At 42.0% G+C, this 288,358-nt stretch overlaps 1 protein-coding gene and 1 long non-coding RNA gene across 2 annotated transcripts; one reads left to right on the forward strand and one right to left on the reverse strand.

Annotated features, from left to right (window-relative positions):
• Positions 1 to 44,765: 44,765 nt before the first annotated feature.
• On the reverse strand, positions 44,766 to 47,189 carry LOC101907265 (uncharacterized). Its single transcript, XR_001500521.3, has 2 exons — positions 47,076 to 47,189; positions 44,766 to 44,960 (listed from the first exon to the last, which is right to left on the reverse strand). It is a non-coding gene; the product is annotated as an uncharacterized lncRNA (long non-coding RNA).
• Positions 47,190 to 65,829: 18,640 nt separating this feature from the next.
• Positions 65,830 to 191,653, forward strand: PARM1 (prostate androgen-regulated mucin-like protein 1). The gene is made up of 4 exons (NM_001075771.2): positions 65,830 to 66,139; positions 146,301 to 146,996; positions 174,603 to 174,681; positions 191,388 to 191,653. The coding sequence occupies exons 1-4, from the start codon at positions 66,097 to 66,099 to the stop codon at positions 191,470 to 191,472; spliced, it is 903 nt and encodes a 300-aa protein (NP_001069239.1). The 5' UTR covers positions 65,830 to 66,096; the 3' UTR covers positions 191,473 to 191,653.
• Positions 191,654 to 288,358: the final 96,705 nt, after the last annotated feature.

A 288,358-nucleotide genomic window follows, 5' to 3' on the forward strand; every position in this document is an offset into this window, starting at 1 on the left:
ATATCATGAACTCAAAAATTGCAAAATTCAGACTTTAATTGAAGAAAGTAGGGAAAACCACTAGACCATTCAAGTTTGACCTAAATCAAATCCCTTATGATTACACAGTGGAAGTGACAAATAGATACAAGGGATTATATCTGATAGACAGAGTGTCTGAAGAACTATGGACAGAGGTTTATGACATTGTACAGAAGGAAGTGATCAAGATCATCCCCAAGAAAAACAAATGCAAAAAGGCAAAATGGTTGTCTGAGGAGGCATTACAATAGCTGAGAAAAGACGAGAAACTAAAGGCAAAGGAGAAAAGGGAAGATATACCCATCTGGATCCAGAGCTCCAAAGAATAGCAAGCAGAGATAAGAAAGCCTTCCTCAGTGATCTTCCCTGGTGGCTTAGAGGTTAAAGCATCTGCCTGCAATGCGGGAGACCCGGGTTTGATCCCTGGGTTGGGAAGATCTCCTGGAGAAGGAAATGGCAACCCACTCCAATACTCTTGCCTGGAGAATCCCACGGACGGAGGAGCCTGGTGGGCTACAGTCCATGGGGTCACAAAGAGTTGGACACGACTGAGCGACTTCACTTTCCTCAGTGATCAATGCAAAGAAATAGAGGAAAACAATAGAATGGGAAAGACTAGAGAGCTCTTCAGGAAAATTAGAGATACCAAGGTAACACTTCATGCAAAGATGGGCTCAATAAAGGACAGAAACGATATGGACCTAACAGAAGCAGAAGATATTAAGAAAAGGTGACAAGAATACACAAAAGAACTATGCAAAAAAGATTTTCATGAGCCAGATAACTATGATGGTATGATCACTCACCTAGAGCCAGACATCCTGCAGTCCAGAGTCAAATGGACCTTAGGAAGCATCACTACAAACAAAGCTAGTGGAGGTGATGGAATTCCAACTGAGGTATTTCAAGTCCTAAAAGATGATGCTATTAAAGTGCTGTACTCAATATGCCAGCAAATTTGGAAAACTCAGCAGTGGCCATGGGACTGGAAAAGGCCAGTTTTCATTCCAATCCCAAAGAAAGGCAATGACAAAGAGTGTTCAAACTACCGCACAATTGTATTCATCTCGCATGCTAGCAAAGTAATGCTCAAAATTCTACAAGCTAGGTTTCAATAGTACATGAACTGAGAACTTCCAGATGTTCAAGTTGGATTTAGAAAAGGCAGAGGAATCATATATCAAATTGCCAATATCTTTTGGATCATCGAAAAAGCAAGAGAGTTCCAGGAAAACATCTACTTCTGCTTTATTGACTAGGCCAATTGTCAGCTTTGACTGTGTGGATCACAACAAACTGTAGAAAATTCCTCAAGACATGGAAATATCAGACCACCTTCCCTGCCTCTTGAGAAATCTGTATGCAGGTCAAGAAGCAACAGTTAGAACCAGACATGGAAAAATGGACTGATTCAAAATTGGGAAAGGAGTATGTCGAGGCTGTATATTGTCACCTGCTTATTTCACTTATATGCAGAGTACATCATGCAAAATGCTGGGCTGGATGAAGCATAAGCTAGAATCAAGATTGCGGAGAGAAATATCAATAACCTCAGATATGCAGAAGACACCACCCTTATGGCATAAGTGAAGAGGAACTGAAGAGCTTTTTGGTGAAAGTGAAAGAGGAGAGTAGAAAATCTGGCTTAAAACTCAACATTCAAAAAACTAAGATCATGGAATGTGGTCCCATCACTCATAGCAAATAGATGGGGAAACAAAGGAAACAGTGTCAGGCTTTATTTTCCTGGACTCCAAAATCACTGCAGATGGTGACTGCAGCCAGGAAATTAAAAGACCCTCACTCCTTGGAAGAAAAACTATGACCAACCTAGACAGCATATGAAAAAGCAAAAATACTACTTTGCCCACAAGGTCCATCTAGTCAAAGCTATGGTTTTTCCAGTAGTCATGTATGGATGTGAGAGTTGGACTATAAAGAAAGCCAAGCACCAAAGAATTGATGCTTTTGAACTGCAGTGTTGGAGAAGACTCTTGAGAGTCCCTTGGACTGCAAGGAGATCCAACCAGTCCATCCTAAAGGAAATCAGTCTTGAATATTCATTGGAAGGATTGATGCTGAAGCTGAAGCTACAATACTTTGGCCAATACTAATGCTAAGAGCTGACTCATTGGAAAAGACCCTGATGCTGGGAAAGATTGAAGGCAGGAAGAGGAGACGACAGAGGATGAGATGGTTGGATGGCATCACCAACTCGATGGACATAACTTTGATCAAGCTCCAGGAATTGGTGATGGATAGGGAAACCTGGCATGCAACAGTCCATGGGGTCTCAGCGAGTCAGACATGACTAAGCAACTGAACTGAACTGACTGATTCTCCATATATATAATTATATATGTATATTCTCCATATTTATAATTATGTGCATATATTCTCCATATATGTAATTATACACACACACAGATTGGTCACCAATATTTAACTTGGCAGTCAGAATTGAAGATGGAAGTAAGGTTTTGAGGAGTAAGAACAAGCTGGAATCTACAGGCACAATTTTGCTGGACAGACTGAAACTCTTTACCTCTGACATTTGTGCAAGGGCGTCCTGTAGAATTCAGAGCCCTGTGTCCCACATTTAAGCTCATACACATATATGTGCTTATGTACCTAGCTCAAAAGTCTAAAGAGCCATTGGCAGATATGGGGAATGGGGGAGCAGTTAGAGGCCCAGGCACTGTCCCTACCAAGGATGGACATCCTCAGATCAGCAACACCCAGCACCTTGTATGAGCTGCAAAAATGCCAGACTTTCTTCTTCCTTCCATACCTCACACAGCGTTTCTCCTGGGGCCGCCCTCAGCAACAGCATGAAGAAAAGCAGATTGTGGGAAATGCAATTCAGCCTAGTCAAGTCGACAGGTTAGAAAGTCACCAAAGTTCTTTAATTTAGATTGTTTTTAAAAAATATTTTGCCGGGGGGAGGGGAGAGAGGGATGGTTAAGTTACTTAATTAAAGATTATTTTTTTATTTTTAGAAGAAATAAATCTAAATCAGTAAACTATGTCACATGAACAAGAAATGAGTCATTCTTTGCTTCCTGATATAATAAGCTAGTTTATATACAGCACTGTCCAGGTTTAAGGTGTTCAACCTAATGATTTGACATCAACTCATCATGAAGTGATTACCTCAAGTTCAGTGAATATCCACAATTTCATAGAGATGCAACATAAAGGAAATTTTTTTTTCCTTGTGGTGAGAACTCAGGATTTACACTCTTCACAGCTTCCATATACAGCATATAGCTGTGTTAATCATGTCATACATATCATGTTGTACATGGCATACCTAGTAGTTATTTATACTGTAACTGGAAGTCTATACCTTTTGACTACAGTTTAAGGCTGTCATGATATTGGTAACATTCAAGGCAATGATTTAGGTAAATAGGCAAAAAAAAAAAAAAACAGCAATGATATGAAGGCTGGATATTTGAAAACCTCTGAAGGATCAGCTAACGGGTTGACACACCCTTTATAACTGTCCACATCTTGCGTACTCAGAGGTGGGGTTCTGTGATCTTCCACCGATGCAGAATTTCTAAAGTTTCATGTCTGATATGTCTTTTACCTTTTTCACCACCAAGACTTTTATCTCCAGTAAACTGCTCATCACAGTTTTACATGATTCCTTTCCCACTAATTCTGCCTTTTTAAGTCATGAACTGCCTGAAATAAATGAAAAGATCCTATATCCAAAACAAAGAGACCCTATGTCTCTACCAACTGTTTTTTTAAATAAAAAATCAGCCTTTTGTAGAACTTAAAATAATGACACTTCTGTAAAGCCTCCCTACGTTCTGCCCTTGATAGTACGTGTTGCTGTCACTGTTGTTTTTGTGCAGCCCAAGTAAGTCTGAAGACTGACTCAAGGTGGGGCAGTAAGAAATACAAGCCTAATGATGAGAGGTAATTGCATCCTCAGTGGTCATAAGTATCTGATACATTTGTATAGCACTGACATATTGGTATAAAGAACTTTGAAAATCAGAGTTTCCAAGCCATGGGTCAACAGTGTTGGCCTTTAACCAAAGTTGTAAATGTTGATCTAATCCTTTACATTTACTCCAGTCCATTCTATGGCCAATAGCCAATGAAATCAGGCTCCAGGTCCTTCATTTACATATCATTAACCTTGTAACAGAAGCTTCCCCAGTGGCTCAACCATAAAGAATCCACCTGCAATGCAGATGTCATAGGAGACACAGGTTTGATCCCTGGGTCAGGAAGATCCCCTGGAGGAGGGCATGGCAACCCACTCCAGTATTCTTGCCTGGAGAATACCTATGGATGGAGGAGACTGGTAGGCTACAGTCCATAGGGTTGCTAAGAGTTGGACACAACTGAAGTGATTTAGCACACAAGCATGCAACCAACCTCTTGACAGGCAGCAAAGTGCTAAGCACTTATATACACTATTTAACTTTACCTCACACCAACCAGTGAGGTACTGATAGTTATTATCTCTGTTCCACTAACGAAGAGAGGGCTTGAATAACTTGCCAAAGACCTGTCTGATTCCCAAGCACAAATATAACTACATCCTATAGCATCCAATCCTCATCTAGCTCCATTCATGATCACAACCTAGGACCTTCTTTGACCCAATAATAACAGCCCATATTTACAAAGCACTGACCTGTAACAGACGTGCATCTAAATGATTTAGGACATTATAATCATTTAATCTTTGCAGTCATCACATGAGATATAGACTAGCAGCATTATATGCAGCTATACCATGAGATATAGATTTAACAGCATTATATACAAAAAGAGACTGAAACCAAATGAAGTTCCTTTAGTGAGAAAAAAGAGAAAGGATTCGAGCCCTGTTCTGTGACAAGAAGGAAGAATTCAGATTCTGAGGTTGGTTCAAATTCCAATACTGCCACCTTCTACCTCTTGAGTTCAAGGTAAAATAAGACTCCAAGCCCACCCACTTACCCACTGAGCTTCAAGAGGCTTTATTTCTTTAAACATTTACTTATTTATTTTGTTGTGCCGGGCCTTGATTGTGGTAACACTGGATCTTTGTTGGGGCTTGTGGGCTCTCTAGTTACAGCGAGCAGGCTTAGATGCCCTGCATCGTGTGGGATATTATTTCTTGATCAGAGATAAAAACCCACCCCCTGCATTGCAAATCAGATGTTAACCACTGGACTGCCAAGGAAGTCCCAAGCTGCATTATTCCTTGCTCTCATTACATTGAATTACCTCACACTTTTGGTTTTCTCTAATTTGGTGGTCTGCTCTCGCCTTTGTTCTTATCAAATTTTCTTGGTTTTTCTTATTTGACCCATTACACACTCTAAGAACTTTGACTGGCAGCCAGTCTCCAGCTTTAAAGACATTCCTGATAACTATGGACAATATACTCCACTTTAGAACCCAAGGACCCCAAGCCTGGATCTGGTCCCTGCAGCTTCATAAGGGGGTTTACGACATAGGCCAGGGCAAACTTCTCTCTCTAACTCTTCTCCAAGCACCCTCATGCTGCCCCCTAGGATCCCAGGACCCCACTGGGAAACGTCCCCAAGGCCAAATCCCTCTTATCAGAACTTACAAGTCAATTTTCTCTGACTCTTACTACAAATAGATTCGTCCTGGTGTGTAGAGTCATGCTGTCTGAAAAGTTAAAGCTAGCCAAAATACAAATCTGGGTTGCTGAATTTCCAGGAGTTAAAGGACTAAAGTTAGAACCAAACATGGAACAATAGACTGATTCAAAATTGGGAAAGGAGTATGTCAAGGCTGTATATTGTCACCCTGCTTATTTAACTTATATGCAGAGTACATCATGTGAAATTCTAGGCTGGATGAAGCACAAGCTGGAATCAAGATTGCAGGGAAAAATATCAATAACTTCAGAAATGCAGATGACACCACCCTTATGGCAGAAAGTGAAGAGGAACTAAAGAGCTTCTTGATGAAAGTGGAAGAAGAGAGTGAAAAAGCTGACTTAAAACTCAACATTCAGAAAACTAAGATCATGGCATTTGGTCCCATTACTTCATGGCAAATAGATGGGAAAAGAATGGAAATAGCAACAGACTTTATTTTCCTGGACTCCAAAATCACTGCAGATGGTGACTGCAGCCAAGACCCTTGATCCTTGAAAGAAAAGCTATGACCAACCTAAACAGCATATGAAAAAGCAGAGACATTACTTTGCTAACAAAGGTCTTTATAGTCAAAGCTATAGATTTTCCAGTAGTCGTGTATGGATGTGAGAGCTGGACTATAAAGAAAGCTAAGCACCAAAGAATTGATGCCTTTGAACTGTGGTGTTGGAGAAGACTCTTGAGAGTCCCTTGGACTGCAAGGAGATCCAACCAGTCCATCCTAAAGGAAATCAGTCTTGAATATTCATTGGAAGGATTGATGCTGAAGCTGAAACTCCAATACTTTGGCCACCTGATGCAAAGAGCTGACATTAGAAAAGCCCCTGATGCTTGGAAAGAATGAAGGCAGGAGAAGGAAATGACAGAGGATGAGATGGTTGGATGGCATCACCGACTTAATGGATGTGAGTTTGAGCAAGCTCCGGGAGTTGGTGATGGACAGGGAAGCCTGGTGTGCTGCAGTCCACGGGATTGCAGAGTGGGACACGACTGAGTGACTGAACAGCAAAAGGGCAAAAGTAGTTTCTTAAATGTATTTAACTATAAGGCACTTTAAAACTTTTAATATATAAACACCCAAAGGAGTTTGTAAGACGTAATGTAAACTAAATTTTAAAAGATTGGCAAAAAGTGGTCAAAAGCTCTCATTATTTCCCTTGGGAAATGAGTAAAATTAGTTCATGTGCATTTCTTTACATTTTGTAACAGAACAAACTACACCACTGAAATATATATAATAAGTGGTAATGATTCTCTTAACAAAAAAAGACAGTATGTGAAGGTCGCTCAGTCATGTCTGACTCTTTGCGATTCCATAGACTATACAGTCCATGGAATTCTCCAGGCCAGAATACTGGAGTGAGTAGCCTTTCCCTTCTCCAGGTGATCTTCCCAACCCAGGGATCGAACCCTGGTCTCCCGAGTTGCAAGCAGATTTTTTACCAGCTGAGCCACAAGGGAAGCCCAATACATATAGTAAGTGGTATTGATTCTCTTAACAAAAAAACACAGTATATGTGAGGTTAAAATATCATGAACTTTACATTTTGTCATATTTCTAAGTGAAAATAGTATTTAGTGTCCGTTATTGCTTAATATTAGGTATGTTGTTGCCTTGTCAGAGTGTGTATCAGAGGTAGTCTTAAGTTTATTCCTTTACTTTGTTTCCATTATAAGATCCTATGAAAATCTTGTTTTGCATAGACATATGGTAGAAAAGATAAGAACATAAAACTGAGACTTTCTCAGTATTCAAGTGGGCTCACATTTGGCCATTGAAAAAGTCTATTTCATCTTAAAAAATATGCTTCTTGATTGTTAAGAATGAGGAGGCTATGATGGTTCACTTTCTTTGCAAGAGTTGATTTGTTTATTTAAATCAGTTTGAATGCTCTTTATTTAAAGCTTCTCTCTTCCAGACACAGATATATAAGAATACATAAAAATTTTGTGTAGTATGAGTGTTTAACAAAAAGTAAACAAAATCATATCAAAAATGTGTTGCTGTGAGTTTACATATCAGACAACATAGAGAGTAAGCAGTACCTTGACAGCCTTATGGGTTACTCTGAAGATATTTGTAATAAGTCCTTAGTGTGTATCAGTGTGTAGACCAGCCTCTTGGGTTCCTACATGTGGCTTCTTAAGGACTTTTGACTCACTTTATTCTTAAGCAGATTATCTCAAAACATTAAGTGCAGCTGTGAAAAATGAATTTTATTTATCATCTCTTACATATATATTGCAAATACATTTTATGAAAAAAGCATTTCCAGAACCTCTGCCCCCATACACACACACAATAGAGTAATTCATAACAACTCAAAGAGTGCTAAAATTCTACTTCTGGCACAGTGCCTTGACCTGAATGCCTGATAGATTTCTTAGCCAGAATACCAACAACCAAAGCAGATGATGGACCACTCACCCAGCTTTTTGTGTTAATTCAACCAAAACAGTTTCCTTGCTTGGGGCTTGTCTATCATGATTCATCAGTTAGTGAAAGGGACGGATTCTGAAGTTGAGTCAGAGAGTCCAGAGCTCAAAGCCCTGCCGCCTTTCACAAAGTGTGTTCCCGCTTTGCTCCTGACCATGTGTAGACTGTGCACAGGAAATAACATCCTTGAACATTTTTAGTAAACAATTTGAGTACTTACTACATACCACAGTCTATTCTTGGCAATAAAGTTACAGCTGAGAAAGAGACAGACCACATCTCTTAGGGAGCTTACAACCTAGTGAAGAGAAGATAGATGACTCAGTTCAGTTCAGTTCAGTCGCTCAGTCGTGTCCGACTCTTTGCGACCCCATGATCGCAGCACGCCAGGCCTCCCTGTCCCTCACCAACTCCCAGAGTTCACTCAGACTCACGTCCATCAAGTCAGTGATGCCATCCAGCCATCTCATCCTCTGTCGTCCCCTTCTCCTCCTGCCCCCAATCCCTCCCAGCCTTAGACTCTTTTCCAATGAGTCAACTCTTCGCATGAGATGACTAGCAAGGAAATAAATAAAATATAAAAAGATAATTTCTCCCTGCATCATACAGCAAATTTCCACTGCTCTGTGATAACCTAGAGGGGCGGGATGGGCGGGGGAGTTGGGAAGGAGGTTCAAGAAGCAGGGGACATACATATATACCTACGGCTGATTCATGCTGATGTATGGCAGAAACCAACAACATTGTAAAGCAATTATCCTTTATTTTTTTAATTTTTATTTATTTATAAAAAATTATTTATAAATATTTATTTATTTATAAAAATTAATTTTTATTTATTTATAATTTTTTTAAGATGTACTATGAGGATGATAAAACTAGTTATGGACTAGAGCTGTGCTATCAGATATAGTAATCACATGTGGTTATTCAAATTGAAATGGGTTAAAATGAAATAAAACAAAAAATTCTATTTCTTGATCACAGCAACCACATTTCAAGTCCTCCAAAGTCATATGAAGTTAGTGGCTACCATACTGAACAGCTCAGATATAGAATTCCAACATCATCACAGAAAGCTCTATTTAAAAGCATTGTGAACTAGAGTGATAAGGAGGAGTTGGAGCAAGGGAGCTCTTTAGATGCCATGGTTATTGTTCAGTCACTCAGTTGTGTCCGACTCTTTGTGACCCCATGAACTGCAGCACACCAGGCTCCCCTGTCCCTCACAACCATCAGTTGGAGCTTGCTCAAAATCATGTCCATTGAGTCGGTGATGCCATCCAACCATCTCATCCTCTGTCATCCCCTTCTCCCCCTACCTTCAATCTTTCCCAGCATCAGGGTCTTTTCCAAGGAGTCAGTTCTTTGCATCAGGTGGCCAAAGTATTGGAGCTTCAGCATCAGTCCTTCCAATGAATATTCAGGATTGATTTCCTCTAGGATTGACTGGTTGGATCTTCTTGCAGTCCAAGGGACTCTCAAGAGTCTTTTCCAACACCACAGTTTGAAAGCATCAATTCTTCAGTGCTTAGCCTTCTTTGTGGTTCCAACTCTCACATCTATACATAACTACTGAATGCCGTAAGTATATATAAATGACCTTGAGATGAGAAAAACAAATTGTAGCAGGGACTCCATAAATTAGAACTAATCTGTTGCTGTTGTTCAGTCACTCAGTCATGTCTGACTCTTTGCGACCCCATGGGCCGCAGCAACCCAGGCTTCTCTGTCCTTCACTGTCTCTTGAAGTCTGCTCAAACTCATGTCCATTGAGTCAATGGTGCCATCCAACCATATTACCATATTTCATTGATTTGTATCTATTTATTCCTCAACTTATAAAGTCTAGGAATCAATTTATTCAAATGTATTTTGGGGACTTCCCTGGGGGTCCAGTGGTTGGGAATTTGCTTGCCAAAGCAAGGGACAGGGGTTCAATCCCTGCTCCAGGAAGATTCCACATCCCGAGGGCAGCTGAGCCAGGCACACCACAGCAACTGAAGCCTGTGCGCCTTACAGCCTGTGCTCTGCAACAAGAGAAGCCATCACATTTGAGAAGCCTGTGCAGCACAACTAGGAAGTAGCCCCCATGCCTGGCAATGAGGGAAAGCCTATGTGCAACAACAAAGACCCAGGGCAGCCAAATAAATAAATAAAAATTTAAAAATTGTAAGAATAAATGTAGTTTTCTCTTTACTTCTAAATCATGGACTTGTAATAACCTGAAATTCTAAGTTAACTGTTCAGGCTCAGCACACTGAAGTAAAGGATCAATTTTTTTTCTTTTCTGCATAGCTTTCTTGATCAAAAAGAGAAAGTAGTCAAGTGCTTTAAGCAGAAAGAATAATGGGGACAGTTTCTTAAAGGTTAAAATTTTATTTGAAGTTAGAATACATGACACTTTAGAAAGGTCTAACTTTGAAAAGTGAATTCTCTGTCCTTGGTTTTCTGTAATCTAACACTAAATACTCCATCCACCACATCTTAAAGATCTTTAGAGCAATAGAACATGACCTTGTTTTATATACAAAAGGCTATGTATAAAGTTAATTATTTGTGCATTGAATCCTATCTCCTAGTGAATGTTGTTTTGAGAATGTTTTACTGAGATTAAAATAGCGCAAATACATAAATACAGCCAATGAGTATTTGTTATATTCCATCCTAAAAGTAACCAACAGGAGAGGAAGAAAGCTCTCCTTAATTAATTAATTAAAAAATTAATATTCACTTAACTTTCATCAGCTGTGCACTTTCATATGTAAAGTCAGGTAAGGTAATAGATGAATAAGTCAATTTGTCTTTGCACATGTGTTTAAGAAGCACACACAGGTTAATATATGCCAGTTATATTTTATTTCTGTTTCTTTGAAAATGACTAAGTAGCAACATTGGTTATGCCTCAGCGAGGAATTTAGCAGAATTAATGCAGTAAAAGGGCTTCCCTGATGGCTCAGATGGTAAAGTGTCTGCTTTGCAATGTGGGAAACCCAGGTTTGATCCTGGGTCAGGAAGATCCCGTGGAGAAGGAAATGGCAACCCAGTCCGGTACTCTTGCTTGTAAATTCCCATAGACAGCAGAGACGGGTAGGTCACAGTCCATGGGATCACAAAGAGTCAGACATGGCTGAGCAACTGCACATGGTCACATGGTCAATGCAGTAAAAGATACATGTGTGTGTTAATCGTTCAGTCGTGTCAACTCTTTGCCACCCCATGAACTGTAGCCTGCAGGCTCCTCTGTCCATGGAATTCTCCAGGCAAGAACACTGGAGTGGATAACCATTTCCTTCTCTAGGGGATCTTCCTGACCCAGGGATTGAACCTGGGTCCCTCACATTGCAGGAAGATTCTTTACCATTTGAGCTACCACGGAAGCCCAAAAGATCCATAAGGGAATATATTTCCAACTAGAATTAGAGGATTAGTTGAATTCTTGTTTGTCAATCTAACAGCCATGGTGTTAATATTTGTATTAGTGAAAATCATAAACAACTCCTGTAACAGCCATCAAAGTTTTGTTGATCAAATGGTTAAATGAAAAAAAAAGGTTAGCTGTCTCTTTAGAACTGAAAAGTGTTGATTGAGCCAGCAGGAGCTCTGGAAATGATTTTCCTCCTCTTGAAACTACCACCTGGTGCCCTTAGAGTAGACAAAAGTGGCATGTTAGCCATGTATTTGGAAATTGTGTCCAAATTTATAAAGAAAACAACTATGATATGTAAAGCCTTCCCAGGTGGCACAGTGGTAAAGAATCCACCTGCCAATGCAAAAGACACAGGAGATACGGGTTCTATTCATGGGTTCAGAAGATCCAGCTGGAGGAGGAAATGGCAACCCACTTCAGTAGTCTTGCCTGGAGAATCCCATTGACAGAGGAGCCTGGAAGGCTACAGTTCATAGGGCCGCATAGAGTCAGATAGGACTGAAGCAATTTAGCGTGCATGCACACATGAGATCGCTTTAACCTTCTCTTCCTGGGAAAATCACCCAGTGAAACAAGCAAAGCAGTCTATTTATACCTGTTTGGTGTTAAAGAAAAATCTCAAAACTATGTCTTTAAAAATGCTTTAACAAATGGACTGTGTCCAATTATAAAATAGAGCCCTGATTGTGGCACATACTTCACAGTGGTTTAAATTGCATCTTCTTCCACAGCCCCACTACCAACTCTTAGAAGCAAAATATAAGCCTTAGAACAAATTAATGAGTCTTTATGGTCGTGCAAGAAATAACTTGCTTTTTGTCTCAGCCACAAGACCCATTAGCAGACTTAGAGTGGCAGCCACATGCTCAAGCTTCCTGATTATTACTGATCCTGAGAACAGTGAAGCAATTGTTCATGACCTTTTGCACCGATATTCTATAGGAATGTGTTTACTGAACAAAGTTTCAGAAGAGATATCTTAAAGGACTTGTTACTTTGAAAAAAGTCGAATACGCTACTATACATATACCCATATTTGCATATTTATGATGTTGGGATTTTTTTTTTGCCTTCTACTTCCAAAAATATTAACATATTCAAGTCTTTGAAAGGAAGAAATATACAGAAAACCAAAAGCAGGATCATGGAGCTTTACTTGTTATTTTAATTGGTTTTGCTCACTTTGTAATGCATCATAAACATTTTCCCATGTCATTAGATGTTCCTCTAAAGTATGAGCACACCATGTAATGGAACACTCTAATTTTAACAATCCTTATTTTTGAACATTTGGGTTGGTTCCAAATTTGCTATTATAAATTACACTTTGACTTTGGGGAACATGCTTATACATAAATCTGTCTGCATGCCTTTCTTTGAGATATATTTTTTAAAGTGGTGGTCAAAATACTTTAAGTCTTTTTAAAGAGTTTGATAAGTGTGGTCAAATTCAGACAGTCCCTCTGATTTATGTACAAGAGAAAATGAAAATAAATAATCCTGTGGAGTATTTCCTGGCAAGAGCAGACCACAAAATGGCCATGTCTTTGCTTGGACAGAATTCTTCACTGCAAGTGTGATTGGCTGATCCTTCACGACCACCAGATGTCAGTCTAAAACAGGGCAAGCTGAACCTAGACTGACTGGGGAAAGGGGAATCCACTCTTGGCCTGAAGTACTCGACTGCCTTGCTAGGGAGACTGGGCTTTGTCAAACAAAGAAGCAAAAACAATGAACATCATCCATTAGATCAAGCAAAAAGACCCTGAAAGACCAGATATCTTTCAATGGAATTCAGGTTTAGAGGCTCTTATCTGGCTTGTTTAGTAGTTCCCTAAAACTCTTCACACACTCGTCTCAAGCTGAATCTTTTCAGTATTAGTTTAGTATCAGGTGGCTCAGTGGCAAAGAATCAGCCTGCCCATGCAGGAGACACAGGAGACGTGGGTTCGATCCCTTGGTTGGGAAGATCCTCTGGAGGAGGAAATGGCAGCCTACTCCAGTATTCTTGGCTGGGAAATCCCAGGGACAGAGGAGCCTGGCAGCTGGCAGTTCACGGGGTCACAAAGGAGTGGGGCACAACTCGGTAACTAAATAACAGCAGCATAGTTTAGTGTTAGTCTCAATATTAGTTTGGTATTAGTTTCCTTGGAAGCTGTCAAACATTTCATGTCAACCCATCAACTTGTTCACTAGTTCTCAATAGGACATGTCTCCTGGGGTAAAATGAAATGCTTTAATGAGGTGTTTTTGAGTTTTTCTGTTTCGTCGCTAAACAGGGAGTGTCATCAAGCAAGGTAGAGTGGCCACTATGAGATGCCCCTCCACGTGGACTCTGGACATCCATTTCAATGGATGCTTCCTTTCCCTGTCTCTGAGAAAAGGATGCACCACACAGTAATGCATTAGCTGTTTCCAAAGATATGGGAAAGCTATTCTCAAGATGCTTGGTTAGTGCAGAAAGCTGTGCTGCAGCCAACACACTGATGCCACCACCATCACCAACCAAACGCAATGGGAAGTTCTAGTGGCTGGGTGAGTGCAGCTGAGCAAAAGGTACATTAAAAAAGCAAAAACACAAGGGAGCCTCAGAGTGTGCTCACACTATAATAACGAACCAAGGGGCTTTGTGGTGGCTCAGTGGTGAAGAATCCACCTGCTAATGCAGGAGACACCGGTACGGTTTGATCCATGGTCTGGGAGGATCCCACATACCATGGGGCAACTAAGCCCATCAACTTCTGAGCCTGTGCTCTAAAGCTTACTGAGCTCATGTGCTGCAGCTACTGAAGCCCGTGCGCTAGAGCCTATGCTCACAACAAAAGAAGCCACCGCAACACACAGCTCCTGCACTGCAACTAGAGAACAGCCCTGCTCACCGCAACTGGAGAAAAGTTTGCACAGCAGTGAGACCCAGCATAGCCAAAAATATATAAACATTTTTTAAAAATATACAGAGGCTTTACTCTAAATTATGTGAAAAAAATTAAAAGGATTTATTATCAATATGGTGCTTTAATCATAAAATCATTAAAAATATGCACAAAGAATAGTTGGCCCACTATTTGAAAATAAGAATGCTAATATCTGTTGAATAACAAACACTTCATAGAAGCAAAAGTGGTATTAAAAAAAAAAGCAGGGATAAAGGAAAGGTTCTGAATCTATATTCAAATAAGTAAATTGTACAAAACGAGCTGTGTATTAAGCCTGAGTATTTTAGATGACAATCGGGTAGTGCAACCCACAGGAAAAAAATAAATGCACGATCTCTTAGCCTACATTCATAGAGATGCAGTGGCTGTGTTGTTAAAGAAAATGTCTGCCTCACTAACCAGAATACACATGGAGTGTTTGCTCAGATCAGAGGGGAGATAACAAACCAGATTCCATCTTCAGGGGAGAGATCACAGTCAGAGTCTCAAACCCATGTCCTTTCAACGAAGAATGAAAGTTTCCTTGAAGAGAAGTCCGAGGTGACAATGTGACAGCTCTTTTCAAATAGTGAATGACTGTCAAAAAAAAGACAATGGAATTTAGCTCATCCTCTCAAGTTCACAGAACTAGAATCGATGTGTGGAAGTCACAGGGAGATTGATTTGGAGACAAAACCAGGGCTCACAGCTCTGTATTCTATGTACTCGTACGGATGTTGATTGAGAGGACGAGGTGGGGGCCACAGTCTCACTCAATTCACTCTTATCTTCACACAAAGATGCCAGCCCCGCCCCCACCATATGAACATCTGAGAAGGGACTTCCTGATAACAGTGCCTTGGGTGGGTACCTCCAGCCACTGTACTCTCCCCAGCTTCATTGCTTCTAGCCTGGACTATAGCAACAGCATCCTGTCTGTGATGGGGATACAATGTGTCCATAAATTCTTCACATTTCTTCCTTCAAAAAATGGAACCCAGTTCTACTGCCTTCCAATGTAGACTGGACTCAGTGACAGTCTCATTTCTGTCGAATAGAAAACAGTGGACGCGAGTGTGTGACCAGGTCATTAAGTCATCCTTATGACTTATGAGTCTTCTTGAAAATGGATCCTCCAGCCCCAGTAAAGTTTTCAGGACAGAGATCCTCAGCCTTTTTGGCACCAGGGACCAGTTTCGTGGAAGACAATTTTTCCATGGACTGGGGTTGGGGGGTGGTTTCAGGATTGTGTATTTTGTTGTTGCTGTTCAGTCACCAAGTCATGTCTGACTCTTTGAGACCCCATGGACTGCAGCGCTCCAGGCCTCTCTGTCCCTTTCTATGTGTACTTTATTTCTATTATTGTGCTTTTTTATTTCTATTATTACTCCATAAGTTCCACCTCAGAGCATTAGGTATTAGACCCCGGGGTAGGGCACCTCTTTTAGCTGACTGTGGCCCCAGTCAACATTTGACTGCAACCTCATGAGTGACTCTGAATTAGACCCATTTGACTAAGCAGCTCAGGAATTTCTGCCCCACAAAAACTATGAGATAAGAAATGTTTACCACTTTAAGTTACTAAGTTTGGGCGGCAATTGGCTATAAAGCAAAAATGACTAATACATGGTCTATCTCCCTCGCACATCTCAAATTTACCCTTTTTTTTCTAGGTCAAACCACAATCTCCACCAAGACAGCAGTAAGCCCAGCCCCGAGCTGGTCTCCTCATATATTTACCCACCTCTATCCAATCCATTAATGCCTAAATGATCATTTTAAGGCATAAAGCCAGTCAAACTAGTTCCCTGTTGACTCTGAGAGTGGCTCTCCATTCCTTGTAACATACGGTTCAAAGTGCAGAACAAGGGCCCGTATGACCTGACTCTTACCTTCTTCTCCAGCTTCCTCAGCTCTCACTCTCCAAGCACATGTGATGCCAGGTGTGTCCTACTTCCTTGCTATATTAGCTTACTGGGGCTGCTATAACAAAGTACCACAGATAGGATGATTCAAATAACAGAACTTAGAGTTGTGGAGGCTAGAACCACAGATAGGATGATTCAAATAACAGAACTTACAGTTGTGGAGGCCATAACCACAGATAAGATGATTCAAATAACAGAACTTAGAGTTGTGGAGGCTAGAACCACAGATAGGATGATTCAAATAACAGAACTTAGAGTTGTGGAGGCTAGAAGTCCAAGACCAAGGCATCGGCAAGGTTGGCTTGTCCTGAGGCCTCTCTCCTTGGCTGACAGACAGCCATCTCCTCTCTGTGTGCTCACACAGCGTTCTCTGTGCAGCCATGTCACCGGTGTTTCTGTTTGTCCCAATTTTATCCTCTTATAAAGACTCCAGGGACTAGATTAGGACTCACTCTAAGGGTCTCACTTTAACTCAGTCCCTCTAAATGCCTTACCTCCAAATATAGTCACATTCTGAGGCACTGGACGTTGCGGCTTCAACATATGGATTTAGGGGGAACACAGTTGAACTCATAACAATGACTTTTGCTCTGTCTCCTCTGTTGGAAATGGTTTTGTATTAGGGGGGGGAGTTTGAATCTGGATAAAGAGCACACATTGAAAGCAGGGGATGAGTGGAGGCAAATCAGAAGAGGAGAAAACACAGACAGAAGGAGAAATGGAGATAAGCAGGCTTCAGGTAGATACTGCCTACCTCACTAATTTGCTAAAAAGAATTTATTCAAGCATGGATAGTTTCTACTGTCAATTACAGAAAAGGGTTTGAAGAAATCATATCACAATCTCATGGGCAAATGAAATCATAGAACAGAAAACATACAGGGAGCATAAAACATGCAAGGAAGCAACTTCTTCTACCAGAAGGGGATTACAGCACAGGGGTCAGACAGAATGTTAGGCCATTAGCCTGAGAAATGAAACACAAAATACCAAATGAAATATATAAATACATATGTTCATGGTCAGTGTCAAAGTCAAACTGGCTTTGATGAAGTACATCTGCAGAAATGAGTTAAGAAGACAGAAAGGAGAATTCTGCACACTTCCAAAGAGAAAATCAAAATGTAAGTGGATATTAACTATTAATACATAGGCAGACAAATAAATGTAATTTCATGTTTCAGGGATATTTCTCACCTCTTTGAATCAATTGATATTCTGGAAAGAAAACTAATTCAAATATGCCTCCCTGCTCAGGCATAAACAAAAACAAGTTCTTATATTTATTAAACTTGAATTACAAACACTACTCAACCAATGAAAATAAATGCATGCCATTATTCTCACTAGTAGCAAATGCCTATTTCTGTCCAAAAGTTACTCTTCGGTGCTCTTATTTTCATAAACGTTTGCTAGTATCTAAGCATTGATCACAACAATTATACTACCTGATGTTAGAATAAATCTTAATAGCCTACAAGATGCTCTCACATACATTTTACCTGTAAAAGCTCAAAATAAGTGGGAAAAACTCTGCAGTTTATATGTACAGATTAGCACAAGATAAGGGCTCACAAATATAAAACTGAGGGTCAGAGGAACTTCCCTGGTGGTCCAGTGGTTAAGACTCTGCACTGCTAATACAGGAGGTCTGGGTTCAATACCCAGTTGGGAAATGAAGACCCAGCACACTGTGTTATTCACTTTGCTGTACACCTGAAACTAATACAGCACTGAAATTCAACTATCCTCCAATAAAATTTTTTAGATAATGAAATCTTATTTTAAAAATGGAACAAAAAACTGGGAGTCAGAAAATTTAAATAACTTGCCTAAAGTCACACAGATGATAATTAGTGTAGTCAATACATGAGTCTCAGGCTTTAAATTTTAAACTCGTTGTGGTTTTCTACTCCACTAAACAGTTGTTCATTCATACATTCCTACAACTGCATGCAGGCTTCATAGGTGCTGTGGACACACGGATGCACAAGGGTCAATCCCTGCCCTCAATTTCATTAGCATCTAGAAGGGAAAGGAAGATATGTAATAAGAAAGTGTAACCAAGTGTCAAGAAGTTTTGACATAAAGGACACAGAGGGACCACCAAAGACAGTAGGCATTTCTCCCTGAAGAACCTGAAGAATTGTGAAAGGGTGAGGAAGGTTTTCATAAAAAGAAAGAGCTTCACATAAATAGATAATCATCAAATGATTACATGGGTTATTTCTGGCCAAGGGGCTATATTACCAAAGGTATACATGTGTGAAACAGATTGAATATTCTTTTACTGAAGACTGTAAATAATTGGAAACACCTGGAGCATAGAGGCTGTATATTGTCACCCTGCTTATTTAACTTACATGCAGAGTACATCATGAGAAACGCTGGGCTTGAAGAAGCACAAGCTGGAGTCAAGATTGCCGGGAGAAATATTGATAACCTCAGATATGCAGATGACACCACCCTTATGGCAGAAAGTGAAGAAGAATTAAAGAGCCTCTTCATAAAAGTGAAAGAGGAGAGTGAAAAAGTTGGCTTAAAGCTCAACATTCAGAAAATTAAGATCATGGCATCCGGTCCCCCCACTTCATGGGAAATAGATGGGGAAACAGTGGAAACAGTGGCTGACTTTATTTTGGGGGCCCCAAAATCACTGCAGACGGTGATTGCAGCCATGAAATTAAAAGACACTTACTCCTTGGAAGCAAAGTTATGACCAACCTAGACAGAATATTAAAATGCAGAGACATTACTTTGCCAACAAAGATCCGTCTAGTCAAGGCTATGGTTTTTCCAGTAGTCATGTATGGATGTGAGAGTTGGACTATAAAGAAAGCTGAGAGCTGAAGAATTGATGCTTTTTGCACTGTGGTGTTGGAGAAGACTCTTGAGAGTCCCTTGGACTGCAAGGAGATCCAACCAGTCCATCCTAAAGGAGATCAGTCCTGGGTGCCCTTTGGAAGGACTGACATTGAAGCTGAAACTCCAATACTTTGGCCACCTGTTGCAAAGAGATGACTCATTTGAACAGACCCTGATGCTGGGAAAGACTGAGGGCAGGAGGAGAAGGGGATGACAGAGGATGAGACAGTTGGATGGCATCACCAACTCAATGGACATGAGTTTGGGTAGGCTCCAGGAGTTGGTGATGGACAGGGAGGCCTGGCATGCTGCGGCTTGTGGGGTCACAAAGAGTAGGACACGACTGAGTGACTGAACTGAACTGAACTGAACTGAGAGCATAGAGTATGCAGAGATGGGCGGGACAGCAAGAGGTATGACCTAAGAAGCAGCCTAGGACTTGACTATGTAGAGCCTTCACAGCAAAGCAAAAATTGCAGACTGTGTCCTGTTGATAGGCATTATTCCAAGCATCAGCGTAGTTTGAATTGATAGGTACTATAACAGTTGGTAGGCTTCCCAGTTAGAGCTAGTGGTAAAGAACTGCCTGCCAGTGTAGCAGACATAAGAGATACAGGTTCAATCCCTGGGTTGGAAAGGTCCTCTGGAGGAAGGTATGGCAACCCACTCCAGTATTCTTGCCTATAGAATCCCATGGATAGAGGAGCCTGGTGGCCTATAGTCCATAGGGTTGCCAGAGTCGGCCATGACTGAAGTGACTTAGCATGCGTGTAAAAGCGGTCACCGGGCTGCGAGACAGGAGGAAAGTACATTGAATGAGTGAAGTCGCTCAGTCGTGTCCGACTCTTTTCGACCCCATGGACTGTAGGAGCCTACCAGGCTCCTCCATCCATGGGATTTTCCAAGCAAGAGTACTGCAGTGGGTTGCCATTTCCTTCTCCAGAGGATCTTCCCGACCCAGGGATTGAACCCAGGTCTTCCACATTATAGGCAAACACTTTACCGTCTGAGCCACCAGGGAAGTCCAGGAGGAAAGTACATTAGTTAGGCCTATTTCTCTAGAGGAGGCAAAAGATAATGACCTGAACAGTGGATAAAAGGAAGGAAATTCAGGTATAGGAACTCCTTAAAATGTGGCAATCCTTCACTGGTGAGAAGAAAAAGAATAGAAGCTAGAATGACACAGGACCAATTTTCATCAAGGTAGAAAGAAAAGTAAGGAGGAAAAGCAGGTGATAAATTTAATTTTGAACATGCTAATATTTAACATGTCTGTGACATGCTATAATAGTAATCAACTTCCAGTAGGTGGTTTGACATAAAATCCAGAACTTAAAGGAGGGATGGGTAGAGATTTGAGTCATTTTGAAAATGTGGGAGCAGACAAGACTGCTCAGAGAGGCACTGTGGACCAGTGGTACTGTTTACCATAGCCAAGACATGGAAGTAACTTAATATACACTGAAGACGAATGGATAAAGCAGATGAGATACTTATATACAATGGATTATTACTCAGTCATATAAAAGGATGAAACAGTGCCATTTGCAGCGACATGGATGGACCTGAAGATTATCATACTAAGTGAAGAAAGTCAGACAGAGAAAGACAAATATATTATATGACTTATATGGGGACTCTAAAAGAAATGACACAATGAACTTATTTACAAAAGAGAAACAGCCTCACAGACTTAGAGAATGAACTTATGGATACCACGGGGAAAAAGAGGGGATGGAGGAATAGATTGAGAGTTTGGGATTGACAGGTACACACTGCTATACTTAGATAGACAACAAGGACCTACTGTAAAAATAAATAAATAAATTTCAATGAGGTCAAAGAGAGAGTGTGTATTTGGAGGTTAGAGTAAAAATGGACTTTAGAATTCCAGAAGTGGAACTGCTGCTGCTGCTGCTGCTAAGTCGCTTCAGTCGTGTTCGACTCTGTGAGACTCCATAGATGGCAGCCCACCAGGCTTCCCCGTCCCTGGGATTCTCCAGGCAAGAACACTGGAGTGGGTTGCCATTTCCTTCTCCAATGCATGAAAGTGAAAAGTGAAAAGTGAAAGTGAAGTCGCTCAGTCATGTCCAACTCCTAGCGACTCCATGGACTGCAGCCTCTCAGGCCCCTCTGTCCATGGGATTTTCCAGGCAAGAGTACTGGAGTGGGGTGCCATTGCCTTCTCTGAGAAGTGGAACAGTTGTATGAAATAAGATCATAAGTGTGCCCATGGATATATTGATAGATTTATCAATATAGATGATGATAGATTTATTAGTCTAGATGGTAATTATTCAAGGTAAGTATACCAGGGAACTGTGAAGCCAGGTTGGTTGGTTATTAATGACGCCAGGGATGCTGAAGTCATTCATTATGTGACTTGAAGAGATAACATAGAAAGACAGAGACCATGAAGAAAAACCAAGAGTTAAGCAGACTTGAATGAAACCAAGGAAAGTGATAAAATCTGATGATAGGAAGGTCAAGAGGGGAAGAAGATTTTGCTGGGAGGATGAAAATTAATGGTTTAGAGTTATGATAACTGGTAGAATTCCAGCATCATCTTCAGACTCCACTGCCACTGAAATATGTGAAATAGTATTCATCCAGCACAGGAAAGCTACAAATGAAACATGAGATTGAACTTGGATGATACATACACCTTAAAATGTTATCACCTGAATTACTCAAATAATTACTGCCAAATAAAATATAAGAGCTTAAACTATCTGAGTAAGCGAGTTTCAGACTTGGAAGTGGTTTTTATAGGTGTTTAGTTCAATCTCATAACAGTGTAAGGGTTCTCATCCTCACCTCAAGTTGGAGGTGTATCCCTGGCCTCACAGTCGGCCTTGAGCATGTGCCTGATGGTAAAGAATCCACCTGTGATGCAGGAGACCTGGGTTCGATCCCAAGGTTGGCAAGATCCCCTGGAGGAGGGCATGGAAATCCACTCCAATATTCTTGCCTGGAGAATTCCCATGGACAGAGGAGCCTGGCAGGCTACAGTCCTTGGGGTCGAAAAGAGTCGGACACGACTGAGCGACTAAGCACAAAGCGCAGGTGCCTGAATGTGAGAGAATAGAGAGAAAGAATATTTGGTGACACATTGTTCTAAATATGTTGATTCAGGAGATTATTTTTAAATACAACCAATTTAAACTCTTTTTCTCCTTTAGATTCCAGAACAAAGGGGCTTTTTCCCAAAGAAAGAGCACTTGTAACTATAAATATACACTGACAAATTGCATCCTGAAAGCCTCAGAAAATAGGTTAGAACATCAGAGCACTAGCATCCCACAGTTTGCAAAAGATGCTAATAAATATGTTTAAAAGTGAAAGCGTTAGTCAGTGGCTTCTGACTCTTTGCGACCCCACGGACTGTAGGCCCCCAGGCTCCTCTGTGCATGGAATTCTCCAGGCAAGAATACTGGAGTGGGTCGCCATTTCTCTCTCCAGAGGATCTTCCTGACCCAGGGATCAAACCCAGGTCTCCTGAATTGCAGGTGGATTTTTTACCATCTGAGTCGCCAGCGAAGCCCAATATGCTAAATATGTTTACTACATAGTTACATAGATATGTTTAATACATGTCACTTCATTCTAAATTTTTGAAATACTAAAGTTACACCTCCAAAGTGAGGTGAAATTCCTTGATGTGCTTCTTCCCTGACCTTTCAGAAATTTACCAGACCCAGAGCTGTGAAGGGAATAATGTTCTCTTAGCATGAGAGAAAGCTATTGACTTATAACTAAATCAGTCTGAGTAAAGTACATTACTATCTTTTCTCCACTTTCCCTCTTCTATTGAAAACAAAGGGGGAAAAAAGGCAAAACGATCTGAAAAGTGCTTACTGCTGGGAGGAGAGGCCTCTCTAGATTTAGCAATTTGTCAGGCTGACATTTACCGCCTGATAAATATCAGCTCGGGAAACTTTGTAGAGAGCTAGACTGTGAGACAGACCTCTCTGGCTATTAGTTGGAGAGCTCATAAACACAGGTATGCGTTTGGATTGGATTTGCGAAGAATGAAGAATAAGTACTGATTAAGCGCATGCAAATTATATGATGGAGAAGCATAGCATACCTGAGGCTGTAAATATCTCAATTTTTAATAAGTGAGAAATGCTCACTGTAAAGGATACCCAGAAATAACTAAGTTTAGAAGCCCCCCTGACTCCCCTTGAAGTACAGAAAGTTAAGGTGAGAAGGCAAACAGCTCTGTTCATAGACAGGAATTAGTCGCTACAAAAAATACATTTTATATAGTCTGGAGTCAAAAAATTAAATTATTCCTAGAGGAATAATTAAAAAAACATTAGGAAAACCTAATAATTTTAAAATTAATTAAATTTTAATTAATTAATTAATTTTAATAATTATTAAAACCTAATAATTAAGAAAAATTAGGAAAACCTGTGTTTCTTAAATGAAATGAAGCTCCTAAGATATTGATACAAGACTATACATCTTTCTTTCCTTTTCCATACTTCCACTTGGCTTAACAGCCCCAATTTTCATTGCAAATAGAAATACTTGATGGTACTCAGTTCAGTTCAGTCACTCAGTCGTGTCCAACTCTTTGTGATCCCATGAATTGCAGCATGCCAGGCCTGCCTGTCCATCACCAACTCCTGGAGTTTACTCAAACTCATGTCCATTGAGTCGGTAATGCCATCCAGCCATCTCATCCTCTGTCGTCCCCTTCTCCTCCTGCCCCCAATCCCTCCCAGCATCAGGGTCTTTTCCAATGAGTCAACTCTTTCAACTTAATTCTTAGGGCTCACAAGTTAGGCTCTTTGGGTTCATTTCTTTTCAATTCAAAGGGAGGGTTTACTCCCTCCCTTACTCCCAGTTTCATCTGGAGTTAGGGAAATTGATGGAGCATCTATCTACCCTTCACTAGTTGGTGGGTTGATGAGGTGCACTGAGTCTGCGAACTTACCTCTTTTCTATTAAACAGGCACAAAAAATAACACTGATTCTGACACTTGTTAAAATGTCAAGGAAGATTTAATTCAAGACTGTTGAAGTAGAGGTTTGCAAAAGAAAAAGAGAAAGAGGAGTGTACTGCAAATGCAGCCAAGACAAGTGGAGATTTATAGTCAAGGAGCAGATTGAGGGGGGTCAGTGATGGAAAACTACTCAGAGAAGATATCAAGGGGAGGCAAATGCTTCTTAAACTGACCTAATAAGAGTCTTGCTAAGGATGGGCCAAGGATTTACCCATAAAAGTGCAGGATGAGGAACTTGATCAGATGTCATAGGTGGGAGATGATTTAGTAGAACTCTTTGCTAAGACTGGGTTGGGCAGGTACAGGACAGGATCAAGATTGAGGCCAACTTGAAAAGTGGAGAGGGGTTCAGGATGGGGAACACAAGTACATTCATGGCGGATTCAAGTCATGTAAGGCAAAACCAATACAATATTGTAAAGTAAAATTAATTAATTAATTAATTGAAAAAAAAATAGAGTACCAGTCAAACATGTGATCCTTCAAAAAAAAAAAAAAAAAACAGAAAAGCGGGCTCAAAGAAGCCAGAGTAATGTTTGGGTCATGGAGGGAGTCTTTGTAGTCCTTGTCAAAGTCCAAGGAAGCCCAGATCACGCTAGTTCTGGACCTCCATCCCTGTCCTCTTAGCATTTGCTATGGAGGCCCTCATTCTCTGTCCACTTATCCATTATCTTTCTAATTTCACTGCTAATGTCTTTCCTGATCAGCGGCTCTGCACCTTCTTAGTGGCTCAGGGACTCCACTCGGCATTCCCACATCATATTACAGTGTCCAAGAAGAGCCCTGTGCGAATGCCTTCAGTATCCTCCACCCAGACATCTGACATAGTCATTGTTATTCTAACATGTGAGTGTTCAGAAGCTAATCAAGACTAGCATTCTCTTTGGCTATTTTTTGAAAGTCGGAGCTGTCCCCTTTATTCAGAAAAACCCCATAATTCACCAAGGGTTTCTGCTCACAGGGACTAATAATGAAGGAAATAACCATTCCGAATCTGCCAACCTTTAAGTTCAGATCTGGAGAGAACCATGGAGAAAGCCCATATGAACATGAAAATGAGCAAACAAAAAAAAGGAGGAAGACAGAGCAAATATTTTCTTCGCTTATGCAATTTTTCCCAACTGGCTATATTGCCATCTAGGACTGGCAGACATTCCACATATATAGGATTCTGAATTCAATTCTGTGGACGTAGGTATGAGGTATATAATGTTACTCGCAGTTTTCTGAACATATCATCTTTTCCATGTAATTTCAGTATATCACCACCTGCTAAGGACAGGCAGAAACCTGAAGTGGAAAGAGTACTTGTCAAGATGTCAGGAGGTCTGGAATAGTCTTCATTTTGTCACTAACAAACTAGATGATCTCAGCCAATTGCTTTTCCTCTCTCAACCTTGGCTGCTACATATGCCAAATGAGATCTGAATATGTAAACTTCTGTTTTTTGTTATGATACTTGAAGGCTGCTTTACTGGAAGCTGGGCATCCCAGCTTGAGGCCAAAGAATGTGTGGACATGTCTGGGCATGTTTAGCAGACTTCTGTAGACACCAGCTTGCTAGCCATTGCAGGAGGACTCAGATCCGACTTCGAGAACTCATCCCTACAGAAGAAAATGCCAGTCTCCAGGAGCCTGACAGGAAACAAAGCTTTAATTGGCAGAAAACTGGTTATTTTCAATGTGTAGCCGTGTTTATTATTATTTGTCTCCTAGCTTCATGTCTAAATTCAGTGGAAAGTAAAGTAAAAAGTGAAAGAATTACTCACTCAGTCATGTCTGACCCTTTGTGATCCCATGGACTGTAGCCCTCCAGGGTCCTCTGTCCATGGGATTCTCCAGGCAAGAATACTGAAGTGGGTTGCCATTTCCTTCTCCAGGGGATCTTCCAGACCCAGGGATCGAACATGGGTCTCCTGCATAGCAGGCTGATACTTTACCATCTGAGCCACCAGGGAAGCCCAAGCGGAGAGCTAAATAATAATAAACTGATAAAAACTGAAAGACTGGGTTCACTAAAAAAACTCTTAAAGTATGGCGTTGAGACACAGTGTTTTGTGACCCTTCTAACAAACTGTCACAAAGGAAATGGGCATTTCTTCACCTGATCAAAGCCAAGGTAGAATTCTGGCACCTAGAAGCCTCCAGTGATGTTGCATTGTTGAGACCCAGCTGCAAACAGAGAGGCTGGGATGACCACCGGGCAATGGTAGAACCTCCCAGCATTACCCAGAACTTGGCAGTTCCTGGCATGAATAGCAAGTGGTTCATAATTGTTATGAGTTATCTCCAAGGATTTCCATTAACTTCTGAAAGACTTGGACAAAAGCTGGGGGACCTGAGTGAGCACAAATATAACACACAAATACTGCTTTTGATATACTGTGTGGCTGTTGTTCAGTTCCCCAGTCGTGTCCAACTTTTCGAGACCCTAAGGACTACAGCACGGCAGGCCTCCCTATCCCTCACCATCTCCCAGAATTTGCCCAAGTTCATGTCCATTGATGGGCTTCCCCAATAGCTTAGTTGGTAAAGAATCCACCTGCAATGCAGGAGACCCTGATTGGATTCCTGGGTTGGGAAGATCCGCTGGAGAAGGGATAGGCTACCCACTTAGGTACTCTTGGGCTTCCCTCGTGGCTCAACTGGTAAAGAATCTGCCTGCAATGTGGAAGACCTGGTTCGATCTCTCAGTTGGGAAGATCCTCTAGAGAAGGGAAAGGCTACCCATCCCAGTATTCTGGCCTGGTGAATTCCATGGACTGTATAGTCCATGGGATGGCAAAGAGTTGGACATGACTGAGCGACTTTCAGTTTCAAGTCCATTAATAGACTATACAACACACATTTGCCCTTCTTCAAGTAACAGAAGCACGGCGGCGGCTGTGACAGGCGCACTAAGCGCGGCCGAAAGGAGCTACCCCACGCCCGAGGTCAGAGGCAGAAGCCAGGAGGACCCCATGCCCGAAGGCCGGCGGCCAAGAGGAGTTACCCCACGTCCGAGGTCAGGGGCAGTGGCCTAGAGTGCCAGGCTGCGATGGCTCAGAAACGGCTGAGAACAGCTACAGAAGTCCGAGGTCAGCTGGGAGGAGCTACCCCACACCGGAGGAGCAGTGGCTGCACGGGCGCAGGAGGGCCTAGAGGAGCTATCCCACATTGAAGGTCAGGAAGGGCAGCGGTGAGGAGATACCCCTCATCCAAGGTAAGGAGCAGCAGCTGTGCTTTGCCAGAGCAGCCGTGACGAGATACCCCATGCCCAAGGTAAGAGAAACCCAAGTAAGATGGTGTTGCATATTGGGTGTTGCAAGAGGGCATCAGAGGGCAAACACACTGAAACCATACTCACAGAAAACTAGTCAATCTAATCACACTATGACCACAGCCTTGTCTAACTCAATGAAACTAAGCCATGCCCGTGGGGCAACCCAAGACGGGCGGGTCATGGTGGAGAGGTCTGACAGAATGTGGTCCACTGGAGAAGGGAATGGCAAACCACTTCAGTATTCTTGCCTTGAGAACCCCATGAAGAGCGCTGCTGCTAAGTCGCTTCAGTCGTGTCTGACTCGGTACGATCCCTTAGATGGCAGCCCACCAGGCTCCCCCGTCCCTGGGATTCTCCAGGCAAGAGTACTGGAGTGGGTTGCCATTTCCTTCTCCGTGAACAGTATGAAAGGGCAAAATGATAGGATACTGAAAGAGGAACTCCCCAGGTCAGTAGGTGCCCAATATGCTACTGGAGATCAGTGGAGAAATAACTCCAGAAAGAATGAAGGGATGGAGCCAAAGCAAAAACAATACCCAGCTGTGGATGTGACTGGGGATAGAAGCAAGGTCCGATGCTGTAAACAGCAAAACTGCATAGGAACCTGGAATGTCAGGTTCATGAATCAAGGCAAATTGGAAGTGATCAAACAAGAGATGGCAAGAGTGAATGTAGACATTCTAGAAATCAGCGAACTAAAATGGACTGGAATGGGTGAATTTAACTCAGATGACCATTATATCTACTACTGCAGGCAGGAATCCCTCAGAAGAAATGGAGTGGCCATCATGGTCAACAAAAGAGTCCAAAATGCAGTACTTGGATGCAATCTCAAAAACGACAGAATGATCTCTGTTCATTTCCAAGGCAAACCATTCAATATCACGGTAATCCAAGTCTAAACCCCAACCAGTAATGCTGAAGAAGCTGAATGGTTCTATGAAGACCTACAAGACCTTTTAGAACTAACACCCAAAAAAGATGTCCTTTTCATTACAGGGGACTGGAATGCAAAAGTAGGAAGTCAAGAAACACCTGGAGTAACAGGCAAATTTGGCCTTGGAATACGGAATGAAGCAGGGCAAAGGCTAACAGAGTTTTGCCAAGAAAATGCACTGCTCATAGCAAACACCGTCTTCCAACAACACAAGAGAAGACTCTACACATGGATATCACCAGATGGTCAACACTGAAATCAGGTTGACTATATTCTTTGCAGCCAAAGATGGAGAAGCTCTATACAGTCAGCAAAAACAAGACCAGGAGCTGACTATGGCTCAGATCATGAACTCCTTATTGCCAAATTCAGACTTAAATTGATCTAGGGAAAACCAGTAGACCATTCAGGTATGACCTAAATCAAATCCCTTATGATTATACAGTGGAAGTGAGAAATAGATTTAAGGGCCTAGATCTGATAGATAGAGTGCCAGATGAACTATGGAACGAGCTTCGTGACATTGTACAGGAGACGGGGATCAAGACCATCCCCATGGAAAAGAAATGCAAAAAAGCAAAATGGCTGTCAGGGGAGGCCTTACAAATAGCTGTGAAAAGAAAAGAAGCAAAAAGCAAAGGAGAAAAGGAAAGATATAAGCATCTGAATGCAGAGTTCCAAAGAATAGCAAGAAGAGATAAGAAAGCCTTCTTCAGTGATCAATGCAAAGAAATAGAGGAAAACAACAGAATGGGAAAACTAGAGATCTCTTCAAGAAAATTAGAGATACCAAGGGAACATTTCATGCAAAGATGGGCTCAATAAAGGACAAAAATGGTATGGACCTAACAGAAGCAGAAAATATTAAGAAGAGGTGGCAAGAATACACAGAAGAACTGTACAAAAATGATCTTCACGACCCAGATAATCACGATGCTGTGATCACTCACCTAGAGCCAGACATCCTGGAATGTGAAGTCAAGTGGGCCTTAGAAAGCATCACTATGAACAAAGCTAGTGGAGGTGATGGAATTCCAGTTGAGCTATTCCAAATCCTGGAAGATGATGCTGTGAAAGTGATGCACTCAATATGCCAGCAAATTTGGAAAACTCAGCAGTGGCCACAGGACTGGAAAAGGTCAGTTTTCATTCCAATTCCAAAGAAAGGCAATGCCAAAGAATGCTCAAACTACCGCACAATTGCACTCATCTCACATACTAATGAAGTAATGCTCAAAATTCTCCAAGCCAGGCTTCAGCAATACGTGAACTGTGAACTTCCTGATGTTCAAGCTGGTTTTAGAAAAGGCAGAGGAACCAGAGATCAAATTGCCAATATCCGCTGGATTATGGAAAAAGCAAGAGAGTTCCAGAAAAACATCTATTTCTGCCTTATTGACTATGCCAAAGCCTTTGACTGTGTGGATCACAAGAAACTGTGGAAAATTCTGAAAGAGATGGGAATACCAGACCACCTGACCTGCCTCTTGAGAAACCTATATGCAGGTCAAGAAGCAACAGTTAGAACTGGACATGGAACAACAGACTGGTTCCAAATAGGAAAAGGAGTATGTCAATGCTGTATATTGTCACCCTGCTTATTTAACTTATATGCAGAGTACATCATGAGAAACGCTGGGCTGGAAGAAACACAAGCTGGAATCAAGATTTCTGGGAGAAATATCAATAACCTCAGATATGCAGATGACACCACCCTTATGGCAGAAAGTGAAGAGGAACTAAAAAGCCTCTTGATGAAAGTGAAAGAGGAGAGTGAAAATGTTGGCTTAAAGCTCAACATTCAGAAAACGAAGATCATGGCATCTGGTCCCATCACTTCATGGGAAATAGATGGGGAAACAGTGGGAACAGTGTCAGACTTTATTTTGGGGGGCTCCAAAATCACTGCAGATGGTGATTGCAGCCATGAAATTAAAAGACGCTGACTCCTTGGAAGGAAAGTTATGACCAACCTAGATAGTATATTCAAAAGCATAGACATTACTTTGCCAACAAAGGTCCGTCTAGTCAAGGCTATGGTTTTTCCTGTGGTCATGTATGGATGTGAGAGTTGGACTGTGAAGAAGGCTGAGCGCCGAAGAATTGATGCTTTTGAAGTGTGGTGTTGGAGAAGACTCTTGAGAGTCCCTTGGACTGCAAGGAGATCCAACCAGTCCATTCTGAAGGAGATCAACCCTGGGATTTCTTTGGAGGGAATGATGCTGAAGCTGAAACTCCAGTACTTTGGCCACCTCATGCGAAGAGTTGATTCATTGGAAAAGACTCTGATGCTGGGAGGGATTGGGGGCAAGAGGAGAAGGGGATGACAGAGGATGAGATGGCTGGTTGGCATCACTGACTCGATGGACATGAGTCTGAGTGAACTCCGGGAGTTTGTGATGGACAGGGAGGCCTGGCGTGCTGCGATTCATGGGGTCGCAAAGAGTGGGACACGACTGAGCGACTGAACTGAACTGAACTGAACAAGTAACAGAACCCTAATTTTGGAACAGCAGGACTCTGTGTGGTTTCCTAGGCACAAAAGCCTTTCTATGTTCCCTATTTTTTGATTACTGAGTTCCAAAGGACAGGTTGGAATAGTTGCTAATTAAAGAATGGAGGGGCTATGGAGACAAGGGAGGAGCAGTCAAGAAACAATAGTTCGGATTTGGGGCAGGGCCCTGGCTACCCTCAATATATATAACAATATATATAACAATGATGTATATAACAATGCCTTTTAGCTGTTTTGAAACCCCCATCTAAAACCCCCATCAGGTGAAAGAAATTAATGGTAGCTGCCAAACTATCACTAGAACTCAAAAACTGGTAAGAACCAGAAGGTTGATGAGGCCTACTCCCACTTACCTCACCACCAACCAATCAGAAAAATGTCCACGAACTGAATGTCATGCCCTCCTTTTGGGACCCTATGATAAGTCTCCTCACTGCCCCCTGCAGGTTGAAACACACAGTTTTGAGGGCATTGACCCACTGTGGCCCCCTTTGTCTGTCAAAGCAATAAAGCTATTCTTTTCTACTTCACCCCAAACTCTATCTTCAAGAGTTAATTCAGGTCAGGGTAAAGAAGCCTGATTTAGTGTCTATTTTGCTTCAGGAAACCACCCTTATCTCATTCTTAGTTTTTGTAGTTTAAATGCAATTGACCTATTTCCCAGCTCCATGGGTGAGCATGAGCCACAGGAAAGGTTAATTGATATATTCCCTCTTTTTGGCCATTGTGATTGTATCATCGGCTGGCACACAACCAAAGTCAGGCCATGAAATGAAAGTTCAGGGCTTTTATGGAATTTTTGGAAAAGAAATATTTTTTCCACTGATACTGTACACAATAAGGAAAATGGATGTCTAGTACTGCTGAAGATTGACACATGGCTAAAGCTTACCTGAGAAAGAAACAAATACAGGAGGAAGTAGAGCCAAGTGTTATGAAAATCTACACAAAATTTTGGGATAAGGCAAAAAAATAAGGCAACACATCCTGTCAGAGATAAAGGCTTCCCAGGGATTAATTAAGGGAAATGAACTTGTTTGAGTCACTTTTCACTATTGATTAAAGATCCAGAGACGGTGAAATCCTACATTAACTGGTAAATATTTGTCTCATAGAGATGCAAATAATGTCTTTCCAGTGGAACACATCATCCTAAAGTTTACAGTCTGTTGCCCTTTTGGCTACTAACCCATTTATATCTCCATCTAGCAATCTTATGTTAGCATGCCTTTTTAAGCTGGAGAGCAAAGAGATCAAACCAGTCAGTCTTAAAAGAAATCGACCCTGAATACTCTTTGGAAGGACTGATGCTGAAGCTCCAATACTTTGGCCACCTGATGCAAACAGCTGACTCATTGGAAAAGACCCTGATGCTGGGAAAGACTGAAGGCAGAAGGAGAAGAGGGTGACAGAGGATTAGATGGTTGGATGGCATGCCTGATTCAATGGACATGAACTTGGGCAAACTCCAGGAGATGGTGAGGGGCAGGGAAACCTGGCATGATGCCGTCCATGGGGTCTCAAAGAGTCAGACACAACTTGGCAACAGACCAACAACAGCAACAACACAAATGCTTAATTTCTCTAATGTTTTTGGACCCATTTTATATCTTTGTTTCTTTTGTTAATAAATTCGATAAAATCTTTGGCATGGGTTAATTTTATATTTTCCAAAGAGTCGTAATTTTACTTTTTCAAAAATTGAAACTTAACACTAATGATGAAGAGGAAAAAAGGATACAGACAACAAGTCCTGACTACTTCAAACAGGACCTGGATCCTGCTACTCCTGTTTATGGACTGTACCATCCTTTGAGCTAATATATTGCATGATTTGGCAAGCCAGTGTGAGGTGGGTTTCTGTCTTTTGTATCCATAACAGTGGTGAAAAATAATGACAAGTGCTATAGCCAGGAAAATACAGCTTGATACCAGTTTGAATATGCAGTTTGATGAGACCTGGGAAATGAAGAATTACATGTTAAAATAGAACTGCTTAGTCTTAATTTCAGCCAAGGTCCCCAAAACTATGAATGCTATGTACCACAGCCACAGTGTAACATCTTTACAGCTTTAAAAAAAAAAAAAAAGGCTATTCTGAAAAACCATTCTTTGACCCTTAGCTGACCATTAGCTCTAATCTATAAAAAAGAGGTTTGAGGGACTTCCTGTTGGTCCAGTGGCTAAGATTCTATGCTCGCAACAGAGGGGGCCTGGGTTCGATCCCTGGTCATGAATCTAGATCCCACATGCTGCAACTGAGAATTCGAAGGTCCCAACTAAAGATCTTACATGCTGCAACAATGGAGAAACAGACATAGAGAACAGACCTATGGACATGGTGGGAGAAGAGGAGGGGGAAGGGGAGATGAATGGAGAGAGTAACATAGTAAAACAGATAGCCAATGGGAATTTGCTGTATGACTCAGGGAACTCAAACAGGGGCTCTGCGAAAGGCGGAAGGGTTGGATGGGGAGGGAGGCAGGAGGGAGGTCCAGTAGGGAAGGGACACGGGTGTACCCATGGCTGATTCTTGTTGATGTATGACAGAAGACCACAAAATTCCGTAAAGCAATTATCCTCCAATTTCAAATGTTTTTTTTAAAAAAATCCATAGGAAAATAAAAATGAATAATGGAAATTTTCTATTGATAAGGACCAATCAATAATTTCATTCAGAAGTTAAAACCTTTGAACAAATGACACAGAAAACCATCTAATACTCTAATCATCTAATAAACTATGAGAGGTAAAGAATATGAGATTTTACATTTCAAAAAATCTAAAAAACATTATAAGGACTTCCCTGGTGGTCCAATGGTTAAGAATCAACTTTGCAAGGTGAGACATGGGTTGGATCCCTGATGAATCCCACATACCACAGCAAAGATCCTTAGAGCCTCAGCTAAGAATTGACACAGACAAATAAATAAACAAATATTAAACAGAAAAAAAGAAGATTCTACATGCTGCAACTAAGACCCAGACAGCCAAATAAATAAACATTAAAAAAAAAATAAACTGTATGTTTAAAAAAGAAAAAAGAAGAGGACTGTCTGAAGGTCCAAGGTAACTTAAGGGGAAAGAATTTAGAAGGGTCCTACTGGCAATGGCACCCCACTCCAGTACTCTTACCTGGAAAATCCCATGGACAGAGGAGCCTGGTGGGCTGCAGTCCATGTGGTCACTAAGAGTCCGAAACGACTGAGCAACTTCACTTTCACTTTTCACTTTCATGCATTGGAGAAGGAAATGGCAACCCACTCCAGTGTGCTTGTCTGGAGAATCCCAGGGACAGGGGAGCCTGGTGAACTGCCGTCTATGGGATCGCAAAGAGTCGGACACAACTGAAGCAACTTAGCAGCAACTAAGTCTGTAGGGGTGAGGGAGGGAGTCATAGCAATCAGATGGAACAGTCACTTTCTCTTGTGCCCAACAGAGGTCAGGTGACAGATCTTAGTTAATGGAAATTCACAATTCTTCTCTCTCCTCGCTTGGTTTGGACCTATTCAGTCCTGAACTGAGATTGCATTTGGGGACAAAAGGGTGACAAAACATTCATGGACTTTGGTTTAAGATTCATTTAAATGGATGGGAAAGAGCTACCCTTAAAATCTTCAAAATGGGCTTGGATGAGCTGTATGGAAAATAAATTTGTTTTCTCAATCACACTCCATGAGTTCAGCTTGGCTAATGTAATCATTACATATCTATGAAATCTCTATATTGCCTTGATTATTAAATAAAGGTTTTCCCTGTCAGTTTAATGCCTCTGAAATCAGGATACACTTTGAAATTAATGTGTTGGAAGGCATCACTGACTCAATGAACATGCATTTGAACCAACTCCAGGAGATGGTGAAGGATGGGGAAGCCTGGCGTGCTGTAGTCCATGGGGTCCCAAAGATGGGGTCGCAAAGAGTCAGACATGACTGAATTACTGAACAACATTATGGAAACAGTGTAACCTTTTTTTTTCCTTTCTAAAAATATGTTATTTAGTTGATAGCGAGATTTAGACCTAAGATACATCTGGTAATAACCGAAAACAGTGCATTCCATTAGCACTCCATTCCCATCACCACATCAGAAGGTACAGAGACCATATTTTTATAATGAAATCTGGCAGCCTGCCAGCAGGGCCTTTTGACTCCTATTTGGGCGAAAACCACATTTCTAAAATCCCAAAACTGTGTTGCCAGGTACCCAATGATAGATGATGTGACAAACTTGTAACTGGCTAAACTGGCCAGCAGAAAAGGCTTTAGAGCCTGGCAGATTCACTAAATTCCACTGATGATTTTGGCAGCATCACTTTCAAGGAACCCAAATGTCAGTGCCAGCTCATATCTCCAGTCTCAGGGAACAGGACAGGACAGGAGAGCTGAGATTGCCTTCCAGCCAAAAATTGGAGGGTCTGTTAGAGATGGCCAGAAAACTACCTGAACAGAACAAAGTGGGTTTATTAGATGCAGAGGGCAACAAACCATTAAATTTTATTTACCTACTTAGACTCCTGAAGAAATGCAATATTCCAGGGAGGTAAACCGTGACAGCAGAGCACAAGCTATTTTGTACCTTTCTTTATACCCTGGGTCAATATCAGTAACCTCACATATGCAGATGACACCACCCTTATGGCAGAAAGTGAAGAGGAACTAAAAAGCTTCTTGATGAAAGTGAAAGACAAGAGTGAAAAAGTTGGCTTAAATCTCAACATTCAGAAAACTAAGATCATGGCATCTGGTCCCATCACTTCATGGGAAATAGATGGGGAAACAGTGGAAACAGTGTCAGACTTTATTTTGGGGGGCTCCAAAATCACTGTAGATGGTGATTGCAGCCATGAAATTACAAGATGCTTACTCCTTGGAAGGAAAGTTATGACCAACCTAGATAGCATATTCAAAAGCAGAGACATTACTTTGCCAACAAATGTCCGTCTAGTCAAGGCTATGGTTTTTCCTGTGGTCATGTATGGATGTGAGAGTTGGACTGTGAAGAAAGCTGAGTGCCAAAGAATTGATGCTTTTGAAGTGTGGTGTTGGAGAAGACTCTTGAGAGTCCCTTGGACTGCAAGGAGATCCAACCAGTCCATTCTAAAGGAGATCAGCCCTGGGTGTTCTTTGGAAGGAATGATGTTAAAGCTGAATCTCCAGTACTTTGGCTACCTCATGCAAAGAGTTGACTCATTGGAAAAGACTCTGATGCTGGGGGGAAGTGGGGGCAGGAGGAGAAGGGGACCACAGAGGATGAGATGGCCTGATGGCATCACCAACTCGATGGACATGAGTTTGAGTGAACTCCGGGAGTTGGTGATGGACAGGGAGGCCTGGCGTGCTGCAATTCATGGGGTCACAAAGAGTAGAACATGACTAAGCAACTGAACTGAACTGAACTGTGTCCACAGTGACTACGAGAAACTGGTGTTGTTTAGTCACTAAATCATGTCTGACTCTTTGAGACCCAAGCCCACAGACTGCAGCACTCTAGAGTTCCCTGTCTTTCACCATCTCCCAGAGTTTACTCAAAGTCATGTCCATTAAGTCGATGATGCCAACTAACCATCTCATCCTCTGTCGCCCCCTTCTCCCAACATTACGGTCTTTTCCAAAGAGTCAGCCCTTCACATCAGGTGGCCAAATATTGGAGCTTCAGCTTCAGCATCAGTCATTCCAATGAATATTCAGGGTTGATTTCCTTCAGGATTGACTGCTTTGATCTCCCTGTAATCCAAGGGACTCTCAAGAATCTTCTCCAGCCATATTTCAAAAGAATGAACCCTGGGCTGAACATGTGCAGTTAGTTCTCTGAAAACCAGGAGAAAGAGGCCAGTGGAGAAAGAGCTGAGAAGCTGGGATAAAGATGCTTCTAGTCAACAATCTCCAGAGAAGGCAATGGTACCCCACTCCAGTACTCTTGCTTGGAAAATCCCATGGGCAGAGGAGCCTGGTTGGCTGCAGTCCATGGGGTCTCGAAGAGTCGGACATGACTGAGCGACTTCACTTTCACTTTTCCCTTTCATGCATTGGAGAAGGAAATGGCAACCCACTCCAGTGTTCTTGCCTGGCAGAATCCCAGGGACGAGGGAGCCTGGTGGCCTGCCGTCTATGGGGTTGCACAGGGTCGGACACGACTGAAGTGACTTAGCAGCAGCAGCAGCAGTCAACAATCTCTGCCTCTTCCTACTCCACCTGTTGAAATGCACAAATGTTCTCACTCAGCTCCAGGGCCCACCTAGTGCTCTGACACTCTCCTAGTCAGAGAATGGCCATCAGGACGATCATGAAGACAGTCATGAACTGAAATAGGAAATGCAAGAAGAAAGAGCAGATGTGGAACAAGAGGAAGCGTTGTGTTGAAACTGAGGTTTGCTCTTCACACAGCTTTATGCTTAAGGTTCAGAGAAGAGGTTAGAGATAAGAAAGCTGATTAGTAACACTATCTGCATTAATATCATTGTGAAGCTACGAAACTAAATGAGATTGGTCTCAAAGAAGACTTTGTGGGACGCTTTGATTTAAGAGGTAAATGGCAAAGGATGAGTTAGAAAGAAAAGAAAGAGCAGCTAGAGAAACCAGTGGAGAAGACAGTTTGGAGAGAGAAAACCACATTGCAACTGTCCTTTGAGTGCATTTCCTGTCTTCTTAGGGACAAAGAAGATGAAATCAGGTCATGTGCTGAAACTGAGAGACAGGGTTGCTATGAACATCTGGGGTGGAAAAAGTTTTTAAAAAGGTAATATATGAATGAAAGAATTGCTGGACAGTGGGTAGGATGGAGCAGCAGTTATAGCAAGGTGCTCTTGTTGTTAAGTTACTAAGTTGTGTCTGACTGTTTGCGGCCCCATAGACTGTAGCCCACCAGGCTCCTCTGTCCATGGAATTCTCCAGGCTAGAATACTTGAGTGGGTTTCCATTTCCTTCTCCAGGGGATCTTCCTGACCCAGGGATCAAACCCACTTCTCCTGCGTTGCAGGCAGATGCTTTACCACTGAGCCACCTGGGAAGCCCACTGCTGCTGCTGCTGCTGCTAAGTCACTTCAGTCGTGTCCGACTCTGTGAGACCCCATAGACGGCAGCCCGCCAGGCTCCGCCATCCCTGGGATTCTCCTGGCAAGAACACTGGAGTGGGTTGCCATTTCCTTCTCCAATGCATGAAAGTGAAAGGTGAAAGTGAAGTCGCTCAGTCATGTCCGACTCTTTGCGACCCCATAGACTGCAGCCCACCAGGCTCCTCCATCCGTGGGATTTTCCAGGCAAGAGTACTGGAGTGGGGTGCCATCACCTTCTCTGGGGAAGCCCACTATAGGACATCAAATGAGAATGCTTCTTACTGATCCTCCTAAAGGTCACCAGGAAAATGTCTTTATCAAGCAAAGCTATGTTTATTAGATTTCAGTAAGAGAGGAAAGCACCTTGATAAAGTCTTAGTAGCATGTTGGAAGAGGGAAGTCAAGTCAGAGGAGTATAGGATTTAGAACTTGCCTGGAAGATTTTCAGGTAGGTCTTGGAAAGCAGGAAGCTGGTTGAGATTATGTGGAGTTATGACACCATAACTTTAGAATGACGTGCACGGGGAGACAAGGGTCTTGAAGGGAATCTTGGTGATCAACCTGTTGGTCTTATTTCTCAGGAGCAAATAGTTTCTGGAGCAAGAGACTAAGTTATTTTGTGCTTGTTCTCAGTATTATTTAACATAGGGACAGGAAAGTCTACCCAGATATTATTTAGCTCAGAGACAAGAAATTGTTTTGGTTTCAGCTCTCATTTCCTAATTTTCTCTGGAAATATCAAGAAGAGAACAGGAGTAAAAGTGAAGTATGGGATTATCCAGAGCTGAGAACTGACAAACTGTGTAAGATCCTAATGAGGGAGGTGATGTAGTCAAGCCTGTTAAAGAGAACATAGCTGAAATAATGAATCATGGGGGAAAATGTAGGTCAGAATAGGAAACGATCCAAAGACCAGTAAAAAGGAAGGAGCAGAGGTTGAAATAAATAGTGGACTCAGTGAGAGTGAAGATTTCAAAAAGGTTAAATAATAAGAGGGTGAATTGACAAAGAATACCAACATAATTTAAATAAGTGGGGTGAAAAAGTGATAGCATGCTGTTACGAATTACAAGTAATATGCTCCCCTACTTGTACTAGCATTTATACAGTAACCTGGAATAAATGGTTCTCTTGTCCTTTTCCCCGTTTTCTGACTGGTACATTCATTCTTACTTTCAATTCAGTTCAGTTCAGTTCAGTCACTCAGTCATGTCTGACTCTTTGCAACCTCTTGAACTGCAGCACACCAGGCCTCCCTGTCTATCATCAACTCCTGGAGTTCACCTAAACTCACGTCCATCAAGTCTGTGATGCCATCCAGCCATCTCATCCTCTGTCATCCCCTTCTCCTCCTTCCCCCAATCCCTCCCAGCATCAGAGTCTTTTCCAATGAGTCAGCTCTTCCCATGGGGTGGCCAAAGTACTACAGTTTCAGCTTCAACATCAGTCCTTCCAAAGAACACCCAGGGCTGATCTCCTTCAGAATGGACTGGTTGGATCTCCTTGTAGTCCAAGGGACTCTCAAGGGTCTTCTCCAACACCACAGGTCAAAAGCATCAATTCTTTGGCACTCAGCTTTCTTCACAGTCCAACTTTCACATCCATACATGACCACTGGAAAAACCATAGCCTTGACTAGATGGACTTTTGTTGGCAAAGTAATGTCTCTGCTTTTGAATATGCTATCTAGGTTGGTCATAACTTTCCTTCCAAGGAGTAAGCGTCTTTTAATTTCATGGCTGCAGTCACCATCTGTAGTGATTTTGGAGCCCCCCAAAATAAAGTCTGACACTGTTTCCACTGTTTCCCCATCTATTTGCCATGAAGTGATGGGACCAGATGCCATGATCTTAGTTTTCTGAATGTTGAGCTTTAAGCCAACTTTTTCACTCTCCACTTTCACTTTCATCAAGAGGCTTTTGAGTTCCTCTTCCCTTTCTGCCATAAGGGTGGTGTCATCTGCATATCTGAGGTTATTGATATTTCTCCCAGAAATCTTGATTCCAGCTTCTGCTTCTTCCAGTCCAGCGTTTCTCATGATGTACTCTGCATATAAGTTAAATAAGCAGGGTGACAATATACAGCCTTGACATACTCCTTTTCCTATTTGGAACCAGTCTGTTGTTCCATGTCCAGTTCTAACTGTTGCTTCTTGACCTGCATATAGGTTTCTCAAGAGGCAGGTCAGGTGGTCTGGTATTCCCATCTCTTTCAGAATTTTCCACAGTTTATTGTGATCCACACAGTCAAAGGCTTACTTTCAAAACCAGTTCAAATCTCTAGGAAGCTTCCCTGCCTTTCCCAAGCCCCTCCTCTGGACCATAATACCACATTCTGCCTCTATCTCCACGTTGATTCTGCTCACAGGATGTTTTTAAGCAAGATAAGGAAGGGAAAACTACATTGCTTTTGTGTTTTGGTTTTTTGTTATTTATTTTAATTAGAGGCCAATTATTTTACAATATTGTGGTGGTTTTTGCCATACATTGACATGAATAAGCCATGGGTGTACATGTGTTCCCCATCCTGACCCTCCCCCCCATCTCCCTCCACATCCCATCCCTCAGGGTCATCCCAGTGCACCAGCCCTGAGCACTCTATCTCGTGCATCAAACCTGGACTGGCATATGTGATCTATTTCACATATGATAATATACATGTTTCAATGCTATTCTCTCAAATCATCCTACCCTTGCCTTCTCCCACAGAGTCCCAAAGTCTGTTCTTTACATCTGTGACTCTTTTGCTATCTCGCATATTGGGTCATCATTACCATCTTTCTAAATTATGTTGCTTTTTAAAACCAAAACTGCCCATAGCCACTTGTGCCCCTAAGGGAGTGGCAGATTTTCTCTGTAGAGGGTCCTCTATTTAAGCAAAATAAGCTCACAATTCATTATGGCTGTGATCTCCAAAGTATGATTTGGAAGGATCCAATGAAACTAAGAAAGAATGAAACGGCTTTGCATTTTAAATGAGCAGAAATTTGAGGACATTGGAGGTAAACAAGAGGAAAATGTAAGGGGATTACAGAGAGAGCAAAGGAACAAGCTGCCTCCATAAATAGGGGATGGTGGAATGAAATTGTCCTATTCTCAGTAGCAAAGGACAGGGGAGCCTGGCATGCTGCAATCTCAGTTCAGTTCAGTTCAGTCACTCAGTCATGTACAACTCTTTGCAACCCCATGGACTGCAGCACACCAGGCTTCCCTGTCCATCATCAACTCCCAGAGCTTTTTCAAACTCATGTCCATCTAGTCAGTGACACCACCCAGCCGTCTCATCCTCTGTCATCCCCTTTTTCTCCTGCCTTCAATCTTTCCCTGCATCACGGTCTTTTCCAGTAAGGCAGTTCTTCTAATCAGGTGGCCAAAGTATTGGAGCTTCAGCTTCAGCATCAGTCCTTCCAATGAATGTTCAGGACTGATTTCCTTTAGGATGGACTGGTTGGATCTCCTTGCAGTCCAAGGGACTCTCAAGAGTCTTCTCCAACACTGCAGTTCGAAAGCATCAATTCTTTGGCACTCAGCTTTTTTGGGGGTCTAACTCTCACATCCAATACATGACTACCGGAAAAACCATAGCTTTGACTAGACAGACCTTTGTCGGCAAAATAATGTCTCTGCTTTTTAAGATACTGTCTAGGTTTGTTATGGCTTTTCTGCATGCTATAGTCTATGGGGTCGCAAAGAGTAAGATACGACTGAGTGACTGAACAACAACAGCAGCAATGAAGGTGTCCTAAGAGATTCTAAAAAGAGAGCAAGGTAATATTCACATTCAATTACTTACTATTTGGTCCTTAGTCACTACATCACTCCAAACCTTTAATTAAGTCTACTGCATGCAAGAATGCCTTGTTTTTCAGAAAATTAAGAAAAAAGTGCTGAACTCCATATCTGGAGTTCAGATACGAAGTAAAAATAGAATAGCTGTGGAAGAAAGGATACCAAAAAAATCAAATTATTGGAGTCATCAGAAAATTAGAGTGAGGTGAGCATGAGAATATAAGCCCATGGAATCTAAAACAACAACAACAAAACTTTACAAGGGTGATGGGCTTCCTCTGGGATGTTCAGTGAGTGTTTGAACATTTTTTCCTAAATATGCGAGGAAAGAGGATCCCAGTTGCCATCTGGGATACTTTCATGATTATATGTACATTCTACTTTTGACATAGAGTAACTGGTCAAGAAGTACTTGTTATATATACATCAGATCAGTTCAGTTGCTCAGTCGTGTCCATCTCTTTGCAACCCCATGAACTGCAGCACATCAGGCCTCCCTGTCCATCACCAATTCCCAGAGTTTACCAAACTCCTCTCCATTGAGTCGGTGATGCCATCTAATCATCTCATCCTCTGTCATCCCCTTCTCCTCCTGCCCTCAATCTTTCCCAATATCAGGGTCTTTTCCAACGAGTCAGCTCTTCGCATGAGGTGGCCAAAGTACTGGAGTTTCAGCTTCAACATCAGTCCTTCCAATGAACACCCAGGACTGATCTCCTTTAGGATGGACTGGTTGGATCTCCTTGCAGTCCAAGGGACTCTCAAGAGTCTTCTCCAACACCACAGTTCAAAAGCATCAATTCTTCAATACTCAGCTTTCCTTATAGTCCAACTCTCACATCCATACATGACCACTGGAAAAAACATAGCCTTGACTAGATGGACTTTTGTGGACAAAGTAGTGTCTCTGCTTTTTAATATGCTGTCTAGGTTGGTCATAACTTTCCTTCCAAGGAGTAAGCGTGTTTTAACTTCATGGCTGCAGTCACCATCTGCAGTGATTTTGAGCCCCCAAAAATAAAGTCTGACACTGTTTCCACTGTTTCCCCATCTATTTCCCATGAAGTGATGGGACCAGATGCCATGATCTTCATTTTCTGAATGTTTAGCTTTAAGCCAACTTTTTCACTCTCCACTTTCACTTTCATCAAGAGGCTTTTGAGTTCCTCTTCCCTTTCTGCCATAAGGGTGGTGTCATCTGCATATCTGAGGTTATTTATATTTCTCCCTGCAATCTTGATTATGGATGAAAATATAATATGTGGATGAAAAAACAACTCTATTTTATTAGGGCAAGAAGATCAGATCATTTCTTGTTGGTGTGAGAATACATCAAAAGGCAGGAGAACACATCTTAAATTACATGTTTAAAAACCGATAACAGGAAAGTGACTCATATATTTACATGTCATACACTACCCTTAAAAATAGGAATGATAAAGCTGGAGAATAACAAGCAGTTATTGAGAGAAGGTGAAACATAAGGAGAAATGAAATCCTTATGAAAGAATATAAGGATGAGCAAAAACTAACAGAAAGAAATAATAACCAGGTTGAGAGTCTTGGCCTTGACAGTACAGTGCGTTATGTATTTTCCTATCATCTCAGTAAGGCAGACAGCAGCAACAGTTTTACAACAACAGACCAGAGGTATACACACAAAACTGTGCTGGTCTAGAACATTCCACAATCAGTGACAGGGTCCAAGCCCAGTTTCCTACTCTGACACTGACTGTGGAAAACAAAAAACAAACCAAGAGTACAAAGGAAAGACCACTTTGAAAAATCAGAAGACCCTCCACCAACCTTCCTAGAACTGTAGAGCCTTGATGGTATTCCATTTCACTACCCATCTCACTGCAGAAAGACCCACACCTGGCACACATTTACTGTTGTTTTAACAGTTACTTTTTTGGAAAATTTCAGATAACACTGGAGGCATTCTAGGAAGTTAAGAATCACTATGTTAGAAGTAAATTGTGATTTAAAAATAATGTATAGAAGCTTAGAATTTCAGACACCTAAATCATTTTTTTCGTAACATTGTGATGGAGTCTAAAGCAATAAGCCTTGCTTCGAAGAAGTAGATTTACAGCCATATTTATATTATTAAAGCACTTTACAGGCTAAATCAGAAAAGTGAAGATTAAGGCAAGAGTTTTTCTTTCTTTCTTTATAGAATCAAGGCAAGGAGAGTAAATTCAAGATGATAGAAAGTATTGTGAATGGAGCAGAATTGAGGTGTGAGGATTACTTCAAGCCATCAAATGACTCCACATAAATACGTAACACTAGTGCAGGCTTTCTTTACATGGTAGAGAGAAACAGACTAGATTTACAAGCCAAAAGCTGTTGTCTTGTTGTATTGTTAGGAGTTGACCTAGCATACATAATATATAAAAATATAAAAGCCTGCCATACAGGCTAGTTTATGGAATAATATGGCCCTGAAATAATTATTAGACTCTTTAATGGGAAAGTACAAAATCTTTATTCTCCTCTCCTGGAAAAGTCCACAGCACTCTCATTTCTTATTTTTGAAAGAGGATTTCTAACACTTGACACCAGATGATTTTTGTCAAGTGCTTTTAGAATTTGGATAAGACTATTCTGAGTCACAAATCACTGAACATTTTTCTCCTTTCTTTTCTTGTTGTAAAAAATAAGGACTTCATTCAGCCCATCAAATCATTTTATAAAGCCAACCAAATCACTTATTTTCTTCCCCTTCATATTTCCCAGAAGATTTCTAGGCAATTTTTCAGAAACCTCTTTTCCTTCGTTTTAAGGAAAGAACCTTCCCTCACTATCCCCTCATGGTTACCTTTCCTGTTTGTGACTGACTGTAACGTTCCAGTCCTTAGGCCCATTGTTACAGAGATCCTGAAACAAAGCTGAGTCATTGGCCAGAAAGTGCAGAAATAAATGAAAACTGCTGAAATCAGGACAGACAAGGCTGTTTATTCACAGTGTATAATGGCAAGGAAGTCAGCCACTATCACTTTCAATTAGCACAAACTCAAAGATGGACAGTTGGACAGGGAAGTGAGAAAGCTTGATAGTGGAGGCTCCAGGTGGGGTGCAGTGGAAAGGAATCAGAGCTTCAAGTATGATCTTGTTGGAGATTGCTGGCATTGGGAAGCTGGAGAGGGGAAAACCAAAAGCAGAGTGTCACAAGAGGACAAGAAGCACAGTCCCAACCTCATGGAGCCCCATAGAGAATTTCAGCCATCATGTATTTCAGTCATCAAAGGATAATATTATAAAAGTCTTATCTGTATTTTTCACCACAGGGGAAAATCTATGGTTGTTGTCATTGCTCAGATTTTCCAGTGATAACAACAAATGTATGCCCACCATTAAAATAAAATAAAATCAAACAAAAGCAGGGTGTCAAATGTCATTGGTTTGGGGAGCATATTTGACTTTTTCTGGTTGGTCTTGAGGTAGAGGCAGAGGCAGAAAATACAGAAGTTGACAGCGATTGACCATGCCCTTCCCACTGTTGTACAGTTGCTGGAGAAGTTGTAGTTTGACTTTCTGCAATGGTTGCTGCAGAGATTCTACTGTCATATATGAATATGGTTTGGCCACTGTTGTATATGCAGTCTCTCTTCTCCCTTTTTGGAAAACATCTTGTGAAAGGGAAACCAATTTATGGAAGGTTAAAGATCCAACTTCCATTTCTCAGGAATTATTTAGTCACTTTCATAATTAACTGCATAGCAAGACTGTCTTAACCTTTTTATTATATAATCATGGTGATCGTATGATGAGAAAGTGGCTATTCAAGGCAGAAAGCAATTGACCAACTTAATGACCACCATGAGAGAAACAAGAAAAATTAATAGTTCCCATAAAATTCTTGAACCAAGAATTTCAGTGACTCGACCCAGGCCGAGAACAAATTTCATAAACTATGAGAACTGACCTTAGAGAAAAAAGTATCTTTTTCATTATGGTGATGTATAACCTGTTCACCCATGTTCTGTCACTGATACAAGTAGAGCAAGAATTAGCAATGGCAAAAAAAAAAACCCAACACCATGACCAGCCAACAAGAAATCAGAGCAATGTGACTGTGCACCACTATTCATGTGACTGTGTTGAGACTCATCTGTATTCCACCTAAAGCAGAGATGGTATCATTAATACCTCTGTCAAAGCTAGTGATAAGTTTCTAACAGTCTTTTCAATTTGTATGATTCCCACTGTTAGGAACACTGCTCTGATTGTTTGCATAAACAATGAGTCAGTAATTCCCTGAGGTAGAATACCTGAATAATCAAGGGTTGCATTGTTTTGGAGTTTGTGTCTGAATCAGAATTTTCAGCCTTGAGGATTTATAGAATTAGGGTCTCTATGTACAGACAAGTCTCAGAGTACTATAGTCTCAGAGTACTATTCCTAATGTTTATGAGGTTTTGGTCTGAGGCAAAAAGGACCAGGCATTCTGGATGCCAAGGAAGTGGTATCTGGTAGGGGCATATGGACAGCCAGGAAAAAAGTAGTTCATGGAAGAAGGTCAGAACCAAGACCTTACATTAGTCATGTCGATATCTGTAACCTGTTCACCTCATACAGGTAGCAAGTGTTTGGTCCACCACCCTTCATAGGTTGTCGTTCAGTCGCTAAGTCATGTCCAACTCTATGATTCCATGGACTGCAACACTCCAGGCTTTCCTGTCCTTCATTGTCTCCTGGAGTTTGCTCAAATTTATGTCCATTGAATTAGTGATGCCATTCATTATAGGTTATTGAGTTCAAATTTAGAATAACTTTGGTTATCATCAGTAGATTGTGACTTTGTTGTGTCCCTTTCTTCAAGAGAAAAAAAAAATCAATTACTACAGGCTGATTTGTTTAAGTTCATTTGTCCACCCTTTACTTCTGCTTCTTATGACAAGTTACCCCGTTAAGGGCTTCCCTGGTAGCTCAGAGGTTAAAGCATCTGCCTGCAATGCGGGAGACCTGGGTTCAATCCCTGGGTCAGGAAGATCCCCTGGAGAAGGAAATGGCAACCCACTCCAGTATTCTTGCCTGGAGAATCCCATGGATGGAGGAGTCTGGTGGGCTACAGTCCACGGGGTCACAAACAGAAGCTCAAAGAGAGCAGGATAGGATGAAAAGGAATGGCTGTTTTCTACCAAGGATGACAAGTGGACGCCAAGAACAAAATCTGAGTATTAAACTGTGAATAAATAGCTGAGGAATACAAAGAGTGCAAGCAAAGGATTCAAACCAGGTGCTGACTTACCATGTTGGCATGAATCTGACAGGCCATGAGCAATAAGCACAGGCCTCTATGGATACCACACCAAGCTGAAGGCTGGAGTCCACAGCCCTGAGCAGTGCATGATGTATCTTGGTGGGACCTCAAAGAAAACAGAAGTAAACAAAGACCACCCAAATAAGAACAATCATAGACTATTCAAATTTACTGTAGCAAGGGAGTCAACACCACCACTAGTGTTTGGGAGAGACTGAAAGATGCGCAAAGGAATACAAAACTTTTATGGGGGTGGGGGATTGGTGGCAGGAAGGGAGAGCTTCAGGTATGATATGCTTGGACGTTACTGGATGGGAAAACTGGAAAGAGGCTACCTAAAAGCAAGGCATCTAGTATGATTGATTTGGGGAGCTTGCTGGCTTTGGTTGGTCCTGAGTTGGAAACAAGGATAAAAATAGGGAAACTGGTAGTAATTGACTAAGTCTTGACCATTCTGGACTGATTGCTGCAGAGGCTGTGGGTCAGAGTTCTCTTGTCATATATGTTCTCACCATTGTTCATCTGGTCTCTTGGAGCCAAAGTATCTATTTTTCTTTCATTAAAAAATGTATCGTTATACAGTATCTTCATCTGTTCAGTCTGTTACAACAGCATGCCATAGACAGGGGGCTTATACACAGCAGGAATTTCTTTCTCAGAGTTCCAGAGGCTGGGAAGTTCAAATTAAAGCACCAGTAGACTTGGTATCTGGGTGTAGTTAGATTTAAATTAAAGAATATTTCTCAGTATAGTAAAACAGGGTTGACCCTGGTGGCTTCAAAGATCTCTTTTACCCCCATAGTTGGATGACATAGCTCACCTTCATGTGAAGTTTACTATGTGCCAGGTACAGTTCTAAGCATTTTATAAAGGAAATCTCTGTAATGTGATTCTATTAGTAATGCTTACTGAGGGTCTACTGTGTGCTGGATCCAGTTACAATTACTACCTGCTCAATCCTTAAAATAATCTGGTAGAGGGGCTCTATTACTCTTTAAAAGTAACAAGTAAGAGTCTGGAAAAATAAAAGGCAGCTTTAGGGCTTCCCTGGTGGTTCAGATGGTAAAGAATTCACCTACTGTGCAGGAGACTCAGGTGTGATCACTGGGTCAGGAAGATACCCTGGAGAAGGGAATGGCTACCCACTTTAGTATTCTTACCTGGAGAATTCCATGGACAGAGGAGCCTGACGGGCTACAGTCCATGGGGTCACAAAGAATCAGACATGACTGAGCGACTAATACTTAGGAAACAGTGCTGCTGAAGAAAAGAGTAGGGCTTAGGAACAGTCTGGCCTCTGTCACTTAGTTGATGTGTGACATTGGGGAAAGCCTTTTAACTTGTCTGAGCTTTAGTTTCTTCATCTCACAAAATGGAAATACTAAAACCAAGTAGGCTATTTTTCATCTGATATAAAATAATCACCTTGTTAGAAAGTAGAAGTTAGATCAACAAATCTCATCCAGTCGATGATCTTCAACCTATCCCTGACCAGGACTGGAGCAAAATGGTGCAGCCAAAACAATCTGCTTTGTCCAAGAAAACAAATTTACAGAACCTGGAACATAATAGGAATGTAATCACTAGTAGCAATTATAACCATTGCTTTTGTTATACACAATGGACCAGGGGAAATAAAAGAGACCTCTCTAGTGAGTAATTCTCTCTTGGACTGATAGGTATTCAGCTGGTTTCTCCTAATTAACTACACCTAATCCAGTCTGCAGATGGTGATTGCAGCCATGAAATTAAAAGACGCTTACTCCTTGGAAGGAAAGTTATGACCAAACTAGATAGCATATTGAAAAGAAGAGACATTACTTTGCCAACAAAGGTCCATCTAGTCAAGGCTATGGTTTTTCCAGTAGTCATGTATGGATGTGAGAGTTGGACTGTGAAGAAGGCTGAGCACCGAAGAATTGATGCTTTTGAAGTGTGGTGTTGGAGAAGACTCTTGAGAGTCCCTTGGACTGCAAGGAGATCCAACCAGTCCATTCTAAAGGAGATCAGTCCTGGGTGTTCTTTGGAAGGAATGATGCTAAAGCTGAAACTGCAGTACTTTGGCCACCTCATGCAAAGAGTTGACTCATTGGAAAAGACTCTAATGCTGGGAGGGATTGGGGGCAGGAGGAGAAGGGGACGACAGAGGATGAGATGGCTGGATGGCATCACCGACTAGATGGACATGAGTTTGAGTGAACTCCGGGAGTTGGTGATGGACAGGGAGGTCTGGCGTGCTGCAATTCATGGAGTCTCAAAGAGTCAGACATGACTGAGCAACTGAACTGAACTGAACTGAATCCAGTTCTAATGCGGAGAAGGCAATGGCACCCCACTCCAGTACTACTGCCTGGGAAATCCCATGGATGGAGGAGCCTGGTAGGCTGCAGTCCATGGGGTCGCTAAGAGTCGGACACAACTAAGCGACTTCACTTTCACTTTTCACTTTCATGCATTGGAGAAGGAACTGGCAACCCACTCCAGTATTCTTGCCTGGAGAATCCCAGGGACAGAGGAGCATTGTGGGCTGCCTTCTATGGGGTCGCACAGAATCGGACACAACTGACATGACTTAGCACCAGTAGCAGCAATCCAGTTCTAATGAAACTTTTCTCAACTCTTTTTTAAGAGAAGTATTACAGCTGCTTTGTGCTTTTACAGGCTGCAAAAGTATAGTCTGATTCAGCACAAAATTGTTTTGCTTTTCCTTGAGTTCCGTGTCTATATTATACATGAGGAACTCAATGGCCAGAAGAGAGTGGGGGAAGGGAGACCTCAAGGAGTATTTTTGATATGATAAGTATTTCAAAGTACCCAAGTATCCAAGGCTTCTAGATACCAGGTGACATAGGGGCTCCCGTGATTCATTGTTAACTGGTTTTCATTTTTCATGAGTCCTATAGATGTACAACACGGTGCACCCACGTTCAGTCTCTCAGTCATGTCCAACTTTTTGTGACCCCACGGACTTCAGCCCACCAGGCTCCCCTGTCCGTAGGATAGACAGGCAAGAATTTTCAGGCAAGAATACTGGAATGGGTTGCCATTTCCTACTCCTAGGGATCTTCCTGATGCAGGGATCCAACCCACGTCTCTTGGATCTCCTGCACTGGCAGGCAGATTCTTTACCACTGTGCCACCTGGGAAGTCCATCAGTCAATCAGTTCAGTCACTCAGTCATGTCCAACTCTTTGCGCTGCAAAGTTGGAGTTGTGCTCCAACTCCCCATGCACTGCAGCATGCCAGGCTTCCCTGTCCATCACCAACTCCCGGAGCATAGTCAAACTCATGTTCATCGAGTCAGTGATGCCATCCAACCATCTCATCCTTTGTCATTTCCCTTCTCCTCCTACCTTCAATCTTTCCCAGCATCAGGATCTTTTCCAATGAGTCACTTCTTTGCATCAGGTAACCAAAGTATTAGAGTTTCAGCTTCAGCATCAGTCCTTCCAGTGAATATTCAGGACTGATCTCCTTTAGGATTGACATGTGGGATCTCCTTGGAGAGCCTGTTCAGTTCAGTTCAGTTCAGTCACTCAGTCAAGTCTGACTCTTTGTGACCCCATGAATCACAGCACACCAGGCCTCCCTGTCCATCACCAACTCCCGGGGTCCACCCAAACCCATGTCCATTGAGTCAGTGATGCCATCCAACCATCTCATCCTCTGTCATCCCCTTCTCCTCCTGCCTTCAATCTTTCCCAGCATCGGGGTCTTTTCAAATGAGTCAGCTCTTCGCAACAGGTGGACAAAGTATTGGAGTTCAGCTTCAACATCAGTCCTTCCAGTGATTTTCCAGGACTTCCAGTCCTTCCAGGACTGATATCCTTTAGGATGGACTGGTTGGATCTCCTTGCAGTCCAAGGGACTCTCAAGAGTCTTCTCCAACACCACAGTTCAAAAGCATCAATTCTTTGGTGCTCAGCTTTCATTATAGTCCAACTCTCACATCCATACATGACCACCGGAAAAACCATAGCCTTGACTAGATGGACCTTTGTTGGCAAAGTAATGTCTCTGCTTTTTAATATGCTGTATAGGTTGGTCATGATCTCAGTTTTCTGAATGTTGAGCTTTAAGCCAACTTTTTCACTCTCCTCTTTCACTTTCATCAAGAGGCTCTATACCTCTTCTTCACTTTCTGCCATAAGGGTTGTGTCATCTGCATATCTGAGGTTATTGATATTTCTCCCAGCAATCTTGGTTCCAGCTTGTGCTTCCTCCAGCCCAGTGTTTCTCATGATGTACTCTGCATATAAGTTAAATAAGCAGGGTGACAATATACAGCCTTGATGTACTCCTTTTTCTATTTGGAACCAGTCTGTTGTTCCATGTCCAGTTCTAACTGTTGCTCCCTGACCTGCATACAGATTTCTCAAGAGGCAGGTCAGGTGATCTGGTATTCCCATCTCTTTCAGAACTGTCCACAGTTTATTGTGATCCACACAGTCAAAGGCTTTGCCATAGTCAATAAAGCAGAATTAGATGTTTTTCTGGAACTCTCTTGCTTTTTCCATGATCCAGCAGATGTTGGCAATTTGATCTCTGGCTCCTCTGCCTTTTCTAAAACCAGTTTGAACATCTGAAAGTTCACAGTTTACGTATCGCTGAAACCTGGCTTGGAGAATTTTGAGCATTACTTTACTAGCGTGTGAGATGAGTGCAATTGTGCGGTAGTTTGAGCATTCTTTGGCATTGCCTTTCTTTGGGACTGGAATGAAAACTGACCTTTTCCAGTCCTGTGGCCACTGCTGAGTTTTCCAAATTTGCTGGCATATTGAGTGCATCACTTTCACAGCATCATCTTTCCAGGATTTGAAATAGCTCAACTGGAATTCCATCACCTCCACTAGCTTTGTTCATAGTGATGCTTCCTAAGGCCCACTTGACTTCACATTCCAGGATGTCTGGCTCTAGGTGAGTGATCACACCATCGTGATTATCTGGGTTGTGAAGATCTTTTTTGTACAGTTCTGTGTATTCTTGCCACCTCTTCTTACAATATAGTAATCAAAAATATTCTTTGCCTATAGTAATTTTTACCCAAATAAATCTAAGAACTGTCTTTCAGAAGGGGAATGAAGAGAAGGGAAAGGAAACAGGGAAAAAGAATAGAGTGGGATCAACATGACCCTACTAGTTTTGGTTCTAATCAGAGGTGCATCTATGTGAAAAAATAATAGGACAAAATATTTAAACCAGAATCTGCCATAGAATCAGAGATGCATCATTGCCCATACCAGTCAAGGGCAGCTGCTGAAAGTCTGTTCATAATTAGCAGGCTTGTTCCTAGTCTGACACAACAACAGGACAGCTTGCAAAAGAAAGACAGAGCTAATCAGGTCATGCGAACTATCCTCATTAGCTTCACATTCCAGGTAGTGCTGAAACCAATGTTTGACTTGAAAGAACCATCATTTCAAACAACTCTGAAAATATTAGTACTTTAATTTGTTTGCCTACTAAAGAATGCCTGCATGCTCAGTTGCTGAGTCGTGTCTGACCCTTTGTGACCCCATGGACTGTAGCCTGCCAGGCTTCTCTGTCCATGGAATTTTCCAGGCAAGAATACTGGAGTGGCTAGCCATTTTCTACTCCAAGGGGTCTTCCCAACCCTAGGGATCAAACCTGAGTCTCCTGCAGCTCCTGCATTGCCAGGCAGAGTCTCTACCACTGAGCCACCTGGGAAGCCCCTCTACCAAAGAACAACATAAATAAAATGATATATTAGCCATCATCTTCTTTTGGTTACCAAATGTCCTTTGTTTTTATAAGTCAAGGGGATTTCACATATGATGTTGTCTTTGTTTTTTTCTTATTTCTTTAATTTTGTATCTGTATAAGATGATGGATGTTCACTGCACTTACAGTGATAATCATTTCATAATGTATGTAAATCAAATTATTAGCCTGTACACTTTAAACTTATATAGCACTATATGTCGATTATAGCTCAATAAAACTGGAAGGAAAAGAAAATAAAGCAAAACAAAATAAAGTCCCAGACTGGAAGGGGTACAGACACTCCTGGCCACATTCCATTCAAGAGGACTGATCATTTGCACCTCTGAAAGCCAATACCACACATGAAAAAGAGCTCAATTTTTTAGTGAGCAACCAATCCTTGGGTCAGGAAGATCCCCTGGAGGAGGAAATGACAACCCACTCCAGTGTTCTTGCCTGGAAAATTCCATGGACAGAGAAGCCTGGTGGACTACAGTCCGTGGCATCAAAAAGAGTCAGACACAACTGAGCATGTATGCACTCATTAATAACATATAAGCCACCACAAACATAATTAGCCAGTATGAATAATTCAAGCTAAAACAACCCTCCCTGCCAAAACCTAGAAGCCCAAATTCTTTGGTCTGAACTTCTCTAACTATACAACCTACTTCATTTCCAGTGTGAAATCATGGTTCTATTAAGACTTTCCTTATACTGATATTTTAAATTATTGAGTAAAGTCCACAAATTTCGCTTTAGTTTTGCAAAGCTATTGTAGCTTTATTGTGTGATTGTTGTAGCCTTAATATGTTGACATATAGTGGAAATGACTAGCATGTTTCAATGTTGCCTTCACTCTCTCTTCTAATGGTCAAGCTTGTGTGCTTGTGTCCAACTCTTTGCAACCCTGTGGACTGCAGCCTGCCTGGCTCCTCTGTCCATGAGATTCTCCAGGCAAGAATCCTGGAGTGGTCTACACTACACCTGTGTGTGTGTGTGTGTGTGTGTGTGTGTGTGTATGTAAAATTAGCATCAAGGAGAGGAAACAACGAAAGGATCTCTTTTTTCAGTGAACTCTTATCATATCTAAACATGAAAATTACTAGCTAATCACTTTGGATGTTTTATAAGCACAAAACATTAAAATATTAGCAAATACATGCCCAATGTCAAGTGGAATAAACAGAAAAAATATTGCAAGTTATATTCAAAACAAATTTATTGAGGATCATAGTTTTATTTGGATATCATATTGGAAAACAGATCCTTGTCAATAGAATCCTATTTTTACAGAATAATATTCCCGTGACATCCCATTGAGTTAAGAAGAGGGTGCAGTGCTCACCATCAAAAGCAGGTGATGCTGACTGTGTGATGGTCGCTACTATAGTGACTAATTCAGCTCTCCTGAGTAATCTATACGCTCTCATATTGCAATATAGAGGTAGTTGTTCATGTCACCCCTGTTGATCACACGGTGAATGCCTCACAGAGTAGGTTTATCAATGTTTTTCAACTAAAGGAAATTGGGTTGACCTTATCATTTGTGTGGTCTTATTTTCCTTCCAGACAAGTGATTTGTTACTAATGTAAGGATCAAGTAATATGAGAGTCAGTTTTAGTAGAGAAGTATACCGCTGTAAGTTTTCTAGCATGAGCTCTGTTTAGGATGGCAATAATATCAAAATTGGTTAAATAATGAGAGTAGGTTTACAACACTATTGACATTCCTGTGATTACCCAAAGGGTCTATTTTCATTGGCTTGAAAGGACTCAGAACCATCCAAATAATTTCTATCCCCAAACACTGTAGAGTCATCTTCATTAGTCTTCTTCTTTTTTTTTTTTTTTTCATTAGTCTTCTTAGTTTTAGTTTTTTCACTTCTCAGGCAGTAGCATCTGTTTTCCTGGGGGACTTCCTAAGCCAAGGGGTAGAATTTGACTCATTCACCTAAGGGTCTTGTATAGGGTCTTTAACAACTAAAAATGGTTAGAAATCATTCTTGTTGAACCTCCTGGGTGGAGGGTGCTGGCTAGAGAAACAGAGTTCTTTTGTCCCTGCTTCTTGAGGGGATCCTGATTCTGAAAGCCTGATGTTGAAATTTTCCTTTTATTTTGAACTACCTATAGCCTTCAAATAAACTCAGTTTTTTTGCCTAAATTATCTAGAATCAATTTCTGTAAATTGAAACCCAAGAACCTGGCAATACAAGGACTAAAATTTGTGATCAAATAGTCACCCCAAAACAAGATATTTCTAGGATTTGACTGGGTATCATTTTTACATCTTTAAGAGTTGAAGGGTTCTACCAAGTAGACACAGATGAAAGAAGGTCTGTCAAGTTCAAAGGATTTGTAACTATGTTAACAGCCAAAGAAATGCCAAATTCAGTCAAGCCACACAGATGGAAATGAAGATTTCCATAAGCAGGGTAGGGAAATGACTACATAGATTAGCAGACAAAACTCTTTACATTATGAAGTCCTTCCAATAATTGATATTGCAAACCAGATTCCAGTTATAACCTCTACTAATAATTTTGGCTGTTACTATATGTGAGAAAATATCCCTAAAGTGCCTTAGGATTTGGTAAATGTTTATGTAGTAGGTGGGCTTTCCTGGTGGCTCAGTTGGTAAAGAATCCACCTGCAATGCAGGAGACTTGGGTTCGATTCCTGAGTTGGGAAGATCCCCTCTAGAAGGGAATGGCTACCCACTCCAGTATTCTGGCCTGGAGAATTCCATGGATTATATAGTCCATGGGGTCTCAAAGAGTCAAACACGACTGAGCAACTTTCACACAAACACACATTTATGTAGTAGGTAAACATAACCCTAGAAAGATTTAAAATTGAGTTTTAAATATTTCGGAGAATGATATATAAAACAAACCCATTATAATAATAATCGTGGCTTAGGAATCTCTACATATTTTGTATTTTGTGTACTACTACTGTTTCAGAGAATTTGGCCTATTAGTATAATTCATTTCATAATTCTATTTTAAAATACATCAATATGTAATTTAGACTGGTGGTTTTAAATAGAAAATATTTTAGTGTTTGTATTATCAGAATATTTAAAAGAACTTAAGAATCACTGGTATTTGCAAATTTAATTTATTAGATTTAAAAGAATGTTTAAGAACTCAGAGAGGTTTTGTTCATTAAGCCTGACAACAGAAACACCTAAAAGGAAAATAAAAATATCTCATTTATAATTGCAGTTTAAAATATATTAAGATGTTTAACTTGCTTTGTATAGAAGGCTATTACTCAAACTTTAAAAATAACATATAAAATTGACTTATTAATGATAGAATAAAACTTGTAAGCTGAGTACAAAAATTTCAGCATTTGTAACTTCAACAAATACAGTAGTATTTTCATACTCAAAACAACTCCCCCTAAATTACATTGACAGAATCCATAAGGATGGACGGTAAAGGGAGAGATATTAGGACGTTAGTTTCTAAGCCAATTGTGTTAACCATGTTAACAGTGTTACATACAGTGAAAATGTATTATTTACATCCTACGTAATACAAATGATTATTGGATCAAGTCTTCAAATTTCTCCTTGGCTTTCCAAATACATGATTTTTTCCTGTCATCATATAAAACACTTAGAGCTTATATTTATTCTCCTGAAACAACTGGTCTACGACTTTCTCAGGAATTGCCTATATGCACAAAGGCAGGAGAAATTATATTCAATTAAAGGGCAGAATGAAGAGAGTACCAAATTAGAAGTTGTTTGAACTAAGTTTAAGTTTCTCTCTGAACCCAATTTAACTACAGTTTGGGACATAGCACTTAACTTCTCAGTGCTATAGATTCCTCACCTGTGACATGCAGAGAGTAGACAGCATCTCCAAGGTTTTGCCCAATTCCACTATAACTATTAATTGCGTTAATCATATAAATCACTATCATAAATATTTTATCACTCAAGAAGAATTTAGACTAAAGATATGAAACATCATGCATTATGATTAATCTGTTAAAATTATTTTAGAAACATCATGACATAAAATGAATATATATCAAAGATTTTACTTATCTCCTTATTAAATGAGGAAACCAGTAAGGTGCTACAACTAATTCAAAGAATTTGAAATATCATACATTTAAAACAGATAAGAAACAACGAGATGAATTTATAAACAGACACAAAATTGGTAAAACTGGTCAATATCCACAAAGTGATAGTCAATTTCACACCACTGGACATAATTTGCATTTCTGTGAACTAAAATTTGTTTCTATTATTTGAGTTTGGTACGTATTTTTACAGTTCTACAAAGCTGCAAAATAGTCAAAATGAAAATGTACATTCTGGGGCACCTCCAACTAAAGTTTATTCAGTAATTCCTTTTATCCATTTCAAAATATTCCTCAGTTCAAGCATAAACAGAGCTGTTAAGACAACTTTGTGGAGGTAGAGATGGTAGAAGATAGAAGTAAGGGTTAGTTCTCTACATCTGTATTCATTCTCAGACAAGTGAAGTATGATTCTATACTCAAGTAGAAAAATGGACATGAGAAAGTTCTCAGGAACTTCCCTGGTGGTCCACTAGCTAAGACTCCACTCTCTCAATGCAGGGGGCCCAGCTTTGATCCCTGGTCAGGGAATTAAATCCCACATGCCACAACTAAGAGCTCACATGCCACAGGTAAAGATCCCTCATGCCTCAACAAAGATCAAATATCCCTCATGCCACAGCGAAAACCCAGAACAGTCAAATAAGTAAGTAATATTTATAAATAATAAAGGGCAAAAAGCGTTTCACTTAAGAACTCCCTTCAAGAAGGGTAAAAAGTATTTTGTTCAGTCTTGATTTGAATATGTATATTTTTCACATTTTAGGTAAATAAATGGCAAGTATGCATAAAACCTGTTTGCTGCATGGCAAAGGGGAGTGACTGTCTCCAGGAAATGCGATTATGTGATTACCTGAGTCACAAGCTGAGCTAACCACTTTTCTGTGGAAGACAATTTTTACTTGAAAGAACAATTGACAAATTATGGTTATTCAGACTTGGATATTTGCACTGCATTTTTTCCATGATGTTTGACTGTCACTTCAAGGAAAACTATAGTATTTGGTGCAAATGGTAAGATTCAAGCTTTCCAGTGAAAATTAGAATTCTGCCAAACTTGTGTCTTTCACCACTAATGACAGCTTCCCAATATTTAAAGACTTTTTTTGATGATGTAAGTGGAGATATTAACAAATACAATTTTTGATGTTGTATAAAGAAGTGTGTTAATCTGAAAGCGAAAGTGAAAGTTGCTCAGTCATGTCGGACTCTGCAATCCCATGGACTGTAGTCCATGGAATTCTCCAGGCCAGAATACTGGAGTGGGTAGCCTTTCCCTTCTCTAGGGGATCTTTCCAAACCAGGGATTGAACCCAGGTCTCCCACATTGCAAGTGGATTCTTTACCAGCTGAGCCACAAGGGAAGCCCAAGAATACTGGAGTGGGTATCTGCATAGTTCAATGAACTGATATTTTCTATATGAACAGTGCATAATATCACAAAATCACCCATGGGTAAAAGATACATTCAAAGTACAAGATAAACCAATGGATTTTAATGTAACAGAATATGAAAATTTTATTGAGATGCTTTCAGATTCCACCTTGCGCTAACTTCTGGGAAATTACTATTTATAGAGTTTGGGTGCAGTACAAAAGAATAAAACCATAATTTCTGAAAAGACCTTTAAACAGTTTTCAGAGTTCTTAATTTTAGGAGTGCAAAGGGATCCTGAGACCAAAATGTTTGATAAATGCTGCTCTGTGTACAAGTAGAATTTTAGGGACAAGCTATATTGTCAATAGAGAAGGCAATGGCACCCCACTCCAGTACTGAGTGATAAGGAATCACTAATATTACACTGACAATTGGGGAACTTCCACTGTGGTCCAGTGGCTAAGCCCCTATTCTCCCAATGCAAGAGACCCAGGTTTGATCCCTGGTCAAGAAACTATATCCCACATGCTGCAACTAAGAGCTTGAATGCTGCAACTAAAGATCCTGCATATTGCAACAAAGACCTGGCACAGCCAAATAATAAATAAATGAATATTTTAAAATACATGGACAATAGGGAAGATTTTACTATGAATATCCTTTTTTTATCATCATTCATACCAAACATAACAAGTATTATTATTAAGGCTCTGCCCTGACTAGGGTCTGTTCTAAATGTTTTTCGTGCATTCTTTAATAATATAAGGATTATAAGTCCTTACAATGATCCTTTTAAGTAAGGTGTCATTATTATCATCATGTTCACTTCATAGAAGGGAAAACTGAGATCTAGAGAGGGTAATGAGGGTTAGAGGTCATGCAATCAGCAAGTCTGAGGCTTCCAACTACTCCACTATCATTAAGAAAGTCCCACCAATATTGCTCTGCCCTTCTACAAAACATATGCATGAGGCAAGGCAAGAGACTGGGCCCAGTGTTCTACAAACACACTGCCCATTATGAAAGCTCCTGGAGGAACTAAAGAGCCTCTTGATGCGAATGTAAGAGGAGAGTGAAAAAGCTGGCTTGAGATTCAGCATTCAAAAAACTAAGACTATGGCATCTGGTCCCTCACTTCATGGCAAATAGGTGGGGAAAAAGTGGAAGCAGTGACAGATTTTATTTTCTTGGGCTCCAAAATCACTGCAGATGGTGACTACAGCCATGAAATTAAAAGATGTTTGCTCCTTGGAAGGAAAGCTATGAGAAAACTAGACAGCATATTAAAAAGCAGAGACATCACTTTGCCAACAAAGGTCTGCACAGTCAAAGCTATGGTTTTTTCAGTAGTCATGCACAGATGTGAGAATTGGACCATAAAGAAGGTTGAGAGCCAAAGAATTGATGCTTTCCAATTGTGGTGCTGGAGAAAACATTTGAGAGTCCCTCAGACTGCAAGAAGATCAAACCAGTCAATCCTAAAGGAAATCAACCCTGACTAGTGATTGTAAAGTCTGTTGCTGAAGCTGAAGCTCCAATATTTTGGCTAACTGATGCCAAAAGCTGACTCACTGGAAAAGAACTTGATGCTGGGAAAGATCAAAGGCCAAAGGAGAAGGGGTGGCAGAGGATGAGATGGCTAGACAGAGGCACCAACTCAGTAGACATGAATTTGAGCAAACTCTGAGAGATAGTGGAGGACAGAGGAACCTGGCATGCTGCAGTGATGAGGGTTGCAAAGTGTCAGACACGACTTAGCTACTAAAAACAGCAACAGCAACAACAACAACAGTCATGTTTGGTTATTTAATATTCAGCATATGCCTAGTCTGGGGACTTCCTTGGTGGTCCAGTGGTTAGGATTCCACACTCCCAATGCAGGGAGCCTAGGTTTGATCCCTGGTCAGGGAACTAGATCCCACATACCCCAACACTTTTCATGCCACAACTAAAAAAAAATATCCTGCATATAACAACTAAGATCCAGTGCAGCCAAATAAATAAATAAAATTAACAGTTTTAAAAGTTTATACAAAATGTGTCTAGTCTGAACTGAGATATTATAGAAGTATAGAATAAACATTATACTGAGAAGCTTTAGAATGAGAAAAAGAATATAAAATATCCTATTAATATTTTGCTTTCATTACATGTTGAATAATATTTTATTTGGATACATCAAGTTAAATAAAGAATAGCATTAAAATTAAGTTCATTTGCTTCTTTCTCCTTTTTCAAAATATGACTTCTAGAAATTTAAAAATTACATTTGTGATTTGTATTGGACAATGCAGTATAAACTCAGGTTTTAGACTTGTTTAAATAAGAGGTTTCATTGTGTGTATCACCTCCAAGAGGCCAGTTTCTTCCTTCCTGGGATATATTAAGGGTTTCTTCCTTAATTAAAATAAAAAATTAGTGACAAGTGGTTTGGTATCCTTAAAGAGCTCACACAGCTTCAAACAAGTTTATTTAAATCAGGGAAATAATCATGTTTCATCAAGCCCTTTTTCTGTTTTGTTCTGGTTTTGTTTTTTCATTTTTTAAATTTATTTTTTAATTGAAAGATAATTGCTTTACAGAATTTTGTTGGTTTCAGCCAAACATCAACATGAATCAGCCATAGGTATACATATGTCCCCTCCCCCTTGAACCTCCATCAGGCCCTTTTAAAACTGCCTTTGTTCAAACAAGTATTTTTTTTGGCAAAGTTCCAAGGTCTGTTTCCCATATTGCATCATTGCCTTTAATCTTTTTATCATTAATATTTTAAAAAGGAAATTGGAATTAAAAAGAGAGAAGCAAAGTTATGTAATGAAATACATAGCAGAACCCACAGAGGTATTTTTGCAATGCAACTTGGGAAGAGAAATGAAATCAAGACAAAAAAAGAAAAAAGAAAGTGAGTTGGCCAAAAGCTTTGTTCGGAAACATTACAGCCTATGTTGAAACCGAACGAGCTTTTTGGCCAATCCCAAATATCAGGGTCTTGAGGCTGCTGCATTCCTGCCTTTGGGAGAGAGGGGGTTGGAGGAGGAGCTGTCAGAGACCATTTAGAACTTCCTCCTGGAGCTCAGATGTAGCAGGAGTAGAATTGCCCAAGGCACAGTTCAAGTTTCATAACTGTGCATATGAAGAAATTGTCACAGCAGCATTAATATTTTCTCCCTGTACTTTAGATCCCAAAATGATTTTTAAACGGAACTCAATACTTTGGCCAACTGACAGTGAAGAACTGACTCATTGGAAAGGATCCTGAAAGACTGGGAAAGACTGAGAGCAAGAGAAGGGGGCGTCAAAGGATGAGATAGTTAGATAGCATCACTGACTCAATGGATATGAGTTTGAGCAAACTCCTGGAGATAGTGAAGGACAGGGAAGTCTGATATGCTGCAGTTCCTGGGGTCACAAAAAGTTGGATATGACTTAGCGACTAAACAACAACAAAGTTTCTTCTTTAATAATAACCTACATTATTGGTGCCTAGAACATCCCAAGCATTTCACATATGTAATCCATTTAATCTTCGCATTGTCAGAAAGAAACCAAGGCAACAGACGTACCAAGTAACGCCAGTTAATACATGGAATGGCAGGGATTAGAACTCAACCTTCAGGAATCACGGGCTAGACATCAGAATTCAGCCTCTAACTACCTCACCACCTCTCTCAACCGAGTTATTCTGTCTCTCCTTGGCCATGATGAATCAAGAGTCAAGAGCTGACACTTCCATATTACCTAATATGCATTATCTGACTTTATCTATAAATTATGATAAATTCAGGATGTTGAAGACTAAGTCAGCCAAGGGTGATTTTTTTTTTAATATCGAAAGTCTACAATCCTAGAAATGCATTTTAACAGTGATCAAAAAGGATGGAAGTCAGTCAGAAGCAGGCTTATCTTAGATTTTATCCCAGAGGAGCATTATGAAAGAACCAGGAAATCTATGAAGAAACTGGCTTTTGCTATAAGATGTGACTAAGAGGTTACATGCAAATTCCATCCTTGATCCCACTGTGAGGAGTGCAAGTCTCCCTGCTTTAATATCTTAGCATCTTTTGCTTTCCTTCAAACTTAAACTTTCGTAAAGTATATCTCAGTCTCTTTATTTGCAAAATCTGGATAACCTTACACAGTGTAAAGTTTAGACAGATTACTCAAAATGCTTGAAACAATTCCTAACATAACATAGAGGAGAGACTCAATAAATGTTAGTGGGTATTTATTATTTATAGTATTTCACATAATAAGGTGTTGCATATATTTTGAGTTCTTTTTTATTCAGTTCAATAAACAACAACTATAAAACAGTTCACTCATTTCTCCCATCCCCTTTCACTTTAACCTAACAAATTACCACATATATTTTGGGGATCATTCAGTGCTTGACTCCTCACTTCTAGAATATAAGCTTCCTGGTGGCAGGACCAGAGAAGGCAATGGCACCCCACTCCAGTACTCTTGCCTGGAAAATCCCATGGATGGAGGAGCCTGGTGGGCTACAGTCCATGGGGTAGCTAAGAGTCGGACACGACTGAGCAACTTCACTTTCACTTTTCACTTTCATGCATTGGAGAAGGAAATGGCAACCCACTCCAGTGATCTTGCCTTGAGAATCCCAGGGACAGGGGAGCCTGGTGGGCTGCCGTCTATGGGGTCACACAGAGTGGGACACGACTGAAGTGACTTAGCAGCAGACTTAGCAGCAGGTGGCAGGGACAGTTAACCACTGTGGCACACATCACAACCATGAAGAATGTGCTTCCTGGTGGTGAAGAATCACCTGCAATGCAGGAGATGCAGGAGATGTGGATTCAACTCCTGGAGAATAAAATGGAAACCCACTCCATTATTCTTGCCAGGAAAATTCCACAGACAGAGGAGCCTGGTGGGCTACAGTCCATGGGGTCACAAAGAGTCAGACATGACTGAGCTACTGAGCACACCATCAATAAAATATGAGCAGAACAATCACTTCCGGGTGGAAAACATAAATGCTGCACTCAGTTTTCCTCCTCAGTCTTCCTGAGTGTATAAGACAGGGAGTACAACACTGAATCCTGATGTAGAAGACATCTGCTCTGGGGAGTAGCTGGATCCACAGCCGATGATGATCAGAGAGAAGTAAACCTCTATTGTTTAAGCGTCTGAGCAATAAGCAATAAAGGGGTGGTTTATTACAGCAGCATAACCTACTTACATTGACTATTCCAACACATTTCATTCCCAAAACCTAGTATAAGGTCTACCACCTAGTAAATAATCAAATACATTTTTACTAAATTAATAAATCAAAAGCTTTAATGGTTGATAAAGACTCATTTTAGTTAAATTAATTTCAACTCTATTCTGTATACAATGAAAAGCTTTGGGAATTTTAACCAATTCACATGTGGGGATCATAATCTGCTGTTGCTAAGTGACTTCAGGCATGTCTGACTCTTTGCAGCCCTATGGACTGTAACCCACCAGGCTCCTCTGTTCATGGGATTCTCCAGCCAAGAATACTGGAGTGGATTGCCATGCTGGGTACCAAACCAGCATCTTAGATATCAAAGCCAGTCACACATGCTTTGCACTACTAAGGGTCTCCATTAAAGTTTTATTGAATTTCAATTGAATACTTTTTTTCTGTGAAGTGTTTTTGAAAAATATTTCTGTCACAGAGTCTCTTACTTAAATGACCCTATCTAAAGGCACCAGAGCCTTACAGAACGTGCTTGCAGAACTCTGTGTGTGGTCCCTGCCTCCCCACCAGTCACCACACAGATGCAGAAATTCTTAATAATCACATAGATTACACTAGAAACCAGAAGGACCTGAAGGTCAAAAACATTAAGACAACTTGTTTAATAAATTGAATTTGCAGTTTCTCTGGTCAGGGAGGAGGAAAGGGGGATGGACATTTGGTTACTTATTTTAGCAAGAATCAATACATTTACCAAGACAAAAGAAAAAACATGAGCTCAGTTTAATCTGATTGGGGAAGCATGGCAAGCTGTAATCGTGGTAACGGTAGGGTCAGGCAGAGGAACTGATGTCATCACAGAAAAAGTCATCAGATACAAGAGAAAGAGAAAACGAAACCTGAGGCTCTGTCTGGGAAATGAGAAAGAAGTCACAGAAAAAAAAGAAAAAAGTTGCCCTCCAGCACTACTCATGGTTCTGAGCAAATCAGTTCTTTAGAACACTCCTTAATTCCTGCAGCATGCCAGCTCTAGTGTCCAGGGGACCACGCTCAGTCACTTCGGTTGTTCCAACTCTTTGAGACTTCATGGACTCTAGCCCACCAGGCTCCTCTGTCCATGGGATTTTCCTGGCAAGAATACTGGAATGGGTAACCATGCCCTCCTCAGGGATCTTCCCAACCCAGGGATCAAACCTGTGTCTCCTGCATTGCAGGCAAATTCTTTACCACTGAGCCTTCCAAGAAGCCAGCCTAGGGGACCACCAGGCTCATAATAACATAGATATTGGGAGGTGATCTGGCATCCGGTCTGATAGAAATGTAGAAATAAGCAGGTCTAAGGTGGTGGGAGGATAAGTGAAAGGTCAGCGTTGACCTGGGTGAACACAACAGAAACTCTGGGCTTTGAAGAGAGAGTACAGGAATGACCTGGGGTCCCTAGGCAGGCATCTTATCTCTACCATTATCTAGTTGTATGAACACAAGCAAGTACTTAAACCTCTCAGCACTTTCATTTTCTCCCCTGAAAATGAAGATGTAACAGTGTCACCTGAAAGGATTGTTATGAAAACGTGATTTGGTTAATACCTGTACAGCACAGTTGTCCAACACACAGCATTTCTCAAGAAATGACAACCTTTGCTATTATGCCGTGGGACACAAACTCGTGACTTGTGGAATGCAGTCCTTACCAGTTCTGTGTCCCTGGGCACATTACTTACCTTCTCTGTGCCTTAGCTTTCTCATCTGTAAAATGGAGTAATAATTCTTGTGTCATAGGGCCGTTAGAGGGCATCATGATACACCTAGTAGGGTTCCTCGCTCATAGTTATCCCACGATCACTGACATTGCCTGACATTAGTACTATTTCTTCTGGTAACAGTAAGAAGCTGAATAGGATAGCAGACATTTTGGCTCAGGCACCAGGAAATGCAGTGGGGCTGAATGGGAATGAGGGTTTAAATGTACACACAGAATATTTGGGGAAATGAAAAAAAGAAAAAGGCTCTCATATTTGGAAAAAAGTGTATGTGCTTAGAACGGTGGGGTCTTGGCCCTTCGAGGTGACACCTAAGATGGCATACGATCACCAAGGTTGTAACTCATGTAAGAAACCTGAGATAAATTCCTGAGAACAGAGATCTGCTCTCACTTCTTTGCATTCCCTTAGTTCCCAGCACAGTGCTAACGGCCCCAAACATTTGCTGAACCGGGTCAGAACTCGGGTCTCGCGCCCTGACCGTCCAGCAGAGGCCGCCCTGGGCCGGGACTCTCGGGACTCGAGCGCCGGGAGAGGAAAGGCCAGGGGTGGCCTTGTCATCGCCGCGGGGCCCGGGTGGGAGGGGTTTGGCGGCGGCTGTCGCGGCGGCGGAGGCGGCCCCGGGCTCCGGCGGCTGGGATGGAGCAGAAGCGCGCCGGGCGCCGGAGGACGAGCAGCTGACGGAGCCGCGCGGCACTCGCCTCGCTTCCCCTGCCGTCGCCCGGGCCGCCCGGCTCCCGCCGCAGCCAGCGGGCCGAAGAGAAGCTGCCCGCGCTCGGGGGCGCTCGGTCAGTCCCGGCAAACTCTCCCGCCGTCCGCTCCGGGCTCGGCACCGAGTACCAAGGTACCATGGTCTGCAAGACCCTCTTCGCTCTCTGCATCTTCACGGCAGGTATTTTTGGGCTCTGTCCCTGGCGGAGGGGTCGGGCGCGGTATGGGACCCGAGGTCAGGGCTGGGTTGGGAGCTGAAGCCGGGGGATCGGGAAGTAAGTCGCCGCGCGCGGTTGGCAGGAGTGGTGCGAGCCTCTCGGGTTGCGCAAAGGTATGTGCGCACTTGGTTTTGGGGTGATGCGCGTATTTGGAGATTCTGTGCCGAGGCGGACCGAGGGGTTGACAGGGTTCTTCCCGCCGCAGCTCGCCCCCGCAGCAAACTCCGGGCTTTGTGAAACAGGTGGCTGCCCAACGCGTTTGAAGCCAGGCTTGACGACACTGGGGTTTCTCGGGTCTCTGAGCACACCATGCCAGAGTTGGGCATCAGACTTCCCGACGCGGTTCCACCCAGAGAGGGATGAGAAAGAGAAGCAGGCGGGGGATAGCATCTGGGAAAGCGTTAAGTCTTTTGGCTGTGCACCTGGCCGGGCTGGTTTGTGTTCCCCGAGTTTTGGTGGGCTCTGTCTCCGCGTCCTTTCCTATTTACGCTTGAGGCTGGTGCGGCACTGACAGCCCCGCTCCCACCCGGCTCGAGCTTCCGATCACCGCTGGGGAGTTACCACTTCTACCTTGTGGCCCCTAGGCTCCCCAGAATCCGTGCCCTCTGGCTGAAACTGTTAACTTGGCAAAAACTAGCATTCTCCTGGTTCCACCCGTGCCCCTCCGGCCGGGTCGGCTTCCCCACGCGCGTATTTCTCTGGACCACGGACGGCAGCGGCCTCTAAGCAGGGGACTGGGGAGAGAGGAGCCCGAGGATTGAGCTTGGCTTGGTGGGGAGATGCAGAAAGGCGCTTTGAGTCAGAGATTGGGGTACCCAGTTTTCCTAGAAAATGCAGGCCGACAAGGGACAGGCATAGGAGGAAAAAGCCGCCGAGTGCGCGGACGCCGGCGTGTTTAAAGATAAGAATGTCCCAAAGCCACGTCCATACATAAATCATTTGACTCATGCTTGTAGAACGTGTATATGTATTTTTCGTCCTGAATTGCTTGGGTTCCTGTAATCATGGACACAGGTCATCACAATCCCATTAAAAGAAACTAGGGATTTCCTGGCAGCTCAACAAAGGTTAATGCAGTTTGGAGGAAAAGTTTCCCAACTTGAAGCTAGAGAGAGTCTTCCTCTACTTGCCGAGCGCCTCAGAAAGCTGGTGTCTGCACGGTTCTGGTGTCTGCACGGTTCTGAGCGTCCGCAGCCTTGGCCAAGCTGGGAGCGCACGGATCCCTGCAAGCGTGACAGCCGAGGGTCCCGGCATTGCCAAGAAACGTTTATGAAATGACAGGGAAGGTGCCTTCCATTTTCCTCGCTAGAAATCTTTTCATGAGGCTAGGGGCTCAGAAAACTGTCAGTTAGCCAGTAGAGCTGGTAGGTAGATTTGTTGGCTAATTTTATGTAGTGGCTTGTCTTTTTAATTTCTTCCGGTTTTTTGTTTGTTTGTTTGTTTTTTAAACAACTCTAGCAGTTGGCAACGCTGGGATTAGGCAGTGTATTGTGGACACCACCCCCCACCACCCCCGCCCCGCCCCCCCGCCGTGGCCCCCGCGCAAGGAACTCACGATTTTGTCTCCCTCCTTGGCCAGTTTTAGAGTTTAGCTCTGCTGTTTTTTGCAGCTGAAATCTTGCCCTTGTTCCTGGACAGAGTGAGGAGGCTGGTAGCTCAGGGACTGACTGAGTAGCCTCATTCTCATCCTAAAGGACCTGTGTTGAGGTCAGCGTCCAGAAGATCACAGCCTCCGACTTCCAGGGCTCCCCTGACCCCCGGAGGACATAGTTATGTTTCTGAGTCCGTCTCCCAAACAGAGCCTGCGGAAGCTTCAGCCTTTCCTCTGAGTTTGTGCCTGGGAAGAAGTCTCTTTGGGAATCAGTGTGTTAGATCTACCTACAGTAAGTTATCAGGAAAATCATATCAAAAAATGTATAAATACCTTATGAGCTTCTCTACATCCCCAAGTAGGGTGCTTTCAGAAACTAAAATACAACTTTTCTAGAAAAAGTTGGTAAAGGAGAGAGGGACTAGGGTTCTTAAAATGAAAGTGGCATGCATGTTTCAGTGGATCATTCTGGCTCCCTTGGCAAATCTCTAGCTAGTTTCACCAGGCAGTTGCTTTTTCTTTTCTTTTGTTTCTTTTTTAATCCACCCAACTTTAGTGGCTTCAGGAAGTTTTCTGTAAAACTCTCAATGATACTTTCTTGAGTCAGGAATGGGGCGTAGCAGGGAACTTTGTTTTTTTTAGCTTAATAAATCTACTCATTATAAATACTTAGCATTTCTTCTAACCTATATAATGGACACTTGTAAATATCTGTGCATTGTCAACAATGCAGCAAAAGTAGACCTCTATACTTAGTTGTATTTTAAAAAGAAGGAAGAGAGAGAAATCTTGGGCTGTCTTCAGTTCTTCCAGAGCTGACTGTGGTAGAAAACTAGCTTGGCTATTTTACAAACCATTCCCAAACACCTCCAAGGCCAGTACTCTAGGCATACAGAAACACTACCTCTAAATTACAAGCCAGAACCTCTGAGGTTTGGCATCAGAACCAAGAGGGAAGGGAGAATGACGGGCCACAGGAAGTTTCCATCTTCATCCCTCTGTTTCCCCACTGGATTCAATTCTGTCATTCCCACCACCGTTGTTGCCACCCTCCAGTGCTCTATGGCACAATATGTTTAAAAATTCTCTCACTGAGACATCTGAGATTTACTGGAACTTTCCAAAGGCCTTTTCCAAACATTCAAGTAGTTCAAAGGAGAAACAAACATAGATAAGAAAGACACAAAAACCCTTGACTCCATGTTTTCTGATGTGGGTTCTGCCCTATATGCCCCTGATCTCCCCACCCCACCCCAGGGAGAATGCAGCATTCTGCCCCATTACCCAAGCTTGGTGATCAAGACCAGCAGGGCTAGATTCCAGTCTGCCACCCAGCTCGAGAGCCTATTTGTGTCTTGCGCCTGTAACATCATTCTTCAGGCGACTAACATCTCAAATGTCCTTCCTGGAAGACCCCACCCTCCACATTTATGGCTCTGTTCTCACTATAGATCCCAATATATGGAAGGGCCTTATCATAAGCATATTAAAGGAGTATCATAAATCTTACCATAAACGTGTTAAAAATAAACCCAAAAAATGCACACATGTTTAAGGCAACAGCACGGTTGCCTATGGTTGGTTGAGGGTGGAGGTGAAGGGTGGCATGCATCGCTTAGCCTGGTTACCTCCTATTCCCTTGAAGTCTGCGTCACAAAGGAACACATCCTTCACTGGGAAACCTACCTGAGAAGGTAGAAGTTTTCTATTACTATGGGATACATTTGTTGACACAGTATTGCAAAGTGGTGAGCACTCAAATTCTGCAGTTAGATTGCCTTGTACAAAGCAAAATTATTACCACTAAATTGTATAATCTAGGGACCTAATCTAACCATTCTTGACTTTTCTTATCTACAAAATTGAGGGACTAAAACCTCATTAGGTTGTTGAAAGTGGTAAATGACTGTTCATACCTATAATGCCTGGGACATAGTAAGCACTCAATAAGTATTAGCAGTTGTTATTGCTATTATTCTGATTCATAAAGGTGACTGTTCAGCACCAATTAGGTCATCCTCTCTGAAGTGTATGTGTTTCTGCTTGGCCTGTGTAAATTGAAGATCTCAACCAATATTCCAGCACAGTGCCAGCTGTTCTGGCAAATCCTCATGTGCAAATTAAGAAAAGATTCAGCTGAGCCTACTAAATGCCTAATTTGAAAAGGTTAATAATGTGCCAGCTCAAATTTAGCACAACAGTCCAAAAAACACTCAGTAACAAACACAAGTGTCACCGAAGACTTTATTTCTTCCACAGAGTCTTTTGCAAACTGATGTGTTTCAAGAGCCCAATTCGGCTAAACCTTAAGGTCAAATAAGGCTTCCCTGGTGGCTCAGTGGTAAAGAATTCACCTGCCAATGCAGGAGACATGGGTTTGATTCCTGAGCCTTAAACATCCCACATGTCACACCACGACTATTGAGTCTGTATTCTAAGAACCTGGGAACCGCTCTAAGGTCATGCACAACTACTGAAGCCCACACCATAGAGTCCATGCCACACAAGAGAAGCCACTACAATGAGAAGCTCCAGTGAGAATCACTACACTGCAATGAAGAGTGGACCCCGCTCACCGCACCTAGAGAAAAGCCTGTGCAACAACAAAGACTCAGCATAGCCAAAAATAAATCAATGAACAAAATTTTTTTTAAATGTTTAAAATTTTAAAAAAATCTTTAAAAAGATCCACAAATTTTGGATAATTGAGATCAAAAAACTTAGGAAAAGGTATTTTGTGGTGTATGAATGACCCAGCATGGCTCTCTCCAGAATCCAAAATCATCAGTAATGGCCAGATCTCTAATTTAACCTGATCATTTGGGCCTAATTTAGTGGTGCTTATGTTTTCATGCATTGGAGAAGGAAATGGCAACCCACTCCAGTGTTCTTGCCTGGAGAATCCCAGGGACGGGGGAGCTTGGTGGGCTGCCGTCTCTGGGGTCGCACAGAGTCAGACACGACTGAAGTGACTTAGCAGCAACAGCAGCAGCATGTTTTCATAAGAAAAATAGTGGCCAAATGTTTACATTGTTTGAGCAGATTTTCTTAAACAATAATTTTGCAGGGGGCAGAGGTAGGGGGTACAGCATTCACTGGAAACAATGAAGAGGGATGTTAAACATATTTTCAAAAGGGATTGGCTGTTTTTTAACACCCAAATGAAAGGAATCTTGCTATAGTATTTATAATAGCTTTCTCCCTTTTTGAAATATGTTACTGAAATTGTATATGTTAGTTTAGGAAACAAATAGAGTCATCCTTCAGTATCCACAGCCTGCCCTCACCATAAAAAATCCTCAGATGCTCAAGTTTCTTATATAAAATGTCATAGTATTTGCATATAATCTACATACATCCTTCTGTATACTTTAAATCATCTGTGGTGTTGGAGAAGACTCTTGAGAATCCCTTGGACTGTAAGGAGATCAAATCAGTCAATCCTAAATGAAATCAACCTGAATATTCATTGGAAAGACAAGCTGAAGCGCCAGTACTTTGGCCACCTGATGTGAAGAGCTGACTCATTGGAAAAGACCCTGATGCTGGGAAAGATTGAGGGCAGGAAGACAAGGGGTTGACAGAGGATGAGATGGTTGGATGGCATCATCGACTCAATGGACATGAGTTTGAGCAAACTCCGGGAGATGGTGAAGAACAGGGAAGTCTGGCATGCTGCAGTCCATGGAGTCACAAAAAGTCAGACACAACTTAGCAACTGAACAACAACAATAGCAAGGTTGTTTAAAATACCCAATGGAATGGAAATGCTATGTCAATTGTTTCAGACATGCAGCAAGTTCAAGTTTTGATTTTGGAACTTTCTGGAATTTTTTTCACAATATTTTCAGTCTGAGGTTAGTTGACTCCATAAATGCAGACCCCATGGATATGGAAATCTGACTGTATTTGCTTTGCTACCAAGATATTAAATAAAACAGTTGCCTAGAAAAAACTGATGCTTCATTTAGGATATAGCAGTAGTCATGAAAAGAGGTAGGCCATTGCTTTTTACTTGGAGTGTTAGTTGCTCAGTCGTGTCTGACTCTTTGAGACCCCATGAACTGTAGCCCACCAAGCTTCTCTGTCCATGGGATTCTCTCAGGCAGGAATATTGGAGTGGGTTGCCATTTCCTTTTCCAGGGGATCTTCCCAGCCCACGGATTGAACCTGGGTCTCCTGTATTGCAGGCAGATTCTTTACCATCTGAGCCACCAGGGAAGCTCTAACCTATTAACCACTTTTACTTGGAAATGCAAGGTTAATAGGTTATCATCCAGTTAATGTACAAGTAGGGTGAATCCCATAGACAGAGGAGCCTGACAGGCTACAGTGCTTAGGGTTGCACAGAGTCGGACATGACAGAAGGGACTTAGCACACACAAAGGGTTACTATAAAATAAGATTCATTTGTGTACGTAGTTCATGGCATTACACTTCGTAGTCGCAGCTTAAATTATTTCAGTGATGGGGATTGATGTGACATCAGATTTTCTGATGTGTGGATCTTTAAGTAGTCTTCATGATCTTTCACAGCAGCTTAGCTCATTTCTTTTACCTGTTCTAATATTGTTGAGACTTTTACCATTTATAAGGTAATAGAAACCATTAAAGCAAAATAAATGATTATATAATTGTTTCCATCTGTGTTTTTCATTGGTGCAAGATAGTATAATATTGATTGAAAATAAACTATTTTAATTTTCCTTGGGTAAGTATTGCCAGGTTTAGCATTGAAAAATACAGGTTGTCCAGTCCAATTTGAATTTAAGTAAATATGAATTCTGAGTCTATCCCGTTTAGTGCTTGGGACACACTTAAGCTAACTAATTCTTCCTTGTTTATCTTGAATTCCAATGTAATGAGGCACCCTGTATTTTGCCTAGCGGCGCTACCTTTGGCCTTCCATATGTGGTTCATCAGAGCAATGCGTTTAACATAGGATTGGCTTTATTTTGAACTGTGCCTCACCCAGCTTTAGCTGCCCTACACCATTTCATTCATTTGTCACAATCTGTTCATGGGAAGAAGACACCAAGATTTCAAAGCAGCTCTGTCTCTGGAAACCACTTACAAGGTTAGGATTCAGAAGGAGCTCTCCAATGGAATGTTTTGAATTGGATTGCATATCCACTCACTGTGCACTGTGGTGGGTTTCTGAACAAGTGGTGGGATTTCTTTAGCCTCCCTGAGGCTACATTACTTTACCCTCCTTGTGACCTTTCCTTCAACAACGGGAAAAAAAAGTATATTGTTTAAAATGGTAGCAGTGTTCTTGCATAGGAACTGGAACTAGTAGCTTTGCAGAATCCAGCTGGCAGCTGATTAAAAAAGAAAGTTATAGAACAGCTTTGGATTTCAAAGTTCTCTTCTGTGCCAGGATTTTAACACATCTCACAAATATTACATAAGATTTGCATAATTCCTACAGGAAAGGTCTATACGTATCACTTGAAAGCTGTGGCTCTATGAAGCCTAAAGCAGCACATTAGACAGAATTTCAAGGCAGATTGGGGAAAAAAAAATCCTTGAAGCAACTAGGCTGTGCCAGAAATTTGTACCTTTATACCTAAGGCCAAATATCTGAATAGGTGATTGTTAAGTGGAAAAAATTTGTGGAAAGTTACCAGGTGTGATATTTAGAAAATATGTCTATTCAATACAAAATAAGATGGATGATAGAATACAACTTTGATAATATCTTACACTTGCAGTCCAAATTCTGACACTTGATTTTCTTTTCTATCAAGGAGGAAATAAGGACAGAGATTTTAGGGCAGGTGTTGCACATAAAAAGAATTAAGAGAGAGGGGATTTTGTTTATTTGATTTTTCTTTTTTTTTTTTTTTTTTTGGTTATGGTTATAAACTTAAAGCTACCATTCAGGCTTCCTGCTGATTAGAACACATTAAAATATACATTACCTTTAAAATTAGGATATTCTTGCCAGGTTTGTGTCGTACAGAAGCATAATCTCATTACTGAGAGGGTTTATTCACCACTTTGGTATCCAGGATGAGTTGTTACTGGCACTGTCTGCCCCTTATAAAACCTTTTCATTTTCCATTGGAAAAGCTTTTGTGATCCTACAGATAGACAGCAGACAGATACCATTATACTGGCACTGAACAGTTATTTCACCATTAAACCCTCTATATTGCATGATTCTTGCTTTGTAATTTGGACTATAATTTGGAGTCTTTAGAAAGAACAATAAAAATTATTGTGAGGATGAAAAGATGCCCTCTTTATTCACCATGCAAAAAGCTGCATGTGTTCTGTTGTTTGTTGCTCAGTGGCTCAGTCATATCCGACTGTTTGCAACCCCATGGGCTGTGGCATGCCAGGCTTCCCTGTCCTTCACTATCTCCCTGAGTTTGCTCAAACTTCTGTCCACTGTGTCAGTGATACTATCAATCATCTCATCCTGCCCTCGATTTTTTAGGGAAATGTTTAAGATCCCAGTCATTCTCTTGAATTAAAGTAATGTGTCACATTAGGAGAGGACTCAGTCCATCTCGGAATTACAACATGAAGGTCTCTCGAAGTCCATCAGAAGGTGCTAAGGAATCTGGTGGTCTGAACACCTCTTTCTTGGTTTGGGAAAAGTAGGTTATTGGTGGATCACATACTGCTGGTCATGGAAATTCTCTCTTTTGTTGGATCAGCTGCATGAGAGGTAACATCAAGATGAATATGGCCATCACCCAACTGATGGGAACTCAACATGTTTTATCTTAAAAATTGCAGTGTTGTCAGAGATGGCAATCCAGAGGAGAAATCTCTAGAACTGAACTTCCTGAAGAACTGCTCAGACAGTTCTAAATAGGAGAAAGAATTACAAATTTTTGAGGATAAATAATCATTTAAATTTTGTTGTTGTTTAGACATTAAGTCATGTCTGACTCTTTTGTGAACCCATAAACTGTAGCCCACTGGGATCCTCTGTCCATGGGATTTCCCAGGCAAAAATATGGAATGGGTTACCATTTCCTTCTCCAGGGGATCTGCCCAACCCAGGGATCGTACCCACATCTCCTGCATTGGCAAATAGATTTTTTATCACTGAGCCACCAGGGAAGCAATATGGTTTATCTTTCAGGAGATGTAGGTGGGAAAGGAAGTGTGATACCAGATTATTGTATATGTGGAAAGTGGATAAGAAATGGACAGAGGGCAGGGGCCATGGCTGTTTCAGAATTTCTATGGCGAATACGTGGAAAAGCCTGGGGGTGGTCCGCTGCATGACATGGTGAGAATGTCAGATGGCTGAGAATGTCCGATGGCTGAGTGAGGCTGAGAAGTGAGCACTGAAATTATTGGGGCTACTAAAGTCCAAACCATCTCCTTGATGATGCTGCTGGGAATGGAAAATTAATCCAGTTTCACTTTTAGGCAAGGGGGATAAACAATTTTCCCTCAAAATTTATATGCATATCAAGTGTCTTTTAGTCCACCTTTCTAGTTTTGTGAAAGGTTGCAAATTGAGCCTTTCAGAGGAATCATTGTGATGGCCCTTAAATGCTCTGAGATTTCGAGAGAAATTCAGCTGCATGGTTTGGTTCCATGAAGGAGGACTGAGTGGAGCTGAGTGACTGGGGCCTGCCCACTTCCAGGCAGTCCTCCTGGACTGCATTTCCCAAAGAGTCCTATTTTGAGCAGATTTTTCTTTCAGTGCTTATATGAAAAGAAACACAGCCCTGGTATTTACCTGGTAAGGATAGGATTTGTGTTACTTCCTCTGAGAGGCAGCATGATATGGTGAAAGGGGCTTTGGAGGAAGACAGGCTGGTGGGATGCCAGCTCCAGGGTCTTGATTTCCTCCTGGTAGAGTCATGATAATATGTTTATTATCATAAACATTGAGTGCCATGTAGGTAAACATCCAGCGAAGGTTTATTAAACAGGTACACCAACAGATAGAAGATTTCTTTTATTTCATTTGTTTATCTGCCTCTCACTCCTAGAATGTAAGGTGCATGAGAATTTTAGCTGTTTTGTCTCTGCTGTCCTCCCAAGCTTGAAGAACAGAGCAAGACATGGAATGAGTACCTAGCAAATATTTGTTAAATTAATTTTTAATAGAGAACCTACACGTCTGTCTAAGGCTCTGGAGATAGGGCAATGAACAGAGTAGATGGAAGACTACCCTCAGAGAACTTACATTCTTTGAGGATGATGAATTTTGACTTGGTCAATAGTTGAGTGTCTCACAGTCATCTCAAATCCATCACGTCAAAATCTTGAAATCTAAATGTAGCCATAAGGGTTAATTTTGAATCCATACTGGATCTGGCTCTGTGACTTTAATTCTTACTTTGCCATTTTTGTTATTATAGGCATACATAATGGCCTGCCTCGGGAGTGCTACCCACCCGCCTCTGCTTGACCCTTGGGCTAGGGTGCCTTTGTTTAGCTCATAGGGAGGTAGCCTGATCCTGTCCACCTGTTAAGGGCTATAAGGAAGTGAAACTAACATATGCCCCTGCTGAGGCTTGTCATTCTAAAAGATATTTTCATGAATTAAATGGTCTTTTTACTTTGTTTCTTCGCCTCCCCTCATCTCTCATCCATAAAAGAACCTGGCATCCAGGCCCCAACAAGATGGTTACTTTGAGGCCCTGATCTGCCATCTTCTCCGTGAACCAGCTTTCCAAATAAAGTTGTCTTCCTTGCCTCAACACCTCATCTCAGATTTACTGGCCTATCCTGTGGTGAGCTGAGCAAGCTTGGACTCCGTTACATGAACTCTTGGACTTTTCTCCTTACACAGGCCCCAGTGGAGGCCTTCCTCACCTCAGTTAGTGGCAACCCCACCTTTTGAATTGCTCATGTTGAAAATCTTGAGTCATCTTTTTTTTTCTCCTTTTAAACTTTTTATTTTGTATTGGAGTATAGCCGATTAACAATGTTGTGATGGTTTCGGGTGAACAGCTAAGGGACTCAGCCATACATATACATATATCCATTCTCCCCCAAACTCCCCTCCCATCCAGGCTGCCACATAAAATTGAGCAGAGGTCCATGTCCTATATAGTAGGTCCTTGTTAATTATCCATTTTAAATCTGGCAATGTGTACATGTCCATCCCAAACGATCCCTTCCCCCATCCATCTCCCTCAGCAATCATAAGTTCATCTTCTAAGTCTGTGAGTTTCTTTCTATTTTGTAAGTAAGTTCATTTGTATCATTTCTTTTTAGATTCCACCTATAAGGGATGTCACAAGTATTTCTCCTTCTCTTTCTGACTTACTTCATTCAGTATGACAATCTCTATGTCCATCCCTGTTGCTGCAAATAGCATTATTTCATCATTTTTAATGGCTGAGTAATACTGCACTGTATATATGTACTACATCTTCTTATAATGAGTCATCTTTGAGGCTCTTTTTCTCTCAACACCCCTCATCCAATGCTTCAAGGGCTTCTGTTCGCCCTACATTTAATGTTCATACAGAAGTCACTCTTTCTGTCACCTTCGTTAGTGTCTGTGGTGTGATTCCCCCATACTCTTTCTCTCGGAATTCTGCAGGGGCCTCCTCTCAGGCCTTGCAACTTTAACCCTTTACCCCCTAAGGTCTGGTTTCTGCAGAGCAGCAGTCAATCCAGAGGAAATGTATCAAATGATACCACTGCTCTGTTCACAGCTCTGCCACAGCTTCCTGTTGCAACAGAGTGAAATTCCAGCCCACGTCCTTAGAGCTGCCATCCACATCTTCCTGAGTTGCTCCCTGTTCATCCTTGGACTCAGATTTCTGCCTCTCCTCTGGTCCCCTGGCACCAGTCACACTGGTTTCCTTATCACATACCATGGCTGGTTCCTGTCTCTGGAATATCCATGTGGATATTCTTCAGATATCCACATGGTTAATTTCTTTACCTCCCTAAAACCTTTGCTCAAATGTCACCTTCTCCATGAGATGTGACCTGTTCAACAATTTTTTAATTGGAGTATAAATGATTTACAATGTTGTGATACTTTATGCTGTACAATGAAATGAATCAGCTATATGTATACATATATTCCCTCCCTCTTGGACATCCCTCCATCCCAAACCCTCTAGGTCATCACAGAACAACGAGCTGAGTAGTCTGTTCCACCTGCCGACATCATATTCCCTATGCCTCTGCTTTTTCCTTAACGTCTCTCTCCTTTGATCTCTAGTCCCTTACCACCCTGGGATTTTTGTCTTTTACTGTGGTATCCCCAGTAGTATCCCCAGTGCTGTGGTATCCCCAGTGCTGTGTGGCACTAAGGAGATACTCAGAATATATTTGTAGAACTGAATGATTCAAATATATTTTTGAGGGCAGACAAAATGAAGACTTAAATTTTACCTTCTATCCCCTCAAAAGGAGACATGGGCAGACTGACTTACTATCAAGTGCTTGTGTCTATTGTTTCCAAATCGCTTAAAAAAAAATGAGTCAGTCTATTCATTTTCATTGAGGGTTAGAGAAGCTGAACTTGAAAATCAGCTTTTTTAAAGCTATGCATATACAAAACACTTTTTTTGTAAAGGCAAAACTTTTTTTTTTTTTTTGCCATGGATATCACTTGAAGATAGTTGAAACTTCTTAGTCTCTGGCCAATTAAGGAAATGTCACCTTTGAGCTAAGCTAGAGAAGATAAAGATACTTCCATTATTTGAACATCTTTGAAAATTTTCTGAATAGCTAAAAAGAGCCTGATGATGAAAGTGATTTGAGCCTAAGGGAAGCATGACTGGCAATTTCCCAGTGGTGTCCAAGAAACTTAAGTCAATTCAAATGTTGAATGCTGAAGGTGTAATTAGTCACAAATAAGCTGAAGTGTAACAGAATGGGAGTTTTCCTGGCCTTACCGACTGCATTCTCACTTCATCCGTGATTCTGAACTATGAATTGTGTTTGAAACATAAGCAATAGGTAGAAGTGATGTGAAATCCTGACTAAAATCAGACTGGTATTTCATGAGCACTTGTTCTTCACCCTGCAAGACTGACACCCCTTGACGTGGCTAGCGTCACCCAGGCTGACACGTCCCCCAGCTTCATCCACCGACAAAGACTCATAGTACTTTCTGGCTGAAATAAAAACATCTACTCATTTAGCAGCTGCCAAAAAGAGGATGATCTTGAAAAAGAACAAGATACGGATCTTGAAGCCTAAGGGATAATAGAAAAATTTAAGATTATATCCTGGATAACTAGTGGGATCTTGGTGTATAGCACAGGGAGCTCTGCTCAGTGTTCTGTCGTGACCTAGAGAGGTGAGATGGTGGGGGAAGGAGGTGAAAAGGAGGTCCAAGATGGAGGGGAGATATATATATTTAATATATACAGTTATATAATTAGTTATATAACTGATTCACTTCATTGTACAGCAGAAATTAACACAATGTTGTAAAACAACTATACTCCAATAAAAACAGTGGTTGGTTAGTCATTCAGTCGTGTCCGACTCTTGCAATGCCATGGACTGTAGCCTGCTGGGCTCCTCTGTCCATGGGATTCTCCAGGCAAGACTACTGGAGTGGGTTGACACTTCCTTCTCCAGGGGATCTTCCTGACCCAGGAATCGAACCCCAGGTCTCCTGCATTACAGGAGGATTCTTTAGTGACTGAGCTATGAGGGAAGCCCATACTGTGATAAAAAATAATATAAAATAAAAAACTTCAGGGTAAAATATAATAATAAGCATAAAAATATATGTTTTAAAAAAAAAGATTGTATCAAGTTGAAGGGTGCCTTATAAACAAACCAAAGAAGGGAAAAGGTGATCCTTTATATGAAAAACATGCTCCTTGCTTGTTCAGTGAGGTCTCTGGTCCATTCCTTAGGTGGGAAGATGCTCCACCATCTTGAGTGCAGCATGGACTGTGAACAGAGGAAGGACAAGGAGGGGAGCCCAGGCTTTGTGCTGCAGAACCCACTGGGTATTGTGTCTGGGGTTGTGGGTATGACCCAGGAGGACAGGGGACCATGATGCCCCACCTTTCCTCCATGGGAGGTACCATATTCCCTGACTGAAATAAAAAATAAGGCCTAAGTTTTCACTGGAAGGAAAAGGAACAGGCATATGACACCCAGAAATCTCAAAGCCAAAAGTGGCTGCTGAAACACTGAAAATTACTGCGTCACTGAGAATAGGGTTTCAGGTTGGAATATTATCAGAACGAAGGGAGATGTGGTTTTCGAGATTCAGGAATTTACAATCAAGTTTTTGTTTTAAAAAACACAATGTCAGTAAGTTACAGTTGTCTCTTGTTCTATAACAGTTTTTCAAAACTGCACTCAAGCACTAATTTGTTTTTTATTTTTTATTATGGAAACTGTAAACATACACGGAAATTGACAAGAATGTATTTAACCTCTGTCCAGACCTGATTCAGCCTTATTTGTTTGCTTTGGTTAAGAGCTGTAAAAAATATTAATAAATTTGGAGCAATGAAGATGTGTCACTATGAAGTATTAGTCAGATCACAATAAAGAATTCCATGTTTATTCAACTGGGCAATATTCAGCAATTGTTTAAAACAGTGAAGTGACTCATTTATGTCCTGACAGGTAGAAATGGTGACAATATATTGAATTACTATTAGCAACTTTATATTTTACAATATATTGAAAGAGTAGGCTAAGGAATAAAATGAATTTTGTGATAAAATATTTAAAATGTCATGTGTATGCCTGTGGAGGAAAGAGTTTAGAAGGATACAGTGGTTATTTCTGACAAATGAATTTTGAGTCAGTTGCACTTTTTATTTTTTATACACTCTTGTTTTGCCTGAAATTTATTTTAATGGGTTGTTTTGTCTTCACAATTTGAAAAGTAAAGATATTATCAATATTTTATTCTCTCCTTATCAGTATTTAATGTGACTATAATACCTACTAGATGGCTACTTCTATCCTCAAAATTTTGATTCAAATATCACTCCAATGGAGTCCTCAAAAATAACATCTTAGAAAAGCAATAACTTCAAAAAAGGTTTACAAGATATCACTGACTTAATGGGCAGGGGAGGTTCTGGGAAGGAATTGACTTAAAGTAATGGCTATATTTTCTAAAGCCAGAGTGCTGCATAAATCATTGATCAGGACAACCATCTTGGAAAGTATTTTAAAAGGCTCTGAGCTAACTGTTTATGTTTAAGGTACTTTCTTAGTTTTTAATATCTTCAGCATTGGTCACTTATGGAAGCAATTTTAAATTAAAACATCACTCTAAGTTTTTCTAAAATGAAATTTGTCAACTTTGATGTCAAATAAGAAAAAACAGCCCTCAGAAGAATATGTGATCTATTTTTCTTTTGGCAACATTAAACTTATTATATCATCTTTTCAATGAAATAATAAAATGTGGTTTAGGTAAATGCTGGGGGATCCATTATTAATACTCCATGGGGTTACCCCAGACCAACACAAGTGTTAGTTGGGAGAGGGGACTGGGAGGAGACTGGGCTTTGGTGTGATCTGGGCTAACCCCATGTGAATTCCCCCTCTTCCCAACAGGTCTAGATTTTTCACATGTTTAACTATGTTCATTTCATCAACAACTTCATCTAATCCTTTCAATCACCCCAAGAGACAGGAAGTCTGTTCTCATTTTGCAATTCAGTTTCCTGAGTCTTAGAAGTTGAGTAATGAGATGCAGATCCCTCAGTCTGTAAGTGACAGAATTAGACTTTGAACCCACCACTGCTGTCTTTTACCCTCCTTGGCCCCTCCTGCCTTGAACTTGATAAATCCTCTTGTGTAAATTTAGTCTCTAGCATCTCTCCCAACTCTGATCCTCTTCACCATCCCCACAGCAACAGCCTTGGCTGAAAATCTTATCATCTCACCCTAGACTATTACAATAACTCCTCAGTAATCACTGGTCACCCTTTCTCTTCTCACAATCTCTTGCCTCTCTTATGGAATTCTTTCAGCCCAGGCCCAACTGGCTATTCCCCTCTGAAAAAGGAGAAGCAGGCCCAGATATGCCTCACTCATCCAGGTGCCAGACTATCATTCCTACATCCCATTTCCAATACAAGGAACAAAGACTCCTGGAGAAATGGCTAATTCCAGGTCTGGGTTCAGTTCAGTCGCTCAGTCATGTCCGACTCTTTACAACACCATGGACTGCAGCACAGCAAGTTTCCCTGTCCATCACCAACTCCTGGAGCTTGCTCAAACTCATGTCCATCGAGTCAGTGATGCCATCCAACCATGTCATCCTATGTCATTTCCCTTCTCCTCCTGACTTCAATCTTTCCCAGCATCAGGGTCTTTTCTAATGAGTCAGTTCTCATCAGGTGGCCAAAGTATTAGAGTTTCAGCTTCAGCATCAGTCCTTCCAGTGAATATTCCGGATTGATTTCCTTTAGAATGGACTGGTTGGATCTCCTTGCAGTCCAAAGGACTCGCAAGAGTCTTCTCCAACACCACAGTTCAAAAGCATTAATTCTTTGGCACTCAGCTTTCTTTATGGTCCTATTCTCACATCCATACATGACTACTGGAAAAACCATAGCTTTGACTAGACAGATCTTGACTAGATAGGGGTTAGGAAATATATAAAATGAGCCTGGATGATCTTGTTATACCAGATAGCAAAGATGCTATCAAAGACTACCAGCCTCCTGTCAAAAGGACTCAAAACCACTTAATGAGGCTCTACTGGCCAGAGATAGAACAGTCTGAGCATCAGTAAGGATAATCGATTACCTTCTTTAAGCTTGTGAGTTCATTGTTGTTATGGTTTAGTTGCTAAATTGCGTCCAACTCTTTGTGATCCCATAGACTGTAGCCATCTGGGCTTCTCTGTTCATGGAATTCTTCAGGCAAGAATACTGGAGTGGGTTGCCATTTCCTTCTCCAGGGGATCTCGTGCATTAGCAGGCAGATTCTTTACCCACAAGAGAAGTTCTATGAGTTCATAATGGTACCTAAAACAAAACAATGACTGCAGAAGACTTCACTGGTCTCCACTGGAAGATGCTAATAAACAAACACATTGTTTTGAAAAATAATAGATTAAATAATTTTCTTGATTGATCACTCGGTCTTACTCATTTAAATTAGGTGTACACTGGGTGACCAAACATTAGATGATACAATAGCTGTCTTCTTACAAGTATTCCAGCTAATAACTTGAGACGGCATGATAGAAATAGAAGATCACCATATTGCCACACCCTAGTGTATAGATGAGAACAGAGCTTGAGTAAGTGCCCTGAGGAGAGCTACCCTGTGATAGTGGAATCTGGGCCACCACCCAGATAAGGAGTTGCACAGTTCAAGTCATTGTGAATGCACTGAACACCAAAAGGCCCCCGGGGAAGCACAGAAAGGAGAGGGGATCCAGTTAGCCTGCTTCATTTCATTACGTATCAGCACAGGAACTCTGGAAAGGAATTAGAACTGACTTCCAGGCAGGCTTGCTATCTTTGTGCAAGCACCCTGCACATCTTTATGAAGGAAATTTCATTCTGGCTGAGTGAATGCAGTGAAGTTTGTCTTTAAATAATCCACAAGGTAGAGGAATTTAAACAGAAGTGTGCTGTCCTGGATAGAAAGGAAAACCTTTTCCTGCCTCTCTGTTACCCTTCGGAGGTTGCTAGTTAAGTGAATGTCTGTCCCCAAACCTCATTCCCCCTCAGTTCAGTTCAGTTCAGATGCTCAGTCGTGTCTGACTCTGTGACCCAATGGACTGCAGCATGCCAGGCTTCCTTGTCCATCATCAACCCCCAGAGCTTACTCAAACTCATGTCCATTGAGTCGGTCATGGCATCCAACCATCTCATCCTCTGTTGTCCCTTCTCCTCCCATCTTCAATCTTTCCCAGCACAGGGTCTTTTCAAATGAGTCAGTTCTTCACATCAGGTGGCCAAAGTATTGGAGTTTCAGCTTCAGCATCAGTCCTTCCAATGAATATTCAGGACTGGTTTCCCTTAGGATGGACTGGTTGGATCTCCTTGCAGTCCAAGGGACTCTCAAGAGTCTTCTCCAACACCACAGTTCAAAAGCATCAATTCTTCAGTGCCCGGCTTTCTTTATGGTCCAACTCTCACATCCATACATGACTACTGGGAAAACTATAGCTTTGACTAGACAGACCTTAGTTAACAAAGTCTCTGCTTTTTACTTTGCTGTCGAGGTTGGTCATAGCTTTTCTTCCAAGGAGCAAGCGTATTTTAATTTCATGGCTGCAATCACCATCTGCAGTGATTTTGGAGCCCCAAAAAAATAAAGTCTGACACTGTTTCCCCATCTATTTGCCATGAAGTGATGGGACCAGATGCCATGATCTTAGTTTTCTGAATGTTGAGCTTTAAGCCAATATTTTCACTCCCCCCTTTCACTTTCAACAAGAGGCTCTTTAGTTCTTCTCCTCTTTCTGCCATAAGGGTGGTATCATCTGCATATCTGAGGTTATCAATCTTTCTCCCAGCAATCTTGATTCCAGCCTGTGCTTCATCCAGCCCAGGTGGCCCCATGTAGTGCCACCCAAGATGGATGGGTCATGGTGGGGAGGTCTGACAGAATGTGGTCCACTGGAGAAGGCAATGGCAAAGCACTTCAGTATTCTTGCCTTGAGAACCCCATGAACAGTATGAAAAGGCAAAAACATAGGACACTGAAAGAGGAACTTCCCAGGTCAGTAGATTCCCAATATGCTACTGGGAGTCAGTGGAGAAATAACTCCAGAAAGAATGAAGAGACAGAGCCAAAGCAAAAACAGCACCCAGCTGTGGATGTGACTGGTGATAGAAGCAAGATCCGATGCTGTAAAGAGCAATATTGCATAGGCACCTGGAATGTTAGCTCCATGAATCAAGGCATTGGAAGTGGTCAAACTGGAGATGGCAAGAGTGAATGTCAACATTTTAGGAATCAATGAACTAAAATGGACTGGAATGGGTGAATTTAATTCAGATGACCACTATATCTACTACTGTGGGCAAGAATCCCTTAGAAGAAATGGAGTAGCCATCATGGTCAACAGAAGAGTCTGAAATGCAGTACTTGGATGCAATCTCAAAAAGGACAGAATGATCTCTGTTCGTTTCCAAGGCAAACCATTCAATATCACGGTAATCCAAGTCCATGCCCCAACCAGTAACGCTGAAGAAGCTGAAGTTGAATGGTTCTATGAAGACCTACAAGACCTTTTAGAACTAACACCCAAAAAAGATGTCCTTTTCATTACAGGGGACTGGAATGCAAAAGTAGGAAGTCAAGAAACAGGCAAATGTGGCCTGGGAGTACAGAATGAAGCGGGGCAAAGGCTAATACAGTTTTGCCAAGAAAATGCACTGGTCATAACAAACACCCTCTTCCAACAACACAAGAGAAGTCTCTACACGTGGACATCACCAGATGTCCAACACCAAAATCAGATTGATTATATTCTTTGCAGCCAAAGATGGAGAAGCTCTATACAGTCAGCAAAAACAAGACAGGGAGCTGACTGTGGCTCAGATCATGAACTCCTTATTGCCAAATCCAGACTTAAGTTGAAGAAAGTAGGGAAAACCTGTAGACCATTCAGGCATGACCTAAATCAAATCCCTTATGATTATACATTGGAAGTGAGAAATAGATTTAATGGACTAGATCTGATAGACAGAGTGCCTGATGAACTATGGATGGAGGTTCGTGACATTGTACAAGAGACAGGTATCAAGATCATGCCCAAGAAAAAGAAATACCAAACAGCAAAATGGCTGAGGAGGCCTTACAAATAGCTGTGAAAAGAGGAGAAGTGAAAAGCAAAGGAGAAAAGGAAAGATACACCCATTTGAACGCAGAGTTCCAAAGAATAGCAAGGAGAGATAAGAAAGCCTTCCTCAGTGATCAGTGCAAAGAAACAGAGGAAAACAACAGAATGGGAAAGACTAGAGATCTTTTCAAGAAAATTGGAAATACCAAGGGAACAATTCATGCAAAGATGGGCACAATAAAGGACAGAAATGATATGGACCTAACAGAAGCAGAAGATATTAAAAAGAGGTGGCAAGAATACACAGAAGAACTGTACAAAAAAGATCTTCATGACCCAGATAACCACAGTGGTGTGATCACTCACCTAGAGCCAGACATCCTGGAATGTGAAGTCAAGTGGGCCTTAGAAAGCATCATTATGAACAAAGCTAGTGGAGGTGATGGAATTCCAGTTGAGCTATTCCAAATCCTGAAAGATGATGCTGTGAAAGTGCTGCACTCAATATGCCAGCAAATTTGGAAAACTCAGCAGTGACCACAGGACTGGAAAAGGTCAGTTTTCATTCCAATCCCAAAGAAAGGCAATGCCAAAGAATGTTCAAACCACCACACAGTTTCCCTCATCTCACATGCTAGCAAAGTAATGCTCAAAATTCTCCAAGTCAGGCTTCAGTAATACATGAACCATGAACTTCCAGATGTTCAAGCTGGTTTTAGAAAAGACAGAGGAACCAGAGACCAAATTGCCAACATCCACTGGATCATCAAAAAAGCAAGAGAGTTCCAGGAAAACATCTATTTCTGCTTTATTGACTATGGCAAAGCCTTTGACTGTGTGGATCAAAATAAACTGTGGAAAATTCTGAAAGAGATGGGAATACCAGACCACTTGACCTGACTCTTGAGAAATCTGTTTGCAGGTCAGGAAGCAACAGTTAGAACTGGACATGGAACAACAGACTGGTTCCAAATAGGAAAAGAGTACGTCAAGGCTGTATATTGTCATTCTCCCTAATCTACTGCAAATGCCTTGCTTCCTTGAACTTTGCCAGCTTACCACATGCACATGCATGCTTCGTCACTCAGTCACGTCCAACTGTTCGTGACCTCCTAGACTGTATTCCACCAGGCTCTTTTGTCCATGGAATTTTCCAGGCAGGAATACTGGAGTGGGTTGCCATTTCCTTTTCCAGGGGATCTTCCCAACCCAGGGATCAACCAGTGTCTCCTGCATTGGCAGGCAGATTCTTTTACCATTGAGCTACTTGGGAAGCCTGCCAGCCTACCACGCTTGGGACAAATATAGATTAGCTATTGTCTTAGGGTTGCCATAACAAATTACCGCAAACTTGAATGGCTTAAAACAACAGAAATTGCTTTTCTCACTGTTTTGGAAACTAGAAGTTTGCCATCAAGGTTTCAGCAGGTCATGCTTCCTTCAAGCCTCGAGAGGAGGATCCTTACTTGCTTTTGCCAGTTTCTTGTAACCCCTTGAAACAGCTTTCTGCCCATTTCAGGTTTTCATTGGCTTCTGAAAGTATTAACTCTGATCTGTGACCTTCTTCCCTCTAAGTGAATCTGGGTTCAGAGTCCCTTCTCTTAAAGACATTAGTCATCCAGTCTTGATCGGATTAGGGCCCACCCTAATTCAGTATGCCCCATCTTAACTCAATTACATCTGCCAAGGCCAGATTTCCAACTAACGTCACATTCATAGGTACTAGATAACCCCTAGTTAGGGATTCAACATATCTTTTTGCAGGGACACAATTTAATCCATTCCAACTAAAGTATTTTCACATCTAAGCCATGTTCATAAAAGACCCTCCTCCACTGATAAAAGAAGCAGCTAAAACTTTATCAATTATTAATACAAGTCTGATTTCCCCAACGGCTTAGCGGGTAGAGGAATCCACCTGCAATTCAGGAGACACAGGAGATACAGTTTCAATACCTGGGTCAGGAAGATCCCCTGGAGGAAGGCATGGCAACCCACTCCAGTATTCTTCTTGCGTGGAGAGTCCAAGGGATAGAGAAGCCTGGTGGGCTACAGTTCAAAGAGTTGCAAACAGTCGGACACAACTGAGCAACTAAGCACACACACTTTTATTCAAGATAGCAACTGCTATCACCTTGTATTTTTTAGTTAATTGTTTACCTACTTATTTATTTATTACCCTAGATGGTAGAAGGTAGGTTGAGACTGTTTGAATCAGCCATTTCTCAACCAGATTGCTCTGTGCATTTGAAGGGGGATATACTATGGGGACAGCCTCCCTCAGCCCTGACTACTAAAAATAACAGTAGTACCCCACAGGCAGTGTGACAAGCAGAATAAAAGAAAATATTTTTTTTTAATGAAGGGAAGAAAGGAAGGAGGGAGGAAATGCCTTCACAGATTTCTAAACTTACCAGGCTCGTTGAAAACCAAAGGTCTACTTTAATGAGATTTTTAACAAATCTCCTTACAGCCTACACAAAATGGGTTGTTCTTAGCAATCAGAGTTCTGCTTACTCAGAACTTACTCAGCCAGTCTGCTGGCTGTGAGAGGACACTAGACGCTTCAGGAACATTCTGATTTGGCTCATAGGGCATGTGTAATATTTGCTTCCCTTGTAGGGCAGGTGGTAAAGACTCTACCTGCCAATGCAGGAGATTCAAGGGACACAGACAGGTTCAATCCTTGTGTCAGGAAGATCCCCTGGGGAAGTAAATGGCAACCCACTTCAGTATTCTTGCCTGGGAAATCCCATGGATAGAGGAGTCTAGCAGGCTACAGTCCATGGTGTTGCAAAGAGTCAGACATGACTTAATGACTACACATGCATGCATGCCTGTGTACTATTTGAGAGGTATGCGGCAGATTTTAAGGGCACTGTTTCCCTTCTCTGCCATGTTTAATACGGTATTATTTGCAGGACTGTGACTGGGGTAGAGTCAGAAAGAGAAGAGAAAGAGCAAAAGGTTGGAGAAGATGAAAATAGATTCTGCTTTTTTGTGGTGAAGCTCACTACTCAGAGATATGACACCTTTCCTCTGTGCTGAGAGGGTAAGATCCACTCCCTAAAGATCCCCAAGAAAACTGAAGTGGGTAGCCATTCTCTTCTCCAGGGGATCTTCCCTAAGGAGGGATCGAATCCCGGTCACCATACTCCAGGCAGATTCCTTACAATCTGAGCCACCGGGGAAGCCCAATAAATGTCCAAGTTCTTCCAATTAATATCCCAGTTACTAATCAGAAGACATGGATGTACATAATTAGGGCTGTTGTGGTGGTGGTGGTTTAGTCACTAAGTTGTGTCTGACTCTTGAGACCCCATGAACTGTAGTCAGCCAGGCTCCTCTGTCCCTGTCCTCTGTCCCTAAAAAGGCTCTTTTCCTCAGTTCTAAGTAATGTAATTTTAGGGATTCCCCAGCCCCCAGGATCTAATGCCTGATCATCTGAGGTGGAGTTGATGGAATAATAACAGAAATAAAGTGCACAATAAATGTAATGCTCTTGAATCATCCCAAAACCAACACTCCCAACATGGTCCATGGAAAAAATGTCTTCCATAAAACCAGTCTTTGGTGCCAAAAAGGTTGGTGACCACTATATTTTTGGATGTGGGACATAGGAGGTCACTGGACTCTTTCATGGGAAATGTGGAAATGGTGACACTGTAGAACAGTGGATCTCTGTCTCTCAGCATGAAGAGTGTGTATGCGTCTGTGTATGTGTGTGTAATGTGTGTATATTTGTGGGTAGGATGTGTGTTTCCCTCCTTTCTTACCTGCTTCCTTCCTGTCTAAAATATTTAGAAGGATTTTAAAAAGAAGAGACCAAGTAGCATAGAAAGAATGTCTTTTTCAGGGAAAATTAATGCTCAGCGGGTTCATATTTTTTCTGTAGTATCTAAAATTCAACACTTTGTCTCCATAAAATAGCAAATTATCCTATACATTCAACAGCCACAGGCATGCCTGATGGCTCAGCAGTAAAGAATCTGCCTGTAATTCAAGAGACACGGGTTCAATTCCTGGATCAGGAAGATTCCTTGGAGAAGGAATGGCAACCCACTCCTGTATTCTTGCGGAAATTCCCATGAGCAGAGGAGCCTGGCCAACTATATAGTTCATGGGGTCACAAGAGTCAGATGCAACTTAGCAACTAAACAACCACCACCCCAACACCCTAATTATGTACATCCATGTCTTCTGATTAGTAACTAGGATATTAGTTGGTAGAACATGGACATTTATTGGGCTTCCCTGGTGGCATAGACTGTAAGGAATCTGCCTGGAATGTGGTGACCGGGGTTTGATCCCTTCATTGGGACGATCTCCTGGAGAAGAAAATGGCTACCCACTCCAGTATTCTTGCCTGGAGAATTCCATGGACATTTATTTGGTTCTGTGGCTGCCTATTCAATGTTTTTTTTAAATCATAGCTTTCCTTGTAAATCAAAGTGAAAATCCACATTGGGAACTTTTTCCTCTGGGAAAAAAACATATTACTTATAGGAGATTTAATTACTTAGATAGTTTTACTTATATAGGCAAGAGAAATAGTTTAAGAAAAGTAAGAGTCTACTGTTTAAAGCCTTTATTGATTTGGTTTATTCTTAAAGGGATAAAAAATAACTTTTTTAAGTTCTGACACTATAAACAGAGCTCCTTGATGAGAGCTGAGTTCATGCTGAGCTAAACAGTTACAAAGCAAAAGAACAGTCTCATTATATTTTTAAAATCCCAGGGAGAGCCATTGTTGTGCCAAAGCAGTGTGGTCAGACAGCCTGGGACCCAGTGTCAGTGCCCGAGAGACTAGGAGTAAAGAGTTTTACAAGTTTTGAATTTTTACTAAAACAATTCAGATTAAAGCAGTTAATCAGGAAATCTGAGGTTATATAAGGGGTGAGCCGGTCAACCAGCTCATATATCTGGTTTGGGGTGCATGTTTGGAGTGACCAAACTTTTCCATGGAAGATTGGACTTCAGGATAATTCTTCCAGAATGAAAGAAGTGACAAGAAACATGGAAGTTTGAAAAGTGATCCCCACTGTGCTGACATCTGAGAGCATCCTGGTCCCTCCAGAGACATCTGACTGAAAAAAGCAGATGAGCCAGCTGGGACTCAAACCCCGATAGGACTCAAACCTCGGGCCCTGATAGGAGAAGAAAGGAAAGTGGGTCATGTCTAATGAAGCAGCTTGCCTCCCTTAGCAAGTCAGGCTGGCTGATTTGGAGGCCACCAACAGCGGATAGGGAAGATCCCCTGGAGAAGGAAATGGCAACACACTACAGTATTCTTACCTGGAGAATCCATGGACAGAGGAGCCTGGCGGGCTACAGTCCGTAGGGTTTCAAAGAGTCATATTTGGCTGAAGCGACTTAGCATGCACACAAGCAACTGTATAGTAACTGGCCACCTCGAAACCTCCTCCCTGAAGGTGGCATGGCTGCTGCATGAGAATACATGACAGAAACCAGGAGGGGCTCTGGAATATATCTTCTGAAGTGCTAAGACTCAACATCCACCATAAATTCTTCTCGAATTAGTGGAAAGAGATCATTCACTGTGTAAGCAAGAACTACCCAGGAATACTACTCAGCCATAAAAAAGAACAAAATAATGCCATTTGAAGCCACATGGATGCAGCTAGAGATTATCATACTAAGTGAAACAAGTCAGAAAGACAAATACCATATGGCATCACCTATGTGTGTGTGTGTATGTGTGTGTGTGTGTGTGTGTGTGCGTGCATACATGTGTGTGCGTGCTCATTTATGTCCAACTCTGTGACCTCATGAACTTCAACCCACCAGGCTCCTCTGTCCATGGGATTTCCCAGGCAAGGATACTGGAGTGGGTTGCCATTTCCTCCTCCAGGGGATTTTCCCCACCCAGGGATCAAAGCCACATCTCCTGCATCTTCGTGCATTGGCAGGCAGATTCTTTACCACTGAGCCACCTGGGAAGCCCATGATATCACATATATGTGGAATCTAAAATATGACACAAGTGAATATATCTATGAAATGGAATTACCCACATAGAGAATAGACTGGTAGTTGCCAAGGGGGAGGGGTTGAGGGAGGGATGGAGTGGGAGGTTGGGGTTAGCAGATGTAAGCTTTTCTATATGGAATGGATAAGCCACAAGGTCCTACTATAGCACAGAGAACTATATTCAATACTCTATGATAAACCTTAATGAAAAAGAATATTTTTAAAATATAGTATATATATATGTATGTATATGTGTAATTGAATCACTTTTCTGTACAGCAGTAACTAACATTGTAAATCAACTATGCTTCAACTAAAAAAAAAAAAAAAAAAAGAACAAGAACTACCCAGGAAAACCCCAAAGCCTTCTGAGATGATGTATGAAGGGACAGAAATTCTAGGGAAAACACTCAGTTCTCTTGGACTTAGATGGAGCTGGGTTTCTAGGAAGGCACATAAAACTTGAATTAGAGACACAGGTTCTTTGGTATGTGCCAGTTGTACTTTGTCAAGTCTGCGCTAGCCAAAATGACATCATTTATCTTCTATAGAGCTGTGCCAAACCATACTGATCAAACTTTATTGACAGTAACAGCTTGGATATGGAAGGGCACCTATGTTCTCTGCTGAGCACTTACTGCCAGGTTTCTAACAACCCAAATTTGACCTTGTTTGACTCATAACGTCGAACAACAACAGAAAAACTATGTAGATATCACACAGCAAGCAATGTGTCAATCAGGACTTGCTGTAAATGCAACAGTTCTACCTGCCCATTTTCTTTTCATTTGTGACGCTGATAGCCTGGTCTAGCATCGTGTTCAGAAAACATAACCAATCTACTGCACCTGCAAAAGAACCATTTCTGCTGGCTGTGCGGAATAAAAAATAGGCACCAACTCCCCATCTGCAATGGGAATGTTGGTCTCATTACCCGGACTCCGAAATGTGCAGATTATATTGTTCACACGTTTTCTTGATTTTATTTTTATAAAAATGCACTTTTCTTAGCATCAAACCTCAGCAACACTTGATTTTTATTTTTGATGAGGAATCTGGCAGAACATAGGCAATTAGCTAGGAGCTGTGTCAATTTGGGAGATCTGATTAGCAGTTAGATCAAAATTCATCTCAGAATTTAGGTGTAAGTCCAAATGGATAAAATATCCTTCTGAAAGCATTAGCAGTTTGGCTTTCAATGGGACATTGGATTAATTCAATCTGTGCTTCCTTACTACACAACATCATTTCAAGGTATAAATTCAATTTATGATATGGAAAATGGATAAGATATGCATAAGCTGGCCTTGATTTAACGGGGATGACAAGTTAAATATTCTGGTAAATGAAACAGTCCAAATAACTGAGCTTTCTCTGTACCGTAATGTGGGTTGTTGATTTTTAAAATCAGGAAAAAAACAACATATTTTAAACCATGTCTAACATTTATGATAAGGCCACTGATAAGTTCCATGCTTCCATTTGTCACCTGTTAAATAAGAGGATTAAATGAGATGAGTTTTAGTATCTATTCTTTATGATCTAAAACAGATTTTAAACCTGAGATCTATCAAACTTAGATGATCCATAAATGAGCTCCAGGAAATTCACAAAACATCATAGCCAACACTGCATGGATGAACTTACATGCCTTTTTTTGTTGTTGGGAGACAATCCAGAAATTGTATCCCGTACTTGAACTCTGGCTCTCCAGTAGATTTAAGAGGGTCTAATACTCAGTCTGTGATTCAATTCACCCTTAAAGCTTTATTCTTTCTTTGACAATTCGTAAGGTTCCTAGGGGTGGTCTGGGGTTTAAGGGTATCCTTACATGACAGTTGGTAGCACTGGCTCGTGTTTATTTGGACTGTGACTTCCTCAGTACAGATTATTATTGCATGGATTCACCTCACCTTGGGTTACCCACAAAGGTGGAGACTGTCCTCTCAAATTAAGGCTAAAGATGTCAGGTGGGGAAAACAGTATGGCTTAGAGATGTGTCATTGAGATGGTCAGTGAGAGCCTGGGGAGTGAGCCTTGGGTGTTTTGACTTCCTAGGCTGGTGTTCTTTCCATTACAGTGCGTTATGTAGAATGTCATAAAAGCTACATTTTAACACATGCAGCTCAGTATTTCAGAAGCCATTTAGGTTACTTAAGGTTTCCAAACTCTAGCTGCCCACCTCTCCCTCAAAAACAGATCCAGAATGAATTAGACTAGTGGCTAATATGAATTTCATTCTAAAAATGGAAAATCCTGCCCTGAGCATACAGCTCTTTAGGCTCCTGCTCCTTAATTCTAATAAAAACATCCATCTTGTGGATTCCACAGAGCTTTCAGGTACAAAATGCTGCCCAGTCTTCACAAGCTCTTGGCATCAACCAGTACCCCCATTACATAGACGAGCAAAATCAAGACTCATAGAAGTGAGACAACATGTCCAAAGCCACGGAGAAAGGGGCAGAGCCAGAAAGCAGTGCTGATCTCAGATCTCCAACTCTGCACCTGTTCATGGCAGCACAGCTGTTTCTACAATATTCTCAGGGCATTGGATGTAAGTGATGGGTACACTGGCTGGGGCATATGTGGTCAGGTCAGACCATTTTCATAGACTTAGGCATTGGAGAAGCTGTCTGCAAAATAAATTCTATGGTAAAATAAGCAGTGTGTTCCCTGGAGTGTAGATTTGAAGAATTTTTCTAGAAAGTTCAGAATCTTTCTGCATACCAAGCAAAGGACAAATATATCTCTAACCAGCAAGAAAATAGCAAGACTAAACTCCTCCCCAGTTCTAAATGCAGCCAACACCTTTTTGCAAGAACTTTTTTTGTGGACTTACATTTTTTTTTCTAGAAGCAAACAGAGCCTACTTCAAAGCAGAAAGACTATGAGAGAGATTTAGGACAAGAAAGGCTATTATTTCTCCTTATGTGTTACTTAACTTTTTGCAAATTCAATAGGCATTGAAACCCAATAATTGTTCTATTATCTTCTGCCAATATTAAACCTTTTTCCTAAATAGTTATATGATGTTAAGTGGCTGGAAGAGGTATTTTTGTGATCAGGCTGTACTGAAGGCACATTATAATACACTGGAGAAATGCATGATTTATTTGTTTTGATTTTGACTTTTGAAAGATTTACATCTGGACATAGATATACAAAACAATAGTGTTTTGCCAGTGCAAAGGTAAGAACAGCTCAACTTCAACTAGTTTGATTCTGTCACTGCAGTGGTACATGAGCAACTCCAAAACGTTCTCATTACAGACATGCAAAGAACTTGGTTTGGGTCTTGTGATCCCGCTTTTGAACACCAGCCCTGCCGTTTTGGCGACAAGCCAAGAGGACGGGAAACTAACATGAAACCCAGTAAGATGCTTGCCACCATGTTTAGGCATGTTATACACATTTTCTTATCCAACTCTACAACAGCCCTAGGAAGGTTGGTTCTATTGGTTTCTACTTCTGAATGAGAAAACAGAGGCTTGAGGAGGTCCAATCATTCCTCCAGAGCCACAGAGATAATGGATTCCCAAATTTGAACCCAGATCTCTCAGCTATTAAACCCATATTCTTTCAGATTATTCAGCACTTCTTTCCTGGGCTTCCATGTTTCCAGCTGTAAAACATGATTACTAAACATATCTTTTAGGGCTTCCCTGGTGGCTCAGTTGGTAAAGAATCTGCAGGAGACCTGGGTTTGATCCCTGGATTGGGAAGATCTCCTGGGGAAGGAAACTGCAACCCACTCCAGTATTCTGGCCTGGAGAATTCCATGGACTATTCATGGGTTCACAAAGTCAGACACGACTGAGTGACTTTCACTTAACAAAACCTATCTTTTAGAATTGTCAACTTATAACATTAATTTACCCAGAACAATACAGATATACAGGAGGTCTTCAATAAATAATATTTCTCTTCCTACACTTTGTTCTGATAACAATTCTTAGTTTAGTAAATTAATTAGGGTTTTTTATTTCTTCTTTTTTTTTTAGATTTAGATTTTTTAACTTTAGATTTTGACCTAACTCAGGTCTTTTTAAAATATAGAAGCAAAAAGACGACTCTCAATAGAGGTGCCAGTATGATGTTAGAGGACAAGGAAGATAGGAGTAACTTTCTTCCATTTTCTGTCTGGTGTGAGTAGCTTCAGGGCAGGAAGTAGGGTGATGCTGTTCCGGTCCCAGGGAGAAGGTGTGGGGTGGCCAGGTGTCTTTTTAACTGTGCATCAAGACCCTGGTGCTGGGAAAGATTGAGGAGATGGGAGAAAGGGGATAACTGAGGACAAAATGGTTGGATGGCATCACCGACTCAATGGACATGAGTTTGAGAAATTCCAGGAGATAGAGAAGGACAGGGAAGCCTGGCGTGCTGTAGTCCATGGGAGTCAAAAAGAGTCGGACAAGACTTAGCAACTGAACAAGACCCTTGTGAATACTTCTAACTTCATTTTATAACGCTGCTGAAGTCCTGTTGCTTTGGGGAAGGGTTGAAACAAGACAACAGTCAAGCTGCGCCGTGTTGGCCTGCAGTATTTCTGAATGGCCTCTGTTGCCATAAGCAGGTTGCCCAGTGCACTGCCCAGGCCTGGTACATGGTAGAAAATGTGGACAAAATTTCACCAGAACTGGTGGGAAGTGTCAGTATTTCCTTGCTTGTCGGTGACAACCTTCTTACAGAGAGACTTGGGAAGAATTACTTGTCTGCAAGATGATTACGTATGTGTGCATATACGTATTTAACTTTGCTCCCTGGCTGAAGGGCCTGGAGCCCTCTGCATGCAGATAGGGAATGCACCTAAACCGCAAGTACCAGGGAAAGCGGAATGAATCAGGGTAAGCTGAAGCGGTGGAGAAAAGTAGTGATTCAGTCTTAGAGATTTTGACATTTTCATTTAGCAAGCATTGACTCAGCACCTTTTTTTAAACTGGAAGTACTGGGCACACACTTCATCTTGAATGCACTAACCGTCTGGTGGAAGACCAGACTTCCAAACAAATACTATAATACAGTGTGGTGGGTTCCATGTTTGCGGTATGAATGGACTGTAATGGAAACAAAGCAGACAGGGTAACTATTTCACCAGATAGAAAAGTAGCAATAATATCTAGATATTTTTAAAAGATAAATAGGAAATTTACAAACAAAAGAAAGGAGGAGATGGAGAGTATCCTAGACAAAGCATGTGCAAAGGCCCTGTATCCACAACAGGGGAGTTGTGAGGAATCTATGAGGCTTGGCCGTAAAACAAGAAGACCAGAGATCAAAATTGGGGCCAGGGTGAAACGTCAGGGGTCTGGATGACAACAGTCAAAAGACTCAAGGCCTAGGTCTGCCACTTCTCGGATGTGGCTCCGAACAATGCACATTGTCGCTCTGAATCTTGTTTTCCTCATTTATAAAATGAAGAAACTAACAGTACCTATCTCAGAGAGTTGTGGGGATGCAATAAAAATAGCCTAATTGCTACAATTCCAGCAGTAGTAGTGCTCAGTAAATGTCTACTCTTAGTAGCTGTAGCTGTCATAGCAATCATTAATTTTACAGTAAAATCAATAACTGAAAATGTGAATAGTATTCGTATTAGACTTTTCAAGTGTCTTTCATAAAGAGAGTTTTATTGGGCTGTCCAGTAAAACTCTCTGTGAAAATGGAAAAGTTCTCCTTCTGCACCAGCCAGTTCATTAGCCATTAGCTGCATCTGGCTCGTGAGCATTCGAATGTGACCCGTGTAGCTGAGAAACTGCACGTTTTGTTTGATTTTATTAACTTCAAATACTACTGTGTAAGACAGCGAAGGTGCAGAGTCATGAAATCATAGAATGTTTAATGTACAAGGAACTCTAGAGGTTGGTATAAACTTTCCTCATTCTCTCCCCGACCCCCACCACCACTGCCATTTTTCAAATATGGAAATGGAGGCTCGGAGAGGAAAACTGACTTTCCCAGGGTCACACAGCTATAACAGACTTAGCAATAGAACCCAGCAGGTCTTCTGGCCTCCTGGGCCAGGCTCTTACCATCCTGAAGTTTGGTCAGATTGTCCTCTCCACTTAAGAAAGTATAATATCTGTCGCCTAAGCTTCATGGTTTCTGGTGTCACCATCAGCCACCCCTCTTTTCCCCACCATGTATTTCTGCTCCTTTTTTCCTCATACACATGCTGTACCCATTCAGTTCAGTTCAGTCACTCAGTCATGTCCGACTCTTTGCAACCCCATGAATTGCAGCATTCCAGGCCTCCCTGTCCCTCACCAACTCCCGAAGTTCACTCAGACTCATGTCCATCATCCATCGAGTCGGTGATGCCACCCAGCCATTTCATCCTCTGTCGTCCCCTTCTCCTCCTGCCCCCAATCCCTCCCAGCATCAGAGTCTTTTCCAATGAGTCAACTCTTCGCATGAGGTGGCCAAAGTACTGGAGTTTCAGCTTTAGCATCATTCCTTCCAAAGAACACCCAGGGCTGATCTCCTTTAGAATGGACTGGTTGGATCTCCTTGCAGTCCAAGGGACTCTCAAGAGTCTTCTCCAACACCACAGTTAAAAAGCATCAATTCTTTGGCACTCAGCTTTCTTCACAGTCCAACTTTCACATCCATACATGACCACAGGAAAAACCATAGCCTTGACTAGATGGACCTTTGTAGGCAAAGTAATGTCTCTGCTTTTCAATATGCTATCTAGGTTGGTCATAACTTTTCCATAACTCACTGACAGATATCTTAGTCCCTGATTTTGACACATGCTAATGGGAAACACTATGTATTGGCAACAGCTCATTTAGAACAAAATGCCCAGACCACTGTTTTCATAACTAATACTTTTTTGTTGTAGTTATACTGGAGTATTTATTATTGATGTTGCTGTTGTTACTTTGCCTGGTGGTTAAAACAAAGTGTCAACAAAGACCTTCTTTTAGTTTTTACAAAATATGAGCCTAAATTCTTTATCCTTGGAACACTAAGGTGATTAAACAACTCACTTAGCAGGTCATTGGAGAGAGACGATCAGGTACAGACACAAGTCCTTGAAACAACCAGTGTAGTCATCCTTAAACTCAGAGGCAGATCTGCTCGGGGCCTCTTGTGGTACCTGGTCTACAAATATAGCTCTTTCTTTCCTCTGTGGACAGAAGCTTCAGCCCTTCTCTGCTGCAGACTCTGGTGAGGAGTGGCATGTGGTGTCCGGGAGCTGACCTGAAGGTTTGCAGCCTGGTTCTCTTCCTTCCTGAGCCTTGGGTGGGTCAAGGAGGGGCAGGGTGCATAGTTGAGGGAGGCATGGGCAGGTCAACTAGCACTGACTTATTCTTAGTTCTCACAGTGCTCTACTGTGAAGTGAAAGAGGTCCTTAACTCTTGCCCTCCTGAGCACTTGCCATCACGCCCTGCATGGAGAAGGGCATTCACAATCTTGAACTCAGTCTTCTCTTGGCCTTCAGGATTGCTGAACTCTGTGCATCTCTGTGCTCCAGACACACTATTGTCTGTGGTTCTAGAAGATTCCTTCAAGCTCCCCTTTCAACCTGAACTGTGATTTTCAATCAGCTTAGCTTATTCTTACTCACTCCTTGAAAGTGAAAATGTTAGTCGTTCAGTCGTGTCTGACTCTTTGTGACCCCATGGACCGTGGCCCACCAGGCTCCTCTGTCCTTGGAATTCTTCAGGCAAGAATACTAGCATGGGTTGCCATTCCCTTCTCCAGGGGGTCTTCCCGACCCAGGGATCGAACCTGGGTCTCCCACATCGCAGGCAGATTCTTTACCATCTGAGCCACTAGGATCTCCTGTAAAAGCTACATCTCGGATAAACATTCCCTGAACCTCCACCCTCAAAAAGCAAATTAGCACCCCCTACTCCCTGAAAATCTCTCTCACACACATACTCTCTCTCTCTCACTCTCACACACACACACTCCTTCTCACACTCTCTTTCTCACACACACACATACTCTTTCTCACACACACACACTCTCTCACACACACACTCTTTTTCTCTCACACACACTCTTTCTCACACACTCTCTCTCTCTCACACACACACATACTCTTTCTCACACACATACTCTCTCTGTCACACACTCTTTCTCACACCCACACCCACACCCACACACACACTCTCACACACACACACTCTCTCTCACACATACACACACACACTCTCTTTCTCTCACACACACTCTTGCTCACACACTCTCTCTCTCTCTCACACACACCCCCCTCTCTCTCTTCTCACACACACACACGCAAAGTAGATCTCATTGCATCTTTATTTGATGTTTTCTTTATGATTCTTGTCATCTTTTCATAGTTTGAAATGACACATCATTTCATGATTATTTGTTTAGTATCTATCTCCTCAGACTGTAGATTCTATGAGGGTAGGGATTGTTTCTGTTTTATTCTGAGGCTTTAGTCCAGTCCCAGACACTGTGTTGGAGCTTAGAAAATATCTATTGAATTAAAACATAAATTAAATAAAAGCAGCATACCAGTTAGCTACCAATTGGTTTAGCAACTAAAAACAAGGAATAATTTTTTGCTGAGTGAGTGAATGAATGAATGGCCTGTCCTACTGAGATTTCTATGTTAGCTTTTCCTTCAGTGGATGGTTTAGGGGTGGTATTGCCTGAAGACTAGTTGGGACACAGCTCAGAGTGACTGACAAACAACAAAAGCAAAGTAATGAATGAATTTGTGGTTGCCTGGTAAACGTGACTGTGAAAAAAAGCCATTATTTAGGAAAACTAAAGCTCCTACTCACTCATCCCACCCCCTCCCACCTCTACACTGCGCTGCCTGCACGCCCCTCTTCCCGAAACCAGGGCCAAGGCAAGTTGCTCAACTCTCCATTTCATCATGAATGAGTGGATATTGTGTGGAAGTCATTTCTTGTCCGACAGATTGTAGGTACAAAAAAACTTGTTTCACTTTCTTTTGTGGAAAAGAAGAACAGCTATTTGTGATTGAAAAATATTCTGTTTTATCTACTGTCTCCAGGTTCCTTCTGTGCAGATGGGTCTTCAGAAGGGCCTTTGCTGAACAAGATGATGGGTGTAAACATGTTTAGATGGGAGTTGACGAGGTCTGGGCTGTAGATGGGTTGGAGTTGGGGGATTCCAGGCAAGTAGAGGCCACATGGGTTGAACTTCCTGGGCAAAAAGGGGAAACACTGCTATTAGTGGTGATTTTCATTAACTTGTGCTCTGTTATATGCCATGTCACTTTCTTCTTACCGTCCTCTACCTTCCATCATGAAAAATCTTCAGCGAAATTCCTCACTGATGCCTTGGGTGGTAGGTTTCCCTTTGGATAGCTGTGGAATTCAAAGAGTCTTACTTAAAGGTTAACTAGCAAAAGCTGCCACAGTTGCAATACTCAGAACAATCACAGAAACATGATCATGTAATGAAAAGGACACTTCTGTGATATTCTTTCCAAAAACCCATAGCCCCTGTCTAATGAGAAAAACATCAGACCAACAGAATTGGGAGATAGTCTCCTGGATGTGCATGTGTGCTAAGTCCCTTCAGTCATGTCCAACTCTTTGCGACCCCATGGACTGCAGCCTGCCAGGCTCCTCTGTCCATAGGATTCTCCAGGCAAAAATACTGGAGTGGGTAGCCATGCCCTCCTATCAGAGAGCTTCCCAGCCCAGGGATTAAACCGACATCTCTTATGCCTCCTGTATTGGCAGGCAGGTTCTTTACCACTAGGGCCACCGGGAAGTCCCGTTCTCCTGGACACCTGACCAGTGTTCCTCAGGACTGTCAAGGTGATGAAAAAGGCAAGACTGAAAAACCATCCCAGACAAGACGAGACTAGAGAGACAGGAAAACTGAATGTAATGTGGTACCTGGAACAGAAAGAGGACATGAATGGAAAAAGGATGAAATCCAAATAAAGTCCAATTAATATTGGTTTTAATTAAAAGTTTAATAGTCATATATCAATGATAATTTCTTTGTTTTGACAAAAGTAGGATGTTAACAGTGACAAAATTGGATGAAGGGTAAGGGGCAGTTGTCTGCAACACTTCTGCAACTTTTCTGTAAATCTGAAATTCCTCCAGAACAAACAGTTTATTTAAAGGTAAAGCCTCATGACTAAAATAGTGACTGCTTTCTGTAAATCTAAAATTATTCCAAAATAAGCAGTTTATTTAAAGATAAAACCTCAAAACTAAAATAGTCAATGTTGGTTCTTTGTTAAACTAGTAGGGGAAGGAAGTAAATTACTAAAGTTTTTTGTTTTTTTTATTTTTATTTTTTTAAGTTTATTTAAACAAAGTAATCACGAAATGGAAAACTCCATGCTAAGCAGACAGTGACATTTGTTGTCACTGTCCCTGTTGCCAAAGGTCAAGGTTTTGGCCCCCTCATGCAGCACGGTCATCACTGCTAAAGGAAAAAAAAAATTATTCTGACACTTGTTGAAATAACGAGGAAGACTTTATTCAAGGCCATTGAAATAGGAGTCAAGACTATAGAAACAGGGGAGAGAGATGGGGCTTATCTCTGAATATAACAATTTCAAATGGGGATTTATAGCCAAGGAGCAGGGTGAGAGGGTCAATGGACGGAAAATCACTAAGAAGCGATATCAAGGAGAGGGGCCTTCTCACTAAACCAACTCGGCAGGAATCTTGCCGAAAGCAGGCCAAGTACACCAAAGGTGAGGGATGAGGAACTTGGTCAGATATCCAAGGTGATGAGAAATCAAGGGGGCAGGGGTAGTTCATCAAAATGACTTAGCAGGATTCTGGCTCAGACTAGGCTAGCTGTTGTTGTTCAGTCACCAAGTCATGTCCGACTCTGTGACTCCATGGACTGCTGCACGCCAGGCTCCTCTCCTCAACTACCTCCCAGAGTTTGCTCTGATTCATGTCCACTGAGTCAGTGGTGCTATCTAACCATCTCTTCCTCTGCTACCCACTTCTTCTTTTACCAGACTGGGCTAAGCAGGCCACAGACAGGATGAGGAAAGGCACAAAGGGGCCCCAAGATTGAGGTCAAGACAAGAAGAGGGTTCAGAGGAACCTGACTTAGGTTGAGAGGGGCTTTATCATCATCAGTCATGCCAGTACCATGTGATTCCCATTTGAGTGATGCTATGTTATGAGCGTTTACCCTGCTTGATTCCTATCCAGGTGATTTGGTTGTATCCACAGTCGCATCCATAGTCTTGGGGGGCTTCCCTGATAGCTCAGCTGGTAAAGAATCCACCTGCAATGTGGGAGACCTGGATTTGATCCCTGTGCTGGAAAGATCCCCTGGAGAAGGGAAAGGCTACCCACTCCAGTATTCCGGCCTGGAGAATTCCAGGGACTCTAAAGTCCATGGGGTCGCAAAGAGTCAGACACAACTGAGTGACTTTCACTTTCACTTTCTTTCATAGTCTTGGCAGAGTGCAGCCTGGGAGCAGATTCCACCTGTGATTTCACATTCAACATCTGGATCTTGGGCATTGGCTTTTTGGGGTTGATGTTATCTGAGCCAGTTTCCTCCCAAATTGATTGGGTTGTGGGTCTGGAGACAACAGGCTTTGAGAATTTGGCCTGTAATTTTACAGATGGTTTGGTACCTAGAATCCATTAGGCAGTCCTCTCCCAGAGCAGAAGTCATTGTTCCAGTCAAAAGATACTTATGCAGATGTAAGGACTTTACTTACAGAGCAAACACAAATCCCATCATCAGCTGGTTAAGGTCAAGGGCCAGGAGGGCTTTATTTCCCTCTGGGCTGGCCCAGCACATTCATTCACACTAACATCTCCAGGTCTGCAGGACTTTGCAAAAATTAATAAGCTCAGTCCCCATTTGCATTACTTTTGGTGTAAAATGTCATGGCTACTTGTCATTTGGGTAAGTTTTGGATCAGTGTGTTTCCATATAAAGCCAAGTAATGAAATGAGGACAGCCAGGCAATATCAAGCAGAACCAGTTTTTGGTTTTGGCCTGTATTCTGGCCTAAAATTATCTTCACAATAGCCCCATTTCTCCACCTGGCTTTGGCTGTGGGGCAGCTTAGAGCTCCATCTGCAGAGAGATAGACTGTGTCATGGGGAGAGCTTAGGGGAAGGGTTGATGGAGGTTGACATTGGCACATGGACTGAGCCGGTGAAAACTTAAGTTCAAAGTTGTTTTGTTTTGGTTTTTTTTTTTTTTTGGTTTCAGTTCCAAAAAAAAACTTCATAAGCTAACACATTCTGACTCTCCCAACTCTTAAATAAATTCTGAAAGGACATAAAAGAAGGTCATAAAATCCAAGAAAATCTATGTCTATCTGTAAGGTCCTCTTGTTCTGCTGTTACTGAAATTGTGTTTTTTCCCTTAGGGGATATTTTAATATATGGAGAAGGTGAAACAGTGGCTAGCATATTGGGCAAAATGTAACCATTATTAAGCAACACACTGACAAGCTGTCAGCTTTTACCCCAACATTGGTGGTTTTTTAAGTATCCCGCCAGTGAATAAAGCAGCAAACACAGGAGCCTTATGTCTTGGAAGAGGCAGGCAAAAAAATATAAACGTTTCATTATTTCTAAAGTCTTCACAGGGTTTTTTTCACCCTCCTTTCATTTTCCTTCTTGCAAAGTTCTTTAATTTTAATGCCATCTACTAGCCAGCTTTCAAAATAAAATTAATATATGTCTATGACTTCATTTCTTTTCAGCAGTTTATAATATTTAAAGACAAGCCAGTCATAATTTATTTATAAAATTTGATCCCATTTCTGTTTCTCTATTTTGTCTCCTAGAAAGCAGAGGAAAATAGCCCTAAATAGATCTGAAAAAAATTAGACATTGAACTTTACTTTCCCCCAAATACTACAAATAAAATTAGAGCATTTGTCTCAAGAAAAATTAAGGGAAAGAACATTGCATCATTTGGAAATCAGATTACTAAAATATCAGGTCTGGATAATTAAGTTTGTACAGGTCAGGAAATAAGAAAGTCGATTTATTCTGGTTTTATGCCTCATCTTCTGTGTGGGTACTGTTTTCTGTAATAAGACGTCTGTGCTTCCTGAATTCTATACCACCTCAACGTCAAATGAGTTTTGAACGTTTCACATGTCATACCCTGATTATTTGTCAGTGTACATGGAACAAGAAAAGGAGGGGAAAATAATACTGGCACTTAAATTAACTGAAACAAGATTTGATTGTGGAGCCAGCCTCCACCCCCTGCCATGGTCCCTCTGACTACAGAGAGAAAAGGCACTTTAGGATCAATTGTCTGTTATGTTTCCTTTTGCCAGTTTTCTTTCTTTTTTCTCTAGTGCAAAAGAAGGAACTTTTCCTTTTGATCATGTACTTCTGTCTCCTCAGTACTCAAAGGTAGCAAAGTACATGGTGTAATTTCATTGGGCAGAGTTAAACCTAGCTTGAGTTTGGGAAGGTGTCAAAATTGTATCCTAGAAATACAGGCAAATCTGTAGGGCTGTTGCTTTCCACCCCTACCGAGAGTCGTGGTGCTTTCCGATGTTTAAGAAAGGCTGTGAGGAACTGAGAACGTCTCCAACTGCACAATCAGTGTGTTGAGGCTTGACACTGTCGTTTCAGTGTTACCACCCCATCTCAGAGCATTTAACCCGAAACTGGGGATGAGCTTGAATGTTGGTAATATTCTAACGTCACTGCGTGATTTTAATGTACAGCTCAGGAGTGAAAGCCACACTTGTAAAGATATTTCTTTGTAAAGGGAAAGAAAGAGAGAACAAAAGGAAAAAAAAGTAAAGGAGGGAGGGAGGAAAGAAAGAAAGAAAAAATAAAAAGAAATGCTGTGTAAGCCAATTATAGACTAGGATGAGCTGGTTTGCAAAGCCGTTCATGTTCAAAAATAGAAATAACACTCTAGACAGAGACCCAGACTCAATTGCGTATAGACGTGCATTAAGCTGTGTTTTGACTGCAGGTCTCTCCTTGCGGGTGGCTGTTGTCAAGGTCAACACCGTATATGAACACAGGGCTTCTGACAAGGAAGAGGGTGGGGCAATGGGGGGCATCTGACGTCCTTCTGCCACTCCATCTCACTTGCAGCAGTGCCCAGAGAAGCCAAGCCCACGGACCCTGGTGGTCACGTTGGGGGTCCGGGGCACCTTCCCGGCTGTGTCAGGTCGCTTAAAGAGGGTATGCCAGCATTCAGGGGAAAGCACAAACCATAACTCTTGCTCAACATACAGACCAGCAGGGACCCCCGAGGCAGGGAGTACAGTCCAGCACAGAGAAGGCTGTATTATTCAGGATGCTGGATAATAGGCAGATAAAGCTGGATAAAGCAGACACCACATCTGCAGGCAGTGGCCAGTCCATCTTATCCAGCGCCAGCACCCGGGTCTTGCCTTCCAGACCCACACAGGGCTCTTCCAGAGCCAGACGAGGGTGAGAGGGCAGGCAGCCTCCCATGTCATCACAAGAGCTAAAGTGCCCATATTGGTGGTCAGAACAGCATCTCAAGGGCAGTGATACGTTCTCTCCAGCAACCTGTTTGAAGGCACAGCTCTGAAAGTGTTGCCTTTCTTCGCAAGGTCAGAGAAGGTAAAGACAATAAAGGCCAGAAGACCAGGCAGTAGAGTGATGGAACCGAATACCCACTGAGAAGGCCAGGCCTTTATTCCTCCCCTCGGCTCCATCTCTTCGGGCACTCCCCAATGCCTTGCCAACAGGCCGCCGGCAGCAAGAGTGGCCAGGGAGCCACGGATTTGGTTTCCCACTGTTTTTGAGATCACAGTGCACCTTAACCTCCTCATGAGATGATCTGTGGGCTGAGTTCCCAGGGCACCTTACAGGGGCCAACCAAGTGAGGCTGGATACACCAGCCGCTGGGCTAGGTTCACCTGTGACCCAGATGTTGGAACACTTCGAGTTAAAGGAAGCTTGTCCCCATGTGAGGAATTAGAGGCTCTGCCTCCCTAAGTTAAACTTCAAAGTGACAGTGTGAGAACGGGAAGTACACAGTGTCTGGGATTCCTGGAGCACCAGCCAGATGAGACATTCCAGATCTTTCTCTTCCAAGTCTAAGTTATGCCTCAATGCCAGCCTGGGCAGAAAAGGCACTGTAAGGAGTGCTGTCCTCTTGTATGGCCTTGTCCCTCTTCTCAAGTCTGAGGGGGCTGAGGGCCGCCTGGGGCTGAAGAGTTCCCATGTCAGTCCCTGGAGCTTGTAGTGACAAGCAGGCTAAGCTTTCACCATTTATTCATTGGCACAGGAGTTTTGGAGGAATCTTAGCATGCTAGCTTTGAGGTGGAGGAAAAGATCAGGCTCATGAAAAACAGAATTGTTCTCAGCCTTCTCCCATATTCCAGTATGACCTAATAAAACATCAAATCTAACTGCCAGAAGTAGCTCTTTAATCCCCAGGCCTGTGGATTACCTACTTGGTAGATTTTCCTGAGCACACTGTAAATCCAGAGGCAATGTCCTCCCCACTGGCAAACACTGACCCCAGTTACTGTCCACCTTTCTGCAAGTATTCAAGGAAGCAGTTCATTAATTTTGATATTATCATAAGTAAAACCTAGTCAAGAGACAAATCTTCTGCAGAGGAATTCAGTTTAGTTTTCCAGAGCCAGAGATCAATAGCTGGGAGCACGAGTCAAGGGGATCATCTTGAAGGGGTCCTGGGTCTAGTTGGAATCCTGCCTCTCTCCTTATTAGCTCAGTGATTTTGAATAAGTCACCTAGGCGCTCAGCTTTGGATTTTCTGTCCAATGGAGCTACAGAGTGTAGTGGAGGGGGGAAAATATCCCTAAGAACTGAGCTCTGAGCATTTGAGGGTAAGTGACTTGGTATGTCTCACCCATTCTAAGGCACCCACTTTTTTTCCTTTATGTTCACCACCTCTGAAACTTGGACGCATCTCACAATCAATGACTGAATTTTAATGGTGCATGAAATAACGGTTCATCTCAGAATTACTACCTTTGAGTTTGTGCTTCTGAGATGGGTTTGCTCATCTGAAAATGAAGCAGTTGGAGCTCTGAATGGTCCACTCTAGGGGGCCATTGGTGGGGTTAATGAGGACAGGACTTAACCTTTTCGTGACCTTATCCCACCTTTTCCCTGCCTGGTCTAGTTTATTCTCTCTTGGAGAAAGTTGTGAAGGTTCCTGAGATGTCCAAGAAGTAGGGACACATTCTTTCTGCAGCACCTATTAATGGGATGGGGCCAGTCCCCACCAGGGTCAGAGACTGGTCATGAGCATAAGAATTTGATGTCCAAAATGCTTCTTTATTCACATACAGCTCCTTGACGTGACTGGCAGTGGGGACATGGCTGGGACTGTGCACAGGTGAGCCAGGGCACTGATTACCTGTGTCTCCCTGGCTCTGAGCAGGACACAGGGTGGAAACCCTGAAGATCCTGAATCACACCGAAGGAGCTCCCTGAGCATCTTCAGAGATGGAGAGAGAAGGAGCTGGAGGCAGGACCACATGGCCCTAGAACCTCCCCATCATCTGTAAGACCTACCTCATTCCACCATTAGGATCCCTACTTTCCTGCCCTAGACATTGGATTTGTTTTGCTTCTTCTTTCACAGTATAAAAAAAAAAAAAAAAAATTACTTTTAAGGCCTATGACAGCACTTACCTTTCAACCACATTTGCTTACTTGATTTTGAAACCTCTCTGTTTCTTTCAGAATGCTCCAGTTAGTCAGTTTACTATCAAGTTGCATGTGTGTGTTTCATAACAAGATAACTTCAGAAAGAAGCACAAATCTAAGATAAAACCTTTCTGAAGTCTCTGCCTTTGTAAACATCCCTAGCTGAACTTGAATGTTCTCAACATGTTTTTAACGCAGTTTTCCAGTCAAATCACATGAGCTCTGATATTCTGCTGTAAATAGCTTCTCAATTCAAGAGCTCTATTTGGGCGACTTGTCTTTTACTTTCACAGCCTTGTGAAACCTCTTCTGGTAAATACACAAAGTAGTACTCCATAGTTTCTTATTCTGATTGGCAGAGACCCTAAGAAAACAATAGATTGGTCTGAGCCTATTAACAGCTGATTCTTTCTGGTCTCTGAATTTTATTTCCAGTGGGAAGTCCCTGATGATGTCATCGTGATGATGCCCCTTGTTTCCAGGCAGTGAGAAGAAATGAAAATGTACAATTTTGGTACAGGAGGGTTGAGGGCATCTGAAAACTGGTGTAACACTGAGGAGCAGGCATGAGCTTAGATTTCAAGCAGGTGGCAGTTGAAAACATTGGCTCTGTCCCTTGTCTAGCAGACCTTATTTTCTGTGACCTTTCTTTCTCTGAGCTTCATTCTCCTCACTTGTAAATGAGGAGACAGTAGTACCTCACAGTGTTATTCTGAAGATTAAACAAGCTAATATACGAATGTGCCTACTACAGTCCCCATCGAGCAGTGGTATTTGAACTTACCCCTTCCTCTCACTTCCCCATTGCTTTTAGAAGCCTTGTTTATGACTTTGTTGGTTTGAATTTTGATTTTATTTTTGTTTTTCAGTCAGCAGAGTGTAAAACCTGGGTGTTTTATGGCAGTTTTCATGGTACACATTGTATGCAATTGTATGCAATGTAAACTTGAGAGAGAAAAATGAGCAAAATCTGTGACTTAGACAAGGCTGGAAAAAATGTTATGTGGAAGAGAGTAACATTTTTTCCCAATAACTATGAACAGACTTTAAAGAGTCTAAAAGAATAAATGACTTCAGCATATAAAATACTTCTCGTGTGTGCATGCTCAGTTGCTTCAGTGGTATCCAACTCTTTGTGACCCCATGGACTGTAGTCCTCCAGGCTCCTCTGTCCATGGAATTCTCCAGGCAAGAATACTGGAGTGGGTTGCCATTTCCTTCCCCAGGGGAGCTTCTTGACCCAGGGATCGAACCTAGGTCTCCTGAATTGGCAGGTGGATTCGTTACCACTGAGCCGCCTGGGAAGTCCACAAAATACTTCTATTTCCTCCAAATATCTCCATATCTTGAAGACAACTATGGCATCTCCCAGGACTAAATCATCCTCCCAGGGTAGAGCTGGGGACATGGTCTCTTCCAGACCCCTGGAGAGTCAAGTCTCCTCAGCTGCATCGGAGTTCTGGAAGAGAGTGGAAGGTGAAAGCCAAATCCTGCCCTGAAGGTCTGGGTCACCTCAGATTCTTCACCCAGACCCTCTTTCACTGGCACAAGCCTCTAGCTGGCCATTAATTTAAATATACATTTTTCAGGGTCTTTCCTGGTCCAGTAGCTAGACTCTATGCTCCCAATGCAGGGGGAGCAGGTTCGATCCCTGGCCAGGGAACTAGATCCCACATGCCTTGACTAAAACCTAGGTTGCTGCACTGGGTTTTAGTCGAGGTGTGTGAGATATGCATTTTATATGTGCATTTTTTCAATGTAAAAAGCCTATACTGTCCATACGCTAAAGATTCTGGCTGTCTCTCCCTTCCCAACACAAGTTCCTAAGATGTTGACCAAGAGAACCCAGGCCGCCTCCCTCAGATTTCAGGACAGTGCGACCCCCAGCTATGTCCTGACCTTAAAAAGATACGCTGGGAGGTTGGCTGCTGAGAAGGGTTGAATCCTACCAAGAGGATTTGTTCAGATTTTTTAGACTTCCACATTTATTTAAGAGGAAGTTGTGGTTTTTTTAAAGTTCACTTGTCTGAATTTTCTAATTTTCTATAATACATATATATTGCAACCATAATAGGGAGTCTTCCCTGGTGGCTCAGATGGTAAAGCGTCTGCCTGCAATGTGGAGGACTGGGATTCGATCCCTGGGTTGGAAAGATCCCTCGGAGAAGGAAATGGCAACCTACTCCAGTATTCTTGCCTGGAAAATTCCATGGATGAAGGAGACTGGTGGGCTACACAGTCCATGGGGTCAAAACCATAATAATACAAAGTTCATTTTTTAAAAAAAGAAAACTATACCCAAGCCATTCTGGGAGAGTTCATTACATGGAGGTTAGTATCCAATTGGCTTGCCTCTCCTAACCAGATTAATCTGATTAAGACAATGGATGGAATCAAAGGTGACCTAATATCAGTATGTTACCAACTTCCCTGGTCCTTTTTTTCTTTTTTGCATTTTTGAATCTCACTTATTTTAGCAATGACAGTATTCTTACAAAAGGATAATTTTAATAAAGATCCTTTAATGAGCAGCTCTCACTTATACATATTTATGAATCATCTTTGGTGCTGTAAGAACCTATAGAAGGAATAACATCATACAGAGAAATGTAGTTACATTGAAGAATTTAAAAGATCACAGGAAAAGCATCTGGCTCCTGCTTTAACTTTTCCTGAGTTGACCGTAAATAAGCTGTCTGCAGTCGCTGCCCCTGAGACAGGGGACAATAGAACATAGTCACACGTGATGAGCTGGTTTCCAGAGGTGCTCTCTTCCAATCTAGATCTCCTCGTTCAAGGTCAGGACACATGGAGACGTGGAAGTCTTTCATTGGCCATGCTACCCTGCCAGAATATTTCCATTCCGCATTCTGGTTTATTAACAAAGAATGTGGAAGTGGTTGCAACCACAGTAGAGGAAGGTGAATGCAGAGACAAGCATTACTGTGTCCACTTACAATTTGAGGAAGTGACTCTCAAGGGCAGCACTGGACAATGCAGCCACCCTCCTGTCCATTCTACTGTGACAAGCAGACTGTGCCCGGCCCCGCCCCACTCTGAAGGCTGAGATGCCATCGCATATCCCTCAAGAGATAATTTGCACATTTCTCCTCCTCACCCCGGTCCCAGCCTTTAAATGTCACTGCAGTCTCTAAAAACTAATACAGGTAGATCATGGCATCCAACTTTTGAAAGATTTCAGCCTCTATTCAGTCAGCCAGTTCAGTCACTCAGTCATGTCCAACTCTTTGCGACCCCATGGACTGCAGCACGCCAGGCTTCCCTGTCTATCACCAACTCCCAGAGCTTACTCAAACTCATACCATCCAGTCAGCGCTGCCATCCAGCCATCTCATCCTCTGTCGTCCCCTTCTCCTTCCACCATCAATCTTTCCCAGCATCAGGGTCTTTTCCAATGAGTCAGCTCTTCTCATCAGGTGGCCAAAGTATTGGAGTTTCAGCTTCAGCATCAGTCCTTCCAATGAATATTCAGAACTGATTTCCTTTAGGACGGACTGGTTGGATCTCCTTGCAGTCCAAGGGACTCTCAAGAATCTTCTCCAACACCACAAAGCATCAATTTTCAGCGCTCAGCTTTCTTTATTGTCCAACTCTCACATTCATACATGACTACTGGAAAAACCATAATTTGACTAGACAGACCTTTGTTAGCAAAGTGATGTCTCTGCTTTTTAATATGCTGTCTAGTTGGTCAGAGTTCTTTCAAATAGCAAGCATCTTTTAATTTCGTGGCTGCAGTCACCATCTGCAGTGATTTTGGAGCCCCCCCCCCCACCAAAATAAAGTATCTCACTGTTTCCATTGTTTCCCCATCTATTTACCATGAAGTGATGGGACTGGATACCATATTATTTTTCTGAATGTTGAGTTTTAAGCCAACTTTTTCACTCTCCTCTTTTACTTTCATGAAGAGGCTCCTTAGTTCTTCTTTGCTGTCTGCTGTAAGGGTGGTGTCTCTTGATTCCAGCTTGTGCTTCATCCAGCCCGACATTTTGCATGATGTACTCTGCATATAAGTTAAATAAGCAGGCTGACAGTATTCAGCCTTGACGTGCTCCTTGCCTAATTTGGAACCAGTCTGATGTATAACTGTTTTAAAACACATCCTTAAGGGACTTCCCTGGTTAAGACTCAGGCTTCCAAAGCAGGGGGTGCAGATTCAATCCCTAGTTGGGGAATTAAGATCCCACATGCCATGCAGTGCAACCAAAAGAAAATAAATTAACTAAATAAATGAATATCCTTTACATTTTTTAAAAATAGCTTCTGCTGTTGTTGTTTAGTCGTTATGTCCAACTTTTTGCAACTCCATGGACTGTAGCCCACCAGGCTCCTCTGTCCATGGAATTTTTCAGGCAAGAAAACTGGAGTGGGTTGCCATTTTTCTTCTCCAGGGAAGCTTCCCAACTCAGGAATGGACCCGCATCTCTTGTGTCACCTGCATTGCAGGTGGATTCTTTATCACTAAGCCACCTGGGAAGCCTGATCTTTAGCCTAGCTTTAACATTAAATGAGCTCTAATTAGACATAGGGATCATTCCAACCCAGGGATCAAACCCAGGTCTCCCACATTGCAGGCGGAGTCTTTACCAGCTGAGCCACCAAGAAAGCCTAATTAGACATAACCAGACAATATAGTTAATGAGAGTTTGGGATTTCTCAGTCATGCTAGTTTGTGATTTTGGTTTTGTTTCTGGAAAGCAAAACAAAATAAAACAATACCATAGGACATAAAGCTCCAACCAGCAATGGTTTAGTGATCTCTATTTCCTCGATCCACTTTAGAAACTTTGAAACAGATGAAAGACAGAAGTGTGTCTGTGAATACAAGAGAAGGGATATCCCTTACTAGATTTGGACATTTCCCAGACATTTTAGAGGCATCAACATACCAGAGAAGCTTGTGAAAAACTGGTATTACATCACCTTTGACTCCACTCATTGTATTAATTAGGAGAAGCACGCAAATTGTAAGCAAGCAAGCACCTTCCAAAACCGCATCTACTTTGACCTCATTGACTACGCTAAAGCCTTTGACGTGTGGATCACAGCAAACTGTGACATATTCTTAAAGAGATGGGAATACCAGACCACCTTACCTGCCTCCTGAGAAACCGATATGTAGGACAAGAAGCAACAGTGAGAACCGGACACGGAACAACAGACTAGTTCAAAACTGAGAAAGGACTACGTCAAGGCTGTATATCGTCACCTTGCTTATTTAACTTATATGCAGAGGACATCAGGTGAAATGCCAGGCTGGATGAAGCACAAACTGGAATCAAGATCTCTGGGAGAAATATCAATAACCACAGGTATGCAGATGACACCACTGTAATGGCAGAAAGTGAAGAGCAACTAAGCCTCTTGATGAAGATGAAAGTGAAAAAGCTGGCTTAAAACTCAACATTCAAAAATCTAAGATCATGACATCCAGTGCCATCACTTCATGGAAAATAGATGGGGAAAATGTGGAAACAGTATCAGATTTCATTTTCTTGGGCTCTAAAATCAATGTAGACAGTGACTGCAGCCATGAAATTAAAAGACGCTTGCTCCATGGAAGAATAGCTATGTCAAACCTAGACAGTGTTTTTAAAAGCAGAGACATCACTTTGCTGACAAAGGTCCATATAGTCAAGGCTATGGTTTTTCCAGTAGTCATGTATGGATGTGAGAGTTGGACCATAAAGAAGGCTGAGCATTGAAGAATTGATGCTTTCAACCTGTGGTACTGGAGAAGACTCTTGACAGGCCCCTGGACATCATGGAGATCAAACCAGTCAATCCTAAAGGAAATCAACCCTGAATATTGTTTGGAAGATCTGAGGCTGAAGTTGAAGCTCCAATACTTTGGCCACCTGATGTGAAGAGCTGACTCATTGGGAAAGACCCTGATGCTGGGAAAAACTGAGGGCAAGAGGAGAAGTAGGCAACAGAGAATGAGATGGTTGGATGGCATCACTGACTGGATGGATGTGAGTTAAGCAAGCTCCAGGAGTTGATGATGAACAGAGAAGCCTGGCATGCTGCCGTCCATTGGGTTACAAACAGCTGGACACGACTTAGTGACTGAACAACAACAACAAGCAAATTGTACACCAACCTCTGTGTAATGAACTGTATCCCAATGGCTTGGATATAGTTCTTATTATAATGAGCTTTGCATTATTATGGTTTTGATATATATGTACTGTATAAAACTTGAAAATTCCAGAAGCAAACTTAAATATATAACAGCTTTCTTTTCTAACTGCCCAGAAATCACCACTGTTCAACCTTAGCACATGAGTGTATTTTTTCAAAGAAAGTTATTGATGCCTGGGAACAAGGCTTGAAGCACTGCCACCACTGGTAAACATGAACCTACTCCAGAGGCAATGGCCCTCCATTTCTGGGACAACTTTCAGACACACTTCCTTCAGGAACATTTCCTGAGAAGTGCAGTCAAGCTTTCAAAGAGAAAATTTGTGAAGCAAGTTCCCCAGAGATATGTCTGAATTAAATTGCCTTTATTCTAAGACACGTATAGTTTTTTCGTTCTAATTCTTTTATATGGGAAGTCATTATCACCCCTTGAGTCAATCAGCTCAGTATTTAGAGGATTCTGGTCTCTGACCTCATAAAACATGCTTGTTAGCCTCATGCATCTTTCCCTACTTTTCCATTAACACTTGAACAGACAAAAAAAAAAATCAGATTTTCACTGCCCTACCTCACCCTCCAACATCATAAAAATAATTGTTCCAGGGATCAGATACTGTCATGTATGTGCAAGGATAATTCAGAATCTTGTACTCAGTCAGAGGGAAATCTAGAGGAACCAATTACAGTTCAGGACTATGAAAAGGCTCAGTAAAAGCATTGACCTGCACTACCCCTTATACATCATGAGGTTCATAATAGAGTATGGCTTTCCTTACTGAATACAGTCTGGGAATGAGTGTTTTTTTATTTTGTTTTGTTTCAGAAAGCTAACATCTCTTTCCTTTCAGGAGGGAGTTTTTGAAATCTTACCTCATGACTCTTTTTTGAGACATATCTTCTTGAAATGTTATACTTTCCTGACTCAGAAAAGAAAGCAGGTTGTGCATGAGCTTTGCAGCTCTGGATGACTAGAGGTCATTGTTACGGAACCTCAGTGATGCACTGATGCCATGGGATGCTGGCGTGGTTCAGCCATTATTCACCCTTGCGTCCTGAAGCCTGGCTTTGCTGGGAGCCATGACTTGCCCTGACCTGTGCCACCCTGTCAGTGTCTCTACCCCGTGTGCAGCCTGTGGCCCCTTACCTTCAGCTTCCTGCCCTCCTCCCTTCCTGTTACTTCTCTCTTCCACTACTTTGCCTCTCTTCCTTTGTTTTAGGTTTGGCATCTGGAGAGTTTGGCTTTGTAATCAGAACCAGTGCCTGCAAGTTAGCTCAACTGTTGCTTTCCTTTGGCTATGGTTTCCCCTGGAGCCTTTACCTTCCAGTCCCACAAGCCTTCAAGACCTATCTTGTTACCTTTATTCTCGATGTTACTGATGTCTTCCTGGCTGTTTTTTGTTCATCTTTCTCCTAGGCGGCTCTCTGGACTAAGAGTTAGTCAGTTAGTGTGACTTATTTTTACCACTTGTCCAGTTGAAAGACTGTTCTGCAATCACCATGGATAAAGTAATCCATGAGCCCCTCCGAACGCCATGCCTCTCACACTCTGGTTGAAAGTACCGCTCAGGAAATGTGAAAGCTCCTGTTATACACTAAAGCTGTACTTTGTGAAACAGTAACTTAGTGACTAGTTCAGTTCAGTTCAGCTCAGTTGTGTCCAACTCTTTGCAACCCCATGAATTGCAGCACGCCAGGCCTCCCTATCCATCACCAACTCCCGGAGTTCACCAAAACTCATGTCCATCGAGTCGGTGATGCCATCCAGTCATCTCATCCTCTGTCGTCCCCTTCTCCTCCTGCCCCCAATCCCTCCCAGCATCAGAGTCTTTTCCAATGAGTCAACTCTTCGCATGAGGTGGCCAAAGTACTGGAGTTTCAGCTTTAGCATCAGTCCTTCCAAAGAACACCCAGGACTGATCTCCTTCAGAATGGACTGGTTGGACCTCCTTGCAGTCCAAGGGACTCTCAAGAATCTTCTCCAACACCACAGTTCAAAAGCATCAATTCTTTGGCTCTCAGCTTTCTTTACAGTCCAACTCTCACATCCATACCTGACCACTGGAAAAACCATAACCTTGACTAGACAAACCTTTGTTGGCAAAGTAATGTCTCTGCTTTTGAATATGCTGTCTAGGTTGGTCATAACTTTCCTTCCAAGGCGTAAGCGTCTTTTAATTTCATGGCTGCAGTCACCATCTGGAGTGATTTTGGAGCCCCTCAGAATAAAGTCTGTCACTGTTTCCACTGTTTCTCCATTTATTTCCCATGAAGTGATGGGACCAGATGCCATGATCTTCATTTTCTGAATGTTGAGCTTTAAGCCAACTTTTTCACTCTCCTCTTTCACTTTCATCAAGAGGCTTTTTAGTTCCTCTTCACTTTCTGCCATAAGGGTGGTGTCATCTGCATATCTGAGGTTATTGAGATTTCTCCCGGCAATCTTGATTCCAGCTTGTGACTAGTAGCAGGACTTAATACAACACATTAGGATAAACCAGAGGAGGAGTGGAGTGTCCAGGGCCAGTCGCCCTGCTGCCCTGAAGGTTGAGGGATTCCGTGTCTGCATAAACACCTGTAACCTACTCTTAGTACCCCTTTGGGAAGCCTGATATAAAGAGCCATCCTGTTACCAAATAAGCAGAACTCACTTGTAGGAATGGAGTAAAGTAGCAATTGTGCCTTATGTGTGTATGTATGTGCTTAGTCGTGTCTGACTCTTAGTGACTCCAGGGACTGTAGCCCCCAGGCTCCTCTGTCCTTGGCAGCTTTCAGGCAAGAATACTGGAGTGGGTTGCTGTTTCCTACTCCAGGAGATCTTCCCGACCTGGGATCGAAGCTTCATGCCCTGTGTCTCCTGCATTGGCAGGTGGATTCTTTACCACTGTGCCACCTGTAAAGCCCATAAAGTTGTTGTTTAGTGACTCAGACGTGTCCAACTCTTTTGCAACCCCATGGACTATAGCCCTCCAGGCTCCGCTGTCCCTGGGATTTCCCAGGCAAGACTCATGGAGTGAGTAGCCATTTCCTTCTCCAGGTTTAGAAATGAACAAACAGTAAGTATTAATTCAAAGATAGCCAACATTTATTGACTTTTCACTAGTCTAGAACATGCTGTTTTAAATGCTTTGTATGGCTATCAGGGAAGAAGCTAGGCTTCATGAGAGTGGGGTTATAACCTGTTCTCAGCCTATTTTTGTTCAACCTATGAATTACAATGGTTTTTAAAAGGTTATTAAAGAAGTACACAAAGAAAAATACACAATAGACATGACTGTAGCTCCAAAGCCTAAAAATTTTTTGTCTAGTCCCTATAGAAAGTTTACCAGCTTCTCTCAGAGAGGTTGGCAAAGGGTAACAAGCCTCCAAAAGAGATGCCAAGGACATAAGTGAGCAGAAAGACTGGCTCACCACTCCACAGTGGCTGAAAGTCAACAATGAGACTCAGCAGATAAGAACAAGACAGTTTTTATTTACAACTCAACAAACAGCAGGAATATCACATGGTGTGTTCCTCTGCCACTAAAGCCCACAGGACACGATGGGCCCAAATGGTGCCAGGGCAGGCAGTTATGCTGCAGCTGAGGAGTCCAGAGTCCATGGCTCACCTCTTATAGTGAGAGTGAACAAGCCAAGGAGCCAGTAGTTAGATGGTAGTTGTTGTTTAGTCACTAAGTCATGTCCGACCCTTTTGCAACTGAACTGTAGCCTGCCAGGCTCCTCTGTCCATGGAATTTCCCAGGCAAGAACACTGGAGTGGGTTACCATTTCCTTCCCCAGGAGATCTTCCTGACCCAGGGATAGAACCCACATCTCCTACACTGGTATGCATGCTAAGTCGCTCCAGTTGTGTCTGACTCTTGGCAACGCCATGGCCTGTAGCCTGCCAGACTCCTCTGTCAGTGGGATTTTCCAGGCAAGAATACAAGAGTGGGTTGCCATTTGCTTCTCCACTCCTACACTGGCAGGCAGATTCTTTACCACGGAGCCACCAGGGAAGCCCCACTCAGATGGTAGTCACCCTGTGTCACTTTGACTGACTTAATTGGCTACAAGAGTAGCTGCAGAAATGGCTCAGGGTCAAAGGGCCATGAGAGCTTGTAGTTTGGCACACACAGAAAAAAAGTATACAGGTGTCTACACCTTTGGCAAGCTGCTTTTCTGACAATGGACTGTCCCTTTCATCCTTACTGCAATCCTGTGAAGGAGACAGAACTCATCCCATTTTACAGATGAAGTAATTGAGGCTTGGAGAAAAGAAAGTAACAAATGAGCTTGCCCAAGGTCAAAAGTGACTTGTGCAAGGTTGCACAGCTCATAGGTGGTGAGAAGTGATTTAACACTGACTTAATTCTGATATTGGAGAAGGAAATGGCAACCCACTCCAGTGTTCTTGCCTGGAGAATCCCAGGGACGGGGGAGCCTCGTGGGCTGCCGTCTGTGGGGTCGCACAGAGTCGGACACGACTGATGCGACTTAGCAGCAGCAGCAGCAACTCTGATATGACTTAACTCTGATCTGTCCAGATGCAGAGCCCCAACAACATACAGCTGCCTCATTTCATTGGGCAGGAAGCCAAGAACCACAAGGCCTAGACTGAAATCACAGACCTGATAAAGTAATTCATTGTTTTGCCTTCTTCCTTTAATCCAATACTGCTGAAATTTGGCATTTTTACAGTGTGGGGGGCCAGCAATGTACAACCCATTTGAAGATTTACATATGTTTAGATGCCAGCAAAAGTTTGCCAGAAACTTGCCTGGTAAAAAATGGATTTGGCTAGGTTTTACCTTTCCCGGTTGTTTTGAAAGGTTTCCTTTGAGATGGGAAAGACAAACACAGATTTAATTACCCTTCTCTTGCTAATGTTCAAACTGCCTAATTAGACTAGAAGCATTAATTGTGAATATTACAAACAGCAGCTCACTATAAAATATTCCCTCATAATTTCTCGAGGCCCATCAATTAAACGAAGTCTCAGACATCTTCCTAATCCTTTGCATCATTCTCCCTGCAACTCCACAGGCAAATAATCATTTTACATAGAGCAGAGAAGCAGGTGCAAAGACGTGCTGCGTGTGCGCGCCTGTGTGTGGAAAAGGAACTCAAACAGCAGAGAAGGTTGCTGGAAAGGGGAATGTGAGCATATGCAGGTGAACTTCAGTGGCAGTGCTGGTCTCATGTGGGGCTAGTGTAAAGAACATGCCTGCCAAAGCAGAACACTTAAGAGACGTGGGTTCAATCCCTGGGTCAGGGAGATCCTCTGGAGGACAGCATGGCAACCCACTCCAGTATTCTTGCCTGGAGAATCCCATGGACAGAGGAGCCTGGTGGGCTACAGTCCACAGGGTCGCACGGAGTCGGACACAATGAAGTGACTTAGCATGGCACACAGTGTAAAGCAAGGGAGCGGGCTGTCGTAAGTGCCTTTGGGATTAGAGGTAACTGAAACCTCTCAAATTGTTCAAGCAAAGGGGGAGAGCTTAATGAAAGCAATTGGTCCTCCCAGTACCCAAAGGTAGGCAATTTAGACAAGTCTCAGGCAAGACCAGTAAATCTAGATAAGGAAGCCAGCTGGCCCTGCTCTCTGGAGTCCCGGGGTCCCTCGTCCTCTCTGGAGTCCCAGGGTCCCTCATCCTCTCTGGAGTCCCAGGGTCCCTCATTCTCTCAGCTGCTCCAGGAGAGGAGAATGTCATGCTCACCAGCTGGGCCTTGAAGTCAGATTCCTGGGTTCACCTCCCAGCTATGTCACTTCCTATTCTCTCTCTTTGCCTCAGTTTCCTTGACTGTAAATGCTTGAGTTTCGTTCAGTTCTGTGAGAAGTAGATAAGATAGTACCTTGTCATTGTTCAGTCCCTAGGTCATGTCCAACTCTCTGTGGCCCCGTGGGCTAAAGCACGCCAGGCTTCCCTGTCCTTCACTCGCTCCCAGAGTACCAGACACAGACTAAATGCTCAGTGTCATTTGTGTTTCTCTTTCATGTTTGCCTCATTACTTTTCATTTGCAAATTAGCTTCTCCTTCTTCTTCGTGCCCATGGGAAGATGCCCTCCCAATTTAAACAGTAATCCTGGCAGACTACCTGATGGCTCAGTCCCAAATATTGGGACTAAAAGTTGGCCTAAAAGTTCATTATGGAAAAACCCGAACTCTTTGGCCACCCCAGTACAATTTCTTGAAGGGTGGAATCTCATCGGTCTGGCTTGAGTCAAGTTTCTGCCCTCGGTCAGGTCAGCCGTGATTGGAGAATAGGACCATGGTGTTTGTGTATGACCACAAGGGCCATTCCTTTGGTTGTGGGGAGTGGAATTTGTTCTCAGAAGAAACATAGCATTTTCATAACATTTGCACATCCACTATAAATATGGATAGTTATCAGTGAGAGACAGTGAATGTTATACTTAGTCCCATCTAAAACCAGGAATTATAGTAAAGACAAGTATGTAAGTCAAACCTTATCTTAAATAGTATGAACAAAGTTCATGCACTAAAATTATTTGTAAAGACTTTCTAAAAATTTGAAATAATAACTACACTGAATATTCGTTTTGTATATTAAAAATTAAAATACTTGAGGTGTTATCTAACCAGGCTGTCAAGGTCAGGAGATGAAATGGTGAAGTTTTAAAGTTGCTACTCATTTAGCTTGATCACCTTTTGAAGAAACTGAACTTGACAGAATTTGTGTTGTTCGTGGTTTTCTCTTTAAGACTTGATCACTAAAGACAGACTGTTCTGTTTTGAAAGGAATTAAAGTCCAACACAAAGAAGCAAGTCAGCACCTACTTTCCCCCAGGAAATTAAATGATCTTTGTCCTCCTTTCAGTTGTTTGGGACATAAACAGATTGTCAGTATCCTGACCCTTGTTTGAGCTGTGTTTATTTTGTTAAGTCAGAAGATAATTTGTTTCTGTTCCATTAAGCATTTATTTTGTGTTATACGAGGTCCAGTGCTAGGGTCTATGTGTGAAGCTATGAGGACTAGGATGTGGTCTTCCCTTGGGGACCTCACTGTGGGAGAGGTGGCCACACATACAGTAGATACACTCATACCGCCTTGAGATGCCCGTGCTTACGGCTCACACTGCTGTGAGAGAGGCGAGCATTATACAGTGAGTTCTGTCGTGTGGAACCTTGCACACAGGGACACTCAGTCATTTCTTTTTGAATCAAAGAATTAGTCGGTGCATCAAGGCAGGGTGATGAAAGTGCTGCCAGGCAAGTATCAAATGTCATGGAAGTATAAAAGAGAAGGGCGGTTCACTCTTCAAATAAATACTTGTGTGCCTACTGTGCACCAGACACTGTTCTGAGCATCAACACATTGCTATTCCTTCTGGCTGGAAAACTTTGAGAAAATGACATGAAGGAGCTGGCATGTGTGCTGAACCTTGAAGTTTACATTCATGGATTTAAACAGGCATCAGTGGGCCTGAGAGGATTCAAGAGAAGTTACAAATCCAGTTGGACTGGAGTTGACAGCAGTGGGAAGGAGTACAATGGCCAAGCTTACAAAGGTAATATAAGCCAAAATCACGGAGGAAAGGGCCTTTAGTGTTGGAGGATTCATTTGGGCCTGGATTTGTAGACAGTGAAGAGCTATTGAAACTTGAAAGGGAAATTCATGTGATCACTGGTCAGTTCCTAGTGATCCCCACTTTCTGGCATAATCTCTCTTCCCTGTGTATGAGATGGACCTAGAGACTTGCTTCTAATGAATGCAATGCAACAAGAGTGCTGAGACACCACTTCCAAGGTACGGAATATAAAAGACCGTGATTCCCATCTTCCTCACACTCTTCCTCTATTTCTCCTGGCTCACCTGGATGATACAGTCTTATTATGGTGTGTGCTACACTATAGAGAAGCCCATGTGGTAAACAACTGAAGACAGCCTCTGGCCAACAGCCATGAAGAAATTGAGATCTTCAGTCCAAAAGTTCACCAGAATCATGCCAACCACCACATGCCTAAATGCAGGAGACCCTCCCCCATTGAGCCTTTTTTTGGCTGATGATCTGGACATCCTGCTTGTAGCTTTGTGAGATACCCCGGCCCAGAGCACCTAGCTAAGCTGAACCCTAATTTCTGACCCACAGAAACTGTAAAATAATGCACGTTGTTTTAAGCTGCTCAGTTTGGGAGTGGTTTGTTATGCAGTGATCTGTAGCTGATATATCAGGAGAGAGGAAATGGAATATATATGGGGATAAATATAAAGTACTTTTCCCCTTATTGTTTTTTACATATCTTTACAAGATAATTGAGTGTTTAAGGCAAGAATAGCAATAATGGAATGTGATTTTATTACAAAATTTTAAAAATTAAATGCATGGCTATTTTATATTTTTGGTGGACTGGGGTCAGGCCTGGGTATGGAGAAGGGTGTGTTTACAGGAGGGTATGAGGTAACTTTGTGAGGTGATGGGTGTGTTCCTTATCTTGATTTGTAGTGATGGTTTCATAGACATACATATGTCAGATCTCATCAGCTTTGTATACTCTAAATATAAGCTATTTATGGTACATTCATTATATATTATGTATATACTGAGAAATATATAAATAAAAGTATAAAAACAGACAATAGAAGCTTAGGGAAGAGAAACCTCAGTGAGAGTTGTCTTTATTACAAGAGACTTCACAGAGGACAGAGGACCTAGCAATAGAGTCGGGCTTTGGTAAAATGGTAAAACAAAGATAGGGAGGAGCTGAGGCAGAGGGTAGAGAACCAGCAGGGCCAGGAAGCAGCAATTGGCAACTTGTGTGGAGGGGGAGAAGTCAATGCCCAACATTAAGCACAGTATGCCTTTTGAGGAAAACAGTCTTCTTCTATCTTTCCAGGGTAATTTCTTCTGGAAAATCTCCATAAGGCAAATTCCTATAAAATCTAAAAAATAATTACTGCTAATTTCAAGAGCTGTTGATGCTTCCTGAGCCCTGACATGAAGCCACTTATATTAAAACAACACCAAATCCCCTTAAAATTAACATTCTCACTTCAGTAGATGACATTACTTGCCATGGCATGGCCTTCCAAGGCAAGTTCCCTTCATTAAGTCTGAATAAAGACTGAATGCCTTTATTCAGTTCATGTATGGCTATTCCATACCATACACTTAAACCTTTACTATCCTTTTTTGGCCCACAAAAGACAAAACACATCAGCAAAAGAATGCAAATGGTGTATAAGATTGTCACTACTATAGATTGCAAACCAAAAATACTGAGCATACTTCACCATTGTGAAGATGACTTCATAGGGTCTCTTGTTTCCTGGTGTTCAGCTACTTGGGCACACTATCCAAAGTAGTTCTCTTACATGTGAATAAATAAATCATCACAAGCCAAAGCAGGGTTTACATGAAATCTCTTGCAAATTCAGATCCCTGTAAACCAAAAGGGCACACACAGGAGTATCACTATAATGGGAAATAAGGTTAGAAAAGAATAAGTAAGATCAAGTTAGGAAACAGGTTTAATCATGAGATTAAGGATTTGGCAGTACTCTTGCCTGGAAAAATCCCATGGACGGAGGAGCCTGGTGGGCTGCAGTCCATGGGGTTGCTAAGAGTCAGGCACGACTGAGTGACTTCACTTTCACTTTTCACTTTCATGCATTGGAGAAGGAAATGGCAACCCACTCCAGTGTTCTTGCCTGGAGAATCTCAGGGACGGAGGAGCCTGGTGGGCTGCCGTCTGTGGGGTTGCACAGAGTCGGACACTACTGAAGCAACTTAGCAGCAGCAGCAGCAGCAGGGAAGCTATAAAATCTGGAAATGGGGAGTGACAGGGTGAAAAACGTCTTAAAGATTAACCTAAAAGTCATGTACAGAGTAGAATTAGGCAAAGGAAGAACAAGATGGGAAGGCTATTTTAGATGCCATTCTGCAGTAGACTTGGTAAAGTCTGATGACATTGCAAACAAAGGAAATGACAATATAGTACCAAACCCATTAACAATCATAATAATAATAATTAACATTTGTTGAGTGCTTCTTATGTTCCCAGCACCATTCTACATCCTTACGTGTATTAATGTGTATGCATTTAATGTCTATTTACTATGGAATATATATATGGAATATATACTATGGAATAATATTATCCCTATTTTACATTTCAGGCCCCAAGAGGTTAAATCACTTACCCATGGTCACGAAGCTAATGAGGAGCAGAGTTAGGGCCTGAACAGAGTGTCTCCAGATTTCTGTGTATGCTCTTGCTGTTTCTCAAGCACTGACTCTGCACAGGTCCCATGATGGTACTGAGAGTGACAGTCAAACCCAGTCCAGCACAGAACCAGAGTCCCTGCCTTCTCTCTATCTCCATGGCTACCGAGTCTGAGAAAGTGACTTCTCTTCTCCGAAACAGTTTCTGCTGCTTTCCCTGGCTCCACTCTTGCCAGCCTCCAGTCAATTCTCTACCTTCACCAGGGCCATCTACCAAAAGCCTAAAGTTGATTGTGTTACTCTTCTGTTCAGAATCATCGGGATGAAGTCTGGAACTATTATGTGTCTTATAAGGCCTGCAGGATTCGGCCCCAGGTCATTTTGCCTTCTGGGTTCCAGACATAAGATTGTGCTGTCTCATTCTGGGATATTGTGGGTGATGTTCTTCCCCTTTAAAATGTTCCCTATCCTTTCCACTTCCCTGTTCTTCATGTACTGATCCCTACTCACCCCTCACATCCAATCTGAGAGGTCACTTGCCCCAGAAGTGCTCCAACACCCTGACCCAAGTGTGCCTCTGACCCTCTCTAATGTGTTTGGCACAGTGCCCTGCACCATCACTCATTAGACAGCACTTTAATGTCATGCTTAGTTACTGGCTCACTCTATTCAATGTTAAGCTCTGTGAGGTCAGTGACCTGTTCATCCTTTTCTCCCCAACACTTAGCATGGTATCAAATACATGTGTGTTAGCCACTAGGTTGTGTTCGACTCTTTGCGACCCCACGAACTGTAGCCTGCCAGGCTTCTCTGCCCATGGAATTCTCCAGGCACAAACACTGGAGCCAGGCTTCTCTGTCCATGGCATTCTCCAGGCAAGAATACTGGAGTGGATTGCCATTCCCTTCTCCAGAGGATCTTCCCAACCAAGGGATTGAACCCTGGTCTCCTGCATCGCAGTCAAATTCTTTACCACTTGAGCTACAGGAAAGTCCTATCAAATACATAGCAGACTCTAGATAATTTTTTTTAAATAAAGGATAAATAAGGACTGAGTTTGATAGGATATAAAAAAATGAAAATGAGAAAGCAAACTTTTTTAAATTTATTTTTTGAGGGAACGTTGATTTATAGCATTACATAAGTTTCACGTGTACAACATCACACTTCTACTTCCATATACCCTACAACATGCTCACTGCCAGAAATTTAGTTTCCATCTCTCACTACACAGTTGATCCCTTTACCCATTTCATCCAGCCACCCATCCCCACTCCTTTACCTCTGGTAACCACTATTCTGTTCCCTGTACCTACTACATCAAACTGTCTTCTAAACCATCATACCTAACTGGCGCCATTGGCAGCATCAAGAAGCATTTAAGAGAATTATTTTGGAATTGCTCAGTTTAGATAGGGACTTGTTGAATCTGATGATAAGATGTTATCCAAAAAGAAACGACCTGTGTGCAGCTGGAATGATAGAATCAGGGCTCATCTGTGAGGCTGAAGATTCAGACTTGCTAATTCTACTCTTTTTTAAAGATAAGTTCATCAAAACTAATACAATTATGTAAAGTTTAAAAATAAAATAAAATTAAAAAAAAAATAAAGATAAGTTCACATTCCTTTCTTTGCTCAGTAGTATTTACCTAGACTGACTGTGGCTTTCTTACAGTGAAACATAAATCAAAATTAATATCTGGTATATTCCTGTTTAGGTTGTGTATACAATCGTCCATAGGAAGGAAAATTAAAATTCTCTATATGATTCAGAAAGCTTGCTTGTATCTTTTTTCTATTCTGCTGTTGTTTGCTTAGGTTGTGAATGAAAGGGAGGATTTCAGAGAAGAGAAGCCAAAGCTGAAATGCTCTGGATTCAATTACACAGCAAATGAAAATGCTATTCCTGAGCCTGTGAAGGATAATTTTGGCTTTTCAATATATTATTATTTGATAAGAACTTAGTAAAAAGTTGATTTTTTTCTGGATGAAGACTTGTGAATGCAATTATAGCCCCATAGCCTAACCAAGGAGAAGTGCTTGTGTTCCAGCCCTCAGAGATCTAACAGTTGATAAATGCTCTTAGGATGAGATGTGAATCTGTCTGCTAAAAGCAGCCTCTGAGATAGAGAGACAGTCCTCATAGTCTGGCTGGCAGATAGCCCCTGCCAAAGGACATGAAGACATCTGTCCTACAGACTAAAAAATGACCCACTCATTTTCTTCTGGCTAGAGACAGGAGGAATTTGTATGTTTGGCTAGGCAGAAAAAATTCTTCCTTTCCGATGGATCATTTAGAAGGGTGTGTGTGTGTCTCTCTCTATGTGTGTTATTGTGTGGCTTAATGTTTCACCACAATGCAAACAAAGTGCTTCCTTTAGTAGCCTCCATATCTACAGGAATAAGATCCTTCTTACAAAAAGACCCAAAGGATTGCTAGAAAGACATCTCTGTACCCAGACACTAGGTTTGCTTCATGTGAGCTGTGACTTTGGATGAATGGATTAAAAAGATGCCATTTGCCCCAAAGTGGATGAACCTCAAGGACATATGCTAAGTGAAATAAGCCAGACATAAAAAGAAAAAAAAAATGGCATAAGCTCAATTATATGTAGAATCTAAAAAAGTAATAGTAGAGAATAGAGTGGTGGTTACCAGAGGTGGGGAAGGAGGGGCAACGGAAAGACATTGATCAACAGGTACAAAGTTCTAGAGGATCCACTTCTATAGGATGAGTAAGTCTAAACAGCTCATGTACAGCATGACAAATACAGTTAATAATACTGTATTGAGTTCTGGAAATTTGCTAAGAGAGTAGACTTCAGGTGTTCTCATCACACACCACATATGGAAACTATGTGAGAAGATGATAAGTTAGTTTGCCTGACCATAGTAAGCATGTCATTGTGTATATGTCTATCTAATCATCATGTTGTATACCTTAAATATATGCAATTCTAATTTATTTTATTGGAATATAATTGCTTTACAATTTTGTGTTGATTTTTGCTGTACAACAATGTGAATCAGCTATATGTATACCTATATCCCTTCCCTCTTAGACCTCCCTCCCACCCCTCTAGGTCATCACAGAACATCGAGCTGAGCTCCCTGTGCTATACAGCAGCTTTCCACTAATTATCCGTTTTACACCCGCTAATGTATATCTGTCAGGGCTACTCTCTCATTTTGTCCCATCTCTCCTTACCCTCCTCAAAAGTCCGCTTGCCTGTTCTCTGTGTTTGTGTCTCTATTCCTGCCCTACAAATAGGTTCATCAGTACAACTTTACTAGATTCCATACATATGGTTAATATATGATATTTGTTTTCTCTTTCTGACTTACTTCACTCTGTATGACAGACTCTAGGTTCATTCACATCACTACAAATGACCCAGTTTCATTCCTTTTTTATGGCTGGGTAATAGTCCATTGTATATATGTACCACATCTTCTTTATCTATTCATCTGTTGAAGGATATTTAGGTTGTTTTCATGTCCTGGCTATTGTAAATAGTGTTGTAAAGAAATAAATAAAAATAACTTGGATAAGGGGAAAGTGAAACTGAAAGTCACTCAGTCGTGTCCGACTCTTTGCAAGCCCATGACTATACATTCCATGGAATTCTCCAGGCCAGAATACTGGAGTGGGAACCTTTCCCTTCTCCAGGGAATCTTCCCAACCCAGGGATCGAACCCAGGTCTCTCACATTGCAGACAGATTCTTACCAGCTGAGCCACAAGGGAAGGCCAGATAAAGGGAAGGATGATGACAAAAATAAACCCAGAGGAGCTGGTTGGATGGGGAAGGAAACACAGTTGATAGACTTACTGACTTTGAGGGCAAAACTCAAAAGGCTGGAATTAGAGGACTGGAACACAGGGAAGAACGCCAGGCTGGTTATTTATACCTGGGAATTACTGTTGAAATAAAGCCATGAAGTAGAACTGCCTCTGCCTCCAGTTCAGCCTGAGTGCATATAGAGGGACCCTTTCTAATCCCAGCATCGCCAGAGGGAACCCACGAATAGATGAAAGAAGTGGTTCATGAGGTACAGGATAGGCAGTGTTAGTTTTTGAATAATTCTTTTCTAAGCAGCAGCACTTATAAATGTATTCTAAATAAGTAAACCCAAAGCAAAATCATTCTTCATGTTGAGCTACCAGCAGAGCCAAGTTTTATCCATCTTGCTCAGTTCACCCAAGTTAGCTCATGTAGCCAGAGTCTGTCCTTCCAGACTGACATGTTTAATTGCATCTATCAGCAGTGGCTGTGGAGTAGCATTTTAATGGATCCCAGAGATTTTCATCAGAAGATGCTGTACTTCAGTAATGGTGCCAGAGGTGCCTCCCCAGTTGGCATTGCTGATGCTTTTCCTAGCAGAGGATGTGATCCTGCAGGCATTTAAGAGATACTGAGGGTAACAGCAATTGGACGTTGGTTAACAAATGAAACCAACTCTGAAAATGATGTTTATGTGGCTGTGTGTACTTGAGTAGTGATTTATGTTCTTTTCAGCCGAGGTATGAATTCTGTGAGTAAGGAGAGTAACCTGCTGCCTCTGGAGTCGTGAATATCTTAGGGAACAAGAGCATGAGAAGATCTGGATTTTTAGGCAAATTAAAGTCAGCATGCTTTACACAGGTGACAAATTAGGTGGTAATTAATTGCATTAAATAAGGATTCACCACGGAATTCCTTCAAACAGCCTGTTCCCCTCATTGCTTAATGTATTTGATTAAAATTCATTACCCACAACATCTCTTACATAAAGCATGGTTCCTCATATCAATTTCAGTGGATTTTGTTCATTAGGAGGCATATTTCTGCAGAGAAGATTCACCCCTGCAGAGTAAATACATTACCCTTGTCACACTTAACCAGAAACAAGGTTGTGTCCACCCTTAGCTTGTGCTTTTCATATCTTCGTGTGAGCTCTTAGCTTGCACATGTACCTGGAACTTCCTAATGACAGATGTCCTATTCTTCCGGCCCTTTCTCTTTATTTGGGAACAAAGGGGCACCCAGTTCCCAATCCCCGGAGATGGTCCATCCATCTTTGAGTGCATATCAGGGTTTGGGCCACACTCCAGGAGATAGTAAAACACCAGATCCTCTCCTGGAGCCTCTGGTGATGAGTAGGGTCTTGCTGCACATGGTTCCATCCACAGCTGTTATCTTCCATCCAGGCCTAGTTCTGGAAATGCGCTCTCTCAGCAGAGAGGCTAAGCACAGCATTGAGGGTCCCTTATGGGGAAATGGGTTAATAATCCCACAATAGGGAAAGTGGTTCTCAAAGAGAGCTGTGCATCCAAGGAATGGTGGCCTCAATGCCCATGAAATCAGGTAGACTTCAGGGCTGCAGATTCTACCTCTGCACGTCCAGCCTAGAACTTGACTTGAGTGAGGAGCAGCTTCATTCTCATTTCCATGTCTGTAGAGGACAGAGATCCTTCAGTTCAGTTCAGTTCAGTTGCTCAGTCGTGTCTGACTCTTTGTGACCCCATGAATTGCAGCACGCCAGGCCTCCCTGTCCATCACCAACTCCCGGAGTTCACTGAGACTCACGTCCATCGAGTCAGTGATGCCATCCAGCCATCTCATCCTCTGTCGTCCCCTTCTCCTCCTGCCCCCAATCCCTCCCAGCATCAGAGTCTTTTCCAATGAGTCAACTCTTCGCATGAGGTGGCCAAAGTACTGGAGTCTCAGCTTTAGCATCATTCCTTCCAAAGAAATCCCAGGGCTGATCTCCTTCAGAATGGACTGGTTGGATCTCCTTGCAGTCCAAGGGACTCTCAAGAGTCTTCTCCAACACCACAGGTCAAAAGCATCAATTCTTCGGCGCTCAGCCTTCTTCACAGTCCAACTCTCACATCCATACATGACCACTGGAAAAACCATAGCCTTGACTAGACGAACCTTTGTTGGCAAAGTAATGTCTCTGCTTTTGAATATGCTATCTAGGTTGGTCATACCTTTCCTTCCAAGGAGTAAGCGTCTTTTAATTTCATGGCTGCAGTCACCATCTGCAGTGATTTTGGATCCCCAAAAAATAAAGTCTGACACTGTTTCCACTGTTTCCCCATCTATTTCCCATGAAGTGATGGGACAAGATGCCATGATCTTCATTTTCTGAATGTTGAGCTTTAAGCCAACTTTTTCACTCTCCTCTTTCACTTTCATCAAGAGGCTTTTTAGTTCCTCTTCACTTTCTGCCATAAGGGTGGTGTCATCTGCATATCTGAGGTTATGGATATTTCTCCCAGCAATCTTGATTCCAGCTTGTGCTTCTTCCAGTCCAGCGTTTCTCATGATGTACTCTGCATATAAGTTAAATAAGCAGGGTGACAATATACAGCCTTGACCTACTCCTTTTCCTATTTGGAACCAGTCTGTTGTTCCATGTCCAGTTCTAACTGTTGCTTCCTGACCTGCATACAGGTTTCTCAAGAGGCAGATCAGGTGGTCTGGTATTCCCATGTCTTTCAGAATTTTCCACAGTTTATTGTGATCCACACAGTCAAAGGCTTTGGCATAGTCAATAAAGCAGAAATAGATGTTTTTCTGGAACTCTCTTGCTTTTTCTATGATCCAGCGGATGTTGGCAATTTGGTCTCTGGTTCCTCTGCCTTTTCTAAAACCACAGAGATCCTTAGACTCTAGGAAATCTGCTCTGATGCCATACGTTTTTAAGGTTGCAGTTTTAGTGTAGTTTTTGCTGTTTAGGAGATAGCTTGAAAGGCAGAAACAGGATTAAAGGGTAGAAATGATAATTAATGAATACGAGTGGCTCAGACAGCAAAGAATCTGCCTGCAATGCAGGAGACTGAAGTTTGATTCCTGGGTCAGGAAGATCTCTTGGAGAAGAAAATAGCAACCAACTCCAGTATTCTTGCCTGGAAAATCCCATGGACAGAAGAGGCTGGTGGGTACAGTCCATGGGGTTGCAAAGAGTCAGACAGGACTGAGCACACGCAAACACACCACACACACACACCACACACACACACACCACACACACACACACACACCACACTACACACACACACCACACACACACACACCACACACACACCACACACACACACACACACCACACACACACACACACACACCACACTACACACACACACCACACACACACACACCACACACACACACCACACACACACACACACACCACACACACACACACACACACATATACCACAAACACCACACACACACACCACACACACACAAACATAAAGGCCCACAAGCATTAACATGCATGAGGGGAAAATAGAGTCAAATTGCAGCTGTCAAAAGAAAGCCTATATAAAATACAAAACAAATTTCTCTCTCTTCATGTTTGCTTCATCCATATAGCCTAGATACCTGGGTGCCTTGGTCAGAGCACTCAATACTTATTTGTTGAATTGGACCTAGACAAACAAAAACTGAATTTTTAAAAAATAAATTGCTAAGTGATGCTGAAAATTTAAAATCAAGAGTAGGTTGCCATTCTACTGAGTGTGTCTAACTTACATCTCATGGCTCTGACCAAGGTGGGCCAGCTCGTGTAACAATAACAAGTCCGGGGTCCCTGATTGTTGTTGAGGGGTCTTTGTTCTACTTCCTCAGCCTGCTGCAGTCACCTAGTCACAAGTGTATTCTTATCAAGACTGTGTTCTTGCACTGTTGGTGGGAATGTAAATTGATACAGCCACTATGGAGAATAGTATGGAGATTCCTTAAGAAACTAGGAATAAAAGTAGCATATGATCCAGCAATCCCACTACTGGGCATATACTTGAGAAAACCATAGTTCAAAAAGACACATGTACCCAATGTTCACTGAGTCACTGTTTACAATAGCCAGGTCATGGAAGCAACCAAGATGTCCTTCAACCAATTAATGGATAAAGAAGTTGTGGTACATACATACCATGGAATATTACTCGGCCATAAAAAGGAATGAAATCGGGTCACCTGCAGTGAGGTGTATGAACCTAGAGTCGGTCATACAGAGTGAAGTAAGTCGGAAAAAGAAAAACAAAAATCATATGTTAACCATATATATGGAATCTAGAAAAATGTACTAATGAACCTATCTGCAGGGCAGGAACAGAGACCCAGACATAGAGAACAGATGTATGGACACAGCGGGGGAAGGAGAGGGTGGGACCATTTGAGAAAGTGACCATGTGTAAGACAGATAGCTAGTGGGAAGCTGCTATATAGCACAGGGAGCTCAGCCAGTGCTCTGTGATGACCTAGAGGGGAAGGATGAGGAGATTGGGAGGGAGGCTCAAGAATATAGCTGATACACGTTGTACAACAGAAACTAACACAACATTATAAACTAATTATCCTCCAATTTGAAAAAAATAGACATGCTGAAAATTGTCCCACAAACTTTCTGAACTGTATTTTTTAATAAGGTGGAAAAATACAAATCACATTTAGCTTTTTTTTTTTTTTTTTTCTGATACGTTCTGTGGGTTTTTGAGGCAGCTCAGCCTAGAGAATACATCCGGGAACGCTGACAGGTCCAGTTGCTCATTGCTCTGTTGAAGAATGTCAGGGGTGCTCCATTCCTAAGTCTCATAGCTGATGCCAGGAGGAGGAATAGTGTCTCTCTAAGGATGCTTATGGAAAATCATTAGCAGATTAAAGAAGGTGAAGGCATTGGGACCCAGGTTCCAATTAAACAGATCCACATAATAGCCTAGTATTTATTGAGCTCTTACTTCATGCCTGGCATTGTGATAAACATTTTACAGGGTCTGTCATCTACACTGCTAATAATGCAAAGTCTGAACAATACCTTAATCCCCAAAGGCATGTGTTGTTTATTTAATAGGAAGTCTGAAGTTTGACATTCTAGTCCTGTCATGGCAAGATCAATTGTATCATCAAGGAAAAAGGTTCTTTCTGTCTTTCACTTCCATCTTCCCCAGTGGGTTGACTTTCATCCTTGGCTTCACAGGATGGTTGCCACTGTGCCAGACATCACATCTACATTAAAGGGAAGAAGTGGGAGGGACACGTAGGCACCAAGAGAATTTCTCTTTCTTACATATTCTTTTTATGAGGATGTGAAATTTCTCCAGAAGCCCCTTAGCCTATATCTTATCAACCTCATTTTGTGGAACTGGGGCACACAGACATCTCTGGGTACAAAGGAGGCTAGGAAGGGAGCATTTTGCTTTTATAGTTTCAGTAAGGAGGCTAGCAGAAGGGGATTGGGAATGACTATTGGGTTAGTCAATCAACAGTGTCTGCCTTATATAGATTATTTATTTAACCCTCACAATAACTCTGTGAATGGAAGTACTGGTATTATCCCAAGTTGGCAAACAAGGTGATCCCCTTCTCCAGGGGATCTTCCCGACCCAGGGATTGAACCCTGGTCTCCTGCATTGCAGGCAATTTCTTTTCCTTCTGAGCCACCAGGGAAGCCCTTATATTACAATAGCTCTGTGAATGGAGGTACTGTTATTATCCCAAGTTGGCAAATGAGGAGATAGTAATTAACAGGCTTGCACAAGGTCATGCAGCAAATAAATGGTCTAGCTAATATTAGCTAGATGGTTAAGAAGACAGGTTATTGAGTTAGACTACCTTCTAGGGTTTGAATCCCAGTTCTACTTTCCAGTTCTATATACTGGGAAGTTATTTAACCTCCTTCTGCCTCAGTTTTCTCACTTGTGAAATGGGGGTAATAAAAATTATCCTAGGTTTATTGCAAGGATTAAGTTACTTAATACTTGAAGAGTATTATAGGTATTAAAAGTATTACAGTATTAATGCCTTTTAATAAGCATTGGAGAAATGTTAACTAAGAAGCTGTGAAGCAAGCATCTTCATGTATAATAACCCTAAACTGGAAACAGCCCACCTGTGCACCACAAGTAAAATGGATTAATAAATCGTGGTGCTGCTGTGCTCTGTTGGACTGTGCCGAGTCGCTCAGTCATGTCCAACTCTTTGTGACCCCATGGACTGTAGACTGCCAGGCTCCTCTGTCCATGGAATTTTCCAGGCAAGAATACTGGAGTGTATAGCCATTCCCTTCTCCAGGGGATCTTGCTGATCCAGGGATCAAACCTGAATCTCCTGCATTGGCAGGCAGGTTCATTACCACTGAGTCACCATAATTTGGTAATAAATTGTGGTATATTCATGCAATTGAGTGCTATCAGCAATGAGAAGTGATGAGTTGTTAAAACACAGCAACATAAGAGAGTCTCATGGTGAGTGAAAGAATCCAGACAGGGAAGAGGACACACCGCATGCCTCCATTGATGTGAAGTTCAAAAACAGGGAAAGCTAATCTCTAGTGATGAAAGTCAGAACAAGTTTTCTTCAGAAGATTGTGTCTGTGAGAAAGTATGAGGGAACTTTCCAGGGTGCTGGAAAGTTTCTGTATCTTGATCTTAGTGGTACTTATGCAGGTATATATATGTGTGTGTGTGTGTAAAAATTCACTGATTATGCACTTAAGATGTATGCATTTTATTATACATACGTTATATTTCTATTTAATATTTTAAGAGGACATGAAATTTTTTTTAAAGAAACTAGGAATCATAACCATTTGTGCTGACTGGCATCTTTGCTGAAAACCCTTAGAAGAAAAATGTTGGCAGGAGGAGAAAGGAGGCCCATCAATATCATGGGTCATTCGTCTTCTCTGAGAAAGCTCCCACCACCCCTCCCACAGCCCAGGAAACTTGCTCTGAGTCATATTCCCAGTCTGGGAGATGCGTCTGCCCTGGAGCCATCCCTGCCCTCTTGCCTGACTCCTAGGTGATCAGTGGTCAGCTTTGGTGGTGAGACAAATGGGAATGCATTTCATGGGTATTTCCCTGTGAGTAGTCAGGTTGCCTACAGATTCGCCAGTCAGAATGCCTGTATGGGTCAACTTGGAATCCCCCCACCAACCAGGACTGTCCTGTCAAGGGCAGATTTCCAAGAAGGCATGGATGGGGCACCCACTGAGCTGGAGACAAAGTGGTGGGGAGAAGTGGTCAAGGACATTTAGGCTGAGAAAGCACCAGGGTGGCCCCAGCCCTTTGAGTAATTCCTAGCCTCCCAAAGGTCCTCGGAAGGAAACGGTTCAGAATCAAAGCAGACCCATACTACAGACTTTCTTAAGTTCTGATACTTCCTAGTGGCTGCAGAGTATGAGAAATGACTTGATTATGATTTGGACCTAGAGGGCGGAGGTGGGTGGGGAAGGCAAAGGAAAGGGCGTGACCTTTGACCAGACAAGAGACCACTGCATTTTGTGACACCTGAACACAAAGACTTTTTTTTTTTCCCTTTTCAGTTTCACAGGAGAAATTTTTTTGGAAATTTCAGTAACCTACTTAGCAAACAGGAGAGTGATGGGGAGCTGGATTGGGCCCCTGGACCACAGGGTGTGGCTCGCAGTGGGCATGGGGAGGAGAGACTCACAGCCTCAGCTATGGGTCACCAGAGGGGCTGTCTTTGTTTAAAGCCAGTCACCATGGATCACTCAAGATGCTCCCTGCACACTCCATCCCTCCCCTCTGCCTTAGGAATGCCTGAAAAATCCCTTCAGAAAACTAAGGCCTGGAGGATCGAAACCTTCCCACCAAGGCTGCTGAGAAATGAGTCCGGGTCAGTCTTCATCCTCGGTTCAGTTGAGCCCAGGTCCAGCTTTGGTCGGTGCTGCCCCAGCACATCCTTGGTCCCCCTAGTGCCCGGTCACTAGAGGGATCCCCGCAGAAGGCTGCAGGGTCCGGGTGGAGCACAGGCTGGGCACAGACACAGCGTCCCAGTCTGTAACAGGGGCGCGTTCTCTGTGTGGGCCTCCGTGTGCACTCTTGCCCTGGGCTCCACACGTGTTGGGACTAGGCCCGCTGCAGAAGGCAACGCTGTTGTTCAGAAGATCCCCCTCGACCTGAAGGAGGCATCAAGTCATTTTCCTCTCCCATCCTGCTACCCACCCCGAACCCACCTTAACCACAAAGCAGCCGAAGAGAAGGCACTCACCCTCCCTACATCGTCTCTCTCTCTCTAGCTCGCCACCCTGAGACACCCCAATATGGCTCCTCCAGAATTTCGGGTGTCTCTTGGCATCTGTGCTCAGCACTGCCTCCTCCTGAGGCGGGCCACCACAGTCTACCCGCAACTTAAAAGTAATGACTTTGGGGGAGCATTTGACTGACAAAGACAGCTGCTGCTTCTGGTGAGAAGAAAAAATTTTTTAAATGATGTACTGTATTTTTTTCTTCCCCAGAAAGCACAACTTTCTTCCCAAATGTTATTCTGTCAATTAGCATGCACAGCCCCTACGGGGAGCTTGGTGATAACATGAGTCCAGATAGAGAAGCTGAGTCATACTCCATGTCTGCAGGTTCCGATTCAGTGGCTGGAAAACAGAAGGTCTCTTCCTCTTTTGGGACCAGAACAGGATCTCATTTCCACCAACGAAACTCTCAGGAGGATGTGGCTCTTCTCCTTCAAACAAGCATCTTCTTAAACACAGTTTGATGGCTTTGGGGCATATACATTTTGTCTAGACATATGAGAGCTCTCAGATACCATATGGTTGGACCAGACTGATTAGTAATGGTTTTGCAGATGTTAGATGAACCTTCTGGAGTGTTGGGTACCCTTAGCAGCCCAACCAAACACACCATGGGGAATTTTTGTCGCTGTGAGGAATCCAAACAATAGCTTTGCTCAACCTAAGCAACATTAGGGCCTAGCTTATATGTTAAAGTATACATATTGTTTTAAGATTCTTTTCCTCACTCTTCAGTTCAGTTCAGTCACTCAGTCGTGTCCGACTCTTTGCGATCCCATGAATCACAGCATGCCAGGCCTCCCTATCCATCACCAACTCCCGGAGTTCACTCAAACTTACGATCATCGAGTCGGTGATACCATCCAGCCATCTCATCCTCTGTCGTCCCCTTTTCCTCCTGCCCCTAGTCCCTCCTAGCACCAGAGTCTTTTCCAATGAGTCAACTCTTTGCATGAGGTGGCCAAAGTACTGGAGTTTCAGCTTTAGCATCATTCCTTCCACTCCAACACTTGCTAAAGTTTAGTCCATTCAGTGCCAGGATGGTGAGGCCCACCTGTGTTTGGGCCAGTTGATTGACAGGCCAGCATTTCAAAAGCTGGTAACTCTGGTCTATATCATGCACAAAAAGAAGACATCCCTGTTATTTCCAAAGTGAAAACAAGCAAGCAAAAAGTATGTTTAGAGAGCCATCCAAAATTTCCTCAGAGCTGGTAGTTTTTATGGAGCTTAAAGACAAATCGAAAGGAAGATGCATTTCTGCTATCAAGGCCCAACAGATAAGCCAGAGAACATTTTCATTTTTCAAAAGGTAGAAAATCCAGGGTTTTACTGAATATTTATAAAGCGCTTTCTCTGCCAGGAACATGAACAGCATGCTGTGGTCCCTATTATTAGGGTTCCCAGTCTGATGGGAGACAAGCATCAGGAGAAACGACTCAGTATAATGTGTGCTACAATTAGCCACACAGAGGAGAAGGGCTCATTCAGGTTGGGGAATCTTCATAGAGGAGGTAAAGCTCCAGAGTTCTCAGGACTGGGGTAGGGTGAGGGAAGCCAGGGTGGGAAGAAGTACAGACTCAAAGGCTGGGAGGAGGAAGACAGCCAGTGTTTCAGAAATGTACACTGATTCAGATTACTAGAATCACAAGGCTCACCAAGAGCGGGGTTGGGAGATCATCAGAGGTGTTATGTACTGTGTGCCAAGGACTTCACAGTTTATCCTGAGGCCATTAGAGAGCCTACAGCAGGATAAAAGGGGAAGAAAAAGGGTCACGTGGTCATGTAATTTTTTTAAAGCCCTCTCTAGTGACCCACCCTAGAGAATGTATTAGGGGAGATAAAGGAAAACTGGTGTTTGTTTGCCTTTACAAACAGGGGGCCCAGGCTTCAAAGACATCCTTGCATTTCCCAGTACAGTACAGTGAGATGGTTATAAGATCAGCCTGGAGCCAGACAGTTTCAGGTTCAAGCTCCAGCCGTGCATGTTCTAGCTGCATGACCTTAGGGCGGATACATAACTTTTCTGATCTTCTGTTTTGTCATCTGTGAAAAAAAGATAACAATGGATATTACGATTGAATGGGATGATGCATGTGAAATGGTCAGCACAGTACCCTTCTAGTGTCCTCAGCTCAGTCTAGCATTCATTTATATGTTTATAGTTGAACTCCTATTATGGATCAGATAATAAGGATATGTGAGGAGCAAATCCGCTACAGCCCCTGTTCCATGTGAATCTTAGATTCTAAGGGGGAGTCACGCATTAAACAAAGCTTCTTGTAAGCAAGTATGTAGTTACATGACAATTTCAGCGTTGTGACGTTAAAATACAAGATGCTCTGAGCACGTGAGGGCTTGAGGCTGGAGATGGGGGCATGGGGGTTGGATTTAGCAGGAGAATCAGCAAGGGCTCTTAAGCTAGCACTGGCAGGATGAACAGGAGATTCTCAGGCAGGCATGAGAGGGAGAGCTGTTTAGGCAGAAGGAATAGAGTACAGTGAAAAGTCTGATGTATTTTCGGGCCTGGTGGGGAGCAAGGCTGAAGAGGCAGACTGTGCTTGGATCCCAAAGAGCCTTCTAGATCTCAGTGGGGTCTTGGAGTTTTATCTTCTATGCAGGCTTCCTTTCCTCCCCTCAGCCCTGCAAGGGGAGTGATATGGTCCAGTTGGCCTTGACTGTTAGCAGTTCCTTAGCAAGCAGAACTTCAGCAGGGCTGGGACCTCTGCCAGGCAGGCCTGGCACAATCCCCCGAGACCGCGGGCAAAGGCACCCCTCAGGCTGACTTGGCAGCACAGGAGAGGGCTTGACTGTGTTTTGATCAAATTTCACCGAATTTGCCAAAGCTTTGTCACATGTTTTCTCAGGTACTTAACAAGCCAAGGGCAGGAGAGGACACGTTATGGGGGGTGGGGGGGTAGAGAACAGGTGAGCAGCACAGGCAATCAAGCCACCTGAGACTTTGGCACTGGCCCAGTTTGCTGCTCATAAGACCCAGGAAGAGGTGACAGTTCAGGGCACTCCTTGCCCACTGGCTGCCAATGTTGCCGCCCTATGTTCTTGACACCCAGGCGGACAGGAGGCAAGAACACATAAGCGGAATGCAGACTCTACCCTAGAGCATCTTGTAATTCCCTTCAGCACCGGGAGACTTGCCTACATCTCCCAGCCATCAGCTGCCAATCTCTCCTCCTAGCAACGCCGGAAATCCCAGCTCAAGTCAGACATGGTTTTTTTGTTTTCACACATTAAAGGACAATATACAATGGAAACATAATCTATCCAACAAGAGTCTGCTTTTCTTCTGAGCAACAATCTGCCAGCTAATCTTTTTTTTTTTTTTTTTGCTTTTTAAAATTTTAAAATTTATTTTTTTAATTGGAGTATAATTGCTTTACAATGTATTAGTTTCTGTTGTACAACAAACTGAATCAGCTATATGTATTCATAAATCCCCTGCTTTTGAGCCTCCCTCCCACCCCATCCCCTATCGCACCCCTCCAGGTCATTACAGAGCACCGAACGGAGCTCCCGGTGCTCTACAGTGGTCTGTCTTACAGACTGAAGTAAGTCAGAAAGAGAACAACAAATATCGTATATTAACACATATGTATGGAGTCTAGAAAAATGATATTGATGAACCTCTTTGCAGGACAAGAATAGAGACTCAGACACAGAGAACCGATCTGTGGACACAGAAGGGGAAGAAGAGAGTGGGACAAATTGAGAGAATAGCACTATTGGCTGTTCTTGCCACAAAAAACTTTCAACCCAACCAAACTTCAGGAAGGACTTCTGTTTGTACATTTACAAGGAAGAATTTCAGATTAAGTCATACTTGTAGCCATCGGACCCCTGGATCTCTCACTTGAGCCAAGTATAAGAGATTTCCTTCCTTGAGTCACTTCATTTCAGACACGTGAGCCTGTCCCTGCCTGGGCAGGGACATGGTGTGTGGCAAAGTCACCTCTAATTTAGAGAATAATAGAGCCAGTGTCTTCATTCTGTTTACTCTGCCATTTTCTCAAGAAAATATTGGAACTAATTCTTTTCTTCAGAGGAAAGTGGCGCTACTTTGGGTAGGAAAATTTATGGGGCACTGCATTATTTTGGGGGGATGTTTGTTTTTTTCTGGAGAAGGAAATGGCAACCCACTCCAGTACTCTTGCCTGGAGAATCCCATGGACGGAGGAACCTGGTAGGCTACAGTCCACGGGGTCGCAAAACAGTTGGACACGGCTGAGTGACTTCACTTTCTTTCCTTGTCTTTTTTTTTTTTTTTTTTTTGCCTTTTTTCCATTTTAATGACTTCTTCTGAAGTATGGCTGATTTATAACATCATAGTAGTTTCGAATACACAGTTAAGTGATTCAGTTATCCATGTATCTATTCTTTTTCAGATTCTTTTCTGATATAGATTTTACAAAATATGGGGTATAGATCCCTGTGCTAATACGCCCTTGTTGGCACATTATTTTAACTTCTTGGCTTATTTTAACATGGGCTCCTCCTTGCTTACTCTGTAATGATAGTTGCTAGAGTCTGTTCTACAGGCCTTTTTGAGGTCTTTCCTAGACTAGGCACAGAGTGGTGGTGGGGAATTCTAATTCTGAGCCTGTCTCTACATGATTTTCTTCAGGCAGCACTGCTCAACATCTCTTCTTAGATGGGTAAGGTCAATTACATCACTTCCTCTCCCCTGTCTGTTCCCTCATTTATCCAATGAGGGGTCATAATCATGTGTCACCTAGACCTTTTCTTCAGCACTAAAAATAGTTTTGAAATCCTGGGATACATCCTTGGCTGTCTGACTTAATCAATTTGATCTTCCTGTGAAAACAAAAGTCCTACATATGAGAAAGCAGAAATGTTGTTTTCTTAGACTGTCTCTGTGATTCTCAGTGTTGAAGCCAATGTGATAGCATTTGAAGATGGAGCTTTGGGGAAGTAATTAGGATTAGACGAAGATAGAGCTCTCATCATGGGATTAGTGTCCTTATAAGAAAAGACACCAGACAGCTTTCTCCACACCTCCCAGCAGATACTGAGGAAGGGCCATGTGAAGACACAGCTAGAAGGTTGCCGCTTACAAGCTCAGATGCAGCGCTCTTGCTAGAACCTGAACTGGTCTACAACCTAATCGGACTTCTCAGCCTCCCAACTGTGAGAAGTAAATTGCTATTGTTAAAGCCGCTTAGTCCATGATATTTTTGTTCTGGCAGCCTGAGCCAACTAGGACAGCAAGCATTCTCTAGGGTAGTCATGGCACCTGAGCTTTGGATATCTTCAACCTGAAAGAAGACCCAGCCTCATGTACTCAGAGTCATATGGAATGTACCATCAAATTAGGCAAATCAGAGGCTTTAATGCCTTGTTCACGTGAAGATGACCAGTGTTGGCCCGCAACTTCTACGCATTGTTGTTTGTTAGGGATAAGAATCATCTGAACTAGACCATAAAATACTTTAAGTGCTAAGTAGGTAGTCATGGGAAATTAACATCCACCACATTCCTCTTTGGAAGCAGGAAGGGCAGGAGTTATGAAAGTATATTAGTCAGGGTTAGACAAGAAAATGGGTGTCTCCAGCCACCACACTTATTCCTGGAACATGTCCTTTTCAGCACTATGATGATTGCCATAGTACAGCTCTTAGCTCCCCTGGAAATGACAATGCAGCTGTCAGCCTGAACATCATATACTTTACTGGCATCTTGTGTGTTCTCGTCCTTTCCAAACCAACTCAAAGGTCATCTCTTCTGTGACTTTTCTAAATGTCATTTGAAAATGACTTTGTACATTTTCGCATTCTACCGTCCCCATACCGTGGAATGGTATTCATCTTTCATCTATTCATCTTTCCTTTGGTCTCCCATTGCAACTTGCTTTTACTTCCATAATGTGCTGATCATATCATATTACACAGAGTTGGGTGTCCTTTCTGTCCTGCTAAATAGTGAATTCTCTGAGGACAAGGTCAGGGACTTAGAAACTACTCAATAAAAGCTTGAATGATTGAACGAAGTTGTGCTCCTTTGTATATAATAGATGACATTGCTCATTCATCGCAGATTTCTAAGACTGACTTAGCTGCCAGACAAAGTCTCTGTCTACCTCCATCTACATATCTATTATATGATACTAAATAGTAGTTAAATGTTGTCCATTTTTTTTGGCCTCAGAATCTTTAATGAGTCACCGGAGCTACGAGGATGCAGAGCCAGTAGGTTCTAAGGTCACATAGGAAGATTCAATGTTTTCATAATATTTGTTCCAAGTATTGTTTTGTCCCTGTTTCAAAGACCTCATGACCTGCATTCATCCTGAAATTGTTGAGACTTCACAGCTGCCAAAGTCCGCCACTGTAACGTGGACTAATTTGGGAGGTCTGTATACCTGTTTACTAAAAGAGTAACTCTCCTATAGTTTATGGTCTTCACCAACTCCTTTTAAATAAAATAAAACCAATTATTTTGACAACAATCAAAGTGTTCAATTCAACTTAAATATTGAGAAAACTGTGTTTTCGGGTTAGATTCTGCAGCACAACTTTCCATCAGCTACTGAGCCCATCACACAGCTGAATGCCTACATCCCTCTGCATCCCTCTTTTCTCCCTTCCTCTGTGCTAAAATCTAGCCCATGTTTTTTTCCTTATGCATCTTGATCATGTTTGGCTGTTACCTAATGCTACCCCCAAGGACGTCGCCTCAGAGTTTAGAGAATTAAATAATTGCAGACCTAACAAGACATTAGGCTTCCCAGGTGGTGTAGTGGTGAAGAACCCGCCTGCCAATGCAGGAGATGTAAGAGATGAGGGTTCAATCCCCGGGTGAGGAAGATCCCCTGAAGGGGTCATGGTAACCCACTCCAGTATTCTTGCCTGGAAGAGCCTGGCAGGCTATAGCCCATGGAGTCACGAAGGGTCAGACACAACTGAGTGACTGAGCATGCACGCACTAACAAGACACCAGGCATCCATGTATGCATGGCAGAGGACAGAGGCTGACATTTTCAGCAAGGTCCCTACCTTCAAATAACAGCAGGTAGGCAGCTAGACCCAGGCAGCCATGGTGGATGTGGCCACACCCAGTGATGCATAGAAAGGAGTACAGAAATGTTGGGTATTTTTTTAAATGAAGTTCTTAAGTTAGTTCATTTTTACACTCTCCTTCTTTACCTCCCTCCTTTTTTCCCTCCCTCCCTCCCTTATTTCTTTCCTTTCTCCTTCCCACAAGTACTTATTGAGCGGTTACAATGACCTAGGCACTCTTCTAGGCCTAGAGGAAACAACAGTGAGTAAGACCAGGTCCCCGCACCATCATGGAGCTTACCTTCTGGTGGAAGAGAGATATAATAGGCAGATAAATAATATGTAGTTTCAGGAAGAAACGATTTTATTTTATTAACTTTATGAAAAACAAAAAAGAGCAAAAGATGTGGTGGTTCCTCAAAACATTAAACATAGAATTACTATGTGTGGGGATTTAGCCACTAAGTCATGTCTAACTCTTGCAACCCCAAGGACTGTAACACACCAGACTCCTCTGTCCATAGGATTTGCCAGGCAAGAATATTGGAGTGAGTTGCCCTTTCCTTCTCCAGAGGATCTTCCCAACCCAGGGATCGAACCTGTGTCTCCTGCTTGACAGGTGAATTCTTTCAGATCAGATCAGATCAGTCGCTCAGTCGTGTCTGACTCTTTGCGACCCCATGAATTGCAGCACGCCAGGCCTCCCTGTCCATCACCAACTCCGGGAGTTCACTCAGACTCACGTCCATCAAGTCAGTGATGTCATCCAACCATCTCATCCTCTGTCATCCCCTTCTCCTCTTGCCCCCAATCCCTCCCAGCATCAGAGTCTTTTCCAATGAGTCAACTCTTCACATGAGGTGGCATAGACCCCAAACAATTGAAAGCATAGTCCCAAACAGATATTTGTACACCTATGAGTGTACACTACTCACAATAACCAAAAGGTGGAAGCAGCCCAAGTGGCCATTGCTGGATGAATGAATAAACAAAAGGTGGTGTCTGCAATGGGATATTATTTAGCCTTCAGAAGGAAGGAAATTCTGGCATGCACTATAACATGGATGAACTTTGATGATATTTTGCTAGTAAGTGAAATAAGCCAGAAACAAAAGGACAAGTATTGTATGATTCTATTTATATGAGGTTCCTAAAGCAGGCAAATTCAAGAGATATAAAGTAAAATAGTGGTTTCCAGGGACTGGGGAAAGGGGAAAATAGAGAGTTATTTTTTCATGGGTACAGTTTGGGAAGATGAAAAAGTTCTGGAGATGGATGATGGTGATTGTTGAACAATAATGAAAATGTACTTGGGGCCAATGAACTATACGCTTCAAAAATGGTTAAAACATTAAATGTATATTTTAACACTAAAAAATTTTTTTTAAACCTTGAAAAACATAAGCAAGGGGCTGAAATAGGAATGACTTTGGCTAGGACTGTCTGGGAAGATTCGTCTAAGGAGGAGGTTAACATTTGAATAGAGATTAACCAGAATGATGAGAACATGGAATGAAGAAAGGGAATAGTTTTGGATTTTCTTCTAAGCATAACCTTGGAAGGGTTTTGATCAGCTTAAATCAGTTTGATTTATCACTTTAAAATATTACACTGGCTGCTATGTGAAAAGTAGACTGAAAGGAGGAAATCTGGAAGCTAGCAGACCAATTAAGAGATGGTGGCAGTTATGTAGACAAGTGACTGGTGGCTCAGGTGATGTTGAGATGATAAGGGAGGTGGCAGGGAGTGACTGGATTCAGATCTATTTTCTAGGTACAGTCATCATGATTTGCTGGTGCTTGGATGGAGGAGGGGCAGTGAAGGAAAGAGAGGCATTAAGGATGATATTTGGATTTTTAACTGAGTAACTGATCGAAAGGCCTTGCCATCCACTGAGATGGAAATGACCAGGGGAAAAGCTTGTTGGGAAATGGTAAGGGGTGTGGAGGGGCAATTGAGAGATGTGCTACATAAAAAGTGAAATCATAAACTCAGTGTCTAGCATAGTACAAGTACATAGAAGCCATTTATTAAATACTTGAATAAATGAATGAAACTGAATGGGATAAATGGAGGTAGGGAAGACAGAAGAAAGGAAACTAATTCCAAAATTTTACAAAATATGAAAAAAAATGGCAAAACAACATGAAAATAAAGACCCCAGGCTCAAATTTGGGAGAACCAGGTCCTAGTCTCAGAAAATATTTCCAAACTTCAGATTCCTTCCTCTTCTCAGCTTTTAATCGGGGCCCTCCCCCTTTCCTCTTTCACAGGAAATGTGCTCACACCTTTATTCGCCTAAGAGGGCAAGCCCATAATCCTTGCATCCCTGTGCCAGGTTGCAGAGCTCAGAACCCTGAAGCAGGGAGCAACCAATCAGTGAGCACCCGTGGCAAGGAAGAGCCAATCAGTGAGCTCCACCAGCTTTGCCCTTCCCCAAACCCATCACATAGGCTGGGCATCCCTGCAGGCCTTGTGGAACAACCCCTTTAACAGTCCAGACAGATTCTCATAAAGTCACTTCGGCAGAGCGTCTCAGTATTTAAGGGCATGACTTCAAGCAAGCACAGACAAGGCTAGTTCAGGCCATGTATTGGCTGAACTTGTGCATACTGACCCACTAATTGCTCCTGCTGAGCTTTCAGGCTGGTTCCTACTGATAGTCACCAAGGGAGAAGAGAGCAATTAGTGGGATGAAAATATTTTTAAAGTCACCTTCACAATTACAGAGGCACAGTGTAAAATGAGAAAGATCTGTGAAAATACTGTAACACAGCCTTGCCGTGCACTTTTTCACACATTAACCACTTTTGTCCTGGCTCTTCTACAGGGCTGAGGCTACAGAGCGTGTCTGCATCCATCCCCTCTACTGATTCTCTTCTGGCAGAGACCACCACACCGACAGCCATCTGGACCAGCTCTCCGCAAAGTCCTCCTGCCTCCCCTACCAGTGGCCCATCCAACAGCTCAGTCCTCCTAGATCCAACACCTGTCCCGACATCTCTACCCACAAAGAACATCTCCACAGAGCCCAGAGAAGAGCAGTCCACCAGCCCTGCCTCCAACTGGGAGGGCACAGACCCTTCACCAACAAGTGGTGGGGTCCACTTAACACCCACGCCTGAGGAACACAGCTCAGACACTCCAGAGGCTGGCGTGCCCACTACAGGATCACAGCCCCCTGCTGAGTCTCCCACACTCACCTCCCCTCAAGGGCCAGCCTCATCGCCCTTACCCCCGTCAACCTCACCACCTGAGGTTCCATCTGCCTCCATCAGCACCAGCCACAGCTCTGCTGAGACCAGCACCGAGCCCACAGGAGCCCCAACCACACCGGAGTCCCACACGGAGGAGCACAGCTCTACTCTCACACCTACTTCACATGCCTCGTCTGAGTCAGTGCCCACAGAGGCCACGCCTCAAGCAACTGTGCCCCCCAAAGTGACCTGTATACTGATAGACATGGAGACCACCACCACCTCCCCTGGGGTGATCATGCAAGAAGTGGAGCATGCGCTAAGTTCAGGTGAGTCTCTGGCTAGAATACGTGTCTTTGACAACACTGAGATACTAAGAATGGTGTTCAGTTAACCAGACACAATGGATTGAATTTGAATTTTGGAGTGCAACACCTGAGCTGAAGTTTAATTTGCAAGAATTTCCACACGTGCAAACTTTACTCTCAGTCCCTTAATAATTTCCCCATGATAGTTCATTAACTCTGGCCAGTCTGTATGATTTGTCTTCACATATGTCACAGGGAATGTAAAGGAATGAGACTGGGTAAGCTAAGGGTTAACAGCTTACTGACTTTGGATGGAGTTTCCTAGGTTTCAATTCCAGCTCCTGACCTTGAGCAAGTCACTTCATCTCTTTGTGCCTTGTTTTTCCTCATCTGTAAAATTGGGATAAAGAAGACTCTATCATACATGGTTCTTATGGAGATTAAATGAAATGACATATGTAAGTGCTTAGAATAGTTCCTGGCAGGGAGAAAAGTACTCAGGAAATGTCAGTTGTTATTATGATTGTGCTCGATGTTTTAATGCCATATTTACCTCATGAAAACAGTCAAAGAAAGTAGAGCGGGGGTGGAGAGAATGCTTGTTATTTCAAGTCACTGATATATTTCATGAGAAAGACAGTAAATTCTATGAAACATCACATTTGTTTTTATTCTTCCAGCCACTCATAAAGTTGGTATTAGTTTTATCTTGATTTTGCAATCTTGGAAATTATGAGAGATTTAGGGTCTTTTCTGAGGTCACATGCATCTGACATTGAAGTGAAATCTGTACCCTTTGGGGTATTGGGCAGGAAAAGGCCTTAGTGGGAACACTTAGCTTCTTGATTAAGAAACAGTGACTTAAGAACAGCCAGAAGGTGAAAGAGAAAATGAAGCTTTAGCTCCTTGCCTTGGTCATCCTGCCAGGGACATAGACTCAGAGGGGAATATTTGTGATTGACTGAGCCAAACAGGACCAGCTAGGGTCAAAGAAACGGTTGTGACTGAGGAGAAATTAACATCTTCTAACAAACAATGAACAACCACTGTGAATGGAAATCTTGGTAAACAGTGAAGCTGGGGAGAAACAGAACTAAGATTGACAAGACATAACTTCTCATAGAAGAGCTCATAGTTTACTAAGGGAAAAAGTCCAGAAGACTTGCAAATTCTTATTTCAAAGGTCCAGCATATACCAGTGAGAGTCCCACCAAGAGTTATAGATATTAATATAATCAAACTGGGATAAAGGAATGAATTACAGAGTTACAGCTGGGGCATAAGAAAGGGGATCGTAATTGCAGAGCTGTCATAAGTCAGGCCTTGGAGGAGAGAAGGGTAAACCAGAACCCAGAAGGCGAATCCTGTAGAATAGACCACCTCAGGAGGGGCACTGACTCGGGCGAGGGACAAGGCTAACTCAAGGTCAACTTCTGGAAGTGAAGGGGATCAATGCTCTGCCCTCTCTCTCCCCTTGCCCTCTGATATACAGCCAGATGCCAAGGATGAGAAGCCTACTGTGGTCCATATAGTTCAGCCTCCTGGAGGGCAGGTCAGAGAGCAAAGTGGAGAAAGGTGGAGAGTGGATCTGGAAAGGCGAAAGGAGGAACTCACAGTTCAAAAATTGCTTCCTCTGTCCCCATTATCATCCTATTTGTACTGCAGCTAGCACTTGGCACATTGCATTTAGATGTGTCCTTTCAAGAATTCATCTGCCAATGCAGGAGACATAAGAGATGTGGGTTCAATCCCTGGGTCAGGAAGATCCCCTGGAGAAGGAAATGGCAACCACTCCAGTATTCTTGCCTGGAGAATCCCATGGACAGAGGAGGCTGGCAGGCTATAGTCCATGGGGTCTCCAAGAGCTGAACTGAAGTGACTTAGCATGCATGCACATTTCTGTCTTGCTCTCTGCCACATCCCCACTTTCTGTCTCATGCTTTCCATGCTCTTCACTGCCATGAACATTTCGAGCCTGGACTTGGTATCTGGATCAGAATGGGTGTTGACTCAGTCCCTAACAAAGGTGCCATCCAAGGACAGGCTTGCAACCTGTGGTCCTGTCTCTTCTCTTTCTTAATTCAGACCTCATCACCTCCAGCATGGCATTGCATCTTCAGTTTTCTAACTAGTCTCCCATTCTCCACTCTCCACTCTCTCCTGTTCTGCCCTCTTCAGGGTACCATGGATGTAACGGACCAATATTCTGAGCACCTACTCTGAGCCTGGCATGCAAGAATTTCCCTAATCTGACACAACCTACTACTTTATTCAAGTCCGTCTTTTTTATAGGGAAGATTATCTAAGACAGACCTGTTCTACTGTTCTGGCTTGTATTTTAGGTCATGTGTCTTGATTTCCTCAACTCACAGACAACAAGGCTCAGATCAGATCAGATCAGATCAGTCGCTCAGTCGTGTCCAAATCTTTGCGACCCCGTGAATCACAGCACGACAGACCTCCCTGTCCATCACCAACTCCCGGAGTTCACTCAGACTCATGTCCATCGAGTCAGTGATGCCATCCAGCCATCTCATCCTCTGTTGTCCCCTTCTCCTCTTGCCCCCAATCCCTCCCAGCATCAGAGTCTTTTCCAATGAGTCAACTCTTCGCATGAGGTGGCCAAAGTACTGGAGTCTCAGCTTTAGCATCATTCCTTCCAAAGAAATCCCAGGGCTGATCTCCTTCAGAATGGACTGGTTGGATCTCCTTGCAGTCCAAGGGACTCTCAAGAGTCTTCCCCAACACCACAGTTCAAAAGCATCAATTCTTCAGCACTCAGCCTTCTTCACAGTCCAACTCTCACATCCATACATGACCACAGGAAAAACCATAGCTTTGACTAGACAAACCTTTGTTGGCAAAGTAATGTCTCTGCTTTTGAATATGCTATCTAGGTTGGTCATAACTTTCCTTCCAAGGAGTAAGCATCTTTTAATTTCATGGCTGCAGTCACCATCTGCAGTGATTTTGGAGCCCCAAAAAATAAAGTCTGACACTGTTTCCACTGTTTCCCCATCTATTTCCCATGAAGTGATGGGACCAGATGCCATAATCTTCGTTTTCTGAATGTTGAGCTTTAAGCCAACTTTTTCACTCTCCTCTTTCACCTTCATCAAGAGGCTTTTTAGTTCCTCTTCACTTTCTGCCATAAGGGTGGTGTCATCTGCATATCTGAGGTTATTGATATTTCTCCCAGCAATCTTGATTCCAGCTTGTGTTTCTTCCAGCCCAGCGTTTCTCATGATGTACTCTGCATATAAGTTAAATAAGCAGGGTGACAATATACAGCCTTGATGTACTCCTTTTCCTATTTGGAACCAGTCTGTTGTTCCATGTCCAGTTCTAACTGTTGCTTCTTGACCTGCATACAGGTTTCTCAAGAGGCAGGTCACGTGGTCTGGTATTCCCATCTCTTGAAGAATTTTCCACAGTTTATTGTGATCCACACAGTCAAAGGCTTTGCCATAGTCAATAAAGCAGAAATAGATGTTTTTCTGGAACTCTCTTGCTTTTTCTATGATCCAGTGGATGTTGGCAATTTGATCTCTGGTTCCTCTGCCTTTTCTAAAACCAGCTTGAACAACAGGAAGTTCACGGTTCACATATTGTTGAAGCCTGGCTTGGAGAATTTTGAGCATTACTTTACTAGCGTGTGAGATGAGTGCAATTGTGCGGTAGTTTGACCATTCTTTGGCATTGCCTTTCTTTGGGATTGGAATGAAAACTGACCTTTTCCAGTCCTGTGGCCACTGCTGAGTTTTCCAAATTTGCTGGCATATTGTGCAGCACTTTCACAGCATCATCTTTCAGGATTTGGAATAGCTCAACTGGAATTCTATCACCTCCACTAGCTTTGTTCGTAGTGATGCTTTCCAAGGCCCACTTGACTACACATTCCAGGATGTCTGGCTCTAGGCCAGTGATCACACCATCGTGATTATCTGGGTCGTGAAGATCTTTTTTTACAGTTCTTCTGTGTATTCTTGCCATCTCTTCCTAATATCTTCTGCTTCTGTTAGGTCCATACCATTTCTGTCCTTTATCGAGCCCATCTTTGCATGAAATGTTCCTTTGGTATCTCTGATTTTCTTGAAGAGATCTCTAGTCTTTCCCATTCTGTTGTTTTCCTCTATTTCTTTGCATTGATCACTGAAGAAGGCTTTCTTATCTCTTCTTGCTCTTCTTTGGAACTCTGCATCCAGATGTTTATATCTTTCCTTTTCTCCTTTGCTTTTCACTTCTCTTCTTTTCACAGCTATTTGTAAAGCCTCCCCAGACAGCCATTTTGCATTCTTGCATTTCTTTTCCATGGGGATGGTCTTGATCCCCGTCTCCTGTACGATGTCATGAACCTCCGTCCATAGTTCATCAGGCACTCTATCTATCAGATCTAATCTCTTAAATCTATTTCTCACTTCCACTGTATAATCATAAGGGATTTGATTTAGATCATATCTGAATGGTCTAGTGGTTTTCCCTACTTTCTTCAATTTAAGTCTGAATTTGGCAATAAGGAGCTCATGGTCTGAGCCACAGTCAGCTCCTTGTCTTGTTTTTGCTGACTGTATAGAGCTTCTCCATCTTTGGCTGCAAAGAATATAATCAATCTGATTTCGGTGTTGACCATCTGGTGATGTCCATGTGTAGAGTCTTCTCTTGTGTTGTTGGAAGAGGGTGTTTGTTATGACCAGTGCATTTTCTTGGCAAAACTCTATTAGTCTTTGCCCTGCTTCATTCCGTATTCCAAGGCCAAATTTGCCTGTTACTCCAGGGGTTTCTTGACTTCCTACTTTTGCATTCCAGTCCCCTATAATGAAAAGGACATGTTTTTTGGGTGTTAGTTCTAAAAGGTCTTGTAGGTCTTCATAGAACCTTTCAACTTCAGCTTCTTCAGCGTTACTGGTTGGTGCATAGACTTGGATTACTGTGATATTGAATGGTTTGCCTTGGAAACGAACAGAGATCATTCTGTCGTTTTTGAGATTGCATCCAACAAGCCTAAGAGACAAAAAAATCAGTAACAGAGCTGGGTCATGCCCCAGAAAGTTATAGTTTTAGGGAATATGATCCCCAGTAGGAACTGCAGAGTGAATGAATGAAAGAATGACTGAATGACTGGAGGAGAGGTGTGGCAAGTGAGAGGAAAATCCCTGAGGACGGTGAGTATACATTTCCTAGACCCAAGGGGGTTTATCCCTTATGACCTATTAAATCAAAGAATATTTATCTTGCATCCACCAGGACCCTATGCTTGATGCAAAGAAGCACTAATAAGTAGAAGACCTGTCCTCTGAGATTTTATAGCTTTGTAGTTGTTCAGTCACCAAGTCGTGTCTGACTCTTTGTGACTCCATGGACTGCAGCACACCAGGCTTCCCTGTCTTCACTATTTCCCAGAGTTTGTTCAGACTCATGTCCACTGAGTCGATAATGCCATCCAACCATCTCATCTTCTGTTGCCCCCTTCTCTTCCTGCCCTCATTCTTTCCCAGCACCAGAGTCTTTTCCATTACATCAGCTCTTTGCATCAGGTGGCCAAAGTATTGGCGCTTCAGCTTCAGCATCAGTCCTTCCAATGAATATTCAAGGTTGATTTCCTTTAGGATTGACTGGTTTTATAGTTTAAGTTAAAAGAACGAGCACAAGTAACACTTAACACCACTCCTTTGTTTCTTTTTTTTTTTAATATAATGCCATTTATTTAGAGCACCTTTCATCTGAAGTGTGGTTAATTATCCTTATTTTATTTACTCCAGTGCAGGAAGCACAATGAGGCTAAGTGACTGCATTTCAGACTCGTTTGTTGACTATGAGGGCTACTCCATTTCTTCTAAGGGATCCTTGCCCACAGTAATAGATATAAATGGTCATCTGACTTAAATTCTCCCATCCCCATTCATTTTAGTTCACTGATTCCTAAAATGTCGATATTCACTCTTGCCGTCTCCTGTTTGACCACTTCCAGTTTACCTTGATTCATGGACCTAACATTCCAGGTTCCTATGCAATACTGTTCTTTTACAGCATCAGACTTTACTTTCACCACCAGACACATGCACAGCTGGGCATCATTTCCTCTTTGGTTTAGCCTCTTCTTTCCTTCTGGAGCTGTTTCTCCATTCTTCTCCTTATTGGACACCTACTGACCTGGGGTTCTCATCTTCCAGTGTCGTATCTTTTTGCTTTTTCATACTGTTGTATACTGTTCATGAGTTGTAGGAGAGGAAGGGAATTGGGACCCAAGGAGAAGACAGGGCAGGGTAGACTGAGGTGCACACACCTGGGTTCCGCAGCTGCAAGCACAGAACTTGCTCTTGTCGAGGTCTCCAGTCCCCTCCACATTGCCACCTCTGGGGGTTAATTCTCAGTCCTGGTATAACCCAGCCTAGCACCGGACATGGATGGCCACTGCCCTTTCTGAAGCACTGTTTCCACTTGCCCTCTGAGACGCCTCTCTCTTGGTTCATCACCTACCTGGCCGGCTGCTGCTTCCTGGTGCCTGTGGCCTTACTTCGCCCCCTCACCTTTCCACACTGGATCACCCCCAGGCCAACACTGCCTTCCTATCCCCCCCAGCCTCTCCACACTCCTTTTCTCCCCACACTCCCCACACTATGACCTCATCCTGCCTCCTGACTGAAATGCCATCCACATGCTGATAACCCAGAGATGTGAAATTCTATCCCTGTTTTCTTTCGATGAACTAAAGACATGTCAACACCCAGCTGTCGATGAACTCATAGTCTCCACTTGGGTGGCTCTTGGGTGGCTCAGATGTCATGTGGATCAGGTGAGCTGCTGATTTTCTCATCCCTCCGTGTGCTCCTGTCTCAGAAACCACGGACTAATCCTAGACTCTTTTCTCACAGACGCTGCATCCGGTCTTTCAGAATTTCCCCTCACACCGCTGTCCTTTCTCACAGGTGGACTTGAACACCCTGTAACTGATCTCTGCTCCCCACATCTTCACCAGAGAGATGCTTTTCAAGACCCAGGACAGATCCTGTCCTCCTTAGCTTTAACACTCTGTTTCCTTGTGCTTTACTTTCATCCTTTTACTTTTATATTGGAGTATGGTTGATTAACAGTGCTGTGGTCGATTCAGGTGCACAGCAGAGTGACTCAGCCACACATATACATGTATCCATTCTCCCCCAAACGCCCTCCCATCCAGGCTGTCACATGACATCAAGCAGAGTTCCCTGTGCTATACAATAGGTACTTACTGCTTATAGCAGCGTGTACATGCCCATCCCGAGCTCCCTAACTATCCCTTCCCCCTACCCTTCCCGGTTGGTAACCATAAATCCATTCTCTAAGTCTGTGAGTCTGTGTCTGTTTTGTAAATAAACTCATTTGTATCATATATTTTTAGATTCTGCATATAAGGGAAGTCATACAATATTTTTCCTCCTCTGACTTCACTCAGTGTGACAATGTCTAGGTCCGTCCATATTGATGCAAATGGCATTATTTCATTCTTTGGGCTTCCGTGGTGGCTTAGATGGTAAAGAACTACCTGGAGTGCAGGAGACCTGGGTTCGATCCTTGGGTCAGGAAGATCCCCTGGAGAAGGGAATGGCAACCCACTTCAGTATTCTTGCCTGAAGAATTCCGTGGACAGAGGAGCCTGGCAGGCTACAGTCTGTGGGGTCACAAAGAGTCGGACACAACTAACAAACACACATACAAAATTCCATAGTACAGATGTAACATATCTTCTTTATCCATTCCTCTGTCAATGGACATTTAGGTTGTTTCATGCCTTGGCTATCGTAAACAGTACTGCAATGAACATGGCGGTGCATGTATCCTTTCAGACCATGTTTTCCACAGATATATGATCAAGAGTGGGACTGCAGGGTCTTATGGTAGCACTATATTTAGCTTTCTAAGGAACCTTCATACTGTTCTCCATAGTGGCTGTGCCTACATTCCATTTTGCTGGGGATGCTTGCACTTTTAAATCAGAGTAAAACCCGAGGTCTGTATCACGTCTGCAGTGATCAAAACGCCCTGAACCTGCCCTGTCTCTCTGCCTTCACCTGCTTCCGCTTTCATCAGCAAGTACACCAGCAATCTTACCGCTTCTTGAACAAATTGCAGACACTATTGCCCCGGGGCCTTTGCACTTACATGTTCCCGTCAAGTCTTTAAAGGCTCCCTCCTTTTCATCAGGAAGGACTTTGTTTAGCTGTCCTCTGCTCAAGAGGCAGATACCTCTTGATACCTCATACCCTGTCTGGAATAGTCATCCCATCAACATGGATCCCTTTACCCTACTTGCCTTTTGATCACTTACCACTTTCTGACATTATCTCATTTATTTAGTGAGTAGGTGTCTGTTTTCTGCCACCAGACTATCAGCTTATGAAAACAAGGATGTTGTTCACAAAGAGGAACATCCCCAACCACTGTAAACGAGTCAATCAGCCAGTACCAGAGAAGCAATTTAATCTCTCTGAGCCTTGGTCTTCTCATCAATAAATGGAATAAACATAGTCTCCAAGTGATGAGGTTATTTAAAAGTTTAGTTGAGACAAGAAATATACAGCATAGTGGCTGTTGAGCCATGGCTCAGCTGATGCCTGTGCTTGTTATTTTACTATTATTTACCACTATCAACAGCATGATTATTGTTATTATTCTGCTGTTGTGATTACTATTATCATTGTTACTGTCTTCATCATAATGAAGGATGATATTATCTTCAACAAAGTCTTATTGAACTTTCACTGGGAATCAGGCCTCTGGCTAGGCAGTGGGAATTTGGTGGTGAATGAAACAGTCACCCACCTTGTGGAGTTTACAGTGTTGTATGTACATAGCATGGCAGGTAGCCTAAGTCTGGTTGATCCTAGGATGTGTGGAGGAAGACACTGCCGAAGAAGAGGAAAGAAGATTTTAGGACCACTGTAGCAGGATGAGACAACTGACTTTACTTGATGAGCCACTGATGGTCACCAAAGGCTTTGGATCAGGGGAAGAAACTGTTGAGCATTATACTTTAAGAGTCCTCTCCCACTATTGGTGGGAATGCAAACTAGTACAGCCACTATGGAGAACAGTGTGGAGATTCCTTAAAAAACTGGAAATAGAACTGCCATACAACCCAGCAATCCCACTGCTGGGCATACACACCAAGGAAACCAGAATCGAAACAGACACGTGTACCCCAATGTTCACTGAAGCACTGTTTATAATAGCCAGGACATGGAAGCAACCTAGATGTCCATCAGCAGACGAATGGATAAGAAAGCTGTGGTACATATACACAATGGAGTATTACTCAGCCATTAAAAAGAATACATTTGAATCAGTTCTAATGAGGTGGATGAAACTGGAGCCTATTATACAGAGTGAAGTAAGCCAGAAAGAAAAACACCAATACAGTATACTAACGCATATATATGGATTTTAGAAAGATGGTAATGATAACCCTGTATGCAAGACAGCAAAAGAGACACAGATGTATAGAACAGTCTTTTGGACTCTGTGGGAGAGGGCGAGGGTGAGATGATTTGGGAGAATGGCATTGAAACATGTATAGTATCATATGTGAAACGGATCACCAGTCCAGGTTCCTGCACCCATGATACAGGATGCTCGGGGCTGGTGCACTGGGATGACCCAGAGGGATGGTATGGGGAGGGAGGTGGGAGGAGGCTCCAGGATGGGGAACACGTGTGCACCCGTGGCGGATTCATGTCGATGTATGGCAAAACCAATACAATATTGTAAAGTAATTAGCCTCCAATTAAAATAAATAAATTAAAAAAAAAAAAGAGTATCCAACTGGTAGGAGTACATATATGTAAATTGCAGGGAGTTCAGGACTGGAAACTTGTAGACCAGTTTATACCTGGGTTCTGGTTTGCCATTGACACTGACATACTATATTAGTCACTACTCTGGCTTTAAGGGCTCTTCACTATAAAGTGAATACAAGAGAGACAGTCTTTCAGGGGTTGTGTATGTGTATGTGTGTGGGTTTTTTGGGTTTTTTTTTTGGCTTACCATACCATGAAAATTGTTTATTAGAATCATCCTAAGCAGAGGAAATGAGATTCACATTCATATGAAGTTTACTGAGAATTTGCATATTTCAAAAATGGGCTAGTGATTCACACAGGTTATCTTCAGAACATTCAGAATCTTCATCTTATCTTCAGAACATTCCAGTGAAGTGAGCTGGATGGTATCTGTTCCTTTTTTTTCAAGATTTATTTGTTTATGTATTGGCATGGTTGGTCTTTGTTGTTGCACACAGGCTTTTCTAGTGGCAGCAAGCGGGGCTACTCTCTGGTTGCCGTGCTAGGGCTTCTCACTGCAGTGGCTTCTCTTGTTGGGAAGCACGGGCTCTAAAGCACCGGTTCAGTAGCTGTGGCGCACAGGCCTTGTTGCTCCACCACATGTGGGATCTTCCCAGACCAGGAATCAAACCGGTGTCCCTTGCATTGCAAAGAGGATTCTTAACCACTAGACCACCAGGGAAGCCTGGTATCTGTTCTATACGTGATTAAATTGGCCAGAGAGGTTAAATGACTTAAGTTTTGACTTGAGTGACTTGGCCAGGATTCAAATTAATTCTTCTGAGGGACCCTAAGTCTTCCTTCCACCATACCCATCCTACTTGAATTCATAGAAATGAAAAGGTTGTAAGGATCCATGGCCTCCAGACCTGCTGTGAAAATGAGCCACATGAGATGTCAAATGCCCGGTGCCGCCAGCTGGGCCTGAGGGGCAGGGCTGCCAGATGGGAGGAGAAGCCCATGGCAGCTGCAGCCATCCCAAAGCAGCTGTGCAGACAGAACAAGTTTTCAGTTTTGTCTTTCAGTTTTTGTTTGGCTTTTGAAGGAAAAGAGAGATGTGGTGTGTTGTGTATGGGTCATCTTGTGTTACTAAATCAGAGTTCTTCAAGGGTGAAGACTGGGCCTGCGATGAGTTTGTGATGTCCTGAACTAGATTGAGTGGTGCCATGCAAAAGCTTGAGAGGCAAACTGATATCGCACACAAAATTATACTCAAATCAGCCCTAATTCCTGCAAATGCAAAATTTCAAATTATACTCACTGTGCTTGTTGCAGACTGGATGTTCTCTTTTGTCTGTAAAATCCAGGTGGCCACTGGTCTTAGTCCGTCCTACGCTTTCCATTACAAAGAGAAGGACTCCTAAATGTGAAACCTTTGAACTTTAAATTGCTAATCTGACTCTGTATCTATTAATTACAAACTGTGCTAATAAATACCCTGAAAGAAAGGGCACCAGGCAGGCACAGATATCTAATCCTCTCTGCATCTATACCTATGCAGGAGTTTCAGCTGTCAAAACACCTCCTTATTCCAGGCTAACTCTTAGGATGAAAACAGATTTGAAAAACGAATTAACTCCTAGAAAAGGGGGAAGAATCATTTTTAAAGTATACATAGAAAAATTCTAGGGATAAAAAAATATATCTTATAGTAAGTTAATGACCAGTATATTTAGATGATATATTCAAAATATATAAGGGAGGGATGATGATTTAACAAACAAACATAAAATAATGTTAAACATTTATTGATCAGATTCTTTCAGACTGCTCAGAATGCATCAGGGAACAATAATCCTAAAAAAGTATTGTATCTACCTTAGGCTCAGTTTTACAAATATTAAATCATGGTACGTGCCCAGGCCTGGTGAATGGCACCAACATATTTTACTTCAATCCTCCATCACCGAATCCTGTTGGTTAGAACTCTTAATAGGTCCCAAGTTCATCCACTTCTCTCACTCTCATTTCCATGTCAAAGCTCCTGTAATCCCCCTGTGATAGCCCCTGACTGGTCCATTCATGTCCTCTCCTGCACCAATCTACCATCTTGCTGGTTCTCCACATAGAAGCCAGAATGATAATTAAACACAAGTCTGATCAAAACATGTATAAACTCACTATTACCAACATCCCAGCCCCTCTGGGGCATCCACTGCTCTTAGGATGAAATCTACAAGCCCACAGAGCCCCAGCAGAGGTAGGGCTCTGCCCACGAAGCCTGCCTCATCTCAACGCCTACCCCTCCATCTCTCCATCTCCCATGCCACCTCTCTCCTGGTTCCATGTACCTGTGACTCTCCCTCTTGTCACAGGGCCTTTCTTAGCCTGGATGCTTCTACCTGGAACCTTCCCACAACATGTCATCATTTCACCCAGTGAATTCCAATTCACTCCTCAGGTCTAGGCTCAAACATCACCTGTTCAGGAAGTCTCTGCTGGGGCCCCCAGTCCAGCTCTGGACTATCACAAATTCAGTTGTTACAAACTCACAATTCAGTTCTTTGCAGTGTGCTTATACATTTATTTGTGTGGCTCTTTGTTCACAGCTTACACTGCTTTTTCAGGTACATGATGGGATGGGTGTTGTCTATTTGGGCTTACAAATATATCCCCAGCACCTAATAGTATCTGGCTCAGAGCAGATGCACAATAAATGTTTGATGAATGAGTAAATGAATGGCTTTTAATGACTAAATACCAAGCTTTAGACAATAAAGATGTATATTCACCTCACCTCATAAGTTCTAAACTTTGAATTGAAAATGAAGAGAAATTAAACATTTTTACGTTATCTTAATCTGTTTTGTCTACTACGACAAAAATATCATAAACTGGGTGATTTAACCACAAATATTTATTTCTCACAGTTCTAGAGGCTAGGAAGTTCAAGATCAAAGCACCAGCATTCCTAGTTCAGAGCTGGTGACTTACTGCTGTGTTATCCCACGGTAAAAGGGGTAAGGGCACTCTCTGAGGTCTGTTTCATAAGGACACTAATCCCTTTCATGAGGGTTCAACCCTCATGACATAAGAACCTCCCAAAGGCCTCGCCTCTTAATACCATCACATTGCAGGTTAGGACTGTAACATATAAATTTGGAGGGTACATATAAATTTTGGGATCCTGAAGACCTGAGCACACCCCTCTAATACACCATCATCATTGTTGTTCCATCACTAAGTCACGTTCGACTCTGGCCCCATGAACTGTACCCCACCAAGCTCCTCTGTCCTCCACTATATCCCAGAGTTTTCTCAGATTCATGTCCATTGAGTCAGTGATGGTATCTAACCATTTCATCTTATGCTGTCCCCTTCTCTTTTTTCCTTCAATCTTTCCCAGCATCAGGGTCTTTTCCAATGAGTTGGCTCTTCGCATCAGGTGGCCAAAGTATTGAAGCTTCAGCTTAACATCAGTCCTTCCAATGAATAGTCAGAGTCAATTTCCTTTAGGATTGACTGGTTTGATCTTCCTACAGTCCAAGGGACTCTCAAAAGTCTTCTCTACACACAATTCAAAAGCGTCAGTTCTTCAGTGCTCAGCCTTCTGTTTGCTCCAACTCTCACATCTGTACATAACTACTGGAAAAACCACAGCTTTGACTATATGGACCTTTGTTGGCAAAGTGATGTCTCTGCTTTTTAATACATTGTCTAGGTTTGTCATATATTTTCTTGGTCTCCAAAATCACTGTGGAAGGTGACTGCAGCCATGAAATTAAAAGACACTTGCTCCTTGGAAGGAAAGCTATGACCATCATTTTAGACGTCTGAAGGGCTGTCTACCACCATATGGGATTCTACCCACCCCATTCCTACCATGCTTCTCTTTTCCCATCATGCTGGCTCCTGTCTTTGGTCCCTGTGGACTGCAAGGCTAACAAGAGTATGAACTGGTATAAGCCCTCACTCACATTTTTTTCTTTTGTACCCAATTCTTTACACTTAAGCTAAACCCCTAAGCTTGCTAACACTCATACACTCCCATAAGGAGCTCTAACTGTCAGATAATATTTTAGATTTAAAAATATTCTGAACTCTACTACTTTTATTTCTCCTTTGGTTTACTTTTAATTTTTATTTTTTTAACCCCCAAAACATTTTGTATTGGGGTACAATCAATTAACAATGTGGGAGTTTTAGGTGAACAGCAAAGGGACTCAGTCATACGTATACATGTATCCATTCTCCTCCCAACCCCCCTCCCATCCAGGCTACCACATAACATTGAGCAGAGTTCCATGGTCTATACAATAGGTCTTTGTTGGTTATCCATTTTAAATATAGCACCGTGTACATGACCTTCCCAAAGTCCCTAACTATCCCTTCCCTTCCCCGCCCCCAGCATCCTTTGTTTACTTTTGCTACCTAAATCTTAATCTGGCTTTAAAATATTTACAAAACATCCTTTGAAAAATCTATGGCAAGATAATAAAATCAGCTAGTTACCACTGATGTTATCTAGTAGCAATGTAACCCCATCATATTATTTTAATTGTCTCAGTACCACCTTTCATTACATTTGGAAAGTTTGCTCCATGGAACACTTTCTTTCTTTCTGCTTCAAATATGTTCATCAGTCACATGTGACTAAATGACTAAGTGATTTTGGAAATGCTTCACTGAGGACATGGGATTTAGCTTATAAGCACAGCTGATATCATAAATGAATCTATGGCTTGTTGGCTCATTGGGAAAACTTGTTGGAATATACCTGATTCCACATCCAGACTGAACTCTTACTGTAATCTTCTGAATCAAAGGAGCATGTTTTTTGGTTACAGAATGCTAACAGGAACGTGAGACTAGATCAGCACTAATCCACTGTCTTCATCAGAAAATGTTCTACAACTCCCACCCTGGTGTGTTGAGTCAGGAATATTGCATTCGGAGAACACATGATGGATGCTAAGTTGACATTGTCCTCAGCATGCCTTGCTTCTCAGGTCCTCGGAAAGAAAAATACTGGCCAGCAAGAGACAGCATTTTATTCTACAGTATCTTGCTTTTGTCATCAGACCCACAGCCTTCAGGGATAGAATGCAAGCTCCAAACCCTAAGGTGAACTTAGGTTAAAGTCATAAATCTCAGTACGTCCATGGAAATGGGCCATCAGAAACGTTTTGCCATACTTTTGTTTGGTGAAATTATGAGGTCATTTCCTAGCCAAGCTCTAGAAGGGTAAAAATGTTACCCATAGTACAAACTTTGGCATCAGACTGCCTGGTTCAGCTCTCACCAATGCCATTGACTAAATGGAAGACCTGAAGTTTATTCATCACTGAGTATCACGTTTTCTCATCTATACAATGAAGGTATAATAGCGCTCACCTTATAGGATTCTTTTTAGGATTAAATGAGACAAGTATACGAAGAGTCTCGTACATAGTTAACACGAAATCAGTGTTAGCTATTATTATTATTACAGTTGGGGGTCTTATTCTCAGTGTGGATACCAAAAAGAGTTTGACTCTTCTAGACTTTGACTTTTTTTTAACTTGAAAAAATAAAATGTTTGTAAAAACACCTCGAGATTCCCCAAGAGGATTATTACTATAAATATTAGGTAGTCAAGATCCATTTAAGCACCTGTTTATAACACAGTTCAGAAAAGGATAATCCACAAAGTGTGAAAGAGAAAAGTAACGATGTTCACACTGGAAATTAGTAGTTCTTTCATGAAACTTGGGAAATCCAAAGTAAAGAGGTAAAGAGTACAAACAACTAGAGATTTCTAGCTGGGAGAAGATAAATCATGGAGAAGAAAGGACACAGAAGCTGAGCTTGAAGGATTTTTTCCCAGGCTCCACTTCCACCCGATGGTGGAGGATTAAGACCTAGAGCATGCCTTCTTTGCTTAACTGGCGTCAAAGTTTGCAAATTACTTTCTTGGCAGCCTGAATCTGGGAGAAATTAAAACTTGGTAAAATACAATCTCCAAAAGCAGGTTCCTACCTGGCTTTAGTGATTAATTACATGGAGGCAAAGCTAAATTAACTAATGGTTCCAGAGAGATCCTCAAGTTCTTGGGCTGCAGTAACTATACTGATGTCACTGCCCTTGGTCAAGGTGTTGAGACAGGTGACCTGAAACTGACTCTCTGCTTCCCAGCCAAGAGTCATTTTTCCATGACAGACTGGCATACTATTTGGCAAACAGGGTTAGAGCTCTGTCTTGGGCCCTGAGAAGCTCCTCCCTTCCTTCTTGATGCATCCTTGGAACCAAGAAAATGTCAGTGTGGAAAGTCTTATTTGCCAAGGCTAGGGAGTCTCAAAGGGATCTGAGCCTTCACCTGCAGACTAGATGAATCTCAAAAAGGGCATATACAAATTTCCTGGCTTATTTTTCTCTTCAGTATGGTTTTATCTGGAGAAGGAAATGGCAACCCACTCCAGTATTCTTGCGTGCAGAATCTCATGGACAGAGGAGCCGGGCAGGCTACCGTCCCTGGGTCGCAAGAGTCAGACACGACTGAGTGACTACACCACTACCACCATTGTTTCATCTGTGGTCATGTCTCATTTTCATCGCTGGAATGCTAAAGAGATAGAACAACCCAAACGTTTTTCAGTTTTCATGGAGATAAATGGCACCTGCATCACATGATTTGCCCCTCTACGTGGGGCATCTGTAAAAGGGTGACTTCAGAGAGGAGATCCTCAACTTGGCCCCTAAGTTGGAAGTCAGAGGCCACAGCTGACTTCTCAGCCTGCCTGCTGCCACGCAGCTAGTGGTCTCCAGGTGGAAAACTCCCAGGTTTTCAGGGCGCCCAGTATCTCTTTGATCCTCTCAAGGCTAATTGCATTAAAGATAGCAGATAGCAGAGAGATATCAGGATCTATTTACCTCTTTCTAACATGACCCCTCAGTAGAAATATCTTGGTCCTTCAGTCAAGAAACTTGATGACCCAACATGATACAGCTCACTTGCTCACACTACAGATCAGAATTTTCACAAGAGGAGAAGGAAACTTCTCCTCATCCACGACAAACAATAAAGGGGACTCTCTGATCTTTTTTTTTAAATGAATCTCTAGAAATCTCTCCCATCCCAGTCCCTCAAAGATGACTCAGAGCCGAGATCCCCATCATGTCAAGGTGTGGTCCTCTCAGCCCAGTAGAAGCTATAATTCAGCTCCAGCTGAATTATCTTTAGTAAATCAAGCTTGAGGCTGGTGCACTGGGACGACCCAGAGGGATGGTATGCGGAGGGAGGAGGGAGGAGGGTTCAGGATGGGGAACACATGTATACCTGTGGTGGATTCATTTCGATATTTGGCAAAACTAATACAATATTTTAAAGTTTAAAAATAAAATAAAATTTAAAAAAAATAAAAGAGTAATGATAGGCTTATAAAAGGCTTCCCATGTGGCCCTAGTGGTAAAGAATCTGCCCGCCAATGTAGGAGATGTAAGAGATTCGGGTTCAATCCCTGGCTCAGGAAGATCTCCTGGAGGAGGGCATGACAACCCACTCCAGTATTCTTGCCTGGAGAATCCCCATGAACAGAGGAGCCTGGCAGGCTACAATCTATAGCATTGCAGAGTCAGACATGACTGAGGAACTTAGGCAGGCTTATAAAACCAGGCACTGAGAATCTGTCCTGCAGGAGAGAACGAGAAGCAGAGACTGACATGTTTAGGGATAGACGTCAGGGCTTAGTTCCTGGCTTCAGGGTTGTTAATGGGTAAGACACGCCCAGAGACTGAGACCTTTGTACTGTACTTCATGATGGACAAAGCATTTTAAATACACTAATTTGTAAAAGTGCTCTGAGAGCAAAGCGAGTGATTCATCAAAGCTGGGCACACAGTAAACATCAGCTGTGTGAATGATTGAATGAATTGCCACTTTACAGGGAGAGACAGGGCCACAGACACAATATGGAGGCAGGGAGCCATGAAGCAACTTGCTCCTGACTCTTCAGCTAGCGTGTGTATAAAGCCAGTCTTCCAACCCAGGTCTTCTGGTCGCAGAAATAAGTTTGGGAAATCCAGCCTCAAGGGTAGAATTCCATTTCTGCACAGTAACCAGATGAATAGGTTTTTATTAACTGCTTTTGCTAAAATCCTAAGTGGAAATGCCCACACGGCTCTGTCCAGCTCGGTGCCCGGCACAGGGTAGCAGGGAAGGAACAGGTGCCTGCCATGACTTCTGTGACCATGGTTGTTTTTCTTAATGCTTTTATTTACTGCTTTTGGCATAATACTAGAGATGTCCCCTGAGAACTGTTGTTAAGTCAAGACTGAATTCAGCCTTTAAGACGAGACTGTTAATAACATTCAGATGGAGGGGTCACCCCTGTTTCGGGAAGAAGGCTCACTCCCTGTGGGCTTCTTTTGGTCTGGGGAGTGCCGAGTGAGAGGAATGCTCCCTGATGTAGTACTCATGGCAAGCTGCTGTGTGGTGATGAGCTTTCCCTGATGCTGTGGGGAAGGAGGAAGAGGACCACTGTTTGCTCTTCTTAGAAACCCAGCCTAGTTCACATGACAGGTGTCAAAGGCGAGCTGGGGTCAGGCGACCTAATCAGGTAGTTATAACAAAGAGGCTTCATTTGTGTTGGGAAAGATTGTAATTGCAAGTGAAATGAAGACACTTTAAAACTATGGTCACCAGGACCTGTGCCGACTTGTGTGCCCTGGCTGGCATTAATTACAAACCTGCACTCCCTGCATCCTTCAAGCACAGCTGACATGCCTGCAGGAGAGAGAAATGAAGGAAAGAGAAACGCGCACTTGCTCGGGCAAATGCAAATCTTTTATTATCTCAACAGAGAGTCATGTTTCTTGTATACATTTTTTTAACTATATTCTATCCAAGTGGGTAAGATACTTTTTATTTTTTTTCCAATTTAATTTTAATTTTATTTTATTTTTAAACTTTACAATATTGTATTAGTTTTGCCAAACATCGAAATGAATCTGCCACAGGTATACCTGTGTACTTTTTAAAATTGGAGTATAGTTGTTTTCCAACGTTGTGTTAGTTTCTGCTGTACAACTAAGTGAATCAGCCTTATGTATACATATACACCCTCCCTCTTGGGCCTCCCTCTCACCCCTGCATTCCACCCCTCTGGGTCATCACTCAGCACCAAGCTGAGCTCCCCGTGCTATATAGCAGTGTCCCACTAGCTCATTATTTTACACACGGTAGTGTATATTTTAGACAAAAATAAAGCCAGTCCCTAAACCAGGGCTTCTGATTACAGGAAGTAGAAAAATACAGGTATTAGGGATCCTGCCCCAAAGTTTGAATCCCAAGTCTGTCCACTGATCATTTCTGCAAACTAACTAGCTTTTAGGAGAAAGTATAAACATGAAGGCAATGGCACCCCACTCCAGTACTCTTTCCTGGAAAATCCTATGGACAGAGGAGCCTGGTGGGCTGCAGTCCGTGGGGTTGCTAAGAGTCGGACATGACTGAGCGACTTCACTTTCACTTTTCACTTTCATGCATTGAAGGAAATGGCAACCCACTCCAGTGTTCTTGCCTGGAGAATCCCAGGGATGGGGGAGCCTGGTGGGCTGCCGTCTATGGGGTCGCACAGAGTTGGCCACGACTGAAGTGACTTAGCACAGCATAAACATGAAGTAAATGATTCCAATTGGGCTCATATTTGACCAATTTTGATAAAGTTCACCTCTGTCACTCTGTGTGATGAATTGACTGAGTAGTAACTTAATGATTTAAAGCTACAAGAGGAAGGGTGCAGCGGAGAGGACTGAGACAAACTTAGATTGTGCTAATTAAAAGCAATTCTGTGGCATATTTGCATGCAAGCTCTATGCCTTATAAGGGAGTTTTAATTTGGTATCATAGCTACTTACAAAGTTCAGTTTAACAAATAACTACACTTTAGAAGAATCAGTTCTTTTATGAGTTACTTACTTTGGGTCTAGACAAAGAAGTACACTTGGTATCCTTAGCTTTTAACGGACTTTCAGTGCAGAGAGTTTGCAGAACATGTTCACAGAAAGCTATGAGTCTAACAGTGTATTTCACATGTCTTTATCTTAGATATATACGCATACCTACCCACAGCTATACCTGTCACCATTACAGACTAGAATAAGTTTGTGGACTTGTGCCGTACAAAGGGAAAGATCAAACATCTAGAAAAGGAGGGTTCAAGATGAGCAGACATCATTGGGAGTGATTTGCAAGACCACGTTGGACTTGAAAAGATTCTTGCGAATCCTGCCTCTGGCCAGAGTACTCCCATGGTTCCCACCCTCTCCACTGTCGAGTCCAAACAGCACATCTGGCTTTCAGAACTCTCCACAGTCTGGTCCTGAGTACCTAGCCACTTCATGGTCCCTTTTCATTTCCATCACACCCACTTATGCTGACGGCAGCCTTAGTTTTGTCACCTCTGTAAGTTGTGTGACCTTGGGTAAGATACCTCTCTCCTCCATTCCCTCAATATCTCAGTCTCCTAACCCATAATGTGAAGTGACCAGGCTCACAACAGTCCCCTTCATTCATGCCCCTGTGCAAAGCACATCCTCCCACGTGACCCTACCAACAGAGCCACAAAGTGGAAAGGACATGGATTATCCCAGTTTCAGGTGAGGACACCGGTTAAGGTGCTTCTATCTTCAAAATAAAAGTGTGGTCACTCAATTGTGTCTGACTCTTTGCGACCCCATGGGCTGTAGCCCACCACGTTCCTCTGTCCATGGAATTCTCTAGGCAAGAATCCTGGAGTGAGTTGCCATTCCCTTCTCCAGGGGATCTTCCCAACCCAGGGACTGAACCCAGCCCTCCCTCATTGCAGGCAGATTCTTTACCATCTGATCCACCAGGGAAGCCCTCTGTCTCCAAACTCAGTGCTAATCCTTCAGGCCTGAAATGTTAGGTGTCTGTCTCCATCTAGCTGGTTCTTGCCTCAAACCTTCAATATTGTCTGTCCCAGTCCTGCCCACCCTTTAGAGAACAGTTTCTCTCCCTCCTCTGCCCTATGCCTGCTGTTAGAGACACACATCCTCCCCCAAGTCAGAGGCAGAAATACAGAGTTTGCTGCCACCCACCTCCCACTTTAAGTACCCACCTGTTTGTCCATCCCATGCTACACTCCCCTGTGAGGTCCCCAGACTCTTGTCTCCACAACTGGGTGGTGAAACCTCAGATCCCTGCCTGTTATGTCTTTCTATTGGCACCGTCATAGCCCAAGAGAAGCCCGGGGAGCCCCATCAGGAGATTGGTTTGTAGCTTGTGGGACTGGTTTGAGGTCAGAGGGAGATAAGCTTCATTTCCTCTAGTATGGGATAGAGTAGGAAGAAACACAGGGGTAAAATTCTAGCAGAATTCAAGGCCAGAAGTCAAAGCGACCTTCAATAATGTAAAATTAGGATCTGCCTAGATTACAGTGTCCAAAAATGGAGATTTTTCCTTTTCACGTTTTCTCCCCCATATCACAACCTACACGCACACGCATGCGTGCACACACCCACAGGCACAGGACCAAAGCAGATCGCAGCCCCCGCCTACCCTGTGGTGGTGCCTATTCTGCAGTGTAAGCTTTAGGTGACACTCCCAGTAGAGTTCTGGACCACAGCACACACTAGAAACTGATGACCTAGCCCTTCTTGGGCTGCTGTTCTGACTGGTGTCTGCTCCTCACTGATCCTTCTCCCCATTAACCAGAATCATTGAGCTTCAGTTCATCTCCACCAGGACCCATATGAGGACCCAAACTCCCACATGGCCCAGAGTTGGGCCCTGATTCCTAGACAGCCAACAGAAGGCAGACAGAGAATGGGCCAGAGCAGCAGATTTTATTTGCAAGTGGACTCGGATCTAACATGCTTCTCCTGCAATGCAAGAGACTTGAGTTGGATCCCTGGGTTGGGAATATCCTCTGGACAAGGAAATGGCAATCCACTCCAGAATTCTTTCTTGGGAAATCTCATAGGCAGAGGAACCTAGTGGGCTACGGTCCATGGGGTCACAAAGAGTCAGACTTGACTGAGTAACTAACACTTTCTATTTCACGTTGGGATCTGATACTAGGGTCCAGATGGCAGGAGAACCCAGCAGGTAATAGTGTGGACTCGGGAGCCAGTCCCTGTATCCCAGTCCCTCTAATTACCAACCATGGGCTTTGGGCCCTTAACTTCTCTGTGCCTCAGTTTCCTCATCTGTAAAATGGAGATAACAAGAGGACCCACCACACATAGTTCTTGTGAGGATTGCTTGAATCGAAATATGTGACGTTTATAGAGCAATCCTGGCACAGAGTAAGTGTTGGTTGTCGTAATTTGTATTCTTGTTGTTTATTACTCTTACCCTTGTTGTTTGGAGGAAGGAGTTGTGACATGAGACTGTTACTGTAAAGTGGGGAGAGCCCTTCCCTAGTGCAATAAAGGGAGATTTGGGCACATCCAGAGGTCAGCCCTCCAGTTCCTTTCCTTACCAGCTGCCCACTTCTGTCCTCCAGCTCGTGGGCAGACACGTTCTTTTCAAGAAGAATTCATCTGAGACAGAATGTTCCTTTCCTCTTGGTGGCTTTAACTGAAGGAGTCACCACACACTCTGAAGTGGCCACCCGCTCCTCTTGTTCATTTCTTACCTATTCTCTAGACCAGGAAAAGGAAAGAAAAGATCAAGAACACTGAAAAACAGTCGAGAGATTTGTTAAAGACTTGTCAAAATAGATCAGACACACACACTCATACCCAAGATCCTGACCAAAGCACTTACACATGCATTCGAAACAAGCTAACTGATGAATTTCCAAGGAGAATGTAGTTCAGGAGTCATCCACAAATAGCAGAAGACACACCTTCTTTTGTCACACTAGAAACATCCCACTGTCATCTCCTTTGCCCCCTGGTGCTGTCAGAGCAATTGCAACTTTTTGGAGGAACCTAGGAAAACTCTTTCTTTCAGAGGTCATTTGAGTTCATGTCATCACATCCTAATATTCTCATTTCTGGATATGATTAGCAGGTATCCTGCCAAGAGGTCAGATGAACTGTTTCTTTCATGCTTAAAATAGGAGAAATAAAGGAACCCCCTAAATGAGAAGAGCCCCCTCGGATGAGGACATCTGAGGTTTGGGAATATTGCTAAGCCCGGGAAGACAGGAGAGCACCTTTAGGACAAGTGACAGGGAAGTAGGCTGGACAGAGCTCCTTCTGTGTGTGCAGGACTCCCTGTGTCTGCGAAGGACTAGATGGAATATAATAAAAAGAGGCAGGTGTTGGGAGAGAGAGCCCTTAAAATGATGCCATAGTTTATTCCAGGACTTCACAGGCACAGGACAGAGTCAAATAAGACAAGTGATGCCCTTCAGGAAAGCCTGTCTTTCGGTAGTCCGCTCAAAGTCTGACCAGGAGCATGGCTTTGTGGGATTTTGCTTTGGCTATTTCAAGGATATAATCGGATTCTATTCAGACAGATATTTCTAAAATAACTCCTCCTGCTCAGTCATCCCTGGGGACTCACAAGCACATGCTGTGGTGGTTGGACCACAGCTGTAGTCATGGGAGTAGCCTCTCAGGAGAGACCCAGAGCACAAGGTTCCAAGATGGATGGGTGGGGAGACTGCTGTTCAAGAACTTTCTCAGCACAGTGACTGGGCTCAAAAACTGCCAGTTATCTTTTTTCTTTGTCCATATTACGTTTAATTATTCAACATTTTAAAAAATTAATTAAACACCCACAGTGGGCTAGAAGCTGCCTGGTGCTGAGAATTCAGGGATGTGGCAGAAGAGACGCAGGATGTATGTGAGAGTCTGTCTGGGTAAAATCGCAAACACAACACAGAGTGTTTACGAGAAGCAGATACAAAGAACCGAGGACGTACAACAGCACTTCAACTTGCTCGGGGGTGTCAGGAAAGCTTCCCAGAAGGGCTGATGTGTAGTTGTCATGAGGAAAGCGTAGGAGTTGACCAAGCTGAAAAAAGGGTGGAGATGTAACCAGTATATTAATCATTAAACAGGCAAACCCCAGGAAATTGTCCTGGGTTCAAATGTTAGCTTAATGATTTGCCAGCTTGTAAAATCTGAATCAAGTTCTTAAATCTCTCTGAGCCTTGACTGCTCATCTATCAAATGGGACTCCTTCTCCTCACCTCATAAAGAGAATTAAATGAGACGTGAGCTGTAAGTTTCGCGGCCCAGCGCCAGACCTAAGTAACCACTGCAAGTATAGAATAGATTATTCTTTAGCCTGTTCTGGTTTTTTATCCTGTGTTGTTACAAAAGTGGGGGAAATACGAAACCCCTCTGAGAAGCCTCAGCCTTCACAGAGCTTCTTCTGCTCCATCACACCCTCCTCGTTTTTTTCTCCACCTGCCCCTCCACCTCAAAAGAAAAGTAGCAAGTGAAGGGAAAGTCCAGCTTACTTTAACCAGAACTCAGGGGGAAATGGCATTTGTTTTCGCAAGGAGGAAATCCAGCCTTTTCAGATACTATATACAGTTGGGCTCATTTTGGCTCAGCAACCCCATCAGATGCTCAGACTGCTACGTCCTGGGGTGTGGAACTTCCCAGGAGGGGCTTCTCAGCAGCTTCTGATGGCGGCAGCTGCCATGGAGGTGAGAGCAAGCTCAGGACATGAGACGTCCTAGGACCAGGGCCTGATGAAAGCCTTCCAGTTCCAGAAGACCCTTGCCCCCCCTAGGTGGCACCCTCTGAGACAAGCTGGGTGGCAGAATAGTTAATAAAGTGGCCCAAATATATAAGTGTAGTCCATTTTACCTCACATGTTTCGTTCTCCTTTTGGGCAGTAAGAACCCTCAGAAATGCCCTTTTGTTCAGCTGCCCTCAAGGGCTCATGAGGGGACATCACCTGCTGATTCCAGCTTTGGTTACGTGGGCTGTCCTTTATGACCAAGAAGGGTGGCCTTCAAGAGCCTTATTTGAAGACTTGTCTACACCAAGAGCCAGATAGCCACCAGTCAGAGAAGTGAGTCATTCTACCACTTGCTGTATTAAAAAAAAAAATAGCAACATGAGTTGGGGAACTGCTGGTTTTTTTTTAAGGTTTAGTATTTTATTTTAAATGACAAATTCAGTTTCAATTTCTATTATGACAAATACAATAAATATAATTCACATTAACCAAAGCTTTGTGGAATCTCCATTAAGTTTTTTTTTTTTTAATTAATTTTTATTGGACTGTGGTTGCTTTACAATGTAGAGAACAAATATACGGATGCCAAGGAAGAAAGGGGGGCGGGGGGGATGAATTGGGAGACTGGGACTGACGTCTATGCACTATTGATACTATGTATAAAATAGACAACTAATGAGAACACCCTGTACAGCACAGGGAGCTCTGCTTCGTGCACTGTGGTGACCGGAATGGGAAGGAAGTCCAAATGGGAGGGTATCTACATTTATGTATGGCTGGTCCATTTTGCGGTACAGTGGGAACTGCCTGTTTTATCTTCAATAAGAGGTGGTATACAAAAAAATCCAGTAAATCGCAAAGTTGGAGAAGATCCAACAGCCTAGAGTGAGGGAAGAAACTTTGGGAAAGGTCAAACCTATGGTCTCCTATATTAATCATATCCTGGGGCAAGAAAGAAGGGTCTGACAGAGAAATCAACTATATTCTTTCTCTTCTCCCATTTTTTGAAAGGAGGAGATTAAATTCAAAGATCAGTTTTCAAAACTGCTCCTAATTGCGATCAGTGTATCTTTTTAAATCCTGAAATACCCCCATTATTTTATTGTGCAGTAATAATCCTCATTTCTCAAGCTCTTAAAACAGCTGTTAAGAGGTTTCAGTGAACTTTGAATTGTTCTAATTTCAGCACAGTTTGAAGACCAGGAAACTAAGTGCCACCTTTCAAAGTAGGAGTAGAGGTGTTCCATAAAGGGATCTGATCTTGAATTTTCTCTGCTTGATCCAGTCTGCATATTTGAGTGTTTGGTGCCATAATCATATTTTGATAGTAGTAAATGGGGAGTGAGAAATATATTGATAATTATGCCAGTCTGGCTCTAAACGACTCTAGTAGCAAAGAGATGGATGTGTGAGTGTTCAGGGTGTGGGAGCTCTGAAATGGTGCACGATGTCAGTCTGTGTAGACAGTCAAGGTCTGGTCTTGATCTCGATGTTAGCAATTCCTCCTTGGCCTTTTAGAAATTATAACCAGTGGGGGCATGGATGTCCACTGCAGCCTTCTTTCACCCAAACCTTGGGGGAGTTACTAAAGAGTTCACGGGTAGACTGATTTGTGCTTCTTAGCTCTGCTCTAATTCCTTCGGTGGAATGACTAATGAGAAGCACAATACACAAAAGCCATTCATAAGAGAGAGGGAAAAATATAAGAAGTGGCAAAATAATCTACAAATAGTATATCTCCAAAAATGTGGGGCAGATCCGTCACCTTGATGGATCCATAAAAGATGGGCACTGGTCCAGGAAGTCATGTCTGGATAGGGCTTTAGCTTGGTACACGTGGGTACATGCAGTTGTGTCCAGCTCTTTGCGACCCTATGGACTGTAGCCCACCAGGCTTCTCTGTCCGTGGAATTCTCCAGGCAAGAATACTGGAGTGGGTTGCCATGCCCTCCTCCAGGGGATCTTCCTGACCCAGGGATCGAACCCACGTCTCTCACATCTCCTGCATTGGCAGGCGGGCTCTTTACCACTAGCACCAGCTTGGTGCATAGGGCATCTCATTTAATTTTCTTAAAATTATGCAGACAAGTAGAACAGCTCTTCTTTCTGTATATAAAGGTGTATATAGCAGGTGAGCAGTGTATGAGTCGACAGGGTTAATAGCCCACATTCAGACAGCTAATAATGACCGAACCACACTTGAATCTACATCTTCTAGATCTGAAGCTCCTCCCAGTATGTTTTAAGAGTCCCATTCATTTGTTCAAGTAGAAAATAATTTCTCAGTGGCCTGAAATAGTAAATGGGGCCCCTAATAACAATTTTAGTCACTTTTAACAAAAAGTCACTTTAACTAAGAGACAAGAGCCCAATTGATTCTTGCATTTCTGAGGTGAAATAAATCTGAAATATATACATTATTAGTCACCAGCTCACACAAAAAGCTGCTGTGCTCCAAAGTAGTCATCTGTGGAAGCAATGTGGTTATTCTCATAAGGTTACATGCTCAAAGGGTTTTGTTTTGCTTGGTTTTTTTAAGTTGCCCTAATAGTTGCCTTTGGAGCCAGATTCTAAACTACACAATAAAACATTCATGTTACTTTATAACTGTACCTGGTTATTTCTACAAACAAAAAATAGTGTTACCTAACAGACTTGACCTTATTTTATATATCAAACTTGACTTTATCCTCTATAAAATCAGATTTACCAAGAATGAAAGCTGTGGGGTTTTTTTTAATGCTTTGATTTGATGGCGTCATTAAAAGTAGCACATTTCCTACCAAGATGACCCTTTTGAACTGGACACTGAGATAGCTGTGTGGTTCTGGTTTATTAAAACATCAATTGCATCATCTTGTCATGATCTTTGATTAAGCATCCTAGCTCTTCCAATATCTTGTGAGTGCTAGAAAGACAAGCTAAAATGTACTAAAGAAGAAAATGGGACTTCAGGAGATTTTAAATCCACTTTGCCTGCAAACAGCAGCAGCAGTGGCAACAGATTGGTGGTATTCTTAAAAAGATAATCAAATATTACTGTGGCCTGTTTTCTGAACTCCAGGTCACCCAGAAGGTCTTAATAAATAGTGGCCATTTACTCAACTTAGCCTAACCTGAGAAGTGTTTTGATAACAGAATGCATCCCCTGGGGTTTGTTGCAGAACCATCTGAAATGAGCACCCTTCCTTCACCTTCTTGCTGTGCTTTGCTCTTTCCCAGGCAGCATCGCCGCCATCACGGTGACGGTCATTGCTGTGGTGTTACTGGTGTTTGGAGTTGCAGCGTATCTGAAGATCAGGTAAGACACACCTTCTTCTTCATAAAGAATGGAATTCCAATTTGTCAGGCTTCAGGCTGAGTGCTGTTTTGCTGAGTACTTGTTTCTTGATAAGTGTCTTAGCTCTCAGAAATCTTGGCAGGGAAGTGAAAATGGCCAGCGGCTTGCACCCTGGACAGGAATAGATGGGACGGTATCTGAAAGCTGGCAAAGCAGAAGAAATCAGCAAATATACAGCATGATGATGTAATGGAAGGAGAATGAACCCAGAGTCAGGAGACTGGGGTCTTGGTCCTCTGCCCTTAAATCACATCATCACCCTGAGAAAGTCACCTGCCTCCTAAACCCACCTTGTCTTACCTGTGAAATGGGAGAGAAGTAGGGTGGGGGGGCTTGATGGTTCCTAAAAATCGATGCTCTGAACACTGCTGTGGAGGTGTGTATCCAGCCTAGAAGGAGGTTCTCACTGCTTCTAAATCAAAATGTTGAAAATACAAGGATGGTATAGTGTTTCCTATAAAACTGGTTTTTTTTTTTTCCCCCCTGAGATTTTATTCTTATATTTTGGGTTTTAAAGTAGCCTGTCTCTTATGAAAAGAGTCACTCAGTGGTAAAGAATCTGCCTGCCAAAGCAGGAGACATGGCTTTGATCCCCAGTCCGAGAAGATCCCCTGGAGAAGGAAATGGAAACCCACTCCAGTATTCTTGCCTAGGAAATCCCATGGACTCTGAGGAGCCTGGTAGGCTACAGTCCATAGGGTCACAAAGAGTAGGACAGACATAGCAACTAAATAACAACAAAAACCAAGGAGAAAGTTGTAGTACTCTGTGAGTCTCCCACTTTTGTTGTCTGTAGGAGTGTTAAGTCATGTCCGACTCTTTGCGACCCCATGGACTGTAGCCTGCCAGGCTCCTCTGTCCATGGGACTCTCCAGGCAAGAATACTGGAGAGAATTGCATTTTCTCTTCGAGGGGATCTTCCCGATCCAGGGATCAAACCCACATCTCTTATGCCTCCTACATTGGCAGGCAGGTTCTTTACCACTAGCACCACCTAGGAAGCCCCTTTTGTTGTCTAGCACTCTGTAAAATTTCAAAGTCTCAAAGACCACATTCTTCACATTGAGTGTCCTGCCAGCTGTTAAATGCCGAAAGGCATGCAGCACTCTGCTTCACCGGTCTGTGCAGTGCCTATAACAGGAACAGGAGGACACGTGCCACTGCGATGAGCACAGCTGGTCCCTGACCCCCAGCACATTATCCTCCCAGCAGCCGGGGCCCGGTTAGAATCAGGTCAGAATCAGGTCAGAATCTCCTCTGACCTGTCATTCCCTCCCTCAGACGCCCCCAGTGGCCTCCCCCTCACCCCTAGAATTCAATTGACTCTTCAGCTTGTCCTGGGTTTCTTCATGGACCCACCCTGCCCATCCTTCTTGCTCATCACACATTTCTCTCCCTGCTAACCAGTGAGCTGCAGTCACTCTGGCTTTCTATCCAGGTTTTAGGACGCGCTAGGTTCCTTGTCTCTCCAGGTCCTTGGTTCTTGTGTATGTGTGTGTGTGTGTGAGAGAGAGAGAGAGAGAGACTGGCTGTTTTATTGGAGTATAATCGCTTTACAATTTTGTGTTACTTTTTTCTCTGAGGCAACATGAATTAGCTATTGTTCTTCAGTCTCTAAGTCATATCCAACTCTTTGCGACCCCATGGTCTGCAGCATGCCAGGCAGCCCTGCCCATCACCAGCTCCTGGAGCTTACTCAAACTCATGTCCATTGAGTCAGTGATGCCATCCAACCATCTCATCCTCTGTCATCCCCTTCTCCTCCAGCCTTCAGTCTTTCCCAGCATCAGGGTCTTTTCCGGTGAGTCAGCTCTTCGCATAAGGTGGCCAAAGTATTGGAGCTTAGGCTTCAGCATCAGTCCTTCCAGTGATATTCAGGGTTAACTTCCTTTAAGATTGACTGATTTGATCTCCTTTCAGTCCAAGGGACTCTCAAGAGTCTTCTCCAGCTCCAGTCCGAAAGTATCAATTCTTAGGTGTTCAGCCTGTGTATACATAGGCCTCCCTCTGGAGCCTCTCTCTCACCCCACTGCCATCCCACCCTTCTAGGTCATCACAGAGCACTGGGCTGAGCTCCTTGTGTTACATAGCAGCTTTCCAGCGGTTATCTCTTTTTACACACGACAGTGTATATATATGTCAGTGCTACTTTCTCAGTTCGTCCCATCCTCTCCTTCCCTGCCTGTGCCCGCGTGTCCATTCTTCTCATCTCCGTCTAGTCCTGCCCGGCAAATAGGTTCATCAGTAGCATTTGTCTGGTTGGACCCTCTCCCTGAAATGATTTTCTTCTAGTTCTTCCTCACACACGGCTTTCAAGTGGCATCGTCTAGGAGAAGTTCCTCCTCTTGGTTTGATGTCCTTGTTATTTCTTCTCCTAGTGTCTCAATTAATTTCATCCTGGCGATAATCACCATCTGTGATTTCATTTGTTTTTTTATATATTTATTCGTGGGTCTATTGTCAAAACTGTAAGCTGCGTGAGGATCCTGACTTCATCTGTGAGCATTTTGCTGGCACAAAGAAGATGCTTCATACACTGAGTAAATGAACAACCAAATGTAAGAATATGCAAGCACGCAGGCACGGTGGTGCACACAGGTGTGCTCCTGTTTTTTGTTTTTGTTTTTTCATCACTGCTGTGCTTCTTTCTCAAGGGGCACGTCTGGTTCCCCACACGGAGCTCATATGTTTAGTGTCTCATCTCTAACCACACCTCCCCTCTGCTGCCTCCCAGCTCTTCCAGTCACCCTAGCCCAGCGCCCACTGGGGAGCCCTCCCCTCCACTCCCCTTTTATCTCCCTCTATCTTTTGTTCTACACATGAACCAAATCAATCTAATGATGGTGTCAAGTATCAGAGTGCCTTGTAATATCACCTTATCTCAGGTACAATGAACAGGAAAGAAACATTTCAAAGAGAAACTGGAATTAAAGTGTCAGCATTATCTGTGTCTAAAGCCTTTATGAAAGGTTTCGGGGTCTTCAGAATTTTTTTAAAATTATCTTTCTGTTCATTAAGTCTATATTTCCTTGAGCATCAAACAGTTTTATGAATTATATCTTACTCAGTGTTACTCTTTTCCGTCTGGCTTAATTACTAGTTTATCACCGTAGAAACACTGCATTTTAATTACAAGTTATATTGGCTTTTATGAACCTTTCTGGGTACCTTATTCCCACTTTGTAACAGAGCTTCTCTTTGTGTTTGGGAGATTCAGGGTGGGATTCAAAAAAAGGAACTTACAGAGAAACTTTGGAGTCATTTTGGAATCACCAATGGTGAGTTGCAAAGGGCTCTGTCACCAAAAGAAACACCCACACAGACTGTGGTACGAAATAGAAACACTTCCCTCTCTCCACACAAAAATAATGTTGGAATAACCTCAGGGCTGTTGTTCTTGACCCCAGGCAAGAATTCAAGTTCACCACCTGAAGCGTCCCACTGACCACAGGCAGGCAGACTAAAACAGTGACTAAGAATTGAGATTCTACTGGGGATCAGGGGGATGTCAGTTTCTGTCCCAGCCCTCGAATTTTCTAGCAGGTTCTATTAATACCATCACTGTATCATGTAACAGAGATTCACTAACTGTGACGTCCCTCCTCTTTAAGATGATGTGGCGGTTTAGTCACTAAGTCGTATCTGACTCTTGGGACCCCATGGACTGTAGCCTGCCAGGCTCCTCTGTTCGTGGGATTCTCTAGGCAAGAATACTGGAGTGGGTAGCTGTTCCCTTCCCCAGGGGATCTTCCCAACCCAGGGATCAAACCTGGGTCTCCTGCATTGCAGGTGGATTCTTTACCAACTGAGCCACCAGGGAAGCCCCTTTAAGATGAGGACAGTAGCTTTAACTATTTGATAGCATCATTTGGAGGCAGATGGACGCTGCTTCCCAAGTACATAGTTCTGCCACCACCACCACCATCTCTGTCGTCATCATCAAAGTTACTGGAAGGAACCCCAGTAGGATGGTTGCTGCGTAGACAGTTACTGAGCGTTAGCCATGTGCCAGGCACTCTTTTAAACCCTGGGGTGTCATATCAGTGATAAGACACAGTTCTGCCATCTCAGAACTTAATGCGTTTGGAAAAGTTAGCAGGCCATTAAAATTGGTTCTAATGAGTGCTGATTAACATTGTATAACATTTTATTTTAAAAATTTAAGATATATTTTTTTCTCCACGCTTTCTCCACATAATAAATTCAGTGAATGACTGAAATGAGCTAGTCGTTGTTTCTCTTCCCCATAGTGTAGATCCTCCTCTTAATGTAGAAAGGCCCCCAGTGGTGTGAGTATAAGATTGCTCATTATTTTTGGCACTACAAACTTAAGGATGGATAAAGTGATCAGACCCCTGTTTGGAAACCCCCTAAGGAAAACCCCTTTCTGCTGCTATGTTAATTATTTTGGAAAATTGATAACATAAGGAAGTTAATAGCACTCATAAATCTTCAGGTTGTGCTAAAACCCCTTCAAGTGTCACTCTGCCAGATTCTTGGAAAGCCCCACTAATCATTACGAGGCTTCCCAGGTGGCATTAGTGGTAAAGAACCTGCCTGTCAATGCAGGAGACAGAGGGTCGATCACTGGGACAGGAAAACCCCTGGAGGAGGAAATGGCAACCCACTCCAGTATTCTTGTCTGGAGAATCCCACAGATAGAGGAGCCTGGTGGGCCACTGTCCATAGGGTCACAAAGGGTTGGACACAACTGAAGCAACTTAGCACACGCACTAATCATTCATCAAAAATACATTTGGCTCCGTTGTCAAATGTGCATACATGCATGTGTGTGTTTACGCGTACCTAAGATTAAGTTTGGCCTTGGCTGGAAGTTTCTTCCATTCCTATTGTCCCAGATTTCTGAGAACAGTAAGATGACAAGAAGTATGTTGTCTGTGGTTTTTCAGCTCACTTAGCCAGAGCAGCAGGTGACTGAAATCACAGCCCTTGGGGGAGCCATTAGCGTCTGGCCTGGGCTATAGCCTGGCCCAGCTAATTTCCGGGCCAATGCAGAAGAAGAGTCTATTTGAAAGGGCAGCCTCATCACCAGAAAAAGGGCCTCTTCCTCCTGGAGAGCTCTGCGAACCAGTGGCTTGAGAGTTTCACCTCTTAGCCAAATTCTAACTCCCTCTGAAGATGTTGAGAAAACTGATCAGCCATCCGTTTTCACACTCCGCTCTTTAGGGATCCATGACCCCTAGTTTTGTCTCATTATCTCCTGTCTGAAGGACCTCATCTCTCCGTAACCTAAGCCATGTTTAGATTCAGCTAATAAAAATGAACAGTCCAGAACCTTCCAACTCTCTTTACTACTATCCGCCCATGCATTGTAGCCGGCAGGAGTATGGAGTGGAAGGAGGAACATGGGCTTTGCAATCAGGTTCGATCCTGACCCTTCTACTTACTATTTAGGTGGCCTTGGGCAAATTATAATCTCCCTGATCCTTCATTTCTTCACCTGAAAACATAGAGCTGGTAACACCTATCTTTCAAGGTTGTCTTGTAGAGGAAATGGAGGAATGAATGTAGGCAACCTGGAAAGACTGTATTACATGGTGGTTAAGAACACGGACTCCAAGGCAAGTTTACTAATCACTCTGTGCTCAGTTTCTTCCCTTATGAAAGCGGACTAGAACACGAATACCTAACTCAGGCTTGTTATGAGGATTAAATTGTGATACAGACAAACATCCAGGTCCCAGGGTTGAAGTGAGGGCCATGGTAGGCTCAATACTGTCATCATTGTAATCGTCATCACGTGCTTCCTGCTTAGTCGCTAAGTAAAATGGTAGCCACCAACTGCCCCATTCTCTAGGCATCAGGGATCCAAAGGAGAGCAGAGAGGAGAGGAGGAGGAAGATGGCACAGCAGCTCAGTTTTCTAATCACATGTTGATGTGACGACTTTCATGTCCCATCCTGGCAATTTCAGTGGGGCTTTGTCTACATGCCTGTGGAGTGGCATCCTCGTGCTGCATTAATAGAAACTCTCCCTGCGAAGTCTTTATTTCAGGGCTTGTTTGCAACTTTAAAAGAAAGCAAAAGCCCTGCCTGCCTCTAGCAGAAGGGTGTCTTTAATTAATGATGATTGAAGAATGAGGTAAGTCGGTTTTGTTTTTGTTTAAATTGGCTTAAAACTGTTCAGCCACGGGATAATCTCCTGGGCAGGAGACCGTATCTGTCACAGTACTGCGGATGCTGCTGTAATTAGGTGTGCTGGTAACCCAGACAGACAACACGGGCTGTTCCCGTCACAAAAATAACTGTGATCTTGATTTGTAGACACAACAGGACCCTGGCTTCTAAGACATCTGGTTAGAAGTAACCTGTTTTACTTTAAGTCTTCTGGTGATGACATTTTCTACAAACTGGATTCCTCCTGGCTGTTATTAGGTTTAAAAAGCAGGCCCACAAGGAGCCAATCATGATGTCTAAGATCTTCTGGGGTTTGTTTGCTACACACTGGTCTTTTCAGACCAGCTTTTGGCATTCTGTAGGTCTAGTTGACTTGATTCTCTAACTCAGTGGTTCTCAAATTTCAACGTGCATGAGAGCCAATGGGCAAGCTTATTGAAAACACAGTTTCCTGGGTCTCAGCCCCTTAGGTTCCGCCTGTGTGTCAGGGTGGGGCCCGTACACTGGCAGCTCTCAACAGTTCACGGGTGATGCCAAAGCTGCTGGTCCAAGGACCAGACTTTAAGTAACCCTACTCTACTTTCACCTCCCGACACTCTGAAGACACTGGGCTCTAAAGTTTCCCAGGTATAATCTTCTATTGTTTCATGCCTCTGTTTTTATGAACATGCTGATCTCTGACTAGAGGTGTTTGGTTCACTTTTTTTTTTAATTCAAGCGTAATTGCTTTACAATGTTGTGTTAGTTTCTGCTGTACAACTATCAGCTATATGTATACATATATCCCCTCTCTCTTGGACACCCACCCCCACCTCTCTGGTCATCACAGAGCATGGAGCAGAGATCCCTGCACTTTAAAGCAGCTTCCCACCAGCTGTCTATTTGGCACATGGTAGTGTATATATGGTTGTCTGAGGAGGCCTTACAAATAGTTGTGAAAAGAAAAGAAGCGAAAGGCAAAGGAGAAAAGGAAAGATATACCCATTTGAATGCAGAGTTCCAAAGAATAGCAAGGAGAGATAAGAAAGCCTTCCTCAGTGATCAGTGCAAAGAAATAGAGGAAAACAATAGAATGGGGAAGACTAGAGATCTCTTCAAGAAAATTAGAGATATCAAGGGAACATTTCATGCAAAGATGGGCACAATAAAGGACAGAAATGGTATGGACTTAACAGAAGCAGAAGATATTCAGAAGACGTGGCAAGAATACACAGAAGAACTATACAAAAAAGATCTTCATGACCCAGATAATCACAATGGTGTGATCACTCACCTAGAGCCAGACATTCTGGAATGCAGAGTCAAGTGGGCCCTAGGAAACATCACTATGAACAAAGCTAGTGGACGTGATAGAATTCCAGTTGAGCTATTTCAAATGATGATGCTATGAAAGTGCTGCACTCAATATACCAGCAAATTTGGAAAACTCAGCAGTGGCCACAGGACTGGAAAAGGCCAGTTTTCATTTCAATCCCAAAGAAAGGCAATGCCAAAGAATGCTCAAACTATTGCATAATTGCACTCATCTCACACACTAGCAAAGTAATGCTCAAAATTCTCCAAGCTAGTCTTCAGCAGTATGTGAACCATGAACTTCCAGATGTTCAAGCTGGGTTAAGAAAAGGTAGAGGAACCAGAGATCAAATTGCCAACATCTATCGGATCATCAAAAAAGCAAGAGAGTTCCAGAAAAACATCTACTTTTGCTTTATTGACTATGCCAAAGTGTTTGACTGTGTGGATCACAATAAACTGTGGAAAATTCTAAAAGAGATGGGAATACCAGACCACCTGACCTGCCTCCTGAGAAATCTGTATGCAGGTCAGGAAGCAACAGTTAGAACTGGACATGGAACAACGGACTGGTTCCAAATTGGGAAAGGAGTATGTCAATGCTGTATATTGTCACCCTGCTTATTTAACTTATATGCAGAGTACATCATGAGAAAGGTTGGGCTGAATGAAGCACGAGCTGGAATCAGGATTGCCAGGAGAAATATCAATAACCTCAGATATGCAGATGACACCACCCTTATGGCAGAAAGTGAAGAGGAATTAAAAAGCCTCTTGATGAAAGTGAAAAAGGAGAGTGAAAAAGTTGGCTTGAAACTCAACATTCAGAAAACTAAGATCATGGCATCTGGTCCCATCACTTCATGGCAAATAGATGGGAAACAATGCAAACAGTGACAGACTATTTTCGGGGGGTAGGGGGCTCCAAAATCACTGCAGATGGTGGCTGCTGCCATGAAATTAGAAGGTGCTTGCCCCTTGGAAGGAAAGCTATGACCAACCTAGATAGCATATTAAAAAGCAGAGATGTTACTTTGCCAACAAAGGTCCATCTGATCAAGGCTATGGTCTTTCCAGTAGTCATGTATGGATGTGAGAGTTGGACTATAAAGAAAGCTGAGTGCCTAAGAATTGATGCTTTTGAACTGTGATGTTGGAGAAGACTCTTGAGAGTCCCTTGGACTGCAAGGAGATCCAACCAGTCCATCCTAAAAGAAATCAGTCCTGAATGTTCATTGGAAAGACTAATGTTGAAGCTGAAACTCCAATAATTTGGCCACCTAATGTGAAGAGCTGACTCATTTGAAAAGGCCCTGATTCTTGGAAATATTGAAAGCAGGAGGAGAAGGGGATGACAGAGGATGAGATGGCTGGATGGCATCACCGACTCAATGGACATGAGTTTGAGTAAACTCCGGGAGTTGATGGTGGACAGAGAGGCCTGGCATGCTGCAGTCCATGGGGTCACAATGAGTTGGACATGACTGAGTGGCTGAACTGAGTATTTGGACCTTTGTTGGCAAAGTAATGTCTCTGTGTTTTGAAATGCTGTCTAGGTTTGTCATAGCTTTCCTTCCAAGGAGCAAATATCATTTAATTTCATGCCTGCAGGCTCCACAGTGATTTTGGAGCCCAATAAAGTAAAATCTGCCACTGTTTCCACTTTTTCCCCATCTATTTGCCATGAAGTGATGGGACAGGATGCTATGATCTTAGTTTTTTTAATGTTGAGTTTCAAGCCAAGTTTTTTACTCTCCTCTTTCACTTTCATCAAGAGGCTGTTTAGTTCCTCTTCACTTTCTACCATTAGAGTGGTATCATCTGCTCATCTGAGGTTGTTGATATTTATCCCAGCAGTCTTTATTCCAACTTGTAAGTCATCCAGGCTGGCATTTTGCATTATGTACTCTGCATAGAAGTTAAATAAAAGGGGTGACAATCTACAGCCTTGTCGTACTCCTTCCTCAATTTTGAATCAGTCAGTTGTTCTATGTCCAGTTCTAACTGTTGCTTCTTGACCCACATACAGGTTTCCAGGAAACAGTAAAGTGGTCTGGTATTCCCATCTCTTTAAGAATTTTCTACAGTTTGCTGCAATCCACATAGTCAAAAGCTTTAGCATAGTCAATAAAGAAGTAGATGTTTTTCTGGAATTCCCTTACTTTCTCAATGACCCTGTGAATGTTGGCAATTTGATCTCTGGTTACTCTGCCTTTTCTAAATCCAGCTTGTATATCTGGAAGTTCTCAGTTCACATACTGCTGAAGCCTACCTAGAAGGATTTTAAGCAAAACCTTGCTAGCATGTGAAATGAGCACAATTGCACAGTAGTTTGAACATTCTTTGGCATTGCCCTTCTATGGGATTAGAATGAAAACTGACCTTTTCCAGTCCTGTGTCAACTACTGAGTTTTCCAAATTTGCTGACATATTGAGTGCAGCAGTTTAACTGCATCATCTTTAGGATTTTAAATAGCTCAGCTGAAGTTCCATCAACTCCACTAGCTTTGTTCCTAGTTATGCTTCCTAAGGCCCACTTCCTAAGGTCCAGAATGTCTGGCTTTAGGTGAATGATCACATTATCATGATTTTGCAGGTCATTAAGATCTTTTTTGTGCAGTTATTCTGTGTATACTTGCCACCTGTACTTAATTTCTTCTGCTTCTGTTAGGTCCATACTATTTCTATCCAATAAAGGATCTTTGCATGAAATGCTCCCTTGATCTCTCCAATTTTCTTGAAGAGATCTCTTTCCCATTCTGTTGTTTTCCTCTATTTCTTTGCATTGTTCATTTCAGAAGACTTTCTTGCCTCTCCTTGCTATATTCTGGAACTGAACTCTGCAATTCAGTTTTGTATATTTTTCCCTTTCTTCCTTGCTCTTTACTTCTCTTCTTTCCTCAGCTATTTGCAAGCCTCCTCAGACAACGACTTTGCTTTCTTGCATTTCTTTTTCTTTGGGATGGCTTTGGTGACTGCCTCCTGTACAATGTTATGACCATCTGTCCATGGTTCTTCAGGCACTCAGTGTATCAGATGTAATCCCTTAAATCTGTTCATCACCTCCATTGTATAATCATAAGGATTTGATTTAGGTCATACTTGAATGGCCTAGCGGTTTTTCCTCCTTTCTTCAATTTAAGTCTGAATTTTACAAGAAGGAGCTCATGGTCTGAGCCAGTTTTGTGTAGCAAAACAGTGTGGCAGTCAGCTCCCAGCCTTGTTTCTGCTGACTGTATAGAGCTTCTCTACCTTCAGCTACAAATATAATTAATCTGATTTCTGTATTGACCATTTGGTGATGTCTATGTGTAGAGCCTTAGCTTATGTTTTTGGAAGAGAGTGTTTTCTATGCCCAGCATGTTATCTTGATGAATCTCTGTTAGCCTTTGCCCTGCTTCATTTTGTACTATAAGGCCAAACTTTCCTGTTTCTCCAGGTATCTCTTGACTTCCCACTTTTGCATTCCAATCCCTTATGATGAAAAGGACTTCATTTTTGGTGTTAGTTCCAGAAGGTTTTGTAGGTCTTCATAGAACTGGTCAACTTCAGCTTCTTCAGCATCCGTGGTTGGGACAAAGACTTGGATTATTGTGATGTTGAATGGTTTGCCTTGGAAAGGAACCAAGATCATTCTATCATTTTTGAGATTGCACCCAAGTACTGCATTTTGGACTCTTTTGTTAACCATGAGAGTTACTTCATTTCTTCTAAGGGAGGCTCCCATTGGAATATAAGCTCCCTTAGGACAGGAATTTCTGTCTCTTAGTTCACTAGAATAGCCTGGAATAAGGCCCCAGAATAAGGCCTGATCAATGGTAACTTTTCAATGAATAAGTGAAAGAAGCCAGGCAGGGAAATGAGAATCGAAAGGAAAAAAAAAAAAAAAGCCACAGACATAAACAAAGGAGACAGTGACAGCTACACAAAACTGGCTTTGATAATGGATGATGTGAGTCTAAAGCTTAATGGCTAATGACTAATGAGCTGCAAGTTCAGTTATGTTTTCCCAGCACTAAGCCATATCTTATTCATATTTATAACTCTGCTTTTTCGCATGTAATAAGCCCCAATGATTGAATGGCAAGATACACTTAACTAGGGACAAGAGGACCTTAGGAGGAATAGTAATAAGCAAAGTTGTAGACTTTTTGGAGACCTGGAGCTGACCCTTATAAAGGAGAATGTGTTTTCTAAAATATGTTTGTCTCGACAAAGAATAAAGGTAAACACCTCATTCATTTTCAAAGACCATTGAGTTCCATTAAGTATTGATGCTATAGCTACCTTAAAATAGGTATGTTTTCACAGTTGTGGGAAAGGCTTCAAACCACAAACATCACCACTACATTTAGCAGCTATCACCAAGAAAGCATCACTGACCAATTGGGGCGAGGGGAGAAGGAGTGGGGACTGCTGCTTTGTTAGAGCAAAGCCACTTGAGAAGAAAGCAATGAGGCCAGAGCTTCACATAAATCGTATCCCATTTTGTCCCCTTGGGTTCTGTTTTTAGCTAACTAAACCATCTGATACAGTAGAACAACAGCGACAAGAAGCATAGTGTCATTGATTTACAGGGGCTGTGAGCTCATGCTGAATGCTTTTAAACCATGTCATTGCATAGGAGAAATTCTAATTTTCTTTCCTCTTCCAATCTTTAAGGGCAAAACTGTGGCTTTGGCCCTCTGTGTTCCTTTTTTTTTTTTTTGGAGTATAATTGCTTTACAATGTTGTATTGATTTCTGTTGCACAACAAAGTGAATCAGCTATATGTATACATACATCCCCTTCCTCTTGAGCCTCCCTCTCACCCCCCCCCCCATCCTATCCCTCTAAGTCATCACAGAGCACTGAGCTGAGCTCCCTATGCTATACAGCAGCTTCCCACTAACTTTCTGCTTTACACACGATAGTGTATATGTCAATTCTACTGTCTCAGTTTGATACCCCCTCTCCTCCCCACGCCCTCCCCCACCACAAGTCTCTATGTCTGCATCTGCTAAAGTCTCTATTCCTGCCCTGCTAAAATATGTTCATCAGTACCATTTTTCTAGATTCCATATATGTGGGAATTGCCACAGGCCATACTAATCCCAGTAGTAAACAATCCCCCTCAAGGCAGGAGACACAGGATATGTGGGTTCGATCTCTGGGTCAGGAAGATTCTCTGGAGGAGGAAATGGCAACCCACTCTAGTATTCTTGCCAGGAAAATTCCATGGACAGAAGAGCCTGGTAGGCTACAGTCCACGGGGTCGCAGAGTTGGATGCGACTAAGTGACTGGGCATATACTAATCCCTGCTGGTATTGACCAAGGAAACTGTGTGTTTTCTCTGTGTCCTGTTTATATGCTACACTGGATCTAAGCAGTGATCATTAAGTATTTATAAAAGTATCATTGTGTTAAGAGCAACAGATCAGACATTCAGAAAATTAGAAGCGAAGTAAGTCATAATCTGCCCCCCGGGGAGGTTTACCATCTAAGGGAGCCAATGCACAGCAAATGGAAACCTTAGCTGTGCTGGCTGCCTGCCGGTCTTTATGAAGCAATGGAGTAAACAAAACTGCCTTGACCTGACGATGATGTCATTCATACAGAGGGCTCTTCAGATTGAAATTAGATCAGCCGCCTTGCAGTACAGAGCCAACTGACCTTAATTTTAGTAGCAGCCCTCCCATGACATCATAGAAACAGCCTTTCAGATCCCTGGAGCTAAGCCCCATCTTCCTAATCTTGAGAGTGGCAGCTTTTTCACCACTTCAGACTCCACAAATGTTAATCTGGAAAAGTCCCCCATTTCCATCTAAAATATGTCATGATTTAAGACCTGGAGAGCTAGTTGAAAGTGATCATTAATGATTCTCTACTTATCTCACAGACATGTACACACACACAAACACACACACAAAACGATGTGTTTGTCTTCCTCTTTCTGCAGCATTACAGAATTTACCCAAACCTGGCTTGAATTCCAGCTCACCCAATTCTTCTTGTTTAGGCTCATAATAAAGCATGCCCTTTGGGTTCGGTGGGGCTTCTCTGGCGGCTCAGATGGTAAAGTGTCTGCAATGCAGGAGACCTGGGTTTGATCCATGGGTCAAGAAGATGCCCTAGAGAAGGGCATAGATACCCACTCCAGTATTCTTGCCTGGAGAGTCCTATGGACAGAGGAACCTGACAGGCTACAATCCATGGGGTCGCAAGAGTCAGACACGACTGAGCAACTACACTACTACAGGTTCAGTTCATTCCCAAGTCCATTTTATCTCTGTCTCTTACATTGCTTTCCTCATTTTTGTTCAACTCACAGTTCATTCAAATGAGAAGACAAAGAAAAATGAAAGCTCCATCTTTTTCCATTATTTTACTAGTGTATGTGTGTGTGTGTGTGTAGTAGTAGACATCTCTTACAACACAAGAGGTTCAAGTATAGCTCTGATCAATAGTCTTGCCTGCAATAACCACAAACAATAAGACCTGATGCCCAGAAGATTTTTTAATATTCTAACCCAACTCCAGTGTGGTAATAATTTTGTTTAATTATAGTATAAGGAGCTGGTTTTATAACCATGCCTGGGGCATAGTTTCAGGAGTTCCTGGTGAAAGTGAAGAAGGTTCAATTTTCACTCAGTAAACTTTTTTATTCTTTGCAGATCTACCATGAGTTCCTATATGTTTCATTATAATAAAAGTTGAAAAGCAATGTTGGCCAACATTTATTGTGCTTTTACTATGTGCCACGTCTTTTATATGCATTACCTCATTTAATCCACCCAAAAATTCTAATGCAATTGTTTTTTGGTTTCTCCATTTTATAGATGAAGAAATATGGGGTTAAAAATATAGTCTAGGATGTACATCTATAGGTCCAACTGATATTTTATGAGAATAAAATTATATGATAGATATAAAGATGCTGTGAGAAGTTAAATTACCATGCAAAGGTGAGGCAGGAGAATTCTATCAATAAGAGAATGTGTTTAAAGGGTACTTGTTGGCCAGGCTTGCCACAGTAAATCATGCTGAAATTTAGGCCCAGCGCCAATCTTATAAGGGCTTCCCCGGTGACTCAGTGATAAAGAATCCACCTGCCAATGTAGGAGATGCAGGCTGAATCCCAGGGTCAGGAAGATCCCCTGGAGGAGGAAATGGCAACCCACTCCAGTATTCTTGCCTGGGAAATCTCATTGACAGAGGAGTCAGGTGGGCAGGCTGCTGTCCTTGAAAGCACAACGAGTCAGGATGCACCAGTCTTGTAATCCCTATGTTTTTACTTATTCATTCCATAGCTTCCATTTCTCAACCATCCAGTTAAAGGCTCTGATTGGAATTGGTGGTGTTAAGTGTGGATGGAGTGTTCAACACTAACCTCCCCTATTCCTGCCAGGCAATAGGTTAGCGGTGTGTTATTTGTGACCTCTTTCCTTCTCACACCCCAGAGACGAGCGTGCACCTTTAGGGAAAACAAAGTACACTGAGGAAGTTTTCAGGTCTATAGACTGGGTCCACTGAGCCAGCCTTCAGGACAGGAACCAGAATCTTCAAAGCTAAGAGATGACGCCAACACATCGTCTGGTTCTTTTCAAGATCATCTCTTCTCAAATACCGACAGATATAAGTACGTTTAGAAGAGTGACAGCAATTATTTTAGCAACAGAGAGAAGTATAAAACAAGTGCTTTTTGTGCCTCTGGGGCTGTATTTTCATTTTGTTTAATTTTCATATTTAGGTGAGAAAGAAATTAGGGGGGTATGTTTGTACTATATATATAGCATTCCTGATTTCCAGCGGCAAGGTGTAAAAATTCACAAGCTAGCCTGAATCTCAGAGGCACCAGAGTCTCATTTTGTAATATTCTCTCAGTCCTGCCAGTAGTTTTAGTCTTAAAATGCCATAATCCTTTCCGGGAAGCTCCCATCTTTTGAACAGATTGAATTTTCAGGATTTTTTTTTTTTTCCAATCACTGTTTCTTCCATAAACATTTATGGAGAACTTACTATTTATTGAGGATTTACTCTTCTAGGTGCTGGAATTAGAGTTAAGAACAAATAAATCAGGCAAACAATCCATACATGAAGTCTAATTAGAAGAGAGAGGCAATAATAGTGTAAATAAGTAAATTATATGGTATGTTAGAAGGTGATGATACTATGAGTAAAATTAAGCAGGGAGTCCTGTGGGATGGGAGTTGCAAGTTTAAATAGATTTTCTAAGGAAGGCTGCCTTGAGAAGGTAACATTTGTGCAGACTTGAAGGAAATGAAAAGAACTGTGTGGAAATCTGGAGGAAAAATGTTCCAAGATGAGGGGACAGTAAGTGCAAAGGCCCTGAAGCAGCTGTGTCAGGCATGAGCAGAAAGAGCAAGAGGTGCTGGCATAACAGCTGATGTGCTTGGAGAGGTAATAACAGGAGCCAGACCCTGTAGGGCTTTGCAAACTATCGTGGTGACTTTCGCTTTTACTCTGTGTGGAATGAGGGGCTGCTCAATGGTTTTAAATGGAAGAATGATAACAATCTGATTTCAGTGTCTTTTAGAAACAATAATTGTGGAACAGGTTCCCGGAATGACCCACCAGACCCTGATAAGTGCATATTGCCATTGAACTCAGGTGCTAATCAAACTCTAAGAAACAGAGCTCAGAGCACTGGGTTCAGATCCCAGAGGTAGGCGCTCAACTCATGGGTGTGTCCGTTAACATCTCTGGGCCCTATTTTCCTCATTGAAGAAGTAAGGATAAGCAATACTGGACCATGGCTTTATTTTGAGGCTCACATGACCATGGAACATAGAAAAACTCTGTAGATGATGATAAAACATGATATGAAGTTCAGCGGGGTGGTGAGAGTATCAGTGGGTCTGGTTCTGTCATTATCATTTCAGGGAAAATGAAGTCCAGAACCTAAGCCAAAATGCCAGGAATGCAACCTTTGCTTTCCCCTTACTTCTTATTAAGTAGCCTTGGAAATGGAGCCTCTTCCTTCTCCAGCAGCAGAGGTCAATGAGAGAGAAAAGGGCCCAGCAGATCTCAATAGAAGGTGCCAGTAGGGCTCCCAGTGGACCAGTCATAACTTACAGGGAGTTTGCAGACTGAGGCCTCCCTGCTTGATGGATCTGCTGCCAAGAGTTTGTCCTGTGAAGAATCACATCTTCCCTTCCCCTTCAGGCCCCAGGGCACGGGGCTGTCCGCAACATGGGCAACTTCAAATAACCACAGCCTCTTCTCCTTCCCACCAGGCATTCCTCCTACGGAAGGCTCTTGGACGACCACGACTACGGGTCCTGGGGAAACTACAACAACCCTCTGTATGATGACTCCTAACAAAAGAATGTGGCCGGGATGAGGAATAACTGTCTTTATTTATCAGTGCTTATCCAGTAGAATTAATAACAAGTACCTGAGGCGCCTTGAGCGACAATCCTGTTTTGTTGGTTTGGTTGTTTTGTTTTCTTCCTCCCTCTCCTCTGGCTGCTACAACTTCTCCTTTCTGGTACCAAAAAAACAAAAAACAATTATTTAAAAGTGAGTGGAGTCTGATATGCAGCGGACATGGGCCAACCCCGAGCCATCCAGGCTGGACGCCACGGTGGTGACGTCTGTACCTAGCGGGGGTCCCACCAAGAGAAGAACCAGGAAGAGGGATGAATCAAGTGTGTCGTCAGGGGTTACTTTTAGGGGAACTTTCTGTGTGTGGTATTTCTTAAACTTTTCTTTATGAAATTACATTAAATCTTGATGAGGGGAAAGGCCATGAGTGCTGGGAGGAGTTCACCCTACAGGTAAGGAAGCAGGGGTTTCTCAGATTCCTTTTTAATCTTGGTTTATCTGGTTGTGTCTGATCGGATACCTGCTTGGCTCTGCAAGCTGGAGGCCAGCTTCTTAGCTGCCGAATTAGGGAGAGAGGAAACAAGAAAGGTGCCCTGGAGGGGACCAGCCAGCCGAGTACTACTACAGAGTAGCAAACTGCTGTCCTATCTCAGCGTGCCAGCGCCCCCGGCCACCCCTCCAGGCCATCTGTATCTGCTAAGGATGCCCGGTTATCTAGCCATCCGCAGCTGGGACCCCAGCCCACAAGCTTTCAGTGGAGTTGCGGTTCCACAGGAGAAGGCTGTGCAATGAGTTTAGTTGTAGGAGAGAAAGGGAGAGGCGTGTGGAGTGAGTGTAGAGTCGGGTGGGGTGAGGGGGGCATGGAGGAGGGTGGGAGGAAAGTTGGGGCAACATGCATTGAATACCTCATTAAGGAAGGTAGGATCAGCCCCCAGTGACCGTCAGAGGCATCCGCTGCATGGAGGAACCTGTAGAATCCTTGCTTTCTACCCACAAAGCAACTGGTTCACTGCCTTACTGTCTGTTGGATAATGGCTATGAACTTTTTTTTTTTAATTTTTTAAAGGCTCTAGTTTTTCTTCAATTAGTCAGTAAGCCTTTTCCATAGGAAATAGACACCGTGATTAATCCATTTATTTTTCCCAAATGCTTACCTTGCTAATTCTGCCATTTAATAAATGAACACCCCTGGGTATACAGTTTTAAAATCCTGTGTCACAAATTTTGAGAAAGAACTGATTGTCTTTGCGGTCATCCATTTCCAGCCGTATTCTCAACAGCAGGTAATTTCATCCCACTGCCCCACTGGGAACATTTGAAAATACCTGGTATAACTTCTGCGTGTCACCCCCTAAGGGGTGCTCCCAGTGGGTAGAGGCCATGGATGTGCTCACCATCCCACAATGTAGAAGATAGCCCACCCCAACTGAGAGTTATCCGGCCGCAAATGTCAATAGTGCCAAGTGTGAGAAACCCTAATTTATTGCAATGCCCATTGTGACAAAACAAGACATTCAGGTTAGTGATAGTTTTTACTTTTAACTAAATGAAATGATTCGTTAAATTTTTATCTGAAAAGTATTTAGTTTGTTGGCGTTGTATTTAAAGTATTTAGTTTGATGAGTTGTTTTTGCGCATGATTGCCTTTTTATTTCTCTGTGTTTTCTAGATAGCCTTATTTCACAGCTCTAACCCTGTCCTCCTGAAACACCCGGTAATAGCAACTGGCATCTTATGTCTGATTTCATGGAGTACAAAATACACATTTAAGTTCTATTTCAAAATGTGTTCTCTTGTCCGACGCTATCGTACAGAACATAAAACTGCATTTTTTATTTCTAAACTCGGACCTGCTGCCATGACTCTGTTTAGTTTCCAGAAACTTGACCTTGGACTCATCCTGTCACTTGCTGTGACCCAACGAAGTCCTGGCATGAAAACGGCCACTGCCGGGCAGTTCTAAACCTCTCTGGTATCAGAAACATTAGAGCTGTGCTACTTTCTGCAGCCTGCCAACCCCCGGCTCTGAAAGAAATCAATCCTAAACTCCTAGGTACCAAAGGAGAGTGAGCAACCCCCAGAAGTATTTTACAACAGGAGGAGGGAATGAGAAGTAGGCTTCCAGGAATTCTCATATCTCTGATTATGAAAATTTTTAAAAAGTGGACTTTCTCAGGAAGGTGGCCAGGAGTGACCAAGCATGCCCCCTTTTAGCAGTGCTTGGCCTGAATAACTGTCCCTCTTTCCTACCCACAGCCTTCCCCCCGTAGGCTTTTGGTTTGGCAAAGGACACTTCAACAAAAACAAAGGACATTCCATATATTTTCTTTTCACTCGGACACAGATACGTTGACAAAATGTCTATGAAGCCCCTTTGGAGAGGTGGTCTTCTGGATGTTGCTTGAGTCAAAAACACTGGGTGAGAGGGACCGGCCTCTTCCCAGGGAATCCTGACCAGTTACAAATCACTGGGTCGGCAAGCAGCTTTCCTCACCAAGGCTGCTGTTGTACAAGAGCCTTTGATACGTTGCTTGCTCTAATGAACTTCTGGATCTTTATGATAAAGAGAGGGCTCTGGGCCTGCAGCACATGCATTCGGCAAGGTGACAGCTTCCCCTAAACACTCGAGAACTCCTTGTTATGTTAGTAGAAAATACCTATGGCTTGAATATTTTGTCAAGTGCATTTTTCTGTTTTTAAGTTGGCCAACAATGTTAATAACTGCATTCAACACACACACACACAAAACATATGCCAATAAGCGACGTCCTTTATCTCAGGGAGCGAGTCTGTTCAAGGTCTACACAAGGGAATTGACTCCAATGGGTCTACAACAACCACACACCATCCAGGCACTGGACTAGTCAGAAAGTGTTAGAGAGAATGTCACTCACACTAGAAGCCCCTTCTAGAATGTAGGTTACAAACGCTGACAGAATGGGCTTCAACCTTGATTTCCTGGGGCCCCGATGAAGGCTCCGGCCCTCCCTGGACGTCTGTGTCTTCATTTCTTAGGCAGGCGTGATGTTGTCCTATGGACCTCACTCCATGCTACCTCACAAATCTGTTGTGAGGATTAATGAAGTTATGTCTACAGTGGTTTTAGTTTCTGGAGAAAAATATTTTATAGACATTTTAAGTATTATGTAGATGTATAAGTGATCTTGGTTTCTTGTTTGGTGTGTTGTTTTACTTAAATGTATTAAATGACACCTGTCTAGTAGCTACAGACAGACAGCTGTTAGAGCTCTGAGCTGTGCCCCAATGCCACTGCCTGACTGCCTGGGACCGCAAAGGGTGGTTTCCATCCCTGAATGAAAGGATGGCCCAGGACGCAGGTCTCACAGACTGTTGAGTTAGGGTAACACGTGTGGATGTCTGAGCGCTAACAGCCGTGGACCTGGCCTTTACCAGCGCAAAGTCTTCTGAGTTCTTTGTGGAGTTGATTTGGGTTTACCATCATCTGTTTGCCCTTTGTCTTGCTTGCAGGGGTGCATGGTTCAATCCTTCGCATCTGGGAAATGAATTTTGCAACTGGGCCAGATGCTAATTTGCACGTTGATTCACCTTCTTTGCCTTTTACCTCTTTTGGCAAATGAATGTACCATTTCAACTTTGATTTTAAAGTGCTAGTTGATATTGGTAATAGTGCTATCCAAGAGACCAATGCCAGATTGCTTTCTTGGGGTAAGCTCACATCGTTTAAAGATGGAAAGACGTGCAACTTCTTTGCTATTTGATGTCATTGTATCTACATTTGTTGTAAGACATATTGCATACTAATGATAATTATATCAATTAAAGTTCTTAAAAGCTTGCATCTGACAGTGGTGATTCACATTTTGATATGTTTTGTTATTCAAGCCATTTGGTTGCTGTGCTTGGTACTGCTCGCATTAAGCAGCCATGGCTCCTTCTTAGAGAAAATTTATCCCACATCAATAAATAATACTTTTTGCAGAGTGGGAAGTTCTCTCTGATCTTGAAACAGAATTGAAGGATATCATAAATGAAGAAACTTTCCAAGCAGTGATTTTACTCCTAACTATACACCATGCCTTATAAAATCATTGTAAAAAGAAACACTTTGATTTGACAAATAGTTATATATAATAAGTTATATTAAGGTGGTAGCAATACATTTGATACTTGCTTTGTTCTCCTTCAAAAACACTCAGCATACCCATCCTATCTGACAGTGAAATAGTAGGCAGTTTTAATCATCCAGAATATTATTTCCACCCCCAGACGCCAACCAAAGACTATTCTAATTCTGAAGAAAAACGGCAATAGCAAAGCCCAGGCATCTTACAACATAAGAAATAAAGGGATACTCTTGCAAACTAGAGCATGTTGATTTGATGATGGATTTAAACTTAAGGTCAGACTTAATATGTTTAGATACCTGCCTTCCAGTGCCACAACATGGAGGATTGATGGGGAGGAGTCAAGATGGACCAGGAGGACAAGACATGAAACAAGCCCTTCCCCACTGATCATTCAGAGGACCTGCCGTGGCCCTAAAAACAAGTAATAACTCCATTATTCCAAACTTGCCTGCACAGGTTTGGTCAGAAAGCACATTAAGTGTGTGCATAGAAAGGAAAAGCCTAATAATAATTTATAGTGTTCACATCTTTTGAATTACTGGGTCAGATCAATTTTTCCCCTGCAGCATAGCTTTTCCAAGTCAAGTCATAATCTGTTTCAATGGCTGAGTAACCTATCTCCAATCTTTTACTCTCCTAAAATTCAACAGTGTGCCCCAATAGCTAGTAGCTATATTTTGATTTTTGTCAGAAAGGATTGAGTCGTAAGTGACAATTAAAAACACTGATCAAGGAACTTCCCTGGTGGTCCAGTCGCTAGGACTCTGCACTCCCAAGACAGAAGGCCCAGGCTAAATCTCTGGTCGGGGAAGTAGACCTCATATGCTGCAACTAAACAGCCCACATGCCACAAGTAAGAGTGGACACAGCCAAATAAATAAATAATCAAAAAAGACAGCACTGATCAAACTGGGAAAAACACTTATAAGATCTCTTAAAGGATGTAGTCTCTGGTGTGTGTAGAATGTACTTTGTTTTCTGGACCAAAACAGTATTAATCAGTTCTAGTCAACAAATATATGGTGTTTCTATTTAAGCTAGACACTGAATATTTACTATTAAAAAAAAGAAGTAATGCATATTCATGAGGAACTTTAGGGGCCTGTGGACAACTGTTTAATGTATTCCTTGCATCACCTCTAGTGGTTTTCACATTCTCGTCATCTTACAGATGGGGAAGCTGAGGTTCCAGGATATCAAATTCATTCATGCATGGACTGAATCCTTCTGTCTGCTCCATAATGAAAAAGATGGCCTCTGCTCTCCATGTATTTACAGTTTAGTAAGTAGCAGAGGTGGGATTCAAACCAAGTCTATCTGTCACCAGACCTCTTTCCACCCAAGGGACTGGTATCTGATGTAAATATAATCCAGGTCTTAAGACTCTCACATCCCTTGCAAAGTCCCCCATCAGCTATTTCGGGCAATCTCAAGAGTGCCTGGCACGCAGCCCAGAGCAAGCCCAGTCAGCTCCCAAGCACATGTCCCCCTGCCAGGCGCTGTCAACTTTCTGCCGACTCCTGCTGCCCCGCCAGGCTATGTTCTCTGCCAAGGAGAAGATTGCCTCACCTCATCCCCGATCTGCCAGGGCACTGCCATTGCCCAAGGTTTTAGTGAAAACCTTGCTCTTATTGTCCACTTGCAGCCTCGTTGCTCTCCACGGGAGTCTAGCAGCCTGGGCTTGGGGGTGCTGCCCTCAGCATCACTGACTCCACTTGTCTGAAGCCTCCATCACCGCACTAACCTGTCCTTCCTCAGTGTCATGGTAACAATGCTTATTCTCACATAGCACTTAGTATGAGAAAGATACTGTTCTAAGCATTTTACATGGATTAATATCCCATGGGGTAGATACTGTTAATAGCCCCATTATACATATACTTATACTACAGACCTTAGTTTCTTCATCTATATAATGGGGCTATTAACAGTACTGCTATTAACAGATTTCCCTAGGTCGTGCAGTTGGTAAGTGGTGCAGCAGGATTCGACTATCGCCAGTGGACGTCCAGAGTCCATGCGCTTGGCCACCTCCACAGAACCCTGACTCGGTGCTAGAGATTCCTGCCCCAGATGCTGGGCCAGCCAACCCAGTGAACCCAATGGGACTACCTGAGGCCAAAGCTGGGCAAGAGTCCTACCTCTCAGAAGGTTTCTAGAATAGCCAGAGGGACCCACTCTTAGGGCATCCGGCCAACCAGATTCTGAGCTGCCTCTATGTAGATTCTGGCACTGTCAACCAAGGTCACCTACCAAAGCCACCCAACCATTGTAATCAACAACAAGGACTTCCCTGTCACCAGACCACACAGCCGCTACGGTGAGACAGTCCAGACCGCCATCTTGTTCTCCCACTGACCACATCTCCCTTGGCACTCAGACAGAAGTCGCTGCAACAAACACTGCTGGGCAGAGTGTTGAAAAGTTCCAGTCAGTCAGAGGCCAGGTGTTGCCAGGTGGTATGAGAGTCACATGACCACACTCAGCCCCTGTGCCAGGACATTCAGCATTGTCACGGGGGTTCATCAGGGGAAAAAAACAAAACAAAAACCAAAAGACACTTTTCCTTGAATTTCTGGGATGTTTATTAAAATCTTAATCTGAAGTTAAGGATTTCAGATAGAAATGGAGTCTTTTTAAAATTTTTATTGAAGTATAGTTGCTTTACAAAAACCCAAAACATAACTCTGGTATGACCCAGCAATCCCACTCCTGGGCATATAGCCAGAGAAAACCATAATTCAAAAAGATACACACACCCCAGAGTTCACTGCAGCATATTTACAATAGCCGGGACATAGAAGCAACCTAAATGTCCATCAACAGAGGAACAGATAAGGAAGATGTAGTATATATATACAATGAAATGTTAGCTACAAAAAGGAAAGAAATGAGAGTCTTACACAAGCGTTGCAAAAGCAGGAAGAAAAAAGGTTAAGCAAGCCGTGCCGGGTAACCGCTGACATTCTTGGGTCTCTGAGAGGCTGTGATGTCTCAGGCTGCGGCTGTGAGGCAGATGGTTCTTGGGAGCTCGTGGAGAAGCGAAGCTGCCTACACATCTTGACAGCAACAGCTTCTGGAGAATGGCTTTGCCTTGTCCGTATCGTACCTGAGAACTACTTGTGGACAAGCTCTAGCCAGAACCCCACAGGAAAGGAGATTGCAAGACACATGGTTCCTGCCTTCTCTGTATTTCAGAGGATAGCATGGTAACGATTCTGAGCTGAATATGGAGAGCAGAGCCCATCCCTTTACCCCAGGTTAGAACTTCCCCCAAAAGACATAACATCATGTTATTCCTAACGTGATGCAACTGTCCCTTACACAACTAAGGACACTCACTAGCCCCTGAAAAAGAAAGACACCACCTCCCATATGTCACTTAACCTCCCAAAATATTTCCTCCTAGTTCAGGTACAATGATTGCTCCTCTGTGAGTTAAATGCCAAATTACAGGGTTGACTGCTTTATATTAGATAGAGGGGGATGAGAAAGGAGAGAAAAGGGACTGATTAATATATATACCTATACACCTATCAAGTCTAGGAGGAGAATAGGCATAGTTATGAAACACTTCCGCTCCACATCTAGTCACGTGGCACATTGCTATCTGTAGCTTTCTTCTCCCACTTACCATCATAGGCTCTTTTTGTCCTCAATCAACACCTCCTCTGGTTGTGGTTCTTTCCATGGCAGGATGATGCAAATGTTCTGTCAAAACGTGAGTACAACTTGGGACTGGAAAAAATAAAGGAGCTCCTGGACTGGACACTGTTTTTATAATGCTACCACTTTGTCTTGCTCATAGTCATTAAATTTATATATATATATATATATATATATATACATATATATACACACACACACACACATATATATAACTGTTACTTCTATTTTCTTTATAAAGTTTTGATATTTGGCAAAACTAATACAATTATGTAAAGTTTAAAAATAAAATAAAATTAAAAAAAAGATTACAAGCATTGGAACAATAAAAAAAAAAGACAATAAATGAGGTTTTATGAAACCACAAAATACATATATTTTTAGTTTGACCTAATTTTTTGACCTGCATATTATGTGACATCTTAGTTCCCCAACTGGGGATCAAACCGACGCCTCCTGCTTTGGAAGAACTGGACCACCAGGGAAGTCCCAAATTTAATAAAATTCATTAACTTTTAAATGAATGGGGGGAGGGGAGACAGTTCACACTGGTATGGTTGGTTGGTTAGTTGGTAAGTCACTTCAGTCGTGTCTGACTCTGTGCGACACCATAGATGGCAGCCCACCAGGCTCCGCCATCCCTGGGATTCTCCAGGCAAGAACACTGGAGTGGGTTGCCATTTCCTTCTCCAGTGCATGAAAGTGAAAAGTGAAAGTGAAGTCACTCAGTCATGTCCGACCCTCAGCGACCCCATGGACATATAATGTGCCAAATACTCTCCTCTCCCTACTTTTATTGCCCTTCCCTCTCTCCTCTGCCCAGCCCTCCAACCCACCTCATCCATCCCAACAAATAGGAAAAAAACAAAAACAAAAAAAAAAGGTGGGGGGAGAAAATAGAGAAAGGGTTCAAAATGCCTTTCAGCACTTTGCCTGCTGCAGGCAGAGCCATGGTCATCCCTACCCCCATCCACCTACCCACCAGTGACTCCCAGCTCCCCACCTCTGTCTGGAGTCTTCTGAGGAGAAGGAGGAAGGCTTCAGAAAGCTGGAGCATGATACAAGACCTGCTGGGATGAGCAGGGGAGAGGAAAAGCAGGGTTTCCTTTCATTGATTCACTTTCAGCATGGATGTTCCAACAGCCATACCACCCTCCGTTTCCCACCAGTCGCCCTCCCTCTGGGGAAGAAACTCCAGGCTGTAGATGGGTTTGTGTGCTCAGTCACTTAATAATGTACAACTCTTTGATACCCCATGTACTGTAGCCCACCAGACTCCTGTCCATGGAATTCTCCAGCCAAGAATACTGGAGTGGGTTGCCATTTCCTTCTCCAGGGGATCTTCCAGACCCAGGGATTGAACCTGCATCTCCTGCATTGGCAGGCAAATTCTTTACCACTTTGTCACCTGGAAAGCCCAGTAGATGGGTTTCAGCTGGAAAGCCCAGTAGATGGGTTTCAGTTCAGTTCAATTCAGTTCAGTCACTCAGTTGTGTCCGACTCTTTGCAACCCCATGAACCACAGCACGCCAGGCCTCCCCGTCCATCACCAACTCCTGGAGTCTACCCAAACCCATGTCCATCAAGTCAGTGATCCCATCCAACCATCTCATCCTCTGTCGTCCCCTTCTCCTCCTGCCCTCAATCTTTACCAGCATCAGGGTTTTTTCAAATGAGTCATCTCTTCGCATCAGGTGGCCAAAGAATTGGGGTTTCAGCTTCAACATCAGTCCTTCCAATGAACACCCAGGACTGATCTCCTTTAGGATAGACTGGATGGATCTCCTTGCAGTCCAAGGGATACTCAAGAGTCTTCTCAACACCCCAGTTCAAAAGCATCAATTCTTCGGCGCTCAGCTTTCTTTATAGTCCAAGTTTGCTGAGCCACAAAAACAAGCTCTGGAGCGATATGCTATGGAATGAAATACAGGTTGAGTAGCCCCCAGCAGCAATTAGTCTCAGGTTCTGAGGCCCAGGGGCTGTTGGAATGATTGAGCTCTCTGCTCCTGACATCCACTTCAGGAAATCAGCCAAGCTCACCAAACAGCCTTCCTCATGGGCCACAGCCTTGAGACTTTTGTCACCTTCCAAGGGTTCTCAGCATCACCTGGCTATTGGCCCTCTTCTCCTCCAGAATGGAGAGGTTGGATTTTCTGTCCATCTCTCATAGGCCAGTTTCAATGTCCCCATCACAGTTCAGGTACATCCCTGAACTGGTGTCTCAGAGACTGGCCTTTTGAGTCATCACAGGGAGCTGACAGATGGATCTCCAGAAAGGCATCATCATTCTTTCTAAGTCTCTCTGAGCTTGGTAGCTGGCTCCCTGGAAAGTAACAGACTGTCAATCTAACCATAGTCAAAACCACAAGGAAAGGAAAACCAGTAGACTAGAGATTCTGCCCACTCACCATCCTTTCCCCATTGGTCCTTCTCCACACTTCAGACATTAGCTGTAAAAAGAAAGGCGCCTTGGGAATCCAGGGTGCTACCTGATGGAGGCATACGGGATTGGAGACCAACAGAGAGCCTCTTGTTTGCCTTGTTAAAGGCACCATGATTCCCCTAAGGATTAGACTGTGATGGAGTTGTAGCATTGGAAGCAAAAATTTCATTCATTCATTTACCATTCAACAGAATATTCGTTTATACATTCTAGATATAGAAACCAGTGAAATAAGGCATGATCCCTAGGATAGTATTCATCCCCAGAATGCTTTTAGTCTAATCAAAGAGTCAATCCTGTGATTCCGTTCAAAGCAGTGGGTACCTTGGTAGTATAATGTGCAGGGGACAGTGGGAGCACAGAAGAGGGTGAAGTGAGAGGACTGACAGCGTCCTGACAAGTTTATTTTCGTCTTCTTTATTCCCAAATATTTCCCTGTTCCCCATTCCCCTTTCCCTCCAGCCTCACTCCCACACCCATGTCTGCCTAACCAATTCCCAGAACCTGAGCTTGCCCCCGGGGGCTCTTTCTCTACAGATCCATTCTTTGCTGTCACTCCCAAATTTTATTTTGAAAATTACTTTGTCCTCTTACCTGACCCCTGCCTGACCCATTTGTACCAGAAGTCCTGGCCTCTCCCAATCCAGGTCACAGCCAGACAGGCCCTCTGTTCCAGGGTTTGTCACCTCCCAGCAATGCCCCAGCTGGAACCTGGCTAGAACTGTGTCTATAACTGTGGAAGAATGCAGGAGAGAGAAGAGAAATGAAAGATGAGACAAGTGGGTGGGGGGAAGGGGAAAAAATCCTCATTTCTTCATCTTGCCACAATTTTCTGATGATCGCCAAAGAACCAAACTGCTTCTCCTGACTACGTGCTCAGAAGGAAAGGACAGGAGAAGGGGAATGACAAGCGTCCAATACCTGTTATGTGCCTGCACCATGCTGCTGCTGCTGCTGCTAAGTCGATTCAGTCGTGTCCGACTCTGTTCGACCCCATAGACCGCAGCCCGCCAGGCTCAGCTATCCCTGGGATTCTCCAGGCAAGAACACCGGAGTGGGTTGCCATTTCCTTCTCAAATGCATGAAAATGAAAGGTGAAAGTGAAGTCGCTCAGTCGTGTCTGACTCTTATCAACCCCATGGATTGCAGCCTACCAGGCTCCTCCGTCCATGGGATTTTCCAAGCAAGAGTACTGGAGTGGGGTGCCATTGCCTGCACCATGAAGGAGGTATTAAGATCTGTTTAGAGACCAGGAAACTGGGGCTCAGAAAGATTAAGTGACCCTCCCATGGTAACAGAGCTAGTAAGAGACAGTCTTGATTTCCATCCGAAACTTCTTATTTCAAAGTCCATTGTCTCTTTGGTATGATAAGGCTTCTCACACTTTAATGTGCATCCAGATCACAGGGGATCTTGTTAAAATGCAGATTTGGAGTTTGGGGGCGGGGCCTAAATTCTGTATCTGAAATAAGCTCCCAGGCAGGGCTGATGCTAAGAGCTCCAGGCTGCCCCCTCGCTGTAAACAGCAAGGCCCTGGAAAATGAAGCCTTCTCATCATCCCTGGTAAACCCCTGGGCCTTACCAGAAGCAGTTCCCCACAGAGGTGATATACCACCTCTTGACCCCAGGGCAGCAATGTGTGGCAGCATAGGTTACTTGGATTTTTAGTCATTGCTATGACAATGGAATTACCAGCATTTCGTACCCAACAGTCAAGGATGTTATTAATACAAATCCGACCAGAGGTGAAACAATCCAGGCTGATTTTCTAAGGGCAGTCCCAGCCCGGCACAGAATCGTCCCGCCTGAAATTCTCATAGCTTCCTCACCAGAGAACTCCCAACAGCAGCGTTGGGTGGTGCACACTGTCAGGCACCATCTCCTTGCCTGTCTTATCTCCATTTACTAGTTCTCGGTCATTAGAAACATCAGCTGTGCCGTCCAGCTGTTCTGCTCAGAACTGTCATTAGTGACAGCTGCTCTCTGGGATATCAGGGCACACGGGTGAGTACATGAGTGTTGATGCCGCTTCTAGAACTCCAACACATCAGCAGGAAAGATGATCCAAGGTGGGCCTAATCAGAGAGAGGGATATGTTCACCTGCTTCTGGGCACCCTCGAAGAGCACAGGGATGTGGCTGTCACACAAAATTGGATATTTTAGGAAAGCAAGCAGGCCAGCTGATGAATTCACATCATTCTGCATTTCCCCAGAATTTCAGAAGATATTTTATTCAGAAGATGGTAAAGGAGCTGATATCTACTAAGCTGCTGCCACGTGTCAGAAACTGGACAGATGCTTTACAAATATTATTTCATTGCATCTGTAGCATGGAGTAGTCATTACAAACTCAAACTCTGAGCTGGAGTGTCTGGTTTTGAATCTCAGTTCAGCTAATTACCAGCTGTGTTACCCTGAAAAAAATTTACACTCTGAGTTCCTCAATTTCTTCATTCATAAAATGGGTAGCAGAAGGGTACCTGCCTCATTAGGCTGCTATGAAAGTAAAATCAAGTAATACATGCAGAACCCAGAAAAAGTCTCTGCTTGTTAAATAAAATAGCCATGCAAGATGAGTTATTTTTCCATATTTTAAAGATGAGAAAACTAAGGTTTACTCAAGTTCGGGCACCTACAATCTGGAAGAACCTATCTGATCAACCATAATGAAAACTAATATTCACTGAGAACTTACTATATACCAGACACTATTTTAAGTAATTTGGTGACATCAGCAGAATCCATCCTTACAATCACTCTAAAAGACGTATTATTAGCCCCATTTTGCCATACAAATAAACTGACTTACCCTTAGATACATATTTGGTTGGGCTTCCTTGGTGGCTCAGTGGTAAAGAACCCACCTGCCAATGAAGGAGATACAGGTTTGATCCCTGGGTTGAGAAGGTCCCCTGGAGTAGGAAATGGCAACCCACTCCAATATTCTTGCCTGGAAAATCCCATGGACAGAGGAGCCTGGTGGGCTACAGTCCATAGGATCAAAAAAGAGCTGGACACAACTTAGCGACTAAACAATAACAACAGATTATTGGTAAAAACCAGCACAAAAAATAAACCCACAGTTAGGTCTCAGTCCTGCCAATTACTAACTCTGATGACCTTGGACATACTACTTAATCTCCCTCAGCCTCAGATTCCTCACCTAAAAAATGTAGACGATAATACTTACTTGGCAAGGTGCTTATAAAGACTAAATGAGATCCTTTATCCATAGTCTGTCTGCATATAAAGCGCTGCTCTATGACTGTTAATCCACATCTCTTTTCCTTTCTCTGTGCCTCAGTAGGATGACAAATAGAGATGCAGATATTTTATAGGATTGAGTCCCTTTGGTCTTCACCTAAAGAACCCACGTGCAATGCAGGAGACTCTAAGTTTGATCCCTGGATTGAGAAGATCCCCTGGAGAAGGGAATGGTGAACCACTTCAGTATTCTTGGCTTGAGAATTTCATGGACAGAGCCTGGTGAGCTAAAGTGAAGTAAAAGTCGCTCAGTCATGTCCATCTCTTTGTGACTCCATGGACTGTAGCCTGCCAGGCTCCTCTGTCCATGGAATTCTCCAGGCCAGAATACTGGTGTGGATAGCGTTTCCTTCTCCAGGACATCTCTTCCTAACCCAGGGACTGAACCCCAGTCTTCCACATTGCAGATGGATTCTTTACCATCTGAGCCACCAGGGAAGCCTCAACTAAGCTATGGGTCACAATTACTGAGCCGGCGCACCTAGAGCCTGTGCTGTGAAATAAGAGAAGCCACCTTAATGAGAAGCCTATGCACAATGAAGACCCAGCCATAAATAAATAATAAAGTCTTTTTTAAAAGTGACAATCAATGCCTTACTGGTAAGCTAAGGATTTATAGCTTAATTCAGAGTGTGACTGCTCTTTAACCAATCATGAATTCATATAATCAAGTTTTTTTCACCTTTCAAATCAACACACCACATTGTCTTGTCACTAATTATTTGCATTGCCTTAAGTCTGTGAGAAAAGCACATCAGCTTCAGCTGTTAGAAATTCATAAATACAAAGTTTTTTCATTACAGTTAAACTGCTATTTCAGAGAAGGTGATGGCACCCCACTCCAGTACTCTTGCCTGGAAATCCCATGGACGGAGGGGCCTGGTGGGCTGCAGTCCATGGGGTCGCTAGGAGTCGGACACGACTGAGCAACTTCACTTTCACTTTTCACTTTCATGCATTGGAGAAGGAAATAGCAACCCACTCCAGTGATCTTGCCTGGAGAATCCCAGGGACGGGGGAGCCTGGTGGGCTGCCGTCTATGGGGTCGAACAGAGTCGGACATGACTGAAGTGACTTAGCAGCAGCAGCAGCAAAGTGCTATTTATGATAAGCCTATAAAGATTTGAACTTCTCAAGTTAAGCCATCCTAAGTCAGGTGGTGTCTGTTTCCAAATATTTCATTAATCACATGTGATGTCTTTGCTCAAAATGGGGATTCAGGTCTGCTAACTAATCATACTAGCAGGGCTTCTCTGGGAGCTAGGGAAAAGATCCCAGGTCTCAACTGAGTTATTTTTGGCAGTAGGTAATTCCACGTCCCAGAGACACAGTTCTTTGCATAATCAAGTTTTTAAAATGTCAGTAGCAGTTTTGAGAGTTATAAAAGTATTTCTGACTTTTGTAAAGGCTTCTAAATAGCCTAAGATTATTTAATCTTTCCTAATGAAGTTAGATAAAAGTTGAAGTTTTTATCCATCTGAAGGGGGTTCTAATACAGAGCCATGGCTGCTGAGTGATATGTCTGCACATTTAGTCCTAAAATATGTGGCCCTGCATCCAGAGAAAATAACCTGGCCTTGGAAAAGCTGAAGTCACAAGCTTGAAAAGCTTAAACAAACAAAGAGAAGCTCTGAGGTATGTTTACAATCCTCGAACAAAACTTGTATTTCTATGGAGCATATTCCCAACCCAATTTCGTGAATTGGCCCTTCTAGGAATTTGGGAAATTGGAGGACAGAGTAGTGTCTTATATGATGGTAAACAAGACCAGCATACCTCAAATCTTCTACTGTGGACTGTGTGAAGTATGGAAAATGACAAAGAAATAGCCATCAACCCGGATGATATATGAAGACCAGATCCAGCCACAGTCATGCCTACAGACATTCTATAAATGAACTTGTACAGTCTTTTCAACCTTGCTAGTAATTTTTAAAATTCCAAGTAAAATTAGTGCACCACTTTGCACCATATTTATATGATAGCAACAAGGGGGGAAAATCCCTAACTATAAAAAAGCAAGGTATTCAATGCCAGAAATTCTGTGATGAAACTATCATTTCAGGTATTTCTACTGGGATATAATTTGGCACAAACCTTCTGTCACAGGTCAGAAATCCAAGAATCATACTCCAACATAGAGATCGCAGGAGGTTTATTGGGGAATGATTTGGGAATGGGGAGAGGGTGAATTGGAAATGTAATGCCATCTCCACAAAGCTCTTAGTCAATCCCACAGGAAACTCTGGAGCTGAAGCCATTCTTCAAAGTTGCCTCAAATTGGGTATTAATTGCAGGCTCCTCTCTGGAAGGAAGCTCTCTCCATCCTCAAGAAAGTTCCAGAAAGGGAATTCAGTCGAGAGTTATCTGCCACCAACACTCTCCCCAGCTAGGGGAATGATGCAACAAGTTGGAGGGGGATCTGCCACGGTGTGGCACCCTCTTTTGGCAGCTCATCACTTCTTTGGGACCCACTTTCTTCATATAACTAATTTTGGGAGAAGCTCCTCCAGTATTCTGTTTGGTTACTTTTCCTGGAAGAATCTTACAAAAGGAAGGTTAGTGAGAAAAACTACCATCCCTGCCATTGAACAGACAGTAACAGACACTTATCCTGACTGACGACCACCATCTATTCTAGAGTCTCTTTGCCATCAATGAACACCTCTGCTGGTCTAGGTGGCTGGATTGTGGAGATGACCCAGACACTTATCTTTGAATAAGAGTGGCCATGGGTCTCTGGTCACCATGATGTTCACAGACTGTGTTTTTGGCTACATTTATTATCTACACTGGGATCACCTGAGTGTCAGATATATTCTTCCTGCTTATCATGTGTTAAGAGCTGCCCCTCTTCTGCCTGGTGGTTGGGTCAATTACTCCTGCCAGTATGGTGACTACTCGCTTTACCTGCTGGACTCTTGGGACAAGCTATTTGACATAATCAAGCATGAGCTTAATCCTACTAATAACCTAAATAGGATTTTGCTGTGTTCCTTGGCCCATTACCCCTTTAAAAACCAACACTGTGAAATGTTAGAATTCAAAGTTGCAGAGAAGGAAAACACAAACCCCCTAGAGGAGACACGAGGGCTGATGATAAGTGGGGTCACTATTACTTTCACCTTTTGCTTCCAGGATCCACGCCTTCCACATCTTGCAAACGCAGCACCATATAATATGTGATGATTTGAGGTGTCTGCTCCATCTTTGAGGATACAATTTCATCTGCACAGAGTGTTCTCTCCAAAAGGGCATGGCACCCATTTTCTGTCAATCCAGCAGCCTGTGGGGCTTGGGTATGTGACAGGACTATAGACTCCATGGTCACGAACACACTGCTCACCTCCTTTGTTGCGTGATGTAGGTCTCTTGATCCAATGTAACTTTATGTGGGATCCAATGTTTATGGATCAAGCACTGTCTAACCCCTAGATTAGCAATGCTGGCCGAGGCTATGCAAGCAGAAAAGGCAAACTCATACTTGAAATAGGTTCCAAACCCAGTGTGGAAGCATCCATCAGCTGGACCTACCACAGATCCCTTTTCTGCTCTGAGACCCACACAGAACTGGCGATCTTCCATGTTACCCTGTAAATGGGTTGATTTAATATTCCTAGGGTGCTGCACCCTGAAATCAGAGGCATATATCAGGCACTGTCTTCTTTTCTGGTGTTGGGAAGTTCAAGATGCAATCATCTGCCCACAACTGGAAAGAATATTCCAGAGTGCTCCAGAACATTAGACTAAAAATGTTACATTGGTGCTGTGGACCCCTGAATCTTGTTAGGGTTTATTACTTATCCTCTAGAACAAATTGTATTCATTTGCATTTGCTTTCCATTGTTGCAAAAAATCACCACAAACTTAACAGCTTAAAGCAACACTCAGTTCCAAAGGTCAGAAGACCAGGCAGATAGAACTCAATTCTCTGCTTGAGGTCTCACAAGGCCAAGGCATGGTGTCAGCTACACGGCACCCCACTTCACCACTGTTAACAAGTTGAATAGCTATACCGCTGCCACCACAGGCACAGGCTCTGTGTGTTCTGCATACTCTCAGCACGTTTTACTAGATACCCAATTTTTCTTGCATAAGTTGAATACATTTAACTTAATGCACTGCTGCTGCTGCTGCTGCTAAGTCACTTCAGTCATGTCCGACTGTTCGACCCCAGAGATGGCAGCCCACCAGGCTCCTCCGTCCCTGGGATTCTCCAGGCAAGAACACTGGAGTGGGTTGCCATTTCCTTCTCCAGTGTATGAAAGTAAAAAGTGAAAGTAAAGTCTCTCAGTCGTGTCCGACTCCTAGCGACCCCATGGACTGCAGCCTGCCAGGCCCCTCCGTCCATGGGATTTTCCAGGCAAGAGTACTGGAGTGGGGGGCCATTGCCTTCTCCAACTTAATGCACTAAGTAGCCACTATTTGTATTTATAAATTTCACTCTAAATGAAAACCTGTGGCCTCCTTCACGGCCACCTATTCCACGTGAATAAAACAGTAAGCAATTTCACGTTTCAACGAAATCTTTTTTACTCACTGTAAACATGGCTGGTCCTCCTTCAGCACTTATCTCAATGTATGTTTTCCTATCTACACCATGACTTACAAAGTTATTATTAACTAATTGAACCAAATCCTTCTACATCATGGGTTTTTAGGAATAAAAAGAACAAAAAATTGTCAAACAATTTTTCCTCACTTGTCCCTTAATATGACACTTATCAGGGGCTTTTTAAAACTCAGAAATCAGTGATTTTATAGAACTGCAATGCAAAATATTTACCATGATTATACACTTGTGATAGTAATTACCCCATTCACATTACATTTCACTGATACTGAGCAATACACAACAGAACCGTGTCATAAGGGAGTTTTACCAATAATCCTCAAACATGATATTTATTAACTTTGTGACTAGTTTTACAAATTCGTGTGATTTGTACAATAAATGCTCATTTTTGTCATGAGTAGTACTACTTTAAAGATTCTTCTTTCTTTTTGGTCTTTTCTTTGCCTTTAGCAACAAAATTTATTGGTATTCTACTAGAAAGCATCATTGTGGCTTATCCTTGGAAAATGCATCAGTTTGCTTTAGAAGTCATTTGTGGAAAAAAACTGCTATATTATGCCCATTCCCCCCTTCCTCCTTAGTATCAGAACCTTACATTTCAGATGGATGCTAAGTTGCTCAGATGGAGGAATATCTGACTACTTTCCTTACAGTTAGGATGGTCGTGTGACTAAGTTCCAGTCAATGAAATATAAATAGAGGTGTTTGTGTAGGACTTTGGGAAGTCTCCTCGAAAAGGAATGGATGTGCCTTTCTGTACTTCTTTTTACTGACTGGAGTAGGATTGTAATGTCTGGAGCTCCAGCAGCCATCTTTGACCGTGAGGTAACTCTAAGAACAGAAGCTAGGTATTAAGATGGTAGAATAAAGAGAAAAGAGCCTGAGGCTCTGATGACACCCTGTATTTACTCTATCAACCCTAGACTGCCTGCTCCCAGACTTCTTCTGGGAAAGAAGAGAAATTAATCTCTCTCCATTCAAGTCACTGTTACTTAGGGGTTAATTTCTTAAATGCAATTGAAATGATTCCTAGGGGATATATTGTTGTACTTGTTTTTAAAAGATGCAAAAGCTACTATGTCTTCATGCCTCTGTTTGATGTTTTTCAATGTATAATACACTAAATACTAGGGTAAACTAAGTTGTCAGTCCAGTAACACTCAAATTTCAGATAACTAGTGTTATGCTTTCTAACAATACCTTGCTCTGTGTGTGAAAAATCATCTTTTCCATGGATTTTCTTGACCTGGTTGATGAAAATTCACAGTGTATGTTCATTATATGCACATTCTCTATTAATAAGTCTGTTCATACATCCTGAGTTACAGCATAGATGTGACTATTGTCATCATTGTCGTTGTTCAGTTGCTAAGTCATGTCTGCCTTTGTGCAACCCCATGGACTGTAGCCTGCGAGGCTCCTTTGTCCATAGGATTTTCCAGGCAAGAATACTGGAGTGGGTAGCCATTCCCTCCTCCAGGATTGTTACCATTATACTTTGATAAATCCTCTTAAGCCTTTGAATAATTTGATAAAATCAAGATATCATGCAACAGCCAAAATCAAAAATAACAAACATGAACAAAAACACCAAATAAAATGCAATTGTAAAGAACAGTTGGGGGAAAACATTCCATTTGCCAAATTTTCTATGCCCAGTACATTATAATGGACTCCCATCCAGTTTGTTATTGTTTAGTCACCAAGTCATGTCTGACACCTTCTGTGACCCCATGGACTGTAGTCCACCAGACTCCTCTGTCCGTGGGATTTCCTAGGCAAGAATACTGGAGTGGGTTGCCAGGTCCTTCTCCAGGGGATTTCCCAACCCAAGGACCAGACATGTGTCTCCTGCTTGGCAGGCCGATTCTTTACAACTGAGCCACCTGGGCCCAGTTTAGGTGTGAGGTAGGTAGAGAGCTTATGAATGTTAGAGCAATGTTTAAAGAAAACAGTTGTAAACAGATACAAAAAGAAGGAATCTCTGTTCTAACCAAGGCTATGGCAGCTGAGACTACAGATCAGGCTTCTACAGCCCCCCAAGCCCTCCTCCTTTCAAACTTTCAAAAACAGCCTCATATCAAGCAGCTCTGTGAACCTTCCTCTCAAGTATTTGTGAGGAGCATCTGCTGGATTCATTTAGCTTATAACAAATGAATGCTATAATATGATACAGCCCCTCCTGGCTGTATCATGTTCTCTCTGTGGGTTTCTGTGCTTCCAGCCAAGAATATGAAAAGGTCTCATGCCTCTGCATCCCCGACCTGGGCAAAGAGAGAGGATTCTAAAGAACTCTTGCTTCTGTCATATATTTTTGGCCCTTATGAAGTCCAGGACAAAATCTGTCTGCAGGTGAAGTGATTGCAAACTTTTTGAAATTCACACACAAGCACAGTAATGAAGATGAATGAAATGTAAGCAGAGACAGCTGACTCACATGGCCTTCTGACACAACCAAGGCTTTCAGAATATTTTGGTTTGCTAGGAATATAACAGGATTTCTCTGAAGCCTGTAATTAATCTTACATTGCAAATATGTGAAATAGATGTGGACAAAATGTGTTTTCCTGAAAGTTGTCACACTTTCTGCGGACTTCTTAATAAACTGCTGGGATAGCCAAGGGTCTGGGGAGCCCATTCAGACCTCCCAGCCTTCTGAAGCAGGAATGTCACGGTGAGTGACTTGATAGCAGAAGCACCACAAAGCCCTGAAAATACTACTTTAGGGTAAAAGATTTATGAGAAGGATCTCTGACAGCCAGGGCATAGCACTCAAGCTAGTTCTAAAACTAGGATACCTTCTGAATTCATCAAGAAAACTGAAAATCACAGCAGCTTGTGTGCAGGTCCTTGGCAGCATGAGCATAGTAACTGAGCTGTAAATGACAGCTGCCTAGAAAGAACTGTACATTCAAAGGAAAAGAAAAAAATCCTACTGTGCTTTATATGGATTTATATCTCTGACCTCTGCTCTAATCGTAACTTCAAGAATGTCTACTATGAGCACTGAGACAAAAATGTCTCTGCCAAGTGTCATTTTATGACTGCCCCTGGGCTTGAGGAAGAAGGGTTACTGTTGGGGGCTTTGGTTATTCCATCCTGGGAAGTATAAGGTTAAGAGTCCCTCCATCCAGCCCCTTCCCAGTCATTCCCAGTTTGTAGGTGTAGGCCATTTTCTTGGGCATGCCCACCAGGGGAATCAAAGGCCACAAACAGAGCCACTGTGTCTGGCTACTCACAGGCAGTGTCCTGCACAACGACGAGGGTGTCGTTCCCAAGGTCGATCGCATCCCCTGGAGTTGTGCAAAGTGGTGGCTCTGGCCCCAAAGAACCTTCTGCCTTAAGATACCTTCCCTTTCAATATCCCCAATATCCACTTCCCACTACTCTAGAGTCTTTCCAAAATAGATGGAGAAACACTTTACAAAGCATAAAAAGCCATGCAAATCTAGGGGACGTAAGGGAGTCTGGTACTCTTTCTAGTAGGCTCATTACCTACAGAGACTAATATGTTACCTAGACAGACTAATACGTTACCTAGAGAGACTAATTTATTAATATATTAATCCATTTAAATAAGTTGATTAAGTATGTGAGGTACTTAAAAACACTTAGCAAACTTTGAGGAACTCTACATATGTAAGGTATTTGAATGATGATAGTGAGTACCTGGTAAAGAGGTATTTTAATAAACAGCAGTTCAAAAGAATATGACAAAAACAGGTAAGGATTAATGGGGGAAAGAGTTCTGATGAGTCACAAATGTCATCAAAGCCAGGGGAGTGACCAGAGATGGCAGAAGGTCACCGAGACCCCAGGTCAAGGGGATTAGGGGGCCCCAGAGAATAAACAGTGATGCTAAAAATAAACTTCATCCCTTAACTATTTACCTTTGCAGTCACAAATTCATTCTGTTTTGCTTGCTCTCTCTCCCCTAGTATATCCATTCTTGTCAGACTTTAATTTGTGAAAATAAGAACGAAACTTCTCAGTTCACTCAACCAGGGCTGTTAAAAGATTAATTAAATGTTCAGCTCTCCTTGAGTTTCCTCTGCTGGGAATAAACACTCTGCCTGCTTTCTGTAATGTGCTTCGTGCTTGGTGAAATCTTAGAGGGGTGACAACTGGTTTGCTGCTCCTGATCTCTGCCCTCTCCTCTTTAAGTACTGGCCGTGTTTTCCCACAGAGCACCTCTCTCCTAAAGCTATCTTATCATTTCTGCTCCCCCTCCACCCAAACACACTAGGTTTTAACTCCCCTGAGACAGCATCTTATTCATCTTTCCATTCTCCATGGCTTAACAAGGAGGATGATTAATGCTTTAAACTACATGGAACTCCCGAAGCAAGCAACCTCACAGGTGTGCTAGTAACCTCAAGTAAGGGAGGAAAATTACATTAAGAAAAATTTAAGGACCTAACCTTAAGCACTTAAGACCCTTAGCAATTATTTCTCCTCTGCAAATTGGAGATGGTATTTACTATTTTAGATTTTACATATAAGTGTTCTGAGCCCACTGGCAATATAAAAGAACAGGTTTGAAAGAGTCCAGGTTTATCATATTACAGTCCCAAGAGGCTCAGAGAAGAGATGGCAAGATAGACAATGAAACTTAAAATCTAGTAGGGAATTCTCTGGTGGTCCAGTGGTTTGGACTCCATGCTTTCACTGTAGGAGCCCTGGGTTCTATCCCTGGTCAGGGAACTAAGATTTCATAAGGCATGCATCAGGGCAAAAAAAAAAAAAAAAACTAGCAATGGAGATAAATAACAAGCAAATGAATAAACTATTCAGAACCTAGATATGTTCATTGCTAGTGTATGTTTGAAATCTAAACCCCAATTATACTCAATAAAAACTTCCCTTTCCCATTTGTAAGGAAGCTAACATAGGTTACATTAAAAATCCTTCTCCTATGTGATGTTGCATTTCAAGTGCAAAGTAGAGAGCCTGACCCAGTTAGAAAAATATTTTATGTAGCTCAATAAACTTACTGCTTAAGGAGCATTTTTAGCATTTACTGGAAAAAAAAATTTAAATCAAAGCCAAAAGTAGTTAGCTGTAAAATGAAAAAGATTGGTGTAGTGGTTTTTCCAGGTGAACATGGTAAAGCTGAAACTACATTTCCCAGAATTCTGGGTATTATACAGAGTTAGAGTTGGCATGAGAATTGAAATTTGCATGAGATTTGGAAGAGGGAAATGGAGCATCAGTCATTAGTTCTAAGGTCCCCAAGTTTAGATATGAGTGACAGACAGATGGAGGTGCCAGCGAGCTCCACGTAATCATCACTCTCTTCTTGTCAAAGTTAAGATCTTGTACATGACTGCTCACTCTACTGTTTAACAGAGATCCCAGGTGCCCCAGCAGACGTGTGGTTGTGGATCCAGACAGGCAAATATTTCCCCACATTCTTCCCATCAGCTCCCCTTTCAGTCTCACTTTGGCAGCTGGCTATGCCTGGCTTCCATATTGACTGGTTGATGTCTTCTGAGATCTTCCAACTCAGCCTTCATACCTGCACTTTCCCAGCCTCCTATAATTCTATAGGGTCCACCTCTTGTAATTATTCCTTATCCATAGCTCAGAAAGGTCAGCTTCCTGGCTGAACCCCGATGTTACAATTGGTTAGAAAAGATCGTTTCCAATTCCATTCACCTTTGTTGAGCATCTATCTGGACCAGCTGTCTTCACAAATATTAATCTCATTCCATTCTCACGACACCTACGTGAGAACTCTCTCTCACAGGTAGGAAAACAAAAGCTGAAAGGGGTTAACTGACTTGTCTAAGAGAACTCAGTTTGGAAGGAAAGAAGAGTGTAGCAAAGCAATTCTCCTTGACTGCCAGCCCCTGCCCACACATCTCACACACACACACAAACAACCAGCAAAGAAGATTCTACAGTTTCACGTTCTCAAGACCATTTGGAGAAAGAAATGAATGACATCATGGCTGAGGAAATTAAGGTAGGCTAATAATTAATGAGATGGGGACCAGGGCTAAGTTAGAGGGGGGTGGGGGGTGGAGAATTAAGCACGCTGGCAATACTCCAGTTCTCACAACCGCCCCCTGACCAAGGCATCACTACTGTTCTCCTTTTACAATCAGGAAACAAAGAAAATACAAAGCCTCAGAGCAACTCAGAAGCAAGGGGACAAGCAGAAGCAAGTCTTCAAATACTCTAGTTCTTCAATGGCATAATATTTAATCAGAATTCTGAAGAAGTCACATAACTTTCCCATACAAAATGAGAAAATGAGAGGAAAATGACAGGAGAGAAACACAAATGAATAAAAAAGAAAGAGAGAGGAGAGAAAAAGAAGAAAGAAAAGGAGAGAGATTAAAAAAAATAAGGGAGGGAGAGAGGAAGGAGGGGAGGGAAGAAAGAAAATGATAGAAGTAAATGGGAAGTAAGAAAGCATAATTGGGAGGGAAGGGGGAGAGGTTGGCAGATGACCCCATTCAGTCCAACCACCATTTCTTGGTCACCTGCTGTGGGTCTGAAACTGCAAAGACTCTGGGTATATGTATGAATAAGTCACCCCAGTAGCCATGTATGGATGTGAGAGTTGGACCATAAAGAAAGCTGAGTGCCAAAGAACTGATGCTTTTGAGCTGTGGTGTTGGAGAAGACTCTTGAGAGTCCCTTGGATTGCAAGGAGATCAAACCAGTCCATCCTAAAGGAAATCAACCCTGAATATTCATTGAAGGACTGATGCTGAAGCTGAAGCTCCAATACTTTGGCCACCTGATGCAAAAAACTGATTTATTAGAAAAGACTCTGATGCTGGATAAGACGGAAAGCAGAAGAAGGGGACAACAGAGGATGAGATTGTTGGATGGCATCACCGACTCAATGGACACGTTTGAGCAAATTCTAGGAGTTGGTGATGGACAGGGAAGCCTGGCAAGTTACAGTCCATGGAGCCACAAAGAGTTGGACACGACCAAGGAACTGGACTGAACTGAACTGCTCTGTGGAGCTTATATTCCAATAAGCAAACCAGATGTGAACCTGCAAATTTAAAAATTGCTACATTATCTGCAATTTATTTTAAATTGCTTATACTGTGTGGTATATAGATAGACATTTTAATTTATATCCTGGGAGTGGCTGGTTAATATTCAAACAACTCTAATCAGAAATACACACTTCAGGCATGGTACTTGAAAAACTCTAATCAAAATCCACCCTCCAGGGACAGTTATCATAAAGTAACAGTTACATTAATAGTTGATCAATAGCAGAAAATGTGTTACTTGGTATAATGGATATTGGAGATAATTTTTCTTTTGTCAAATAAAAGATTTTCCAATTTTAGGAAATGACTAAGAATGTTGTACAAACTCTACCACCATCACATTAAAAACTGTAGGAATCTAGCAAATCTAGTAGCCTTCTATCATTTGAAATGATGCCTTAGGCCTTGGTATCTCTTCTGGTTGCATGGTCTACCATTTAGGCAGTGTTTGATACTGATTCAAATTTAGCTGAATCCTGCTGCTAGAATATTTTCACATTTGCCTCAAATGAACTCTTTAATTAAGAGCTGGTCTGGGTGCATGAAAAGACAGAGTGCTAGGATTTCATTGAGCTTACCGAACAGGCTGTGTGATGAGTTTTGTGCCTTCCTGATGGTATTTGTTGTGCAGAAACCATTAGATTTGCCTTCAGTGTAATATCCCTGCTTTTTGTGAGTTCTGGAGAAGATATAATAATTATAAATGGCCAAATGAGCCTAGGTCGTTTTACAACAGTAATTAATTTCAAATGTTATAAATGCCCTAAGGGAGAAGTATGGGTAATACGGAAGTATATAATATCTATTCCTGATTTAATCTAATAAATCAGAATTAGGGGTTACATGGGAGGCGGGGGGAATTAATCAACTGTAGGTAAAAGGCCAAAAATCAAGGACGGATGGAATATTTAAGGCTGAAAGAAGGCCACCTGAGCTATGTCAAGAAGAGAGGACACTCGTTAAGACACGAAGGAGCCAAATTCCATGAGTCTTGTAGCTAAAGATTTAACTATCAATAGATGGAATTAAAAGAGGCAAATGATTGAAGGAATGAGTGAGTGAGTGAATGAGACTTTCCAAAGCAGAGATCAAAGAAAGAACGCTAGGTCCAAACACACAAATCTTTCCTGTTTGACAGAAATCAAAGACTAAGCCAAAAGGAAGTGCTACTTGAAGAAGCGTGATCTTAGGCAGTGTGGTCAGCCTTCAACTTTAGCAAGGAAGAGTAGCTATTCTGATCAAAGCTCTGCCCTAGTGTTACTCCAAAACCGGGTTTGCCTCTTGATGGATGTCAAGCCAATAGACAACGAAGCCAAAGATCAGAAGAAAGGATTTACTACTTGCAGCAAGTAAGACACCAGAGAGCTTTCCCAAAGTAGTGTTTCTCCAAACACTACTTGGGGAAGTTTAAGCTAAGGGAACATGCATATTGAGCAGAGGAGAATTCAGCACAGAATTGAGACAAAGGTTCACAGTGTCCAAACTTTAGTTGACTGAAGTCAGGAGGATCAACATCATTATCTCTTGAGGAAGAACTAGGACTCTGCTTTATCACTGCACTGCTGTTTGACTGCCTTTTTCTCTGTTCCTATACTCCTTTGTTCCCTGAGACCATTAATTACTGAGACCTGTTCGAGGACAGGCATTAGGATTAAAGACTTTGCTTAATTTCTGTTAGCTTTTTAGCAATATTTCCTTCTTTAAAATAGCAGTAGTATTGGATCGCAAAGTGGCTAGAGCATGGCAGAGACTGGTAAGTCCTTTTACTCCCAGCTACATTTGCATCTCCTTGCCATGTGATATCTAAGCAGTCTCTTTCTTCTGGTTGCAGTAGACTATTCCCTCTTACACACATAATAGTCAGTTTCCAATCCCTCAGGTTGAATGTCCCAATTCCTAGAAGGTGCTATCAGTCATTCCTTGATGTGCCAAATTCCCAGATATTTGAAAGATCAGGCTTAGATCCAAAATGGCCTAGGCCAAAACGACTTGTCTTGTGTCCAGAAAACCATGCCCAGTTCTCTTTTCCTGGGGACCTGCTAACCTATCTGTCTATACTAGGTGAGTTTTTCTGGCATTTTATCTTTGTTCTTGGACACCAAGTTTATCTTGTAGATACTGCTGTGCTGAAAGAGATCTCAGAGGTAGAGATTAGTGGGATTCTTTCTGGCACTGTGTTTGGCAGTGGTGTTTTTGTACCAGTGTCCAATTAGCCCACAACTCCACAGTGAACAGCAAACCTCATTCATTTGCATAATTATTTCCTTTGCTGTTTCCTTTATAAAAAATAATGAGCCATTATGCACATAATTAAACCACGCTTAACAAATGAGGGCCAGGCTGACAAGAATCACATGAGAAGGCCAAGAGAAATTAGCATCAAGGCCTGTATGCTAAGCATAAGGCCAATCTAATCTGCACTGTCTCCTGGGAGCAGAAGGACTCCTTGGGAGTCTCTGCTTTTGGATTTTCACTGAGGTCAAGCTTCTGAGAGAAAACATGATTTGATTTCATCCAGCCCTTCTCCTCTGCTTCTCTCCTTCTCCTCCTGTCTTTCTCAGTGAGAAGTATCTGGCTTGCTTGTTATTAGGGCCCTTTGCAACAAATCCTTTGATTCCTTTCCCCCTCTCCCTGAATGAGACATTTTCCCAATGAACCTTACTAAAAAACTAATAGAAATAAGTGAAGTTCTTTAATCCTAGAAGTCCAGTGATAAGCTTTATGGAGACCAATATCTCCTTCTTTAAAATAGCATTGGATCACAGAGTGGCTAGAGCAAGGCAGAGACTGGTGAGTCCCTTTCCTCACAGCTACATTCGGGTCTCCTTGCTATGTGACTTCTAAGCAGTTTCTTTCTTCTAGTTCCAGTGGATTGTTTCATCTTACGCTGATCCTAGTCAGTTTCCAATCCATTGGACTGAATGTCCCAATTAATAGCAGGCACTATCAGTCGTTCCTTGATATACCAGAATCCCAGATACTCGGAAGGTCATTGATGAGTGATGCAGTGAACATTCCAGGTCTCCCTGGTCTGGATTCTATTTTCCTTGGGGCTTCATTATTCACTGGATGGTCTGAGGAGCAGCAGCATCACATGGGAGCTTTTTACAAAGGCAAAATCTTAGGCTCCACTCAAGACCTTCTCCAGACCTACTAAAGCAGAACAGATATATTAAGAAGATCTCCAGGTCATTGTTTCCATATTAAAGACTGAGAAGCAATGATCTAGGGTAACCAGTGGGACTCATTCGGTTCAGTTTCTTCTAGGGTTTTGGACTACCTCGTATTCACTATGTTGGTAAAAGAGGAATTCCAGTCTTCAGGCTATGGGGATGGCTAACTCCCAACACAGGACAAATGAATCATAGCAGTTTGTTAATCACAGATACTCAGAGCTCAGATGGAGGGAGAACATCACATGCCTCACAGGCCACATGGGGACTATATTCAGTGACAGACTGAACAAAAGGGTACTGCTGGAATTAACCTTTGTAGTGTCCAGAGGGTGACACACCCTCCGTTTCCCATTGGAAGATTGGCTGGTTTGAATAACTGTGTGAGCTGGCCAGGAAATGCAGCCTGCTACTTGGGGATAAATGGGAACTGTAGTTGGTCCCGTAGCTAATAAGAAAGGTTACTTGGCTTAGGAAGCTTACCTGAGGAGTAGAGTGGGAGGGGAACTTGTTGTTAGGATATTCAAGGCGCCCTCTTTGCCTTCTTCATTTTACCAGATGTCAAAGCAGCACATATTTGGACCGTGATTTTGTACTGCATGGGGAAATCACCTTATAAAGTCACCGTGGACTCTTGAGAGTACCTTGGACTGCAAGGAGATCAAACCAGTCAATCCTAAAGGAAATCAATCCTGAATATTCATTAGAAGGACTAGTACTGAAACTGAAGCTCCAAAACTTTGGCCACCTGATGCAAAGAGCTGACTCATTAGAAAAGACCCTGATGCTGGGAAAGATTGAAGGCAGGAGGACAAGGGACAACAGAGGACAAGATGTTGGATGGCATAACTGATTCAATGGACATGAGTTTAAGCAAGCTCTGGGAGATGGTGAAGGACAGAAAAGACTGGCCTGCTGCAGTTCAAGGGGTTGCAAGAGTCAGACACGACTGAGTGACTGAACAACAAATCCCACCATATCAAACTGCTGCTGCTGCTACTGCTAAGTCGCTTCAGTTGTGTCTGACTCTGTGTGACCCCATAGACAGCAGCCCACCAGGCTCCCCCGTCCCTGGGATTCTCCGGGCAAGAACACTGGAGTTGGTTGCCATTTCCTTCTCCAACCATATCAAACTAGATGCATATAAATCACCAAGCATAGTGCCTGAACTATGGAAAATGCTCAATAAATAAATGCTATGCTATGCTATGCTAAGTCACTTCAGTCGTGTCTGACTCTGTGTGACCCCATAGACGGTAGCCTACCAGGCTCTCCCGTCATTCTCCAGGCAAGAACACTGGAGTGGGTTGCCATTTCCTTCTCCATGCATGAAAGTGAAAAGTGAAAGTGAAGTCGCCTAGTCGTGTCCAACTCTTAGCGACCCCATGGACTGCAGCCTACCAGGCCCCTCCGTCCATGGGATTTTCAGGCAAAAGTACTGGAGTGGGGTGCCATTGCCTTCTCCGCAATAAATATATATAGCTCCACATCTCCTCCCTCTTTTTAGTCTGAGCTGTATAATAACCATAGCCTATAATGATTCAGACTCTATGAACACAGCTTGAATACCTACCATATGCCAGGCACTATTAATTCCATTCACAAGCATGATCTAATATTCACCCCAACACTGTGAGTCAGTGTTCTAATCCTTGTATTATGGACCAGGAAAATGAAAGAGAACTTTACCCCGTCAAATGGATGATGTTTATTATATCTCTCATCACGGCATTTATCAATGCAATCTGTAATCTACTATAATCATACAATGAAAAATCTAGTAACATAATAGAACCTTCATAAATATACAGATGCCAGTCACAATTTGTGAGAAAACTGTAGCAGAAAAAAAATGAATTTACTTGGCTAACTCAGTGATATGAGCAGCAGGGAAGATGGGCAGGTAGAAAATGTTTGGGACTTGATTTGCTGGTCTGATGCAGATGAAGTGTGACAGTAACTAGAAGGTTACTTGAGAAACAGATAATTGAAAGAGACAGTCTTAGGAGTATCATAAGTCTCAGTTTTTCTAGGTTACTTAAGTTCTATCTGATTAATTTCAATCATCAGGAGCAGTGCATCTGGACTTTATCTTTTTAGTCCCCCAAAGAGATGCTCTCATTCATGGTTAGAGGTAGTATCACGTAGTGGTTAGGAGTGCAAACTCAGAATCAGACCTCCCAGGCTCAAATCTCAGCTCCTCTGCTTTCAGGCTGCAGGATCTGGCTTGGAACATAGATAATAACAGGCTTCTATTTATAGGGGTTTTGTGACGATGAAATGAGTTAACATACCTCAAGCACATAGAACAGTGTCTGTACCAGCCTCAAAGTGGAGGCTATTATGATTATGAATCAGTGCTCTGTCCTTGGCTCACATAGAGGATCAATAAAATAAGGGGTTGTATGAGACTTACTTAAATAAATGGAACAAAATAGACAGCCCAGGAACATACCTCAGTATACAGAAGAATTTAGTTTATGGTAAAGAAGATGATTTCAATCAGTAAAGAAAGATATTCAATAAATTGTGTTGAAAGAATTGGATAACTTGTCCTCCCAGGACCTTGCCCTCCATTTGTACTCCATCATATGCTGCTACATCACCACGTCCCATTCCCCCCAGCAAGGAAAACATTTATTCCTATATTCATTGAATAAGTCAGACTCTCAATCCAAGAAACTCATTTTAAAAGCTCATTACAGGTGCCCCTCCTGATACCAATTATGTAATCCATTAGGGTGCTGGCAGGATACAAATGGCACATTCAAACAGGATAATGAAGAACAGTTTAGATAAGACACTATTGACAATAGTGTGGTGGTAACCTACAAGAATGGTAAAGAACAACAGAGTTAGCAAGACAAGCTGAATATCAGACCTAGGTCTTCAGAAATGAAGCTGTTAACAAAATGCAGTGAGACCTGAGACCTACCACCTGATAGGACCTGTGGTCTGGGAAGGGGAACCCAGCCACTACCAACCTGAAGCCTGGCAGCGGGGGAAGATATGGAAAAAAAAAAACACTTTGCCTGTGTCTCCTCTGGCACTGTCTGTACTTCAGGAAGGAAAGGAGCCTGGTTGGTCCAGCTGATACGTGTCAACCTGCTAGCACACAAAGAAAAGTTGCTAAGAGAAGAATGAACCTTAGGAGTAAACAGAGAATAAGAGAATATTCCAGCATTTCCAGTAAGGAAGCAAATGTCTCCTTCCGCACAACTGGAGGGAAGAGCCATTTATTGTCTCCTTCGTTTGCTGAAGTTTCTTAATGATCAGAGAACATCAGCCTTGGATAAGGCTAAATCTTTGTCTTGTTATACTGATAGGAAGGGTCTCACTTATAATCAAAGTTTTGACAGTGCCAAAATTTAAAGAAGAAGGCCACATAACCTACATCTCATAAATTTGCTCATATTATTATTAATATTCAAGTTACCTTAGAATCTATAACCCCCATTCAGATAACTTCAATCTTTGGATTTTGACATACATAAATTATAACAAATTATCAGAAAGAGAAATTAAGAAAACAATTCCATTTACAGTTGCATCAAAAAGAATAAAATACTTAGCATTAAATTAACCAAAGAGGTGAAAGATCTGTACACTGAAAACTACAAGTCACTAATGAAAGAAATTGAAAAACACATAAATAAAGAAAGTCTGTGCTGATGGGTTGAAAGAACATATATTGTTAAAATGTCCATAGTACCCAAAGTAATCTACAGATTTAATACCCTCTCTATCAAAATTCCAATTGTCTTTTTCATAGAACTAGAACAAACAATCCTAAAATTAATATGGACCCACAAAAGACCCACAATAGCCAAAACAATCTTTCAAAAGAAGAACAAAGCTAGAGATATCACATTTCCTAATTTCAAAATATAACAAAATTATAGTAACTATTACAGTATGGTATTGGAATAAAACCAGACACATAGATCAGTGGAACAGAATAAAGAGCCCAGAAATAAACCCATGAATATATAGTCAATTAATTCATGACAAAGAATCCATTCTGTACAGTGAGAAAATGATAGTCTTTTCAATAAATGATATTGAAGAAACTAGATAGTCACACGAAAAGAATGAAACTGGATTACTATCTTACACCATACACAAAAAATCAACTCAAAATGGACTTAAATTTAAGATCCAAAAGCATAAAACTCCTGAAAGAAAACATAGGGGGTCAGCTCCTTGATATTGGTCTTTTCAATGTTTTTTTGGACACCAAAAAGCAAAAGCAAAAATAAATAAGAGGTACCACATCAAGCTAAAACATTTCTGCATAGGAAAAGAAAAAAAAAAAAACAAACAAAAAAAACGAATAAAAAGCAACCTATGGAATAGGAGAAAATATTGCAAATCATACATCTGATAAGTGGTTAAAATCCAAAATATATAAAGAATTCTTACAATTCAATAGAAAAACCAAAACAATCTGATTAAAAAATGGATAACAGCACTGAGTAGACACTTTTCCAAAGAAGACATACATGTACATGACAAGGGGCTCAGCATCAGTAATTATCAGAGAAATGTAAATAAAAACCACAATAAGTTATTACCTCACACTGTTAGAATGACTATCATCAAAATGACAGGAGATAACAAGTAGCAAGCACTTGCCAGCTCCCATGATAGCATGAGCCAATTCCTTAAAATAACTTTCTCTCTCTCTCTGTTTTCCTCTTCTCTCCCTCCTCTTCTCCCTCCCTCTCTCTCTCTCTCTCTCTCCCTCTCCATATATATGCTTCCATTGCCCACCTCACAGGGCACGCATCCAAGAATTCTCAAAAAGGGAAGAGAGAGGGTTGGAGAAAGGAGGGCTGGGAAAGAAGAGACAAGAGTGAAACCTCCCCTTCCCTCCCTTCCCCTCCGAAGAAAATTACCAGCCAGGGAAGTGAAAACATTGTATCTTTAAATCCAGTTCAGGATTGTATCCTAACTTGGAACTGAATATCTTAATTTCTGAATTGAAACAAATTGTGATTGTACAATTATGGTTTATTGTTGGTATGTAAAAGAAAACCAGGGCAGGGAAACACTTGCTCCAATGAATATATTTGAAACAGACAAAAAATACACTTTTTGAATATATCCCAAGAGCCCTGTTCTTCAAGGTACCAATTACACGAGTATTTCTTTCTGTGATTAAAACACAGCCAAAAGGGACTTCCCTGGTGGTCCAGTCATTACGAATCTGCTTTGCAATGCAGGGGACACAGGTTCCATCCTTGGTCAGGAAACTATTAATAAGATCCTCCCTGCTGCAGGAGCAGCCAAGCCCTCAAACTACAACTACTGAGCCCATGTGCTCTGGAGCCTGTGGGCCACAACAAAAAATTCTGAATGACACAATTAAGGCCTGATGCAGCCAAATAAATAAATATTTTTTTAAAAGAGCCAATATTCAATTTTAACCTCAATTTAATGAATATTTCCACATTTCTTATAAATCTAACTGCATATATTATTGGTTGCACTGCCTAAAAATGTCTTTTATATGAGAATTTACAGGATAAATTCTTTAAAGATTCCCCCTAAAAGTTAGATTTTTCAGTACACACAAAAAAATGTATATTTCAACTTATAATGAAAATTATACTACCTTTATCTCAACTGACGTGTATTACCAATGTACCATGTGCTAATGATAGCCAAGTGGATACTGCCTCTGGCCTCTAGAGTCACTGGCTGGTAGGAGAGACAATGACTGCATAAGTAAGTATGAAGTTAAAAGTTTTGCTAAGCATTATCAAGAAAAGTATTGTGTGAGACTACAACAGAGGGTGACAATTTAGATCAATAAATTTAGGAACTGTCCCTCTGAGGAAGTGACATTTAAGCTTAGCCCCAAGGAGTGGGAGTTAATTAGTTCTGCAGAGAACACGAGAAGTGCATCCTGGCAAAGAGCAGCACGTCCCTCACTGGAGGTAAGATGCCTTGGGTATATAGAAGAAAACGTAGCTGGAGTGTAAAGAGGAAAAGGGAGAGCTCTTGGTAAGGGATTCTGGGAATCAGTGAGATGATAAAGGGCTTTGGAGGGCACAGTAAGAATTTTTGATTCTATCATAAGTTCAGTGGGAAACCATGAAATGATTTGAAGAAGGAAGCAAATAGTTTGATTTATGTTTTTTAAATGCTCACTTTGGCTACAGTTTAAGGACTGGATCAAGGTGGACAAGAATGAAAGAGGGAAGAACTCCCCTTCCCCCATCAGATAGCTACTGAACTATTACAGTGGTCCAGGGAGATCATGGTGGCTGGTGGGCTAGGGAAGACTGGTGGATTTGACCTTGATTTTGCCAGGTCAAGTGATGGGTTGGATACGAAGAGTGGATGTGGGTGGGGTGGGAAATGTTGGAGATGACTCCCACTATATGAAGGTCTCCACGTTCCCTTCTTTGCCATCAGCCCTGAGCCAACTCTCAACCCGTTCCCCCACCAACCTACCATCCATTTAGCACTTGAGTTCAGCAAAGATGGCATGAGGCATAAGCACATCTATCCACCACTCTGGAGTTGAAACATCCACATGAAGGGAGTGAAAAACTAGAGAAAAACACAGACCATGGCACTAAAACCATCAATAAGGAACATAGCCATTTGACCTATGACTGATTTGCAAGTCATAGTCACAGGCCCTAATGACAGCCCTCATCAATGTATGGTCTTTCTGACAATTGCACTTACAGCAAGAATCTATCATCTGAATGTTAACATAATATCAAACTTTAAATAATATTTAAAATTTTAAGTGGTAATGATTCTAATTTATCACCCAAATCTGAAGTAATAATGAGAGCATTTGTCTTAGAAACACAGTGGTCTCTTGCTTTAACTATTTTTAAAGTTATGCCACTCATTTTATCACCACTGTCTGGTCCAAACTCAGATGATGCCCTGGTGCCAGAAATTGCACAGATGCATAAATCAGACAGAAAAGTACAACAGAATGTCTTGGTAATTGGCTCTGAAGCATGCCAGAGAAACCTGTATTATAGCTGGAATAAACTTTAAATTGCTGCTTTAAAAGAGAAAATAAGGGGAAGAATGACTCCTGAATTTCTGACATGAGCAACCAGGTAGATGGAGTTAGCATATATTAAGACATCACAGGCCCAAACAGGCAGATGAAAGAGGATGAGCAAGTTCCAAACATGTAGCATTTAAGATGCCTGTGAGGTGCCTGGGTGAGGTGATCAGTTTGGCAGTTGTATGTGGGGAACTGATGTTTAGAAGAAAGATCCAAGCTAGAAACAGAAAAAAAGGTTACATTGTTGGATCATAAATTATAGGCAAAACTTTGTTAGGAGATAAGATTTCTCAACAAAATAAGTGTAAAGTGAACTGAAAAGAAGGTACAGGACTGAAAGGGAGACAAACAGTAGAACCAGGACTGTAATGCCATGAAATCCAAGAAGAAAACAATTTGTTCCCTATTTACTTTTAAGAACTAGATCTGGTTCTCAGCAGTCAGAGCTCACTCACCCCACATTTGGCATACACTCAACCCCACATCTGGGTACAAATACACATCACTCATCCCACATCTGGGTACAAACACTTCTCTACTCTCTGCTCTCCTATAAATCTTCACATTTCACTAATTTTTCTTGCTCTTTCCCCCATTGGGTTCAAACTACACAAGTTATGTTGGGCATTTGCTCAAGAAAGCAGATAAGACACCAGGAGGTCTACCAGTTGGCCCAAGACAAAGCTCATTACTTCAAATCACTTCCATACACAGATTCTTAATTTTAACTTTGTAACTTCCTTAAGTGAGGAGTTGGTGCAAGAAAGAAACTAAAAGAGAGACGTTGGAAAGCAAAGATTAAAAGACAAAGAAAAAGAGAAAGAGAGAGAGAAAAACAGAGAAATACTTTAGAGAGATGTCTCTTCTACCAGAGAATCATCTTAAAAATCTTTAGCCATGCTTTCAAATCTTTCCTTGCTAAATGGCCATTTTGGAAAAGAATTATCTCAATTTGGCATATAGCCTAAGATACCAAATTATTTAGAAGGCTTCTACTTGCCTCAGGGAAATTCACAAAGAAAAGAGGAAAGTATAAGTTCAGGATTCCCTCTGATTTAAAAAGTGAACTGATCATTCAAATTATTTCCAAATGGGCCTTAAAATTGTTTTACAGACAAGCAAAATTACTGTGGCTTGAATGTTTGTGACACTCATTGTATTTAGTGTTTGGTGATAGGTTGTATTTTTTCTTTTTGATATCAAAGATAATATCTGTGTTTTGAAAAGTGAAAGTGTTAGTCACTCAGTCGTGTCCAACTCTGTGACCCCATCAATTGTGGTCCACCAGGCTCCTCTGTCCATGGGATTCCCCAGGCAAGAATACTGGAGTGGATTGCCATTTCCCCCTCCAGGAGATCTTCCCCACCCTGGATCAAACTTGAATCTACTGCATTGTAGGCAGATTCTTTACTGTCTGAGCTGCCAGAGAATTCAACTCCAGATTTTTGTTCTTAAGCACTTAATAACAGACTTTAGAATTGGATCTGTATGTGAGGCTAGCTCACATCTGAAACATCTACTTCTGCTTTATTGACTATACCAAAGCCTTTGACTGTGTGGATCACAACAAACTGTGGAAAATTCTTAAAGAGATGGGAATACCAGACCACCTGACCTGCCTCTTGAGAAATCTATATGCAGGTCAGGAAGCAACAGTTAGAACTGGACATGGCACAACAGATTGGTTCCAAATTCGGAAAGAAGTACATTAAGGTTGTATATAGTCACCCTGCTTGTTTAACATATGCAGAGTACATCATGCGAAATGCTGGGCTGGATGAAGCACAAGCTAGAATCAAGATTGCTCGGAGAAATATCAATAACCTCAGATATCCAGATGACACCACTCTTATGGCAGAAAGAGAAGAAGAACTGAAGAGCCTCTTGATGAAAGTCAAAGAGGAGTGTGAAAAAATTGGCTTAAAACTCAACATTCAGAAAACTAAGATCAAGGCATCTGGTCCTATCACTTCATGGCAAATAGATGGAGAAACAATAGAAACAGTGACAGACTTTATTCTGAGGGGCTCCAAAATCACTGCAGATGGTGACTGCAGCCATGAAATTAAAAGATACTTGCTACTTGGAAGAAAAGCTATGACCAACCTAGCCAGCATATTAAAAAGCAGAGACATTACTTTGCCAACAAAGGTCCGTCTAGTCAAAGCTATGATTTTTCCAGTGGTCATGTATGGATGTGAAAGTTGGACTGTGAAGAAAGCTGAGCACCAAAGAATTGATGCTTTTGAACTATGGTGTTGGAGAAGACTTTTGAGAGTCCCTTGGACTGCAAGGAGATCCAACAAGTCAATCCTAAAGGAAATCAGTCCTAAATATTCATTGGAAGGACTGTTACTGAGGCTGAAACTCCAATACTTTGGCCACCTGATGTGAATAACTGACTCATTGGAAAAGACTCTGATGCTGGGAAAGGTTGAAGGCAGGAGAAAAAGGGGATAACAGAGGATGAGATGGTTGGATGGCATCACTGACTCAATGGACATGAGTTTGAGTAAGCTCTGGGAGTTGTTAATGGACAAGGAAGCCTGGTGTGCTGCAGTCCATGGAGTCACAAAGAGTGGGGCATGAGAGACTGAACTGAACTGAACTGTGAGACTAGCTACTACAAATAACTAATTATATGACCTTGAGCTAGTTACCCAGCCTCTCTAAGCCTCAAGTCTGCATTTGTAAAATAAGTATGTACCTTCCAGAGCTGTTTTGAGGATTGGTGGTGGTGGTGGTGGTGGTGGTTTAGTTGCTATGTCATGCCTGACTCTTGCAACCCCATGGACTAAAGCCCACAGGGCTACTCTGTCCATGGGATTTTCCAGGCAAGAATACTGGAGTGTGTTGCCACTTCCTTCTCCAGGGGATCTTCCTGACCCAGGAATTGAACCTGGGTCTCCTGCATTGCAGGAGATTTTTTTACCAACTGAGCAACAAGAGAACAAGATAAAAGATAGGACACAGTTAGCTACTTAACTTAACGAGAGTTTCTAATCATTGAATTTTACTGTCTTCCTAGGAGACCCTCACAAAATCATCCAGAAGTTATACATTCCATAGACCTCACATTGAAGTGGGCAAGGAAGTAGGGCTTACATTATTGTCATTGCTGATATTGAATAGTGTTCTGATATTAATCATTGGAATACATATTGGAAAGATACTAATTATTCAAGAAAGTAAATCCTTCAGGTTTCCAGGTAGGAAGAGCATGAGCTGTTATATGATGTTGACAGTCATCTGAAGCCCAAAAGAGAATGTCCTCACCTACCCAGGTTAGGATCATTAGATATTACGTTCCTGGAGAACTATTCCACCTTCTCCTTTTTTCCTTGTTTTTTTTTTTTTTTTTTGTCAGTAACATATCTTTGAAAGCTGCTAGAGGCAGTCCTGAGCAGCATAAAAGAATAGATATGAGCATCATTACAAGAATCTGATGATAGCAGACATATGGCCATTATACACAAAATAGGAAAAAGAAGAAAAGATCATTTACTTTAAGTCCCAGAAGTTTTATAAACAAAATCTGAACATTTTATTATTTAGTTTTAAAGATGAGTAAACAAAAACTCAGAAAGATTAAGCAACCCCTCTGAGGCATTTAATGATAGACAATAGAGCTGAGATTTGTGTCCAAGTCTTTCCCATCTTGACATAAAAATATCCTCTGACTCTTCACCACCCTATATTCACTTCCCTATATACACACCCTTTGCATATAACTTCATACTTCCTCCCGTTATGAAGATAAAGTGTATCTTCTCACTCCTTCACTTTGAGTTTAGCCATATGATTTGTTGTTGTTGTTGCTCAGTCACTAAGTCATATCTGACTCTTTGCTACTCATAAACTGCAGCATGCCAGGCTCTCCTGTCCTTCACTATCTCCCAGAGTTTGCTCAGATTCATGCCCATTGACTTGGTGATGTTATCTAACTATCTCATCCTCTGCCACCCCTCCTCCTTTTGCCTTCAGTCCTTTCCCAGCATCAGAGTCTTTTCCAATGAGTTAACTCTCTGTGTCAGGTGGCCAAAGTATTGGAGCTTAAGCTTCAGTCCTTCCAATGAATATTCAGGGTTGATTTCCTTTAGGGTTGACTGGTTTGATCTCCTTGCAGTCCAAAGGCCATGTGACTTACTGTGGCCAATAGAATGAGGGGGAAGTAATTATGTACCTAAGTTCTCAGAGACCTTGAGCATTTTGTACTTGTGTTTTTGGAGCTCTGCCATCACCATGAAAAGTACATATCTAGATATTTCCCAAGGGGAGGAGAATCACATGCAGTAGAGCCACTCTAGCCAAATCTAACCCCCTGCCAAACCCAGAGCTAGTCTGTAGATATAAAAGCTATAATATTAAGTGGTTATCATTGCTGACCAGTTAGTTTTGGAGTAATATTAGTATTTGTTTTGCAGCAATGGCTGACAGATGCACATACTATCAACATCCTGAGCTTGACATTATTCATATCAATGTCATTATGAAGACTTCCTTCTGCAGTCATGAGGATGGTAACACAGAAGGCCAGCTGCAAACATCTTTGAGAAAGATATTAAAGATATTGCTAAGAAGTCAAAAAAGCTCATAGCGATATTTGATCTCTTGCATTTGAAGAGGAGAAAATCTATTTGAGATTTTTCCCAGCCTGAATTTTTGCCTACATTTCCCCAATTTCAATCTTAGCTTTTGGTTACCATCGCCTCCTTCATCATCATTTCCTAAGTCCAGTCAGCCCAGCCACAAATGCCTTTACTGAATGTTCTGTCTTTTATCTTCTCTCACTCTGAGCCACTTAAGACTTTCAGTTGCAATTCTCTAAAGCAGACTAGGTCTTCATTATTTATGGGAGCCTGTTATTTATGAAGCAGTCTCTTGAACATAGATGTCACCTCCAACGTATTAAATAATAATTTCGTGGCTTTCCATCAGTAACAATCTGAGGTAGATGCAAAGCTATTTATTCAAACTGAAGGCTCTGTCATTAATCAGTAAGTCCCCAAGTGACTGGCTCCTTCTATGTTCACTCTTCTCTATCATCCCTTATATAGCCTGTTTTTGTTTTAGTTTTTTTCAGTTTTTCAATAAAACTACAATGAAAAATTAGGATAATGATCTCTGGGGAGAATAAAAGCATTCGTGCTCCTCCTAAGAAAAGCTATCACAAGATGATATATAATAAGTCATCAGATGTATGACTCTTTATTTCTTAATTTAACTTGCTATGTAATGTGTCCACGTGTGTATGTAGATAAATGCATTCATTTGTTTTGCTACTCCTAATATATTGAAAGCTTCTTAAAGATAAGAACTGTGACTTCTCTTTCTCTGCAGCTCTAGTGCCCATCAGAGCCATGAGCATAATAGATGCTCCATAAACATTTGGTAAATGAATGAAAAAATCCTCATTCTGCATTGCTCAATCTTTCAACAGAAATAATTTTTTTCAGCTGTGCCTTCCAAGTAAAAGAAGCTGCAGAAGCACCCAGCATGGCAGGGAACTCATTGGACTACTTTGTTTGTTAAATATTTCACCTTCAGGGCACGATAGCAGTCTCAAAGGAAGGTGTTAACAGTTACTTTAAAATTTTTTTTTATTTTATTTTTAAACTTTACATAATTGTATTAGTTTTGCCAAATATCAAAATGAATCCATCACAGGTATACATGTGCTCCCCATCCTGAACCCTCCTCCCTCCTCCCTCCCCATACCATCCCTCTGGGTCGTCCCAGTGCACTAGCCCCAAACATCCAGTATCGTGCATTGAACCTGGACTGGCATCTCGTTTCATACATGATATTTTACATGTTTCAATGCCATTCTCCCAAATCTTCCCAGCCTCTCCCTCTCCCACAGAGTCCATAAGACTGTTCCATACATCAGCGTCACTTTTGCTGTCTCGTACACAGGGTTATTGTTAGCATCTTTCTAAATTCCATATATATGCGTTAGTATACTGTATTGGTGTTTTTCCTTCTGGCTTACTTCACTCTGTATAATAGGCTCCAGTTTCATCCACCTCATTAGAACTGATTCAAATGTATTCTTTCTAATGGCTGAGTAATACTCCATTGTGTATATGTACCACTGCTTTCTTATCCATTCATCTGCTGATGGACATCTAGGTTGCTTCCATGTCCTGGCTATTATAAACAGTGCTGCGATGAACATTGGGGTACACGTGTCTCTTTCCCTTCTGGTTTCCTCAGTGTGTATGCCCAGCAGTGGGATTGCTGGATCATAAGGCAGTTCTATTTCCAGTTTTTTAAGGAATCTCCACACTGTTCTCCATAGTGGCTGTACTAGTTTGCATTCCCACCAACAGTGTAAGAGGGTTCCCTTTCCTCCACACCCTCTCCAACATTTATTATTTGTAGACTTTTGGATCGCAGCCATTCTGACTGGTGTGAAATGGTACTTCATAGTGGTCTTGATTTGCATTTCTCTGATAATGAGTGATTATCCCTAAAGCAAAAGCAACAGAAAACTTCCCTCCCCATGTGCTCCTATTTCTTGCGAAATAAGCAGCTTTCCCATGATGCAGAAGCTCCTCCTTTTCCCATCTTTCCTTCTTTGCCCTACCCTTCACCCCTAATCACACACACAAAACATCAAGAGTTGTTTGGACGATATTTACACAACGTGACTTTCTCCCTCAGTTTGTTTCCTTGGGTAATCTTCAGAAAATGGATGAAGAACACAAAGGTAAGTCCTCTCTGGTTCACTCTTACCTACATCTGTGTTCCTGAGTCCATCTGAAGGGATGACTCACAATGTCCTTGGCTGGGATGGCTTCAGTTGTCTCCTGTTGTCTCTCTTTCAGGCTATCCTCACCCCATTCTATTTCTCAATTTATACCAGAGTGATCTTTCTAAAACACGCATACTCCCCTATTTGACAACCACAATAGCTTCCAATGCCAAGAGAAGTAGCTGTTAACTTTTTATGGAGGACTCTTCCTGTACCACTCAAACACCCATGTGCATAAATCCACTAAACTTCACATACAATCTTAGATGTTCTTGGATCCCAGGGTTAAGACGTCTTAAACCAAAGAGAAGTTTCTACTCCTACACCTAGCATCCAAGTTCCTCCACAATTTTCCCAAACTGTGTTTCTCAGGTATCTAATCTCCCCAAGTTCTCCTAATTCCAAATAGATTTGCCACCCAGAGTGCTTTTCCCATTTACTTTTCCACACCTGACAAAACCGAAGTCAGAAACTCTGGATTCTAATTAGCTAAAGGATTTATTAAGTCGCTTATAGTTTCTGAAGCTCAGTTTCCATATGTACAAATTGAGGGAGCTGGCTTAGATCAGTGTTTCCCAAAATATAAGTGAAAGTGAAAGTGAAGTCACTCAGCCATGTCCATGGACTTCGAGACCCCATGGACTGCAGTCTACCAGGCTCCTCCGTCCATGGGATTTTCCAGGCAAGAGTACTGGAGTGGGTGCCATCGCCTTCTCCGAAATATGATAAGTGAGACACTAATTTTAGATGGGATACAATCCATTAATGTTTATTTTAAGAATAGGTTAGATGGCATCACTGACTCAATGTATACGAGTTTGAGCAAACTCCAGGAGATAGTGAAGGACAGGGAAGCCTGATGTGCTGCAGTTCATGGGGTCACAAAGAGTTGGACACAACTTAATGAATGAACAACAATAAAGATACTGCAAAAACTAGCAAGCACATAGATGAACCTATTTGCAAGTTATGAACAGAGATGCAGATGTAGAGAACAGATGTGTGGATATGGTGGGGTTGAACTGGGAGACTGGGGTTGACATATATACAGTACCATGTGTAAAATAGATAGCGAGGGGGAACCTAATGTATAGGGAGATCAGTTTGGTGCTCTGTGATGACCTAGAAGAGTGGGATGGGGTGGTAATCAGAGGGAAGTCTAAGAAGGAGGGGATATATGTGTACATATAGCTGATTCACTTCACTGTACAGCCAAAACTAATACAACCATTGTAAAGCAACCATACCACAATAAAGAAAAAAATGGCAAGATTATATGCAATTCTGAAGCCTGAGGAGCACTGGACCACTGGATCCCCAAGCCTCCTCCCACGATACTTTCCTAGACTCCCTCTTCAAGGAGAACTTGGCTCCCTGAGCTGAACTTGTTACTCTATTCAAAACAATAAGGAAGGAGATCAAAGAGCTACCTCTTTATTCTCAAGAAGAAAAGGTGAATTAAAAAAAAATAGCTCTCCATTTTAAGGTGGAGACAACTAGAAAGAATTTGATATGAATTGCCCAAAGTCTACCAGTTGACTTACAGAACTCAGAGCTTGCTCGCTTGAGACTGCCATTGACAGTTTTGCTGGAGTCAACTGATGGCACAGCTATGGCTCAAAACATAAATGAGCATAAATTTTTTTCTTAATGACTAACACACACACATTCAAATCCAGATAGAAACTGCAGCTGCTCCCTCCAACTACTCTAAGTTTGATGAACAGATGGCAGGCTTCCTCTGGGAATGCAAAGATGTAGGGCTGTCTCATAGATAGAAATCACATAAAGTTAGAGCACCAGGAGGAGTGGGTGTTGTGACTACAAATACATTTAGAATTCCTGCAAAAATGGTCTGGGTCCTGTGGGCTGCACATCATTCATGGCTATCGTGGTCTTTTATTTAAAATATTGATGATTCAGAGGCCGTGTATCATTCAATCAGTAGATATAGATGATATAGATTTAGATATAAACATAGACATAGATATAGACATGGGCTTCCCAAGGTAGCTCAGTGGTAAAGAATCCACCTGCCAATGCAGGAGATGCAAGAGGAGCAGGTTCTATCCCTGAGTCAGAAAGAACCCCTGGAGAAGGAAATGGCACACCATTTCAGTATTCTTGCCTGAAAAAAAAATTTATATGGACAGAGAAGCCTGACAGGTTCCTGTCCATGGGGTCTCAAAGAATCTGGCACAACTGAGTGACTGAACACACACACACACAGATATAGATATTATTTTAATATGGGATGACTGTTGCAGTCAAAGAGATTAGAATTTCTAACAGATGAGCTTTTTCTCTGTAATTTACCACATGATATAACTTACATGTGGAATCTAAAATATGACACAAATGAACATATCCACAAAAAATAACAGATTTACAGATATAGAGAACATATTTGTAGTTGCCAAGGGAGTGGGGGGTAGAAAAGGGAGGATTGGGAGTTTAGGATTAGCAGATGCAAACCATTATATAGAAATAGATAAACAACACAGTCCTACTGCATAGCACAGAGAACTATATTCAACATCCTATGAGAAATCACAATGGAAAAGGATATGAGAAAGAATAGATATATATTATATATAATATATATTTTATATATTATATATATATATAACTGAGTCAGTTTGCTGTACAGTACAAATTAATACAACATTGTAAATCAACTATACTTCAATAAAATGTTCTCAAGAAAGAAAATATCCTGATTTCTCTTCAGATCAAATAAATTTTTTGCCTTTTCTCCATAATTTAAAAATAACCAACCTAACATCTCCACCTCATGTGAAGAGTTGACTCATTGGAAAAGACTCTGATGCTGGGAGGGATTGGGGGCAGGAGGAGAAGGGGACGACAGAGGATGAGATGGCTGGATGGCATCACTGACTCGATGGACATGAGTTTGGGTGAACTCTGGGAGTTGGTGATGGACAGGGAGGCCTGGCGTGCTGCAATTCATGGGGTAACAAACAGTTGGACATGACTGAGAGACTGAACTGAACTGAACTGAACATCTCCATCTTTACATAAAACAAAGTCTAGGAATTGGAGCTGTTTCCTTCCTTGAGATTTGTTTTGTTACATGTTGCTATTCCTTAATGTAAAATCAAACCTAAAAAGGAAAGAGGGAGTTGTTATTTAATGTGTATAGAGTTTTAGTTTCACAAGATGGAACATTTCTGAAGATCAGTTGCGCAACATGAATGAACTTAACACCACTGATCTGTACACTTAGAGACTGTCAAGATGGTTTAAAAAATCAAGCCCAAACTAGGAAGTGTTAGAAGTTAAATCTGAAGAGCCTCCAATAATCTCGGATTGAAATAAACCCAGAAAAAGCAAATAAGAAAAGGACACAAAGAAAGCATGTCACATACACTCAAAGATGTATCTAGCTAATACCCTTTGGAGATAAGCCCATTAAGAGGAATATAAGGCAATTCAGACTGAATGATAGAAATTTTCAGGAGAAACGAAGGGACCCTTTACAAGAGATATAAAAACATCACATGCCAACAAAGTGATTTATATGAGGGAATGGCACTGATAGTAAAATATGGACCAGATAATAGTGGGTTTAGTGGAGGGGTAATGACCCAAGTACACGTGAGACAATTTAACCACTGGTTAGACCATAGCATACAGACTCCCATCAGGAGCTCCCTTCTAGCCCTTTCTACCTCCTTCATCTTCAGTGCTTCATCATTTTAGTTCTTACTTCTCAGAAAAAAAAAAGGATCACCTTTTAAAATCATTTTATTTATTTATTTTTGGCTGTGCTGGGTCTTTGTTGCCGTGAGGGCTATTTTCTCTAGTTGTGGAGGTGGGGACTACTTTCTAGCTGCAGTGCGTGGGCTTCTCATTGCAGGGGGTCCTCTTGCTGTCCATCAGGGACCTAGGGCACACCAGCTTCAGTAGTTGCAGCACGTGGGCAAAGTAGTTGTGGCTCCCAGGCTCTAGAGCACAGGCTCAATAGTGTGGTGCACAGGCTTAGATGCTCCATGATATGTGGGATCTTCCAAGATCAGGGATCAAATCCATGTCCTATAAATGTTTAAAAACAAGCTCTTCGAAGAACAATGTGTATATACCTGACTACTTGTTGTAAAATTTAATGGTAGGATGAGTGGCATACTCATTATAAGTGATTCAGTTCAGTTTAGTTCAGTTCAGTCGCTCAGTAGTGTCCGACTCTGCGACCTATTGGACTGCAGCATGCCAGGCTTCCCTGTCCATCACCAACTCCTGGAGCTTGCTCAACTCATGTCCACTGAGTCAGTGATGCCATCCAACCATCTCATCCTCTGTCTTCCCCTTATCCTCCCACCCTCAATCTTTCCCAGCATCAGGGTCTTTTCTAGTGAGTCAGTTCTTTGAATCAGGTGGCCAAAGTATTGGAGTTTCAGCTTCAGCATCAGTCCTTCCAATGAATATTCAGGACAGATTTCCTTTAGGATTGACTGGTTGGATCTCCTTGCAGTCCAAGGGACTCTCAAGAGTCTTCTCCAACACCACAGTTCAAAAGCATCAATTCTTCTGCACTCAGCTTTCTTTATTGTCCAACTCTCACATCCATACATGATTATTGGAAAAACCAAAGCTTTGACTAGATGGACCTTTATTGGCAAAGTAATGTCTGTGCTTTTTAATATACTGCCTAGGTTGGTCATAACTTTTCTTCCAAGGAGTAAGCGTCTTTTGATTTCATGGCTGCAGTCACCATCTGCATTGATTTTGGAGCCCAAAAAAATAAAGTCTGACACTGTAGCCATTGTTTCCCCATCTATTTGCCATGAAGTGATAGGACCAGATGCCTTGATCTTAGTTTTCTGAATGTCGAGTTTTAAGCCAACTTTTTCACCCTCCTCTTTGACTTTCAACAAGAGGCTCTTTAGTTCTTCTTCACTTTCTGCCATAAGAGTGGTCTCATCTGCATATCTTAAGTTATTGATATTTCTGCCAGCAATCTTGATTCCAGCTTGGCTTCATCCAGTCCAGCATTTCTCACGATGTACTCTGCATATAAGTTAAATAAGGGTGACAGTGTACCTCCTTGATGTACTCCTTTCCCAATTTGGAATCAGGCTGTTGGTCCATGCCCAGTACTAACTGTTGCTTCTTGACCTGCATACAGATTTCTCAAGAGGAAGGTCAGGTGGTCTGGTATCCTCATCTCTCTCAGAATTTTCCACAGTTTATTGTGATCCACAGAGTCAAAGGTTTTGGCATAGTCAATAAAGCAGAAGTAGATGTTTTTCTGGCACTCTCTCGCTTTTTTGAAGGTCCAGTGGATGTTGGTAATTTGATCTCTGATTCCTCTACCTTTTCTAAAACCAGCTTGAACATCTGGAAGTTCACAGTTCACATATTATTAAAGCCTGGCTTGGAGAATTTAGCATTACTTTACTAGTGTGTGAGATGAGTGCAACTGTGTGGTAGTATGAGCATTCTTTGGCATTGCCTTTCTTTGGGACTGAAATGAAAACTGACCTTTTCCAGTCCTGTGGCCACTGTTGAGTTTTCCAAATTGGCTAGCATATTGAGTGTAGCACTTCCACAGCATAATCTTTCAGGATCTGAAATAGCTCAACTGGAATTCCATCACCTCCACTAGCTCTGTTCATAGTGATGCTTCCTAAGGCCCACTTGACTTCACATTTCAGGATGTCTGGCTCTAGGTGAGTGATCACACCATCATGATTATCTGGGTCATGAAGATCTTTTTTGTACAGTTCTTCTGTGTATTCTTGCCATCTCTTCTTAATATCTTCTGCTTCTGTTAGGTCCATACCATTTCTGTCCTTTATCAAGCCCATCTTTGCATGAAATGTTCCCTTGGTATCTCTAATTTTCTTGAAGATATCTCTAGTCTTTCCCATTCTAATTTTTTTTTTTTCTATTTCTTTGCATTGATCACTGAGTAAGGCTTTCTTATCTCTCCTTGCTATTCTTTGGAACTCTGCATTCAGATGGGTATATCTTTCCTTTTCTCCTTTGCCTTTCACTTCTCTTCTTTCACAGCTATTTGTAAGGCCTCCTCAGACAACCATTTGCCTTTTTGCATTTCTTTTTCTTGGGGATTATAAGTAATAAATAATAATAAAATTTATAAGCCCATATAGCTAATTGGTTCTTACTGAATGACTTTTTTAACATTTACTGAACACTTGTTATATAGATCTCCTATGATTGCAGTCAAGAAATAGTGTAGTTCCAACATGGATGGAACACAGCCCCAGTATTCTTGCCTGGGAAATCCCATGGACAGAGGAGCCTGGCTTACAGTCCATGGCGTCACAAAGAGTCAGACACAACTTAGTGACTAAACTGCCATCAACATGAATTTTGGTTGATAGTTAATAAGTAAGAAGAAAGTGAAACCATAAAAACTTATGTCAAACTTGAACTAATTCTTTTCTCCTTCATTAGCTAATTTTTGAATACTGGAAGAATGTTTCTTCCATTTCTTTTGTGCTATTTTACGATATAATGACTAGAGACACAGCACATTTTTAAGTTTAATCTCCATTATTAATGTCTTCTCCATTTACTTTCTGCAGTCTAGACAATAAAGAAAAGAAGGCAAGTTCTTGAGAGAAGAACCTCTTTTCTGTTTCTTTTTCACTGTAACATAACTAGATGAAGGGACAGTCTTTCAAACTTAAGTGAAAATGGATGTTCTTTCCAACTTAAGTGAAATAAATAAACAACATTAAGAACTCTTTCATCTAGCACAGAGCACTAGTTATTTGTAGCATTTATTGATTTTGCTGGTATTAATGACCATAACTGATTTCGAGTTACCACTGTGACATCACTGAGCCCAGAGTAAGGAAGAGATGAGTGGCAGCATACTATTATGTAGTATTTCCTCTATCAGTTCAGTTCAGTTCAGTCGCTCAGTTGTGTCCGACTCTTTGCGACCCCATGAATCGCAGCACGCCAGGCCTCCCTGTCCATCACCAACTCCTGGAGTTCACTCAGACTCACGTCCATCAAGTCGGTGATGCCATCCAGCCATCTCATCCTCTGTCGTCCCCTTCTCCTCCTGCCCCCAATCCCTCCCAGCATCAGAGTCTTTTCCAATGAGTCAACTCTTCACATGAGGTGGCCAAAGTATTGGAGTTTCAGCTTTAGCATCATAGAGTTACAATAAACATAATCTCGAGAACATGGATAATAGTAACATGTAGTAAAATACTTATGGAGTCAAGTTTTGAGTATTTACTACCTTTGTTTTATTTTTTAATGGCTCTTTTTTTTTTTTTTCAAATTATATTTGATTTGCAGTAACATGTTAGGTGTACGTGCTGTGGTGCTGGAGAAGACTCTTGAGAGTCCCTTGGACAGCAAAATCAAGCCAGTCAATCCTGAAGGATATCAACCCTGAATATTCACTGGAAAGACTGAGGCTGAAGCTAAAGCTCCAATACTTTGGTCACATGATGCAAAGAGCTGACTCATTGGAAAATATTGAAGGCAGAAGAAGAAGGGGGTGGCAGAGGCAGAGATGGTTAGATAGCATCCCAACTCAATGGACATGAATTTGAGCAAACTCTGGTAAAGAGTGAAGGACAGAGACTCTGAGATGGGGTCACAGAGTAGGACATGAATCAGCAACTGAACAACAAAAACCACCATCATGTTAGATGTACAGCACCCTTTCCCCTGCAGTAATCATGAGTTTGTTTTCTATGTCTGTGAGTCTCTTTTATTTTGCAACTAACTTTATTTGTACCTTTTTTTTTAATTCCAAATATAACAATATCATATACTTGTCTTTGTCAGACTTACTTCACTTAGTATGATAATCTCTAGATTCATCCATGTTGCTGCAAATGGCATTATTTCATTTTTTTATGGTTGAGTAACATTCCATCCATCCATATATATATATATATATTCCATCCATATATATATATATATTCCATGAACATACAATGTTATGTTCAAGTCTGTTGTACAACAAAGTGGATCAGCTGTGTGTATACATATATCCTCTCCCTCGAGCCTCCGTTCCACACTCCTCACCCATCCCACCCTGCTAGGTCATCACAGAACATCCCTGTGCTTCACAGCAGTTTCCCAGTAGCAATCTTACACAAGGTAAGGCTTTCCAGGTGGCGCAGTGGTTAAAGAATCTGCCTGCCAAGCAGGAAACGCAAGAGACATGGGCTCGATCTCTGGATCAGGAAGACCCCTGGAGGAGGAAATGGCAACCTACTTCAGTTTCTTGCCTGGGAAATCCCTTGGACAGAGGAGCCTGGTTTACAGTCCATGGAGTCTCAAAGAGTCAGACACAACTTAGCAACTAAACCAATGTATATATGTCAGTGCATGTTTTTAAAACTTAACATAAATTTAACACTTAACTGTAAGATTAAAGCTTTTCACTTTTAATAATGGCTGCATTTAATGACCAGCTCATAGAATTTCTGAAAATTTAAAAATTAGCCCTCACAAGCTAGTATGAGCTTTCTCCAACACACTGTCGGGTGCTGGTCTCTTAGCTGCTTTAGACTGAAATGTGAGAAATCCGATCAGTCTGCATCTGCCACGCCCCTCCCCAGGTTCCATATAGTTTTCCTTTGATCATGGTTTTCATCTTCATTGTTTTTGTTTTTGTTTCTGCCTCCATGAAACAACTATGATTCTAAAGGTAAATCATTGATTCTCTATTTCCACATCAATAACCTTCACTTTCATAGTGTGGGCTTTTTCTTTGAATTTACACCTTTTTTCCCATGAACCTGGGAAAATCTCTCATGTTTGAATCAGATTTCTGCAGTATAAATTCTGCTTTTCACTACCATTGTATCCTTCCTTTCTTTGTTAACTTCCAGGGTCCCATTATTATGCTTTTGGTTAGGCATTATGGAAACACTTTTATTTTTAAACCATTGTAGAGAAGAGACAAAAGTGGTCTACTGTCTCAAATTCCACAAATTACACTGTATATCTATATAGAGGGAAAAAATAGAAAGAAGCAGGACAAGAGAAAGGAGAAAAATTCAGTAAGTTCAATGTAATTTTCTTACATACGAAATGAATTACACAGTCATCATGAAGTAACTGTTACTATCTCTCACACTAGCCAATTTCCACATCTTTTTTCAATTTTCTAAAATTTGTCTCACCAACTCTAATGTTCAAGAAAACAGTAATGTTTAAATTTCATACTGATAAATACAAACTCTAACAAAATAATTTGACGAGGGCATTCATTTTTATTTTCTTTGAATGACAGGAAAATAACAATACAGGACTTTGTCACTTATGATAAAGAAAACAGACTAATCAAATTCAAGTAAAAGAGAACATTTCCTCTAGGTAATTAGTCAACTAACAAGCTTTTTTATAGTTTACTAATTCATAAATTCTGTGTCCTTATTAAACAGGGCAGAGAGCTTGCAGCACAGTACCTAAATTAGCATAGTATTTTTAGATTCAAGTGTTTTGCCTTTTACTATTTCTTAAAGTAAACTCTCTCTTAAAAAGAAGACGTGTATTTCTGATTTCACATTTTCCTTTTGTAAAAAGGAGTTTATATTGTTTTTCCATACATGCATTTTCTTCCTATCTTGATCTTTACCCTCCTTGTGATTTCTGATTTCTACTTCCTAGAGTCTGAGTCTTCTTGAATGATATTGAGAATCTCCAATTTTTTAAACACTTCTTCTGGTTCCTTACCCATAAATATCCTTACATATCCTTAGGTATATACTGTCTCCATTCTTTTGTTTTAATTTACTTATTTTTAATTAAAGGATAATTGCTTTATAATATTGTGTTGGTTTCTGTCATACATCAACATGAATCAGCCATAGGTATATGTATATCCCCTCCTTCTTGGACCTCCCATCTCCATTCTTGAAATTATATACCTTCTTTGAGAATTCAGGATATTTCCCTTCCCTCACCTTTCCATAGATTGTATATTGTGGTTTTTGTTTTTTCTCTTTCTGTAGTCATCATTCAGTGAGGAAAGAGTCCTCCATGTTTGCCAGAATACCTGTCTTCCTGAGTGCTGGTTTTTAGATCAACATGTGGAAAGCAACATGATAAGAAAATCCCTCTTTCTCATTTCTTGTGTTGCACAGGTCTTCCTCATATGCAGCTTTATTACACTGAATTAAAATGACCCTCTAATCCTATTGCTAGATTCTTTGATACTTCAAATTACTCGATTACATTGAAAATGACAATATCCAGGATATTAAACTTCTGGTCTCTCTGCCTAATTCCCTAATCTTATTCAAGGGGACCAAATCTCTCAAGACTCAATGCTCTCAGTCCCTTAATGCATCCTGCTTTGTTCTTTTCTAAAAGTTTTGGGTTCTGAATTAATCCAGAAGTGTGTTTTGGAAGGTATAATACATTGGCACTTTCATAAGTAAAATCCATGGAGCAGGGGAATAAATGGCTGCTTATCCTTTTGAACAAACTCAGAGATTTTGTCTGGAGACCAGATGGTATTAGTAGAGGGGTAAAACATCTCCCCTTCTTTCAGACAGATGAGATAATACTGTTTCATAAGATGAAGTGTGAAAAGGTCACCTGTGCTTTTTTGAATAGTTAGTTCCATTGATGTTTATTCATTCATTGATGTAGATATATTCAATCAAAGTTTAACTGGGCATGGTTTTTATATTATCACTAAAGTCTAGTCAATTAATATACAAGTCTAAAGTATATAGATGGATGCATCAATGGAAAGAAAGAAAAAAAAAGAAAAGAGGAAGGAAGAAAGACAGGTGTAAATTGAATATTCTCAGGGACAAGCCTTAACCAACAGGTACTGGAATCAAAGATTAAATGTCCCAGACTCCTATCTCTATGTGGGGCAGTTCTGAGATGTGCTATACGTGGCTCCCTAAAGGGTTCCCAGGAGGACTGAGACTTAGATGCCCACAGCTCATTAACATGCTTTTTATTGATTTTCCCTTACTTCCTCACATGTGCTTACTGCCTCTCAAATAAACTACTTGCACCAAGTCCTTATCTTAACGTTGCTTTTGGGCGAAATCAAGCCAAGATGCAGATGCTCTAAAAATAGTACATATTAATTTTCATCTTGGTGTGGAATAAGAATTTCAGTCTGAAATTTTAGCATAGAACAATAATCAGATATTATCAGTCTTTAGATAGCAAGCCATCACATACAATAAGCTCTCTTATTATTTTTAATTCCTATTCCTTACATCCCCTTCGTCCTTGGTTGGCCTCTGCTCTATGACCATGAGTTAATAAGAATCATTCAGCAGCCCATGACCTTCTCTGATACTTTCATTTCTCCTTCAGCTGGTCTACAGAAAGGCAGTTCTTCACAGGATGACTTTTGAGGTGACCAGTAGATGGAACAAGCCAATGGAAGACTCTCCTTTGGAGGTCTGGGCTGTTTAATTTTACTCTCTCCCTCCATATTAATATTGAGCCAATCCAATCCATTCATAAGGACTAAACAATGAACTACTGAGTTACTAGCAAATTTACCAGGTACTAACTCTAGTCCCAAAATCTCCATGAGGGTCTTTAGAAGAGTTATACATAAGTGACAAAAACCTTAGGTAAATTTACACACAGCTGAATGCTATGTACAGAGACAATGCAAGTCTTCCTGCTGATTTTCACATTTGAATATTTTTAGGGCAGCTCTAAAGTTTTTGCTTCTCAGCTGGTGCAGTTGGTAAAGAATCCGCCTGCCAATGCAGGAGATGCAGGAGTCGCATTTTCAAATCCTGGGTCAGGAAGCTCCCCTAGAGAAGGAAATGGCAACCAACTCTAGTATTCTTGCCTGGAAAATGCCATGGACAGAGGAGACTGGTGGGCTACAGTCCATGGGGTCTCAAAGAGTCAGACACGACTAAGTAGGCACACAAGGATGAAAGTTTCTATTTGTCTTGCTTTTCTGGTTCAGCCATATAGATTCCTTACTCTGCAAAGAGGAACAAGGCTACTGTTTAATTTTTTGTTTTAAGTTGGCAAGTATTATATTAGGAAAAGGTAAAGAAGTTGTGGAGCCTCCACACACATGTGGGGAAAGCTGCTTCCATCTGTCAACACTTCCCGGGGAGGCAAGGCTTGTTGTTGGCACTACTTGTTCTATAAAGAAGCAGATGGCCCATAAGAAGCTGTTTCCTCAGTTTCATTTGCTTGCAACAAAAGCACTAAAGCTCTGGCTTTGAAATGGGGCTCCCACGACTAAGTGATCTAGTCGATTCACCTCTGAGATTAAGGTTCAGGTGAGGGTCATCCCAAAGTCAAATAAACAATCCCCAGGACATCCACAAGGGGATTGGCTATGGGGGCAATTCAAACTCAGAGGGATGTTGCGCAATGCCAAAGAAAATTTTATTCAACTTTATCCTAAGCTTATAAGCTTCAGTGGACATGAGTGGGGGACTGTGGTCAGCTCCTTCTAGAGATTAATTGCGATGGGTCTCTTGGAGAGTGATAGGTGACCTGTACTGAAGTGAAATGGACCTCACCTTCCATAGCATCACCATCATCATGCTATGACCAAATGACCCAGGGACATTTTCTGGGCTGACTTGAATTTATTCCTTCTCCTTCCCCTCTAGGTTCACTGCCAAAGGATACAGTAGCCTAAGACCTAAGAGTTCCCTCTCACAGAGCCATAGACACAAGTATGTCTTAGCATTATTAAAACCATAGGGTTAAGAGTAATTGTGACTTCCCTGATGGCTCAGTGGTGGTTGAAAAAAAAAAAAAAAAAACACCTGCCAATGCAGGAGACACAGATTTGATCCCTGAGTTTGGAATATCCCCTGGAGAAGGAAATGGCAACCCATTCCAATATTCTTGCCTGGGAAATCCCAAGGACAGAGGACCCTGGAGGGCTACAGTCCCTGGGGTCACAAAAGAGTCAGACATGACTTAGCGACAGAAACAACAACAGCAACAAAAGTAACTGTCCCCTAGTCCTTCCTCAGATATGAGGCTGAGATAAGATATGGTAGGTATTCCATTTAAGGATCAGCAGGCTTGAAATCCAATACATATGTAACTAATACTGAGCATTCACCTGAGCCAGATACTGTTCTATGTGGTCTACATTCTATGGCATATTGGTTGATAAAGAGATGGATACCACAATCTACCCCAACTCCTTTACTCTCCTTACAGAGTGATATTGACACTCATCCTATCCAGTGTAAGATCTGTGACCTTTCCCACTGAACCAGAGTGGACCTTTATGGCTACTTCATTCAAAGGTATATGGAAGAAGTGACACCATGTGAGTTCTGAGGCTAGTTCATTGAGGGTGATACACCTCCCATGTATGTCTATTGGAACATATGCTCTTGGAACCCAGCCTCCATGCTGTAAGGGAGCCCAAGCCACATGGGGAGTCCAGATGGAAGTGTTCCAACCAACAGCCCTAGCTGAGGTCAGAGTGACTCCAGCCCTAGACACCATCTGATTGCAACTGCAAAACAGACCCTCAGCAGGAATGATGAAGCTGAACCCAATCAACTGCTAGAACCATGTGCAACGAAGTAAAACATTTGTTCTTGTTTTAACACAGTAAATCTGGAGTTACTATACAATAATAGATCAATGGAATATATTTATAAACTTATTTAATCTTTATAAAAATTCATGAATTGGGTATTATTATTTCTACTTTACAGATGTGGGAAAACTAGGGCATTGAATGGTTAGGTCATGTGCACGATGTAAATAGTAAAGCTTGGTTTCAAACCCAAAGAGTCTGCTTTATTACATTTTTTTAATATAATATATATTTTTTAATTTAATACATATTTTTTAATTTAAATACATATCAGTAAAGAAATCAGACAGTAATGATCCATGGTTTTCATTTTATGCAAAAATAGTAGGGGAAATACTTTATATTGAAATGTACTGCTTAAGGTTTGCTAGCTGTCTCTCACCACATGTAATATTAAGAAGGTGAATAAATAGGCACCATTGAATAATAATTATCAATGAACCTTATTTAATATTAAAAATGAGACTCAAATTTGACCATATTAATATGAAAACCATGATGATAAGTTTTATTTGCATCATTATCTGCCTTGGATTTGTTTAGTAAAAGCTGTAATTTTTTTCACTTATGTTTCAATTGCCACTATATTTTTCTTTTATTAACTTGTCAAAACTGAGATGAAATAGTAAGTGGTATCCGTATTTGTTTGATACTTCTCCCTCTCCCAGCTCTAAAATCCAAGAGGCAGATCTATCTTGCTGTGTCTGTGTGTCCAGTCTTCAGCACAGTTCTTGGCACATGAGCTGTGCTGTATTTAATTGTTCAGTCATTCACAATGCTTTGCGACCCCATAGACTGTAGCCCACCAGGCTGCTCTGTCCATGGGATTCTCCTGGCAAGAATACTGGAGTAGGTTGCCATGCCCTCCTCCGTGGGATCTTCCCAACCCAGGTCTCCCGCATTGCAGGTGGATTCTTTACCATCTGAGCCACCGGGGAAGCTCAAGAATACTGGAGTGGGTAGCCTATCTCTTCTCCAGGGGATCTTCCTGACCCAGGAATTGAACTGGGGTCTCCTGCATTGTAGGCAGATTCTTTACCAGCTGATCTACAGGGAAGCCCTCTTGGTACATAGTAGGCATTTAACAGGTATCTCTCAAGTAAACAATTAAGCAAGATGCAGATATGAAGACATTACATTTGCATTTTTTTTTCCAACTATAATGTTTATTTTTTTTAATTTAATTTTATTTTCAAACTCCACACAATTGTATTAGTTCTGCCAAACATCAAAATGAATTCATCACAGGTATACATGTGCTCCCCATCCTGAACCCTCCTCCCTCCTCCCTCCCCATACCATCCCTCTGGGTCATCCCAGTGCACTAGCCCCAAGCATCCAGTATCGTGCATTGAACCTGGACTGGCATCTCGTTTCATACATGATATTTTACATGTTTCAATGCTATTCTCCCAAATCTTCCCACCCTCTCCCTCTCCCATAGAGTCCATAAGACTGTTCCATACATCAGCGTCACTTTTGCTGTCTCGTACACAGGGTTATTGTTAGCATCTTTCTAAATTCCATATATATGCGTTAGTATACTGTATTGGTGTTTTTCCTTCTGGCTTACTTCACTCTGTATAATAGGCTCCAGTTTCATCCACCTCATTAGAATTGATTCAAATGTATTCTTTTTAATGGCTGAGTAATACTCCATTGTGTATATGTACCACTGCTTTCTTATCCATTCATCTGCTGATGGACATCTAGGTTGCTTCCATGTCCTGGCTATTATAAACAGTGCTGCGATGAACATTGGGGTACACGTGTCTCTTTCCCTTCTGGTTTCCTCAGTGTGTATGCCCAGCAGTGGGATTGCTGGATCATAAGGCAGTTCTATTTCCAGTTTTTTAAGGAATCTCCACACTGTTCTCCATAGTGGCTGTACTAGTTTGCATTCCCACCAACAGTGTAAGAGGGTTCCCTTTCCTCCACACCCTCTCCAACATTTATTATTTGTAGACTTTTGGATCGCAGCCATTCTGACTGGTGTGAAATGGTACCTCATAGTGGTTTTGATTTGCATTTCTCTGATAATGAGTGATGTTGAGCATCTTTTCATGTGTTTGTTAGCCATCTGTATGTCTTCTTTGGAGAAATGTCTATTTAGATCTTTGGCCCATTTTTTGATTGGGTCATTTATTTTTCTGGAGTTGAGCTGGAGGAGTTGCTTGTATATTTTTGAGATTAGTTGTTTGTCAGTTGCTTCATTTGCTATTATTTTCTCCCATTCTGAAGGCTGTCTTTTCACCTTGCTGATAGTTTCCTTTGATGTGCAGAAGCTTTTAAGGTTAATTAGGTCCCATTTGTTTATTTTATGCTCTTAATTTCTATACTGCTTCTTTCATGCCCCTTTTCCCTTTAAAAAGACACTGAGAGCAAGGAAAAGTGAAAAACCAGAAGAGGTGGGAGAGGGACTGGTTTTTCAAGTACATAGCATCTATCAATTCAAAATTCCTTTAGCCATAAGTTCCCATCCTACCTACTGGGCAAATACAAACCTCTTTGGGAAACTAACACCAATTCCTTTCTACATCTGAAATGCCAGGAGCTGGTGCTAAACACAGCCCCAAAGAAGCCATTCATTTCCCTCCATTCTCTTCTGCATCATCTCCATTACCCGGAGAATTTACCTACCCTCTCTGACCCTAGGAATCACCTCTGGAGAACACCAATTTCTCTAGGATGCTTTACAAAACCAACAAGCTTTGCCATTAAATCTGAAGCCTGGAGACAGGAACTGTGTAAACAGATAATAGTGCTTAGTCATGTCCGACTTTGCCATCCCATGGACTGTAACCCACGAGACTCCTCTGTCCATGGGATTTTTCAGACAAGAATGCTGGAGTGGGTTGCCATTTCCTACTTCAAGGAGTCTTCCTGACCCAGGGACTGAACTATACCTTCTGTGTCTCCTGCATTGCAGGAGGATTCTTTACCTGCTGAGCCATCAGGGAAGCCCCACTGTGTAAATAATCAGCAGCAATTCCACAGCAGTCAGCTAACAGACCCAGAAGTGGCCCACTTGGACTTGTGGGAGGTTGACAACAGAGTGATTTGAGCCAGATTTCCAGAGGGGACTTGAATGAACTCTTCATACTTAGCATTCAATGTGGAAAGTGCCAGGGAATTTGTAATAATGTCACATGAAACATCACACCCAGCTACCTCAACCAACAAGCAGCCCAGATGTTTTGATGACTTCTTAGGTTGTGACTTTGTACTCCAGGAAGACTGGCATTAACTTCAATGAGCACACCCTTCCGGGAGTGAGAGATCCTAGAGAGAGGAACAAGTTACATAAAAATCATGTCTAAGTGTTTACAAGTAAAATTCAAAGCCAGCCCACCCCGCAGAGACGGCCAGCTGAAATCAGAGCAAGTGCGGATACCAGCAACATGGCTTTCTGAAGCATGATAAATTGTTTCTGGCCTCAGAAATTACAGAGATGATTCTCCAAACTGTTCATTTTTTAATACCAGCCTGATTACCCCTTCAGCTTCACAACCGATTCCACAGCACTGGAAGGAAAATCTACCGGCATTAAAAAGACATTGAATTACTGAGTCTCAGACAGGCAACCTCAAATTAAAACTCTGATGTGAAAATAAAAGTCCAGATGAATCAGTATTTTCCTTCTAGTTCTTTCTAGTCCTTTCTAGTGCCTCAGTTCTATCCTGTTTGGCCATGGGAGTCTCTCATGCCCTACACATGGCCCTCTCCCATGCTCCCTCCACCCCACCCTTTTGCCCCAGTCTTTCTAGAGTTCACATCACATGCATACTTCACTTAACACTAAGAAAGATTTTCTTAAAAATTGTCTATCAAACTTTTAAAATTTATTTATTTTTAATTGGAGGATAACTGCTTTACAGTGTTGTTTTGGTTTCTGCCATACATCAATATGAATAATTCATAGGTGTCTATTAGATTTTTGTAAGCTGTATCTTAGCCCCCTGCCCCTTACTTGTTTTATGTTTCCAAAGTCTTTGTTTTTTTGTCCAATAGTCCTTCAAAATATTGTGTTCCCCCAACCCCATACCTTAATCCTAGTATTCTGTAAACCACTCTTTCTCCTCCATGACTATCTCTTTAAGCCACATACAGATGATTAGAACACATAAAAACTCTAAGGAGAGAAGGGTTGGTGTATGGCTTTGTGATTTTCCATCTCCCGACTGACAGTTCTGAAATTCTAGAAGTTTTTCTGACCACTGAGTATACCTCCAAACGTCCATGAGACAAATGCCATGCAGCTCACTGTGAGTTGAACTAAAATTTAATTCAAGAATTAAAACATGGGACTTACCTGGTGGTTCAGTGGTTGAGACTTTGCTTTCCAGCGCAGGGGGTATGTGGGTTTGATCCCGGGTTGAGGAGCTAAGATCCCATATGCCTTGTGGCCAAAAAATCAAAATACGAAAAGCCGAAGCGGTATTGTAACAGATTCATTAAAGACTTTAAAAATGGTCCACATCAAAACAATCTAAAGAGAAATAAAACACATTCTTCACCTATGAGCATCTTGCCTTTCTAATGAACCTATCTTTAGAGTTTAAGACAGGAGCCAAATCTCAAATTTCAGGTCATTAAAATGCACAGTGCATTAGAAAGTGGACAGGTGCTAAATCATGTCTTCTGGCCACACTCCACTTGCAGTAATGATGACTGGCACCCGAAAATCCCCTCTGTGACATGCGAATGAGATCTGCAATTGTTTTGCCCTGTTTAATAGCTAAGATGTTGTCCCCTGAGGACCCGTCTCACATGGACATGGTCTCTTCTCATCATACTTGTAGGAAGCGCTTTCTGAAGTTTGGAGGCCCTCCCCAAAGTCCTCCCCACAACTCACCACAAAACAAGGAAGCTGGGACACCACCAAAACATCCTTTGTACTAACTTATTGATCTCTGCTGTCTTCACAATTACTTTTCCTTAGTCTCTCCAAACACAAAAGGAAGATTATCAAAACTGAACTATTTCTGTAAAACGTGTTTCTTAACCTTCAAAGTGCAAATGGCTGAGATGTCCCAAGATTGGAAGAGAAATTTAGGAGAAAAAGCCTTGGTGTGGTGCATCCCTACTCCTCAGCAATAAAACAAAGTGATACACACAGCAGTTCAGATAAATACCCAGAGCATTATGCTGAGTGGAAAAGGTGAGTCTCAAAATGTTATATACCCTGTGGTTCCAACTATATAAAATTATTAAAATGACAGAATTACAGAAATGGAGAAGAATGGATGCCAACAGTTAGAGAGTGAGTTGGGAGAGAGGTGGAAAGAAAGTAGGTGTAGCTGTAAAATAGCAACATGGGGGATCCTTGTGGGGACAGAACAATTCTGTAGCTTGACTTCATCAAGGTCTACAGTTGTAGACAGTACTATTGTAGCACTGCTGCTGCTGCTGCTAAGTCACTTCAGTCGTGTCCGACTCTGTGCGACTTCATAGATGGCAGCCCACCAGGCTCCCCCGTCCCTGGGATTCTCCAGGCAAGAACACTGGAGTGGGTTGCCATTTCCTTCTCCAATGCATGGAAGTGAAAAGTGAAAGTGAAGTCGCTCAGTCGTGTCTGACTCTAGCGACCCCATGGACTGCAGCCAGGCTCCTGGGATTTTCCAGGCAAAAGTACTGGAGTGGGGTGCCATTGCCTTCTATCATGGTATTATTATTGTACTATTGTATCAATACTATAGCTTTGCAAGATGTTACCACTGCGGGGAACTGGGTGAAGGATATAAGGGATCGCTACTCGTTCTTACAACTGCATGCAAATATACAACAATATCAAAATAAAAGCTTAATTTAAGAGAGGGGAAAAAAGAAATCATTGGATTGAAACTGACAGAACCAGGCTCTAGCTCAAGGTTTGCCAATAGCAAGTACAAGCCAAGTCATCCAACCTCTTTCATTCTGTTTCACCATCTGTGAAATGGGGTTGGACAAGACCATCTCTGAGGTCCCTGTGATTTCAACTGCCAAGTGATTTCAGACTGGCTCCTGGTGTATAACAGCCTTGGAAACAGCAGGGGCCATCTGAAGAATCAGGCTACCATAGCAGAGTCAGGGGATTTACAAAAATAGTCTCTGTAAATACCATTTACAAAAAAAAAAAAAACCACAAACCTAGCATCTATTAAACATAACATGCTATGAGATGAACAGAGAAACAATTTGGAAGATGAAAAATTTAAAGGTAATAGTATCTCAGCATTAAAGTCATGATGGGTTAAAGAAATATTCTACAGGATAGTGTGATTTAACAGTATATCTTGTTAGCTATACATAAAGAAAGTGAGCCAGCATTTCTGCCATCTTGATATAGTACACCTACATCACCCCCTCATTTTCCGGCCTCTTTTCATTGTTAAACTATTCTTGTTCATAATGTTCTGCTTTCTGGGGAAACCACAACATACAAAACAGGAAGTTCTTTAATACAACTTACAGTTTTAGAAGGGGAAAAGCCCAAGCAACTGATTAAGAAATGAAAATTTTAGTAAAATTTATGTTTGCTTTTCATATCACCAAATAACCAGCCTGCTTTTAATCATCCAGTAAACTAAACTGAGTCGTTTATTTGGCATCAAACATATAATCAGTGTCAAAACATCAACAAGCCGGGTAATCTATTACATCAAATCAGCAGCCTTTATTCTTCCCTGAAAAAAAAAAAAAAAGATATCTTTGTCTATGTACATTTCTTCAAGGAGCAGAAAGTATTGTTAAAGAAAACCAGAAGGAAGAAACTAACAAAACAGTATGTAGTCACTAACATCTGTAGGTAAGATTTGAGAAGTCCGGGGAGTGTTCAGATTCATCAATTATCATGGAACTAGATTCCATGGTGTATTTTGATATTCAAATAACTCAAATATTCTATCATTACACCTCCTAAAACTATGTGCAATATAATTTATCCTCATTTGATGGCTGAGTAGCCATAATAAAATTTTGCACAATCTCTGATAAACATGACCTCATTTGCTACTGAACAATGCTGAGATGCAAATGGGCTTGACGAATTTGATGGAACCTATTTGAGCTTGTGAAAATAAAGGGCATCACTTTAAATTTTGAAACCACCCCCAACACTGCTGGCTTAATGATTCCCTTTCTCTCTTCAATACAAATTCTCAGGCAGAAAATGGCATCCTTGGATTTCAGCTACTGGCATTTTTCTTTTTTTTTTTTTTTAATTAATTTTATTTTATTTTTAAACTTTACATAATTATATTAGTTTTGCCAAATATCAAAATGAATCCGCCACAGGTATACATGTGTTCCCCATCCTGAACCCTCCTCCCTTCTCCCTCCCCATACCATCCCTCTGGGTCGTCCCAGTGCACCAGCCCCAAGCATCCAGTATCGTGCATCGAACCTGGACTGGCATCTCATTTCATACATGATATTTTACATGTTTCCATGCCATTCTCCCAAATCTTCCCACCCTCCCCCTCTCCCACAGAGTCCATAAGACTGTTCTATACATCAGTGTCTCTTTTGCTGTCTCGTACACAGGGTTATTGTTAGCATCTTTCTAAATTCCATATATATGCGTTAGTATACTGTATTGGTATTTTTCTTTCTGGCTTACTTCACTCTGTATAATAGGCTCCAGTTTCATCCACCTCATTAGAATTGATTCAAATGTATTCTTTCTAATGGCTGAGTAATACTCCATTGTGTATATGTACCACAGCTTTCTTATCTATTCATCTGCTGATGGACATCTAGGTTGCTTCCATGTCCTGGCTATTATAAACAGTGCTGCGATGAACATTGGGGTACACGTGTCTCTTTCCCTTCTGGTTTCCTCAGTGTGTATGCCCAGCAGTGGGACTGCTGGATCATAAGGCAGTTCTATTTCCGGTTTTTTAAGGAATCTCCACACTGTTCTCCATAGTGGCTGTACTAGTTTGCATTCCCACCAACAGTGTAAGAGGGTTCCCTTTTCTCCACACCCTCTCCAGCATTTATTGCTTGTAGACTTTTGGATCACAGCCATTCTGACTGGCGTGAAATGGTACCTCATAGTGGTTTTGATTTGCATTTCTCTGATAATGAGTGATGTTGAGCATCTTTTCATGTGTTTGTTAGCCATCTGTATGTCTTCTTTGGAGAAATGTCTATTTAGATCTTTGGCCCATTTTTTGATTGGGTCATTTATTTTTCTGGAGTTGAGCTGTAGGAGTTGCTTGTATATTTTTGAGATTAGTTGTTTGTCGGTTGCTTCATTTGCTATTATTTTCTCCCATTCTGAAGGCTGTCTTTTCACCTTGCTAATAGTTTCCTTTGTTGTGCAGAAGCTTTTAAGGTTAATTAGGTCCCATTTGTTTATTTTTGCTTTTATTTCCAATATTCTGGGAGGTGGGTCATAGAGGATCTTGCTGTGATGAATGTCAGAGAGTGTTTTGCCTATGTTCTCCTCTAGGAGTTTTATAGTTTCTGGTCTTACGTTGAGATCTTTAATCCATTTTGAGTTTATTTTTGTGTATGGTGTTAGAAAGTGTTCTAGTTTCATTCTTTTACAAGTGGTTGACCAGATTTCCCAGCACCACTTGTTAAAGAGATTGTCTTTAATCCATTGTATATTCTTGCCTCCTTTGTCAAAGATAAGGTGTCCATATGTGTGTGGATTTATCTCTGGGCTTTTTATTTTGTTCCATTGATCTATATTTCTGTCTTTGTGCCAGTACCATACTGTCTTGATAACTGTGGCTTTGTAGTAGAGCCTGAAGTCAGGCAGGTTGATTCCTCCAGTTCCATTCTTCTTTCTCAAGATCGCTTTGGCTATTCGAGGTTTTTTGTATTTCCATACAAATTGTGAAATTATTTGTTCTAGCTCTGTGAAGAATACTGTTGGTAGCTTGATAGGGATTGCATTGAATCTATAAATTGCTTTGGGTAGTATACTCATTTTCACTATATTGATTCTTCCAATCCATGAACATGGTATATTTCTCCATCTATTAGTGTCCTCTTTGATTTCTTTCACCAGTGTTTTATAGTTTTCTATATATAGGTCTTTAGTTTCTTTAGGTAGATATATTCCTAAGTATTTTATTCTTTCCGTTGCAATGGTGAATGGAATTGTTTCCTTAATTTCTCTTTCTGTTTTCTCATTATTAGTGTATAGGAATGCAAGGGATTTCTGTGTGTTGATTTTATATCCTGCAACTTTACTATAGTCATTGATTAGTTCTAGTAATTTTCTGGTGGAGTCTTTAGGGTTTTCTATGTAGAGGATCATGTCATCTGCAAATAGTGAGAGTTTTACTTCTTCTTTTCCAATTTGGATTCCTTTTATTTCTTTTTCTGCTCTGATTGCTGTGGCCAAAACTTCCAAAACTATGTTGAATAGTAATGGTGAAAGTGGGCACCCTTGTCTTGTTCCTGACTTTAGAGAAAATGCTTTCAATTTTTCACCATTGAGGATAATGTTTGCTGTGGGTTTGTCATATATAGCTTTTATTATGTTGAGGTATGTTCCTTCTATTCCTGCTTTCTGGAGAGTTTTTATCATAAATGGGTGTTGAATTTTGTCAAAGGCTTTCTCTGCATCTATTGAGATAATCATATGGTTTTTATTTTTCAATTTGTTAATGTGGTGTATTACATTGATTGATTTGCAGATATTGAAGAATCCTTGCATCCCTGGAATAAAGCCCACTTGGTCATGGTGTATGATCTTTTTAATGTGTTGTTGGATTCTGATTGCTAGAATTTTGTTTAGGATTTTTGCATCTATGTTCATCAGTGATATTGGCCTGTAGTTTTCTTTTTTTGTGGGATCTTTGTCAGGTTTTGGTATTAGGGTGATGGTGGCCTCATAGAATGAGTTTGGAAGTTTACCTTCCTCTGCAATTTTCTGGAAGAGTTTGAGCAGGATAGGTGTTAGCTCTTCTCTAAATTTTTGGTAGAATTCAGCTGTGAAGCCGTCTGGACATGGGCTTTTGTTTGCTGGAAGATTTTTGATTACAGTTTCAATTTCCGTGCTTGTGATGGGTCTGTTAAGGTTTTCTATTTCTTCCTGGTCCAGTTTTGGAAAGTTGTACTTTTCTAAGAATTTGTCCATTTCTTCCACGTTGTCCATTTTATTGGCATATAATTGTTGATAGTAGTCTCTTATGATCCTTTGTATTTCTGTGTTGTCTGTTGTGATCTCTCCATTTTCGTTTCTAATTTTATTGATTTGATTTTTCTCCCTTTGTTTCTTGATGAGTCTGGCTAATGGTTTGTCAATTTTATTTATCCTTTCAAAGAACCAGCTTTTGGCTTTGTTGATTTTTGCTATGGTTTCTTTTGTTTCTTTTGCATTTATTTCTGCTCTAATTTTTAAGATTTCTTTCCTTCTACTAACCCTGGGGTTCTTCATTTCTTCCTTTTCTAGTTGCTTTAGGTGTAGAGTTAGGTTATTTATTTGACTTTTTTCTTGTTTCTTGAGGTGTGCCTGTATTGCTATGAACTTTCCCCTTAGGACTGCTTTTACCGTGTCCCACAGGTTTTGGGTTGTTGTGTTTTCATTTTCATTCGTTTCTATGCAAATTTTGATTTCTTTTTTGATTTCTTCTGTGATTTGTTGGTTATTCAGCAGCGTGTTGTTCAGCCTCCATATGTTGGAATTTTTAATAGTTTTTCTCCTGTAATTGAGATCTAATCTTACTGCATTGTGGTCAGAAAAGATGCTTGGAATGATTTCTATTTTTTTGAATTTACCAAGGCTAGCTTTATGGCCCAGGATGTGATCTATCCTGGAGAAGGTTCCATGTGTGCTTGAGAAAAAGGTGAAATTCATTGTTTTGGGATGAAATGTCCTATAGATATCAATTAGGTCTAACTGGTCTATTGTATCATTTAAAGTTTGTGTTTCCTTGTTAATTTTCTGTTTAGTTGATCTATCCATAGGTGTGAGTGGGGTATTAAAGTCTCCCACTATTATTGTGTTATTGTTAATTTCTCCTTTCATACTTGTTAGCATTTGTCTTACATACTGCGGTGCTCCCGTGTTGGGTGCATATATATTTATAATTGTTATATCTTCTTCTTGGATTGATCCTTTGATCATTATGTAGTGACCTTCTTTGTCTCTTTTCACAGCCTTTGTTTTAAAGTCTATTTTATCTGATATGAGTATTGCTACTCCTGCTTTCTTTTGGTCCCTATTTGCATGGAAAATCTTTTTCCAGCCCTTCACTTTCAGTCTGTATGTGTCCCCTGTTTTGAGGTGGGTCTCCTGTAGACAACATATGTAGGGGTCTTGTTTTTGTATCCATTCAGCCAGTCTTTGTCTTTTGGTTGGGGCATTCAACCCATTTACGTTTAAGGTAATTACTGATAAGTATGATCCCAATGCCATTTACTTTATTGTTTTGGGTTCGAGTTTATACACCATTTTTGTGTTTCCTGTCTAGAGAATATCCTTTAATATTTGTTGGAGAGCTGGTTTGGTGGTGCAGAATTCTCTCAGCTTTTGCTTGTCTGAGAAGCTTTTGATTTCTCCTTCATACTTGAATGAAATCCTTGCTGGGTACAATAATCTGGGCTGTAGGTTATTTTCTTTCATCACTTTAAGTATGTCTTGCCATTCCCTCCTGGCTTGAAGAGTTTCTATTGAAAGATCAGCTGTTATCCTTATGGGAATTCCCTTGTGTGTTATTTGTTGTTTTTCCCTTGCTGCTTTTAATATTTGTTCTTTGTGTTTGATCTTTGTTAATTTGATTAATATGTGTCTTGGGGTGTTTCGCCTTGGGTTTATCCTGTTTGGGACTCTCTGGGTTTCTTGGACTTGGGTGATTATTTCCTTCCCCAGTTTAGGGAAGTTTTCAACTATTATCTCCTCAAGTATTTTCTCATGGTCTTTCTTTTTGTCTTCTTCTTCTGGAACCCCTATGATTCGAATGTTGTAGCATTTAATATTGTCCTGGAGGTCTCTGAGATTGTCCTCATTTCTTTTAATTCGTTTTTCTTTTATTCTCTCTGATTCATTTATTTCTACCATTCTATCTTCTAATTCACTAATCCTATCTTCTGCCTCTGTTATTCTACTATTTGTTGCCTCCAGAGTGTTTTTAATTTCATTTATTGCATTATTCATTATATATTGACTCTTTTTTATTTCTTCTAGGTCCTTGTTAAACCTTTCTTGCATCTTCTCAATCCTTGTCTCCAAGCTATTTATCTGTGATTCCATTTTAATTTCAAGATTTTGGATCAATTTCACTATCATTATTCGGAATTCTTTATCAGGTAGATTCCCTATCTCTTCCTCTTTTGTTTGGTTTGGTGGGCCTTTATCCTGTTCCTTTATCTGCTGGGTATTCCTCTGTCTCTTCATCTTGTTTAAATTGCTGAGTTTGGGGTGTCCTTTCTGTATTCTGGCAGTTTGTAGAGTTCTCTTTATTGTGGCTTTTCCTCGCTGTGTGTGGGTTTGTACAGGTGGCTTGTCAAGGTTTCCTGGTTAGGGAAGCTTGTGTCGGTGTTCTGATGGGTGGAGCTGTATTTCTTCTCTCTGAAGTGCAATGAAATGTCCAGTAATGAGTTATGAGATGTCTATGGTATTGGGGTGACTTTGGGCAGCTTGTATTTTGAAGCTCAGGGCTGTGTTCCTTTGTTGCTGGAGAATTTGCTTGGTATGTCTTGTCCTGGAACTCGTTGGCCCTTGTGTGGTGCTTGGTTTCAGTGTCGGTATGGAGGCGTTTGATGAGCTCCTGTCAATTAATGTTCCTTGGAGTCAGGAGTTCCCTGGAGTCAGGGTTTGGACTTAAGCCTCCTGCTTCCAGTTATTGGTCTTATTTTTACAGAAGTTTCAAAACTTCTCCTTCTATACAGCACCATTGATAAAACATCTACGTTAAAGATGAAACGTTTCTCTACTGTGAGGGTCACTCAGAGAGGTTCACAGCGTTACATGGAGAAGAGAAGTGGGAGGAGGGAGTTAGAGGTGACCCCAATGAGATAAGGTGGAATCAATAGTGGAGAGAGTGGGGTAGCAGTAGTCACTTCCTTATGTGCACTCCACAACTGGACCACTCAGAGATGTTCACAGAGTTATATATAGAAGAGAAGAAGGAGGAAGGAGACAGAGGTGGCCAGAAGGATAAAAGGGGGGAATGAAAAGGAGGGAGACAGATCCAGCTGCTACTGGCATTTTTCCATCGAAAGTTGAAGGGGTGTCTTCCCTAATGATTTTGTCTTCTACACTGAAATGACTTTATCTTCTACTTCTCTCCTCCTGGTTATTAATCTCTCAAGATTCAGAAGCCTCTGTATTCTTTAATATTCAGAAGCTTCAAACACTAGTTTTGTAATATCATTGCTATTTGCTGGCTCAACTTTTGCCACCTTTAATATTTCCTTCACTTTCTCTATATGAAAAAATTTGCCCACAAACATTAATACAGTTCCCATTACTTGTAAGGCATATTATTTTCATTGCATTTATTGTCTGGGTATGCAGGAATAGGCTTAAATATTTCAAGAATTGATGTTATCTGTTCCTATAAGACTTATTCCAAAAAGCATTCCAATGCTTTTTCATCATGAGAAATTTGCAAAAATAACGATAGGCCATGTTTTTTTTTTTTCCGAGGCTGGTACTGAAATGTCATACTTAACATAATTTCAAGCATAAACAATAATAATAGTATCATAAGCACAGCATTTTAATGACACACATTATTTTCCACCAGATATATCTAGCTTCCTGACATCATTTAAAGATAGGAAAGCCATTTTTCAAAAGAAAAAAAGCATATGACTCACTTAATTGTGTCTACTTGTGAAATTACAGGGACTCTGCAAAGTTCACTGGATCATAGAGGGGGGTCCTCTTTGCAGTGGTTCTGTCTGAAGCACTTAGAAAACTTTACCTGGTTATGGGGCTTTAAGGAGACGAGGATCACAAAGCTTTTTTTCTTTTTACCAACCAAAGCAAATACTTTTTATTAAAACTCTTTTTTAGCTGATTAAATCTCAAGATTATAAAGGACATTTTAAAAAAAAGAAAGAACTTTGACCCTTATCCAACGTTTGAAACACTCTCACATCCCACTACCAAATGGTCATTGGTCCTCCATTTAAACAGGAAAAAAATATAATTCAGCACTTCTCAAATCAGAATCATCTAACTTGCTTCTAATAATTCAGATTCTGACCAAGACAACTGTGGTTATGCACAATTTTCACAGGGTCTTTGGTAAACACCAACAGTTAGTTCTGGGTGAAAGTTATGGATTACTCCTGAAAGCGAGTCTCAAACTGAATCCTGGCACACACACAGCAGCGTCCCCAGCAAACAAGCAACCATCACACCACCAGTTTGGAAAAAGCCAATGGAGTTCCAGGTTTGAATTACTCTGAGAACTCAACAGAACTTTCTGTGGACAGTTCACTGGAGGCAAAGAAAGCAGGATTCAGCCAACTACCTAGTCAGACTCAGGAGACCAAGAAGTCTCCAAATTAGTTCTTGCAATAGGCTGAGAGATTGCCCTTCAGATCTCAATGTCTTTATCAGGACTTTGGTGCCTGGCTCAAACAGCGGCTTGTTTGACTCAGAGTCTAGGTCAGGAGTCACCTCCCAGAGTTTCCATAATGTCTGTTGAAAGGCTGAAGCTGACTCACATAGTAAATTCTAAGGCTTCGGGGTCTTAAACAATGTCTGTGCATAAGAAGGGTCTTCCATAGATGTATTCAAAGGGAGACTGTCCTTCCTTTTTCAGGCTTCCCTGGTGGCTCAGCTGGTAAAGAATCCACCTGCAATGTGGGATATCTGGCTTCAATCCCTGGGTTGGGAAGATCACTTGGAGAAGGGAAAGGCTACCCACTGCAGTATTCTGGCCTGTGAGAACCCCATGAACAGTATGAAAGGGCAAAATGATAGGATACTGAAAGAGGAACTCCTCAGGTCAGTAGGTGCCCAATATGCTACTGGAGATCACTGGAGAAATAACTCCAGGAAGAATGAAGGGATGGAGCCAAAGCAAAAACAATACCCAGTTGTGGATGTGACTGGTGATAGAAGCAAGGTCTGAAGCTGTAAAGAGCAATATTGCATAGGAACCTGGAATGTCAGGTCCATGAATCAAGGCAAATTGGAAGTGGTCAAACAAGAGATGGCAAGAGTGAATGTCGACATTCTAGGAATCAGCAAACTAAAATAGACTGGAATGGGTGAATTTAACTCAGATGACCATTATATCTACTACTGAAGGCAGGAATCCCTTAGAAGAAATGGAGTACCCATCATGGTCAACAAAAGAGTCTGAAATGCAGTACTTGGATGCAATCTCAAAAATGACACAATGATCTCTGTTCGTTTCCAAGGTAAACCATTCAATATCACAGTAATCCAAGTCTATGCACCAACCAGTAATGCTAAGGAAGCTGAAGTTGAACAGTTCTATGAAGACCTCCAAGACCTTCTAGAACTAACACCCAAAAAAGATGTCCTTTTCATTATAGGGGACTGGAATGCAAAAGTAGGAAGTCAAGAAACACCTGGAGTAACAGGCAAATTTGGCCTTGAAATACAGAATGAAGCAGAGCAAAGGCTAATAGAGTTTTGCCAAGAAAATGCACTGGTCATAGCAAACACCCTCTTCCAACAACACAAGAGAAGACTCTACACATGGATATCACCAGATGGTCAACACCAAAATCAGATTGATTATATTCTTTGCGGCCAAAGATGGAGAAGCTCTATACAGTCAGCAAAAACAAGACTGGGAGCTGACTGTGGCTCAGATCATGAACTCCTTATTGCCAAATTCAGACTGAAATTGAAGAAAGTAGGGAAAACCACTAGACCATTCAGCTATGACCTAAATCAAATCCTTTATGATTATACAGTGGAAGTGAGAAATAGATTTAAGGGATTAGATCTGATAGACAGAGTGCCTGATGAACTATGGACGGAGGCTCGTGACATTGTACAGGAGACAGGGATCAAGACCATCGCCATGGAAAAGAAATGAAAAAAAGCAAAATGGCTGTCTGAGGAGGCCTTACAAATAGCTGTGAAAAGAAGAGAAGCGAAAAGCAAAGGAGAAAAGGAAAGATATAAGCATCTGAATGCAGAGTTCCAAAGAATAGCAAGGAGAGATAAGAAAGCCTTCCTCAGCGATCAATGCAAAGAAATAGAGGAAAACAACAGAATGGGAAAGACTAGAGATCTCTTCAAGAAAACTAGAGATACCAAGGGAACATTTCATGCAAAGACAGGCTCAATAAAGGACAGAAATGGTATGGACCTAACAGAAGCAGAAGATCTTAAGAAGAGGTGGCAGGAATGCACAGAAGAACTGTACAAAAAAGATCTTCACAACCCAGATAATCACGATGGTGTGATCACTCACCTAGAGCCAGACATCCTGGAATGTGAAGTCAAGTGGGCCTTAGGAAGCATCACTATGAACAAAGCTAGTGGAGGTGATGGAATTCCAGTGGAGCTATTTCAAATCTGGAAAGATGATGCTGTGAAAGTGCTGCACTCAATATGCCAGCAAATTTGGAAAACTCAACAGTGGCCACAGGACTGCAAAAGGTCAGTTTTCATTCCAATTTCAAAGAAAGGAAATGCCAAAGAATGCTCAGACTACCACACAATTGCACTCATCTCACACGCTAGTAAAGTAATGCTCAAAATTCTCCAAGCCAGGCTTCAGCAATACACGAACTGTGAACTTCCAGATGTTCAAGCTGGTTTTAGAAAAGGCAGAGGAACCAGAGATCAAATTGCCAACATCTGCTGGATCATGGAAAAAGCAAGAGAGTTCCATAAAAACATCTATTTCTGCTTTATTGATTATGACAAAGCCTTTGACTGAGTGGATCACAATAAACTGTGGAAAATTCTAAAAGAGTTGGGAATATCAGACCACCTGACCTGCCTCTTGAGAAACCTATATGCAGGTCAGGAAGCAAGAGTTAGAACTGGACATGGACAGACTGGTTCCAAATAAGAAAAGGAGTACGTCACGGCTGTATATTGTCACCCTACTTATTTAACTTATATGCAGAGTTCATCATGAGGAATGCTGGGCTGGATGAAGCACAAGCTAGAGATTTCCAGGAGAAATATCAATAACCTCAGATATGCAGATGATACCACCCTTATGGCAGAAAGCAAAGAAAAACTAAAGAGCCTCCTGATGAAAGTGAAAGAGGAGAGTGAAAAAGTTGGCTTAAAGCTCAACATTCAGAAAACGAAGATCATGGCATCTGGTCCCATCACTTCGTGGGAAACAGATGGGGAAACAGTGAAAACAGTGTCAGCCTTTATTTTGGGGGGCTCCAAAATCACTGCAGAGACATTACTTTGCCAACAAAGGTCCGTCTAGTCAAGGCTATGGTTTTTCCAGTGGTCGTGTATGGATGTGAGAGTTGGACTGTGAAGAAAGCTGAGTGCCAAAGAATTGATGGTTTTGAACTGTGGTGTTGGAGAAGACTCTTGAGAGTCCCTTGGACTGCAAGGAGATCCATTCTGAATAAGATCAGCCCTGGGATTTTTTTGGAAGGAATGATGCTAAAGCTGAAACTCCAGTACTTTGGCCACCTCATGTGAAGTGTTGATTCATTGGAAAAGACACTGATGCTAGGAAGGATTGGGAACAGGAGGAGAAGGGGACGACAGAGGATGAGATGGCTGGATGGCATCACTGACTCGATGGACTTGAGTCAGTGAACTCCGGGAGTTTGTGATGGACAGGGAGGCCTGGCGTGCTGCGATTCATGGGGTCTCAAAGAGTCAGACAAGACTGAGTGACTGAACTGAAGTGAACTGACTAGATGGACGTTTGTTGGCAAAGTAGTATCTCTGCTTTTTAATATGCTATCTAGGTTGGTCATAACTTTCCTTCCAAGGAGTGTGTCTTTTAATTTCATGGGTGCAATCACCATCTGCAGTGATTTTGGAGCCCCCAAAATAAAGGCTGACACTGTTTTCACTGTTTCCCCATCTGTTTCCCACGAAGTGATGGGACCAGATGCCATGATCTTCGTTTTCTGAATGTTGAGCTTAAGCCAACTTTTTGACTCTCCTCTTTCACTTTCATCAGGAGGCTCTTTAGTTTTTCTTTGCTTTCTGCCATAAGGGTGGTATCATCTGCATATCTGAGGTTATTGATATTTCTCCTGGAAATCTCTAGCTTGTGCTTCATCCAGCCCAGCATTCCTCATGATGAACTCTGCATATAAGTTAAATAAGTAGGGTGACAATATACAGCCGTGACGTACTCCTTTTCTTATTTGGAACCAGTCTGTCCATGTCCAGTTCTAACTCTTGCTTCCTGACCTGCATATAGGTTTCTCTGGTATTCCCATCTCTTTCAGAATTTTCCACAGTTTATTGTGATCCACACAGTCAAAGGCTTTGGCATAGTCAATAAAGCAGAAATAGATGTTTTTATGGAACTCTCTTGCTTTTTTGATGATCCAGCAGATGTTGGCAATTTGATCTCTGGTTCCTCTGCCTTTTCAAAAATCAGCTTGAACATCTGGAAGTTCACAGTTCACATATTGATGAAGCCTGGCTTGCAGAATTTTGAGCATTAGTTCACTAGCGTGTGAGATGAGTGCAATTGTGCAGTAGTTTGAGCATTCTTTGGCATTGCCTTTCTTTGGGATTGGAATGAAAACTGACCTTTTGCAGTCCTGTGGCCACTGCTGAGTTTTCCAAATTTGCTGGCATATTAGTGCAGCACTTTCACAGCATCATCTTTCAGGATTTGAAATAGCTCCACTGGAATTCCATCACCTCCACTAGCTTTGTTCATAGTGATGCTTCCTAAGGCCCACTTGACTTCACATTCCAGGATGTCTGGCTCTAGGTGAGTGATCACACCATCGTGATTATCTGGGTTGTGAAGATCTTTTTGTACAGTTCTTCTGTGCATTCCTGCCACCTCTTCTTAAGATCTTCTGCTTCTGTTAGGTCCATACCATTTCTGTCCTTTATTGAGCCTGTCTTTGCATGAAATGTTCCCTTGGTATCTCTAGTTTTCTTGAAGAGATCTCTAGTCTTTCCCATTCTGTTGTTTTCCTCTATTTCTTTGCATTGATCGCTGAGGAAGGCTTTCTTATCTCTCCTTGCTATTCTTTGGAACTCTGCATTCAGATGCTTATATCTTCCTTTTCTCCTTTGCTTTTCGCTTCTCTTCTTTTCACAGCTATTTGTAAGGCCTCCTCAGACAGCCATTTTGCTTTTTTTCATTTTCTTTTCCATGGCGATGGTCTTGATCCCTGTCTCCTGTACAATGTCACGAGCCTCCGTCCATAGTTCATCAGGCACTCTGTCTATCAGATCTAATCCCTTAAATCTATTTCTCACTTCCACTGTATAATCATAAAGGATTTGATTTAGGTCATAGCTGAATGGTCTAGTGGTTTTCCCTACTTTCTTCAATTTCAGTCTGAATTTGGCAATAAGGAGTTCATGATCTGAGCCACAGTCAGCTCCCAGTCTTGTTTTTGCTGACTGTATAGAGCTTCTCCATCTTTGGCCGCAAAGAATATAATCAATCTGATTTTGGTGTTGACCATCTGGTGGATATCCATGTGTAGAGTCTTCTCTTGTGTTGTTGGAAGAGGGTGTTTGCTATGACCAGTGCATTTTCTTGGCAAAACTCTATTAGCCTTTGCTCTGCTTCATTCTGTATTTCAAGGGCCAAATTTGCCTGTTACTCCAGGTGTTTCTTGACTTCCTACTTTTGCATTCCAGTCCCCTATAATGAAAAGGACATCTTTTTTTGGGTGTTAGTTCTAGAAGTCTTGGAGGTCTTCATAGAACTGTTCAACTTCAGCTTCCTTAGCATTACTGGTTGGTGCATAGACTTGGATTACTGTGATATTGAATGGTTTACCTTGGAAACGAACAGAGATCATTGTGTCATTTTGAGATTGCATCCAAGTACTGCATTTCAGACTCTTTTGTTGACCATGATGGGTACTCCATTTCTTCTAAGGGATTCCTGCCTTCAGTAGTAGATATAATGGTCATCTGAGTTAAATTCACCCGATTCCAGTCTATTTTAGTTTGCTGATTCCCTAGAATGTCCGACATTCACTCTTGCCATCTCTTGTTTGACACTTCCAATTTGCCTTGATTCATGGACCTGACATTCAGGTTCCTATGCAATATTGCTTTAACAGCTTCAGACCTTGCTTCTATCACCAGTCACATCCACAACTGGGTATTGTTTGCTTTGGCTCCATCCCTTCATTTCTTTCCTGGAGTTATTTCTTCCAGTGATCTCCAGTAGCTATTGGGGCACCTACTATACCTGAGGAGTTTCCTCTTTCAGTATCCTATCATTTTGCCCTTTCATACTGTTCATGGGGTTCTCGAGGCAAAGATACTGAAGTGGTTTGCCATTCCCTTCTCCAGTGGACCACATCTGTCAGTCAAGGCTATAGTTTTCCCAGTGCTCATGTATGGATGTGAGAGTTGGACTGTGAAGAAGCTGAGCCCCGAGAATTGATGTTTTTGACCTGTGATGTTGGAGAAGACTCTTGAGAGTCCCTTGGACTGCAAGGAGAGCAACCAGTCTATTCTAAGGAGATCAGTCCTGGGTATTCATTGGAAGGACTGATGCTGAGGCTGAAACTCCCTGTACTTTGGCCACCTCATGCGAATAGTCGGACTCATTGGAAAAGACCCTGATGCTGGGAGGATTTGGGAGCAGGAGGAGAAGGGGACGACAGAGGATGAGATGGCTGGATGGCATCACCGACTCGATGCATATGAGTTTGAGTGAACTCCAGGAGTTGGTGATGGACAAGGAATCCTGGCGTGCTGCGATTCATGGGGTCGCAAAGAGTAGGACACGACTGAAAAACTGAACTGAACTGTCCTTCAGGAGCAGTTCAAGCCATCATTAATGCTATGGTAGAACTTTAAACCAATTGTTCTGAGTTTCTTGAGTTAATTTATGCAGATTTGTCTTAATAATGTCATTAGCTCTTTCTACCTTCCTGAAGATTGGGTCCCATGTGAGGAGTATCTCAGCCATGCTCCTCCAAGTGAAATTTACATTCTGCATCCTTCCTCTTCCTCTAGCCCATGGTTTTTGCAACACCCTTTGATGTCTCAAGCCAAGTGCTTTCAACTGTGGAGAGGCATTGTTATAGCTTCTGCAAGTTATATGAGTCTCCCATTTTACAAAAGCATGTCTCACTTTACATGCACCAGACTATGCACACCAAGTGTTACCATGTCATGTAACATCCAGGTGTAATGAACTCCTCCTTTGCCCCTCCTGTCATGTCCCAATTGAGATAAAAAGGTAGTGGTATGAGATTGGCTAAGGCAATAAGGATCAAATCAATACAGCAGATATTACTCTTAAGCAATGTAGCCATAGTCTGTGTTTTAATCCCCCTTTTTCCAGTTAATATCAAGACAAATTTTACTTATAAACTCTGATCCTGTTGGCAAGCTCAAAGTTTGTGTTGAAGAGCTTTAAGGCCTTTGAGTCTCTAGTGTTACCAATACCAGAGTAATGCCGGTTGGGATCGGCGTGGCTGTGCTAGAACTCTATACATGGTAATATCACTTTTAGAATTTAACTCATTCACAAAGGAGCCCTTCAGACAGACCCCCCCGTGTGCGCGCAAAGTATCCCCATAAATCCCAGGAAATCTGAAATTGGCTCTATGGCAATATCAGGATGTAAAAAATTGCCCAACAAAAAGAAGAACCCTGGGCAATAATAATGTTCATACTTCAAGGAAATTGACTATATAACATGAAGCTAAAGTGGATTTCCCTTATATTAGTAATTAGAATTTTTAATTATGCATAGAATAGCAAACCCTCCACTTCAAAAATCCAATGAAAACTGAAACACATCTATTTTGAAAGAGAGAGATCAACCCATTTACGTTTAAGGTAATTACTGATAAGTATGATCCCAATCCATTTACTTTATTGTTTGCGGGTTCGAGTTTATACACCATTTTTGTGTTTCCCTGTCTAGAGAATATCCTTTAATATTTGTTGGAGAGCTGGTTTGGTGGTGCAGAATTCTCTCAGCTTTTGCTTGTCTGAGAAGCTTTTTGATTTCTCCCTTCATACTTGAATGAAATCCTTGCTGGGTACAATAATCTGGGGCTGTAGGTTATTTTTTCTTTCATCACTTTAAGTATGTCTTGCCATTCCCCTTGGCTTGAAGAGTTTCTATTGAAAGATCAGCTGTTATCCTATGGGAATTCCCTTGTGTGTTATTTGTTGTTTTTTCCCTTGCTGCTTTTAATATTTGTTCTTTGTGTTTGATCTTTGTTAATTTGATTAATATGTGTCTTGGGGTGTTTCGCCTTGGGTTTATCCTGTTTGGGACTCTCTGGGTTTCTTGGACTTGGGTGATTATTTCCTTCCCCAGTTTAGGGAAGTTTTCAACTATTATCTCCTCAAGTATTTTCTCATGGTCTTTCTTTTTGTCTTCTTCTTCTGGAACCCTATGATTCGAATGTTGTAGCATTTAATATTGTCCTGGAGGTCCTCTGAGATTGTCCTCATTTCTTTAATTCGTTTTTTCTTTTATTCTCTCTGATTCATTTATTTCTACCATTCCTATCTTCTAATTCACTAATCCTATCTTCTGCCTCTGTTATTCTACTATTTGTTGCCTCCAGAGTGTTTTTAATTTCATTTATTGCATTATTCATTATATATTGACTCTTTTTTATTTCTTCTAGGTCCTTGTTAAACCTTTCTTGCATCTTCTCAATCCTTGTCTCCAAGCCTATTTATCTGTGATTCCATTTTAATTTCAAGATTTTGGATCAATTTCACTATCATTATTCGGAATTCTTTATCAGGTAGATCCCTATCTCTTCCTCTTTTGTTTGGTTTGGTGGGCCTTTATCCTGTTCCTTTATCTGCTGGGTATTCCCTCTGTCTCTTATCTTGTTTAAATTGCTGAGTTTGGGGTGTCCTTTCTGTATTCTGGCAGTTTGTAGAGTTCTCTTTATTGTGGCTTTTCCTCGCTGTGTGTGGGTTTGTACAGGTGGCTTGTCAAGGTTTCCTGGTTAGGGAAGCTTGTGTCGGTGTTCTGATGGGTGGAGCTGTATTTCTTCTCTCTGAAGTGCAATGAAATGTCCAGTAATGAGTTATGAGATGTCTATGGTATTGGGGTGACTTTGGGCAGCTTGTATTTTGAAGCTCAGGGCTGTGTTCTTTGTTGCTGGAGAATTTGCTTGGTATGTCTTGTCCTGGAACTCGTTGGCCCTTGTGTGGTGCTTGGTTTCAGTGTCGGTATGGAGGCGTTTGATGAGCTCCTGTCAATTAATGTTCCTTGGAGTCAGGAGTTCCCTGGAGTCAGGTTTGGACTTAAGCCTCCTGCTTCCAGTTATTGGTCTTATTTTTACAGAAGTTTCAAAACTTCTCCTTCTATACAGCACCATTGATAAAACATCTACGTTAAAGATGAAACGTTTCTCTACTGTGAGGGTCACTCAGAGAGGTTCACAGCGTTACATGGAGAAGAGAAGTGGGAGGAGGGAGTTAGAGGTGACCCCAATGAGATAAGGTGGAATCAATAGTGGAGAGAGTGGGGTAGCAGTAGCACTTCCTTATGTGCACTCCACAACTGGACCACTCAGAGATGTTCACAGAGTTATATAGAAGAGAAGAAGGAGGAAGGAGACAGAGGTGGCCAGAAGGATAAAAGGGGGGAATGAAAAGGAGGGAGACAGATCCAGCTGCTACTGGCATTTTTCCATCGAAAGTTGAAGGGGTGTCTTCCCTAATGATTTTGTCTTCTACACTGAAATGACTTTATCTTCTACTTCTCTCCTCCTGGTTATTAATCTCTCAAGATTCAGAAGCCTCTGTATTCTTTAATATTCAGAAGCTTCAAACACTAGTTTTGTAATATCATTGCTATTTGCTGGCTCAACTTTTGCCACCTTTAATATTCCTTCACTTTCTCTTATATGAAAAAATTTGCCCACAAACATTAATACAGTTCCCATTACTTGTAAGGCATATTATTTTCATTGCATTTATTGTCTGGGTATGCAGGAATAGGCTTAAATATTTCAAGAATTGATGTTATCTGTTCCTATAAGACTTATTCCAAAAAGCATTCCAATGCTTTTTCATCATGAGAAATTTGCAAAAATAACGATAGGCCATGTTTTTTTTTTTTCCGAGGCTGGTACTGAAATGTCATACTTAACATAATTTCAAGCATAAACATAATAATAGTATCATAAGCACAGCATTTTAATGACACACATTATTTTCCACCAGATATATCTAGCTTCCTGACATCATTTAAAGATAGGAAGCCATTTTTCAAAAGAAAAAAAGCATATGACTCACTTAATTGTGGTCTACTTGTGAAATTACAGGGACTCTGCAAAGTTCACTGGATCATAGAGGGGGGTCCTCTTTGCAGTGGTTCTGTCTGAAGCACTTAGAAAACTTTACCTGGTTATGGGGCTTTAAGGAGACGAGGATCACAAAGCTTTTTTTCTTTTTACCAACCAAAGCAAATACTTTTTATTAAAACTCTTTTTTAGCTGATTAAATCTCAAGATTATAAAGGACATTTTAAAAAAAAGAAAGAACTTTGACCCTTATCCAACGTTTGAACACTCTCACATCCCACTACCAAATGGTCATTGGTCCTCCATTTAAACAGGAAAAAAATATAATTCAGCACTTCTCAAATCAGAATCATCTAACTTGCTTCTAATAATTCAGATTCTGACCAAGACAACTGTGGTTATGCACAATTTTCACAGGGTCTTTGGTAAACACCAACAGTTAGTTCTGGGTGAAAGTTATGGATTACTCCTGAAAGCGAGTCTCAAACTGAATCCTGGCACACACACAGCAGCGTCCCCAGCAAACAAGCAACCATCACACCACCAGTTTGGAAAAAGCCAATGGAGTTCCAGGTTTGAATTACTCTGAGAACTCAACAGAACTTTTCTGTGGACAGTTCACTGGAGGCAAAGAAAGCAGGATTCAGCCAACTACCTAGTCAGACTCAGGAGACCAAGAAGTCTCCAAATTAGTTCTTGCAATAGGCTGAGAGATTGCCCTTCAGATCTCAATGTCTTTATCAGGACTTTGGTGCCTGGCTCAAACAGCGGCTTGTTTGACTCAGAGTCTAGGTCAGGAGTCACCTCCCAGAGTTTCCATAATGTCTGTTGAAAGGCTGAAGCTGACTCACATAGTAAATTCTAAGGCTTCGGGGTCTTAAACAATGTCTGTGCATAAGAAGGGTCTTCCATAGATGTATTCAAAGGGAGACTGTCCTTCCTTTTTCAGGCTTCCCTGGTGGCTCAGCTGGTAAAGAATCCACCTGCAATGTGGGATATCTGGCTTCAATCCCTGGGTTGGGAAGATCACTTGGAGAAGGGAAAGGCTACCCACTGCAGTATTCTGGCCTGTGAGAACCCCATGAACAGTATGAAAGGGCAAAATGATAGGATACTGAAAGAGGAACTCCTCAGGTCAGTAGGTGCCCAATATGCTACTGGAGATCACTGGAGAAATAACTCCAGGAAGAATGAAGGGATGGAGCCAAAGCAAAAACAATACCCAGTTGTGGATGTGACTGGTGATAGAAGCAAGGTCTGAAGCTGTAAAGAGCAATATTGCATAGGAACCTGGAATGTCAGGTCCATGAATCAAGGCAAATTGGAAGTGGTCAAACAAGAGATGGCAAGAGTGAATGTCGACATTCTAGGAATCAGCAAACTAAAATAGACTGGAATGGGTGAATTTAACTCAGATGACCATTATATCTACTACTGAAGGCAGGAATCCCTTAGAAGAAATGGAGTACCCATCATGGTCAACAAAAGAGTCTGAAATGCAGTACTTGGATGCAATCTCAAAAATGACACAATGATCTCTGTTCGTTTCCAAGGTAAACCATTCAATATCACAGTAATCCAAGTCTATGCACCAACCAGTAATGCTAAGGAAGCTGAAGTTGAACAGTTCTATGAAGACCTCCAAGACCTTCTAGAACTAACACCCAAAAAAGATGTCCTTTTCATTATAGGGGACTGGAATGCAAAAGTAGGAAGTCAAGAAACACCTGGAGTAACAGGCAAATTTGGCCTTGAAATACAGAATGACGCAGAGCAAAGGCTAATAGAGTTTTGCCAAGAAAATGCACTGGTCATAGCAAACACCCTCTTCCAACAACACAAGAGAAGACTCTACACATGGATATCACCAGATGGTCAACACCAAAATCAGATTGATTATATTCTTTGCGGCCAAAGATGGAGAAGCTCTATACAGTCAGCAAAAACAAGACTGGGAGCTGACTGTGGCTCAGATCATGAACTCCTTATTGCCAAATTCAGACTGAAATTGAAGAAAGTAGGGAAAACCACTAGACCATTCAGCTATGACCTAAATCAAATCCTTTATGATTATACAGTGGAAGTGAGAAATAGATTTAAGGGATTAGATCTGATAGACAGAGTGCCTGATGAACTATGGACGGAGGCTCGTGACATTGTACAGGAGACAGGGATCAAGACCATCGCCATGGAAAAGAAATGAAAAAAAGCAAAATGGCTGTCTGAGGAGGCCTTACAAATAGCTGTGAAAAGAAGAGAAGCGAAAAGCAAAGGAGAAAAGGAAAGATATAAGCATCTGAATGCAGAGTTCCAAAGAATAGCAAGGAGAGATAAGAAAGCCTTCCTCAGCGATCAATGCAAAGAAATAGAGGAAAACAACAGAATGGGAAAGACTAGAGATCTCTTCAAGAAAACTAGAGATACCAAGGGAACATTTCATGCAAAGACAGGCTCAATAAAGGACAGAAATGGTATGGACCTAACAGAAGCAGAAGATCTTAAGAAGAGGTGGCAGGAATGCACAGAAGAACTGTACAAAAAAGATCTTCACAACCCAGATAATCACGATGGTGTGATCACTCACCTAGAGCCAGACATCCTGGAATGTGAAGTCAAGTGGGCCTTAGGAAGCATCACTATGAACAAAGCTAGTGGAGGTGATGGAATTCCAGTGGAGCTATTTCAAATCTGGAAAGATGATGCTGTGAAAGTGCTGCACTCAATATGCCAGCAAATTTGGAAAACTCAACAGTGGCCACAGGACTGCAAAAGGTCAGTTTTCATTCCAATTTCAAAGAAAGGAAATGCCAAAGAATGCTCAGACTACCACACAATTGCACTCATCTCACACGCTAGTAAAGTAATGCTCAAAATTCTCCAAGCCAGGCTTCAGCAATACACGAACTGTGAACTTCCAGATGTTCAAGCTGGTTTTAGAAAAGGCAGAGGAACCAGAGATCAAATTGCCAACATCTGCTGGATCATGGAAAAAGCAAGAGAGTTCCATAAAAACATCTATTTCTGCTTTATTGATTATGACAAAGCCTTTGACTGAGTGGATCACAATAAACTGTGGAAAATTCTAAAAGAGTTGGGAATATCAGACCACCTGACCTGCCTCTTGAGAAACCTATATGCAGGTCAGGAAGCAAGAGTTAGAACTGGACATGGACAGACTGGTTCCAAATAAGAAAAGGAGTACGTCACGGCTGTATATTGTCACCCTACTTATTTAACTTATATGCAGAGTTCATCATGAGGAATGCTGGGCTGGATGAAGCACAAGCTAGAGATTTCCAGGAGAAATATCAATAACCTCAGATATGCAGATGATACCACCCTTATGGCAGAAAGCAAAGAAAAACTAAAGAGCCTCCTGATGAAAGTGAAAGAGGAGAGTGAAAAAGTTGGCTTAAAGCTCAACATTCAGAAAACGAAGATCATGGCATCTGGTCCCATCACTTCGTGGGAAACAGATGGGGAAACAGTGAAAACAGTGTCAGCCTTTATTTTGGGGGGCTCCAAAATCACTGCAGAGACATTACTTTGCCAACAAAGGTCCGTCTAGTCAAGGCTATGGTTTTTCCAGTGGTCGTGTATGGATGTGAGAGTTGGACTGTGAAGAAAGCTGAGTGCCAAAGAATTGATGGTTTTGAACTGTGGTGTTGGAGAAGACTCTTGAGAGTCCCTTGGACTGCAAGGAGATCCATTCTGAATAAGATCAGCCCTGGGATTTTTTTGGAAGGAATGATGCTAAAGCTGAAACTCCAGTACTTTGGCCACCTCATGTGAAGTGTTGATTCATTGGAAAAGACACTGATGCTAGGAAGGATTGGGAACAGGAGGAGAAGGGGACGACAGAGGATGAGATGGCTGGATGGCATCACTGACTCGATGGACTTGAGTCAGTGAACTCCGGGAGTTTGTGATGGACAGGGAGGCCTGGCGTGCTGCGATTCATGGGGTCTCAAAGAGTCAGACAAGACTGAGTGACTGAACTGAAGTGAACTGACTAGATGGACGTTTGTTGGCAAAGTAGTATCTCTGCTTTTTAATATGCTATCTAGGTTGGTCATAACTTTCCTTCCAAGGAGTGTGTCTTTTAATTTCATGGGTGCAATCACCATCTGCAGTGATTTTGGAGCCCCCCAAAATAAAGGCTGACACTGTTTTCACTGTTTCCCCATCTGTTTCCCACGAAGTGATGGGACCAGATGCCATGATCTTCGTTTTCTGAATGTTGAGCTTAAGCCAACTTTTTGACTCTCCTCTTTCACTTTCATCAGGAGGCTCTTTAGTTTTTCTTTGCTTTCTGCCATAAGGGTGGTATCATCTGCATATCTGAGGTTATTGATATTTCTCCTGGAAATCTCTAGCTTGTGCTTCATCCAGCCCAGCATTCCTCATGATGAACTCTGCATATAAGTTAAATAAGTAGGGTGACAATATACAGCCGTGACGTACTCCTTTTCTTATTTGGAACCAGTCTGTCCATGTCCAGTTCTAACTCTTGCTTCCTGACCTGCATATAGGTTTCTCTGGTATTCCCATCTCTTTCAGAATTTTCCACAGTTTATTGTGATCCACACAGTCAAAGGCTTTGGCATAGTCAATAAAGCAGAAATAGATGTTTTTATGGAACTCTCTTGCTTTTTTGATGATCCAGCAGATGTTGGCAATTTGATCTCTGGTTCCTCTGCCTTTTCAAAAATCAGCTTGAACATCTGGAAGTTCACAGTTCACATATTGATGAAGCCTGGCTTGCAGAATTTTGAGCATTAGTTCACTAGCGTGTGAGATGAGTGCAATTGTGCAGTAGTTTGAGCATTCTTTGGCATTGCCTTTCTTTGGGATTGGAATGAAAACTGACCTTTTGCAGTCCTGTGGCCACTGCTGAGTTTTCCAAATTTGCTGGCATATTAAGTGCAGCACTTTCACAGCATCATCTTTCAGGATTTGAAATAGCTCCACTGGAATTCCATCACCTCCACTAGCTTTGTTCATAGTGATGCTTCCTAAGGCCCACTTGACTTCACATTCCAGGATGTCTGGCTCTAGGTGAGTGATCACACCATCGTGATTATCTGGGTTGTGAAGATCTTTTTTGTACAGTTCTTCTGTGCATTCCTGCCACCTCTTCTTAAGATCTTCTGCTTCTGTTAGGTCCATACCATTTCTGTCCTTTATTGAGCCTGTCTTTGCATGAAATGTTCCCTTGGTATCTCTAGTTTTCTTGAAGAGATCTCTAGTCTTTCCCATTCTGTTGTTTTCCTCTATTTCTTTGCATTGATCGCTGAGGAAGGCTTTCTTATCTCTCCTTGCTATTCTTTGGAACTCTGCATTCAGATGCTTATATCTTTCCTTTTCTCCTTTGCTTTTCGCTTCTCTTCTTTTCACAGCTATTTGTAAGGCCTCCTCAGACAGCCATTTTGCTTTTTTTCATTTCTTTTCCATGGCGATGGTCTTGATCCCTGTCTCCTGTACAATGTCACGAGCCTCCGTCCATAGTTCATCAGGCACTCTGTCTATCAGATCTAATCCCTTAAATCTATTTCTCACTTCCACTGTATAATCATAAAGGATTTGATTTAGGTCATAGCTGAATGGTCTAGTGGTTTTCCCTACTTTCTTCAATTTCAGTCTGAATTTGGCAATAAGGAGTTCATGATCTGAGCCACAGTCAGCTCCCAGTCTTGTTTTTGCTGACTGTATAGAGCTTCTCCATCTTTGGCCGCAAAGAATATAATCAATCTGATTTTGGTGTTGACCATCTGGTGATATCCATGTGTAGAGTCTTCTCTTGTGTTGTTGGAAGAGGGTGTTTGCTATGACCAGTGCATTTTCTTGGCAAAACTCTATTAGCCTTTGCTCTGCTTCATTCTGTATTTCAAGGCCAAATTTGCCTGTTACTCCAGGTGTTTCTTGACTTCCTACTTTTGCATTCCAGTCCCCTATAATGAAAAGGACATCTTTTTTGGGTGTTAGTTCTAGAAGGTCTTGGAGGTCTTCATAGAACTGTTCAACTTCAGCTTCCTTAGCATTACTGGTTGGTGCATAGACTTGGATTACTGTGATATTGAATGGTTTACCTTGGAAACGAACAGAGATCATTGTGTCATTTTTGAGATTGCATCCAAGTACTGCATTTCAGACTCTTTTGTTGACCATGATGGGTACTCCATTTCTTCTAAGGGATTCCTGCCTTCAGTAGTAGATATAATGGTCATCTGAGTTAAATTCACCCATTCCAGTCTATTTTAGTTTGCTGATTCCTAGAATGTCGACATTCACTCTTGCCATCTCTTGTTTGACCACTTCCAATTTGCCTTGATTCATGGACCTGACATTCCAGGTTCCTATGCAATATTGCTCTTTACAGCTTCAGACCTTGCTTCTATCACCAGTCACATCCACAACTGGGTATTGTTTTTGCTTTGGCTCCATCCCTTCATTCTTCCTGGAGTTATTTCTCCAGTGATCTCCAGTAGCATATTGGGCACCTACTGACCTGAGGAGTTCCTCTTTCAGTATCCTATCATTTTGCCCTTTCATACTGTTCATGGGGTTCTCGAGGCAAGAATACTGAAGTGGTTTGCCATTCCCTTCTCCAGTGGACCACATCTGTCAGTCAAGGCTATAGTTTTCCCAGTGCTCATGTATGGATGTGAGAGTTGGACTGTGAAGAAAGCTGAGCCCCGAAGAATTGATGTTTTTGACCTGTGATGTTGGAGAAGACTCTTGAGAGTCCCTTGGACTGCAAGGAGAGCCAACCAGTCTATTCTAAAGGAGATCAGTCCTGGGTATTCATTGGAAGGACTGATGCTGAGGCTGAAACTCCTGTACTTTGGCCACCTCATGCGAATAGTCGACTCATTGGAAAAGACCCTGATGCTGGGAGGGATTGGGAGCAGGAGGAGAAGGGGACGACAGAGGATGAGATGGCTGGATGGCATCACCGACTCGATGCATATGAGTTTGAGTGAACTCCAGGAGTTGGTGATGGACAGGGAGTCCTGGCGTGCTGCGATTCATGGGGTCGCAAAGAGTAGGACACGACTGAGCAACTGAACTGAACTGTCCTTCAGGAGCAGTTCAAGCCATCATTAATGCTATGGATAGAACTTTAAACCAATTGTTCTGAGTTTCTTGAGTTAATTTATGCAGATTTGTCTTAATAATGTCATTAGCTCTTTCTACCTTTCCTGAAGATTGGGGTCCCCAGGAACAGTGTAAGTGATATTCTGTTCCTAGAGGTTTCAACACCCCTTGAGTTACAGCAGCTTTAAATGTGGAGCATTGTTGCTCTGAAGTTTAGAGTTTAAGATCCTACTTACACCATGAGATGTCAGCATAGTAAGATTTTGCCCATTAGTAATATTATGAGCTTTAGGCAAAACAACAATAGCAATTACTCTTAAGCAATGTAGCCATAGTCTGTTTTTTTCCCCCAGTAATAAACAAACTAAACTCTGATCCTGTGGGCAAGCTCAAAGTTGTTTGAAGAGCTTTAAGGCCTTTTGAGTCTCTGGGTACCAAACCAGCTTGCCGGTTTGGGCCTGCTGACTCTCAGTTATAAGTTTATATAAAGGCCGGGCAAGTTCCCCATAACCCAGAATCTGAATGCGGCAATAGCCTGTAATGCCCAAGAACCCTCTTAATTGTCTTAAGGTCATAGGTAAAGGATGATTTAGTATAGATTTAATGCTAGAAAGCATCCTTCAAATCAATGACTGAAAAATATTTGGCTTGTTCAGGATTTTCAGACAATACAGTAAAAGAATTAGGCACTTATTATTCATATATCCAGAACAAATCTCCATTTATCATTTTACTTTTTTACACCCAAAATAGGAGTGTTGCATGGACTATTACAGGGAATTAATTGCCCCTGTTCCTTTAATTTTCAATGATGGGTTTTCACCCTTTCTTAACCTTAGGCTTTAGTGGATACTGCTTTTGATGTGGAAATAGGTGAGGATCTTTGAGCTTGATAACAACAGGAACAGCACTTTGTGTTCGACCCACAGTTTTTCCATGAGCCCACACTTTAGGATTTAGGATTTTGTTCAATTAATGGGAGAGAAAGAGCAGGCTCCATATTCATGAAAACAGAGGCCTGAACCTTGCTCAGTTTATCCCTCCCCAGAAGGGATGAAGGAGACTCCAGCATGATCAGAAACTCATGAGAAAACAGCACAGAGTCCCAGTTGCAGCTTAAAGGATGACAAATAATAGTGTTTGGTTCATCCTGACAGTTCCATTATAGTAGTGGATTGGGAGGAAAGTGGACCAGGGCTTCAGTGAGCACAGAGAAAGTTACCCCAGTGTCTAAAAGAAAATTGACTAATCGGCTTCCACAGTTATTAATACCTGGGATTCCTCAGGTGTAATTAGGATGGGAGCTTCTGTGGGGACCCCCAGGCACCCTCAGTCCCAATTGCCTTGAGAGTCCAACCCCTGGGGCCTACGCCTCAGAGGACAGTCTCTTCTCCAGTGTGGTCCTCTGCAGACTGGACATGGAGCCAGGGGCAGCTTAGATCCAGCTTGAGACACCCCTCCTTTCCACAGTAATAACAAGTCCCCTTTTCATTTTTCCTCAGGCTGTTTCAGATTGGATCTAGCAGCCATGCTGGGGTTCAGTCTTTCTCCTGGCTCTTGTTTTCCTCCTCATATTCTCTACGATAATATACCATCTGAGCCAGCTGTAGCAGTTTTTTAAAGACTGATTTGGTCCAAATGCTTGTTTTTGCATCTTATGGCAGATATCTGGAAGTGACTGAGTGAGAAATCTATCTTTTAAGGTCATTTCTCTCTCTCTGAACTTTTGAAATCAATGTCAATAAACTTGAGGAGAGCCTCCCATAGTCTACTGAGGAATTTACCAGGAGTTTCCTTCTCTCCTTGTGCTATGTCAGTCAACTAAGCATAGTTTAAAGTCTTAGTGTACACTCACTTGAGCCCTTAAGAATACATCTGACAAAGTGACTCTAATCCCACTTTCTTTTAGCCATATTACAGCCCCAGTCTGCCTCTGTTATGGGAACTGCTTGGCTCCCAGTAGGGAGGAGGGCATTTCATGTTCCCTCTTTCCCTTTGTCTCATGTTCAAGCTATTCATCTCCAAAAGTAGGAGCTTCCCTAAAACTCGAGTTTCTGAGTCAGGGGTCAGCATCTAGCCCAAGATATACATTATATCTCTCCAAATAAGCTCATAAAGTAAAGTTAGTCCTGTAAAGGCTTCTATGTACTTTTTGGATCTAAATAGTCTAGACCATAATTGGGACTGTTTGAAATTCTACCTAAACTAAGGCAACCCCTCCTGGAAGGGTGTCCTGATTCTCAGCCTGTTCAGTTGAGAGCCCCAGAGTAAGAGGACAGGAAGGAGCTGAAGGTTTCTCACCCAAATCTGTACCCTTAGGACATAAGTCTGGCATGTGTCTCAGAGAGATAAAGTGCAACACATATGGCATGTTTACCCATTTCTCTTGTTTTCTACAGAACTGGTCTAATTACAAAAAAGTATTATAATTGAGACCCTTCAACTGGCCAGCATTCCCCATCTTCCAAAGAATACTGTGGCCATTCAGTATCACAGAAGAAGATCAGGCATGTCTTTTTTAAACTCTGGGGATAAAACTTGTCCCAATTTTCTTTAAAATATATTGTAAAGTGGTGGTTCTGGAACTGCTATCTCCCATCTGTAAGAGAGAAAAAAGTGGCATCCATAGCTGTGGCTTCTCTCCACCGGAAATGTCCCTCCCTGCTCTAAATGGGGGTGTAGACAGACTTTTCCCCAAAACTTCTTTCTCTGGTCGGACTTAGTCTTTTTCTTACCAAGGCAGGCACCTTATTTGTCCCTCCCTACCACCATGGCAGGGTGGAGATGCACCAGGGGTAGACCTGATGGCATCCCAAATTGATTTCCAGTTACTCACCTTTAAGACTTTGATTTTCGCTCCTCCTCTGATGCTGCCCAGGGTGCAACAGAGTAACCTTCCAGAATGCCTCCCAAGCTAGGACTACTAGGGGAAGCATCCATCCTACATGTGTCTGTGCACATTCCTAAGTACAGTCCTGACCACAGTAGAAGCAGTGAGTTATAAAGGGATGCACAATAACCAAGATGTCCCTTCTGAGTGTCAGCACAAGAGTATAGCAAAAGAGGTGGTAGAGGGTTGGCAAGTAAGGAAAGAGTGGTTTTTGTCCTCAAGCTACTAAGGCCAGTCCTTCCAGTTCATTCCCACAGATTCCACAAAAGGAATATTTAAGGAGTTGAGACAAAAGCCACCAGAGAGCCTCCTCCGATTCCCTAACAGTTAGCACTATCGAAGGAAGAAGCAAACTGTACTTCCAATCTGGGATTCTCGACCTATATTCTTAGAAACCTCGTGCTCCCTAGCAGCGCTTCCATCCGTACGGTTCAGAAGCACAGTTATGGCAAGGACTCGCTTTTAGGACTCTGACCCCACTTTTAGGACTCTGGCCTAAAAGCAGCCAAGAAGAGACATGACTGAAGCTAGAGTTCTACCTGGCTCCAAACTTGCTCCTCGTAAGTCTGGGTTCCCCATGACTACCAAGCTTGGGGTCTAAGTAAAAGCACACAGTAATGGCATGGATCACAAGTCCCTCAAAAGTCTATAATCCGAGAGATTAAGTTAGAAGCTCTAATTCCCTACGCAATTATGAAATGGTCAAAGAGATCAGGAAGAGATGACTGAGAAAGGAAAGTTCAGTCCACACATTTTGCCCATTTCTGGTCGCTCCCCTCACAGGGACGTTGGGTGTCTCTGGCATTGGCAGGTTGGTATAAACGCCCAAAAAGGCTCCCCTCTTGGGGGCTGCCTTCAGTCACTATGAGGCACCGCAAAACCGCAGAGCAGGCTCAACATTTGCTTCGCACAGGGCACGTCATTCATTCACACAAGAACACTGTACAGTTAGTAAAGAAGAAAATGTGTATACTGAGAAAGCAGAGAGACTAGAGCTCTGAGTGTTCTTACCCTGTCCTGAAGACCCCGGACTAGCCGCCAAGATGATACCTTAAGGTGAATGACGTCGGATTCATGGTCTCCGAAGAAGATATAGCTTCAGGACCAGGGACCAGGCTTGATCACTCAAGAGCTTTTGTGTAGCAGAGTTTTATTAAAATGAAAAAGGGACAGAGAAAGCTCTTGACATAGACCTCAGGATGGGGACAGAGAGTGCCCCCCTTGCTAGTCTTAGCAAGGGAGCTATATACTTTTTTAATTGGTTATTAAATCAAAAGAATGTCTCAAGGTTGTAAAGATATTACCAGACCCACTCCCACAATTTACATTTTAAGATAACAGGATTAGTAAGGTTTTCAAGAAGGAGAGACTGTCCTCAAGCAGGTTACATTGTTGTTACATAATCCTTAGTACAGAGTTTAAACTGAGTTGTTTTGTTGTGTAATCATCCGTTCTGCTTAAAGAAAGTTTTGTGTGACTAAGACTAAGGAATGCAGAGAAAGGGGGAAAAAAAAAGACGTTTGTCCTTTTTTCCTCCTTAAGAATTCCAGACCCCTATCTCCTCTTCAAAAGCCCCAGACTCCTTTCTCCTCCTCAAGGACCATGGACTTCTTTTCAACCTGCCTAGGAATTGACTTTCTCAAGGCCATCAAGGAATCAACCTCTGGGTGACATTTCTGAGGATACAGACTGCTGGACCATCTATATTTTTATTTCCCATGTATGCAAGGCAGTGAGCATCTCTACAATACTGCCAGAAAATCCGCATATAATGAAAACTAAAAATTCTGTCAAGAAATACCCAGTTCTGATATTCATTTGTCAAATAATAGAATTTCTAGTATTCATTAGCGATGAATATAATTGCCATATATAAGTGCCAGCTAATCACCCTGGAGTATATAGTTCTGATTAAGACAATTAACCACAACAAGGGTCTAGATTAAAACTAAATCAGACATACATGTTCATCTCTCAGAGTCTATGCTGATGTATTTTCAAGAAGGTTATCCAAGACTTTCTGACACATACTATCTGGGCCTGAAATTTTTCATTTTTTATAAGATCCTCATACAAATCATAGGTGTGATAGAATGTTGTGAACCACAGTCTCAGACATTCTGAAGATTCTAGGGGACACAGACTTTGTCGAAATCCTGACTCTTCCACTTTATAGCTATGTGTGTGCCATGTCACATTGGTCTTGCCCAATTCTTTGCACCTAGAGTATAGCCCACCAGGCTCCTCTGTCCATGGGATTCTCCAGGCAAGAATACTGGAGTGGGTTACCATACCCTCCTCCAGGGGATCTTTCCCACCCAGGTATCTAACCCAAGTCTCTTACATTTTCTGCATTGGCAGGTAAGTTTTTTACCACTAGTGCCACCTGGGAAGCCCTCACAGCTATGTACCTTATTTAAATCCTGTGATTCCATTTCCTCATCTGTACAATGGCCAAAATAATACCTACCTCACAGGATTAGTGTAAGGGTTAATGAAAGTTTTAAAAGTAAAGTTTTAACCCAACAATTTGCCTATAGCGAAAGTGAAGTCACTCTGTCGTGTCTGACTCTTTGCCACCCCATGGACTGTAACCTACCAAGTTTCTCTGTCCATGGGATTTTTCCAGGCAAGAGCACTGGGGTGAGTTGCCATTTACTTCTCCAGGGCATCTTTCCGACCCAGAGATAGAACCCGGGTCACCCGCATTGCAGGCAGACACTTAACAGTCATGACTTAAATTTAGATGAAATATCTTGAGCTTGATTTTGATTCCAGTTTGTGCTTCATCCAGCCCAAAATTTCTCATGACGTACTTTGCATATAAGTTAAATAAGCAGGGTGACAATATACAGCCTTGCTGCTGCTGTTGCTGCTAAGTCGCTTTAGTCATGTCCGACTCTGTGCGACCCCATAGATGGCAGCCCACCAGGCTCCCCCATCCCTGGGATTCTCCAGGCAAGAACACTGGAGTGGGTTGCCATTTCCTTCTCCAGTGCATGAAAGTGAAAAGTGAAAGTGAAGTTGCTCAGTTGTGTCCGACTCTTAGCGACCCCATGGACTGAGGCCCACCAGGGTCCTCCAGTCTGTTGTTCCACGTCCAGTTCTAACTGTTTCTTCCTGACCTGCATATAGGTTTCTCAAGAGGCAGGTCAGGTGGCCTAGTATGTCCATCTCTTTCAGAATTTTCCACAGTTTATTGTGATACACACAGTCAAAGGCTTTGGCATAGTCAATAAAGCAGAAATAGATGTCTTTCTGGAACTCCCTTGCTTTTTCAATGATCCAGTGAATATTGGCAATTTGATCTCTGGTTCCTCTGCCTTTTCTAAAACCAGCTTGAACATCCAGAAGTTCACGGTTCACATATTGCTGAAGCCTGGCTTGGAGAATTTTGAGCATTACTTTACTAGCATGTGAGATGAGTGCAATTGTACCACCCTTATTGCAGAAAGTGAAGCAGAACTAAAGAGCCTCTTGATGAAAGTGAAAGAGGAGAGTGAAAAAGTTAGCTTAAAGCTCAACGTTCAGAAAACTAAGATCATGGCATCTGGTCCCATCACTTCATGGCAAATAGATGGGGAAACAGTCGAAACAGTGGCTGACTTTAGTTTTTGGGTCTCCAAAATCACTGCAGATGGTGATTGCAGACATGAAATTAAAAGACGCTTACTCCTTGCAAGGAAAGTTATGACCAACCTAGACAGCATATTAAAAAGCAGAGACATTACTTTGTCAACAAATGTCCATCAATCAAGGCTATGGTTTTTCCAGTAGTCATGTATGGATGTGAGAGTTGGACTATAAAGAAAGCTGAGCACAGAAGAATTGATGCTTTTGAACTATGGTGTTGGAGATTCTTGAGGGTCCCTTTGACTGCAAGGAGATCCAACTAGTCCATCCTAAGGGAAATCAGTCCTGGGTATTCATTGGAAGGACTGATGTTAAAGCTGAAACTCCAATACTTTAGCCACCTGATGCAAAGAGCTGACTCATTTGAAAAGACCCTGATGTTGGGAAAGATTGAAGGCAGGAGGAGAAGGGGACGACAGAGGATAATATGGTTGAATGGCATCACCAACTCGATGGACATGGGTTTGGGTGAACTCCATGAGTTGTTGATGGACAGGGAGCCCTGCCATGCTGTGGTTCACAGAGTCGCAAAGAGTCGGACACGACTGAGCAACTGAACTGAACTGAACTGGATCTTGAGCTGTCTTGCCTCTGTGAGACACAAATCCTGGATAATACTGATTTTTCTTAGCACTTTAAATTGGTGTTCACTACTCAAGAAACTCTTCAGCTGTGGTCTGAGCAGGGAGTTATAGAGCAGAACTGTTACCATCTTTGTTCTAGAAAGAACTTTAACAAACTCTAAAATTACAGATGATAGTTTTGGAGATCATTTCACATGGTTGAGTTGAAGTATTCTTTACACATGCTGTTGCAAATTCAGGTCTATATGATTTGTACTTTTGTGGGGAAAAACAGTTGCAAAACTAAATATCCTGTTGAATTTCATCTTCTTGGGTATACTATATCAAGACAGTTTTGAATTCTTATTCTGTCATCCAAACTACTTGCTCTCCTTCAACCTCATATCCTCTCTAAATGTTGTTAGTATACCCTTAAACTTTGTTCAAGTCTTTGATCTTACAAAATGTTGAATACAGCAGAATGTTCCAAGTTTAAGTCATCACCTTTAGTGAGGGTTTGTCCTACCAATAACTGGTTTCTCTCATTGTCATTAAATTCAATTAGTGTTTTTCCATTTTTTCTGTAAGAACATGATGAGCAAGAATGTGTCAAAATCCTTGCTACAAGCCAAAGAACACCATGTCTATCACAGTAATTTACTCTGACAACTTTAACAAAGAAAAAATAAATGAAATTAGTATGACATGATTTACTTTTATTGAAATGATATCAGGACTAGGAACTCCACTTTTTGCTTCTAAATAAAAAGGAGATTTTAATTCATGTATCAATAACAATTAATTGGCAGTGGTTGCCTAGAGCATAATTTTGACAATGTTTCTAGGCTCAATCCAAACATAGCAGTCAGGAAGGCCATGATCAGATTATTTAGCAATATCTTCCATGGATATATTAGGTAACATTTTGTAACATATTTAAATGTCATCCCTGTCCTGGATTTTTAAAATCTAGCTCTTAATTTACTAGATTATAGAATCTTATTTGGCCTACCATATACTGCGTCCATCTTTCCTCCTGTGGACTGAATGATATATACCAATTTCCTGGTGTGCCGATGTTTCTTATCTTTCATATTTCTTCAAGATTGGTGAAATGTCTCAGTGATATGATTTGTGAGTTTTCTCAGTACCATGGGATGTAATTTTTCCAGGCGAAGAGATTTTTCACTCACTCACAGCAAGAAAAGTGTTCCGTTATATAAGTTTTTCAACTATACTGGGCTTCTATTTCCCTTTGCTAACTTTTCAATGAAAAGTGTTGGTCGCTCAGTCATGTCTAACTCTTTGCAACCCCATGGACTATAGACCACCAGGCTCCTCTGTCCATGGAATTTTCCAGGCAAGAATACTGGAATGGTTAGCCATTCCCTTCTCCAGGGGATCTTCCCAACCCAAGGATCGAACCTGGGTCTCCCACATTGCAGGAAGATTCTTTACTGTCTGAGCCACCAGGGAAGACCAGTGATTTGAAAATGAAGTAATAATAGTGTTATGAATGTTCTCAGTGGCTGATTTTACCTTCCAAAGATAGCCACAATACTCCCATCCCACATGGTCTCATAATGTCCCCTTGACAGACCATGAATCTGGACAGATCTTTATAACTTCTTCAACCTGGTGGAGTATGGTAGAAGTGACATTATGTGATTTCCAAGCTAGGCTGTAAAAATAACACACATGCCCACCTTATTGTCTCTTGAGATATTCACTCTTGGAATTCACCTGCCATGTTGTGAGGAAGCCCAAACTATCCCATGAAGAGAAACACGGAGTGGCCACGTGAAGGCATTATAGCCAACAGCCCAGTTGAGGTCTTAGCCCAACAGCCTTCACCAGCTACCTGAAATGTGAATAAAGAAGACTCAAGGGATTCTATCCCAAAACAGTAGCATCACCTTCAGCCTTCAAATCTCACTAGTGAGGCCTCAGACATCATGGAACAGAGAAAAGTTGTCCTTGTTGGGCCTTGTTTGAATTTCTGAACTGCAGAATCCAGGAGCATAATAAAATGGCTGTTTCATGCAACTATGTTTTAGACTGGTTTGCTTCCTATGTTCCACCAGTGGTAAGGAACCTGCCTGCAAATGCAAGAGAGGTAAGAGACAAGTGTCCAAGCCCTGGGTCAGGAGGACCCCCGAAGGAGGGCATGGCAACCCACTCCAGTATTCTTACCTGGAGAATCCCATGGACAGAGGAGCCAGGTGGGTTACAGTCCGTAGGGTCTCAAAGAGTCAGACACAACTGAGGTGGCTTAGCACACACATGGCACAGCAGTAGTAACTAGAACAGCTTCCTTGATAGAACAAATGCAAAATAGAAGCTCATTCTTTAAATGTCACTGTTTCTCAGTTACCACCTGCATTGGAAACACTTGATATGCTTGTTAAAATTCAAATTTCTAGAGGCACGCATGAGCTCATGCGTGCATGCACACACACACACACACACACACACACATACACACATACACACACACACGGTGGTCCTGGAACAACTATGCCAAACACAAAGGAATGGTGGAATCACTGCCCTGGAGAAGACTAGTGGTATATGTGGGCTAAGCCTGAACTTGAATTAAAAATCTCATTTTCTGGACATTAGGACAACTTGAGCTTGAATTAAGAAATCTCATTTCCTGGCCACTCCAGAAACAGCTGGCACTATTTCCAAAGTCCTAGCTTCAACATTCAAATGTTTTATTATTCAACAAGATTACAAAAATAGATCAGTTTCA

The sequence above is a fragment of the Bos taurus genome, chromosome 6 (assembly GCF_002263795.3).
Source record: "Bos taurus isolate L1 Dominette 01449 registration number 42190680 breed Hereford chromosome 6, ARS-UCD2.0, whole genome shotgun sequence".
NCBI lineage: Eukaryota > Metazoa > Chordata > Mammalia > Artiodactyla > Bovidae > Bos > Bos taurus.

Coding starts and splice junctions, on each gene's coding strand:
- PARM1 (NM_001075771.2), top strand. CDS start 66,097: ATGGTCTGCAAGACCCTCTTCGCTCTCTGCATCTTCACGGCAG. Junction 66,140..146,300: donor TCTCTGCATCTTCACGGCAG/GTATTTTTGGGC, acceptor GCTCTTCTACAG/GGCTGAGGCTACAGAGCGTG. Junction 146,997..174,602: donor GGAGCATGCGCTAAGTTCAG/GTGAGTCTCTGG, acceptor GCTCTTTCCCAG/GCAGCATCGCCGCCATCACG.